Source organism: Xiphophorus hellerii, chromosome 12 (assembly GCF_003331165.1).
Source record: "Xiphophorus hellerii strain 12219 chromosome 12, Xiphophorus_hellerii-4.1, whole genome shotgun sequence".
NCBI lineage: Eukaryota > Metazoa > Chordata > Actinopteri > Cyprinodontiformes > Poeciliidae > Xiphophorus > Xiphophorus hellerii.
Window position 1 is genome coordinate 2,274,210 of NC_045683.1, and position 288,358 is coordinate 2,562,567.

Sequence of the window (288,358 nt, forward strand, 5' to 3'; positions counted from 1 at the left end):
AGCTCCCTTGTTAACCGTTGCCATGGCGGCAGCTGGACTAATGCGACTTAGATTGCAGGACGTTAGCATGTCCCTGAAATAGTCCCGGGTGAAAACACGAGGTGTTTGTTTTTTAAATATTTGTGGGATAAAATGTGTGATGTTGTCCCGTCAGAGCGGAGCCAACGCCGTGTATTACGCAGCCCGACACGGACACGTCGACACCCTGAGGTTCCTCCACGAGAAGAAATGCCCTCTGGACGTCCAGGATAAGGCGAGTCACACACACACACACACACACACGTTAAAAACACACGGCCTCGCTACTGCTGCTCAGCTGCTCTCCGCCTCCCACCCGGCCGACCGCTTTGAAACCAACACAAACGCACTCAAGCTGAGGGAAAAGCGGTTACTCTGGCATTTTATCGGCTTATTTGTTGTTGCTATGGAGACGGAGAAAGATGGACTGTGTGTGTGAGAGTGAGTGTGTGTGTTTGTTTTTGATGCTGCTGGTGTGGGTTTGATTATACAGAGCTCAGTCTGACTCACTGAATCCCAGAAGCAGCTAAAATGCTTGAGTTTCATCTCAGTGCTTTCAAGGTTTTAAAGTGCTTGATTTCTGTGTAAAGTCCTTGAAAGTTTGGGAAAACATTATTTACAAATAATTACATACACAAAAAAATTTTTCTCACCGTCTGAAGTTAAATCACACTAAACTTTCTTGTTTTAGATCAGCTAGATTCACCAAAATTATTTCTATTTGCTAATTGCCAGAAAGCTCAAAATAAGATTTCCTTAATTTTGGGAATCACATTATTGAAGCCAATTTTTTGTGTTTTTTTATAGATTTAATGGAAGAATTATAATAAATTGTGAAAATCTTAAGACAAGGATTTCTTCTCTAATGTTAAGAATCTTTTCATTTCTGAAATCGCAGCCCGGTGGAATCGGCGGAAAACGCTCCAAAGGTTCAAAGTCAACTTTTAAAGACCGTCAGGAAGTCTGGGAAACTATTGATCAAGTCCACTTTAAAGATGACATGAACGTCTGACTGCTAGATATAAAGAAACGAGGGATGACTCCAGACTTTTACAAAGTATTTTGCTTCCATTAGATTTTATTCTAAGTGGCCTCGTCTCCCACAAACGAGCAAACTCATCATCCAGGGTGCATCTTCACACAGGATCTCTCCTGTTATCGCCAGACAAGGCCTTTAAAAGCACTTCTAAAAAAAACTCCTAAATTTGACGCGTAAAATTCAGCAAACTGTTTTATCTTAAGTAAATAAAAATGGGTCCATATGAGATTCTGTGGATATAATGAGTATCTAAGTAATGAGGATTTAATGATATATAGGATGAAAAAAATGCTTAAATCTGAGACAGAAAAGTTATAAAAAATTCAGCAACAAAATATAGTTATATACTGCATATATAAATATACTTTTGTAAGAATGTTACAAAAGCACACTATCGGATCCAAAACCAGGAAGTGGACTACAGCGCAGGGCATTCTGGGTAAATATAACCAAAGCAGACATGCTAGCCTAGCGCTAGCGGGAGAAATGGTTCATGGTCTTTACCAACGAATAAAGAGAAATCCTACAGCTAAAATCTGGCCTCGCTCTCATTTTGTTGCTCTGTCGTACGTCCTGTATTGTACGCTAACTTGTCTCTTGCTAGCTGCTGCATGTAAACACCTCGGATCCATGTTGGATTTTCAGCAGTAAACATGTTCCAGAGGTGAACAGGTTTCATCTTTAAGGTTGTAATTCTCTAAATCATGGGAATATTTGCTGTTTTTCTCCTGCAGTCTGGAGAAACGGCTCTCCATGTGGCGGCTCGCTACGGCAACGTGGATGTGGTGAGCTACCTGTGTAGCATCCGGGCCAATCCAGACCTGACGGACCGGGTGAGGGTCGACCCCTGGGTCAAACATGATGGATAGAAAGGTCACGAGGGAACCGGAGCTTCATGCTTTTATTTATTTTTATGGTCTGCAGGAGCAGGAGACGCCGCTGCACTGCGCCGCGTGGCACGGCTACTCCGCGGTAGCCAGAGCGCTCTGCCAGGCCGGCTGCCATGTTGACGCCATGAACCGTGAGGGGGAGAGTCCGCTGCTGACGGCATCCGCCCGCGGCTTCGTGGACATCGTGGAGTGCTTGGTGGAGCACAAGGCGGACCTGGAGGCCACGGACAAGGTGAACACACTTCCTGTTTCCACTAGGAATCAGTTTTACCAATTATTTTTTTCACCAATGCGCTGGTGATGTCATCACAGCAGGTGTCCATCTTGTTAGACAAGCATGTTTTACAGCTTCTTCTTATTTGGACTTTGAATTCAGTTCAATTCTGTTGCGATATTAGAGCCAGGCTAAGATTTATCAGTTTTTATTTCTTTATGTTTATCTATATTTTTGTTATTTAAATTTCTGGCCCGGTTTTGACCCGTTGCTGACCCGGTTCTGTCGGCAGGACGGCCACACTGCGCTCCACCTGGCGGTTCGCCGCTGTCAGGTCGAAGTCGTCCGCTGCCTCCTCAGGCGGCGCTGCCACCTGGACCAGCAGGATCGCCATGGCAACACGCCCCTCCACATCGCCTGCAAGGACGGAAATCTGGCGGTCGTCACGGCGATGTGCAGCGCCAAGGCCAGCCTGGACCTGCCCAACAAGGTGAGCTCCGATCATCAGGAATGCTTCTGCTACTGGAATGATGCATGCTGGGAAGTTTTAAAGGGACAGCGAGGAAAAACGCAGAGCAGGAAATATATATCTGTTTCCAGGTGTTACTGTACTTTCTGTTCTTCAGTTCGTTCTATCCATCTAAAGTCCATCCATCCATTTTTCATCCATCCATCCATTTTTCCTGGAGTCACTCTGATGTTCAAACTGGAGAATCAAACTAACTATTCACAAAGAGCATGTACTGTATGTTCCAGAGATCAGCTGTTTTCACTTTTTAAAACTTCGCACTTTCTGCATTTTCAGCATCTTTAGTAGAGCTGAAATGATAATTAGATTAATCGTGATTAATCGGTCATTAAAATAATCGCCAACTAATTTAGTTAACTGGAATAGACTCAAAAAAGGTGATTTGTTGAAAGAACAATATATCCAGAGTAATAATTAAACCAAAACTGTACAAAAACACATATTTATCATTTAAAATAACATGAAGAACTTTTCCTGTAAATATGTTTTACAGTCGCAGATTTAGGCCATAAAATGTTAATCTTCTTTTAAGTATGATTTCTTATTTTTCACACAGTGAACACCTAAACATACTGAGAAATTTGTGTAATTATATGAAACTAATTATAATAATAAACACAAACCTTCAAATGACAAAAGGAAAAGCAAAAATGGACATTTAAAGCTAATATTTCCATATTTCCTTTGTTTAAAAAATAAATTGACTTGTTTTAATGTATTTCTAATATTTAGAAAGGCTGCAGAATGTGCTAACTTTTTAATCAATAACTAAAATAATCACCTTATTAATTAGATGCATCTTTGTTGAATTGAAAGTAAGAATATAACGTCATGTTTATTACATTTTGTTTTCACCTTTGTGTCGTTGAAACTTTATGTCTCATCCGTCCTGTTAGAATGAAAAAACGTTTTTCTCTGCGATTTAAATCCGATTGGACTCGGCCTTCCCACTCACGTTGCTGATTTCACTTCCCACTTTGACTCTCTCATTTTAACGTATTCTGCTTTCAGTCAGGAATGTTTCTGACAGGGTGGTGATGCTTATCTGCCAGACATGGAGGGGTTTATGCTTTATGTTCCCTTATTAACGCTGCTTATGTAAAGCAGCGTTTCGCAGACTGCGTCACACGCTCTGCGTTCGTCTTCTCTGTCCGCTGGAAACAATGTGAGCGGATCAATGAGCAGGAGGGAGTGGAGATGATGCCCTCCTGCTTACAGAGTCAGAAAGATGGAAGCTAGCTGGAGATAAAATTAGGCTTCATTTTGGGTTGGCGGTTAATTTTTCTATAAGTGGCAGATACACTGGAAAAACACAAAATCTTACCAAGAAGTTTTGGTCTAATTTCCAGTACAAATGTCTTATTGCGCTTAAAATAAGACATTCATGTTTATAAATCTATTTATTAGCCTTTCGATCTGATATGAAATGGGTTCTTTTTTACATTACAAGTAGTTTCTGTCAGCAGATTATGACGCTTATGCTAGTCAGCAAAAGTTTGAAGAAAAAGCCAGTCAGTTGGTTGTTTAAAAATAACTGAATAAATTTTGGAAAATTGTCAACGTCTACATAATCAAAATAGTTCAACCTTTTTTAGATTCTGCACCTATGAAAAACTGAAACTGCTACTATAACCAATAATAACAAATTTAACTGATAATTACTAATAAAAACTAGCAAACACTCCAAAAACTAACTGAATTTTTATTCTGTCGTCCAGCATGGACGGACTCCGCTCCACCTGGCTGCCGGAAACGGGAGCCTGGAGGTCGTCCGCCATCTTTGTCTGGCCGGAGCAAACATCGACGCCGTCACAAACGTAAGTCGGCAAATAACTACAGTTAATAAGCAACACGGCCTTGTTTATATAGTAAAATATCTCCCTATTTAAAAAAGTTTAATTGTTTGACGGGAAATTTGTAATTTTCTGACTGAGCTGCAGAGAAACTGGTAAACACCAGAACTGGTTCTGGAAAAATCCAACCTCAATATTCAAACTAACAAACAGACGAAAATTCAGCATTTATTGACCAAAGCTCAGAAATTTTCTAGAAAATTTCCGAGCTTAATCTCAAAATTTCACCAAGATGTAGAAGACGGACTCCACTCACAGGTCTTCCTCGACTAGTTTTCTTTCTTCTCCTTCCATTCACTTGTGGTTAATATTGTACAATAGATTATGTTAAATGCATGTTTCATTTCCAACTTTGAGTTCAGAAAATTTCCACGTTTTTTTTGTGAATATATTTTAGATTAATCTCAAAATTTCAGAGTTTTTTTTTCTCACAAATTAAAAAATTTGAGCTTAGAAATTTCCAAGTTTTTTTCTATAAAATTTCTGAGATTAAGCTCCAAACTTTTGAGTTTTTTTCTCTCAAACTTTTGGAGCTCAGAAATTTCTGAGTTTTTCTTGGAAATTTCTGAAGTTAATCTCAAAGTTTCAGAATTTTCTTTTTGCAAATTGTCTGAGTCTCAGAAATGTCCAAGTTTTGTCTAGAAAATTTCTGAGACGAATCTGAATTTTTTTAGATTTTTCTCTGAAATTTTTGACATTTTGAGCTCTGAAATTTCTGAGTTTCTTTGTAGAAAATGTCTGAGATTTTTTTCTATAAAATTTCTGACTAATCTAAAAGAAGACGGTCTCCATTCAAAGCTCTTCCTCGTATAGTTTTCTTTCTTTTATCTTGTGGTTAAAATTGTATGACAGCTGATATGAAATGCATGTTTAATCCAGGAATGTTTAATTCATTTTCCATCCGGCTGTTTTGTGTCGTGATGCTGCAGAAGAGCGAAGAGCTGAAGGGTCTCCGTTTATTTCTGGGATTTTCTCCTTCAAACCAATAAATGTCTTAAATTCAGAAACTTTTTATGACTGAATCTGTGTCAGGCTGCTTGTACAATTGTTCGTCGTCCTTTTAAACTTTAGCAGCAGTTATGTAATAACATGTGGAACTGATTCTGCCTCCGGTTTGTGTGATTAACAAGCCGAATGTTCGGCGCTGGTTGCCAAGCATCAGTCCTAGTAATTGTGACACCTTCCATCTGTAGCCGTCTGAGGAAATCTCTGACGCATTAAAGCGGTCAGTGTTTGGTTTCACTTCGTTTTAACGTACAGCTCAGTAGTGCTGTTCTCCATTTACACAAGAAAAATAAAAGGAATGGGATTCTGATGATGCAGTTCCTCCATTTGGAGCAGCAAACGCAGCCAGACGGTGGCGGATGGCTCTGTCAGAAAACCTGAAGTGAGGTTTAGTTGTAAAACAATTAAAAACATATAAAGGAGAAAGAATAAGAGTTCCCCCATTTAAATACGTGGAAACTGAAAGACAATATTAGGTTTCCGAGAACAAGATGAGATGAGACTGTATTAATATTATTGATTTGTTTTCGTTTTGTTTTCAGAAGTAAATGTCATTCTGATATAATCCTACTGCCAAAATCCATTAAACTTCAGTTGTTTTAGTACCTGTATCAACACTAAGTCTAAATATGCATCTTATAGAAACTCTGAAATGCATAATTTCCTAGTACATTTTCACGTATTTTAGGTTTTGAATAAGTAATTATCATCAAATGTGGTCCAGATGAGAGATTCAGCCCCAGTAGGGCTGGATCTAGAAAAATAAGGGCCCAGGGCTGCAGTTAGTTCTGGTCTCCCATAGCAAAAAAAAAAAAATCTTTTACGCCTGCATATTGAACAACATTAATAGTTGGTTCTGCATATTTGCAGCTATGAATTGATGGCAGATGGCTCCATGTTGCTTAAATTAATAAAAATGCAACAATGTTTTAAATGTCAAGTTAACTTTTCTTTTTATGAATAACATGAAGCCAATAAATCATCTAATCGTCTGGTTTATGAAGCGTAAAACATTATTAGCTACATGTTATTAATGTCTGATTTTATTCATGCAACACTTGTTGTGTTGAAATAATCTGATTTCTCCATGCCGTCTTTATTCTCTCCAGGATGGAAAAACAGCCGAGGATTTGGCTTCTGCTGATCATCATGAACACATCGTGGATTTATTGGGAAAGCTTAAAAAGGTAAAAAAAAAACTTCAACACTTTAAAAAAGAGAAACTATTTAAATATTGCTTTAAATGTCTGTAAGTAGTTTCAATATGAGCCTAAATGTAGGATGATGATGCAGTCAGGTTTCACAGTCTCAACACTCGACTGACTATTTTGGTGTGAAGGTGTCGAGACGAAGATAGAAACTCGTTAGATGTTAACAGTCTGCCAAAGGAAGGATGGAGGTTTTCACAGAGCTGGAGAAGTCAGGCGTTTGCTTCCTTATGCAGGTTTATGGCTCCTAACGCGCAGAAAGACGGTCAAAACGGTTTGTGTTCATGCACAAATTCACCTCATTAAATGTGTTTCCATCGATGTTTATTTTTATGCCCCTCTTTAAATATCGCTTGAGGTTGTTTTTGACTTTTCCAGAAAATAGCTAAAGCACAAAAGGGTAAATAAGCTCAAATAGTAAACGCTCCCATCCATTGCGGGTCTGAGCCTTACCAGAGCCACGAAACTCTGAAAAATAATTTAAAAGAAAAATTCTGACTCCATTTTTCTAAGATGGTGTCCATGCCAGCTAGCAAACTCAACTTCCTGTTTCTCACAGCCATCCGTCAACATTTAACAAAATTACGCTTTGAGTAGTCTGGTTGATTCAAAACATAAATTCATCTTATAAAATTATGTGTTGATGAAAAATACTGATTGTTAAAGCCGTCTCATCATTTATGCAGTGGAGCTCTGTTAAGGAACATCCAAACTACATGAAGTGAAGTGAATCATCGGAGGTGATTTTTATTGACCTTAAACTTTTGAACTTTGTTTAAAAAAAGGTGCAAAAATCAGGAAGGTTCCTATAAAAGTGCGATCCTGCTGAGAACCTGCTGAGATTCAGAGCAGAGCGTGAAAACATGAAAGCAGCAACTGTGAAAACAGTCATCCTCTGCATATGCTGAGCTAAAATAAGACTCTAACACACGGAAACCAGATTTGATAAAGACTGACTTCTTCTCAAGGATATGAAAAATAAAACATGTTGCTTTAACTAAACGGAGCACAGATGCTGCACTCTGTGAACCACAATCAGTGGAGTTATGATGTCCGTTTAGTGGATGCAGCAGCGTGGCCAGGTGGGAGCGTGGAGTGTTTCACGTCCCACTCACAGTTGGAGGCCATGATGATCCTGACTCATCTGCTGGATGCTTGCAGGACGACCTGACTGCTTCACCAGCGTTTCACTGGCAGCCGTTTGTTTTGGCTTCTGATCCGTCTAAAAACTGATTTCAGGTTGAGCTTTACAGGCACAGCTTGATGTTCAGTCTTTAAATTCATTAGATTTATTTATCCATTGTTGTTTATTATGACAGTTCTGACTTACAGCTCATACAAATTTCAGCTTTTCTGACAATAAAATATTGCTTCAGGTCAGTTAGAAAATCAAATTTAAATAGGGCTGAAATGATTAATCATGATTAATCAATTACTGAAATAATCAACTGATTTAGTAATCTATTAATCATTAACTGGAGTATATGGCCTAAACCAGGTAAGGATAATTAAGCCAAAACTGTACAAAATATATATTTTATACAGTTATATGATGTATGACCAAAATAAAATTGTAATATTATGACTAATAATGTTATTAGTCATAATAGAACTTTATTCTCATAATTATATGCTTTTATCCTCATGTCTTTATTCTCATTTTTTAATTTATTTATTTTTTATAATGGCATTAATATCCTCTCATATTCCATAGATTTTAAGCAGCAGACAAACATTAACTTTTTCCTCCTCGTTACCAGGACAACCACAAGCTGAGCTACATCCAGCAGCTGCGCCCCACCCAGACCATCCAGCCCAGGATCAAACTCAAGCTGTTCGGACACTCCGGGTCCGGGAAGAGCACGCTGCTGGAGTCGCTGAAATGCGGCATCCTGCGCAGCTTCTTCAGGCGGCGCAGGACGACGCGCATGACCAACTCAGCGCGACACCCCAACTCCCCCGTCAACTCCAAGCCTGCAGGTAGCGAAAAATAAATACTGAAAAACGGGAAAAAAATAACATCTGCTGTGGATTTTTTTTATTTACATTTTTGCATATTTTTTCTCATTTTCTCTCTGGAATGAGAGAGACCAGGAAAAAAAGGTCTATACTATTACAAAAATGACAAACACTAATTCAGATGTTTAAAAAAATATTGGCCTTACACAACTGACCAGGATATGAGGGAAATTATTAATTCTGTCTGCAGAGGACAGAATCAATTTATTATGATTATTATAATAAAAAATCTAATTTAACTCTGTAGGTAACTTTTATGGTTTGAATAGTTAACTTTAACTTCTGTCCCAACATCTGAATGTTTAACTTTTAGAAAAATTAATCCAGTTTTAATAAAGTGAGACTGGATGTACGTAAACAGATAGAATAAAAGGTTTTCAACAGGCTCCAGAAAAACGGTGTGTAGGTGTGGCTCTGCAGCATCTGGTGGAAATTCAAATGGCAAGTCTGTAAAAAGTGGATTTATTTGCGGTAAAACAGCGCCACCATGTGGTATAAGTATGACGTTTTAGATAAATACCAAAAGTTTAAAGATCTGCTAAAAAAAAACTACATATCACAACACCTGTTCGTTTTCTTTTGAGAGCTACATCTTGTGAGTTTGTAATATTTACCCCTAAAAAATTAAATCTAATTTTTTTTAATCAAGAAGTGGAAAAAATTAAATAATTATTTAATTTGGTATTTTCAGAATGAAGCAGAGTTAACGAGTTGCTAAATTTTTCACTTAGAAAGTCTAGACAAGAAAGACAGAGTTTAGTAATAACTAGTTACATTTACATGAGTAACTTTTTTTGAAAAAAAAAATACTTTTAGGAGTATTTTTACTACGCTGTACTTTTTGCTTTTGTAATTTTATTTTGAAGTAAATCTACTCTCACTTGAATACTTACTTACATTTTTCGGCTATTCTGAAGAAATGCGGTGAAGTACGTAAACAGGAGTCGATGTTTGTGGAACAAACTGCAGAGAAATCCTGGTTGGTAAATATTCTGCAGATTCAGGTTTGTGTCTCTTCCTCTGCAGTCTCTGTGAGCATCTCCAACCTTTACCCCGGCTGTGAGAACGTGAGCGTGCGCAGTCGCAGCATGATGTTCGAGCCCAGCCTGACCAAAGGCGTGCTGGAGGTTTTCTCCCCCGTCCACAGCGCGCTGTCGGCAGCGGACGAGCAGGCCACCAAGGCCATCGACATCCAGCACGCCAACATCCACGGTGAGAGGCTCGCGAAAAACACCCCGGAAATTCATCTTTACCGTTCAATACAGATATCTGTGTAGTATGGAAGCCCATTTCTGCCAGGAAAGTCATAATTATGATATTCAAAGTCATGATTATAAGATACTGGAGTAAACCTCCTTATAGAAACAATGTGACCTTATTGCATAATTCTGACTTTTAAAACTTGAAATTATTATTTTAAAACTCATAATTATGAATTCCAATTGGGCTTTTATTTTTTTCTTTTATGGCATGACTGTACTTCTATAGACAGATATTCTTTAATGTCTTAAAGTTTTTTTTCTTTTATGGCATGAATGTACTTCTATAGACAGATATTCTTTTACGTCTTAAAGTTTTTTTTTCTTTTATGGCGTGAATGTACTTCTATAGACAGATATTCTTTAATGTCTTAAAGTTTTTTTTCTTTTATGGCATGACTGTACTTCTATAGACAGATATTCTTTTACGTCTTAAAGTTTTTTTTTCTTTTATGGCGTGAATGTACTTCTATAGACAGATGTTCTTTAATGTCTTAAAGTTTTTTTTCTTTTATGGCATGACTGTACTTCTATAGACAGATATTCTTTTACGTCTTAAAGTTTTTTTTTCTTTTATGGCGTGAATGTACTTCTATAGACAGATGTTCTTTAATGTACAAAAGTTTTTTTTCTTTTATGGCATGAATGTGCTTCCATAGGACAGTTATTCTTCAATGTATTAAGGCGTAACGAAAGCTCCTCCTTTCCTCTGAAGGTGTTGGTGATTTCAGCGTTTGGGAGTTCTCAGGAAACCCCGTCTACCACTGCTCCTACGACTACTTTGCGGCCAACGACGTGACGGCGATCCACCTGGTGCTGTTCAGCCTGGAGGAGCCGTACGAGACGCAGCTGGGCCACATCACCTACTGGCTGAACCTGCTGAAGGCCCTCACCCCGCCGCAGGACAACATCGGTAACGCACGCTGCATTCACTCACACGCCGCTCAGAATTATAAAAATATTTTTTTGCACTACCTCCCATTTAAATTCCAAGTTTATGAGATCATAACTTATCATTCGCAAATGTTTTCCATCTTAGATTAAATCTCTGCCCTGCAAAATTCAATTGAAAAAATATAAAACTAATTTTCATAAGTCTTTACCCCGTAGTAGTTATAGTGTATCTGATAAACTCATCATAAACTTTTTCACATTTTCTCATTTGTCTCCTTTAGATTAAGCAAACGCTTCCAGAGAGGTTCATAATGTGCAAAGGTATCAGTCAGAAGAAGGGTCGAGACAATTCTACAGCATTAAATATGTAACAGCCAGAAGTTTACATGCACTGCAAAACACAAACTCTTACCAAGTGTTTTTGGTCTAGTTTTTAGTACGGCTGAAATAAGACAAAATGGACTTACAAGTAAGTTTTCAGAAACAAGTAGGAGTTTGTTTTAAGTAAATTATTCCTAAATATTGTTGGCAAAGTACTAGTTTTACTGCCAGACTATCTCACTTATAGAAACACGTTCCTCATGTTATATGTGAAATAATCTGCTTTTTCATCAATTTGTCATTCAAATTCTCATTCTAAAAACAATGACAAAATTTCGACGATTCCTGAGCTGCAGTTGGGGGCCACACTGAGTTGTTCCAAGGGCCACGGATGGCTCCCAAACCACACTTTGGGCACCCCTGATGTAGAGTCAGCATGCAGCTCCAGTTATTACATCTAGATCAGGGGTCTCAAACTCCAGGCCTCGAGGGCCGCTGTCCTGCAGTTTTTAGATGTGCCACAGGTATAAAACACTGAAATGAAATGACTTAATGACCTCCTCCTTGTGTAGATCAGTTCTCCAGAGCCTTAATGACCTAATTATTCTGTTCAGGTGGTGCAGCAGAGGCACATCTAAAAGTTGCAGGACTGCGGCCCTCGAGGACTGGAGTTTGAGACCCCTGATCTAGAGGCCAAAAATCTAGAGGCAATCAGGCCAAAAATCTGGGCTGAGCCTTCAAGGTCACATAAAGATGGTTACAAATTCAGCCTTTCATCACCTGAAAACAAACTTCCAAAAACTACAAAAGATTTACTTCAAATCAAAGCTACAAACCCACCTGTTTAGAATTTATTAATAATAACGAACATTGATCAACATATTTGATCTGCATTTGCTTATTAAAATGTAACATTTATTGCTTGTTTCATAATTTTGGTGTTTTTATGATGTAAAGCACTTTAACTGCCTTGTTGCTGGAATGTGCTCTACAGGTAAACCCGACGTTTGTCTGTGACGTTACTGATGTTTGTGATGCTTTGATTTTCCGTCTGTCCAGTTTTCGGAGGTCGGATCCAGCAGCCGCTGCCGGTCGTCCTGGTGGCGACGCACGCCGACCTGGCCGACATCACCAGGGCGTTCTCTGGGGAGTTCAGCTACGACAAAGAGCGAGCGCTGCTCAAGGAAGTCAGGAACAGGTTGGGAATCAAACTACAACACAAAACGACAAAGAAAATCACAGTTTTTAAATCTTCAAAGCGCTAATACGGCCAACCATGTTTTAGTGATAAAACTGAAGAAAATCAAATTCAGATTGCTCTGAAATAGCAAACTAAAGTCTTCCATTACTGATTCATAAAAAAACAAATTTGTTAGGTAAATTGTATTATTAGTAATTATCAAATATTTGTTGTATCATGTAGCCTTGTAGTTACATTTAGATAATGTTCCTGTGTGTTAAATAACTTTGATTCTATCCTGAGACTTCCCTGGGAAATAGGGGTGACAGCTACTCTCAGCAGATGTTGCCCTGCAGGACTTCCTACAAGACAGAGGTGTTAATTGCTCCCAGCAGAGTTTTACAAGCCTGACAATAAACTCTGCTCTGTGCTTCTTTGTGATACAAAGCCGTTGCTTTGAAGCTATGCAACGTGTCTTATTCCACACCGTGCCTGGAGCAAGAAAGATCTAGAGTATAGATAACATGTGTCTAGACTAGTGAATGTTATTTAGCGCTGCAACCATATGATGAATACTTTAACCCCACCCCATAGGGTTGCAGCGCCCCGTGTGACAGGGTTTCCTGAAATCAATAAAATAGAGGAGCGGGAGATGTGTTTTCCAGAGCGGTTGGAGATTTGTAACTGAAAACACATCTCTGTCTGCTCTCCTCGCGAGAAACAAAGAATCTAACTCTCTTGTCTTTCCTGTGTTTTGTTTAATAGGTATTTAGACCTGACAAAATTAAAATAAATAAACAAAAGACAATCAGCCTGGCCGGGGAGAAGTAAAGCCTGGTGGCCCGCCAGGCTGATGATTCACTGGGGAAAACCTTGCTTTAACTGCAGACATGGGAACAAATAGGAGGAACTGAAGAAAATCCCGTTCGGACTGGTCTGAAATGGTAAAAGTTTTTCTGGTTTCCAGGTTTGGGAACGATCTGCAGATCAGCGACAAACTGTTTGTGATGGACGCCGGAGCATCAAACTCCAAAGACCTGAAGCTGCTGAGGAGTCACCTGCAGGAGCTGCGCGCCAGCATCATCTCTGTGAGTCCAAACGTCCTCAAGCTGTCTGCAAACATCAGAGCCTTCAGCATTTGGAGCACAAAGCTGCGGCACGGTTTCATATTTCCAAAAGCAATCTAGAAAACGTGCGTTTTCTGCTGCATTTATGAAACAGCATCATAAGTTTTTAGGACACTTTATTATTTTTATTGAACAAAAATGTACAAAACAGGTTTTTCATTAAAGACCAGCATCAAAATCTGTGTAGATAAATTAAGCAAGTAGAGATACGTATGTTAAGAAAAGGAATTACAATAAATACAAGACAAATATATGAAAAAGATCTAAAAAAACCAACATAAAAGCTAAAATTCAGAGGTTTCTGTAAAAATATTTATTGTAATAAGAAAGATTATTAATGAATTTGAGGGATTCAGTCAGAGATTTTATTCTTACAGGAAATTAGCATTAAATGTCAAGTTTGCAAACTTGTGTATGTAAATGAAAGATTTTGCATAGATAATAAATTAAACGATACATTCAAAATTAAAATTTTCAGCATTTCTTTAAAAGCGTATAATATCCTTGAGATGTAATGAGCAAACAGAAACAGTGAGATTGAAGGCCACTGCAGCATTTCTGGATGTATCACAACTAAACACATTTAGTTGTTTTTTTTATCTGAAGGCGCAGAGCATCTGTACATCTAGCAGTAATTAAGTTCACACAATATATGTACAATTTTAAAGTGTATTTCTTTAGCTTTGTTAGCGTATTAGTGAGGTTAATGCAAGTCCCTTGAATTTCATGAAAGTTGTTTGACACAACAGCTCACCAACGTGGTTAAGAAAGCAAAAGCAGCCTTCAAAATAAAAGCATTCTGTAGTAAACATCGGTACTACAAACTCATTTCGGGTTAAAGTTTTAAAGTGTATTAGTTTTCTAATCCATTGGTTTATTTGTGTTGATATCAAGCATGATGAAACAGAAAAGCTCTTACCTTCCCGTTCTCCATCGTTGCAGAGGTGCGGTCCGATGACGCAGCTGTCGGAGCGCCTGCTGGCCGCGCTGCCGTCCTGGAGGAAGCTGAGCGGGCCGAACCAGCTGACGTCATGGCAACAGTTTGTCAGCGACGTCCAGGAGCAGATCAACCCGCTGGTCAGCCAGGACCACCTCCGGACTCTGGCCATGCAGCTGCACAGCATGGGGGAGGTGAGGCGTCGCTCATCAGAACCGAACCTCATCAGCGCTTCTGGTTACCAGTTCAGCCAGTACCACCACCGGCCACCAGGGCGCACTGCTGAGTCAGGAGCGTTTAGTCAGCCTGTTTACCAGAACGACTCAAAACATGACAGGTTCATCAGGCCTCTGCTACGGAAGAGGATCAGGAGAAAAGATTTCTGACTTTATTATCAGAATTTTGACTTTTCTTAGAAATTTAGCTTTTTTTTCAGATTTCTCTTTTTTTCTTAAAAATTTCTAAAACGGTGAGTGAGGTTCCTCTGTTTGTGTGTTTTTCCTGCAGATCAACATCATGCAGAGCGAGACGGTGCAGGACGTCGTCGTGCTCGAGCCTCGCTGGCTCTGCACCAGCGTCCTCGGTAAGCTGCTGTCCGTGGAAACGCCCAAGGCCATCCACCACTACAGGGGGCGCTACAGGCTGGAGGAGGTGCAGGCGCTGGCGCCGGAGAGCGACGTGGAGGAGCTGCTGCAGATCCTGGACGCCATGGACGTCTGCGCTCGCGACATCACCAACCCGTCCATGGTGGACGTCCCGGCGCTCATCAAGACCAACGGCCTGCACCGCTCCTGGACGGAGGACGAGGACGAGGACGCGCTGATCTACGGCGGCGTGCGGCTCGTCCCCGCCGAGCACCTCACGCCGTTTCCCTGCGGCTTGTTCCACAAGCTGCAGGTCAACCTGTGCCGCTGGAGCCACCAGCAGAAACCCGAGGAGGACGGCGCCGACGACTCGGACGGAGACATTCACCTGTGGACCAACGGCGCCAAGGTGAGCCAGGCGGGGGTGGAGGCCATGATCCTGCTGGTGAACCACGGCCAGGGCGTGGAGATCCAGGTGCGCGGCCACGAGTCTCAGCGGGCCAAGTGCTACGCCCTGCTGGACACCGTGTGCAGCATCACGGAGAACCTGCTGGCCTCCACGCTGCCGGGCCTGCTCACCGCCCGGTACTACCTGAGCCCGCAGCAGCTGCGGGAGCACCACGCCCCCATCATGGTGTACCAGCCCAAAGACTTCTGCCGCGCCCAGATCCAGCGCGAAACCTCGCTCACCAACACCATGGGCGGCTACCGCGAGAGCTTCAGCAGCATCCTGGCGTTCGGCTGCGCTGAGGTCTACCAGCATGGCGTGCTGGGGACCGACATCCACATCGCCGACGTGCCGCTGCTGGCCCGCAGGAAGCTGTGCCGCATGCTGGACCCGCCCGACGCGCTGGGCAAGGACTGGTGCCTGCTGGCCATGAACCTCGGCCTCACCGACCTGGTGGCCAAGCACAGCGGCGGCGGCGCCACACCGGACGCCGACGCGCAGCCGCCGCCGCCCAGCCCCACGGCGGCGCTGCTGCGGGAGTGGAGCGGCAGAGCCGGCAGCAAGGTCGGCGTCCTGATGATCAAACTGCGGGAGCTGGGGCGCCGGGACGCGGCCGACTTCCTGCTCAAGGCGTCGCCGGTGTTCAGGGTCAACATGGAGGCGCTGAGCGGCGCGCCCAACGGATACCCGCCCACCTGCAACGGCGGCACGTCTTACAACTCAATCAGCTCCGTCATATCGCGCTGACGAGCCGCGCAGCTTCAGCAACGATGTGCAATCATGAAGAGCTGCTCGCCGTTTTCCAACATCCTGTACAGCCAGCCCCTCCCCTCCTCTACACTGCAAAAACACAAAACCTGAAGAAACACAAAATCTGACCAAATATTTCTAATTTCTACTGCAAATATCTTTGTAAACTAAAAGTAAGGCAAAACTAAGTTATAAGAAACTTTTCATCCAGATATTGCAGCTCGTTTCACTAAATAAATCTTTAATATTGATGAAATAGTTCCAGTTCCACTTGCAGATTATTTCACATATAAAACAACATTTTCCCAATTTGTTTTTTTTTTTGTTTTTTGGTTGAAAACAGAGAAAATAGAGTTTTATCTCAACAATGCATTAAATCAGTGTCTGTTAAATTGTATGATTTTATAACTCAAATTGTAAATCCATAGAATCAGCAGCATGATTCATTTTCACTGCAGAAACACAAAATCTTACCAAGTTTGTTTTAGTCTAATTTCTAGTGCAAATATCTTAGTAAAGTAAGACAAAGTCAAAAGTAACTTTTCAGCAACAAATAAGATCTTGTTTTAATTCATTAATATTGATGAAAAAGTACTAATTTCATCTGCAGATTATTTTACTTGAAACAAAACATTTTTCCCATTTAATGAATAAAATAATCTGCCAATGGAACAAGAGATTTTTCTCATAATATAAGTTAAAACATCTTGTTCTACTAGCTTTTAGTTATTTAATTTATAACTAAGGTTGAAGCTTGTTTTTAGTCAATAATTCCTCAATATTATTAAAAATCACACTAGATCTACTGGCAAATTACTTCAGTTATTACATGGGGAAATTATCTTGTTATAAGTAAATTTATCTGCCAGTGAAACTAGAACTTTTTCATCAATATTGAGGAATTATTGACTTAAAATAAGCTCTTATTTATTTGAAAAGTTACTTTGAAGTTAATTTTTTTTTCTTAGAAAACATTTTTCTCACATAAGTTAAAATATCTCTTTAACAACTAAGATGTAAGATCTTGTTTTAAGTCAACAAATCTTTAATATTAAGTTAAAAGTTCTAGTTCTACTAGCAAACTATTTCACTTTTAACGAGATGCTTTAAGTGAAATAATCTGCCAGTGGAACTAGACATTTTATTCTGATATAAGTTAAAATATCTTATTATTCTGGCAGATTATTTAACTTGTAGGCATCACTTTTCTATCAGTATTAAGTGATTATTGACCTAAAACACACTTCTTGCTGAAAAGCGACTTGTTAGTTTTGTCTTTTTTCAAATCTGCTAAGATATTTACACCAGAAACTAGACCAAAAATACTTGGTGAGATTTTGGTTTTTTGCAGTGTATGAATGTCGTTGAAGCTCCAAAGAGGAATCCTGTGGTTTTAATCTCATTGTGCTGCTTAATAATAATAATAATATTAACAATAATAATCCTCCTGCTCTGCTGCAAATTGAAATAGGAAAAGCAAACCCGTCTCCAGGTGAAGAAGTTGTCTGTTTTTCAGCTCCCATCCGAGAACTCTGCGTTTATGTAGGAGGCCGCCATCTCTTTTACATTTAATATTATCTCAGTTGTTCATTTTTTTTCCTTTTGTTAATCTTTGTGTATAATTAATAAATTAAGAGTGTTTCTCAGAGTGCCTTCGGGGCCTTCTACCTCCCTAAAAGCACAAACCGTCTTGTTGTTGCGACAGCTGTTCTTTCCTAACATCTGAAGAACCGTGCCTTGTTGACACTAAAACAGCGAAATCAAAAGTTTAAACCTCGCCTGTTTAGATTTAAGGCAGAAAACCCAAATTATGAAGAATCTTATTTGGAAAAAAAATGAAACAAAAACCTGTTTTTAAGTCAGATTTAGGATAGTTTTAGCAGGGATGTCCCGGTCCAGGTTTTGGCTCCAATCCTGATCAGATTCGATAAATAAACCCTGAGTTCCAGTCGGATGCTTCATGGAAATCAATATCATGCACATTCAGTAAAATCAGACATTTTGCATCAGTATTTCATGGTGGCTGAGAGATGCAAACACATGAATGATGAAACTCCGAGACACAGAAACAGAAAAATAAACAAAAAATGCAACAAAAAAAGCTGCAATCACAGAAAAAGGAAACAAATACAATATAAATAAATATAATATAAATACAAATATAAATAAAAAGGTGGGAACAACTGCAAGCAGGAAACACTGTAAACTCGAAGTCCTTCAGACCACTAGGGGGCGTCGACTAAAATCCTATGGCACCAGGTAAAGATGGGATGTTGATATTTATGGGGTTTTTCACAAGGAAGAAGGAAGAAAAGGTGTGTTAGACTGTTAGATGTTTTTTTTACAATATTACTGAGCACAATTGGGTATTTATGTAGGTAATACTACCTACTCCAGACTCCCCCTACTGGTCTGGAGGACTTCTGTTTTGTGGAGAAACTTTGCTGTGTTTCATATTTGCAGTTTTTTCTACTTGCAACAGTTTTCGTTTGCAGCGGTTCTTCTGTTGCGTTTGTGTTTTGGAGTTTGCATCATTCGTGTGTTTGCTGCATGTTTGCACCTGCTGGCCATCGTAATGTTTCTTTTTCTTAGTATTAAATTAACTGACCACCTCCAGAGTTTTGAAAGGAGTTTCTGTAAAGACAGATGCTAACAGAAATGCGCAGCTTTAACTTGTTTATTTCTGCTGCTGAAAATGGCTCAGTTAGCAAAAGCGCTAAGCTAACGCTAAAATGTTGACTTTCTACTGTGATATGACTCATTGATTTTTACCCAGTTTTATCTGAGTTCTGGTTGAACGTCATACAATGTAATGACGACTGTTTCAGCTGCTTTCTGCTCTCTGGTTGCACCAGCCACTACTATCTCTCTCTTCATCTATAAATTTTATTCTAAATGCAAACTGTGATGCGGTTTTCAAGCAAAGTACATTAAATTAGGTCCCACATCAGTTAACCAACGAAAAGTTTCGTCTCTGTGATCGGGACATCCCATATTTTTAATAATTTGGGGTGATTCTGTTTTACAGGTCCCATAATTTCTGTCTTTTGGTTTTGATTGAACTTTCCCCTGAACAAAATGTTTTTTCATTTTGGTTGTATTAACCTGAGCCACCATCAATGTTACAGTTCAGATAATGGTCTAATCGCTCTACGTTATGTTTTTTGCACGGTTTCTAATCATTTTCCGCAATTATGTTGAAAAATGTATTTTTCTTAATGTTGTGCTTCGGAGACGTTCTCTTCTGTTACTGTTTGATCGGATTGTTTTGAAGCTGCTTTAATGCTAAATATTTGGTCGTTCTGTTACAGTCTGGTTGTGTTTTTATTCAGCTTTTCATTGTTACCTGTTTGGATTCAGTACAGTAATCAGAGGTTTGCTCTCTTCTGTGAGGAAAAAGATTTTGTAAAAAAATATATAATTATCTTCTGTTGTAGACATTTTAAATCTGAACCAACAGCAGATTATTTTCCTGATTTCTTCACTAAATCATCCCGGGAAAGAAGAAACCAAAGATCCTGGTGTTTTTTCCATGTTTTTGCTGTTATTTTAGTTTCGGTTGCAGCTTCGACTTCAGCCTCTAGATGGCGGTAGAATCCACACATCGGACCTTTAATGTTTACAGCAGGAACAGAGAGCAGATTGGAGCTACAATTGTTGATCATAAAGACAGTTTGTAAGAAAATTCTGGGACCTGTTAAATGTTTTTCCATTTCAACAGAAGGAATTTTAGCCATTTTTACCAATAAAAGGACAAATTTTTGAGTTTCTAAACATTAAAAATCATCATGGCTGAGATTCAGGGTCGACATCCTACTGACTTTAAATAGAAAGTGCCACAAAATAAAGAGAAAATAGCCTAATAAGGTGGATTTTTGTTATGTTTTTGCTGTAAAGTAACTGTTGACCGTCCTGACGCTGCAGCTTGCCGTCCACGGTGTCGGCTGTTTTCCCTTTGCACAGTGGCGTCGACGCCACCTTCCACCAAGCTAAATTTGAGCTTCTGTCGGTTTCACTGCGGGTTGTTGGCCGGCCACGCGTCGCCTCACATCTTCTTTCACTTTGTCTTTTTACAGCACAAGGCTGCACTGCAAAAACACAAAATGTTACCAAGTTTTTCTGGCTAGTTTCTAGTACCAGTATCTTTGTACACTTGAAATAAGACAAAACTAAAACATTTCAGTGAAATATAGGAGCTTGTTTAGAGTTAATAATGTATTAATTTTGATTATTAAAGAAGTACTAGTCCCACTGGCAAATTATTTCACTAATATCTAAGACATTTTCTCATGTTATAAGTTAAAATCTCTTTTTCCTCTGGTGGATTATTTTACTTTATAACAGGGAAACATGTCTTGTTAGAAGTGAAATTATCTGACAGAGGATCTAATACTTTTTCATCAAAATTAAGAAATTATTTACTGTAAACAAGCACTGAAAAGTTAAATAATTGATGCAAATAAATGATTACATTTGTATTTAATTATTAGTTCTTGTTCTTGCAGCTTCTCTGTGAAATGTATGAATTTGAAAAGTCAAAACTGAGAAATCTTGTAGAAAAACCATGAAGTTTCTGGGACTTTCCAAGTTTTTCTTTTTTTTCAAAATAATTCTGAGATCAAAAATTTCTGAGTTTTTTCTAGCAATTTTTTTTTTTTTTGCTTTTCAAGCCCAGAAATGTCTGGAGAATTTCTCACATAAATCTGTGGAATTATTTGCTTAAAACAAGCTGAGAAAAGTTACTTTTAAGTTAGTTTTGCCACATTTCAAGTCTACTAAGGAGTTTGCAGTAGAAACTAGACCAGAAACACTTTGAATTGTTTAGATTTTGCAGTGTGGAGAGGCTGAAGAAATGGGGTAAAGTTGGTGAAATGTTTTGTGTTTTTTTGTGCGTAGGTGTTTGTAAAGTTTTTACAGAAGAAAACAGGAATTATGACATTTTTCAGGTTGAGTATTTTATTCCCAAGAGGTTTTTGTTTCTGAAAACATTCTGATAAGAAGAGCTGCAGTGTTTCCTGTGTTTCACTTCCTCCAGTGTTCAGAGTTAAAATAAGCCTCTTAAAGCCGCTTTTCTCTCAGCTCCGACTTGCCAATCGACTCAGCAAACCGCTCTGATTTCTCCCCCAGACGCAGAGAGGCAACATGAATGTAGAGAAAGGATTCACTTAAATAAAAGAAAGACTTCAGCCCTTGCAGAAAGCGCGGCTCGGCAAAGCGTCCCAGACCGGTTCTGTGTTGTTGCCAACGCTGTGTGCCTGAAACGCAGTGCTGTGTCGTCGTGTCGTTGCCTTGAGCAGATCGCAGGTGGGGAGGTGAAGCTTTGGGGAAGGAAAGAGGAAAATGTTTGTTTCTGTTGTGAGAACTGAGACTCGCCTGGAACGATTGACGGATTCTGTTTGACGGGGAGATTTTGGTCTAATCGCCACATTGCACAAGTCTTTTTGTCGCTATTTATGTTTTGTTCTTTTAGCATGTCTGAGAATGCCATGTTCTTATTACTTCTGACACTTTACAGTGTAATACATTTTATAATAAATTCTTTATTACCTTTTGGGTCGTTTCGAATGATTCTTATTGTCCTAGTGACGGCCTTCAAACAGGCCCACAGCATCACAGATCACCACTGTGCAATTAGGATAATGATTCTTTTCCAACTTTTTTGTCTTTTTTTTTTTTTAGCCAAACTCACCTCATTGGTTGCTATGGAGACTCAGTCAAACCCAAGATGGCCTCCCTTACCTGGATGATCACATCCAACTCTGTTTTTCACACTTTTAGATAAATCTCCACTTCCAAAACACAAAATGTTACCAAGTGGTTTTGTTCATTTCTAGTGCAAATATCTTAGAACACTTGAAATACGACAAAACTAACCTACAATTGACTTTTCATCAAAATATAGGCGCTTGCTTTGATGAAATAATTTATTAATATTGATGAAAAGGTTCCACTGATTATTTCACTTATAACAGGACATTTTCCCATGTTATAGCTGAAATAATCTGCCACTGGAACTAGAACGTTTATCAATGTTTAACAAAATGTTTAAATAGTTTAGGACAATTTATTAAATGTCCTTAAATCATTAAAATGCAAACTTTATTGTAAGAAATGTTTAATTAATTAATGGTTCTTGTTCCTGCAGCATCACTGTAAAATTTTAGTATAAAAAGAAAAAAATCAGAGATTGAGATTAAACTAAGAAAATTAAAAAAATTAAAATCTTTTTGGCTTTTGAAACTTTCCAAGTTTTTTCTCAAATATTTCTTAGACTAATCTAAAAGAAATGAGGGGGTTTTCTGCAGTTTTTTTTACTTTTGAAAGCCATAAATGTCCATGTTTTTTTTCTGAAAAATGTCTTAAATTAAAATAATTTGAGTTTTTCCAAGCTAATTTTCAAGTTTTGAAACTCAGAAATTTCACATTGATGCTGCAAGAACAAGAATCATTAACAAGTTAAAAGAAAAAGTCCAGTTTTTTAGTTTTGAAAGCGAAACTCCCAGCAGCAGGTTGTTGGTCCAGTGAAATATTTACTCCGGGTTTTGGCGACTCTGAATCTCCACAGCAGCCGGTTATTATTATTATCATTATTTCCAGTCCTCTGGGCTCTTTGTGCAGCTTCATCTGCAGACGACCCAACCCACACAGTCACATGAGAGCCACCGGCCCGGTTCTGTCTGGACTCGCCCCACGCTGCATCAGCAACGCTCTGCAGCTGTTTGTGGCAGAGCAACAGCAGGATTTATCTGATCTGAAATGGTTTCTGCTGTTCTTTAGACTTGGTTCCGTATGGCAGCGTATTCTGACCCGCTGTAGGGAAAGGGAGAAAAATAAGTGCATTTTTGACAAAAATAAATAACATTTCCAGGCTCCAAAAGTTGAAATTTTGCTAGAAAAATTTCAGAAGATGTTGGGATTAATCTCACATTTGTTTCTAGAAAAAGTAAGGAAATTTCTGGGTTTGCAAAGTTGAAAATTTGTTAGAAAAAAAATCAGGAATTTTTAAATTAATTGCAGCAATTTCTGAAAAAAAGAGGCAAATTTCTGAGTTTGAAAAGTTTAAAACTTTTGACTTATGAAACTCAGACCATTTCCAAAAGTCAAACATTTTTAACTTTTCAAACTCAGAAATTTTCAGTTTTTTCTCAAATGTTTGTGTTTTATCTTTTTTTTTTTTTTAAATCTAGTAAAGTTTAAACTTTTCCAGCAAAGAAATTTCTTATTTTTTCTTGAATATTTCTTAGAATAATCTAAAAATTGCTGCTTTTTAGAAGCTTTGACTCTTGAAACCCAGAAATTTCCACATTTTTTATCTCAATATTTGAGGAGTAGTGAGAAGTTAATGCTTTTGTTTTTTAGGTTCCCATGAAATCATGTGACTGTTTGCTCCAAAGCTGAATCACGAGCCGATAGGGAACGATCTTATTCTATAGACAAACGGGCCGGGTCTCATTCTCAGCCTGAAGGGAAGTTTATTGTGAGTAAAAACACCGTTAGAGGAACAACAAACACACAGCTTTCTCTTCCTGGTTCCCTGCTAAACCATCCATCCCGTGAGGAAACATTTCTGTCGCAGCTGATTTTCTTTCTCTTCCTAAGAAACGTCAGCATAACGTCTGCAGGGAGGAATCAACCTGGGTTGCATTTCAGCATCCAGATCCTAAAGTGTTTTGTTTCCTCAAAGCTGCAGTATATAACTTCTATAAAAATATACTTTTGTTTGCATATCTGTTGCTAAATATGAAATCTTAAGCAATTCTGGTTTTAAGAAAACATTTACAGTAATGAATTATTAAACTAAATGTTTAGTTTGATGAGCTGTTCACAGCTTTCAGATGAAACCGGCTGTAAATGTGCAGACAGGACGGAAACACGGCACAATAATCATCATTATGTCATTTTCTGCCTGATTCTGGTAGAAATAAACGTCTGACTCACATAAAGTCACGTTTTCCAGTCTTTTATGACTTAATCTGAATGTCCCAGGTTAGAGTTAAATATATGTTTATTGTCGTTTCTTCGAACATTAAACTTAAAACTGATTTTTATTTGGCTTTTACTATAATAGGTTAGAATAGAAAACTTCTTTATTGTCCCAAAATGGTGAAATTCTGGTGCAAAGTGACAATTTATCAAAGCAAGCAGATTTACACAGAAATACAAATTTAAAATAGATATGAAGAACAGCATTAAGAAACATAAAATACTGTGCAGTTATTAAAAATAGCAACTAAACCAAACGAATGTGGGAAAATTTTAAAAATGTGTTTCTGTATTAAACCAGACTGTTTAAGTAACAATAAAACTGTGCAAATAACAGAAATGTACAAATATGATCAGGGATATCAACACTTTTTAAAACTGTTGGAAGGAAGGATCTGTGATAACGTTCCTTTGTGCACCCAGGATGCAAAATTCATGTATTTTCTAACCACATAGAGACATTTTATAGAACAATCAAGCAACTATAGGACCGTCAGTTTTTATAAAAATGATATATATATAAAATATGGCCAAAAAGAAATTTGACTTGGTAATTTAGCACCTTGAATTTGGGTCTTTGTCTCTTTAAGAAGCTCCTGCTCTTTCTGAATCTCAGGTAGTCATCGCAACACCAGCAGTTCCACCAGGTGTTTGCTAATTTCTGCTGGCTAGTCTGAAGGAGCTGAGGAGGAGCTGCAGCCTCGAAGGCGGGGCTAGGTCCAGCTAGGTGTTTTGCACAGCTGAATGGTTGCCATGGAGATTAAAGGATTTCTCAAACATGCATGAAAGAATCAAAGTGACACTGTTTTTGATGAGGAAATGACATCATAACATGATGTAAAGGTCAAAGGAAAGCAGATTTTCTATAACACTGTCCCTTTAGCAGCTTGGAAAAAGAATATAATGAAGATTTAAACTTTCAAACTGAGCTGTAAATGTGAAAATAAAGTTCTCTGGTTTCCAGACTCGGGTGAAGATGCGGCTGGTAAGCTGAGAAAATGCTGAGTCATCGGTTCTTGAGGAACGCCGTCCAGTCATCTGCTGCAGTCAGCAGAGAAATGCCAGGAAAAGCGAGTATTTCAGCAGCGCATCCTGTCACAGGAGGTTCGATCACACATCCTGCACGCGTGTGACAAAACTAACACGTCCCCAATAAATCCTCAAGCCTTAATCCGTTTCTGTGTCGTTGGTGATTAAATTATTGTTTTTGTTTTTATAGAAACAAGAAGGTCAGTGGTTTCAGATCTGTGCTGGGACACAAAACCTCAGCAGGCTGAAAGAGGAAATCTGCACAACTCACCCAGACACCTGCTGATTATTTCATTTCACACGTTTCTTACTGTTCTTAATGAACCTTTTTACAGTTTCTACCTCATTCTTGCTTCAGATCAGCTTCATTCCACAAAATATTAAATGTTCAGTGTGTTGGTATTAAACAGTCGGTCCAATGTGCCTGTTCTTCAGTACCGACTTCTTTTGGAGTTCCTCAGGGTTCTATTCTAAGACCAACAATGTTCTCTATTTATGTTCTCCTATATACTTTCTGTTAAACATCCTGAAGCACAAATTTTCACTGCTTGGTTGAAAGTCTATAGCTTCAGAAATGTATCTTTTTTTTAGAACATTTCTGAGTTTGAAACGTGAAAAATTCGCTAAAAAAAAACACTCAGAAATTTTGAGATTAATTTCAAAAATTTCTAGAAAAAACATGGAGATTTCTGAGCTTTAAAAGTCAAGTTTCTTAGTGAAAGGTTTTCAGAAACGTTCATGTTTTTCTAGAAGTTTCTGAGATTAATCTCAAAACTTCTGAGTTTTTAAAGTAATCTCTTCACATTTCAAGCTCAGAAATTTTCCAATTTTTTGCTAGAAAATATCAGATTTTTTGACTTTTTCTTTTTTGGCACTTCATGATGAAATCTTTGGACTTCATCAAGAAATTTGTTTTCAACTACAGATTCTGCAGATTCAGAAATTTTCTGGAAAAAAATAATTTCTGAATCTGAACAGTTGAAAATTTGGTAAGAAAATCCCAGAAATGTTGAGATTTTTCATCTATTGGAAAGTTATTTGAACTGATGTGTTTGTGAGTAAAACCTGGATGTCGTCTAACTTCCCCAGATATAATTAGAATAAAACAGAAGTGATCTTGTTTGGACCATGTGGGACTTTCGGCTCAAATCGGATAGAGAAATCAGTGCTTTTAAAAACTCTGTTATTATTTTAATATTTAATTTTTTTAGTATTTTAAAGTTGAATAACTTTAATGCCTCTGTCATGGCTGCAGCTTCCTCATGAACTCAGATTGAATAAAGTTATTTTCCACCCGGTCAGGGCTGACCAGCTGAGTTTTGACCTTTGCAGTTGTTCGGGTCGCAGCGATAAACCGACTGTTTGCTCCTGGTTGCCTGGCAACGCAGGCGCGATACAACGAGGTCATCAAGCCGTTTGAGTCATTTAACTGGAGAACCGGACCTGAAACAATTCCTGTTTTAAAAGTTTGTATCGTTTTTAAAAATGTTTGCTCTTAAATTGTTGTTAGTCGAAATGTCCACGTTTTTTCCTGAAATATTTTTTAGATTATTCTCAAAGTTCTGAGTTTTTTCAGAAAGTTTTTGGCTTTTTAAAGTTAGAAAGGTCCAACTTTCTAATCTCTGAGATTAACTTCAGAATTTCTGAATATTTTCTTGCAAATTTCCACATTTTCAAACTCAGAAATTTCCCCCTTTTTTTCTAGAGAATTTCTGAAATTAATCTCAGAATTTCTGAATATTTTCAACTTTCCAAACTCAGAAATTTTGCATGTTTTTTCTATAAAATCTCTAAGATTAATATCAAAATGTCTACTTTTTTGGCAGAAATTTACTCCCTTTCCCATCTGTAATGTCCCTAATTCGCCGTGATAATAACTTTATCCTGATCAAACTGACCATTTGTTTCAATCAGACTCCAGAAGTGCAGATGTGCTGAGCGTGAGGAAGCGTTCTTGCTCAACACGTGTCTGCGTGCCAGGAGAAATGAACCAAACGTGAAAACACGTTCAGTCCTGAGCGTCTGTTTCTCAACCCTATCAGTCACATGAACATCAGCATTGATTAACTCTGGATCTGATTGGCCAGCAGTTTTCAGAAGATCTGTGGCTGAGGAATGTTTTACACGACCTAAAAAGTTGTTTTCGATTTGTTCAAGTCAAACACACGAGGGAGAAAATGAACAATTGTGACGATTTGATAGATTTATCAATGCTGTGATGGACTGTGTGACTGCTTGCTCATGGAATTTACTCTTCATTATCTCCTCTGGAATAGTAAACTATACGATAACGTATCTTAAACTCTGAAACCTGGCGCTCTAAACAAGGCTTGAACAGGCAGACATGTATAGATTGCTCTAAATCAACTCAAAAAGTTGATTTTTCAGCATCTTGTGCAACTTTTCACAGAAACTTCATTTTCAACTTTTTCTAATGGCAACCTTCCCAAAACTTTAGAATAAACGGAGTTAATTAATCTGTTTCTGAGATCTCGATGCAAAATACTAATCTGGAGACTCTTAATATGGTATCATACGTATTCATACCCGTTTATTTAACTCGCATTCCCACAGTATAATGCAACCACCACCATGTTTCAGAGTTCAGAATGATGTGCAGGGTTAGACTTTCCTCTACATGTTGCGTTTTTTGGTCTCATCTGACCAAAGATGTTGTTTTCTACCTCAGCTGTGAATCTCTGCAGCTCCTCCAGAGTTACCTCAGGCCTCACAGGGAGGTTTACAGCTGTATTGTTTTTATATTCTAAGAAATTACACACAGATGGACTTTATTTTACTTTTTAAGCAACTTTTAAAGGCGCTCTGTTGCACTTGATTTTATTTAGCCATTAATAACAGCTGGATATAAATGTCTACCTCAGTTTTCTATGTCAATTGTGTCCCTAAAAGCCTATTTCGAAATGGGTATGAACACTGTTTGTGTTTAACAGCGGAAAAAGAGTTAAAATAAGTTGTAAATATTTTTTATCATCACTTTTATTGTTGTTTTACCTTAAAAACCAAGCCCGGACATTTTACTAGTGATAAAAATGAAACAAAGTATAAAAGCTTTTGACGCTGGTTTCATGTTTCATCTTTATCTCAATTTTTCTCTATTGGCGTCTTTTTAAAATGACTTCTTATTCAGTTTTCTCGCCGTAAGCAGTTTAGATCTAATAGTTTAAAGAATCAAATTATTGTGATGTTTTGAATGAGGATCAATCTAATTGATGATTAGCTGGTTAGAATGGGCTCTTTATATAATTTTAGATAAAATAATCACTTAAAAACAGCAACAAGTTTGGCTTCATTTCAGCTTTTGTTCCAACTGGAGGGAATCACGTGCTTCCATGATGGCATCAGACCAGGAGGCGGGGCTTCGATTGGAACGACAAGAAACTAACCAATCAGCGTTGAGTACAAACAAGTTTTGGGCCAATCGGAGAGCTCGGTGGGATGAGCTCGCGCTCCCGGTTTGGCCTTTATAAAGCGTCCCTCAGCTAACAGAGCGATTGTTTTCTGGCTCTTCATCAGAAAATATTTTACAGTAAGTACAAACATTTGATGTTTCTTGAATGTTGAAGATTTGTCATTTAACATTTCGGTTAAAATCTGGGTTTTATAGTTATAGGGCATATATGTGATGGTTTTATGTTTCTTGTAAACAGAGCACCAGTTTGCATTTGTAAACTGTCTATTTTAAAATGTTTGTCGGGAAATTTGTTCTTTAGCTTGGAAAAAATCTTTAAATGTCGTTGTATTGTTACAGCCTTAAGTATTCTGCATTATTCGGCTGGTTTTGTGGCCGTCCCAGCTGCTTTTCTTCCACGTCCGCCATTGTTTGCTTCTCGTCTTTGCTTGTTTTATTCATCACAACATTATCAACGGGATCAGGTTGAATTGAGCCGCTACGCGCCGGTTCCAGTTTTGGTTTTCTGTTTCGTTTTCCTGGTTTGGAGCTGCTCGGTGTTTCCTGGCTCTCTGCCCGGGCGGCACATCCCGTGACTGTGCAAAAAACCAGCTGGGATCGGCTTGGTATTGGGATAAAGCCGGAATCCTGAGCAGTAAAAACCTGGAAAACCGCCAAATAATGAGTCACTACCGGTGTTTTTCTTACTACTATTATTTCATACACGTTGAGTCTGTGAAAAAGGCATTTTGAGAAAATAATATTTATCATTTTTGGCCTTGCTGCTTGGCGTATTTTCCTGTAGTTGGGAATGGCGCTGAAGTTCGCTTCCGATTCGGTGTTAAAGGTGTTTTTGTTGTTGTTGTTGTTTTTTTCTCTCGCTTTAGCCCCAGTTAAATCACCAGATACAAACTTTATATTTTGTTTTGTTTAGATCTTAATTAAAGCTGACACAGAGCTGGCCAAACTGACCTGGTGATTGCCTAATGCAGGGTGACAAACTGGTCCAACACACCTGATTCCAGTGACTAACTTCCTGCATTACAGTTTTACAGAATCATGTAAAAGGTGTTCTTGTGTAGTTTCACAGAGATTCATCTAAAAGTCGAGATATCTGGGCTGAAAGCTGCTCTGATTAAAAACTGTTTTACTAAACGTGAAAATAGCCCTTCTAGTTAAATCGCATACCAGCTTCAGTGTTCCAGTATGCCAGTAATTTGCAGAGGGAAGTTTCCTGTGAATTTCTGAGCTGTTCGTGACAAACCAGAGTAAACTGCCTGCATGTGTAGCTGTTTGTTTGTGGCCTGCCCACCTCCCCTCTGCTGCCCTGAAACCTGATCCAGCTGTGTTGTTTACTGCAGGAAGCCGGAGCCATGCTGCCTCTGGTTGTGTTGATGTTGAGCCTCAGCGCCGTCCTGCCGGCCCCCACTGTGGACATCCAGCTGGACGAGCACTGGAACCTGTGGAAGAGCTGGCACAATAAAAAATACCACGAGGTAACGTGTTTTCAGGGAGTTTCTTGTGTTTTGTCTCCAGAATGAATCATAAAAATGTGGCTTTTTGTGTTTTTTGCTTCCCAAAGAGAGAGGAGGGCTGGAGGCGGATGGTGTGGGAGAAGAACCTGAAGAAGATCGAGCTGCACAACCTGGAGCAGTCCATGGGGAAACACTCCTACCGTCTGGGCATGAACCACTTCGGAGACATGGTGAGGCACAGACACGGGTTTTATGACCTGCTGAACTTGTGCTCAGCCTAAAAAGTGTTTTTTATTATTTTTGCTAAAGCACAGACTTAAAAAAATTATCAAAACAACCTGAGAACAAATTTTACTGCATATAAACTGTTGTGATTAAATGATATTGAGACCATTTTCAACTGAAATGATTAATAATTTTAACATTTGAACCAAGTCTGTCACAAAAAGCAGTCAAATAATTAATTGTATGATAAAATGAACTATGTATCCTTTTTATTTCTTTATTTTTTTTAAGGGCAGTTTTGTTTAGAGACGTCACAATCCATTTTATTTATGGTTTTGGCTGTTTTTATTTTTATTTCCACCTTATTACTATTAAGGAAATAAAACACAATTTTATTTTTTATTTTATTTTTTTACATTTTATTATATCTTGGGACAATTTATTACTATAGCTGGCCAAACTGGAAAACATTTTAAATATCTAAAATAAACTAATAATCAAAATGACAATAACTGGATCTCAAAAAATATAAATTCTTCATCTTGGACAAAGAAAACAGGCAAAAGTTCAGCATTTTTCAAAATGGTGGCTTTTCAAAAATATTTAGCTTTTGTTGTCTAAATAGAAATGATCAAGCTTGTTTTAATTTATAATGTAATTATTTTATTTATTGTGTACTTGTAGAATCTTTGCCTTTGTGTAATCGGAGGCTTCAGGTTCACGCTGCGTGTTTCACTCTGACCTTTCCTCCCAGACTCACGAGGAGTTCAGGCAGATCGTGAACGGCTACAAACACAAAGCGGACAGGAAGGTGGCGGGGTCGCTGTTCCTGGAGCCCAGCTTCATGGTGGCGCCGCGTTCGCTGGACTGGAGGGACAAGGGCTACGTCACCCCCGTAAAGGACCAGGTAACGACGAACGTTTCTGAAAAAATCAGCTCATTTTCTCCTACAAACAAGTTTGGATTTTTAAAAATATTTTACTACTCATCAGTCATCTAAAGTTGTTTGAACCTCTCCAAAATGTCTTATTTAAATAAACATGTTTGCAGGGTAGTGTAGGCAACTTGTAGTTAGTAGAAATAATAATGTTGGTTGATTTTTCTTCTGTAAACGTTGCAGCCTCCATTTTTGTCTCCATGCCTGGAAAGGGGCTCTCCTCTGAAGTTTTGCCCACAGGCGGAGATAAGGCGGCCATTTGGGTGGTGTTTTTAATTATCTTTATCCTGCACAGCTTGTTCTCCCAACCCCCACTGTATACAGAAACAAACTGACCGGCGCCACGGCAACCAGGTGTAGGCAACAATGTACACCAGAGTTTTTTTACATGGTCACAGTGAAACAAAATGTTGAGAAAATTGACATTATTTTTATTTAAAAAGCAAAAATACTAAGTGAACTAAAGCCGTAAAATGAGATGAAAATCTAAGCTAGCACACAGTGCTAAAAGATGCAAAGGGACAATTCTGGAAAATAAAATAAATTTAAAAAACCGGCAGGATGTCATTTGGGACTTTAGTCTACAGTGTTTCGACTGTTTTAGTTTTTTAGTTTATTCCATTGCCCTGCGACAGACTGGCGACCTGTCCAGGTGACCCCGCCTCTCGTCCGAAACGTTCGCTGGAGAAGCAGCAGCTCCTCCTGACCCCAGCAGGGACAAGAGTGTTAGAAAATTAATGGCTGGTTTATTCCAGATATGTAGTAAATTCTCTGCCCTGTGAAGACGCTGCTGCAGGAATCAATGTGACTAAAGATAAACACATGGATGAGTTTCTCTAGCTGCTGCTGAGACGACATTAGTTCTCTAATCCTGGAAATGTTCAGCTGATAGAAGCCTGACTTTCTAACGTCTTTATGTGGCTCTGAAGGTTGAGGTCAGAGTTCATCCTGATCTCTAGTTTCCAGCTGTAATAACTGAAGCTGTTTTGACTCTGGATCGTTTCTTTAGGTTTAAAGATGATAACTTGTCCTGACGTCTTCCTCCTGCTCCTCTTCCTCTCCCTCAGGGTCAGTGTGGCTCCTGCTGGGCCTTCAGCGCCACCGGCGCCCTGGAGGGCCAGGAGTTCAGGAAGACGGGTAAGCTGGTGTCGCTGAGCGAGCAGAACCTGGTGGACTGCTCCGGACCCGAGGGCAACGAGGGCTGCAACGGCGGCCTGATGGACCAGGCCTTCCAGTACGTCAAGGACAACAAAGGCCTGGACTCGGAGGACTCGTACCCCTACGTGGGAACGGTACGCCTCTGCTCCCACTAACACCACTAAAACCACTAACACTGGCTCCACTAAAACCACTAACACTGGCTCCATTTAGTTAAGTTTGGATGATTTATGGAGAAATCTGGGGTTTTTTTTCTTTTTTCGCCAATGGTTTACCCGGGTAGCCATCTTGTTTTACATCCATTTATTTGGACTCAATAATTTCTACTCTATTAATATTTTGTAATGAGATTTCATAATCTATTTTATTTATGGTTTCGACTATGTGTATTGTTTTTGGTCAATTTGTTTGGATATTTAAAATTTCTGCCAATTCCAGAGTTAAGTGTTACAAAATTAAAGTTTTTGATCTTTGAGAGAGCAAACTTACAATATTACTCAATAAGAAATGAATTAAATGAAAATGGTCTCAAAAGACCAATATTATTTATTGCAATAATTACTGGGGTAATTTATCATGATTCAGGTCAACTCTACAACCAAATATCATTTATTTTTAATTATTAGAATTTGAGCATCTTGTGAAGTTATACTTTAACTCAGTCAGAATAGCAAATTTTGCTGGATGATGAATTGTCCCAGAAGTTATCGCGATAAACGATAATATTGTTTTGAGACTATTTGCCTTGCATTTGCAACATTTTTATTGTTTCCTAAGCCGTGTCGCCCAGCCCCATCTTTTTTACGTTTTTGTCCCTTCCTGCGCCACGTCCTCATGTTGCTCTGCGTTTCAGGACCAGAAGTGCCACTACGACCCCAAGTTCAGCGCCGCCAACGACACCGGCTTCGTGGACGTCCCCAGCGGCAGTGAGCACGCTCTGATGAAGGCCGTGGCCGCCGTCGGACCCGTCTCCGTAGCGATAGACGCCAGTCAGCAGTCCTTCCAGTTCTACCAGTCAGGTTAGCATGAGAAGCTACGCTAACGGGTCTGGATCCCGCCGCTTGACTGTTCTTAATATTTAGTTTTTTGTTTTGCTTTAGGGATCTACTATGACAAGGAGTGCAGCAGCGAGGAGCTGGACCACGGCGTTCTGGCGGTGGGATACGGCTTCCAGGGAGAAGATGTGGATGGCAAGAAGTACTGGATCGTCAAGAACAGGTCCGATTAAAACGATCAACTAATTTAGTAATCAGCTTAATCTCTAACTGGAGTAAACTGACTCAAAAAATGGCCTTTTGTTTAAAGAAAACATCAGATATTTTCTACCTGGAACTCAAATGGCAGTTTTAGCTTCAACTGGGTCATATTCTGTAAAAATAAATGTTAGAAAAAGAAAAAAAAATCTTTTTACTTCAGATCAAATAAATTTATGCTAAAAAACCTTCTGCGCTCCATAAGTAAAAAAAAAAATTGCAAGGGAAAAAGACATTTTTATTCTGACCTCAGTAATTTTGTAGAAAAGACTTGGAAGTTTCTGAGCTTCAAAAGTAAAAAATTTGCAAGACAAATCTTGAGTTTAATTTCAGAAACTTTCTAGAAAGAACTTGGAATTTTTCAAAAATAAAAAATCTGTTTTTGTTTTATTTTTTCCTGGCAAATGTTAAACTTTTCTATCGCAGAAATGTTCTAGTTTTTCTTGTAGAAAGTTTGAGATCAATCTAAAAATTTGAGTGTTTTGGCAGAAATTTAAGCTTTTTTTTATCTGTAATGGGTTAATATGCTGTCGTACATTTTGCTATTTAATTATTCAACAAATCAACTGATCAGCTCTACGTTGTGTGAAGTCGGGCAGAAATGGCTGAGCTTTTGAGAAGGAATTTAATTCTTTCTTTAAAACAATGAAAAATCTGTAGACTGTGCCAATTAATCAATAACTAATCGCTAGTAGCTTTACATTTGCTAAACCCGACTGGATAAACTTGAACTGTTTACTGATTTTTGTTTTCTTGCAGCTGGAGTGCGAACTGGGGCGACAAAGGCTACATCTACATGGCCAAAGACAGGAAGAACCACTGCGGCATCGCCACGGCAGCCAGCTACCCGCTGGTGTGACGGCCGCGCGCTGCAGCATCATGGTTGTCATGGTTTTCATTGCAGCAGTTTGGCTGAAGACGAGCGGCGAAGCTTCGGTCGGACGGGAGCATCAGCAGGAGATTCTGCTGCGTTTCAGGAGGAGGAAACTCGTTCTTTAGGGAAAAGGAGCCGTTTTATGGCCTGATTCTACGCCACTTTATTTTTATTTTCTCTTAAAAATTGTAATTTTATTCTCTGTAAATATGTGAACCCTACTCTGGAAGTAATTCGTTAATACTTGCCTTGGTCATTGTAAATGGATTTTCTTTTTCTTTTCTTTTTTTTGCTACTTTTACCGTGATCAATTAAAGATGTGAAACACTAAAATTATGGTTTGTTTTTAATAAAATGTCGTCTGCAGACATTTTGTTCACCCAAATCTCCTAATGACATTAAAATTTTATTAAATACAGCAACTGTTTTCAAATAGAGCAACATAAATTATGCTTTTTTTTTTAGGAATAGACTAAATCTATTTAGTCTATTATAAAATGTCATTTTAAAAAGACATTTTAGTCTTATTAAAAATGTTTTCTGGTTCACAAAAACTTTCTTTTCCCCCCATGTTGCAAAATGTTTGGACACCCCTACCTTACAGCTGGTAGAAACCCAAATTCTGTTGTACAGAAAATGTAAAGTTGTGCAGTATATGAACACATGGTTGGGGTTCCTTTTGCTTACCTGAGCCAGCAGCTGTCATGGCTTCCTAAATCATCACTGACTGTAGAAACTTCAGGAAACCTGAAGAGCCCCCTTTGGGCTCTGGGCCTCTTCAGGCTCTGGGATCTTGATTACCAAATTAAATTTCTGTTGACCTTTTCCTCCCACACTTTTTCCTTCCACCTAACTTTCCAATATGTTTGGATACGCGCAGCTACTTTAGAGGTGATATTTCTGTGGTTTACAGTCCTTATGATGGGTGTTGGTTACTGCTGGACAAATATTGTACCCAAACATTTCCATGAAGGCCAAGACAGTCAAGTTGAAAGCAATTAGGGCTCAATTATTTTATATATATACAAATTCTAAACATTTATTTGTTCAAATATTAGCAGAAAAGGTGACGTGTAAATCTTAGATCTAAACCCTAAGACTACAGTGTCTACTTTTGGGGGATTGGTTTGTTTCAATTTAGATTTATTAATTTTTTAAAATGATTTTTGAATGAATATTTTGCAAAAGACATACTTTAATATAAAACAGATCAGCCCCACACCAGGTGAGTTGGGTTAATATTTTTAGCTTTTTATAAACATAAACATTGCAGCGGATCCTGATATCAGTGTAGATTAGAAAATATAGTCGCTCACAAATATTTAAACAGTTAAAATACTTCAATCTTAAATGTTGAAAACTGAATATTTTAAAAGTTCAAACACCAAATATATATGGAAACCATGCTAGCGCTACCGTGGAAGGCAGCTAGGGTCTTCCTTATGGGGTTCAGCCAATCAGCGCAGAGGAAAATAAATGCTGCTCCGGGATTGGTTACTTTGTAAACGCCAGCCAGTAACGTGTCAAGTAGCATATTTTAGCTTGCAATAATAATCTATGTAAGGCATTTGACACTATTGGCCATTATTTTAAAGAAATGTCAGTCATATTTTTAAAACCACTAATCAAATTTCATGTTAGCTGATTAAAATTTGAAGTAGTTTGTTAAAATCTTAGCATTTGTTTAGTTAATCCATTGTTTTATTAGAAATCCACCATTTTATTTTCGATCAGATCGTTGACATTAGCCGTAGCAGAGTTAGCTGTGCTTACTTACATGCAGGAAAAGTGACAAATAATACAGAAAATGTGCGACATCTTGTTATAAATATATATTCTTATTTCAGCTTAGTCAGTTTCAAAATTTATTCCAGCCAAAATAAGCCAAGTAAAATTTTCTAATATTCCTCTTTTTTCTTTGAATTAAAATGTTGGACAATTTAATTCATTTAATTTTATTCCAAAAATTTAGTTTTTAATTATTAATTAATTTTGTATTATTAATGTATCTACTCATTTAAATATTATTATTATTATTATTTACATTTATTTATATATCCCAGATGCTGATCTTCATACTGATGCAGCCGTGTGTGTTTTGTTTCAGCAGCTCTTCAGAGGCAGGAATCACATCACCTGGAGACACCTTGACCACCTGGACAAATGGACCAATCAGAAAGCTCAACGCTTTCACACTGAAGCGAATCTGGGCTTTAAAAACTTTATGCTCCTCGGCGCAGAAAGGAATCGGTCCTCTGCTTCTCCTCCATCAACAGAAAAAAATCACAGTAAGTTTCAACGGTTTTACCTCAATTTTCAGCTTTATGATCAACATGATCAACTTTATTTTTCTTTTTTTATTGTGTTGTTGAACATTTTCACTGTAGAGATGTTTCAGGTCTAAGGATGGAGACATTTTTCATTCCTGCAGGATAAACTGTCTTTTTTCTCCATAACTTGTTCCAGCTTTCAATGCTTTTCTTAGAACATAAAGTTTTGTTTATGCTTTCTACCATTAATTATATTTTATAACACAAAAACAACGTTCAACAAGACTTTTTGTTCATTTCTTTTTGAATAAAATGCCTTTATTAAGAGGAAGCTGCTGTTTCTGTTTGGTGGATTTATAACGTTACAAGTTTTTGGTTTTTCTTCCCAACAATTTTATACAGAGATCATCTTTTACCCATGTTCCCATTTTTGGCTTTGTCTTTATTTAATGAGTAATTTTGTGTTGAATGTAAATAATTTTAAAACCTGATAAAGACCAAGTTTAAATGTTTGATTATAGCAGGTATAACAAGTTAAAACCAGTAAAACTGGTTTAGTTTTCCTAAGAAAGCAAAATTATTTTAAATTTTATATTGAAATTGTTATATGCATTACTTCTTAAACTGTTAACATTAAATTGTGGTTTGCTGTGATCTAGAACTAAAAGAAGAATATAGTTGCATGTCAGAACTTGAAGAAATAATAATCTTCTATATTAAATAACTTAGTTTGAGGCTTTTTTCTTTCTGGGAACAAACTGGAACCTGTCCAAGTTTCCACTAACTAAAAACATAAAAATGTTCAGCTTAGCAAATACTATCACATTTCCGTACATTTTATTGCATAAAATGCAACAACATATTATTCCTTTACTGATCATTTGTAGCTACAAATCATTGCAGCTAAAAAATACATCAACATGTGAAAAGTTCATCTGTTTCTGCTTTACTTAACATCAATACAGTGATCAACTGATCTGTTGATTATTTTTTGGATTACTTGTAAAGTAATTCATTTGTTTGTTTGTTTTTCAAAGGCTGAATAACAGAGTTTAATCTATAAGTTGGGGTAAAAATAAAAAACAAAGACAAGTTAACATTTGTACATTTTCTCTGTTTGAAATAGATATTTTTGCCAACTTGGTGCCAGACAGGTTCTTGATTCTACAGGTCTGTCAGGTGGAACTTGTGTTTCACAGTTAACAGTTAATTCACTGTTTAACAAGCCAGGCAGGTTTGGATCATTTATTTTACCTTCATGAGTGAAATCATAATTTTACAGCTTAATAATTTACTTATGCTGCCAGACGTCCTACAGCCTACATTTATTCAGCTGTTTTGATGTGTTTTTATTTATTTCTTCCAGCTGAAAGTGGGAACAATGCTGCATTTAGTTGTTATGACGTTCTGCATGAGTGAAGTGCTGTCGGCCCCGAGTCGAGACCCACAGCTGGATCAGCACTGGGAGCTGTGGATGAACCGGTACAATAAAACCTACCACCAGGTAGAAAGAGCCACTGAACAACAAAACAGACATAAAATGCAACAGATGCACTTAAAGTTTGATCTGAAGTCTCAGATTTGATCCAGATGTTAACATAAACCATCCTGCTAGAAAGACAAATCTAATCCTCCCATTTTACAGCATCAGCATCTAATTTTAATAAAATCTCTGACAATAGCAGCGTCCATTCTACGAATTGCTCTAATTTTGACCCTTTGAGTCCATTTTTGACCAGAAGCAGCTGATTGAATGTTTGTGTTCATGCAGACAGAGGAGGGCTGGAGGCGGATGGTGTGGGAGAAGAACCTGAAGAAGATCGAGCTGCACAACCTGGAGCACTCCATGGGGAAACACTCCTACCGGCAGGGCATGAACCACTTCGCAGACATGGTGCAGCAACAGAATCATTTATTTACATCTCAACCAGAAAATGTTATGGATATTATCAGGAGGTCAACTTTCTTTACTCTAGTCCTCCTACAGAAGATTGAGTGAAAAGTTACCAGATTATTAAAAAAAAAGTGAATCTATGTGCAATTTAACCTAATCCTTAATACAATTTACAGTTCAATGTTGTGAAATTACGTTATGATCTGAAGGAAGGTACAAAAAGATAAACGGTGGGCACAAAAAATGCTCCTAAAAAATTAGGTACAAAATTACCAAAACTTCAAAATAATGAAAAGGGCTTGATGAGGACATGTAAAAATAAATATTTTTGTATAATTAAAATAGTAATAGAAGTTAAATGAAAGTAAGTGGCTTTAGGTTTATAGTTAACATGTTAAACTGGTTGTCTTGCATAACTTTCACTCAAAATGAGCGATTTGGAAGTTGCCCTTGCAGAGCAGGTTCATCTGCATCGGCAGGATCCCTGTGTGAGGATTCATTTTCAGAGAACACGACACTAACGTACGTGTAAAGAGCAGAAAGCCTCACCGCTTGGTTGGCTCGCTGGCACTCAACACCGTCCTCAAAAACCACAACAATAACTCAGCTTTTACAGTTCGCATCCCAATGAGGTCTGGTACTGGTACTGGTACCGGTACTGGTACTGGTACTGGTACTGGTACCGGTACTGGTACTGGTACTGGTACTGGTAAAAACTATGGGTCTAAGCACACAACTCTGAGGAACTCCAAGAGTAATTGAGTGGTTTGCTACTTAAAACACTTATTTTATTTATTTTTTTGTCTTTGTTGTAGCCTGTCCTACTCACTAAAACATTTCCCACAGACTAAGGAGGAGTTCAGGCAGATTATGCAGGGCTACAAACCGAAAGCAGAGCTGAAGGTTGGGACCCTTTTCAAGAAGCCCAGCTTCCTGAACGTCCCTGAGTCTTTGGACTGGAGGACAGAAGGATATGTAACGCCCGTCAAGAACCAGGTAACATGATCTGTTTTCTCGAAAATAAACATTTTTCTTGGCAAGCTGTGAGTTGTCTAACTTCATCTGACTTGTCTGAGGACATATTTTCCACTCCACTTCCTCAACGTGTAGCAACACTTGCTGGAACCAACCAGCTTACTGTAGATCAGAGTTTTACCAGTTTTTCAGTCATGGCAATCCCAAGCTGAAGGCAGTAATAATAAATCATTAAATTAAAGTCATTCGTGAATAAATTTGTTCACGCAGTAAAAAATCATGGCAACAAAGGATGTAAACAGTTACTTGACATTGTGCTAACGCTCTTCATCTATCGGCCATCAGAAGGGAGACGTCGGCGTCTTATTCAGCCGCTGGACGGACAGGCCCCGCCTACTTGTGAGCGGCTATAGATGCAGCGATTTTGGGAAATTGTAGTCGATGATTTTACAAAAGTGCTACAGATTCAACACTTTAGATTGACACACAACTATGATAAGCTACAGTGGAGCCAGCTGCACACTGTCTGAAAAAACCAAAAACAAACCATCAAATCTCCTTCTACTTCCTGTCGTCTTCTTCATCATTTCCGCCAGAAGCAACATCCAGCTGTTGTTCACGACTTGTGTGATGCGAAAAAGTGTTTCCATTGCAGTTCTGTGAAATCCATTCGATGTGGCCGAAAAAACAACTCATTCTAGCACAAAAACTTTTTAGAAGAAGTTTTATTTATAGCATTTTTCAGCAGCAAGGCAGTTAAAGGGCTTTGAACTGATTTTTTTTTTTTCTTCAAAATTTGTGTCTCCATTAAGCAAATTTATTTTCATAATTCCAATTTGCTCAGTTCTATGGTCAATGGAAACACAACTATTGTCCACAGTAAAATGAGTCAATACTCCAAAAGTAAACGCCACAGTGGCTCAGGAGGAAGGGGTTCATCCTGCAGCCAGTGGGTTTGTAGTTACATATCCAAAGCATTGGACCCTGACAGGCTCTTCTCTCATGCCGTCTTCAGGCCCGTTGTGCTTCCTGTTGGGCCTTCAGCGCCACTGGCTGTCTAGAGGGCCAGCTGTTCAGGGCGACTCGCAGACTGGTTTCGCTGAGCGAACAGAACCTGATGGACTGTTCTAGATATCTGGGCAACAAGGGCTGTGACGGTGGTTTGGCTAAGAGGGCGTTTCAGTATGTTCATGAAAACGGTGGTCTGGACTCTGAGGAATCGTACCCATACCAGGCAAAGGTACGTCAACACTTAATCATATGGAGGAAGTTCTACATTATGTTTCCTGCTTAAAGTTTTATGACACTAAATTCTCTTCTTTGACCTTCAGGACAACCTGCAATGCTTCTACAATGCGTCCTACAACGCCATCATCGTCGACGGCTACGCGTCCATTCCCAGTGGCAGTGAGGAAGACCTGATGGAGGCTGTGGCCACCATGGGGCCCATTTCTGTTGCTATAGATGCCAGTCATGATTCCTTCCAGTTTTACCAGTCAGGTAACTCTGCTCTAAATCCAGTGGCATCCACAATGTTGGCTGTTGAACAGACCTGCTAAATCTACTCTGATTTAGCTGATTGATTTACAATATAGTGCTTTTACATTGTTTCATAAAAATAATTAGTGTAATAATGTAAGAATTACAATGTATCACTTCTACAATTCACACTCAAAAATGCTTTATTGAATCCAACGGGAAATTAAATGTTGTAAATCATATTAATTCAGATTCTTCATAGAGTTATTGTAGATACTGATGGCAGGAAAGATCTCTTGTAGCAGTATGTATTACAGCGAATCCGTAGAAGCCTCTGACTGAAGACATTGTCATTTCAAAAACAAATGCATGATTTCTGATGGACATTACATGAACACGAGGCTCCCTCTGAATCTGGACACATTAGCTGTTAAGTTTGTGTAACATGACTCTCTGCGTATTGAAGGCGTCTACTATGAAGAGAACTGCAGCTCTGAGCAGCTGAACCATGGCGTCCTCCTGGTGGGTTACAGCTATTCTGATCAGGATTACTGGATCGTGAAGAACAGGTCAGTGACATCTTTAACATTACTTTGTTGTAGAGTGTATAGTTTTTAATGATTCATTTCTGAGTTTTGTATTTTAAGGCGTATTATTCCTTTACCAACTGTTATATGGCTTTTTTATTTTTTTCTTTGCAGCTGGAGTGAAAACTGGGGCAACAACGGCTACATCCACATGGCTAAAGACAGGAATAACAACTGTGGCATTGCAACAGATGCCAGTTTTCCTGTTATCCTCTAAGCAATATTTCCTTGTACTCCTGAGGGCCAAAGAACCAGAATAAAGTCTCAAAGTTGTGCTTTTTTATTAACAGGAGATTGTGCAATGATTTATGTAAACATGCTCATGTATATGTAGCCCATAAGCTGCATAGTTATGCTGCTTCATGACTTACTAACACTTGCTGGTTTTATGATCATTTTCAGCTTTTGCAGTAATCAATAAAATATCTGAACCCCTTGTTATTTCAGTCAATCAGGGTTATTTGTACAGCACATTTCAACAACAAGGCAGTTCAAAGTGCTTCAAATCATAAAACACAAATAAAAAGTCATAAAAACAACACAGGGTGAGACTCTTAATTAACATGGAGTATGCTTCCTAGAAAAACAGTTTTCCCTTTAAAGACGGACTCTCTAATCCTCGTGGGTCTAATCCTTAATCTGAAATTACTTCAATTTTTACACCCAGTTGAATTTGGGTGTCTTAAATCTGGCACAGTAACAGAAGTTACACTTTTCAGTCAATATGTGTCCAGAGTAACTGGCTACTAGCTGAGCTTGTAGAGATTGTTTTCCACACCTCGCTGGATAGTTAGCTAACTAGCTAGCTAGCAGCTAGCGAACTAGCTATGGCTAGAAAATTAAGAAAATCTAAAATAATTGTAAAATTATATTTTTTCTTGTGCACCTCACTGGATATATAGCTATATAGTTCGCTAACTAGCTAGCAAACTGTCTAATTGGGTAGATAGCTCGCTAGGTAGCTAGCTAGCAAATGAAAGATAACTAACTTGGTTACATTTAAAGAAATTTTAAATCCAAATCTGTCAGGAGTATGAATAACTGGACTTAATTGTGGAAAAATAATGAAACAGTATTAGTTACAGTTATAATATAAAATTAGTTATATAATAATACTTTGTTGTTGTTTTTTTAAATCACATTTAAGCTCATAAGTCAGGCTAATGTGTAGGAACCAAGCTTATCAAATTATTAATTCTTCTATTAACATTATAAGCAATATTCTTTAAACTTTAAACTGGCAACCATAAAGACTGAGCATCACTGTCAATTACATATTTTACATAATTTGTAGTATAATGTAGCAGTGCTGTTTCTTCTGGGTTTGTTGATTAGACTAAGCATTCAGGCTTAAGTTAAAGAAAAATGCTTTTCATTTTGTTTATATATTTCTCTTCAGATTAGTTGCAGAAATGAGGTAAATAATGCAAAACGCCATTAAATAAAAATATTTCACTAAACCCCAAAATGGTTTGAATTCTCTATGAACCTATATAACAAAGTGGAAATAAAAATGCTTCCATTCCCATTCAAAGAAACCTTTATAAAAGAACAAATAAGGAAAAATTAGTTTAAAATGCACACATATTCCCAAGTCCTATACATTTATTCAGTAAAGTGAAACAAAAATATTCTCATATGGTCGTTTTGAGTCGGTGTTTAACTGAATGTATGAGGAACGTTCTGCCTGAGGCCTCATACCTTTGGCTGCCTGTGTTTGCTTACTTCCTGTCTTTCAGCGCCTCTTCAGAGGGAGGCGTTACGTTCTTCCTTATCACCTGTAATCACCGGTAGAAGAATAAAACGCCTCAACACGTTTATCTCATAGACAAACAGGACGTTTTACAAGACATCAGCCTCTTCGTCACTTAATCATCTTCTGCAGCGAAGTAAGTTTTGACATTTGACATTTGTGGCTTCAGACAATCTGGACCTACGTTTATGTGATGGAACGATTTGCACCTTTTTCCAAAGAGTGAGCAGTGATATGAATCTGTTGTTTTAACTGGTTTATTCACATGAAATTCCTCCCAGATTGGGTTTCATCCACCGCTGATCTTTCTCTCACTAAATCTAAGAAGCTCATTTCCTACATCAGGTGCAATGTTTGGGTTTTATTTAATACAACTAAAATCAAAACACTTTTATACTCTGAAAGCTTCTACAGTAAAATATGAAGTTAGTTTCATTTATTTTTTAAATGATTTATCCACATTTTATTCTTTTTTTTTATATTTTAATGTAATAATAATTTAGCTTTTTAATGCACTTTACATTTAAATACTACAGAATAAAAGCAATAAAATTAATGACAGAAACAGAATAAAATAAAATCACCAGGATCAAAAGTGTATAATATACTGTAAACATTTTTTAAAAGTGAAATATATACTGTAAACATTTTTTAAAAGTGAATTATATACTGTAAACATTTTTTAAAAGTGAATTATATACTGTAAACATTTTTTAAAAGTGTATAATATACTGTAAACATTTTTTAAAATGGAATGTTTTCAGCTTTTTGTTGAAGTATCCAGTGGTCAGTTGAATCCTCAGTTTGGGCTTCACTGTTCTGAATGTACGGAAGTTTACACAACAAAAACTGTTTCAAGATGGCAAATAACTAGACGTAATCATACGAGACGCACCGACAGGCAGATCCAATATACCATAACATTCAAAACAAAAATGCATGGCACAGTTTTTTAGATGCCACAGATTTATAGATGAAACATTTCTCAAATTAAACAAACAAATGTGAAAATAATGTGCCTTGCTATGATTTGAGATGGCTAAATCTCAATTTATAGACACCTTGTATGCAGAAAAATACAAAATAAGACACTGGTGAGAGCACTGTCACCTGATCCGAATAATCAATGATTTGTAATTTATCTTCAGACATTAAATATTAGAAATGATATCTGGCCAAGTTGAATAAGAGAGAAAAAGACAGTTGTATAAAAAGTTTTGAACATATATTTGAATAGTTGTACGTATATAAGATACAACGTTTTAGTTCTGCAGGAAATATAAAAGTAAATTAATAAAAATAAAAAATAAAACTCCAAGGATTATCTTCTGCTGTTTTTTTTTTTTAGAAGGAAAGTAAATTTTTTCAGCAGGATTTGCTGGATTAACCACAAAGTGGAGAAACCAGAATATTTTATGAATGACTTCATGTTATTTCTGTTATTTTTCCCCACAGGAAGCCGCGCCATGTTGCCTCTGCTTGTTTTGATGCTGTGTGTGAACACAGTCCTGTCGGCCATGACGACCGACCCAACGCTGGATCAGCACTGGGAGCTGTGGAAGAACCGCTACAGTAAAACCTACAATAAGGTCATCCAACAGATTTCTTTTTTTTTTTGTTGATTTCTTGGACAATTTCAACCCAGCAAGGTTTTCCTTTCTACATCTAGAACTTAAATATTCAATCAGAGATAACTAGTGGCATGAAAAGGTTTGTTAATTCAGGCCTTTCTTATTTTACTCTGTGTGCATTTAATCAAAAATACTGACAGGACGCATGCTGTTTCAAGAGAAAATTGTAAAAAATTTAAACTGATGCCAATCAGACAAAAGAATTAAGACATTTATGTAAAGCTGGATCATGCTGGCTCACTAGAAGTTGCACTATCTACACTGCAAAAACACAAAGTCTTACTAAGTATTTTTGGTCTATTTTGTAATGTGAATACCTTAATACAATTGAAATAAGACAAAATTAACTTACAAGTAACCTTTTAAAAATTAGGATCTTGTTTTAAGTAGATAAATCCTCAATGTAGATGAAAATATAGACCCATTAGCAGATTATTTCACTTATAATAACTGTCTTGTTGTAAGTGAAATAATCTGCCAATGCAATTCTTTCCCATTTTTAAGGAATTGTTTGTTTAAAACGAGATCCTATAGCTTGCTGAAAAGTTACAAGTAACTAGTTAGTTTTGTCTTATTTCAAGTGTATTAAGATATTTGCACTAGAAAAAACACTTGATAAGATTTTGTTTTTGAAGTGATATGACCAGATTAATAGAGAAAAAGCCATTTACTGATGCCTTATCTTATCATCTATCTTTTTACAATGTTGACAGAATTTCTAAACAAGATCCTCCTGCAGGTCACGAATGTATGGTTTTCATGGAAACATAAGACAGTCTATTTAGATTAAAAGTCACTGATTAAATTAGTTTTTCTCTTTCTGCAGACAGAGGAAGGTTGGAGGCGGATGGTGTGGGAGAAAAACCTGAAGAAGATCGAGCTGCACAACCTGGAGCAGTCCATGGGGAAACACTCCTTCACCCTGGGGATGAACCACTTTGGGGACTTGGTAAAGTTGTATTATGAACATACTCAAAAAACTAAACAAACATTCCAGATGTAACCATATTAAGCATTGATACAATCAATATATCAAATTTTCTAACATTCTAAAAGTGCCACAAATGGGGCAATTATGAGGCCCATCAATTTAACACTCCAAAAACACAAAATCTTACCAAGTACTTTTGGTCTAGTTTCTAGTGCAAATATCTTAGTACACTTAAACTAACTTACAATTAACTTTTCAACAAGATATAGGTCCTTCCTTTTAATCAATAATTCCTTAACATTGTTGAAAAAGTTTCAGTTCCATTAGTAGATTATTTCACTTATAGCGAGACATTTTCCTCATATCATAAGTGAAATATTCTGCCAATGGACCTAGAACGTTTTCATCACTATTAAGAAATAATTGACTTAAAACAAGCTCCTATATCTTGCTGAAAAGTTACTTGTAAGTTAGTTTTGTCTTATTTCAAAATGTACTAAAATATTTGCACTAGAAACTAGACCACAAATCCTCGATAAGATCTTGTGTTTCTGCAGTGTGAATGGGAACAAATAAAATAATGACTAGTGATCTGAGCACACATCCTTGAGGAACTCCAGGATAAAACTGGTTTTATGTAAAGATTTAACTGATCTGATGAAATGTTCTTCACAGACTAACGAGGAGTTCAGGCAGATGATGAACGGCTACAAACCCAGAGCAGAGAAAAAGGTCAACGGGTCATGGTTCATGAAGCCCAACTTCCTGAATGTCCCATCTTCTGTGGACTGGAGGGAGAGCGGCTACGTCACACCTGTCAAGTACCAGGTGACAGGATTTTCTCCTTTTCACACCTCCAACTCTGGTAAAGTCAACATATAAAGTAACAACAAAGAAAGTTCTGCCTTGATGCTTCAGACTGAGGGGTCTGTGATTTATTTATTTAAACCCATCTCAAGAAGAAATTAATTTATGTTCTTAACCAAATACAGTCAGAAAACACGCAGGTTGTTTTTAAGATCTGAGTCATGAATTCTTCCTTCTTTCCTCACGTTGTATAACTTTTCTCCCCTTCCCCCATCGATGTACATCTTCAGTAAGATGAAAACCGGTTCAACCAGCTCTAACGTACATTAGAACGCAGTAAACAACGTCATATACAGTCACGGTAAAAGGAAACTGTTTCACAGGTCATAACACAAGAAGGAGAGTGGAAATGTTTAAGATTCCTGCCATGTGTGGAGAGTGGAGGTTACAGCAAATTCAACCCAAGATCAGTGGATGCAAAGAGCCGAAAATCAAGATGAGCTCTTTCTGGAGGTTAACCTTCCAGAGACTAAGAAAGTGCTACAATGGAAAAGCTTAGATTTAATTTAGTTTTATTTACATAGCGGCAATTCACAACACACGTCATCTAAAGGTACAAAAAAAGTCTCTTCAATCCTATCATTGGGATTGAAATGGATTTAGATTCAAGTTGACGACCCTCGTTATCCAAAACTGTAGTTAATTATTTAAAGGGTCAGTATTATGTCCCTTTATATGAGCTTTCCATCATGTTATAATGTCATTCCCTCATCAGAAACAGACATAGAGTGTTGCTTTTATTCTTTCATTTGTTTGAGAAATCCTTTAATCTCCATTCAGCTGCACAAAACGCCTTGGTGGACGTAGCTCCGCCTTCGAGGCGCAGCTCCTCCCCCACTCAGCTCCTTCAGACTAGCCAGCTGCAATTAGTAAACACCTGCTGAACTCATTACAGGAGCTACATTAAAAATGTCGGTAAAGGGTTAATAGAGGAACCGTGTTGTGATGACTTCCTGAAAGCAGAGCTTCAGAAAGAGCAGGAGCTTCTTAAAGAGACAGATGTCCAATTTCAAGACGTTAAATTAGGAAGTCGAATGTCTTTTAACTCATATTTGATTTATATACAGCATTTTTATAACAACTGAAGGTAACACAGTTACTTGATTATGCTATAAAGTGGCACTTTGTGCCTGGAAAAGACAGAATGGTTAGAAAGGGTTTTTCAAAATGTTATTTTTATCCTCTATCTCAGTGGTTCTCAAATGGGGGTACATGTACCCCTGGGGGTACGTGGAGGTACTGCAGGGGGTACGTGAAGCTTTTCAAAATATCTTTAAAAAATCAGTAGGCTCCTCATAATAAGTCTTGGGAAAAATTATTTTGTAAAAAGTTCGATAAAATATAAATGTGTGTTCATGCACTGAATTTTATATTCAGTATTTAGTTTCAATATCCTTTAAAATAAAACGGTTTGACTGGTTTTATACCTTCCTGGTGGTCACCGTCTTCTGTTTTTCTTTTTTGTTTAACCATGCAATGTTTGCAATATGGATGTATTTGTCAGGTTCACTGATATAAGTTGTTTGGCTTTAATAAATCAGACAGTGATTTTACAGCACTGTACCTCTTTTTAATTCCAAAAATGTTTTGCCCATGTCAGGGGGTACTTGACTAAAAATATATTTTTAAGGGGGTACATCACTGAAAAAAGTTTGAGAACCACTGCTCTATCTCATGAAGATGGAGTAAACTGTCAAAATTGCATTTCCTCAGTCCAGCTTTGTGCTGTCCTCAGGGCGGGTGTGGCTCCTGCTGGGCTTTCAGTGCCACCGGGGCCATGGAGGGCCAGCTCTACAGAATGACCGGCAGACTCGTGTCTCTGAGTGAGCAGAACCTGGTGGACTGTTCACGACCGGAGGGGAACGAAGGCTGCAGCGGTGGGTGGATGGACCGTGCCTTTCAGTACGTTTTAGACAACGGAGGTCTTGACTCAGAGTCTTCCTACCCGTACATGGGAGTGGTGAGTTGGAAAAGTTAAAGCCTCCAAACTGCTTCTGTGCTTCAAAACAAGGCAACTGCTTTTCCTGTTTCCTAATTTTAGGACATGCCATGCCACTATGATCCAAGTTACAGCGTCATCAGCCTTGCAGGATACGCCGACGTCGTCAGTGGCAGCGAGGCATCTCTGATGGAGGCCGTGGGCTCTGTGGGGCCAGTTTCCGTTGCCATTGACGCCGGTCATACGTCTTTCCAGTTTTACCAGTCAGGTAGGTGTTGATCTATAAAATATTAATATTTGTTTTAACTGTCAAGGTTAAACATGCAATACTTAGTTCCCACAAGTCTGAACCAGAAGTGATCCACCGCCATCTTGGTAGGCAAGTGCAGCACAAAGCATAGATCAACCATGGCTTTGAGACCAGCAAAAAGAAAGTCTGGACACTGTTGACCAAAGTGCTAGAGAAAGATACATTAACAAAATGGCTGCTGTCGGGAGGCAGATAATGGAAACATGTCTGATCTCCTACTATGTGTTCACTACTCAGTGAACATGAAGAGTGCCCATAGTAAAAGGACTGGATGTGTGTTTTAGGCATCTACAGTGAACCGGACTGCAGCAGCCTGGACCTGGACCACGGGGTGCTGGTGGTGGGTTACGGCACAGCGCAAAGTCTCCTTTCTGATGCAAATTACTGGATCGTCAAGAACAGGTAAAAGTTAACGCAACACTTAGCTTCAATGTCTGTCAATTAGAAAATACCAGTCAGTTTTTAAATAACATATTCAATTGCGTTTTATTTTCTTTTGATTTAAACAATGTTCAACAAGCTGAACGGGGAATCCACACTGTGACGTCACAGCATGTAACAATCTAGAGTCAGCACACAGCTGTAGTTATTACAGCTAGAAACTAGCAGTCGGGCTCGAAATCACTCTGACCTGAACCTTCAGAGCCACATAAAGACGGAAACGAAGTCGGCCTTCTATCACCTGAAGAGCATCTCCAGGATTAGAGGACTTATGTCCCAGTAAGATCTAGAGAAACTCATCCATGTGTTTATCTTTAGTCACATTGATTACTGCAACAGCGTCTTCACAGGTTTGGATAAAAATCAAACCTGCAGCTGATCCAGAATGCTGCTGCTGGCGCTCTGACTAAAACCAGGATGTTGGAACACATCACCCATTTCTACAGTCCTTCCACTGAGAGAGCAAACTTTAAAATACTTTTTGTAGTTTATAAATCACTTAAAGACCTGCTGTTGTTGTATCAACCTTCCAGACCTTTCAAGTGTTCTGGTTCTGCTCTACATCCAGAACCAAAAATAGAGAAGCAGCATTCAGCTTCTATGCACCACAAATCTGAAACAAACTTCCTGAAAACTGCAGAACAGCCGAAACACTGAGTTTCTTCAAGTCTAGACTTAAAGTCCAGCTGTATAAAGCTGCTTTGGAATCATAATAAAAGAAACATTAATCAACATTTTTTATGTGTATTGATAACTTAATACACATCTGATCCTGGTTTTCATAATTGTTGACTACATGATGTGGTTATATATAAATCTGTGGATTTCTCTCTGCAGCTGGGGCTCCAGCTGGGGTGACAACGGCTACATCTACATGTCTAAAGACAACAACAACAACTGCGGCATCGCCACCGCTGCCAGCTACCCTCTGATCTGATGAGCATCCTCACATCGGAGCACGTTGCACTGCTGGTCTGTTTCCTTGGCCTGAAAGTGGAAAATAAGTTTATAAAATCTTTAATGAGGGGAAAAAGTATTTGATGATTGGGATTTTGTTTATTTGGTTTTACTGACTGATATTTCTTTCTTTGTTTTCAAAGTTATTAATGGTAAATTTGAGCGTGATTCTTTTCTTTTTTTATGTAATCAATAAACGTTGTAAACCAACATCTGTCCAGACTGATGTTTCTACCTTATAGTTTCTTATAAATAGTTGCAACAAAAGAAAAGAAACTTCAGAGTAATGCATCATGGCAACAAAAAAAAAGAAAGGACATAAACGTGTAAAACCCAATTTTACCACTTAACATTAACATTTAAATATTTGGAGTTTATTACAAGTCAAATTTAAAATCTTGTTTACAAAGCCGACATACATTTAGTTTTATCCAAAAAGAAAAAAAAAAGTCTGAATCTTTCAGGTGATAAAACATCAGTTGATGGAAAACGTAATATCCAAAACATTCAGCTTTTATGAGAACTTCTTCACAAACGACAGGTATTCGTTGACGTCATCCGGCGAGCCGACCACGAAGGGAACCCGCTGGTGGAGCGTTTCGGGCTGAACGTCCAGAATCCTCTGGGTGCCGGTGGTGGCGAGGCCGCCCGCCTGCTCCATGAGGAAGGCGATGGGGTTGCATTCATACAGCAGCCGCAGCTATAAGAGAACAGTTTTTATTTTTTAAAAAAAGGTAAATGCATCAACTCAGAAAGCTCTGAACAAAATACTAACAGGCAGCTCCTGTAAATTTTGTTTCGTCGACATGTAAACAAAGTTATTAAAGCAGCTTCAAGAATAAAAAACAGACTCCATAGTTGGTCTAGTTTAAATATTGTTTAAAAAAAAACAACAAATTTTATCAAAACTCATCGACTTTCTCACTGTCAAACTTTATCTTTTGGATTTTTCATTAATTACACTGAAAATGTATGAAGTTCACTGCAAAATACAAATCTTACCAAGTATTATTTGTCTAGTTTAGTTGAACACTATAGTTCACTTAAAATAAGACTACATTAACTTACAAGTACATTTTTTGCAAAAATAAAATAAAAAAGATAGGAGCTTGTCTTGGTTAATAATTCCTTAATAATGATGAAAAATAACTGGTTCCACTGGCAGATTATTTCATTTAACATTTTGTCAATCAAGCTCCTGTATCGTGGGTAAAAGTTACTTGTAAGTTAGTTTTTTCTAGTGTACTAAGATATTTACACTACAAACTAGACTAAAAGTACTTGATAAAATTTTGTGTTTTTGCAGTGCAGTCTGCAGAACTCACAAACATGTTTCATTTTTTACAAGAGAATATTTCTTTCACTTTTAATGTCATTTTTATGGAAATGTTATGCATGTTGTGGATAAAAACCCCTCGGAAAAAAGCTGGAATTTTAAAAGATATTTTTTTAAACATTCAATTAAATTTTTGGCCAAAGTTATTAAGAGCTACAGTGGAGCAGGATTGAGTTATTTAAAAACATTTTCTGTTTAATTGTTTAAGTGACAAACTATTTAAAAGCAGATTTGGGTGAACTAAAGTCTGCTTTTCAGTAAAAGTCAATGAATAGATGTTCTATTTTACTAAGAGATAAAAACAATAGCATGACTAATGAAATTCAATAATTTGTTGGTTATAAAGCACAAACCGTCTTCGTCTGATGTTACCTTTCCTTTGGGGCTCTTCTCGTTTGCAGGATACATGAAGATCCCTCCGTAGGTGATGGTTCGATGAACGTCTGACACCATGGATCCCACGTAACGGGCCCCATACGGGGAACCTCCATCCTGCAGGAGCGACAGAAACGCACTTCTGTTATTAACCTTTTTTTAAATAAATGGTTTGGTGCAATTTATTGAAAAACAGCTACATATGGATCAGGGTTGTTATGTGAAACAGTTTGATGCAAATCACAGAATTGGCCTGAAGTTTCATCTTGATTATTGAACTTCTATCAGATTTAAATTTATAAAATGTTTTATTTGCTTTTAAAGGGAACCTGTTATGCAAAAACTAAATTTTGCAAGTTCTTATTCTTCCATTTGCATTGCTTCTGAAAACAACCCAAGACTTTAAAAAAAAAACAACAACACCCAGACGTTTTTAGACAATGAAATAAGATTTTTTGGTGCCTGGAAAATGTGCAGTTTCAAAAACTGCAACACCAGAAGAGCTCCAACATGTTTGGTCAGCTGGTTTTACCGCTGCATACGCTGTACAAACTGTTAAAAAAATTCTAAACTCCTTTAAAAAAAGCCTAATTTGAAAATAAGAATTAAAAATTATCTATAATGCTTCCTTGAACAGGTTAGGATAAATTTATGGGTGATACAAAAAATGTTCAATACATTTTTGCTCAAAATCATTCTTAGATGATGAGATTTTATTCTGCTCAGTTCTGCCTTTTTTTTTTTTTTAACCCCTCCAGGGGGTCTTTTGTGGGCTCTAGTGTCCCTTATATGACAGTAGGCTGACAGGAAACGGGGATGGAGGGGAGGAAGACATGCGGCAAATATCGTCGGGTCCGGGAGTCGAACCCGCGACGGCCGCGTCGAGGACTGAAGGCCTCCAAATACGGGTCGCGCTACGCCACCACGGCACGCCCAGTTCTGCCTATTTTTGAGCCGTTTTATGATGTCCTGTCACTTTAAATTCAAATAAGCTGCTGATGGCCACGCCCCCCTTGCATATTTGAAAAGCAGAAATGGAGCCTCCTGCACAACAAAAAAGAATACAGCAAATGGTTTCTGAATGGCAAGTCAACAAAAGACTCGTCTTTTCCAGAAGCCATTTTTAAAATGGTATAGTTGACCTAAAAAGTTTACACAAAACATTTCCAAGTATTTTTGTCTAATTTCTATTGCCAGTATCTTAGTACACCCAAGATAATTAAAAAATAACTTGCAAGTAAATTTTTAGCAGGATATAAAAGCTTGTTTTAAGTGGTTCCTTAACATTGGTGAAAAGTGCTGGTTCCACTAGATTTCTTCAGTTATAAAACAAGAAAAACACAAATTATGAGTGAAATAATCTGCCAGTGAAACAAAAACTTTTTGTATCGATATTAAAAATTTATTGAAATAAAACAAGCTGCTGTCTTGCTGAAAAGTTGCTTGTATGTTAGTTTTATCTTGTTTCAAGTGTACAATATAAAATGTAAAATGTTCTGTATTCATGTTAACACTTGTCTAAACAAAAACAAACCAGTTTTTACAAGAAAAAAAACTTTTGATTGATAAATCGCCACTTTACACTAAATCCTCCAGTTGTTTTGTTTTCTCATGTTTGATCATTTTGCTGTAACTTTAAAGGATAATCAGTAACCAGCAGAGGGGTCAAAGTTCACCTGCAGCTGATCTGGGTCACATTAAGCAAACAAACTCCTCCAGGGTCGGAGTGGAAACTGGTTTTTGTGGCTTTGCATGTTTCTGTTTTCCTCCGCAGACTGAAGCTTGGAGGCGATAAGTTGCCCTTTCATGTTCGGAGTCATGTGTTTGCTGACTCACCTCACACTCGTCACACACTCGGAGTGTGTGTTCACAACGTTCCTCAGTCCACAAAACTCATAAACACACTCTTATCTTTCTCTCTACGCAACAAATAACGATCACAATCTGACTTTCTGTGATTTTTCTCCACCATTTTTTTATTTCTCCAGATAAAATTTGTGGCTACAGCTGAAACTTTCATCCTCCAACTTGTTTTAAACAAATCAGGCAGGTGGAGAGCAGGAAGTAAATGCTGTGGCGCTGCATTCGGTTTTAATCCCCTGTGGCATCTGAGGCATGTTTACGTTGCTCCATAACCTCGTGATTTAAGTTTCTGCCGTCGGTCAGTGCTGCGGTTTAGGCTCCCATCTGCTGTGTCACTGTTACGATCACGAGTGTTTGAACCTGTCACACAATGTTTTCCTTTTATTTTCTAAAAATAACCCGAAGCAGGAAGTAATGAAACCTTCAGGCGTCTAAAAAAGTGAAATCGTGGCAGATTAAGAAAACAATCACGCTGCTGTTCATTAAAATGTTTTTTATTTTTATCCTCAAAGCTGTAAACCTGCGCCAGAGTACAAGAAAAAAAAAGAATAAAGTTGTAAAATTAGGAGAACAAAAAAATATGAGAATAAATTCATACTATTATTTTTTTAGGCCTTTACAGTGAGGCTATTTGAGGGTGAAATATTATTACATTACATTAATATTAGAACAATATTTTGTTATTTCTCATTATTGTGATTTATTTATAAAACCAACACCAAATACATACAAAAAATGACACAAAAAGAGTCATAGCTGCAATAAAATGAAGAATTTTGATAATTTTTGGTTTTATAATAAATATGAGAATAAACGACAAAATATTAATAAAACATTAATATAATGAATAATATTTCACCCTAAAAAGCAGCATCACAGGTCACAACATACGATGGCCATCATAATTCTGACTGTTGAGAACTGATAATACAGTAGATAACATTTTATGACTTAATTCTTGATAATTATTATTTTTTTAGCTTGTACTCTGTGATATGTTTTGAGCTATGAGCATAAAAAAGCCATAAATCCCAGAAAAAAACATTTTCATCTGCAGCAGCGTGATTATTTTCTTCATCTCTGCTCATCATGTTCAGTTTGAATCCATCCAGGTTTGTTTCTGCACAGCTGAATGGTTGCCATGGAGATTAGAGGATTTCTCAAACATGCATGAAATAATCAAAGCGGCACTGCAGATATTAAAATTACATGACGATGCATAAAATAATACGCAGCAGTGACATGACTGTCCATTGAAAGAATGAACTTTTTTTACTGACTGAGCAGGATTCACAGGATGATGAATCACAGAGGAAATAAAAAATGAAGATTCAAGCTTTTCCTCTGATTTATCAGTGATGAGTGAGACTGAAACGGACTCTGTCATCGTGTCTTTAACTCCGGAGTGCTGAATAGACACCAGAGCCGACAGGCTGCAGCTTCCTGACCAAACGTCGCACCAGCTGATGGTCACACGCCAACGCCCGACTGGAATCTGTGATCGTTTGGTTTGGCCTGCGGCAGCCGGCTAAACGAAGCAACTAACCCTGCAAAAACACCAAATATTATCAACTTACTCCTAAGTTTGTTTTGCCTTATTTCAGCTATATTAAGATATTTGCAGTAGAAACTAAAAATACTTGTTAAGATTTTGTGTTTTGAAGTTTGTTCATTAACGGGAAAGTTATGAAAACTAATTTCTCTGGATGATAAATTGTCCCAGAAGTTATTGCCATAAATGATAATATTGGGTTTTTGAGACAATTTTCAGTGAATATACTTGAAAATATATTTTAAATAACACATTCTCAAAGATCAATAAACTTTAAATATTAATGAACATTTAACACTTTAACTGGCAGACATTTTAAATATCCAAAATAAAAAATAAACAACAAATAAAATGAATAATGAAGTCTTTGTAAACAAATCTGTCCTTTAAATAAAGTGATAGCAGAGACCAAAACAACAGACTGAAGACTTTTATCATCCAGTTTTTGGTAGAAAATAGAAAAACAATAAATCATGAATTAATCAAATTTATTTATTATTAATTTATTTATACTGCTTGTTGTGACAGATCTATTCATTAATAAATAATTGATTTGATTACTGAAGTCATTGGACTTTCATGTCTCTAAAGTATAAGTGAACATATTTGCTCTAAATTGTGTTAAACTGTGTAATTATTGCACAGAAAATGGGTGTTTTTCTGCAGTCAGCTCTCTGTAAACTCATCCAGGCAGATCAAGCGCTTCGTCAGGACTCACATGATGAGCTTCTGACAAACTCATAACTCAGGAGCCAATTTTATTTCTGCACCAGTGATTCTCCTGTGTGTCAGTGAGTCTCCCTTCTACTTTACAGCTTCATCAGCAGGAATCAGATTAAATCAGATGCATTATCTCACGTTTCTGGCTCCACTGCAAAAACACTAAATATTACCAACTACTGCCGGTTTAGTTTGAATAGTGCAAATATCTGAATTCACAATAAGTCAAATGTAACTTACAAGTAGCTTTTGGGCAAGACATAAAAGCTTGTTTTAAGTTAATAATTCCTTAATATTTATATAAAAAAGTTCTAGTTTCACTGCCAGATTATTTCACTTGTAAATGGTAATTTAATTTTTCATCAATATTAAGGGTTTATTGACTTAAAACAAGGTCATACTTCTTGCTGAAAAGTTATTTGTAAGTTACTTTAGTCTTATTTTAAGTGAACTAAGATGTTTACAGTAGAATAACCAAACATACTTGGTGATATTTTGTGTTTTACAGTGTATAAGAGGCTGCAGTTTTGAGTGGAAACGTCTCACCTCGGGGTGTTTCTTGTGTTTGAGGTATTCGTTGATGGAGGGGTGGAAGTATTTGGCGTAGCCTTCGTTCAGACTGTAGATCTTTCCCTTCTGCTTGATCCGCACGTTCCTCTCAATCAGGATGAACTCACCGATGGCCTTTAAGGAGGAGCAGAGAAGAAAATGCTTAAATTCACTGAAATGTTCTGGAAAAATTTTGATTTGTAAGCTTAAAGCAAAATATCTCTCTGGATTTCAAATTGTTGGTGTACACTGTAAAAACACAAAGTCTTACAAAGTAATTTTGGTGTAGTTTCTAGGGCAGATATCTTAATACACTTAATACAAGTAACTTTTATCCAAGATACAGGAGCTTATTTTGTTATAAGCTATGCTAATTATTTTTCATCAATATTAAGGAATTATTTACTTAAATTAAACTCCTATTTGCAGAAAAGTTACTTGTAAGTTAGTTTAGTCTTATTTTAAGTGTACTACGATGTTTGCATTAAAAACTACACCAAAAATACTCAGTCTAAACAAATAAGTCTTTTATATCTTTCAACAGACTTTGTTTGATGCCAATTTATAACAAATATTTGCAGTTGGAGATAAAAAAAATGCCAATTAGCTCAGGTTATATCATAACTTCAGGAGTTAACGGTGTCTGTTGGCAGCGGGGAGGAAAGTCGGCGGACTCACCGGGTCGAGCATGAAGAAGTTGAGGCCGGCGCCGGTGCTGAGGGCGACGAGCGTGGCGCTGCCGTAGAGCGCGTAGCCGGCGCACACGATGCTGTTCCCCTGCTGCAGGGCGTCCTGCTCTGTGGGCTCGCCTTCTGACGTCTGAGGAAAACAGTTAGCTACATTCAGCAATACACCTGAAACGATTAATCACAATTAATCGTTTACGAAAATAATTTACTATAGTAATCGATTAATTGTTAACTAAACTGCAAAACAAAAAATCTTAAGTATTTTTGTTCTAGTTTCTAGTGTATATGTCTTAGTACACTTGAAATAAGACAAACTACTTACAAGTAACTCTTAAGGAAGATATAAGAGTTTTTAAGTACATAATTTATTAATATTGATGAAAAAGTTTTAGTTTCAGTGGAAGATTATTTTACTTATAACACGGGGAAAATGTCTTATTAAAAGTGAAATAATCTGTCAATGGAAATAAACATTTTGGTAAGATTTTCTGTTTTTGCAGTGTAAATAAATCCCGATGCTGATTTGATGGATTTTACATCCTTAGGTATAAAATAAAACAATTCAACTGATATTACTTTGTTTCTGCATTTAGTTTTCTTCTCTTTCTTGTTTGATTAATTAATTAAAACTCCTCTTAGTGTTTCCTCCTAAAAGAACTAAAATGATTCATTTGCACTCATTTATAGTGCAAATATTTTGAATGAAGACAAAACTTTTAGCACTATTTTTAGTCAATAAGTTTTTCATATTGATAGAAAACTGGAAGATTATTTAACTTGGGAAAATGTCATGTTCTCAGTGTTTTTGTTTAATAACTATTGATTAAAACCAAGCTCCCATATCTTGCTGAAATGTTATTTGTAAGTTAGTTTTGTCTTATTTCAAATACATTAAGATATTTGCACAAGAAACAAAACAAAAATACTTGTTAAGGTTTTTGCAGTGTGGAGTATAAAGACTCAAAAAAGGCTGTTTGCCTCCTCACTGAGCAGGAATTAAACGTAAACTGTAGAAAAAATATTTTAAAAATGCATTTAATTTTGTCTGCAAACATGTTCTACCTAGAACTTGTAAAGTGTCGTAGTTTTAGCTTCACATTCTGTAATAAATTCTTCCATTAAGCACCTTTTCTATCTAATTATTAGTGTGTTAATCCTAGAAATAATCAACAGATCAGCCCTCCACTGTGTTCATGTTAAGTCAGGCACAAATGGCTGACATATGTTTTAGCTGCAGATGCATCTTTTGCTACCAATAAGCAAAAGTTCACAAAAGGAATCCTGTGCTGCTGCTTTCAGGCTGTAAAATGTTTACTTTCTTATTTTAAAATATTTAATATTTTTTATTAGCGGGTTTTAAGTTATTTCTAATAAAGAATTAAGTGAAAAATCAGGAGAATGCACCACTTTTTGAAATCAATAGTCTGAATAATCAATATCTAAGACAATCGCTAGTTTGTTTTAGATAGTCAGTTTTTAATTATTAATGTTTCCTTTTTAATTTAGACAATTTTTGATCTGGTGTTTTTTGTACAATTAACAAACTTTTCATTTTCATCGCATTTTATTTTTTTCTTTTCAGCCATGCAGTAATATGTCTGAATTGTTCATGTAACAAATAATAATAATAATAAAAAAATTAAGAATGAAAAGGAGAAGAAAACAATACATAAACTTGGAATATTTTCCTCGTTAAAAGTTTATACTTTTATCAAATGAACAGCATTAATCTGAATTGTTTTTCTTTTTTTTACTTTGACCGATTTAATTTAAAATATAAAAAACAATATATCAATAATTATTTAAAAACCCCTCTATATTGTTCAGTTTTTACATATTTACTCAATTCTTCTGCAGTGATTGTCAGATTAAAATGTTTCGCCTAACTTCAGATTAGTTAAACACCGCCCTCTTGTGGCTGCAGCATGTTGCTGCAGTTTTTATGGAATCAGTTTTCGATTAACAGATTTGTAGTTCTGGTAAACAGTGAGACTCACCCGTTTGTAGATGGCGAATATGGTGCCAATGGAGGCCAAGCAGTCGATGTTACTGGAACCGTCCAGAGGGTCAAAGCAGACCACGTACTTTCCCTGAGTTCAAATGAAAAAAACTGTTTTATCTTCAGGGTCTGAATGACGATCCTGAGAAAAATCCTTCAAAGTGATGACAGAATAAACTGCAGTGATGCTTATCGCTCAGTCTCAGCTCGTTTCAGACCCTGGTCTAGTTCTGACGGTCATGATCCGAAACTCGTGACCAAAGGTGAGGAATGGCACCTGGAAGGACCAGCCAATCACCAGCCTCACCTTCCAACTGAAAATAAGCTTTCAATCTCAAATATAGATACTGCCACAAAAAAACAAAAATAAATAAAACAAAACTAGGAGTAAATTTCTGCCAACAAATCAAAATTTCCTGAACATTCCCTGCTTTTCTCTACAAAATGTTCTGAGATTAACCTCAAAATGTCCTCGTTTTTTCTAGCATATTTTCAACTTTTGAAAATCAGAAATGTCCTTGATTCTTTTCCTTGAAATTTTCTTTAGATCTTAGAACAAACACTGAAATGTCCAAGCTATTTTTCTAGAAAATTTCTGAGATTAATCTCAAAATTTCAGATTTTTTTCTTGAAAATTTCAACTTTTGAAATTCAGAACTTTCTAAATCTTTTCTAAAAAAATTTTGAAGACCAACCTCAAAATGTTTTGGCAAATTTTAAACTCTTCAAACTGAGATGTTTTTATTTTTTCAGATTAATCTCAGAAACTTCTGAGTTTTTATTTAATTTTTGCAAAAATTTACTCATTTTTTCCATGTAAACTGGTCTTAATACACTGTCATAGTATGCAGCTCTAAAATAAAAAAAAACAATATTCACTTATGAATAACATGAAAACAATGTTTCTGAGTGGAAAGCAGCATAAATTTCTCATCATTGGTAAAACCTAAACTAATTATCTACATGTTTAAATATGTTATAAAAACTTGCAGTTTCAGGCATCCCAGCTGTTTAAAAGTGTGCTAGCCCTTTAAGAGCTTTGGTTACCCGTTTGTCCTTGGGGGTGACGATGAGCTCCTTGTTCTCCTCGGACACCATGCAGCAGGTGCTGTAGGACGCCTGCAGCATGTTGATGACCAGGTCGTTGGACAGGACGTCCAGCTTCTTCACGTCGTCGCCCGTCACGTTCACGGAGCCGGCCATGCCCTGCCTGGAGCCGGCAGAGTAACAAGAGACGACCTTCAGACCAACTCCAGGTAAATCTACCACTACGGTTTAGTCAGTCGACAGAGAAAAACAAAAAAATCTCAGAGGTTTTGAGATTAATCTCAGAATTGTTCCAGAAAAAGACAGAGACATTTCTGAGTTTCAAAAGTCAAAAAATTACAATTTTTGAAACTCCAAATTTTTACTAGACAATTTCTGATATTAATCTAAAAATTTCAGGATTTCTCAAAATTTTCAACTTTTCAAACTCAGAAATTTCAATTTTTTTCAAGAAAATTTCTAGATTAACCTGAAATTGCTGAGTTTTTTGGCTATATATCCAATCAGAGACAGGGGGCGGGTCTTAGCGCTGTCAATCACTCCCTTGTGCTGCTCATCTCACTACAGTTTCTCCAGTCAGCAGAGCCTGTTCTGAATGCTAAAGCTAGTTAGCATTGCGGGTAAACAGTTTTCCTCTGACAGTATCTAAACATTTTCTTGTTTTTCAAAGCAAGTTTAAAATTTTTCAAGCTCAGAAATTTCTTTGTTTTTTACAGAAAATTTCTGAGCTTAATCTAAATATTTCTGAGTTTTTTGTCTTGGATTTACTCCTCTTTTTTCCAGACAGGTGCGAACTCACAGGTGAGCGAGGCCGGCCTTCCGCACTGCGGAGGAAATGGCTTTGATGGCGGTCAGCATGGCGGTGAGCAGCTGGGTCAGCTCCCCGGTGGCTCCTTTCGCCTGCCGGCCCGTTTCGATGATGAACCTGGTCAGGGTCCAGACGTCTGTGTCGAAGGCAGACTGGTCCGACATGCTGGGTTCTGGACCGGTGCTGGATTCTGGACCAGCAGCCTTCCTTGCAGACAGCAGGTTCGGACGGAGCCTTGGCAGGTCAGGCTGCGACTGGATCGCCTGGTCTGGCACCGCGTCGTTGTCATTCCGGGCCAGTGGATCTATTTTTTGAGCTCGGCCCAGCCCAGCGGTGTCGAGTGTCGGCTGCACAGCTTCAGGATATCTGACAGAAACCGCAGGAAATCCGCTGCATCCTGATTTATAAAACAATCTAACTGGTGATTTTGTTGATTCAATGTTACTTTAAACGTTTATTCTGATAAAGCAATATGAGCAGCTTTGCTCATGAGTAAACTTTGCAGAATGTTTTATCAGAAAACTGATATTTTCTTGGTTGTCTTGGGTCCATAAAGGAGCAGAAACTGCGGCTCCTTTCAGCTTAAAGGTCACAGAGCTTGAAGAACTCCATCTGACCTTTCAGCTAAAGGTCATCTGGAGCCTTTTAGCAGGTTGACGCCTCCTGCAGGATAAAGTATCATTTAAGCTTCATGCATCATTTTATCCATTTTTATTTATTTCACAAATAAATCTTTATATGATGTGTGGGTTTTGTTGTTTTTACCACTTTATTGTGTAAAGTTACAGTCAAAAATTAGCAGCAATTATTTGGGTTGTTTAGCCTGACATAAGAGAAAAAATATATATTTTTCAGTGTCATATTTTCACAAAATATGATCTTGAAAGATAAACACCCATTTTTTTCTCCTTTGGATAAATAATCCAAATTATTGCTGCTGATTTGTTTTTCTTGTTGTTGTTTTTTGCCAAAATCACTTTTGGTATGCCCTAAGTAATAATTTTACCAAAATTGAAATAAAAAAATCAGCCAAGTGAGCGATTGGTTACCTGTCCAGTGTGTACCCTTCCTCTTGCCCTTTGACCCCTGGAGATGTGTACCAGCACCCCTCTCAACCTGAAGTGTGCTAGATAAAGTAGGGATGGAAATAAAAATCACTTTTGGTAAAAATGATTTACACTTACACTGATGCCAGCTGGATACCGCTTTAGAGTCTACCACAAAAAAGGAAAATCCTGAAAAAATTTAATAAAAACAGGCATAAAAACTTCTAAATTTGTATGCCTGAAGTCAGTCTTCAGTTTTCTCTGCATTTATGTAATATAGTTAAGTTGAAATTGTTTGCCCCCGTCTTCTTGAAGTTATTGTTCAACAATTAAACTTCAAATTTCAATTCCGTTTTGTTTGCAGATACTAAAAGCTGAAGTTTTCTGGGAAAAAAAGAGCAAAAATACAAACTCAATGCACATTTTTTGAGAATTTTACAGCCATAAAATCAAAAAAAATACCAGGTGGCCCAGTTAGAATTATGGCCAAAAAGGGATTAACAGGAAGATTTTCCAAAAAGAAGAACTTCCAGGCTCCACAAGAAAGTTTTGGACATTTTAAATGACTCTTCACACCCTGGCCATGGTCTCTCCCAGCTGCTGCCATCAGGCAAGAGAAACAGAGCAATAAAAACCAGGACAAATCGCCTAAAAAACAGTTTTTACCCGATGGCAATCATGGCACTAAATTCAAAGGCATAAGAACTTCTGCTCTTGACACCACTTTGTTAAAAAATGTAAATTCTGTTGCGACACCTCCAGGCGCTGCAACAATCTTCTGATGTCTATTTATTTCTCATTTTGTACTATTTATTTCTTTATCTTTGTATATTATGTATATACACATAACCTCCATCTTAACTCGAGTCGAGCAAATCTCAATCTCGTTGTAATCTGTTGATGACAATGACAAATAAATCTTATCTTATCTAATTAGAAAAAGACTGACTAGAGAACCCAGTTAAGAACTTGTAAAAATATTTGTTCCCTTTTTCTGAACTTCTAATAACAATTTTTACAAAAACACAGACAAAAGCTAAAAATAATCATCTTTGTTGGAATGAAACAGAATATGAAGAAATATTAAATGGTTGAGAGAGAATTTTGGATAAAGATTGATTAAATATTGGATCTAGTCTGAACATTAATCTAACATTTGTATATTTTTTCACATTCAACTGAAAAGAAAAACTGAAAACAAAAATATTCATAAAATTTACCATTTTGTACAAATTTCAGCCAACTGAAAAATTGAAAATCAAGATATTTTATTGATTTATTTCTGTTGTTAATTTCAAATAAAAGTTGAAAACCTTAAAATGATCAAAGATATTTATTAAAGATTTAAAAGGAAAGTTTGTTTGACTGCAAATAGAAACTTTGATTTAAAAATGCAAAATGATTCAGAGAATTAAAAAACAACTTTGAACTTTAAACAGAAAAATCAGGTTCACAGATTTTGATTTCAGATGTTGTGGCATCAGCAGCTTCTCCAACAGCTAAATAAGCAAAGAGTTTCTCAGTGAAAGTGTCTCTATAAGTGTAGATGAGACTCTTGTCTTCAGAGTCGTAGAAGGAAACCTCCCCTCTGTCATAGTCCAGCTGGACTCTGATCCTCTGGAGACTTTTATTCACTGTCAGAGTCTTTTTAGCACCATTAGTGTATTTTCCATCATCATGCAGCAAACACCAGATTCCATTTTTTGGTGAAGCAGATATCTCTCCCTTCCTGTCTACAGACTCTTTAACCAAACCAATGAGCCAGTCAGGATGATCTCCCACCTTCACCTCCCAGCTGTGTTTCCCTGAGCTGAAGCCCTGAGCACCAAAAACATTGAGGTACTTTGTGTTTCTCTCTGGATTATCAGGAAGCTGCTGCCATTTGTCTCCATTTCTCACCCTGGTCAGATCATCAGACAGATGGATCCATGGACTTGCAGTGTTTGGGTCCAGAATGACGGGACTGAACTTCACCTTGCCCTTCATCTTCTTCCAGACTCTGAAGGACAGGTTGCCCAGGTGTTGGGCCACATCTATCAGAGCTCCTGAGAACAGCTGTGGATCTGGCAGTGACCTCTGACCTCTGGCTCTTCTCTGAGTGGCTTTATAACTGCTGAGGAACGACACGTTGTCTTTCTGCAGCTCTTCTTTAACAGCAGAGATACTGTCTGACAGAGAGGAGATCTGCTCCTCAATCCTCTTCATCTCTCTGCTGATAGTCTTCCTCTTCTGCTCCTCTTCCTCCCTCAGAGCTGCCAGTCTGGACTCCTCTTCCTCTCTCAGGAACTGGTGGAGCTTGTTGAACTCTGCTCTGATCTGTCTCTCTGTGGACAGCAGCTGCTTCTTGGAGTGTTGAATCACATCATCGTATGTTTTCTCCACTTCTTTGTGTTTGTTCCTTTTGTCCTGCAGAGACTCTAAGTCAGATTTCAGCTGCTCCTTCAGATCTCTGACTGTTTGTTCAACAGGAACCACTTTGTGATTCTGGTGGAGAGAAAATTCCCTGTTGGGACACACAGCTCTCTGCTCGTCTTCACAGTACAGTTTAGGATCTTGGTGTTTACTGCAGACCACCATCAGCTGCTTTTTTCCATTTTCTGTCTCTGATGATCCAGATTTCTGTCTTCCAGTAAAAGATTCAGCCAGTTCCTTCAGAGTGAAATTTATTCTTGGATACTCCTTAGAAGATCTTCTTTTACAGATGGGACAGTTCTTGTTTCCAGTTTGTTCCCAGAATTTCTCCAGGCAGCTTGAACAGAAGCTGTGGTTGCAGCTCAGAGACACAGGATCTCTGAAAGTCTCTGAACAAACATGGCAGCTCAGGAAACGTTCAATCAGATCTCTCTCTGCCATTTTCTACAGAAATCCTCCAGAACCAGAACTCACCTGGTCAAAGTTTCTGCAGCTTTTTCTTTAAATTCCAGTAAACATTTGTGTTTCAGCTCAGATCTCCTCCCTGTAATGGCATCTCATCTCTGCTCAACTCAGTTAAAATACTTTTATTTCCTCTCAGTGACGTTTCCAGTCAAACAGGTTATTGTTTAACTCTTCCAGGTTGAACTCTGTGGTTTTGTTTTACTGCAGTATAATTTCCTTGTCCTGTTGGTAAAAAGCTGCCTTACATTTTAATAATTAAAATGTTTTATAACTCAAGAAGGAGCACAAATCATTTGCTGAATCACTAGAAACAATAACCATAGAGTTGTGCTGTTCAATGAATATTCATCATAAAATATTTGAACACTTTTTTATCTTCAGCTGAAAGTAAAAAATTTCATTTCGGTAATCAAAGTAAACAAGTTTTTATAATCAATTTCAACAAAACTAAGTAATTTCAAACTCATTTGTTGCTGATTTCATTTAGATCTGAGAAAGCCGGTAGTTTGTCTAATTATCTCTTATCAAATAAATGTGATTCTCGCCTCCTGCTTTCTACATCTAGTCAGTTTAGTTAAATATGTCAGCAGTGCCTCTCCTTCCTTGGGCTGCCACCTTATCGTGGTGGAGGGGTTTGAGTGCCCCAATGATCCTAGGAGCTATGCTGTCTGGGGCTTCATGCCCCTGGTAGGGTCACCCAAGGCAGACAGGTCCTAGGTGAGGGACCAGATAAAGCACAGCCCAAAGACCCCCTATGATGAGAAATAACATTGGACTTGGTGTTCCCTCGCCCGGATGCGGGTCAGCGGGGCCTCACTCTGCAGTCAGGCCTGTAGCGGCGCCGGTACGATGGTGAGCGTGCATGGTAGCCGGGCTTCTACCCACGGAGCCCGGCCGAGCTCAGCCCAAAGAGGACACATGCGTCCCCCCTCCCATGGGCCCACCACCTATGAGAGGGGCCAAAGGGATCAAGTGCATTGTGTGATGGGTGGTGGCCGAGGGAGGGGGCCCTGGCGGTCCAATCCACGGTTGCAGAAGCTGGTTTTTGGGACTTGGAATGTCACCTCTCTGGTGGGGAAGGAGCCGGCGCTAGTGTGTGAGGTTGAGAGGTTCCGGCTAGAAATAGTCGATCTCACCTCGACGCAAAGCTCTGGTTCTGAAACCAGTCTCCTTGAGAGGGGCTGGACATACTTCCACTCTGGAGTTGCCCACGGTGAGAAGCGTCGGGCAGGAGTGGGCATACTTGTTGCTCCCCATCTCGGCGCCTGTAAGTTGGGGTTTACCCCGGTGAACGAGAGAGTAGCCTCCCTCCGCCTATGGGTGGGGGGACGGGTCCTGACTGTGCTTACGGGCTGAATGACAGTTCAGATTACCCACCCTTCTTGGAGTTCTTAGAGGGGGTACTGGAGAGTGCCCCTCTTGGGGACTCCCTTGTTCTGCTGGGGAACTTCTACACTCACGTGGGCAATGACAGTGAAACCCGGAGGAACGGCCCCCACGATCTGAACTCGAGTGGTATTCTGTTCTTGGACTTCTGTGCTCGTCACGGATTGTCCACAACGAACACCATGTTCAGGCATAAGGTGTCCATATGTGCAGTTGGCACCAGGACACCCTGGGCCGCAGTTCGATGATCGACTTTGTCATTTCATCGTTTCATCGGATCTGCGGCCGTATGTCTTGGACACTCGGGTGAAGAGGGGTGAGGAGCTGTCCACTGATCACTACCGGCTGGTGAGTTGGCTCGGGTGGTTTGGGAGGATGCCGGTCAGACCTGGCAGGCCCAAACGTGTTGTAAGGGTCTGCTGGGAACGTCTGGCGGAATCCCCCGTGAGACGGAGCTTTAACTTCCATCTCCGGCAGAACTTTTAACACAATCCTGGGGACGTGGGGGACATTGAGTCTGAGTGGACCATGTTTCATGCCTCCATTGTCAAGGCGGCTTAATCCCACCAACATGCCTTCTATTGAGGAAGCTGAGCCTGGGGACTCTGGATTGGACTCTCCAATCTCTGGAGACGAGGTCACAGAGGTGATTAAAAAGCTCCTCGGTGGCAAGGCCCCAGGGGTAGATGAGATTCGCCCAGAGTTTCTTAAAGCTCTGGATGTTGTAGGGTTGTGTTGGCTGACGAGACTCTGCAATATTGTATGGACATTGGGGGCAGTTCCCCTGGACTGGCAGACTGGGGTGGTGGACCCCTGTTCAAAAAGGGGAAGCTGAGGATGTGCTCCAATTATAGAGGGGTCAAACTCTTAAGCTTCCCTGGCAAGGTCTATTCAGGGGTTCTGGAAAGGAGGGTCCGTCGGACAGTCGAACCTCGGATCCAGGAAGAGCAGTGTGGTTTTCGTCCTGGTCGTGGAACACTGGACCAGCTCTACACCCTCGGCAGGGTCCTGGAGGGCTCTGGGAGTTCGCGCAACCAGTCTACATGTGTTTTGTGGACTTGGAGAAGGCGTTTGACCATGTCCCTCGGGGAGCCATGTGGGGGTTCTCCGGGAGTATGGGATACCCGGCCCTTTGATACGGGCTGTCAGGTCCCTGTATGACCGGTGTCATACCAGAGTCTGGTCAGCATTGCCGGCAGTAAGTCGGGCTCGTTTCCGGTGAGAGTTGGACTCCGCCAGGGCTGCCCTTTGTCACCGATTCTGTTCATTACTTTCATGGACAGAATTTCAAGGCACAGCCGAGGTGTTAAGGGGATCCGTTTTGGAGCTTAGTAACTCGGCAGCAGCTGCACGTTGTATTCAGAGCATTAACAGGTAGTTAATGATTTTTAAAATTCCTTTGTAAAACGTAAATGGCAAGTCCGCTCAGTGATCTAGTGGATTGAACATCACGTGACTCACTGCGCTGTTGCTTTTCATTGAGTCAGGAATACAGGTGGTCAGGAAATTTACACAATCAAGCAAAGAATCTGAAAAAGGGACGCAAAATTTTAACAGAAAGTGCTACGACAGCAAGATAACAAGGCCCAAAGGGAATCACTTCTCAGGTCAGTAAAAAGCTTTAATTAAAAATGTATATAAGAAAATGGTGAGTAGGATAGCTATGCCAGCTTAACTTTTTTCAACATGTACCCTTGCTGCACAGTTTGGAGTATTTCGGTTCAATTTACACAAAATAAGGTAGACTACACACATTTTCTGACAGATAATCAGGAGTGCAGGTGTTTTTAGCTAATCAACCACCGCTAGTGTTCAGGCGATCACTTTGGTGTTTTTACTTGTTTGTGAGGGAAAAGTTTTGTGGTTTTTTAGTGTTAATACCTGATGCACTTGACCGTAATCTTAGCAATGCGCTCCCGGAGCTGTTATTGGTTGCCATGGCAACGTGTCTACCTATGGCGTTAGGCTGACAGACTGGGAAAAATAATACAATCACCCGTTTTTCTACATTTTTCCCTGGACTAATCGCATGATTGAATGTGGCAATATTCAGATCAATCATTAAATAGGATGAAATAATTCATTAAGCATAAAGAGCCAAAGTTTGTTAAATTTTAAACCATGGCCCCTACATCGACAATTAAGTAAAATTAAATTTAGTCAATATAAAAGAGAAATTCACTTTGTGCTCATGTATCTTTACAGAACTGACAGAAACCAAATTATTTATATGCAGAAAGAATATATATTTTACATATCCAAACATCAGCATCTCAGCTTTAAGCCACATTTTATTGAATCCAGTAACATCGATGGTCAATCTACTCACCAAATGCCCCAACCAGACCCAAAAAAGGCTTTTGTGTCTTTAATATTTGCTATATTAAAGCAAATATACTCAGCAAATACAGACTCATTCTATAAATTAGAATATGACTGAAAAGTTCCTTTGTTAGTAATTCCATCACCAAGTGAAAAACATTATATAGATTAATTAGATGTCTTAACATATTTATATTTTGTAGTATGTTTAATACCTGCTTCTTTAATTTTTTTAAATTCATTTCTTAGTTTATTATCATATCTTATTGTGTATTTCCTCAGATTTTTTTGTTAGTTCATTTCCTGTCTGCCTTCTTGGTTCATTAGTGTTTATAATTAGTATTCAAGTGCTTCCTTGTTGTGTTTCTGCTTTTAGAGGATTTAAATTTTTCTCTTTATTTCCTTGTAGATATTCTTTAAGTTTCTCTTAGTTTTAGTTATTTTTCCCCCGTGTCATGTTCACCCCAAGTGTCAGGATCCATTAATCTACTGTCTCTCCAGCTGTTTCACATGTTCTCCCTCATCATCCGTCATCCTGCATGATTTTAGTATTTTTAGTCTATTTCTAGTGCAAATATCTTAGTAGAGTTGAATGAGACAAAACTAACTTAGAAGTAACTTTTTAGTGAAACAGAGGAACTTGTTTTAACTCAATAATTCCTTAATATGAATTTTAAAAGACCAGTTCCACTTGCAGATAACTGAATTTATAATATGAGAAAAATTGCTTGATGTTGTATAATCTGCCAATGGAGCTAATACTGTTTGACAAATATTTAGGAATTACTGTCTTAAAACAAGCTTTTGTATTTTAGAGGAAATTTACTTGTAAATCCTGAAATAAAACCATAAAATTGAAATCCGTGACAGTTTTTAAGGAAGTTGAATAAATTCTGAGAGTAGAAGATGTTACCGTCGTTCCTCATACGAGCTGGACTGAATGTCAGGAATGAGGCTCCACCACATCCTGAAGATGTTCGGATTTTTTTTTATTCGATTCTTAGAAACAGATTTTATGTTTTAGTTTAAACTCAAACATTTCCTCATGGCAACAGTTCCTCAGTAGTTTAAGACTACAAAAATTAATAAATACACTAAAAACAGAGGGAATACACAGCTGAATTAGAATGATGCTATTTAAGGTTCAATATTTCCAGATGCAGAGGACTGTAGAAGATACATTTTTAATATTTTATTTGAGGATTCACATTAAAAATTACCCTGTTTAAACTAGAATTACCAGAGAAGGGTCATTTAACATTTCTACCTTTGGAGCCCAGAGACGGGTCGACTGACCTGAAGGATTTTAGCTAGCATCCTATAAGCAGGTTTGCATGATTTTCCACTCCTACCTTTCTGGCCTGACGGTCAATGGCCACATTTACAATTGAAGAAGGGATGCTAATTTGAGCCATCAGAATCGTCAGTTTGGACTCGGGTCTTTTGACCCTCTTTCGGGACTTCAGGGGGGAAGTCGAAAACCCTGGTAATTCTAGTTTAAAGGCTTAGAGTTTCAAAAATGCTACAGAAATATTTATTGTGTCTGGAGTAAATGTTTCAAAGACTAATCAAAAACTACCAATATATTTTCAAACTTGAGTATAATCTCTTTAGTCTGCTGTAATGATTAGCATAAAAGGAAGAAATTCACAACATTTAAAGCTGAACGTGTCTTCAAAGCTGCAGGTGTTTTACCAAGGAGGAAATAATTTCCCCAACTTCTTAAAAACATTTGTTTCCTGGGTCGGAGCATCCTCGTGTGGAACCACGTTCCCCAAAATGAAAGTGAAAAAGTTTGGTGAAACATTTTTGCAGAGCTCTGCTTTTAAAAGCCACAGGCTCTACCCACAGAAAGAACCAAACAAGAAAAAGAAACTAAATTACTTCTAACTCAACTAAACTCTTAAAGTATACAAAGTAATTATAATAACTAATACTTAGGGAAAAAATATAAAAATAAACTTGTGATCAGAAATACAATACTCAATTTAACAGAACACATTCAATACTTTCTGATGACATCACTTTGTCAGATTAAAATGTTTCGCCTAACTTCAGATTAGTTAAACACCGCCCTCTTGTGGCTGCAGCATGTTGCTGCAGTTTTTATGGAATCAGTTTTCCATAAACAGATTTGTAGTTTTGGTAAACAGTGAGACTCACCCGTTTGTAGATGGCAAATATGGTGCCAATGGAGGCCAGGCAGTCGATGTTACTGGAACCGTCCAGAGGGTCAAAGCAGACCACGTACTTTCCCTGAGTTCAAATGAAAAAAACTGTTTTATCTTCAGGGTCTGAATGACGATCCTGAGAGAAATCCTTCAAAGTGATGACAGAATAAACTGCAGTGATGCTTATCGCTCAGTCTCAGCTCGTTTCAGACCCTGGTCTAGTTCTGACGGCCATGAGTCAAGACCAATCTCACAATTTCAGATATTTTTTGTCAAATTTTAAACTTTTCAAACTGAGATTTTTTAAATTTTCTAGAAGATTTTTTCAGATTAATCTCAGAAACTTCTGAGTTGTTTTTTTTTAATTTATTCCTTATTTTTCCATGTAAACTGGTCTTAATACACTGTCATAGTATGCAGCTCTAAAATAAAAAAAAACAATATTCACTTATGAATAACATGAAAACAATGTTTCTGAGTGGAAAGCAGCATAAATTTCTCATCATTGGTAAAACCTAAACTAATTATCTACATGTTTAAATATGTTATAAAAACTTGCAGTTTCAGGCATCCCAGCTGTTTAAAAGTGTGCTAGCCCTTTAAGAGCTTTGGTTACCCGTTTGTCCTTGGGGGTGACGATGAGCTCCTTGTTCTCCTCGGACACCATGCAGCAGGTGCTGTAGGACGCCTGCAGCATGTTGATGACCAGGTCGTTGGACAGGACGTCCAGCTTCTTCACGTCGTCGCCCGTCACGTTCACGGAGCCGGCCATGCCCTGCCTGGAGCCGGCAGAGTAACAAGAGACGACCTTCAGACCAACTCCAGGTAAATCTACCACTACGGTTTAGTCAGTGGACAGAGAAAAACAAAAAAATCTCAGAGGTTTTGAGATTAATCTCAGAATTGTTCCAGAAAAAGACAGAGACATTTCTGAGTTTCAAAAGTCAAAAAATTACAATTTTTGAAACTCCAAATTGTTACTAGACAATTTCTGATATTAATCTAAAAATTTCAGGATTTCTCAAAATTTTCAACTTTTCAAACTCAGAAATTTCCTTTTTTTTCAAGAAAATTTCTAGATTAACCTGAAATTGCTGAGTTTTTTGGCTATTTTTCTTATCAAATTTTATATATATAAAAAACTTTTTGTATTGCTTCTGCATAGGCCTGTCACGATAAACGATAAATCAATTAATCGCACGATAAAATAAAACTATCGACCTCATTTTAATTATCGGCTTAATCATTTCTTCCGGCCTTTTTCTCTTTCTGTTGATGACACTGAATGAAAAAAGGCTCAACTCCGGTGCTCTCCACTGACATCTCCCTTTTTCATTTCCTTAGTGTAATGCCCAGAGCACACTGCATGATCTTAGAGCTGTCAGCCCATTTTCAAAACCTGAGAAACCACACATGAGCCGACAGAGATCCTAGGTATAACGGTTCCATCGGGTTCGTTCTTGCCATGTGGTGTCCAACAATGGGCACAAAATAATGGCTACAAGTTCAGTGAACTCATTTTAAAACCAGGCATTAATCAATGCTTTACTACAATCTACCTGCAATGCATGTGGCTAGTGTCAGCGTAAAGTCCTGACTGAATGAAAATCATTATAACCTATTTACGTCACGTTAACGAAGAACAGCTGAAAAGTTACCGGGTTTATCAAATGCGGTAGCAATTTCGCTCCAACTCCTCCCCTTGTCATTTCTATATCCTTTGCAAGAAATGATGAATAAACATTAATGTTGTTTCCACATATCATCTCGGGTTGCGCTGTGTCAGCTGTTTGGGATTCCCCTCCATAATTTCCACTCAGAAAGCACGGAGAGGAATCCACACTTTCTGATTGGCTACCTGTCACATTCAACAGGCTGCGTTGCTCCCAGTCAGGGAAAACCCCTGATTTAGATCGGAGCGGCCACCATGATCTACCATAACACACCACACACTACAGGATGATTGGTTATGAAATCGCAAGCGACCATCTTAGAACGACCAACGTTCTAAGATTGTCATAAGGGGAAAAATAGGGGCAAAAAATCATGTAGTGTGAACTATTGCATAATGTAGTCGGACAAACGTTAAAAAATCAGAAGAACATCTCAGCTGGAGTAAAATCAACCAAATGACTGGACTTCTTAATGTTAGAAGAATTAAAGAGGACTAAGCAACTGGACTGGTATATTTTAGGTAACTTAATCTTGAATTTCGGCACCATCCTAAACATTTGGTCAGGCTGACATTTTGAAAACCCTGTAAAACTTCCACTACTGAAAACCTGGCTGTGTCTCCATCAGTCCCCAAACAAAGAAGATTGCAAAGTTATTGCATCAATTTTTAGCAACTCAGAATGTTGACAGTCGTGTGTAATGTTTTATTTCTCCAAGATAACGCAGATAAAGGGAATCATAACCAAACAGAGCTTCTGCTCTACAGTGTTACATCAGGACTGCTTAGGAAATGTTAAACCAGGAGGAGAGTCAGAGTTCGACTCCTGAGTCGACTGTGGCAGGAAAATAAAATGTCCAACATTTGGTCCTTCAGAGGAATCAGCTCTGACTGCTGCCATGCGGCTTTTTTACATATTTGTGGAAACTATCACCCTGTCGTGACACTACTGTACATGAGACGAATAATCTGTCAAACCATTTAGTTCCTCTGCCTTCTCTCAGTGCTAATTAGAAATATCCAATCAGAGACAGGGGGCGGGTCTTAGCGCTGTCAATCACTCCCTTGTGCTGCTCATCTCACTACAGTTTCTCCAGTCACCAGAGCCTGTTCTGAATGTTAAAGCTAGTTAGCATTGCGGGTAAACAGTTTTCCTCTGACAGTATCTAAACATTTTCTTGTTTTTCAAAGCAAGTTTAAAATTTTTCAATACACAGATTGAGAAAGACTGCTCTATAGGATAGTCGACAGCAAAAACTTCCCTTTAACAGGAAGACTTAAAAAAAAAAGAGCCAACACTGCACGAATTATTTAAATTCGTTAATAGTCAACTTAAGCAATGTCTCCTATTGAGGATCCATGAAGCGACGGTCGACAGGAAAAACTTCAGTTTAGCAGGAAGACTACCAAAAAAAGAAGAAGAAAAACAAGCAAATACTGCGCCACTTACTTAAGTTCAATAAAATAAAGTTAGTTACTTTAATACTTTAATCATATGACCGTAATTCTAACTGAGCCGTCTGGCATTTATTTGATTTTATGGATGTAGAATTCTCAGAAATTTTGCATGGAGTCTGTATTTTTGCTCTTTTTTCCAGAACAACCTCAGCTTTCAGTATCTTATAGTTATTTAACATCTCTGTCTATTAAAAATTGTGACAAACATTTTAAAGAGAAAAACAAATAAAATCAGATTTTAAATTTAAAGGTTTATTGCTGAACAAGAATTTAAAATGACGGGGGCAAACAATTTCAACTTAACTATATTACATAAATGCAGAGAAAAATGAAGCCTGGCCTCCAATTTACAAGTTTTTATTGCTGTTTTTATTCAATTATTTCAGGCGTTTTAATTTTTTGTGGTAGACTCTAAAGCATTTCCTCTACAGATGGCATCAGAGTAAGTGTAAATCACTTTTTACCAAAAGTGATTTTTATTTCCATCCATCCATACCCCATCTAGCACCCTTCAGGTTGAGAGGGGTACTGGTACACATTTCCAGGGGTCAAAGAGCAAGAGGAAGGGTACACACTTGTTTTTTTTTTGTTTGTTTGTTTTTTTGCCCAAATCACTTTTGGTATGCCCTAAATAATATTTTTACCAAAAGTGATTTGGGCAACAAAAATTTATAAAAAAATAAATAAATCAGCCAAGTGAGCGATTGGTGACCTGTCCAGTGTGTACCCTTCCTCTTGCCCTTTGACCCTTGGAGATGTGTACCAGCACCCCTCTGAACATTAAGCGTGCTAGATCAAGTACAAGAAGAATTTCCAAAAAGAAGAACTTTCTTTTTACAGAAAGACTTCCAAACAAAGCCAAAACTGAACCATTTATTTATATTTGATAAAAGTAAGTTGAAGCAATGCCTCCTATTGGGAATCAATGTGGTGACAGTGATGAGGAAAAAGTTCCCTTTAACAGGAAAACTTTCCAAAAAAGCTTCTCCAGAAGAAATGAAATCAAGATTAAATTTTAAGAGGCTGCATGTTTTGATGCAAAACTGGTTTTTGCATTTAAATTTAAATTGTTGAAGGTAAATGAAATTTGTTTCAGTTATGGACTTATTAAAGTATGGACCCAGACTTTGAAATATGTAGATTAAATTTAAAACTAAATATTAAGTAGATACAAAAAATAAAAAAGGTGTGTATTTTCAAAAATAAACTATTTTCAACCAAAAGCATTTAATATACATCAAAAAGATAATTATCTTAATGCAGCTATACTATGTCAACATAGTCACATTCAATTATCACTAAGACTATATAGGTATGCCATGAAGTTTTATTATAGTAATTTACTAAGCTCAGTCCCTTCCTGCAGGCTCTGAACTGTATTTGCCAAATCCTTAGCAGCCATTTTTCTTTCACATCACAACTGATTTTCAACCATGAATACCACAGCACAAAAATCCCTAAAGACTAAATGATTTGCAACAGCAGAATCCTTCTCAGCTCATGGACCTTACCGAACTCCGCCCCCAACCGACCCACGTGACCGCAAGTCTCACAAGCAAAGCCTCGTGGCACGTTGTTTCTATGTAAACATGACTGGATTAGTGCATCATTTCTACCGGATTTTCACCATATATCAGCTACTACAATGAACAGACGAACTAACAAGTTCATGTCATCATCTGGGAGGAGGTTACTGGTTTCTCAGTTTCTCAGTCACAAGCTGGTTGCAAACATCAGTCAGTTATGGTAGATCTGAACTTTGGTTAGATGACGTCAATATGAGAAGCTACAGACTGATAGGAGGAACCAAAGAGCTCTGTAAAGGTGAAGGCAAATCTTCAGAAGCTAGGATATAATTAATTTAATTTCACATAATTACCGCGGTAGAAGCCATTTGTAGTGTATGAAATAGATTTGTTCTTGTAACGGATAGTAGACTAAAGTAAATTAAGAATTTTTTAAATTAAGTATGACGCAGATTGTTTGTGGATGTTTGTCTGTTTTGATTAGCATTTTTGTTGTTTGTTTTGTTTGGTATTTGCACTTTGTAATGTTTTGGGGGTTTTTTTTGTTGTACCTCGTAACTAATGAGGGCAGGCCCTTTAAAAGCTGGTAGAATCGTTGTGTCAATCAATTGCTTGAACTCTCAAGCTGAGTAGCATGAAGAAATCAACACTTAGTGTTCCCCAGTGAAAGCAGCGAGGTACGTTTTGTTTTGTTGTTTGTATTGTAAGTTTATGTTTGTATTTTAATATTTGTATATATTTTAGTTTTCACGGTGACTGGTGACTGTGATGATTCTGAATCACCCGAAGAAAATAAAAACGCTAAATTCACCCGTCGAGACTGGCTGGTTAATTCAACTGCTGGGGAGCTGCTACAGTTCTGTTTGATGTTTGTTGTGAATGACGTAAACTCACAAACGAACGAGGTCATTAGTCCAACGTTTAGAAACTACAGCGGCTGTAATGATCCACAGCAAAGGTAAAATAACCCGAACAGGTGATCAATTCAAAACCACTCCTACCTTTTTACTCTCTCTCTCTGTAGTTTAAGCACACCTGTTACGGTGGCAACCGCCTGCGCCCCGCAAGACGAGCAAAGATTACGTTAAAAACATAACATTCAGTCCGTTACGGTATCAAGTTTCCAGGCTTGATATTTATTTCTCGATTATTAATCAGCGCTTCCCTGAACACAGCGATGGTTGATTGACTAGCTGTACTTGGTGCTAGCGTGGCTAACACGAGTAACAGTTTAGTCCAAAGCCTTTTCTGCTAAAATAAAATCTTTAGTGTATGTCAGATACAGACACATTGCATATTGATCTGTTTAGCTAACGTAAGACTGTGTAGCAGACAGGCTTCAAGGTGTAGAAGTTGTATCAGTACAGCCGTTATTCTGTACTTAGCTAACGGGAAGCTAAGTGTGTGAGACGGCCACGCACGTGACCACGTAGAATGGGCATCAGCCAATGAAAAGCGGCTCTTCTGGTAAGGTCCATTGACTCTCAGCAGAGAATCAAACCAAACCAGCAAAGCTTAGGCCTTCCACAGCGTTAGCATCAAACAGCGTTAGCATAGCAACAAACCCGCAGAAGACATGGCGTCGAACAGAACCTTGACTTAACTTGCCTTTGATGGGTCGGGCGGATCCCCTAGGCAGCTTGAAGCGGTCCTCAGCTTCATTGTCGATCACCCAAGATATCCATTATCGACCACCTGCTGGTTCCAGACGCCATTTTCTCCCTCAGATATTTCAGTGACGCCAGCAGCCAAACAAACAAACCGCCGCTGAAACGCCGTGGTCGCTCGGTCGGTCGCTCCTCCTCTGCTGCTCTGTTTAAACACAAAAAATTAGCTTCAATAACTTCATCAGGGGCAAAACAAACAACTTTGAATAAAGTTTCCAAAAAATAACTTGCCAAATAACCAACGCAGATATTTCAAACATGGCGCTTCCGCGGCCTACTCGCCCTCAGTAACATTGCATGGTTAAACAAAAAAGAAAAGCAGAAGACGGTGACCACCAGGAAGGTATAAAACCAGTCAAAACTGAAATATGCAAAACGCTTCTAATTTATATTGGTCTCTGTAATGGTACAAAATTAAATATATACATAAATAACTAAAATGTGTTCACAGAAATAAATCTATAACTTAATTATAAATAAATTATATTTTGTTTACAAAATAAATTAACTTAATAAATAAAGATTTGCTCACAAAAAAATAAACATTACCTCTTTTAGAATAAAAAAAAAAAGAAGATTGCACTTTAATCACTTTGCATTGAACATTTGATTTGATTTGAACAGTATGTAACAGGCAGTGATTTATGAACAGGAAAAAAATTACTCAGTACATTTTAGTGAGAAATATGGGCTTGCACCTCACTGAGGATCTTTGTCATTCTTGGTGGCAGGGAGGCAACTGCAGTGATCAAGCTCTTCTCCAGGCACAGTCTGTTTCTTTGCTTTGTTTTGATCAGCATCATTGCTGAGAAGGAGGCCTCACATAAATATGTTCGCCCCTCCATTTCTTTGCAGAATAGGATGTGTTCACAGATGTCGTCCGTGTCAATGTATCTTACAAATGCAACAAGTTGCGCATTTCCATTCACATCTGTGGATTCATCCAGCTGCAGTGAAAATGAGTCGCCAAGTTTCCCCACAACTTGTTCGACAATGTCTGTGCCCATGTTATTTATTCTGCGGCAAACGGTGTCATTAGACAGAGGCACAGTTTTTAATGTATCCGCTGATTTTTTGTCCAGCATAGTTTCCACCAATACAACAGCAGCGGGGAGCAGTAGGTCTTCCGCTATGGTGAACGGTTTTTTGGCTTTAGCAACGAGCAAAGACACCGCGTAAGAAGCCTCCAGGGCTTTGGCTGATGTAGTGGAGGCTTTTCGCATTGTGGCTTGGGATGACTTGAACTCAGAAAGTTTTCTCCTGAAGAACTCCGGTGGCTTACCAACGTGACATCCATGTTTTGTGGTGAGATGCCGCTGGAGGTGTTCCGGCTTCATGCTAGCGTTGGCTAATTTCTCCCCACAAATAAAACACAGTGCCTGGGGGGGGGGTCAGAGATCGTGGACGTAAATCCCATTAAAACATACTTTTCCATGTACGTTCTGTACTTCGTCGGCTCTGGTTTTGCCTTCTTTTTCACTTTATCTGTACTTTCAGCAGCATTGCTACTACGCTTTAGCCACGTCTCCATAGTTACAGTGTAATCATGATAACGACAGGTCGTTGACGAGTGCCCTGGGTCCGTGGGTCAAACTAACTTGGTGGGGGGGTCCGTTTTATTTTAAAGGATATTGAAACTAAATACTGAATATAAAATTCAGTGCATGAACACACATTTATATTTTATCGAACTTTTTACAAAATAATTTTTCCCAAGACTTATTATGAGGAGCCTACTGATTTTTTAAAGATATTTTGAAAAGCTTCACGTACCTCCACGTACCCCCAGGGGTACGCGTACCCCCATTTGAGAACCACTGCAATATGCAATGTGTCTGTATCTGACATACACTAAAGGTTTATGACTCTTATGGAGAGTGAAGAATGACAAAAAGTAAATTATTAAATAATTATTTAAATGTATAATTAACCCTGTAAAGCCCACACCATGAAATAACTGACAGAAAATTCCAATTCTTTGAAACTGGAGCCTTTATTGGTCCCTCTGAACAAACAAAAAAAAAATTTTCAAATATCATTTTCCATATATGAGTTTCATTTTGTATCATATTTGATACATCGGGTCACAATGCTCAAAGATTATTTTTTCTTGAACAAACAAAAACATAATAAAACACAAATAACTCAGATAAATTGTTAATTCCAAACATAAAAAGTGCTACAACAATGCAGCAATAACAAATCCACCAATGGAACTGGCAGGGTGGCAGTCTCGAGAACATAACATTTCAATTATTTTCTAGACATATTGTGGCTCACAACCTTTTTATTTTGCATTATGATAGGCTTGGAAACAGTTTCTGTCCTTGTTCAGACAAAGATGCACTCTGCATTTCTTACAGAACACATGGGCAAAGTGGCCCACACAGTGCTTGCATCTCTGTCGGGTTTCCCATGTTGGGAAATGATTGAGGCCATCCTTTCTCACATCAGGGGGCAACTCAGTGGTTTTCCTCCTCCTAGGAGGGGTTGGCGTTGCTTCCGGAGAGGACAAAGGTCTGCCACACTTTTTGACCTTTCGTGCACTTGTGAGGGCAGTGGCAACAGAGGCCTGAAACCTTCGCAGGGGCAGGTGTTTCTGCCTGGGATGCAGTTTCTCCAGATTTCTTCTGTAGCGGATCCATGCATTGATTACTGCCACTGTGATGGTGTGCCACCAAATGTAGATGTACCATCTTCGGGATCTGAAGCTGAACTTGTACAGTGCAGAAAGCATATCAAGAAGGTCAATGCCTCCCATGAACCTGTTGTAAGTGTCAACAATGGCCGGTCTGGGAACCATTATGTGGGTTTTGGCTTTTCAATCCCAACGCTTCACACTGCCCAGTGGTTCAACACCAACAAAAGAAGAGAGCAGGTTCACAGCTTTGTTGTCATACCATCTCACAATGATGTTGTTTTCCTGGTTTACTCTGAAATCTAGTGACCCTCTGCCGTTTTTCTTCAGTTTTTTCTCATCCATCAGTTGGCAATTCTTCACCCTGTTCATTCGGACTGTGCCTATGTAGTAGATTCCTCTTGGTTTCAAGTGCTCTACCAATGGAACTGACATAAAGAAATTGTCAGCAAAAACTTTGTGATTCTTTCCTGCTGGAAGGGTTGAGGTCATTTTCAGGACAACATCTCCTGTAGCACCAACATCAGATTTCTCTTGGTCAAGATTTCCTCCCCTTTGGCACACATCAAAGTCATATAGATAGCCACTTTGCCCACCACGTCCCCACATCTTGAACCCCCACTTGTGAGGTTTTCCTGGCATGTAGCACCGTAGATGTGATTTTCCTTTGAAAGGCACCATGACTTCGTCAACAGCGTGACATTCTTCAGGTGGTCATCATCGCCGCTATCTGGGTGTTCCTCAATCCTTGCAGGAGTCCATTCCTCATCCTCATCCTCCCCTAGCTGCTCAGAGTCACTTGAATTCCCATCCATAATCATATTCAGAATATCTTTAACAGTGTATGTCTTTGCCATCTAAAAAAAACACACAGGCACAAAAAAGAGTGTTTATTTTATCTTTGAATTGGTCAGTTTTCAATGAAAATAAGCAAAAGGTGCAAGTTGCATATCTATTTTTAAGCTATAAATGTACCAAATTATGAACATGCAAACATATCATTAGTTTATATGAAAAAAGACTGTACATTGCTTGAAATACATGTAAAATACATGAAGTACAATAAAAGACAATTGACTGATTTTTCGAGTTAACTGACCCACTGTATCAAATTTGATACGTCACTTTTCAACACGGTTTTACAAAAAAATTATGATAAAATACTAAGTAATTTTACATTGCATCAACTCAGTAAGTGTTCCTATTGATAGTTCACCCCAAAACAAATTTTTTTTTCTTACCTTAACCTTCTAAAATTGGCAAAGTTTTCCTGCTGAAAACGCATGTGTCCCAGTCCTTTGCCATGGCAGTCTTGTAGTATCAGTGGAAAGGCCTCTGGCGAGAAAGTTACTACCCCCTGTTGGATTATCAGTGCACTACATGTCTCTAATTGTATACATCGGGTTTTTTAGGGAAAAAAATGTCACACTGCTCATTTGGAGGTCTCAAAAACTCATGTATCACATATGATACGTTTGGCGTTATAGGGTTAAGTTATTAAAACTCTTCACTCCACATATATTCTGGATCGTTTGATCCACAAAGTTATGTTTATGGATAGCATAAGTTTATACATAAACTGCTTATTAAAAAGAAGTACAATCAATCCTTCTGAAATACATTTTTCTGTATTTGTAATTAGTTTACATAAATATAAGTCAGCAGATCTTAATTAAATGTTCAGTTTGGTTTTAGTCTCAATGCAAATCATGAACTTCCTGTAGTTCTGATGTTTGTGAACTAACTAAACTTTATTTCCTGGTCAGGATTTAACGTTTTGCTGATCTTTACCCACTTCAGCTGTGAAACAAAGACGCTCGGCCTTCAGTGAAACCAGTCAGATCCATTTTTCTGTCGACAGCAGCTCTGCATCCTGGGACGATTACAGCCGATTTATACCCGAGGGGTTGAGTCCAGTTTGGTGTATCTGGTGAGGCGGGCAGCAGCAAACTGTGTTGCAGTCTCTCAGAAAGTGGGAGCTGACAGAGATTAAACCTATTTAATTAAATACATTTCAAAATGTGTACTTTAGTACCTTTACTGGGATAAAACAGTCCAACCTGTACTTTTAATAAAATATTTTTTCATACTAGTATCTGTGCATCTAGTTCAGTAGAGAAAGTGAGTACTTTTGACACCTCTGTTTATAATGTATGGGCAAGCCAAACAACTTCCGGTAAACTTAACTCCAAATTAAATATTTAATTTGGGAGACAATTAAAGATTTATTCAGGAATATTTAGTTTGCAAACTAAATAACTAGCTTCCCAACTACTACCCAAATGGAAGCTAACTACTACCTAACTTTCAAATATTGAATTTAACATATTTGAAATTCAGTATTTCAAATTTTCAATGACATTTTTTTTTTTTATTTAAAATTTAAATTTTTTTATAAAAATTTTCCCTAGTTGGTGAAATGATATACTAGTGGAACTGGTATTTTTTTCCCCTGATATTAATAAATTGTTTATTTTGAAAAAGCTCCTATATCTTCCTGAAAAGTTATTTGTAAGCTAGTTTTATCTTATTTCAGGTTTACTAAGATTTGCATTAGGAACTGGACCAGAGATACTTGGTTTTGTTTTTTTTGCTGTATGTCATAACCTCTTTTTTCCTTTGTCTTGCTCCATTGTTTGCACATCTTTCACTCCCAGACTTGTGTAAACTTTCTTTCTAGATTATTTGCTCTGCTAGCCGCCTTTTGTAAACTTTATCTTTCTCTTCACTTCATGAGCGTCTTACAGGAAGTGAAAACATTTACTGAGAAAAAAATACCCATGATGCAAAAACTGGTTTGTTTCAGGAGAAATAAGGTCTTCTTGTTTCTGACTGAGTAATAATTGTGTCAGTTCGTCTTTGAGCCAAAATCCCAAAGTTGTTTTTCCAACTTAAAAGACAAAATATACTTCTTGTGACTTTTTAAAAAATCTGCACAGCAAAAATAACGAAAAATAAAAACACACATGCAATATTTTAATAAAACAAAGTGACAGGTTTTGTTTGTTTTGTTTTAATACAAGGCTAACATTTTTCTAACTTTTTAGGTTTTTTATTTTATTTGATCTAGAAATTATTTTAACAATGGGAACTTTCTTTAAAAAAAAACCCTATTACTAAAGTTTAATAGAAGAATTAATGTGCTTTAGTCTTCATTTTTTAAATAAAAAGTCATTGGATGTTTATAGCTCTACTTATTGTGAAATTAAGATTAAAATCTGTTAAATTTGTCACTGAAATTTGGCAAAAGTTCCCACTGAGGGTCAAATTTGTAGTATTCTTCTACTGCAGTCAGGAGCTGCATAGAAGTTGTTCCAAGGGCCATAAAGGGCCCCTGCGCCACAGTTTGGACACCCCTGATCTTATGAGACTTGAATCTGCAAAATGACGACAACACCGATTACATCTTCATAGAATCCGTTTGGTTTATTTAAAATATTTTTTTCCAAACATTTTTTATTTCACAAGATAAAATCATCACTTTTGGTTCATATGTTATATTTGGTCATTTGCATATTTAAAATGAATATTTTGGCTGATTAAGGCAGTTCTATGTAAACTGAAGGGTAAAGTCTTCATTTCTGGTTTACTCCAGTGATTTCAGTTTATTTTCCTGAAGCTTATGAACAACTCAAACATCGTGAGTTTGACTCATTAAAACCCGTTTTCACAGAGAAAATCTCCCAAATCCTTTTGGTCACAAAGAAAGGCACCACAGGTTTCTGTGCTTGCAGCGCGTCGGCGCCGCCCGCCTCACTTCATCGCGTGTTTCTTGCAGATGGCGATAAACTCCCGGACGTCGTCGGGGGAGCCCATGGCCACGGGGGCGCGCTGATGGATGCCTTCGGGCTGGATGTCCAGGATGTTCTCGAAGCCGGTGGACGCCATGCCGCCCGCCTGCTCCATGATGAACGCCATCGGGTTTCCCTCATACAGCAGCCGCAGCTTCGAGCAAACGGAAAGTTTAGCTTCCTGATGCTAAGAGATCAACGCTTCCTATTCAATACCGACTCTCTGGAAATGGTAAACATGTAGACGCACTGCAAAAACACAAAATCTGAGTATTTCTGTCTAGTTTCGAATATTACACCTGAAATAAGAAAAAACTGACTCAAGTAACTTTTCAGCAATAAACAAAAGTTTGTTTTAAGTTAAGAATTCCTTAATATTGATGAAAAGGTACTTGCTCCACTGGCAGATTATTTCACTTATAACTAGAACATTTTCATAAATATTAACGAATTAATGATTTAAAATAAGCTCTTATTTATTTCTGAAAAGTTACTTGTAAGTTTCTGTCTTATTTCAAGTACCAAAATATTTGCAAAAGAAAATGGACCAAAAATAATTGTTAAATTCAGAGTTTCTTTGTGTCGTTCTATCATGTAGAATCCCCACCAAAGTTTGTATTTATAACATCGTAAAATATGAAAAGTATAAAAAACAAAAGTTCTGCTTCATTAAAGGATTTTTTTTTAAATGGTAAAAAAAACAAAACATTTATTGATACACTGCAAAAACAAAATGTTGGCAAGTATTTTTAGTCCATTTTCTACTGTAAAAACCCGAGTACACTTGAATTAAAACAAAATTAACTTGCAAGTTTTAAGTTAATAATTCCTTAATGTTGTTGAAAAAGTAGAAGTTAAATTGGGAGTTTATTTCACTTATGACTAGATGTTTTTTTATAATTAAGTAATTATTGACTTAAAACAAGCTCCTATTTAATAGTTAATCATACATTAGTTTTGTCTTATTTCAAGTGAACTAAGATATTTGCATTAGTTGCATTTTCCATGAAAATACTTGTGTAAACATCTAATAAGACAAAACTAACTCAACTAACTTTTCAGCAAGAAAAAGGAGTTTGTTTTAAGTTCATAACTCCTTAATAATAATGAAAAAGTGCTAAATTTAAGTGAAGTAATCTTATTTTGAGGGTACAGAATGTGTACAACCTCTAGCTTAAAGCAGAAATGTTAAAGTTCCTCCTCCTTTGCTGCAGGCTCCGTTCAGCCTTTTAAAAAATGAAGAAGGATGTGCAGAGTGAAGAAACAATGTTGTTGACAGAACTGCTTGACATGTTGCTCAAGTCAGAGTCGAGACAAATTGTGCAAAAACTAATTGCTGTTGCCTACAAACCCAGGTCTGGGTTGTTGTTCGAATGCATATAAGGCTGCAAACGGACCGGAGACCACTCCAAAGGCAGGAAGTGGACTACAGCGCAGGGCATTCTGGGTAACTACAACCAAAACAAAGTTCATATCACCCGACCCTGCTGGCAACAATATAAAATGATTAAAATATATAAATCAACTGAACCTCAGAGAAACAAGGCAAGATGAGGATTCAAGTTAAAGAAAATCCTCAGTTGCTGCAATAACAAAGAAATCACTCTAAGGCTTTTGCGTCCTCTTTAAAGAGTTGTAACTCGTTTCATTAGGTGCAAATCTCTGAGTTTAATGCTGGATCTCACCTTTCCTTTGGGGCTTTTCACATTTCCTGGGTATAAAAAGATTCCTCCGTACATCAGCGTCCGGTGGACGTCTGCCACCATCGATCCGATGTAGCGCGCGCCGTACGGCTCACTGCCGTCCTACAAGGACATGAAGTGTTCACGGGTCGCATGAGGAAAATGTAAATATTTCCTAAAAAATCATCATGTTACCTCAGGGAACTTCTTCCTCTGCAGGTACTCTGTGACAGCCGGATCGAAATACTTAGCATAGCCTTCATTCAGACTGTAAATCTTCCCCCGTTTCTTGATTTTCACGTCGTGCTCGACGAGGATGAATTCACCGATGGCCTGTTGAGCAAAATGTAAAGAAGGCCGTCAGTGATTATAAACAGTGGATCGAAATGAGAGACCCTAAAGGAGTACCGACTGGGTCGAGCATGAAGCAGTTGACTCCCTGTCCGGTGGAGAGAACGATCATGGTGGCGCTGCCGTAGAGCGCGTAGCCCGCCGCCACCAGGTTCCTGCCCGGCTGCAGAGCGTCCTTCTCAGACGGCTCCTCATCTGTGGTCTGGGAATCACATCGTTTCAGTAGCTTAAATTTAAATTATTAATATTATATGTTTTTGTTGCTTATATTTAAAGGCACAGGTGTCAAACTCCAGTCCTCAAGGGCCGCTGTCCTGCAACTTTTAGTTGTGCCTCTGGTGCACCACACCTGAATGGAATAATTAGGTCATTAGCAAGGCTCTGGAGAACTGATCTACATAAGGAGGAGGTAATTAAGCCATTTCATTCCAGTGTTTTGTACCTGTGGCACTTATAAAAACTGCAGGACACCGGCCCTTGAGGACTGGAGTTTGACACCCCTGTTTAAAGGGCACCTGTTGTGAAAAATTCAGATTTTGCAAGTTTTTATGCTTCCAACTGTTTCTAAAAAGAGCCCAAATGTTTAAAAAGTAACTTGACGATAAGTTAATGTTTTTTGGTGTCTGGAAAATGAGCTACCTAGCAACCCCAGCACAGTTCCGCCCGTTACCTAGCAACCCCAGCAGAGTTCTGCCTATTACCTAGCAACCCCAGCAGAGTCCCAGTACATTTGGTCAGCTGGTTTTACCGCTGCATGCACGGTATAATGTTTTCTTGTTAACTTTCCATCCAGAAACTACTTGCTGCATTCTGTTGGTCGTCCAGGAGGCTCCACTTCTGCTGTTCAAAGATGTACGGTTGTTTGCAGCCATTTTCACGTGTCAGTGTAAAATGTTGAGATTATTTGTATTTAAAGTGACAAGAGGCCTTATAACAGGTTATTCAGAACTGAGCAGCCTAAAATCTCATTATCTAAGAATGATTGTGTCAAAACTGTAATGAATATGTTTTGTATCGTCTATAGACTTATCCAAACCCGTTCAAGGAAGCACAACATGTCACCTTTAAGATTACAAAACAAGTATGTTAATTTAAATCCTTGCTTATATAGTAACTTATTTTTAGCTTGGATCATAATTTAAACTAATCAAATGGAAGTTTGTTGTCTTCAGTTGATCTTTTTCTGAAAAAAGTGCATCAATGCAAGAGTTTAATGTTTTGCTGTTACCTTTCTGTAAATGCCAAATATAGTTCCAATGGAGACGAGACAGTCGATGTTTGAGGAGCCATCCAGAGGATCAAAACAAACGATGTATTTTCCCTGAAAAAGAACCAAAAAAAGACATAAAATGAATATAATTAATTGTTTACAGCAGGATGATTTTTTTTTTTTTTTTTTTTTACAGACCACATCTCAAATGGTTTTTTCAAATTTAAAGAAGAAATATTAACGTCACCAAAGACTTCTGGGAATTATTACATCATAGTAAAAGCTGATTGTCATTGAGCATCAATGTTCATAATAATATTTACTGAGATTTCAAAACCAAAGCTAAGAAGTTTCCAGCGTCAAACAGCAACTCTTTTCAGCAAGGAGTAGGAGCTTAATGCAAGTAAGTAATTTCTAAATATTTATGAAAATTTTCTAGTTCCACTGGGAGATTATTTCACTTATACAGGGGAAAAATGTTTAGTAATCAAGATTAAGGAATATTTGACTTAAAACAAGCTCAGATATTTTCTGAAAAGTAACTTACTAGTTAGTTTTGTCTTATTTCACGTGTACTAAGATACTCTAGAAACTAGACCAAAAGTATTTTTGTGTTTTTGCAGTGCAGTTCTTCATTTTATTGCTTTTGTTTTGTATTTGCATATTTTCTAAATGTAGTGCTACCAGCTACACAGAGTCATATTTGCTATTTCTGACCCGTTGTTCGGGCTCCACGATGATCGCCTCTTCGTTCTCTTCGGACACCAGAACGCAGGAGGTGAAGGACGACTTGAGCATGTTGATGACCAGGTCATTGGACAGGATGTCCAGCTTCTTCACCTGGTCACCCGTCACGTTGGTGCTACCTGCAATCCCATAACTGATAAAGACACAAAGAGAACGGAAACGGTGAGCAGAGCTGGAGGAAATGGTTACTTCACATCCTTTGCTGCAATTATTACTGACGAACGTCTCACAAACTGTAGTAAGCTGAATACAATCATAGATTTTAACGTGTTGGACTGAAACATAAAAAATAATCATGGTGTACCACAAGGTTTGGTGTTGGGACCTTTGCTTTTCGGCTTATTTATTAAAGATTTACCGGAATATTTTCCAGCAAAGCTAACCTGCCAGATGTATGCAGATGATATCTTGTGAAACAAACAAAACTAAAAACAGTACAACAATTCAAATATTTAGGGATGGTCTTTTGTCGTTTTAAACAAGTGATACAAATTATGAAAAGAATGAAATTTAAACTGTCTAATTTTAGATTTATTAGAAATAATTTAACTTTAAAAAGTTCACTTCCTCATTTTAAATCTTTTCTTAAATCTTATTATTTTGACTTTTAACTTAGTTTGAGGTGTTGATTTTAAATGTTTTACTTGATGGGTTTGTTTTTGTTTGTTTCATTTGTTTTAGTGTACAGCTCTTTGGCCAACATTGTTGTTTTAAAACGTTTTATAAATAAACTTGTATTTTACTATTCTTACATGTAAATGTTCATTAATACACAGACTTTGATAGTAACTGGTTATATTTACTCAATTACATTTACTTAAGTACCTTTGTTTGGGGGAAAAAATACTTTTAGTTTACTTTTTTTTTCTTACCACACTGCACTTTTTACCTTTACTTGAGTAATTTTATTATAAAGTATCTTTACTCTTAGTTTAATAAAATTTTCGGATTTTCTACCCACTGAATGAAAAACTAACATGTTTTAACCAAACAGACACAGACAAACACCTGCAGCTTTTGTTAAAGTTTCATAAGTTTTTATTAAAAGAAACTAATTTTCTTTTGCCTGTTTTGTTGTTACTTACATGAATTATTGTCACTTTGGTCCTTAAAATACCAAAATTTCCACTTAACTTTATATTTTGGTCCATCTGATGATGTAATTTTTAACCATATCCTCTTGCACTCTTACTTGAGTAATTTCTTGCACAGCTACTTTTTACTTTTACTTGAGTAAAAGTATGTTGACGTATTGCCACTCTTACTCGTGTGCATTTTTTGTGTACTCCGCCCACCTCCATTCAGACCTATTTTAAAAAATAAAACTGAACTTGCAACAGAACAGGAGGTTTTTTGTTTCTTTCAGTTAGAAGAAAATTTTGTTGCTGTGGCTGAAGTTTCATTTCTAGCTCGTTACTGAGGAAAATAGATGCAAATGCATGGATTTAGTGTCTTGAAAAAGGCAGATGGTTAGTTGTGAATGTGTGCGGGTTGCCTGGAGGTACGCGCTTCCTGATTGGTGCATAAACAACCTGAATCTCCTGCTCAGCCAGTGTGTCAACGTGGATGTGAACGCAGCAAACAAAAGTCGACAAAACAGCTGCACAAGGCGCAAAAATGTGCGGTAGTTTTTACAGATAAAACTGCGTGTTTGACTCGGTGAACTCACAGATGGGCGATCCCAGCTTTGCGCACCGCGCTGGAGATGGCCTTCACCGCCGTGCCCAGCGAGTTGAGCAGCGTGGTCAGCTCCCCGGTGCCCTTCGCCTTCCTGCCCTCCTCCATCACGAAGCGGGTCATGGTGACCACGTTGGTGTCGAAGGTTCCCCGGTCAGACATGGTGGCAGGCGGTCCTCCTGTGGTCCGGGAGCAGAAGTTGGAGGAAACGCTGCAGGACTTAAATGCGATGCGAGGCGGAACCAGGCGGAGGGAGTGAGAGATGCGGGGCCAATCCGGGGCTGCGTGAGAGGTGTGGCCGCGGTGGGAACACTAACCCGCATTGTGCAAAACTTTCTGGAAGTCACAAACTGATAAACTATCAGCAGAGGAGTGTGACTGGAACAAAAGAAGCAGCGCAAGTGCAAGAGTCTTTTGCAAGAGACCTAAAGCTGCAGGATGAAATTTATACAAAAATGTGTGTGTGTTTAAAAAAAACTTTTTCCTTTCACATATTTATTAAAATTGTCAGTATAATACCAGACAGAAAATCTGTGAAAAGCTCGATCTCCTCCACCCTGTGCTACAATTGCCATCTAAAACAACCAATCAGAGACAGGAGGAGGGCCTTAGCGCTGTCAGTCATCCTAGTGTACACTGCTAAATGTGCTGCTGGGAGAAACAGTTTAACATTACAGGAAAAGCGTTCATCTGCCTTCATCTGTGGCCAGAGTTGGGTAGTAACCAGTTACATTTACTTAACTTCTTTGAAAAATGTACTGTTAGAAATATTTTACTACACTGTACTTTTTACTTTTACCTCAGTAATCTTATTATGAAATATCTCTACTTTTACTAGAGTGAAATTTCTGGATTTTTAAACATGTTTTTACCGAAATTCACCAGAAACAGACCTGCAGTTTTTGTTAAAGTTTCCAAAGTTTTATACTGGAAGAAGCTGATTTGGAAGAAAATCTTTTGAATGAACAGCAGAGGAAATAGTAAAACAATCCCAATTTATTGAGCCAATAATTCAAATTTCTTATTTTGCTAAGAAGTTTATTATGATAAATGATAAACGATACGATAAATTCCCACTGCTGGGCTCTTCAGACTTTCCACAACGGCTCTTGATAAATTTGGTTAAAAATGGTAAAGAGTCAATAAATGTTTTTAAATATAAACATTTAAACTGCGCATAGTAGGAATTTTTCAGCTGGAATAATTGCACAAGATTTCACCACAGAATGGCAGTAAAAGTACCAGTAACATAATTTAAATCGGGAATGTTAAACTCATTTTCATGTGACAGAATGTGATAAAACGACCCATTGACAAACTGCTAAAATATTATTAAATAATTGTCTCTACATTCAATTAGTATTTCTTAAAGTTAAAAAATATTGATCATATTTTCACATTCATGTAAGTTGCTATTACACAGATTGTAGCATCCAGTCAATTTTGAGAAGGCCAACTGATGGTTGAATTATGATTTATTAAAGTCATAATAAATCACAATTTTCATCAACATAAAAGTTAGACAAGAACAATTAATAATAATTATGGTCGTTTTCACCATCCGTTGTTATTATGCATCCATTATATACATTTTTTCCATTAATACAAGCAGTCAGATTTTTCTGTCAGCATTTCAAGTTACTCAATAAACCTCAATCCCAGTTACTCACCTTGTTCTCTTATTGGCTGAAGATAATATTGAGTTGCTTCTTGTCCTTTTTCTGTTTATTGCAGTTAATCTTTGCAGACAGAACTGTATTCCATTACCGTAGTTACTTTAAGGAAGTTACCAAATTAAAAGCATATAACAATAAACACAGGTAACTTTATTCAGTTGGCCTTTACAAGTCTGTAGGGCCATGTAAAAAGACATGGCGGGCCGGATTTGGCCCCTGGACCATAAGTTTGACACGTGATCAAACAAACTTTAAAATCCAACCTTAGAAAATTCAAAATGCATCCCAATCAACCCAGCCTTTCTGTAAATGTTATTTCCCCCGTACCAGTGTCGGCCCACAGTTAAATTTGAACATACTCAATAAAAACAAAACAACAACAAAAAAACTTAAATACATAACACGATGTGATTTTTGACGTTAGTACAAAATCACAATTTAAAATGTTGGGGAAAGGATAAATGCTAGCATAGTTACAACAAGTTGTTCAAGTCATTGTGTTTTCAAGTTTTACCTTCGTGAAACGAAGGTGAAATAAAGTCTACACAAGATGGCGCCCTTCATCCAGTTCACTTCAGTTTGGAACCATCTGCTTTTGAGGCTTTAGTAATCTGAATTCAGAATTTATCACTAATATAACCAGCATATAATGTTTTATGTATGTGAACCTAGGCAACATTTACTTGAATGGGATGTTTTTTTATTATTATTTTTATGGGATAAAGGGGAAAAAACTGTAAAATTAGTTTCAGGAGGGAATTAGTCCGGGTCAGAAACATATATAAACATTGATATCACTCCGCCAAAAATTATCCGTTCGAACTTGGAAATAAGTTTAACGTTCTGGGGACTATATTACATTGCGGAGGAGAAACGTATCCTACGGTGGCCTTGTTGCCAGGTAATCGAAAGTAGTGAAAAGTCATTTTCTTTGGTTTGTTCAATTCGATTGTGTTTTTGTTTCACAAAATGTATTACATTGTCCGTTAAACAACAATATCTCGCACAGGAGTTAAGTTAGCTTAAACATTACAAGTTATCGAAAGAAACGCATCACTTGGTTGACGCGGAGTTATTTAGCAGTTAAACCGGGGGGGTCGTGAATAGTCCACTTAAGCTCTTCATTACTTCATGGCCCAGTCAGTAAAAGTAGGCCATGCTGTCGACAGGTAAGCTACACCTGCGTTACTGACTGACTGACCTTCATTACGCCCATCGTACTCAGCCGAGCAGCCACTGCGCATGAGCGTGGCTCACCTCGCTTCTGAGCCGACCGACCCACCGACCGGAGCGGACAGTACAAAGAAGCTGCTGGTTCTGCTGCAGACGGGATCCAGACCCACCGGGATAAACTTTAACTTTAGTTCGGGTTTGTAGGAATTTATTGTTCCACCCATTGAGGAGCTGGTGCTTAAAAACGGCCGGAGGAGTTAGCGAGGAGTTGAATTCAATCCGAAGAAGAAGAAGAGCAGCAGCCTGGGAGACACTTGGCGTCTGGTGAGTTGAAGTCGATTTATTTTGGTGAATGCATGTTAATTTTTTAAATTTAAGGCTGTGTTGTCGTGTTTTAGTCTGCGACTACTTTGGTTTAATTACATTAAAGTTCAATTTCTGGTCAAAGTGGTCGTGCTGCGAGCAGAGCAGACAATCTCATGAAGCGCTGCTGCGGGTTAAGCAGGATTATGTTTAAAGTCATATGGTGTTTGTCGCTGATTGAACAAATTATCCTGCAGGTGCCATGCAAATGTTTTCCAGGTACGGCTCAATGGGCTGGACTTTGAGCTGCAAAGGCAGGAAACTCGTCTTTACTCCTTGGAGAGACAAGTTTTTGGATTTTCTCTCTAGAGATGCACCGATCGGTTTTTTTTTCTGGTACCGATTTCCAGTCTAACCAACTAAAACCGATTATGAAATATTTTTTTTCTCCATTTTAATTATTTTGTAAAGATCACAACAAATGAAAGTGGCATGGATTTCTTGCAGTGTGTTAACATTTAGTTAATGAATGTATGGAGGGTGAAAAGGGACTAAATTTTATAAATACACCTTTTAAATCATTCATTAAAAGTACCAACTAACACGTGTTTAAATAATGTGTTTAATGGACAGTTTATTAAATATGTCACTTAATCATTAAAATGCAAGCTCATAATAGCTAGTACAGATAATTAACTCGCCCATCAAAGTCGACTTTAACAGATGATTTCATGGTGACCCAGGAACTATGAAATATTTAAATGCATATTTTATTAATTATAATGGTTTCCATAAAGTACTAAAACATTTATTTATTTTATAGTACATTTAATCAATGATATATTTATGTACTTTTGCCCCTTCTGGCTTCCATAGAGGGCGTTTTAAACAGAAAAGCAGCTAAATTAACAGAACATTTTTATTTTTTAAATGTTTTTGGTTCTCATACATTGAAATAAGCAAAAAATGTCGAACACCAACTAAATATGTAATTATTTGAGCTCTTTTTATGCCGAATAGCATAGTTTTTGTAGTTCAACTTGAATTTTATTGCACAGTAAAATACCTCTACTAAATTATGCATATTTTGCCAATTTTAAACCAAAAATGTGTTTACTTTGCATTGTTTCTTAAAGGAAACGTTTGTATGTAAATCCTGAATTTAAGGTATGAATAACTTTATGTACTTCTGTATGAAATCAGTTCATACTTATTTACTTAATTTTAAATCCAAGAGAAAATGAAGGAACTTGAATAAGTAGATCAAAGTCTTGTTTGTTGTTTTGTAGACTGAAAATTTAAAGTTTTTAGTTTTGATGCATCTTGTCATTTTGATCTCTGGCTTATTGATTCTCTGCTCTTAAGTATACAGGGGTTTTCTAATTTAATCAGCTTGGTAGTAACTAGTTACATTTACTCTATTACGTTTACTTGAGTATCCTTTTTGAAAAAATATATTTTTAGGATTATTCTACTATGCTGTACTTTTTACTTTTGCTTCAGTAATTTTATTATGAAGTATTTCTGCTCTTGTTTGAGTAAAATTTTTTATTTTCTACCCACTGAGTGAAAAACAAACAAGTTTTAACCAAAAATCCACCAGACACACACCTGCAGTTTCTGTTAGTTTTTTATTATAGAAGCTGAGTTGGTAAAAATTACTTTTGCCTGATTTTGTTATTTTTTTGTTATGAATTATTTTCATTTTGCTGTTTTAAAATACCAAAATGTCCACTGGACTATATATTTTGGTCTGTGTGATGATGATGATGATGATGATGATGATGTAATTTTTAAATATTAAATGACTGATTAGTAATTGAGTAGATTTTTTTTACCAAATACATTTTTACTCTTGAGTAATTTCTTGGACGGCTACTTTTTACTTTTACTTGAGTAAAAACATGTTGGAAGTAGTGCTACTCTTACTTATTACGTATAATTTGTGTTTTCTCTACCGCTAGTGATTTAATGTTATCATTTTTAATCCTGAATGTCTTAAAAACCACAATCAGTTCTCACCTGAATCCCAAAGAATGCCAAAGTTTCTTTTCTTTCAGCGCTCTCGTTTTCTCTGCCTCCTCCTCACATTCTTTGATACAGTGCAGTGATTGACCCTCGTACAAAAGCTCCTTTATGGGGCGCTGAAGGCGACTGTCATCGACTTTAAAATGTTGCACATGGCTGTAAAGGAAGCTGCGGCTGCTCGTATCTCTCCAGCGAGCTGCTCGTCTCTCTGACAGCGGTTGTGACGCAGACCTTGATGGTGGTCTCCATTGTTCTGCTGGACCGCTGGGGTCAACCAAAGGGCTCCTCATCTCCTCTCCAGCTCAGAAGCTTTCCCACTTTTCTCCTTCAGGGATGATCCTCTGAATTGATATGGGAGCGGGGGAGAATATGCGCATTGTGAAAGCGGACTAAAGGAATTCTGCGGCTTTCAATGTGCCGCTGTTGGCATCTACCTGAACTCGATTCTCGACACCAGAGAATAAGAAGCGCAGATTTCCAGCAGAGCTTTTATCTCTGAGGCTTAAAGCATTCTTTCAGCATAAAAGTGGCTTTGGTTACTGAGCTGACATTTTGTTTGTTTTCACCATCCACTTCTGTTCTTGTGTTAAACTGATCTGCAGTCAAATTTGGGAAACAAAATCTTAACTTTATGAGTATTCATTTTTATTCTGAAAGTTGCAGTATGTAACTCTTAAAAAAAATTTTTTGTGCAAGACAGAATATTGAGCTCCTCTGTCGTCTTCCAGAAACAACCAATCAGAGCCAGGAGGCGGGTCTTAGCGCTGTCAATCACCTCCTTGCTTTTTGCTACGCTGCAGCTAGCTTAGCCTGTTGTGAATGCTAAGGCTAGTTGGCATGGCCACCAATGATGACGGATAAATAGTTTTTCCTGTAATGGTAAATTGTTTCTCCGCCATTAGTACATTTAGCAGTGAGTTTATCAGGATGATTGACAGCGCTGAGACCCTCCTCCTGTCTCTGATTGGTTGTTTTTGGACATTTATTCAGACTAGCTCAGGGAGGAGGTGGAGCTCGATCTTTTCACATAATAAACTGTCAGAACACGGACACAGTTTTAACAAATATGTAAAACCAAATGTTTTATACAAAAGTTACATGCTGCAGCTTTAAAAGGATGAATTTCACTCAAGGACCTGCAGAGTAAATGATAAAAACCTTTAGACCAGGGGTGTCAAACTGCAGTCCTGGAGGGCCGCTGTCCTGCAACGTTTAGATGTGCCTCTGCTGCAGCACCTGAACAGAATAATTAGGTCATTAAGGCTCTGGAGAACTGATCTACCCCAGGAGGAGGTAATTAAGCCATTTCATTCCAGTGTTTTGTACCTGTGGTACATTTAAACCTGCAGGACAGCGGCCCTACAGGACTGGAGTTTGACACCTGTGCTTTAGATCATATGTCCCTGGGGCCAAATCTGGCCCACCATCGCTTTTTATGTGGCCCTTTTAAACTCCAGAGGGCTGCATAACTAGAACCTTCAAGATCACGGTTCTGTTCTCAGATATTATTTTATCAAATCAAAGCGGTTTTGTACCTGTACACTGCCAAATTACACCAATCAGTTCCTCCAGTTTTTTGCGGAAATTCACTCGAAATCAATAAATTCCCACATTTTTCATGAGTTTATTGCACATTTTCTACAAAAATGGTCAAAAACATTGGGTTTAAGTGATGCTAACTCCCACCTGTAGGTGGCAGTATGTCTGTCAGTCTAATGATTTTTATCAATACTTTCTGCAACAACCGACCCAAAATGAAACTGAGCTTCACACCCTGCTTTAGATTATTAAATCACATGTTGGATTTTGAAGTTTGAGAGATGTTTCACTATTTTTGTTTTTAGCATTCATCGTGTCTATAGTGGAACTAGTTCAGGGCCAAATGTTGCGCTTTGGTTGAGCCTGGCGTCGGTGTTTGCTTCAGGCTTGGCGGCGTTTTGAGTCGACCTCTCCAGCCGACATATGGCCGCCTCTCTTTTCTCACTTCAGTGAGACGACCCTCCTGTCCACAACTTCAAAGCCAGTCTCCCCCTCCTCCCATCGCCTCCCTGTGATTAGTCTCCCATTCCTCCGGTTTCTCGTTTGGACTAAATGACTTCCCTCCTCACAGCTCCTGTTCCTTTGCTTTTCTCGCTTGTTTTAGAGTTTTTAAAGAATCATCTCTGCTGAATTGCTTCTAATTTTAGTCTCTGGGTTTGCTTTGTAATCCCAGTTTTGGTTGAACATCTGCTCATACCTCTGCCATATTTTTGCTCTTGTTGCATATTTTTGTGCTGAAAATTCTATTTTTGCCATTTCGTGCAGCTTAAGCATGTGTTTCTTGCAACCTTGTATTTCTCCCCGCTGGAAGCACACTCACTGGTTTGACTGGAGGTGAAGGGAGTTGTTGCAGCTGCTTTGGTTTGAAAGTGTGGGATGAAAACCCACATGAGCCTCGAGGACTGCCCTGTTATTACAAGATCGTGTTAGAAGTTAGCCCACAAATATAAAATGTTGCTGTTTGGACCAGCGTCAAATAGGAAATGGCACTAAGTAGCTTCTGGGCTTGAACTGTAAAGAACCTCAGATATCAGAGTATGCACAAAGCAGATTTAAAATGGAGAACTTGCTGGATTCAACAAAAAAAAGAGAAGTCAAGCTTGTGGAAATCCAACTAAGAGATTTCCAGTAACCTGGGACAGCTGCCAGCGCGGCACCACACTGTTCGCTAATTCGAAAGGAAGTCATTACTGGGGCGATCAAAGCTCTGCTGAACTGTTTACAAAATCTCTTGAGTCAGTTTTTTTCTGGACTTAGAAGCTTAGCAGAATCACACCAGCACAACGTATGAATTAGAAGAATCTGTTAAGTGGATTTGTCTTTAATTACAAACTTCATGCAGGCTCCTTAAGCTGAAGCTGCGATCAGACATGATTGCAACCAATCAGCAACGTGGCACATGAGCTAAGTTTAGCCCTCTGTTTGGGTTGTAAAATGCTGTTGGTTCTCCTCATGAAATTGTTTTACTTGATCGTTGAATGTTTGCAACTGATATTCATCTTAAGTTTAGAATAATTCACTACAACCACAAAAAATGTGAAGAATAGCAAATTATAAGAATTGTTGAATAATTATCTAAACGTTTCATTAGTTTATTGAAAGTGGAAATGAATACAAAAATATCTTTAAAATATAAAATTAATTTTGACCCTAATGTCTGATTGGCTGCTTCCATAGAGACCTTTACATCTGATTGGCTGCTTTTATAGAGACCCTGATGTCTGATTGGTTGCTTCAAACAACAAGTCAGGACAACTTCTTCCAAGTTAGCAATGACAGGGAAGTTGATATTTTCACTGGAAGTGTGAAAATAATTTCAATAAATTATTTTTCGGATGAGCAATTCCAGCGTCTGTATCTGTAGTTTGGTCTGAAGTTGCTAATAAGTTCGCCAGAGAGAGTTAGTTGGCATTCGCTAGTGGGTGGAGCTAACGTTGATCCTGTGACCTGTGGCAGCTTCCTCCATGTTGTTAAAGGTAAATTGTGAAATGGAGGCTGGAGTTGCTCACCTGGAGTTTGTAGCAATTAAATTACAACAATGTATGGAAGTTATTTCCACACTTCCAGTGAAAATATAAACCTCAGAGTCTTAGCAAACTCGGAGAAATTGTCTCGATTTACTGTTTGAAGCAGCCAATCAGACGTCGGCCCTAAGCCCGCCCACTGAGTTTGATGGGTGAAGTTGACAGTTTAATTTAATTCATGATGCATATGATTATATATTTATTAAATTATCTCTACTTTTTTTTTTTAAAACGACATCTAAATAATTCAGAGGTTATTTATTTATTGTCTGATTAATTCCTGAGTGCTGCAGTTTGCGTGAGGAGGAAAACTGTTGCGGTGAACATGAATGAGTCGAAGGAATCACTCTCTGCAGCTCGGATTAACCCCGCTTAAACCTTGAAGTGTGTTTCAAAAAGATGTTTTGTTTCCTGGTATGTTAATCTCTTTTCTTTCAGTAATTCTTCCTCTTAGTGGTTGTGCTTTCTTCTTTTCCCTCTATAATAAGGACGATTATCACGGTTCACTGAAATTTGAATTTTTAACTTCTTTGGAGGATCATTGATCTTGGCAATTTTTGATTTATTTGTTATTAGACCAACTATGAAAATGACTGTAGCGAATGTTATGCTTTCACTTACATTGGAGTCAAGGAAATACAGAAATAGACTCTAGGTGGTGCTAGAGTATCTGCCCTTTGTTCTACGGAGAAAAAAAAGTGCCCTTCTGAGATTTTTAAAGTTTTTTTAAATAATGTGTAGCACAAGTTCTTTTTTGCAATTAAAGGCTGGTTGCGATTTACCGTTTTCATCAATCTATAATATTTTTTTATTTTTGTTAATCCTAATAATTTCATAAAATGTACAAAAGTGCATACTTTGAGATTTTTAATGTTTTTGTTCACTAATGCATATTGGTGTCATCTTTTGCAATCAGCAGATGTTGGAAAGTAGGGGTAGATTAAAAGTTTCATGACAATATTTTTGCCATTTAGGCCTGTCACAATAAAAAATTTGCTGGACGATAAATTGTGGAAGAAGTTATTGCGATAAATGATTGTTATTGTTTTGAGACCATTTTCAAAGTAATATAATGGTAATGGCGTAATAGTGCAAGAACACATTCTCAAAAATTAGCATTAAATTCTAATAAACATTTAACACTGGAACTGGAAAACATCTAAATATCCAAAATAAATGAACAAAACAAACAAAGTTAAGTATGAAGTCTCTGTAAACAAAATTGTCCTTCAAAAAAAGCCAGTTGAAACCAAAACACCAGACTGAACACTTTATCATCCACATTTTGGTAGAAAGAAAAAAATAATAAATCATGAAAATGGAAATTTTTGAACTTGTCTTAATTTTTCATGCTGTTAATTGATTTACTGCTTATGGTGACAGGCCTGTTGCTATTCTGATAACGATGAAACTGACAATAAAAAGTATTTACTGCTACTATTTTAGTAGCAGTAAAACAGTAAAAACTAACAATCCCAACAATGGACAGTCTTGATTAATTGGAATTTATTGTAATAATCATAAATCAACATTCATATTATGATAAATTTATCATGATAAATGATACGATAAATCTAGGCTTCAAATGAATGAAATTGTTGTGTGTTTTGTTTGGACAATCTCTTCCAATGAAAGACGAGGACAAAGGGCTTTTTTTTGTTTGTTTTTTTTGAGTGCGTGTAAATTGGCTGTCATTATCAAATTGTGTTGGAGTCAAAAATCCGTTGCCCTTATTTTCTACTTGAGCACCTGCCCCAAAAATGTGTGTGCACGCCTCTGGTTGGAGTGAAGGTAATTACCCGCTGGAAAGACGACTTAATGCTGGATGAGGCTTGATGGGACGGATTGTTTTGACATTTTCAAGAGAATGGGAGGAGTGGAAGAAAAACCTGTGGTCAAACAGGGAGCTGAAAGGTGCTCAATTATCTACTTCACACAGATTTCAGGCGGAGACCTTAGACTCTCCCAAGTCTGTGGTTTGACTGCGTTTACATTTGTTACAAATTACAAGCATAATTATTTAAGGGAGGTGCTAAAAGAAAACCAAAAAATTACAAACAAAAATCCAAATGACATATCTTTTGGTGCTACAGTAGAAATATTTGCAAGAAATGTAACAATATTTGCGCTTATGTATGACGGTAAATACAGTTTTTGACCGTATTTTTGAACAAATTTCAGTAAACTCAGAGTTACTCACAAAAAATGCAGGAATCTGTTTCTGTGTGAATTTTCACAATCGCAGAATTGTGGAAACTGGAGGGACTGGCTGGGCATCAGAGCCATTTGGTTTTGGGGCGCCACATGGCTCTTTGGCCTTGGTCCTGTTCATCTACTGTCGATTAAAGGCCACAGAAACCTTTAATAAATCCCTCTGGAAGTTCAGGCATGTGCTGCACATGTGTTAACCAGAAAATACCACAAAGTTATGGACGAAACAAACCAGCTAAACATTCCCCCTGTATCTTTTCTAAACAGCAGCTGGCATGCACTGTGTGTCAGTTTATGGAAACATCTCATTTGTCACTATTTCCTCACAAATATGGCTGTGTGTTTCAGGCATGCTGTCTGAAATGTAACTGTTTTTAAACAGGAATCCAGCTTGTTTCCTGCGGGTCAAACAGAATGAGGCCAGTGCAGAGTGAACTTGGTGCTGAAATGATGGTGATAATCCTCCAGGTATGCAGGCATGCACAGACTTTGCTTGTCAAGTTTAGGCATTGCACAGAACGGCTCGGCGTCTGTCAGGCCAAACTCTGTAGTCTGTTTTAGGAGAGCTAACCAGCTGCAGACCCCTGGCTGTTGCTTATTCAGGTAAATTTCTAGAGTCGTCTTTCAAAATTTACAAACCTTCAACCACATGTAACTCATAAAATCTTCTCTTGGTGTGCCAGTTTTTTTCCACATTGTTTACTTTGTGAGGTGTAAATTGCAGCACACCTATGTAGGGCCATAATTACTGCGTGTGATGATTCTTGGTGATTTATGGGGCATAAAGTTGTAACTTGGTGTCCTTAGAGCTCCGTAAACACAAAGTCTGTGTCACTTTCAAAACAAACAGCTTTTGGGAGTTTTCACACCTCATAGTCCGGTAGATTGGATTTGATTGGGCACCAAAGTTGAAACATTTGTTACATTTTCAACTGGTGTGGTTCACTTTCACACTGCACTGTTAAATGAACCAAAATCTTTAAGTAACCTGTTCCCCTCCTCACCTGTGGGGGCGCTGCATCAAGAACAACCGAAGGAAACGACACAAGAACGTCTGAAGACTCTGAGCACAACTTTCTTCTTCACAAAAACAAAAATGGAGTAGAGTCAGATTTTAGTGGTTGTAGGATTTCTCTTTTCAAAACGCAAGCCATTTTTCCCACTAGTACTGGATTCGTGTTTGTTTTGGTTTTATTAACCCAGAATGCCTTGCGTTGTAGTCCTCTTCCTGCTTTTGCAGCGGTCTCTGGTCCTCTTATGGTTCTCATGCATCGAAACCACGCCAGAGTTCATTTCAACCGAGTCAGGACTTCAGAGTTCACTTTTTTGATCCGCATCAGTTTGATTATCTGTTCACAACCAACCGCAGTCCACAAACTTTTTTCTGATATGGGAGACTTTCATGGCGACATGAGAAGCACCAATCAGCTCCCCAAACGCAGGAAGCTGTAACATTGTAACCAATAGGAAAATTCATCTGCAGTAGCAACTGTTTAACCCAAAGAGGGCAGCACTGAGTCGGTAGTCGGCCAGAAATTGCAGAGTTAAAAAACAAAAACGCAAAATTACCAACTTTAAATGCCAATTGAATTTATCTGTTAAAAAAATGATTTGGGTTTTAGTTACTCTTTAAATTAGGACTTTTAGTTAATTGTTTCCTTTTTTATCCATGAAAAGCTCATTAATACGGTCATATTGGAGCTGTGTCATCTGTGCTCTGCACTGTTTACGGCGCAGAAAGCCTCAGAGCCGTGTGGCCCATAGTTACCCGCCTCCTCATGTTACAGCCTCCCTCTGTTGCACGCTGGTATCGTCAGGTTACTGCGTGTTTCTGTGAGGTTCGTGTCAGGAAGCGCTCTGGCGTCCCCCACGTTAATCCCTCGTCCCTCACTGCGTTATCAGTCAGAGTTGGACGCAGACTCAAAGCCTTGAGCTCTTCACACCTGAGGGAGGTGAGTCTGAATTGTTTTAGGCAATTATTTTTTACCAAAGATGTCCTTTAGGTTAATGTTCTAGATGGCCCATCAATGAGACCAATTATACCAATACTCTATTTTTAACTGAATGTTTCATGAATGCATATAAATAATGTTTTTAGCTTAATAACCTGACAGGGTTCTAGTTGGAGTTTAACAAGGTATCAAGTTGCAATAGAAGTGCAGGAAATAATGCAATTGTAAAGGAGTGTTTGAATGCAAGAAGTGGTAGGATATATTTGATTTATTATGCATTCATGATCTACATCTATATAGCATATTAAGGCAGTTAAAGCTGGTATTTTTTTCAGTGTCATTAGCTGCGTTTTCATTACAAATGTGTGCAAAACTTTGTCAATAATCCACTAATGTTGAAAAAACTATTTTGCAATTACGGTATTTCCATTAAATAAGAAGCTTACAACAACCTTCTAGACAGAAAAAAAGAAAAGGTGGAAAAAAGGTCAAATTCTGTCAAAAAACTCAGCAATTCAAGCTGCTTGGTGTTAAAATAGGTGTAGTAATTGTTTTTAGGTGGAGTCTCAAGTATTTGTTGATTTTAGATATTTGTGGTCCCTAAAACTTCCCACTTTTTAAAGTTTTAGGACGTAAAATAATTTCAAAAATTGAACAGAATTCTTTTACTGCTGACTGAATAATAAAAAAAGGGTTTGTTTCTTGATCTTTGTTGAATTGCACCTAAAATGTATCAAACCCTGACTTTAAAACCTGAATGTGTACCGAGCCGTGGTTTTGTCCATCAGTTCTCCCGTAGTCCTGCTTGCCTGCATATGATCAACAAACGTAGACCAGCTGCGCTTTGCCGTCTCTGGCGCTGATTTACTTTAATGTGGGAGCTGCAGAGTGAGGAAGTCATTCTGCTCACATTTGACATCCTAGTGGAAGTAATTAACTGGATATCTGGAACAACAAACTTTGGAAAGGATTGCTGCCATCTGTTAAAGACATCAAACGGGTCACGACAGAACCAACAAGACACGCTCCACTGCAGATCTCTATGCCACAACGTTGGACTTGCAGTGAAATTTAGTGACTTTTTTTTATAATTAAGCATCTGAAGGCCACAGCTGGTTCAGTTATTAGAGGTTTACCAAAAAATTGATTTATATTTACTATTATTTAGAATCAATTTAAAATGTCCCAAAATCGATTTGAAATCAAACCCTCTGGCGGCCATTTTGCAACTACAAGGGCGTTTGACGTCGCCACACACACGGTACTTCCAGAAAACACCAAGACAAAGGGGAAAGTATGAAACCCCTTTCATGTTATTGTTTATATCCTGAAAAGTTGTGAATGCGCCCAACGCTGGAGGGCAAAACGACGATTGTTTTACTTGCCATCGGTAGCCGCGCTGCTGCAGTTCTGTTACAATGAAACCTGGAGATGTAGGTTCAGTGCAGTCCGCCACTGGGACAAATATTGATGGAAAAACATTGAAATCACTCGTATTCTGTTTTTTTTCTTGCTCTTTGTGTAGGCTATGCTACGTTGCCATAGCAACTAACAACAACACTGCTAATGTATCAGGATTCAGCACCAAAAACACAGAACAAAACATTTGGTCCGTTAAGGTTTCATGTTTTTTCCTTGATGTTTATTTTGCGATTATTAATAAGTGACAGATTCGGCTGTAGCTAATCTATGGGGGGGGGGACAAATAAAAATCTGCTTAGGGCCCCAAAAAGGCTTGGACCGGCCCTGTGGAAGCGCTGTCCCTCAGTGAACAGCAGCAGGAAATTATTTCCTCTAGTGGTTAGCAGAGATTTGTTTACCACAGAGATTGACTGGTTAAAGCTGCAGTTCAGCTCAACGTCAGACTAGTTAAAAAATTCTCCTGGTGAATGTGATGATGGGATAAATATGGAGAGATCAAAGTCTGGATTGAAGCTTTTTGTTGGTGGACGACCTTTTTATTTTCTTCCATATCTGTGGTTTCTCTGTTTATGACTTTGAACTGTGGTGGACTCGTAATGGCCCGACATCCTCTCCGGTTTCAGTTTCCACAATGTGAAAGACGGGTCGCCATGGTAACGCTGTCCACAGGTCGGTCCTGCTCTGAAGGATTGATCCTGTAGGTGGTCAATCAGTTTTGTTTTACATCTTTTTATTTTTACTGATAATTATCAACATTTTCCTGTCGGTCACAACTAGGAACGTCACAATAACAGATATTGTTAGATGACAAAATGCCCCAGAAGTTTTTTGCGATAAACTATAATATTGCTGTTTTGAGATCATTTTCAGGCAATCTAATGGTAATAATAGCATAATAACACAAAAACACCCTCAAAGCTCAATAAACTTTAAATTCTAATGAATATTTAACACTTGAAGATGTTTTTAAATATTCTAAATAAGTGACCAAAACAAACAAAAAAACCAACAAATAATAAAATGAATTATAAAGTCTCTGTAAACAAAATTCTTCTTAAAAAAAGGGCTGGTTGAGAGCAAAACACCAGACTGAACTTGAAAATGGTCTTAAAACATCACAATAATTTCTGGGACAATTTATTGTCCAGAAAAATGTTTTATTACGACATCGGTGATATCAAACAGTTTTCATGTGGATAAACAGCCAAAATGCATAAAAATGTTTTAGTTTCTCCAGATATTTGAGTCTCTGTCGCTAACAACTTCCATACCAACACCAATTTGTTTGTAAAATAATTTAAATTCTTCTTCTTCCAACCAGAGGATTACCAGTCTGATGACGTGTAAAACATCTAAATCTGGTTTCTCTGCTCACTGTAGATGTCTGACGTTTATCTGTCGCCTCGTTGTTGGTGCAACCTCCCTGTCCTGTCTCGGTTTTTTGCATATTCAGTGACATCTGCCAGCAAAGCTTTCGCCGATTGTTCCCGTCCCTCTGGTGGAGCTGAAATAATGGCCCGGCTCGGGTCGCCACTCAAGTCAATATTTGTTCATGGAGGACGGCTGCTGTGCAGGAGGCGTCTCTGTTTTAGTGACGCTTAGTGATGTTCGCTTTAAGAAAACACTGAAAACACCTCAGAAAGCAGAGCTACGCTTAGACGTGACGGCTAAAGGCTTCTTTTATCTTCCAGTTTATCTTATTATTATATTGCTTTTTCCTACTCAAAATTACATTTTGGTTTTAGATTAATGGAGACTGTAGAGAATAATTGGTAATAAACTTGTGTTTTGCCATGTAAATAGAAGTTCTAATTTATATTTGCATTCTTTCAGATGATATTTATCTGATTTTATAAAAAATTGTGAAACATTTTAGCGTGACAAAAAGCAGAATAAAAATCTACAAGGGAGGCAAATACTTTATAATTGTAACAGGCTAATTGTTTTACTTTTAGAGGCGTCAAGATGCTGTTAATTTCTTATTAAAGCCATAAAATGAAATATTTGCTGCATTAACTTATGAAACAATTGAAAGACGTTACCAACTGCTTAAGTTTACCCACAGATTTCTCCATCAGCTTTGGCTCCTTTGCGGTTTTAACTCCTTCAATCCTCCGTTGCAGTGAAGCAAAACAAGTTCAGATCTTTATCTGACTAAACTCTCCGAATGCAAAAACAGCAGCGATGAATCATTCTGACAAAACTGCAAAAATAGTTTTTCTTTTCTTCCCCACGCCGAGTCACTTTTATAAAAAAAAGATGATGCAGAAAAGTTCCCAGAATGCCGCGGGAGCTAATCTGTTGTTTTGGTGGAAGTGGAGGTTCTGGCAGCCATAATGCCACAGTGTTTCCACTGGAATGCTGCAGCCATTGTGGAGCGGGATGACTCCCACCAGCGAGGCTCCCCCCCTGGCTGCACAGTACAATGTGCTGCATTATAGCTTTGAAGGCGTGCTACTGTTTCCGTAGCCTTCGACCTGCGGCCGCGAGCCGAGGCCAACGTAATGAAAAGGATGACACGGAAATCGTTGGTTAGTCCCAGGGTCATTACTGCTTCCTCCGCTCAGCGGTGGCTGGGAATTTAAAATTCACTTAGGCAAATTTTATTTCCTGGATTTAAAAAGAAATCTGCATTAGACTGAAATCTAATGGGGCAGCAAGTAACGATTAATAAAATGATAGATTACCATTAATCAGATAAAACATCTGGCACATTTAATTGCTTAAACTTACTTTATTCAATATTAAAAATACTTAGAAGTTGAAATCTTTTATTTGCGTTTTTCAACAAGAAATATTTTATTGGCTAAAATTCAATAACATACCATTCCTTTAGTGTTTGTTTGGTTATTTGAAAATCTCTTCCCTTTCTGCTTGACTTAGCATCAGTACAGTGTAGAGCTGATCTGTTGGTTATTTCTGGATTGACCAGTTAATAGATATATAGCAAAAGGTGCTAAATATGAGACTTTTCTATTTTACAGAATTTTAGGCTAAAGCTAAATGGCCACTTCCTATGCTGGGTCGACTGTATTTACAGATAATGAAAGTTTTTTTTTTTCATCTTAAATATAAAATGTAAAACATTTTAGTGCAGTTTTGGTTTAATTGCTGCTCTTTGTTCTTTCAGCAAATGGCCTTTGAGTCCTTACACTCCAGTTAGCGATTAATCGATTACTAAATTAGCTGAGGATTATTTCAATGATGATTTAATCACAAATAATCTGAATAATCGTTCAGCCCTAAAAGAAATCTGCATTAGACTTGTTTTTGTTAACAGTTTAAGGCTAATGAGGATGCAACTAAAGATTATTTTAGTAAATGATTGTTCTATAGATTATTCGATTAATCGGATAAAAGAATTTGTAGCAAAGGATGCATCTGCAGCTATAAAATGCTATCATCAACATTTGAGAAGCTCAGGCCTTTCTGCTTCACTTCATATATTTTGGATTAACCAATTTAATAATTGAATATAAAGGGAGATTTTTTGTTTTGTTTAACGATTAATCGATTACTAAGTTGATGATTATTTACATTTTCGATTAATCACAATTAATTTGATTAATCGTTTCAGCCCTAACGGCTAAAAAAGTTGTAGGTGACAGAAAAAGAAGCAGAATTATAAGGGAAAGGTTATTTTTGGAGGTTTGTGCCTCTTTCCTCCCCTGCACACTTTTTATCTCCCATCTCTGACTGGAACAAATCATTTAGCTAATGGGATTAGCCCTCCCTCCCTTCCTTCCTCGCTTGTCTTCTTTCTTTTCTGAAGATCATTCTTGAGTTCCTCTTTTCTTTTTTCTCTCCTGGATAAAAACCAAGTGGTTTGGTTCAATGAAAGGAGCTAGAGAGGGAAAAACTGAATTAATGGGGAGTAAATTGAGGATTGGAGAGAGTTTCATTCACCCCATTTGGCCTTTCATGTGAACTCGTTTCAAAATCAGTTTTCTGCTTTTCTAAAAGCTAAACAAACTGCTAATCTCTGTAACTTTGCTGAATCGTTATCACAGAGAAACCAGGAAGAAATGACGCAGTTCTGCAGATTACTGATAACAAGCTCTTTCTTTCTCTTTTCTTTTGCTCTTTCTTCCCTTTTTTGCTATTTTCTAGCTTTCTATTTTTTTTTACCGTTTTGCTTTTTTTTGCTCCTCTGCTCTACCTTTCTCTTGCTCTTTTTAGGTTTCCATCTTTTACTCACTTCCTTCCTTTCCTCTTTCTTTCCTTGCTCTCATTCTTCCCATTTCTCTTTTGCTCTTTAATTTTGCTCACTTTCTTTCTTTCACTTTGCTCTCAATCTTTCTTTTGCTGTTTTGTCTTTCTGTTGCTCTCTGTTTGCTGAGCTGTTAGTTTGCTCTTTCTGCTCTTCCTTTCTTTTGCTCTTTTTCTTGTTTTTTCCGTCTTTTTGGAAGGACATTAACTGGAAGATGAATCTATTTTCTCTTTTTTCCCTAAAAGCTAAACAAACGTCCTAAACTGTTGTATTCTGGTTTCCTCGCTGAGGAACCAGAAAGGTGACGCCGTTCTCCAGATTACCGGGCCTGATGTTCGATCGGCGTCACTGAAGCCTGTGAATCGGGCCGAATCGATGATGTCACCAGTTATAGGCGGGAGGGTCGTGACCTCTGCATGATAAACAATGAGGCCAGCTGAGGCAGAGCCGGGGTCAGCGAGGGGTGAGCTGCTTGGCAGATGGACACAAATTTATTTTGAATGACATAAAAATCGTCTTTTAATACGGAGAAGTTGTTTCTTATTTTATAAAAAAATGGGAACGTTTGAGGTGGAAAAGTTAATTTCTGAATAATTACAGAGCAACCAGCTCGCAAAATAAACTAATTCTCCATGTCGGGATTATGAGAACGAGAAAAGATTTTAGAAGATATCAAGATTTAAACTTTGAAGTTTTCCTAAAGGTTTTACTGCTTGACAGTTTTTATGCTCAGTATATTCCAAGTTGTCATTTTGCCAAAAACCAGCTTTGTGTTTTTACAAATAAAGGTTTTAAAAATATGAAACTGGGTTTAAATTTTCATTTTAGTTTGATGTACAATTCCAATTCATAATTAGAATTTTTTTCTTAATTCTGGACAGAAAAATGACAAATGAGAACGGAAAAAGTTGAATTTTCAATTCCATCATATCAAAGATAAAACTGCAGGGATTCCTGTGTTGATTGAATAGATTTTTTTTACATTGTGTTTATATTTGAGATGTTCAGCTTCTCATTTTTCACATTGTAAAAAAAAACTGTTTGACTTTCAGAGTTCAGTGTTGATTTCTGGTTTCATTACTTATATTAATTCAGAAAGTTGCGGAGAAGCTTGGGCATACTTTTGAAAATCAAAACTTTTCTATGAAAAAAGTCTTTCACTCTTTCTTTTGCCTTTTCTTTTTCCCTCTTTGTTTCCACTCTGCTTGGTTCTTATGTTTAACTGGACATCAACTGGAAACGATGAAATGAGAACCTCGAGGTTGAGGCGGCTGCTTTCTGCTTTGCATTTTAATTGCAGCCTCTTGTCCTCCCCTCCTTCCTGGTGGGAGTGCAATCAATGATGAGTTGAGATTTTTATCGAAGCGAAGCCAAGCGGTGTAGTAATTCAGATAACAGCTGCCATGGAAAACGTGTTTCATAATCGTCTTGTCGGCCTCCGAGTGTCGCAGGTGTTTCTGTGTTTGCTGGATATGGACCAAGACAGACAGCGCCCCCTGTCCTCAGATTAAATAAAAATATTTAGGGAGCCCTGATTGATTTATGCTTTTGTTTCCATCCAGGCCTTGATTCACCTTGAATGTTACATTTACTAAGCTGCAGCAGGTTTCTCTGATGGATACAATAACACATTTTGCTGGATGATAAATTGTCCCAGATGTTACCATGATAAATGATAATATTGTTGTTTTTAAGATCATTTTCAAGTAATTTAATGGTAATGGCATAATAATGAAAGAAGACCTTCTCAAAGATCGATAAACTTTAAATTATAATGAACATTTAACACTGAAACTCAGACATTTTAAACATATAAAATAAACAGAACAACAAATAAAATGAATCATTAAGTCACTGTCCTTCAAAAAAAGGTTTAGATTTTGGAAGGGAAGACAATAAATCATACAAATGAACATTTTTTAGCTTATTTGATTGCTTATTACAGCAGGCTTAAACATGACGTTTAATTTGTATTTTTTGTTTAAATATAAAGACGTGATGGGAATAAAGTTTTCTGAGGTCTTGGAGTTCATGAAGACTTTATTTGTTTACCTGCAGGTACAAACATCATGATTGCACTGTTGGGTTACATGCTTGCGTGACGACTTGCTACGAAACAATGTCTTCCGTGCATTTTGGTCATTATGGTTCCCGGAGGGGACTGCGAGTCTTTTCGCATTCATGAAACCTCGCCGCCACCATTCCCACCGCACGTTCGCCTCTCCCTGGCGGTAATCCAACACGACGTGACTCATTACCAGCAGAAATGAACCAGCAGCACCAGAGTTTGGGGGGTGGGCTAAACAGCAACGACAACAAAAGTCTAATCAATGCAGACGAGGTTTGGAGGCTCCCAAAACATTCCTGACATACTTATCTGTTCGGCCGGCAGGAAGTCTGCGTAGACCGCCGATAACATCCTCAAAACGGAGTTTTAACTTCCTTTTTATGTGCTTTCATTTGTTTTTTTCCCCTGCAGCCCAGTTTAATTAGCTTGTCGTTTTTTGTCCTGCCGCTGTCACAGGAAGACGGAGCGTCTCTTAAAGGTCAGCAGAATGGGCTCGCTTGGCACAAAAGCAAACATGGACGCACTTAAGGAGGAGGGATTTCTCCCACAATGCCTGACAAGACAGGAAACTTCACACTGGAGAAACAGGATAATCAATGAAGCAAACACTCATTAGCCTAAACTAGGGCTCAAACAATTAATCGGATTAATCGAGATTAATCAAATTCATCAATGAAAGAAAATTTAACAATGTTACATGTGAGAAACGGAGCAAAAGGTTTGTGCAAAGGTTTTCTAGCCACAGGTTAATTTACTAGTAAATTATTGAATAATCATTAATTTAGTAATCGATTAATCGCTAACTGGAGTATACAGTCAAAAAAAGACCATTTGGTTGTAAAAAAACAATATATTCAAAGCAGTAATTAAGCCAAAACTGTACAAAAAATATATACATTTTGCATTTAAGATATATAAAACAAACAACCAAAAAAAACAAAACAACTTTGTCTGTAAATATGTTTTAGCCAAAACTCAAGTGGTTTAGTTTTAGCTTCTCTTCAGGTTCACTGAAGGAATGCTATGCAATAAAATGTTTATTTCTTATTTAAAAAATACTTTATATGAATTATTGCATCTTTAAATACTTTTGTACTATTTATTTCTTTATCTTTGTATATTATGTATATACACATAACCTGTATCTTAACTCGAGTCGAGCAAATCTCAATCTCGTTGTAATCTGTTGATGACAATGACAAATAAATCTCATCTTATCTTATCTAAATGTATTTATAATCTTGTATAAAAAGCTAAAGTATTTAAATGAGAAATTTGTAGACTGTGTAACTTTTAAAATCCAATTAATTGTCAGAGCAATCGATTAATCGATTGCTAAGATAATCGTTGGTTGCAGCCAATGAGCATCCAAAACCTTCTTTGGAGAAGAATGTAACTATAAACTATGTTGTAGAACCATAAACATGTTGTGGGTGTGAGAGATGTATATTGTGTCATGCGCTGAAGTTTCTTTGAGTCTATAACTTAACGACTAATCAAATTACTAAATTAGTTGACGATTATTTAAATCGATTAATTGCAAATAATCTGGTTTATACTGTTTAGCTTTAATGTAAACTGAAACTTGTTTTTCTGCGCTGCAGCTGTAAATTAAGGAGGATTACTAATAAACACATAATGTGGTTTAGGAACTCATTTCACACTCACCTTCTGTATTGTTGGATATTCTGCTGAATCCACAGTTCTGCTGCAAATCCTTGAAAGAACCAACAGAACCGAGTTTTAGCTGCAGAGTAGTTTCTTTTCAGTATAACAAACAAACTGCTGGGATGCTTTTGAGTTCGGTTTGCATTGTTTCCCCGTGAGAGTGACTCCCCCGCATGAGGTGGAGAGGTTGGTGTTCACCAGCCCGTAGCTCCTGTACGCCTTAGTGACTCCACTCCAGGGCTAAACAAATAAGTGGCTCCAGCCTGTCCTTGGTCAAGTGTGGGGTCGAACAGACCAGGCTGCAGGGGGGAGGCTGTTTTTTATTTTTTTAAGTGTCTCTTTCTGGGAAATGGAAGAAAGAGGGGGGAACGGAGGAGTAGTTTAATGAAACGCAGTAAAAAGTGGTTGATTCTTACCGAGAACCTTTTCATTTGACCTAGCAGTCTGTCTCCTCTAGGGGGCGATGTTATTTAGCAGAAGAGAGGTTATGACTGTCGGAGAGGAAAACATCTTAAATCTCAGTTCAGGAGAGTCTTATTCAGCAGATTTGATCTTTAAAGTGAGTAAGATTTTCTGTCCTTTGTTCAAAGTTGAGGATTGGAGTCATAATGAGGTAGAACCCTGAAAACATCCAAGAAGGCCCAATTTCAGTCATATTTGATATACACAGCATTTTAAAAAACGACTGAAAGTAACACAGTTGCTTGATTGTGCTATAAAATATCACTTTGTGCCTGGAAAACACAAAATACTGCCTCTTTAAAGGAAGCTGTTGAGCTTTGCTTTAGTTGCAGGCTAAAGCAAAGCCTGCTTTAGCCTGGCTTTGCTAAAGCAAATCACTTTAAAAATAAAGTGATTTGTAAGTATTTTGTGATTTTGTTGCTGTTGTTTTGTTCCTGCTCATAAATCTTGAACCAAATTCTTTCTAGTGATGTGAATCCTCTGGGGAGCAGCTCTCAGGATAAAACACAGAACCAGATAAAGAACATTCTTTAAACAGCGGGCTGCTCTCCTACCCGCCATGGAAAACGCTGTAAATGTCAGCCGCTTTAACGTGTTGGTAAACAGTTACGGTTGCAATCTGCTGTTAGCTGTTAGCTTGTGGTGCTTATCAGAAAATCAGAAATTATTAGCAGCTTCTGTACAAAAATTATATATATGCTGTTACATTTTTACATTGATTGTGCTGCAGGGGATTGTAAAAGTTTCTGAAGCCTCCTGGATCAAAAGTTTTCATGTCACCAAGAAGTTTGAACAAATCTGTTGAATTGAGTAAAACCAACCTGCAGAGCCCACAAAGACCCAGAAACATATTTATTCTAGGGGTGGGAATCTTTTACCATCTCACAACGCGATTGAAAATCAGTTAGTCAAAACTATTATCTGTTGTGATTTTTGCTTTAATATATGTGCAAAGGATCCCAATTATCTGCTGCAGTCTGCTTTGAAGGTGGAGCGTCAAACAAAGTGTCGCTTTTATTAGATTTTAAACGTTAATCCATGCTTGTATGGAATTACTCCCTCTGTGCATCCTCCATTTTGTTTTTACAAAATTCCTCCGTGGATGAGGACATTGGATGTTTTAGGCATCTGACAACCTTTTTGTAGTCATTCAGTGAAGAATCGTTCAAAATGTTCATAATTCTTTGAAGCGCTGGGTAAACTCTGTCGCCGGTGTAAACAAATACCGGGCAGTGGAAGCGGACCAGTTGAAGCAAAATATCTAGTGTGTCTGAATCCAGGGCCATCGTCCTTTGAAGGACCCGGTCTGCGTAGGACGGGTCCAAGTGGACCGGGTCCTTCACAAGCCGCGAATATCGACGACCGGAAGAGAGAAGCTGTGAATTCAGACTGGCCTAGCCTTCAGCTAGCCGTCCAGCCTTCAGCTAGCCGTCCAGCCCTCAGCTAGCCGTCCAGCCTTCAGCTAGCCGTCCAGCCCTCAGCTAGCCGTCCAGCCTTCAGCTAGCCGTCCAGCCTTCAGCTAGCCGTCCAGCCCTCAGCTAGCCGTCCAGCCTTCAGCTAGCCGTCCAGCCCTCAGCTAGCCGTCCAGCCCTCAGCTGGCCGTCCAGCCTTCAGCTAGCAGTCTAGCCTCCACTCCGGCGTAAATTCAGAACGTCATTTAGAGGTAATACAGAAAATAATGTTCCAAGAACTGAACCTTGTGGAACCCCATTTTAAATAAACCACCCGTCGGAATCGTCTGGGTTCTTTCTGCATGATTATTTACAAAACATTTGAGAAGTGGAGCTTGACAATATGGCTGAAAAACTTACGATATAAACATTTTGTATCCGTTATCAGTAATTATTGATTAGTTCTTTCTTCCAAACTGGTGGTGTAATCCTTCCTGTTTTATCCTTTATGCCATTGTTTTATCTTTAAGCAGCTATAAGGCACATTAGTAAAGCCTTAAATTGCTGCTAGAGTGGGTTGCTAGGTAACCTAAGAGTGGGTTGCTAGGTAACCAAAGAGCGAGTGAATGAATTGATTCCACCAACGTAGCTTAGCTAGATGTGAGAGGTTCAGCGGCTAAAGTCGTTCCTCTGCCTACATCTCCCAGAATGCTGTGCGGTTCTGGATCAGAGTTGAGTGAATATTCCACATATTGAATATTGTCAAACGTATTATCCATTGATATTGATCAGGTGTCTACCGTGATGCATATTATTGATTTATTGTCCAGCTCTGTCATAAACGGCAACAAAACGTTACAGAAAACCAGAAACATGGAGGAAAACAAAACTGCTTTTCCACTTTACGAACCACATTTTAAACTGGTTTTTACATGTTTTCAAAGCTGCTGCCTGATTTATGGTGCCGACTCCAGATTCAGCTGAATTTGGGTTTGTCTGTCTCACAGATGGTTTGGACTGCAGCAATGGTCCAAATCCTTTTATTTAAGACATTAAAGGACTTGAAAATAAAAAAGGATAAATAATAAGAGCTGAAAACATAATTGGAGAGATTTTGTATGATCCTCATAATTTCTATGCACTTTAACATGATCCGTCTGTTGCTGGAGTTTTGTGGCTGCAGCAGAGAAAGAATAGCAGGAAGTTTAATAACTTGATCAGTGAGTTTCAGCTGAAGGTTGACTCATCATCTGACTGCTTGTGCTTTTCAGAGATCAAGTGTTTTCATTTGAGGTTTGAAACACAGTGAAACACTTCTTTTAATTTAAAAACATTCTGCAGACAGTTTATGACTGATTTCAGAAAAGACTGCAGTGAAATGTGTTTGTGCAGCGAGTCGAGTCGAAACAGAGAAGTAACTCAGAACAGTGCTGAGCGGGTAAATGTCTGAAACTGTGAGCTGGCAGGTCCCATGTCAAATTTATGTATGAAGCAGATTTAAAAACAACTGAAGATGAAACAATAACAACCAGACAAGAATAAAAACATAAAGCACATCTTAACATTCTGTTAAAACTGGCAAGTTAAAATAAAACCTCAAAAATGTGGTGGCAGCATCATGCTGTGTGGGCGGCATTCCTTAGCAGGGCTGGAGCGAAATGCAATCCGGCATTAAAACCCGCAAAAGCTGCATTTTACAGTGGACTCCCACCTGTTACCAGATCAGTATTTTCATAATTTCCTGTGGAACGTGTCTCCAAGTTATTCTCTGAAAACTCGTAAATTCTTTCTTCTAATTTTTTTTGTTTCATAACTAAAGTATCTGAAAGAAAATGCAGTTTGGGAAACGGCAACATCTCCACTTAATGCTACTTTCTATGCTACTGGCAGCCAATCAAGAAGCGCCATTCAGTTTCCTTGATGCTGATTGGCTGAAATAAGGAAAACTGTAGATGTTAGCTTCAGGTTTAGATCAAAACATGTTATAATGGACCAATCAAAACCTAACGTAGAATCTGCTTGTGGCAACATTTGGGAAACATTTGAGAATTGATTGCACTAGATGCTGTCAAGTCTAAACTTATCAGGTATTTTATAAGAAACAATGTGAGGAAAGTGTATTCTGGTAGAGACGTACATGAGAACATTTACAAGTAACTTTTCAGCAGGAAATACAATTTTTTAAATAAATTATAACAGCAGATTATTTCACTTGCAAGTGAAATAATATAATATATATAACAATCTGCCATCAGTACTTTTTGTGTCAATAATTATTGACTTAAAGCAAGCTTATATATTTTGCTGAATAGTTTTGTAAGGTGTACTAAGACATTTGCACAAGAAACTAGACAAAATGCTTGGTAACATTTTGTGTTTTTGCCATTTTGAGTTCTATGTCTCTTAAATTGAAACGCTTCCTGTTGGTGTTTTATGTTTCTAAACTTTGTCTCTGAATAACTCTTCAGTTTTTACCGCTGACTTCCTTTCTTTCCTTGGGTAGATGCCTCCTTCCTGAAGGTCGACTTGTAAATTAGAAATATAAGAAGCAAATATTTTGGTGATTTTTAGATAAAACAGAATAAAGCAGAACCTCAGACAGGACATGATGCTGTAGGTCAGAGGAAAACGACGATGAGGGGCTTGACCTCTTGACCTGTCCTCTGCTGTCTCTATAAAACGGCATCAAACACCATGTCTAATCTTGTCCAGATGTTTAATATCCTCTGTTTTACTCTGTAGCGTGCATTTAATCAAAGTTTCAGGCTCGTTTTATACGTCTAAACTTTTTCTAAATGCGGTAGTTTTCTACATCCTGCTGTCACCCGCTCTCCCCAATCTGCTTTTTATGCAACATTTAAGCTGAAACAGTTTTAACTGTAGGCTTTTTTCCTCCATTAAAGCGGCAGCCTCAGACTTTATTGGGGGAAAACCAGTCCTGCTGAATATTCAGCGCTGTGTTTGCTACATTTGCAGCCCTTTGGTTGCTTCGTTTGCAGTTTACTGAGCGTCACAAACCAGAGCTCTGTCTTTCCCTCAGTGGAAAGTCTGAAATGGTGCGAATGGTTTCAGTTCTGCTCAATTTGTGACTTAAATATAGATTCACTAGATGATAATAAATGATTATCTAATAGCTGTCTTTGCTTGTTTAGTGACATAGACCCAATATTTTTATTCTTGTATTTGATTTGTGCCCGTTTTTCTTCTCGGTCACCTGAAGTTGGGCGTCTTACTGAAATCCAGACAGACCTGAGCAACAGGCCACCTGTCTTATTGCTGCGCGCTGAAATTCATGTTCTGGTTTAATTTTTGTTCAACAGCTTCAGGCGAACCAAACAAGTTGTTCAGGTTTGCTTCAGCTGGTGTCTCTGCATCACCCAATTTCTACACAACGTTTTCACACCTGACACCTTCGGTCCGCCTTAAATAATAATAGTAATATGTTTTATATATGAAGCGCTTTTCGCTGCATAGTAACAAAGATTAAAAACAAGATGAACAGCAACACCAGTAACAAAGAAATATGAAAATATTAAATAAATGGAACAGATTTAGTTTCTCCCATTGGTTCGGATCTTCAGTACTTATTACATTTTCAGCTGATACTGTTCACTTTCACTCTGCATCGAGTCAAATGAACCAAACCAGCGACCTGTTCCCCTCCTCGCCTGTGGGGGCGCTGCACCAAGAACAATGGAAAGAAACAACATGAAAACAGAAGACGCTGAGTGCAGCTTCTTTCCTAAGGAAATGTAAACAAAAATGGATTTTAATGGTTGTAGGATTTCTCTTTTGTCTTTGTTAAAAGACCACGAGTCATTTTTCCCACTAGCGCTAGGCTAGCTTGTTTGTTTTGGTTGTATTTACCCAGAATGCCCTGTGCTGTAGTCCACTTCCTGCTTTTGGAGCAATCCGGTCTGCTTGATGTTCACATGCATTTGAACTGAACCAGAGTTCACTTCAACCAAACTTAGGTTTGTAGAGTTTGCTGTTTTTGTCCACATCAGAGTTTTATTCATAAACAAACGCCACTTTCTAGACAAACAGAGTTCGATTAAAGCGGACTGAGCAGAGCTGGTGTGATTGAACCCTAACTGTACCTCTTTGGTTGCTTTTTACTTTTCAAAACGGTGGCAAACAATTTCTGCTTCAAGCTTTTATCCTTTAAGACCTAATGGATTATTTCTCTCACCAAGTTGAACACAAACCCAGAAGGAACTTTTCATGTTATTTATTCCCAAACAAACAGCATTTTTCTTTGCCGTCTTCTTCTGCACGTCTCTGGCTGCGTCTCGCGTGGTTGTGGAGGAATTTAGGCCCCCTGTGCTTCATGTTGTTGCTTCATTCGCTGAGGCTTGTGGGTTTCTGTTTCTAGCTCCGTCAGGGTCCCACCACAGCGTTTCCAGTGAAACGAGTTCTGAAAGAGAGAGGAATTAAAGTTTCCCAACGCTGATGCACAACAATCTGTGTGCCATTCCTTCTTTCTATTTTCAACTGGCAAACAAAACTAACAAAAACGTAAATATCTTGTTTTTCACATTTTCAATTTTAGTAGTGGATAAAAAATCGGGCCGCAGGATCAATTTGGATTTTAATACTTCATTGCTTGTGGTTACGTAACCCATAAATTGTTCTGCATACAAATGAAATGCAAGATTGCAAAATCTTATGGCATTAATTTCCAAGAATGGTAGGCTAAATATCTGCTGCAGTGTGCAGGAAATGTTCAATAAATAGAAACAGAAATAGACTTTACTGTCCCGCAGTGGAGAAAGTCAGGTGTGACAGCAGATCAGTGACCTGGAGGGATATAGGCTCACACAAAGATAAAAGTATTAAAATATAAATAGGAAAACTGAGAATAACATAGTTTACAGTCAGAACAACAACCTAAAATACTGGGCAGTTATCACAAATATTCTGATGCAAAGGAATGTGATAACATTGTAAAAAAATTTAATGGTTTATAATTAAAAAGATTATATATTACAAAAATATTTGTATAAAAATTTGTAAAAAATTATAATTTTTAAATAAAAACGGTATAAAATATTTTCTTTTAAAACTTTTATTACAAAAATTATATATTTTTGTTTTTTGAATGCACAAAACACACAGTGCAGACTGTTTTGCAATATAGCCTGCACAAGACATTATGCATTAAAACGTGCTACTTACAGTATGGAAATGAAACTGCAAACAGAGATTTGCAAATACCAGCAAGGATGTAAACACCGAGTTTGTTGGGAAATAGTGATGCTGATGGTCTGAGGACGGATCTATAATAAGGCCTCTTTCTGCACTTAGTGCAATAAAAACAAAACAATAAATACAATGTACAAAATAAACAACAATATTATGAAAAGTTTGTGTTTTTAGTTTTCATCTTTATTATATTTTTCTTGGTAATCTGTTTTCTCTTTTTAGAGTTAAGTAAATTTGTCATGTAACCAATAATCTCAGATTATTTGCCGGCATCAGTCGTTTGTTTTCAGATAATTTGCTGAATATTCAGCAGCAGCACCGATTCTTCCCCTCCCTCTGAATCCAATCAGTGATTGCAGTGGAAAATCCTCCCGTTACTTTCTGCTCATTAACAGCATGGGAGAGGCGATTCGCCCGGCTCGGTCCGACCCAAACGCTGAAAGCGCTCGCTGCTTCCTCTTATAGGACGCAGATCGTTTGGCTGTCATCTGAGGAAGTTTTCTAATCTTAGCTGTGAAACCAATCTGTCCTCCTCAGAGGACTGTGGGACGAGCAGCAGCCTGCAGCTCGTTTCTACCTGCGTTAGAATGAGAGCTAAAGGTAAGAGCAGCCAGCAGGGTTTGGGTTAAAAAACTAAAGGTGTTTGTGACTTTTCCTGCTTCCTGATCACTGAAGATCTTTAAACTGCAGCGTTGCTTGGCTTAATAAACTGCAGCAACACAGCTGACCTACTGGATTCACTTTTTATGGCTGCGGCGATATTTGCTGTTTTTATTCTGGTTTTCAGACACATTTCTGGTTTTTCTCATTATTTGTGATAAAAGCAGAAGCCTCTTTTTTGCAGATAATCCATTCGAATACGTCATTGATTGATTTGTTTTTAGTATGCAAACATTGAACATTTGCACATTATCAGTTGGATTAATTATATGTTTTCCATTTAAGCTTCTGACAACATTTAAGATTATAAAACCTAGATTGTCTGTATGTAAATTTCCAGCATTTGCAGGTTATCCATTGTAAAACATGGATCTATTTTATTTTTTGTATGCAAACTTCTATCAACATAACGGTGATCGATTTGCTAAATTAATCTTTTCCCCCCTGGATCTGAGGATTTCTTGCTCCTTTTCTCAGGTTTGCCTTCTAGCAGCTCATGGAACAGGACACAGGGGAGATGTTTGGTCAGTTATAGCTTGTGTGTGTGTGTGTGTGTGGGTGCGTGTGTGTGTGTGTGGGTGTGCGTGGGTGTGTGTGTGTGTGTGTGTGTGTGTGTGTGTGTGTGTGTGTGTGTGTGTGATTAACCAGCATGGAGTTGGCTTTCCCATTTTATCCTGAACTGACTAGGATGCACCTATAAATAATCACAGATTTCCTTATTTTGGCCATCGGATGAATCTTATCTAGTAGTGATGGGACTGATGATTCTATGAACTGAATCTTCAGGATCAGTTCACTTCAAAGAGCCGTTCAAATGATTCACTTCTGAAAATGAACAGTTTTTTAAGAACAAGCCATTTTATCCCTAATGTAGTTTAATATTAACTGTTTTTGTGAGCGAAGTTCACAAAAAAGATGAATGTATTAAATTTTTTTAAAGTAGTATTTTCTTGCAGAAAAAATACATTTTCACAATATTTCAAAATACAAATGTCAAATACTCATGTAGATTTTTACAAGTGTTGTGTGCTTTTCCAACATTTTAGTGCAGTTGGTAATTAGGCCTGTCACTATAAATGTTGTTGGCAATAAATTGTCCCAGAAATTATCGCGATAAATTGAGGCCATTTTCAGTAATATGACAGTAAAGGCACAATAATTCAAGAACGCATTCTCGAGGATCAATAAACTTTAAATTCTAATAAACATCTAACACTGGAAGACATTTTAAATATCCAAAATAAACAAAACAACAAATATAATGAATTATGAAGTCTCTGGAAACAAAATTATCCTTCAGAAAAAGACTAGTTGACATCGAAACGTCAGACTGAAGACTTTTATCATCCAGTTTTTGGTAGAAAGAGAAAAATGACAAATTATGCAAATGGAAATTATTGATTTCTTATATTGATTTATTGCTTGTTTCCTTTTTGTGTGGGTTGTTTTGCTTGGTTAAAAGAATCCAAATTTGATAAATCTGCTAATTGTTTCTCATCACGTCTGCTTCGATTTGAGCGCTCCGTCAGACTCGTTTATATGCTGCAGAAATCCTCGTTTCATTTTAAGCTTTGCTCTCATTCTTTCAGAATGAATAAATTTCCTCTTTTTTTTTTTTGAACTGAGCGACCCAGCAGGAGGTCGCGGCGCTCAGAAACATAACTGCAGTCTATTTGGGTGTTGGTGATGCTTGGTTCATGTGTCTGAATCGGGTCTATTATTGAACGACCTCCAGGCCCGGCCCGGTGTCAGAGCTGCGCCGCTTTATTTGGGTTCCTCCTGTAAACACGGAAACCTGAGCTGCAGCTGGGCGACGGCTCATCGCCCAGGTGGCTGAAGAGTCACTCCACTCCGTCGTATCTGTTGATTTCCAGTGATGATCTTTAAGCTCTGATCACATTTTACCTGATTTCTGGAGTCCAGAACTATTAATGCTCCACATGATGAGCTTAAGCTAAAAAAATGCTCAGCACACAGCTCTCATGTGACGTCACACTTCCTGGAACTTTGTAGCTGACGGCCATCTTGGTAGGCAGTTGCTATGGAGTTGCTATGACGACAGTAAACAAGCCACAGGCTTAAAACTAGCTCTCACCTTTTTCCTTTCTGACTTATAAACAATAAAAGTATATAACAACTATTACTCAATTATAATATCTGAATACTCTACCCACCTCTGTGATACTAAAATAAATATATTTACTGAGTTGTTTGACACCAAATTTGTTTGATTTTGTGGAACGGAGGTGGGAGGTGTTGACCTCTGACCTCTGGAACTTTTTTTATGAATGTCCTTTTAAAGTGGTAGCAGCACAAATGACTTTTTTTGCTATACAAACGTTTGACATCAATCTTGTTAAATTTGGGTAATGTGTGGGGTCTGGTTGACCTTCTGACCTTGAGACTTTCATTATCTTCAAAGCAAAAGAAGTAGAAACAATTAAAACGTAGTGGAGTTGATTGACTCCAGTTCTGTCTGATTTGAAGAAGGTGGGGGGAATTCGCTCAGGTCTGTATAAGATGCATCGTCGTGTTTTGGTTGCAAATATTTTTTTCTTTCTTTTTGAATGTTAAAACGATTCCTCTGAAAAGTCTTCAGAGCCTGTTGGCACATCAGTCACTGAGCGTTCGTGGCGTTCTGTTGTGGTGAAAGAGCGAGCGGGAGGGGTGAGCACGAGAGTGATTGACAGCGCTAAGACCCTCCTCCTGCCTTTGATTGGTTGTTTCTGACTGAGTGGTGCATTTTTGCAGAAGTTCTGGGAGAGAAAAGAGGAACTCTCTCATTTTTATGCTGTTACTACATTGTGATCATTTCATAAATGGGTAAAAACCAAACATTTTATAAAAGTTACGTACTGCAGCTTTAACGGCTTTAACTTGACTCCTCTAAAACTGATTTTGTAGATCAAAACGAAGCCAACTTTATGTTGTTTTTGACTGTTTTTATGTTTTTGTGTCAGTTTGCAGGTTGCATGGCAGTCTGGACTTGATGCATGCCAGTTGCATGACTGCAGAGGGTCTGGTTGTGGGACTGAGATCACGCAGCTGCACCCATGGCTCAAACGGTGCACGTAAACGGCAACAGCCCAGGTAAACTCACCTTTTCTAACATCGACAAACCTTTTATCTGCTGCAAACCTTTAGGTCTGTGATGGTTTTTATGTTACTGAAGTGTCATTAAACATGCAGAAGTGTGGAAAGTGATGCAGCTGCAGGCATGTTGTTGTTGATTAGGCTTCTGAGTTTCCACATCAGTGAAAGTACGAGCTTTTCTCACCTAATCCAGGGCTGATGCAATCACAAAGGAAAAGTACATCAGCTTTGGTTAGGAACCCACAACAGAACCAGGTGGTGGGAAAACAGCAAAGTTCAATAACATCAGATTAAGAATCAGCTGTAGGTTCTTTTATTTCAGAAATTCAGTTTAAAAGGTGAAACTCGTAAATTTCACATAGAAAACAAATGTTTTAAGGGTCTAAATGTACTAATTAGAGGCAGCTAATAAATGGAGGACTAAGACAACGCCGATAGGTAGAATTAGGAAATTTCTGCCAAAACAAATAGAAATTTTGAGATGATTCTTAGAAATTGTCTAGAAAAAACAAGGACACCTCTGAGTTTCAAGTCAAACATTTGCAAGAAAAATAAAGTACAAAAGTTTTAGTTTAATCTCAGAAATTTTCTAGAAGAAAAAAATCTAAGGCTAAAAATAAAAAATCAGGGAGGAAAAAAAACTAAATTGAGCTCAAGATTCTGAGCTCAAACTCAGAACCTTTCCAGAAAAAAAAAGAACATTTCTGAGTTTGAAAAGTCAAAAATTTGCCAAAAAAATCTCAGTATTGAGATTAGTTGTTCATTTGTTCTTTGTCTTTATATTTCTACCTGATTTCACTCCTTATTCTGTTCAGTTTGACCAAAGATTGTTTCCTGCCTTCGTTTTAGTTTATTAATTGCAGATTTTCATTCAAATAATTCTATTTACAGCTTATTGTAATGATTTGAATTTCATGGATTAAATCTATTTAGGTTTGTGTAGGTCAATTTCAGGATGTATAAACTAGCATGAAGTACTTTTTATCTTAACAGATGAAAGTTAATATCAGTAAACTTCAGAGTCTTCACGAACAAAAAATTCATGTAAATCAGTGATTATTGTGCTTTAAATTACTGAAAATTAGAGCTGAACATGTTCAGAAACCTGACTATGTTGAGGCAAACTGTAGCATTTCTACAGAAATCAGATGTAGCAACAATTTTAGGTGAACTTAAACTGTTTTCTCTTGTAAATGTGAGTCGGATTTTAAATCAGATCTATTTAAAATTCAGTGTGTTTGCTCTTCTGATGAATGTCTGACACTAACAGGAATGTTAAATATTATCAGAGTAACTGCTGGGTTGTGTTTGTGGGATGCAGAACGGATTCCTCCACCTCGCTGTGAAATATCGGCTGTCAGCCGAGGCTCTGCTCCCAACACACACCTGCAGACGACTCGCATTCCTGCGAAGCCTAACAGGAGAGAGGGAAGAGTTTCACCGCTAAATCCCTGCAGGAATGTGCAGAACTTTGAAGCTTCTAGTTTTCTCAAAGGCAGAAAAAACACCTAAAGTTTCATTAAAATCGATGAAATGACAGAGGAGAAAACTAGGAATGTTTTTACCTTTTGCTGCTAAATGGTAAAAATGTTTCATTTGGTTTCTTCCGTTGGTTTTAGCTGTTAAGTTGTCAATATAATGAGCTAAATCTTAAATGTTGGCCTGATGTATAAGAGAAAAACGACGCAGTTTTTGCCATCAATTGTCACTACGACAACTAGATAACATAACAAGGTCAGGAAAACGTTTAAGAAATAAATTGGGAAGTAAGTTAGCTATGCTAGCTTGAGTTAAAAAATAAAAAAAATAATTAACTTAAAACTTATCTTACTGAAAAATTATTTAAGTTGGTTTTGTCTTTTTTCCAGTGTACTGAGATATTTCCACTAGAAACTAAACCAAAACTACTTGGTAACATTTTGTATTTTTGCAGGGTAGCTGCAGTAGGGAGCCAATGTCTCCTATAAATGTTGTTTGGTGATCTGAGGTGATCACTGCTTGTTGTTGGTTTAGAAATCCAGCTGCCTGGTGTCTCAGTGCGACCAGAAAACCCAGAGAAGTGACGTTTCCATCGACGTCCTTAAGCTCTGAGGCGGTTTTGTTCCTGCGGCTGTGAAGGCTCCCCATGGCACCATTCAGCCACTTTCCTGTTGTGGGTTTGTGTTGCTGCTGCAGGGTTGTAATGATGTGTGCCGGACTCTAAACAGGAGGATTGTTTGACTTACTGCAGCTTACAGACTTACTCTGTCCAGCTGATGAATTGATGAAGCTGCGGGTTGTTGGAGTCTGACTGAAGCTTTGTGTTTTAATTGCTTTGTGGTTCGCATCTGAAACAGACTCCTAACTCTTCCAGTGCACACTGAGCCAAAATGTATGTGTTGGGAAAGATTAAGATCCATTTGGAGCCCAGTAGACGCTGGTCAAAATCCCGTTGTCTTCAAAGTTAAGGAAGCAGCTTTGGAAGACGTGCCGTCCTCTGATTGGTTAGCTGCTGCGGCCTGACGGCTCACTCACTAAACCCGAACACTTATTTCAGTCTGGAAATACAAACTTACATTATTGAAGCTCTTTTAGCTTTAGTTTTGCTTTTACAACTGATTAGCATCTTAAAAGTTTAAATATTACCTGAACTTCGACCCCAAACCGCCGAGGAGTTAGAAAGGAGACTTCATGGATGCAGAGCAGGACCACAGAGAAGAGAGCGATGTCTCTGCGTGGATTTCTGACTGATTTAAAGCAGAGCTGCAAAAGTAAATGAGGTGGATTAGCTAAAAAATGCATTTTGTGACGATGCGGGACGTTCTGGAACGAGCGCAGAAATCACCAAAACAAAGAGGAAACTACAAAACGAAAGAGGGATTTAACAGCTTTGTAGCTGCTGGTGGCATAAATATGTAACGTTTATCCGACGCACTGATGAATTAAACACATTTTTTATGTTTTTTCACTAGAAACTGTCAAATGGCTAAATGGGAATAGCATGGAGGACGTCTGCAGGAAGGTGGCGCTCTCTCTCCAACGCTTCATAAAAACAAAACAAAGGTTGCAGAAGGGAGCAATTCCATCTAAGCATGGATTTAAAATTTAATAAAAGTGAGACTTTATTGTCTCCATTTGTCAAATCAGACTGAAGCAGATCTATAGATTAAACATAAATCATTTTAAATAATCGTTTCACTGAAAAAACACAAAATCTTACCCAGGATCTTTGGTCCAGTTACTAGTGCAAATATTTATTAATAATATATCTCTTATATTGATGAAAAACTACTCATTCCATTGGCAGATTATTTCACTAAAGACGTGGGGAATGTCTTGTTATAAGTGAAAATTATTATATGCGCAAATCATTGGCTTTAAACAAGCTTATATCTATCTTTCTGAAAAGTTCGTTTTCTTATTTCAAGTGTATTAAGATATTTGCACTAGAAAAACCAGAAATACTTGGTGATGTGTTTTTGCAGTGTCTAATTGAATCATGTGATAGTAAAAGTTTGCATAAATCTCCAAAAACTGATTGTTTCTGCTGCTCAGACATTGATTTGATAAATTATTTTGAATTCATAAAGTCACACATCATGTGAAACTTTTCACCTTGTATAGTTTCAGAGTTTGGCTGAGAGAAATTCATGGAAATGGTTGATGCAGATCGACAGAGAGCGACCAGTGTAGTCTTTATTTTACTGCCCTTTACTTTCTAACACTGTAAAGATGAAACTCAGCGACTTAAATGTTAGTTGCTTTCTGCCTGACCCTTCATACTTGCAGTCAGTGAAGTTCTGGTGACTTCATGTGATGTTCTGCTCATATACAACTTTATCTGGAGAACTGCAGCTGGTTTGATGGTAAACACAGAAATCGTCTGTAAAACAGAACAAATTTATTCTGTTTTCTCTTGGTTTTGTTCTCTGAACCACCTACAATAAACCGCATAAAGACAAACTGCTTTATTAGGGCACAGGCTGCTCCTAAATGAACCCAAAGTCTGCTTTTCTTGACCATCTCTGAGTGAAACACTGAGATGTTCTCTTTTTTTCAACGTTTCCTCCAGCCTGCTTTGTGGTGTTCAGCATTAAGCTGCTGAGTTTGGCTGCAGCTTTTGGCCCAGAACTGCGACTTCCTGCAGAATCCCAGCTGTTGGTTCCAGATTTAAAGTGATTCTCTGTGCTTCGTTTAAAATGATCCAGTTGTTTTCTGATTTCAAATGAGGGCTTCCTGTTTGATGTTCTGCAGCGAAAGGCGTTGATTAAACACAGACTTTCATTTTTATTTTTTTGCATGTAATTAGTCGTGCAGGCAGAGGCAGGAAATGCCAGCCTGAATGTGTCTCACTCGCGCAGTGGGGACAAAATCAGCAGAGTTATAGAGTGGCCAGATTTGGGGAGCGTTGTTCTGGGAAATTAAACTTCCAAACATAAAAATCTTTTCTCTGCTTTGGAGCAAACGCCACCAACCCACACTTGTATTTTCTATCACTTTACCTGGGTGTGTATTACACCAACTTAATAATGTCTGGACTTCTTTTTATTGCAGCAGGAAAGATTATTTCAAGCATTTAGAAACACGCATCAGTGCTGAAGTCCAAACTGATGTCAGTAAATGTGCTCAGTTCAAACAGGAGATTAAAGCATTTTAACACCTGACAGTCCAGTAAACTCAGTTTAATTTGGGGCCAAAACTGCAACATGTTACATTTTCAGCTGCTGTGGTTCTTTCACACTTTGAAAAATCTGTTCCCCTCCTGGCCTGTGGGGGCGCTGCACCAGGAACCACTGAAGGAAACAACACATAAACCTCTGATGACACTGAGGGCAACTTCCTTCTTCACCAAATGTAAACAAAATGTTGTTAGATTTTAGTGGTTGGATGATTTCTCTTTTGTCTTTGGTAAAAGACTACAAACCATTTCTCTCGCTAGCGCTAGTCTTTGTGCGTTTGTTTTGGTTGTTTTTACCCAGAATGCCCTGCGCTGTAGCACGCTTCCTCTCAGGGTTTATGCAGATTTCAACAACTAAAATTTGTTGTTGAAAATTTTAAATTTGTTCAAGGGGGAGTATTATGTTTTTTTTCCAGGCACAAAATGCCCTTTAATAGCAATAAAGTACCAATGTTACCTTCAGTTTATATTGAATTTGAAATTTTAATTTAAAGTCTTGAAATTGGGCCGCTGTCTCTTTAAGGAGCTCCTGCTCTTTGAAAGCACTGAATCATAGATTTAAATATTTTCGTTTTAAAGTCTTGTATAAATACTTTGAAGAAATAAGAACCCTGAATTTATTGTGTGGCTGATGTTAAATAGCTTTTATGGGCTTTAAACTTCAACATTAAACATGCCAGAGCAAAATAAACAAACGTCTGCTTGTATATTTTTACCTTGAGGATCAACCTGGAACCAAAGAGAAATAACAGAAGAAAGGAGAAACATCTGAGCTGCTGAAGTTTTTTAAACAGCAGCTGTTAAAAAAATGCTTCTTGCTGCCACATCCAGGGAAAACTTGGACGTTTTCCTGAGATCTGATGTTCAGCACATGTTGGGAAGTGTAGAAGTGGCTGAGAAACGTGCGTATGAGCAGTTACTGTGTGGGCCGGCTCGGTGACGAGAGGGACAAACGTGCAATAAAACGACTGCGACCAGTTAGCGTGTGGTTTCTGTCGGGCCGCAAACGGAGCGCTGCAGCTTCAAAACGAGGGAAGTCCTGCATCGATAGCTGCAGCTGATAATTAACAATTAATCGCTTTGTCTTGAGTTTTATTATTTTTAGTGTGAAATAATGATTTATAGAAATAATTTCCTTTATGCACCGTAAAGGTCTGAAGAACGCAAAATCATACCAAGTAATTTTGGTCCAGTTTCTAGTGCAAATATCTTAGTTGTGTCTTATTTTAAGTGAACTAACTTACAAGTAACTTTTCAGCAAAATATAAGAACTTGTTTTAGGTAAATAATTCCTTAATATTGATGAAAAGTGATAAATTAAAATGTCTTGTTGTGAAATAATCTGCCAATGGAACAAGAACTACTTTCCTAATTTTAATGAATTATTACTTTTGTTTCTTGCTGAAAATACATTAGTAGGTTAGTTTTGTCTTATTTCAAGTGTAATAAGATATTTGCACTAGAAACTAGAACAGAAATACTTGATTTTGTATTTTACAGTAACTTGAAATAAGAAAAAACTAACTAAAAAGTAACTTTTCTTGTTTGAAGTCAATAATTCCTAAATGTTGAGGAAAAAGAACTAGTTCTATTGGCAGATAAATTAACTTATAACAAGATATTTTCCACATGCTATAAGTGAAGAAATTACTTTTTCATCAACATTTATGAATTGATGTAAAACCTGATTCTACATCTTGCTGGAAAGTTGCTTATTAGTTAGTTTTGTCAGATTTCAAGGCTACTAAGACATTTGCACTGGAAACCAGAAATGCTCTGTAAGAGTTTGTGTTTTTGCAGTGTAGATTTATTTAGGTGGGGGGTTTTGTTGTTGAGTTCCTCAAATACTTGCAGAGTTTGGTCACTCTGGTGGAGCTTTGTTTGGGGAAAGTTTATCTGCAGCAGCTCCAGGAAGCCTCACGTCTTGAGCAAACAGTCAGGATTCAGGCAGAGAAATTTTAAAGACCGGAAAACGCCGTAAACTCGGCAAAACGCTTTTTATTTGGCTCATTTAATGCTGGATTTAGCCGTTTAAATGGGAACGGAGCATCGGTGAGAAAGTGGCCTGGCAGACTGACAGCAGAGCAGCTGTTGGTGACTACAGGAGGCCTCCAGTCGTCCCCCCGGTGATGAGGTCATCGCTCAGCTGTTCGAGGTCTCTCTTGGTACCGCGACGCGACGAAGCCCCCCGCCCCGTTAACGTCAGCGCTCGTGCCACATGCAGTCGACACCAGACTGTGACTCTGCAGCCTCACAGCGGATCATTCATGCACCAAAACAAACAGGACACGGTTTCTTTTTTTAAAGGGTCGGGCTGCAGGAAGCACAGCGAGGCCTTTGTCTGAGGAGAGAAAACGGCTTAAAATCAAGATATTTAAATTCTTTAAAGTGAATCTACTCGGTTTTAATAATTTAACTTTAGTGAAGTGTGAAACTCAAAAATCCTTTTACTGCTAAATTGTTGAATAAATAGACATATGAGCTCAAAACCAGATATTTTTACATCAACCATCAGATTGATGTAAAATGAACTCCTGATCATTCATGGAGCTTCTTTTGAAATGTGGACGCTGACATTAGCGTTAGCATCTGTGCTGCTGCTACATATTTAGCATTGAGATGCTATTTTAGGCTTGAATAGCTTCGCTGATTTACTAACTGCTTTAGGCACAATTTGAACACAACTGTAGTTTTTTCCAGCGTCCATTGGATCGGTTTATGAAGCATAAATTAACTTCATCGTCCATCACTGCCAGCGGAGGCAGTTTGTGCAGCAGCCATGTTGGGATGACTTCCTGAAGGTGCAGTTTTAGAAAGAGCAGGAGCTTCTTAAAGAGACAGAGGCCCAATTTCAAGGTGTTAAATTATAAACTCAAATTTTGTCCAAGTCATATTTAGTATATGCAACATTTTATAACAACCGAAGGTGACAGTCATTTGAATATTCTATAAAATGCCATTATGTGCCAAGAAAATTCATAAAACTTCACCTGTTAAAATCTTAACTAAATATGAACAATTTGCTGATTTCAGAAGTAAAGAACATTTAATTTTCCTTTAGACATATTGTTTTGCTATGCTGATATTTGAATATGATTAATTTTGTTGAAAGTATACCTTTAGACATGTTTTTAAAACTGAATCTTTCTTCTAAATCTAAACATTTGAACCTGGTCTTGAATCGGACCCATCCTGTTTGGAGAAAGTTTGAGCTGCAGAGGAAACCAGAACATAAAGTTTGACATGTACATTAGCTGATCTGTTTGTGTGGAGAACAGACTGTTATTGTGGAGAGCTCCCCTCCCCTGCGCCACAGAACCGGACTCTTATTTGGGAAGGGAAGCAGAGGCGCGCCGGATTGGGCGAAGCAGCTGTCCAATGGTGCTGCAGAGCAGCGCTGCGCTGACTTCACTGCAACTTATTTTCCTCCTCTTGTGGAGAGAGGAGTGAGAAGGGAAGCGGCCTGCTCTGGGCTCTGTCTGCTGCCTGAACCAGAAGAATAGCGAGCGCGTTGTTGGTCTGAGGTGAGTGAAGCCGTAGCAGCGGGATTAAACCCCCATAATCCTGTTTCAGCCGAGTGGGAAGGCAGAAGCTGGGCGGGCTGGGAGCACTGGGAGGAAGAGCGGGGCTGTTTATTTCCAGCCTGTGTTTTCTTTAGTTGGTGAGAGTTCCAGGCATACCAAGAACAAGACGCTGTATTTATCCGGGTTGAACGCAGCGGCCCGGAAAGCTGGCGGAGCCGCTCCGTGTTGGAGCTTGAACTTTGCTCCGATTGATCCGTCTTCGCTGTTTGCGCTCGGCGCGGGTCGTCTTGTCTGGATGAGCTGAAATGTTGACGGTAGGATGGATTTTGGACCAGAACATGTTGACTCTGTAAACAAGCTGCTGAACTGCGTTACCTGTTGAGTTTCCTCCGTCAGACCTGCATGGTTCTGAACTGAGTTTAAGCAGAATGATCCCTGACGCTTTCCCAGCTCAGATGGAGACGTGTTTGTACTTGCAGGCAGTTTGTGGTGATTGTTGCTGGCCAGATGCATTTTTTACAATCACAGCTCTCTACTGATGTCAGGGTACTTCAGAAATGGAAAATATTTACATGTTTCCTGCTGCTGTTACTTCCATAAACGATTTCATACCAACTGTTGAATTATGAAATCACCACAAAAGTGGAAAAATCTCCTTTAAAAGTTAGTTTAAGTTGATACTTTTTTTTTTTTTTTTACCAGTTTACATAAATTATGACAGATTAATTCCCTTTATTAAACCAAGTTAACTCTGACTGACCCGTCTGGTGGATGGTATTTATTGGCATATTATTTATTCTGGGGATTACTCTGGAACTTTCCATACAAATTCTTCTTTTTCAAATCAGGACTGTAATATAACAGAATGTCTTCAGTCAGAGGCTTCATCAGTTACACTGTAATACAGACGGCTACAGGAGATCCCTCCTGTCCACCATCGACATCTACAACTCGTTAAAGAAGATTGTAAAATAAATACAAATATTTAACTTGGGGATTAATAAAGTGTTTATGAATTAAATAACAGTACTTTTTCTTGCATTAAATTTAAAGAATATTTAAAAAATGACTTGTTAAATGTCAAAGTGAGTCCAAAATATTTCTCTAGTGGTGGGAAATGAAGTCTGGTTGTAGAAATGTCTGGCCTGATTTCATACCTGGAGACACTCTGGTATAAAAAGTCCAGCAGACTTCTGCTAATTCTGGAGCTAATTTCTCATTTTCAGCTCTGAAAGCGTTTAGCAGGCTTCCCTTAGATTACGTTTTCCTGGATAAATTCCAAAGCACTAATTTACTTGGCTGATTTGTAAACTTTCAGATAAATAAACTTCAACAGCTGAAATTTTATCGACTGATAAGAAGTTTTCAAGTATTAAATAAAATAAAACACAGACAACAAGATAACATACAATAGCCGAGGGCATTATAGGACGTAAATTATAATGTAAAAATTAAATTGGTCCTCAAGTTTTGTTGTCTTTCTGGGGCAGATATAATTTGAGTTGAAGTTAGCGCGTTAGCATCAGCTTCTGCTAAATACTATGCTGGTGTTGCAGTTTAGCATGAATTTCCGCTAAATACCGTGTAGATGTGGCGCTTCGGCATTCAGCTAAATGTTGTGTTGGTGTAGCGCTTTAGCATTAACTTCTGCTAAATACTAAGTTGATGTACAATTTTAACATTAGTGGAACTATTGTTTACTAGAGTTTTGGGGTTGGCGCAACCAACTTTTTCTGCTGATAAAATATTAATGTTGAGCTTTTTAAAAAATGTTTTGAGAAAAGCTGAAACGCTGCTCTTTCTGTCATCTCTTCCAGAAAGAGCACAAACATGCCTGGGCGCCGGAGATGAGAAAGACTCCTACTACGTGGAAACTCCTTACGGTTACCAGTTAGACCTGGATTTCCTCAAGTATGTCGACGACATCGAGAGGGGCAACACCATTAAGAAGCTGAGCATCCAGAGGAAACCCAAAGCGGCCAGACCTCTGGCAACCCCTCGGGGCAGCACTTCGGGGGGCGGCGCCCGGCCTGAATGGACCTCCACGGACTCCCTGTCCTCCTCCAACAGCGACGGCAAGCAGTCTCCGGTCTTTTTCACCTCACGGCACCCGGACGCCGCTCCGTTGACCCCCACCCTCCCCAGGGCAACCGGTGACGTCCCTTTGGGTCAATCCTACTTGGCTGAGCAGAAGCAGCTTCTTCCGCCACCCTCACCCAGGTTTGCTCCTCGTCACAACCCCCAAGTGGAAAAGACGCTCATGGAGACCCGTCGTCGTCTCGAGCAGGAGCGTCTGCTCGTCCAAGCGCACATCGAGCCTCTGATTCCCCGCCGTCGCCTCGCCAGCTTTGGTGGAATGGGCTCCAGCAGCTCCCTGTCGTCTCACTCGAGTTCAGTCGCGACGAGCCAGATCTCCCCCAGCACCCACCAGCCTCTACCCATCAACGGCCTTTCTAATGGGGAGTATAACCCCTACTTCTCACAGTCCAGAGGCAGCTCCATCCGCCACAGCCCCATGAGCTCAGGCGTCGCCACGCCGGTGACCAACGTCAGCCCGTTGCACCTGCAGCAGATCCGAGAGCAGATGGTCGTGGCCCTCAAGAGGCTTAAAGAGCTGGAGGAGCAGGTCAAATCCATTCCTATCCTACAGGTGAAGATTGCCGTTCTGCAGGAGGAGAAACGACAGCTGGCCGCTCAGACTAAAAACCAAGGTGTCGGTGGCTTCCGCAAGCGTTCCTACAGTGTGGGCAGTGCTGACCAAATGGAGAACTCCGGATCCATCCAGAAGGAGACGGAGCTGCGCATCGTTGAGCCCGAGGCGCAGGAGCAGAGCGCCCAGCGGCTGGAGGAGTTCAGGCGACTGGCTGCTGAGGTCCAGGCTCTGGAGAAGACGACCAAGGAGAATAACGTTGCTGAAGTTCAGCCTCAAAGCCTACAAAAACAAGTCCTCCAGAAGTCAGTCGGTGTAGTTACCGATGAAAACATGAACAGTCTTTTGGGTTCGCTAAGCAAACCACAAAAAGACAGCCGTCTCCGGGATGTAGGAGTGGTGACGGAGCGGCTGGAGACGCGGAGCGCTGGAGTTGTTGTGACGGAGGCCATGCTGGGCGTGACCAGTGAAGCTGACAAGGAGATCGAGCTCCAACAGCAAACCATCGAAGCTCTGAAGGAGAAGATCTACCGCCTGGAGGTCCAGCTCAAAGAAACCACCCATGAGATGGAGATGGGGAAGCTCAAACTGGAGCTCCAAGCAGCCGGAGGGTCGAACAAGAAGAAGGCCGACAAGGGGCTGATGGTGAGGCCGGAGATGTACAACGCCTCGGTGGAAGCCAAAGTCCAGATGCGCAGCCAGGGAGTGGGCGACCATCTGGAGTTCATCCTGCAGACCCAGACGGTGGGAGTGTCCTGCCAGCCCAGCGTGCGCAGCGTTGCCACCGGACCCGACCTCCCAGTGGACCAGTGGGTGGTGCATCAACGGGTGGAGACGAGGCACCAGCAGGTTGGCATAGAGCCGAGTATTTCTGAATTGGGAGTAAACACTGAGGAGTCGTTGGATGGACTGGGCCTGTGCAGAACCGCGGAGCCGATCAAGCAGTCCAGATCGGTCGGCTGCGGGGATTGCTCGGTGGATGTCAACATCACTCCTGTGAAGACATTTGTGTCGCGAGGAACCGACCCGGATGTTGTCTGTAAGATGGACTCCGCCGTTATGGCGGCTCCCGATTCGGCGTCACAGCAGACTGGTACCGACACAGAATACGAGAACAGGTCCACAAACACGAGAACGGCCGAGGTGACGGACTCGTTCACGGACATGGAGCGGAGCAGCTGCGACAAGCAGACCAACACGGCGCCGCCCGAGACGAGGACCGTTGCTGTTGGGGAGGGGCTCGTGAAAGACGCCCCAACGACGGCAAAGACGCGGTCGGTCGCTGTTGGAACCACCAGTGATGTCGGGTCGCTTCCCAGCAAACCAAACCCGACCAGAATCAAAGAGTGTGGAGTCGGCCCGGTTAGCATCCACGACAATTTCCTGATTGGTTTAAAAACCAGGAACATCGCATGTGGTCCTTCTCATCCTCCTGACTCGGCCCCAAGCAAAGAGGAGAAGACCGGAGCCACCGCTGCAGCGCCGCCACCAGGGGGCGTCGGACTGGACCACTACATAGAGAGGGTGCAGAAGCTGCTGCAGGAGCAGCAGATGCTGCTGGCGGAGAACTACAGCGAGCTGGCGGACGCTTTCGGCCAGCCCCAGTCCCAGTTCGGGTCCATCAACAGCCAGCTGGTCAGCACGCTGTCGTCCATCAACTCGGTGATGAAGTACAGCAGCGCGGAGAACATCCTGGCGCTGCACTCGGACTCCTGCAGAGGTGAGGATGTTTCACATTCTCCTGAGTTCAGTTTCCAAACAAAGCATTCCTCTCCCTCCGAGAGCGCTTCAGCAACATGTGGCTCGGCTGATGATTGGCTCACAGTCATGCCAGGCAATTAAGGCATAGTTTCAAGGGCAAACAACTGGAAACACACAGACACACACACACACACAACCAAAATGTGACTTAAGTGGCTCCGTAACAGGCCTGGTGAGGCTCTAAATATATCTGAGAACAATAAAACTCTTACAGGCTGACAGGATTCTTTCCTATTAGTATTTTAGTTCCTTAAGTGCAGAAATAAATAAATATGCTTCTTATTAAAGTTATACATAAATAAATAAATGTGGCTGAATATTTTCTACCACAGTGACTTGTGGTAATGTTCATTAGAACCTCAAATATCTTTGTATTTTATTGGGATTTTTGGCCTGTCACCATAACAAATTTTGCTGGACGATATTTTGTCGCAGAAATTATTGTAATAAGCAAAAATATTGTCATTTTGAGACCATTTTGAATTAATAATAAAGTAATTAATAGTGACATTAATGCAATCCTCTCTCCCATACTTGGTCTGCAGACCTTTTCTCTCCAGAATAATAATCTTCCCAACATGAATGTTTGCGCAGCGAGGAGCTAACATTAGATGAAGTGTTCTGGTCGTGTTCAGACGAGGCCTAAAGATAATCCTGATTGGATCAGACAGACCAAAGTTATCCATGACCCTAAAAAAATGCAGCGAGGTTTTGGACCGGACCCAGCGCTGAGCTCACTGCTGCAGGGCAGGCGGCCGGCGGCGCCGCTCCACTCGCTCTCCTGTTTGTGTTTTGTTTTTTCTGTGGGCCGCCCCGCCTTGGCTAACGCCTCCCTATTGATGCTGATTCATGGCTCCCTGTGCGTTACGTAACGATCATTCCTCCTGACCGGGTTCTGCAGTTTCTGGGCTTTCTGTGGAGCTCTGAGTGACTAACCAGTTCCCTCTGAAGTAAATAAGTTCACCAGATTTAACAGCTCTGAACGTAAGAAAAGCTGTAATTCAAACGGTTTTATTAACTGCTGCTGTTATTTAACAACTGCATAGAAATAATAAAATGTAATCAGTTTTATTTTGTTTTTAGTCACTTAGTCTAGACAAACGGTTTAATTATTGTTTCCAGCGGTAAAGACGTATAAAAAGCCTTAGCAGTAGCACAGTGGTCACTAAAAATGTGACAGTTTTCAGTTTCTTCTAGCTCATTTTATGGCTAAAAAAACTAAATCTAATAAAATCTTTCCACAAAACAAACCCTGGTTTTTAAATGAATAAGAAGCGTTTTGTCTAACACTTTAAACAAAACTATTAATCTGTATTAAACGTAATCTAAATGCTAAAGATGTTTCAGAATGATGCCAGAGAAAAAGCTAAATACACGGAAAAATACAAAATCTTACCAAGTATTTTTAAAACAGTTTCTACTGCAAATATCTTAGTAGAGATACAAGTACAAGTAACTTTTAGCAAGATATAGGAGCTTGTTTTCAGTTAATATTTCCTTAATATTGATGAAAAAGTTCTAGTTTTGTTGGAAAATTATTTCACCAATAACATGGGAAAAATGTTTTACTATAAGTTTAATAATCTGCCGATGGAACCGTTTCATTTTTATTAATAAGGAATTATTGACACAATAAGCCCCGGCATGTTGCTGAAAAGTTACTTGTAAGTTGGTTTTGTCTCATTTTTAGTGTAATAATATATTTTCACTCAAAACTAGTTAAAAAAAAAAACCCAACTTGGTAAGGTTTTGTTTTTGCAGTGTAAATATGTGGGGAAGCAGCTCATTCTAACTGTTGAGTACGGTGGAGGATCTGTGATGCTGTGGGTCCGTTTCTCCTCTAAATACATCAGAAACCTCCACAGCGTAAAATCTTATTGGAACATTTTTCATAACAATGTGATGATTTTATTATAAAAATCATCCAGAATTTGGTAGAGAAGAAAAACAATAAATCATCAAATAGAAATTATTGAGCTAGTTTTAATTTATAGGCAATTAGTCAATTTATTTACATTTATATAAATGCTGTTTTGTTTTCATGTGATTTTGTTTGATTTAATCTTCCTCTGTGTTCAGCTGCAACACCTGAGCGATTAAAAAAACAGATGTTTTCATCTTTAGTCGGATCAGTTTGTGAAGTTTCTGTCTGTCCTTCAGAGCGCAGCCTGATGCTGCCACTACCAGGCGCCGAAGCTGCAGATCGTCCTGAAAACTCGCCGCAGCAGATCAGCGCCGCGGAGCAGAAGAGCCTCATGGACCTGCAGATGTCTACGGCGCTGCACGGTATCCGTCCATCCGTCTGTCCGTTTGTTTGTTTTCATCCATCCATCCATCCAGTGTAAATGTATCTAGTGATTAATGGTTGGTAACGGCTCCCTCCACCAGCTGAGGTGTGTGTGTGTTTTATCAATCAGATAGAGTTTTTGTTCCTGGAGGCTCAGATTAGATTACAGATTACAGCAGCTCTAATCTCACCTCACTGTAATCTGAAGATAAACAGCAGACAAAAGATGAGGAAGAACAAATATCACCTGCTCACACACACACCTGTCAAAACACGGGAAACGAGTCCAATGACTGCTACTGAACACACACACACACACACACCCCGGACAAACTCACACACCCTCACACACCCCGGACAAACTCACACACCCTCACACACCCCGGACAAACTCACACACACACGCTGGGTTCATGCTGTAACTTGATGCTCCACACTTGCAGCCTCTGCTGATCCCTGTCAGCAGAAAAGAGGGAAAAGACAAGAGAAGATTATCTTCTCTCTCTCTCCATCTCTGTTTCTTTCTCTCCATCTGTTTCTTTCTCTCCATCTCTCTCTCTCCATCTCTGTCTCTCTCTCTCTCCGTGTCTGTTTCTCTCTCTCCGTCTCTCCATCTCTTCTCTCTCTCTCCCTATCTGTTTCTCTCTCTCTCTCATCTCTCTCTCTCGCCATCTCTCCCTCTCTCTCCCTATCTGTTTCTCTCTCTCCATCTCTGTTTCTCTCTCCATCTCTGTTTCTCTCTCTCTCTCCATCTCTGTTTCTCTCTCTCCATCTCTGTTTCTCTCTCTCCCTATCTGTATCTCTCTCTCCATCTCTGTTTCTCTCTCTCCATCTCTGTTTCTCTCTCTCCCTATCTGTTTCTCTCTCTCTCTCATCTCTCTCTCTCGCCATCTCTCCCTCTCTCTCCCTATCTGTTTCTCTCTCTCTCATCTCTCTCTCTCTCGCCATCTCTCCCTCTCTCTCCCTATCTGTTTCTCTCTCTCCATCTCTGTTTCTCTCTCTCTCTCCATCTCTGTTTCTCTCTCTCCATCTCTGTTTCTCTCTCTCTCTCCATCTCTCTCTCTCTCCATCTCTCTCTCTCTCCATCTCTGTTTCTCTGTATTTTTGGTTTTTCTCAGATCTTTGTATCGTCACTGAGATGCTTCCAGTTTTCGTCAGTTGAGCTCAGATAAATAAGTAAACTTCTTATTTAACAACAAAATGATTTGAAGTTTTGATTCTACAATCTGATTCCTACAAAAAAAGAAAAGAAAAACTAAGTAGATTATTTGCTTAATTAAGAGTTCATGCTTGATTTATTGTTGAGTCAACATTTTGGGTCATTTTAGTTTTAAAAATGTTATTTTTTTTGGCCCTGGCATAAAGGATCGTGTTTTCCTCGCTGCAGGTCAGCCAGGAAGTCAGAACACCCTGAAATCCATCATGAAGAAGAAAGATGGCCGCCCCGACGCCAACGGCACCAAGAAGAACCTGCAGTTTGTTGGCGTCAACGGAGGGTAAGCGAAACATTCAGCTGTTTCGTTTTGATAGAGTTGGAGAGTAACATTTAATCAGTTACATTTACTGGAGTAACGTTTTAGAAAAAAATGTTTTTATTTATTTTTACTTAACTAATTTTATTATGACGTATTTCTACTCTTTTTCTCTTGAGGAATTTCTTGGATGGCTACTTTTTCCTTTTACTTGAGTAAAAATATGTTGAAGTAGTGCTACTATTAGATAGTTTTCAATAATCTGCGTTTTATCCTCTTTTCTCTTAAACTCACATCCAGTTGATAAAATCTGATCCCTTTTCGCCCCCTTGTGGTCTAGATATGAAACTACATCAAGCGATGAGTCCAGCTCTGAGGACAGCAGCTCTTCTGGGTCAGAGGAAGAGGAGGGGGACGAAGAGAAGGAGGAAGAGTACCAGGAAGTGGGAGGAAGGAGAATCGGGGAGGAGTTCCAGAACGAGGGAGCTGAGGATGAGGATAAGAAGGACGAAGAGGAAGGTTCAGAGAACGAGAAGAGAGAGAGGTCAGTCACTGAAAATATCAATTTCTTTTATGATGGGAGACGACTGATCACAACAGTTTGATCGATTATTTCTGATCAAATACACAAACTTCTGAATTTTTCTGTTCGTTAATTTCATTGAAACTAAAAAGTCCCACCATTTTCCGTCTGTAAACGCATCAACCAACAGGAAACCTGAACCACTTTGAGGCTGAAATGCCTTGGTGCATAAATGGGGGTAATTTTATAATTCTTTAATTTTCTGTTGGATTTTTGGTTAAATAACCTGAAGGATATTTTTCCCATTTTCTGTGTTTTAGTCCTAAAAAATCCGGTTATAAAATCTCTACCTGTTTTCAATATTTAACTGGTCTTTTTTCACTACGACTCCATGATTTTTTTTTTTTTTTTTTGCTGGACTTATCAACTTGCTCTCTTTCAAAAACTTGTTTACTTTCATTTCTGATGAAGATTTATGAATTTTAGTAACATTGGATTGTGATTAGAGACCTAAAGGTCAAGCAGCTGATGAAGTTAGCATAAAAAAACTGATTGCGCCTCAAATGTCAACATAAAAAACTGCTCTCTTTTTCTGATTAATGAAGTCAAACTGTAATATGTTGCTGAAATAATCTACCTTCAGGTTTTGGGCTGTCATATTTCAGAAAGTAGGATGTAAACACATAATCCATGTAGGTGTTTATGAACCATTTTCTTGTGTTTTGCAGGTATGAGCTGAGTGAGAAGATGTTGGCAGCGTGCGACGTTCTCAAAACTCACCTCAGCGACTCGAAGGCAGTGAGCAGCAAAGATCTGGTGAGAAACTTTCAGTTCTACCCTCAGTTTTTAGCAGGTTTTCAATTATTTATCCACAAGAATAAAGTGAAATGTTACGTTAAAAATTTGTGATTAAGTTCCACAGCACATCTGCATGTTAAGTTTGTCAAAGTCAAGCTAGCATAACTAGCGTAACTGACTTATTTTCCTCTCCCTCTCTATCTTTATTTCTTAATTAAAACTTTTTCTTGACTTTATCTTGTTGTCGTGGAGTTGACAATTAGCAGGAAAGCACTGTGTCACTTTTCTTTTACGCATCATGCGTACATTTAAGATTTAGCGCGTTATATTGATAAGAGCTAAAACCAGTGCTAGTCATCAGCTAGCAGCTTTTTGCCCTTTAGCAGGGATATGGGGCGGGTTCTGGCGCACACAGCGTCACTGCAACAGGCCCATATAAATAAACTTGATAGCTTGACATAGAACCGGGTCAGTAACCCGTCCTGCCTCCACAGAGAACCAGCCTCAACACGGTGCAGCATGAGTGGTTCCGCGCGTCCAGCCAGAAGGCGGCGCTGGCGCCGATGGTGGAGGACTACCTGCGCGCCTTCGAGGCCGTCTCTATGGACGTGCTGCGCCACGTCGTCAACATGGCCGACGGCAACGGCAACACTGCGCTGCACTACAGCGTTTCTCATTCCAACTTCCAGGTGGTGAAGAAGCTGCTGGACGCAGGTGAGAGCTGAAACGTTTCAGATCCACAGATCTTCTTAGCAGAAGTAAGATTTTATAAACACCTTCAGTCTAAAGACATTCAAAAATGATCTGTAGCTGCATTTCCATTACAAATGTGTGTAAAACTAAACAAAGGTCGATAAAACACAATTTCCAAATTGTGATGTTTCCATTAAATAAGAATTAAAATAAGTTTATTCATGTGATAAATCATTAAAACCATGAAGAAGAAGACGACGACAGGAAGTGGTTTGAGAATCAAACTACTTCCTGTTGTCTTCTTCTTCATGGTTTCTGCCAGTAGCAACATCCAGTTGCTGGTCATGGGATGCATGTGATGCGAAAAACGTGTTTCCATTGCCGATAAAAATTTTATGAAGGAAGTAAATTTAAAAAAGCAGAACTTGTAGAAATTATGTTTATTGGAGCATTGACTCCAAACTTAAGCTTAACTTAACTTAAACTTAACAGAAGTCAGAACCCAGAGGTGGGATTGTGATGTGATGCTTCACTGACTTAATTTCATAATTATCATAATTTTTAGTCTTTGTTTACTTCCTGATTTACGGCATCTGGTTTCTCCTGGTGCAGAATTATTACGCATCTTTCACATCGATAACGTAAAAATCACATAAAATGTGACATGACTGTTCAGACTCTGCGTGTGTGTGTGTGTGTGTGTGTGTGTGTGTGTGGGTGCGCGCGCGCGTTTCAGACGTGTGCAACGTGAACCAGCAGAACAAGGCCGGCTACACGCCTATCATGCTCGCCGCTCTGGCTGCCGTGGAAACGGCGAAGGACATGTCCATCGTGGAGGAGCTCTTCAGCAAGGGAGACGTGAACGCCCGCGCCAGTCAGGTGGGTCACTGGAGGTCACGACCTTTGAGAAGGACCCGCCCTCCCCCATCCTACGCACCTTATTCAGATTAAACAAAGTTAGTGTCAAATGTTTGAGCTGTTGTAATTAAGACAAGAAAAGTTTCCAGAGGTCACAAAAGTTGACCTTTTTTAAGTTTGCACTGGTTTGTGTAGCTAAAATCTCTGTAGCCCAGACGATTGACACAAAATTAATTAGATTTTATAAATATAGGAGGGTTGGTTAACCTTTAGAAACACAGCAGCAGGTGGGGTTTAAAACCCTGTTTGTCATCCTGCAGGCCGGTCAGACGGGGCTGATGCTCGCCGTCAGTCACGGCAGGATGGACATGGTCCGGGGGCTGCTGGCCCACGGAGCCGACGTCAACGTCCAGGACGACGAGGGCTCCACGGCGCTGATGTGCGCCAGCGAACACGGCCACGTCGAGATCGTCAAACTGCTGCTGGGCCAGGCGGGCTGCGACGCCACGCTCAGCGACAGCGTGAGTTAAACTCCACCCAGTACCTAAAGCCTGCAGAGAATTAAAACACACAAAAGTCCTGACCCGGAACCTTCGCATTGTGTTTCTGGTACGCCTATAAATCTGATGCACCAGTGACATTGGCCAACAGTGGTGGACAATAAAGCTGCTTCTCACGACTCACTGGAGTTGATTTCTGCTATTCAAGCCTAAGATAGCATCTGAATGCTAAACATGTAGCAGGAGCAGAGGCGCTAACGCTAACATCAACGTCCAGAGTCCCGATTTGTTCAAAGAAGTTCAACACCAGAAAGCTGAATGCATATAAAAGCTGTTTCATCAGACTGAAGATTAAATAACAGATTAAAAACAATAAATATTTCCATTGTTGAGCTCATGTTTATTTATTCAATAACTTAGTAGGAAGAAGGGTTTGGAATGAAAAATGTTGCTTATTTTGTTGATTAAAATGTGATTAATTACAGCCTCAGCAATTAACTCAATAAAATACTACCAATGCTAGCTCAATTAGCACATTATTTCACTTATAACATGAGAAAAATGTCTTGTGAAACAATCTGCCAGTACTTTTTCATTAAAGTTAAGAAATTACTGAATTAAAACAATATCCCATAACTTGTTGGTTTTGTCTTATTTCAAGTGAACTAAGATATTTACAGTAGAAACTAGACTAAAAAAATACTTGGTAAGATTTTGTGTTTTTACAGTAGAAACGGCTGAAAGTGCTGCTGAATTGTTTAGGCTTGAATCTGAATGTTTAAGATATGACAATATCCTAATTTTCTTGCACAGCACAGAATGTTTCAGACTGATGAGTGTTTTTATTTTAGTATTAATAATATAAATATGTGCGTCTCTGTGTTCCTCCCTGCAGGATGGGAGTAACGCTCTGTCCATCGCCCTGGAAGCCGGACACAAAGACATCGCCGTGCTGCTTTACGCCCACGTCAACTTCTCCAAAGCCCAGTCGCCTGTGAGTTTCTGTTTCCACGGTTACAGGACGACCTGTCGCTGACTCGCTGACCCCTTCGTGTCGCCGTGTCTTTCAGGGAACGCCTCGACTCGGCAGGAAAACTTCGCCCAGCCCGACGCGGAGGGGAATGTTCGACTGACCCCCGACCCCAACCAACGCTGCGCTGCTATTGGTTCTCACAGAACAACCCCTCCTCCCTTAATCCCGACAACCAATGAGATTCCTGGATATTTTTTTTTCTTTTTCTATTTATCTACGTATTTTCTTTCCACCTTGATGAGCCCAAAGTGCCCTTTAAATATGAATGTAACCTTCAGATTGTGCCTGAAATGTCTCGTTTGTTTTCTTCTCTAAGCTCAGATAATCATTTAAATCCACGTTTTCATATCCGAGTGGAAATATTCCCATCATCCCAGCCTCAAACAAACCCCTAACAACCTAACTGTACTTTTGAATACTTCCTAGTACTCCTCAACAATCCATGAAGTTATATATTTATCAGAGTATAGTTTTTAATGCAGATATGTATTTCATTGTACATACGGTGGTCATAGAGTCTAGTTGTTCACCAGTTTGTCTCGTCTGTAATATAAACGTTGTGCTCTGGTGTTCGTTAAGGTGCTGACTTTCATCTTCACATGAGAACTGAAGTGCCTGAAACGTTTCTTTTAACTATTGATTAAAGAGTTAAAATCTGCATGTTTGTTTTGAATTATTGCAATATAAACTCTGTGAACATATATTCATATTATTTAATAATCTTTCTTTTCTTTTCTCCTGTAAAAAGTCTGATTGGGCTGAAATACCCTCACTGCACCAGTAGATGGCGATAATAGATCAAACTTAAAGATCCTGATCATTTCTGAAGCATTTCTGGTGTAAATATTTCCCATTTCCTCTCCGTCTTTAATTGTTTGATAATTTTGGATGGACATTAAACAAAACAAGACGCATCCAGGAGAAAAAAATTAACTGCTCCAGTTTCTGTGTTTCAGGGAGAAAAACTCAAGTCATGTTGATTTTTTTAAAGTTCTTTATTACAAATGATTTACAAGATAAACTTTTCATCTAAAAACTGACTGGAACTGAAATCTGTTTGAAAATCTGTTTAGGTAATTAGTTTGGTGTATGAAGTTGAATAATTATGAGAATTATTTTAAAGGCTAATCTTAGTGCTGGATAATAAATCAATAGCAATATAAATTATCATTAAAATGTCATCAATAGATAAAACTTATCTATTGATGATCAATGAATTGATATATCAATAATATGTTATTGATGTTACATACTATGTAACATCAATAACATGTCTTTAGTTTCCCTACATGATTCAGCTAAAAACAGTTAAATTAACTTACTTTTGGTTAAAAATCATTCCAGCTTAAACAAAAATTCAAAGAAAGCATTACGAAACCAAATTATGATTAAATTCCCTCAATGGGTGAATTTAAGTCGTTTTGGAGAACAGCAACTCTCTAAAACAAGTTTAAGAAAATCACTTTGTGCAGGAATATTTTTACTAAATAAATCCTACAGATGTAGGTCTGAATCTCAGCAGAGGGAACGTTCTCTGTTTAAATATATTTTTCTGTTATGCTTAAGTCTTTTCTTGTGTTTTTCGGATTTATTTGAAGAAAGTTTTGGCCGTTGGACTGTTTGGATGAATGAGAAAAGTTCACAGAGCTGGAGCTCTTCTGAATCGTGGGCTTCCTGAGTAAAAGAGGAGACAAATTAAACACGCTGTGAGAATCATTTTAATTTAAAGTTTGATAGAAGCTTTAAAAAAGTCCTAAAGCATTAAAAGTTCCTGAAAATTAAAACAAACCCGAGTCTCCTACTGACTCGTTTTGTTTGAACAAAGCTGTGCAAAGGAAGGAGGCTGCTGCACGATGCAGCTCCCGACCTGCAGAGGGCGCCTCTGGGTTTTGGTCCGGGTCGGGAAACCAGGCAGGAATCGTGGGTTCTGTGACGGGACGGCTGGGACTGGAAACTCCTATTTTCTGCTCTGTTCAGACACAAACGGCGACGAAATTCAGTCTGGAAAACTTTCAGGTTTTGATCCCAGAAAAAAGAAACATTTTTGTTAAGAACGAGGATCAGTCCTGACTGCGCAAATCAGTTTGTCAGGAGAAATTTGTGAAGTTTTGCTGCTCTGAAGAGAATCATCATTCATCTAAAGTGGATTTTGATCTGTAATTTTAAAAAATATATATTTTTTACATATTTGTTTAAACTACCACTATGTCATTTGTTATGAGACAGATAATCTGAGTTCCTCTGCTTTCTTCCAGTGCTAACTAGGAACAACCAATCAGAGCCTGGAGGCGGGTCTTAGCGCTGTCAATCATCCTCCATGTGAATGCCATGTAACCGTTGACGGCGGATAAGGAGTTTTTCTGGTAAGTTGTTTTTCTGCCGTTAGCACATCTAGCAATGAGTACAGGAGGATGACTGACAGCGCTAAGCCCCGCCTCCTGGCTGTGATTGGTTGTTTTTGGTGCATTCCTTCAGAGGGTAATACTGGCTCAGGATGGAGGTGGAGGAGATCAATCTTTTCACAGATTATCTGCCTCATAGTCATATTGGTGACTGTTTAAGCAAATATGTAAAAAAAACATTTTTTATAAAAGTTACAAACTGCAGCTTTAAAAAACATCAACCTGTCAAGTTGCAGAGATCAAACCTTGGAGTTTGTACCTGCAGTGTGTAGCTGCAGGTTAAAGCGTGCAGTAAAACGTATGTTGTTACCGTGGCGATGCCTGGGACCCGCTCAGCCTCTCTGCAGAGGAACAGCTTCCTGTTTGTCTGTCCAGAACCTCCTGCAGGTTCTGCAGCAGCCGCCTCCACTGGGGGGCGCCGTCCACGTCCTGCTGCTCTGCTGGAGCCTCCTGATGGAAACAAAATTATTAACCTGCCAGGTTTGGATCATTTCTTATTATTATTCTCTTTATTTTGTATTTTCTGTCAACAGGTGAACAGAGATGGACCATAATTGAGTTGGATCCAGGTTTTTAGACAGTACCAGGAGTTCTGGTTGGTCCTGTAAATCCTGACTCTGGTACCTTCAGGGCCTGTCGGAGAGAGTAGGCCGCCTCCTGCAGGATGCTCTTCATCATGCTCCTCCTCTTCCTCTCCTCCGCCAGCTTCACCTGAAGCTGATTCCTCTCCGATCGGCTCCGGCTCCACTCTGCAGACAGAGCGGCCCGGTCCAGTCTGAAAACAGAACCCAGCTCTTCCATTACTGAGGTCAGCTTTTCAGCGCTGTCGTCCAACAGCACCACGTATTTACGGATCCATTCAATAAATTAGAAAATTATTGTAGTTATTTCAGTAACTCCAACTCTAAGTGAATCATTACACTGCAAAAACACAAAATCTAGTTCACTGTCAGGTTATGTAATTTATAACAAGATATTTTTCTCTTCTTATAAAAGAATTAATCTGCCAGTGGAACTAGAACTTTTTCATCATTAAGGAATTATTGACTTAAAACAATCTCATATATCTTTCTGAAAAGTTACTTGAGTCAGTTTTGTCTCATTTCAGGTGTATTAATATATTTATGAGAAATTAGACCAGAAATTCTTGGTAAGATTTTGTGTTTTTGCAGTGTACAGAGATTAATTAGACAAAAATTTATGTTTTAACATCTTTTTCTCTTAATTAAGATGATTTCCTGCTAATGTTTAATGATTACATCAGAACAATATAACAATTATTTTTAAAAACAGAAAAGTATGTTTAATATCTGCTTTTAACTTTCAAATCTGACAAACGAAACTTGTCGACATTTATATTCTAGTTTAATTAATTTGACAATTACACTGTAAGGTGGGCCAAATTTAAATCTAAACTTGCATAAATCAGCACCACCACAGCCTGGAGATCAAGTTAAAACTGTAAATATTTATAATTTCTCTGACAAGGAAGTTAATTATCAGAAAAGCAAAACATAACTTTAGAAAGGAAAGGTAAAGGCAGATTATTTCACTTATAACATAATAAAATTTATTCTTAAAAGTGAAATAACTTGCTAGGGGAAATAGAACTTTTTCATTAATATTAAGAATTTATTACTTGAAAAGTTACTTGTAAGTTAGTTTTGTCTCATTTGAAGTGTAAAAAAGATATTTCTACTAGAAACGATACCAAAACACTTTGAGATTTTGTGTTTTTGCAGTGAAGTTATTTCAGTAAATGATGTTGTTGTTTTGAAACCATTTTAACGTAATGTAATGGTAATAATGGCATAATAATGATGAACATTTAAGACCGGAACTGGAAGACATTTCAAACATCTAAAATACTTAAACAAAAAAACAACAGAAACAACAAATAAAAGGAATTATAAAGACTCTGTAAACAAAATGATCCTCCAATAATTGGTTTAGTTGAGGTCAGACTGAAGACTCATCATCCAGTTTTTGGTAGAAAGAAAAGCAACAAATCATATAAATGGAAATCATTGAGTTTGCTTTCATTTATCATGTGATTAATTGATTTATTGATTAATTGCGAAAGGCCTCGTCACCAGTGGAGTGGATTCTGACCTGAGTGCCTCCATGTCAGCCAGGACTCGAGCCTGCTCCGCCTGAATCCGCTCCAGCTGCTGCCGCTTCTCCCTGTCGTCCTGCTGCAGCCGCTGCAGCTCTCCTGTGAGCTGCTGCACGTCCTGAAGGAGAGCAGAGCAGGGCTGCTGAGGTCCGAACGGGACGCCGGCACGCCGCTGCAGAAACCTCCCTCTCACCTTCTGACGCATGCAGCCGGCCCGCGCGGCGCGGCGCAGCGTTTCCTCCAGGATGTCCGTGTCGATGCTGAGCTGCTTCTTCCTCTCCCTCAGCGCCACGTTTTCCCGCTGCAGGGAGCGGCTCACCGCCGACAGCCGGCCCAGGAGGCTCTGCAGCTCCGAGTTCTCCTGCAGAACGGACCGGGTCGCCTCCGGGAGCTTCTGCTCCACCAGATGCTGGACTTGCGCTGACATGGCCGCCACTTCTCTCTCCAACTCCTCTTCTAACCTTTTCCCAGGTTGGAGGAAACAATGAGACAGAAACGTTGAAAATGTCAGACGTTATTGACATTTTGTATGCTATAAAGGGCATTAATATCTGTTTTCCAGACTAATATAGCATAATCAAGTAATGTTAACTTTATTTGTTATATATCAAATAAACTGCAAAACACAAAACCTTGCTAAGTATATTTGTTTGAGTTTCTAGCTCCAGTATTTTATACTCTTGAAATAAGTCAAATTTAACTCACAGGTAACTTTTCAGCAAGAAACAGGAGTTTGTTTTAACTCAGTAATTCCTTAAATTTGTCCTGGTTCCACTGGCAGATTATTTGACTAACAAGACAGTTTAACTTGTAATAAGTGGACCAGTGGATCTTTTTCATCAATATTAAGGAATTATTTACTTAAAACGAACTTCCAATTTTGGCAGAAAAGTTACTTGTAAATTAGTTTGGTCTTATTTCAACTGTACCAAGATATTTGCACTATAAATTAGATCAAAAATACTTGATAAGATTTTTATTTTTGCAATGGCGTTAAATTGGGAAACTTTACTTCCCAATTTAAAGCCTTGAAACTGCTTTAAACTGGCTCCTCAGTTAACCTGTAACCACGTTTTTGCCAGCGTTGCTCTGAGAAGCAGCTCCTACAATGAGCTCAGTAGTTCCACCAGGTGTTTGCTAATTGCTGCTGGCTAGTCTGAAGGAGCTGAGTGGGGGAGGAGCTACGCCTCACAGGCGGAGCTAGGTCCACCCAGGCGTTTTGCACAGCTGAATTGTTGCCATGAAGATTAAAGGATTTCTCAAACATGCATGAAATAATAAAGGCAAAACTCTAAAAGCGGTTAAAAGTATCCAGATGTGGATGTGAATATTTTTGCAAAGCGCTGTAGTTTAGACTGATCAGGGGAGAACAAACTACAGGATTTTATCTTTATAAGTGTTTCAGGAACAGCAGCATGTGATTTGCTGCATCTTAACCTCCTCTTCTCCAGCTGCGCCTTCATTTCCAGGTTGCGGATCTCATCTTTGTGTTCTTCTTTCTGACGTTCGAGCTGCTTCTCCAGATTCTGCATGTTGGTCGCCAACCAGTCCTTCTGCCTCTGAAACTCTTCCAGATCACACAGTTTCCCCGCTGGCAGGAAAGGAAGAGAGGAAGTTAGTAAAGTTTTGGTTAGAGACGCAATAATCTGACATTAATATCTGTTTTGGTCCCGAAAAAATTCTAGATTTTTTATTGGTGACAGTGTGCCTGATCCATCAGGGCAGGTCTAGTCAGTCTACTTCTACGCTTTATTTGTTTTATATTATATTTAGAATTCCTGATTTTACTTTCTGAACATTCGAAAAAAGGTTTGTTTTAGGTAATCAACCTATTGTTTTTGTCAGTTTATTTATTTTACATTGGCTGTTGACTGAACTAATTAAAGATGTTTTTAGATGTTTGACCAAATTTGTGAAGCTATTGGTGTATTTAAGTGTGCTGTACTGGTGCACAGTTATCAAATAAACGTGTAATTCAGTATATTTGTTTATTTTTGAAAAAAAAGAAACGTTTTAAGTCAGTTCAGTTCAAATCTCAGATATGAGAAGTGAATCGTTGCATCCCTAGTATTGGTTCACATTTTTTATTTTACTGATTAGTTAATTACAATGATTTATTACTACTTTTTAGGTAACTGTATGGTTATGACTGTGTGTCACACCAATTATAGTCCCACAAATACAAATACTGCTCTTAAAAAACATTCCCAGTTATGACACCAGTCACATAAAGAAGTGTAAATTGTATCACTGAACAGCAGACAGTAACAGCATTTAATCATATTTTAATCGTATTTTCAAATGTATTGATATTTATCGATGTATTAACAATCCCACCATATGGACAGTTTTGTGGGCTTTTAACATCATCAGTTGGAATTTTGTGTGACAACAATAAATCAAAATTCTTGTCATCACAAGAAATTTATTGTGATAAATGATTAATTCCAGTAAACTGAACTGCTGTTTAGACTTTGGTTTTATTACTTCATCTATTTTTGTTTATGTTTGCTTTGATTAATTGATCTTGGATTGAAAAAATTCAATGTTTATGGAAGTTAAAGAATGTTGCGGCCACTTCTTGTAGCTTTAGTCTCATTCTGTGCAAATGTTGAACCAAACCTCACGACAAAACTCAGCTAAAAGCTGCTTTTCTTAAAAATTGTATTTTTAAAAAACTGCTCATTTCTGCACAACATAAGCACTGACCTTCACAAAATGAAACTTCGCTACATTTTTCCCAGATTAATCGGAACAGAACAGAACGTGACCCTGAATTATCTCGCAGACACGGAGGGGAAATCACCAGAGAGAGGACGGATTCTGCCAACACCACCACGGCATTCTTGCAGATTCCCACAGGGAGTGAAAAGTCTCACCGAGAGCCGTGTTTTTTTCCTCCAGCTTATCGATTCGGGCCTGCAGCTCCCGCCTCAGCTGGCCTTGCTCCAGCTGCAGGGAACGCTTTTCCTGGACGGAGGTGTGACGCTCTCCCTCCAGCCGCTCCCGCAGCTCGGCCAGCTCCCCTTCCTTCTCTGAAAGGGAGTGCTTCACGTACGCTGTGATGTCCTTGTCCACGCACTGGGAGATTAGGATGTTGTTCTGCTTCTGAAGTTCACCACATTTTATCTGAAACCTGACAAAACAGATTAAAACCCACTAAGTTTTAAAATGTTCCATTAACTCCCCATTTTACAAGGTTTGGCTCCTTTTTTCTCAGCTCACAGAAAGGAGGAGAAACCGGCCCGCAGCATCACAGGCTCCGTTCACACTGCAGACTGAAGTCACACAAAACCAATTTTTTTGCCACTCACTCTGACAACACAGATTGGATTTTTACCAATGCGACCCAGTCCACTTTTGGTGCATTCACAGTTTCATTTCATTTATAGAATAGATTAGAATAGACTTTATTGATACCCAGAGGGAAATTGCTTAATAGTTGACAACTACTCCATCCAAGGTTTTACATATCAATAATACAAATATAATCACAAGCAATAAAATTTAGAAAATATATATTTACCTTAGAGTGATGTAAGTAATTCAAATATGACAATAATTAAACAAGTAAATAGAATAACAAGGTTTTAGAAAACAAGTAATCAGTAGGATAATAGTTCTATTAATTTGTAACCTTTTGGTTATTACTCTGATTATAAAAATATGAGCAAATCTAGCAGAGTAGCTGTTTTTCAAAAGTAATTTTCTGCTTTATAAAGCTCAAATTACATCTACTTTACTTGACTGGCGTGTTCTCTTGTCTTTCCCATTTTGAACAGAACCTAACACAAACAGTAGTCAATAAAAATTGTCCAAGGCAGTTTGAATAATAAATTTCAAAGCCTTGAAATTATATTTCCACAGAGACTGAAAATAATTGTAAAACTGCAGATTTTGTTACAAATAATTTTGTAATTTTCTTCCCATTTATTAAATTTACTTTGAAACAGTATTTACAGAAATGAAAGATTTTTTTCCTTAAACCTTTTACAGATTTTTCTTTTCAGATTATGTTCAAATAATTATGTAAGCCACTAAACTTAATGATTGACTGAAGGCAAACTGAAGAGCTTTGAACTGATTTAGATACAAGAACTACAAGTTATAGTGTAAAAGGTCCTTCTAAAAAAGCTAAATTCAAACTAACATTAAAAGACAGACATAAAACCGTCTGGACTTGTTGATAAAATGAGATGCAGCTTCACTTTCCAGTTTAAAACATAATCATGGACGTTGTTTTCTTGTTACCTTTCTAGCTCCTCGTTCAAATATCCGATTTGAATCAGATATAATCTCTTTTCTTTTTCGTCGAACCCAGCTTTAGTTGTGATACTTGCGGAGTTGAGTTTTTCCTTGTTTTCGCCGCTTTTTCTCTCCTTCTTTCTGGGCATTGTGTCGGTTAAAGATTAGCTAAAACCTTCCAGTCCTGTTGAGCAGCTAAACTTCACCGTTGCTAGGCGACGCTGCCTTCAGGGATCTCTGGTAAAGTTACCTTCATCCTGGTTTTAGCTAGACACAATCGACTATTTTATTGAAAATATCGATTTTTTAAAATATATATACTTTCCAAAAATCTTTATGAGGCTATTTGTTATTACAAAAGCGTTTTTTAAGCTATATTTTTGTCTTTTTAACTCAGTCTCACTATAGGTTTTGGTGACCATGTTGTGTTCAGGAAACATCGGTCATTTCCAAATGAATATCCCAACTGTTCAGTACTGTGTCTGAAAGTAAAATTCTTTTTAGGGGGTTTTCCGTTTTCCTCTTTGAATATTTTGTCGAGATGATCCTGTCTGCTGTGTGTTTTTCTCATTTTACTCTATTCTCTCTTCATGTCTCCCAACATGTTTTATAGTATTCAGGTCTGTGGACTAAGATTTGGTCAGTTGTGAACAATAAAAACAGCATTTACATAAACAGGATCTGAGTCTGGGCCAGTTGCTGGAAAACTTTTGAGGATTTTGGTATTGATAAATCTTCAATTACATCTCCTCCTTGGATTTAATTGTCATCCTCAGCTAGTACTTACCAGTACATGTAATGTGTACATCTATGTGTTAGAACAAGGTAATTACTTCCAGTAATATTAACTGTTCACTGTATTTTAAATTGCCCTTCAAATGACACATCAGGCTCAGACAGAAAATAATATTAAAACAACAAACTTTGTGTACAAACAAAAAGTCTCACTTCAACATAAATTGTAGGTGTGATTCTATGTCTCGTTTAATTGTAGTCAGACCATGTTTACATTTTACATACAGAAAATTAAAGGCAACCTTGAATATTTTCTTCATAAGCCTGTCATAGAAAAACAAGAAGCTTCCTCAAATTTACATAAGTGTGATATTGTAAGTAATTTAAATGACTTAAACAAAGTAAAAACAAGAATGCATGTGGAAATAATAATGATGATGATAATAATAATAATAATGGTAAAGAATAAGAGTATATTCCATTCAGTGAATTTTCACTCAAGTAAAAGTAAAACATACTCTTAAAAGTAAAACTTTTCTTGAGTCCTTTCCCCCCCAAAACGTTATTTGAGTAAATGTAACTACCACCCTCTGCTGTTTGTACACAATTAATGTTTTTTTTAACTAGTACTAGTTATTTGTAAGCAATCCTCTTAACAATTACATGTTTCAACTTGTCTTGAAACTATATGAGCGTCAGTTTCTGAAATGAGTGATATATAAAATAAAGAACATTTTCAGATTATTCTAGTTATTTTATTATTATCATTATTCTTATTTGATAGCTCCTCTCCCAGTTTGTTCATGGGAGGGGCCGTGATCTCAAATCCGGGCACCAGTATAAAACGGACCCAGTGAACTGCAGAATCTAAACACTGTAACACTTTGACCATCTCTGTTAGCAGAGTCTCCGGAGCAACATGCCAGCCGTCATGAGCAGAATCCGGCCGATAAAGCCAGAGGAATCCAGGCCGCAGTCTCCTTCCAAATCCCGCAAGTCGCCCAGGATGCCCAAATGTTCCCGCTGCAGGAACCACGGCTTCTTCTCTGCCCTGAAGGGCCACAAGCGCTTCTGCAACTGGAGGGACTGCCAGTGCGCCAAATGCAACCTGATTGCCCAAAGACAGCGCGTCATGGCGGCGCAGGTAACCGTTACTTCTGCCGTCATCCGGCCGTTAACAACTCCCGAAATAGTCCCTCAATTTTAACTCTTTAAATGTAATTATATTGATTTAAAATCACGTTATTATGGCTTTTATTGTTTTTAATTCAAATAAAACGCGAACATTTCAGATGAAATGCATGTTTTCACCGACTTGTGTTAGCATGATTTTGAGCCAGCAAGCTAGCCGTTAATGGCCGCGATGCTACATTTTACTCACATAAAACTGGAAAGTAGCAACAACTAATCAGTTACTTTGTATATATTTTTAAAATGAATTTAGCAGGCAACTTTCTAACATGTTTAAGTAACAATGATTAGTAATTTTTTGTTTGCTAATATGTTTTGATATTTAACTGGTGTTTTAGAAACAATCAGTTTGTATGTCCGGGGTGTTCAAGGTGCGGCCTGCGGACCATTTGCGACCCGATGACTAATTTTGCTGTCAATGCAGAGATAAAAAAATAAAATAAAATTGTTATTTACATCTTAGAATGTTAAAATGATTAAAGTATTAATCTTTTAATAATTAATTTTTGGTAAACTGAACCATAAATATACACTGACTGCTCTTAAATCTCCATTTAATTGACTCACTATCTGCTAAATATGGCAAATATTTTTTAAAAAGAGAATCCCAAATCCACTCTTATTGCTGAGAATAGACCAAAAAGCAAAAATCAAGTCAACCCACACAAAAAATGGCAAACTACAGGCGTTTCTTTTAATTGGAACAAACCTACAAAACACATCTTTTGTCCTCAAGCATGACAATTTTTTAAATAAAACATTTCTTGAAGAGTTTATACATTTTATGCTTTTTCGTTTTTGATGATTTTGGCTGATGTGGAAAAAAGTTCAGATGCCACGGTTATATGGCAACACAGATTATTTAATTTGAGTACTAAATATTTAAAGTAACAGCAATGTGCTGTAAAAAAAAAAACTATTAAAAAAGTTACAACATTACAAGATCAAAGAGACTAAAATTTATAATCAAATGATCAAAAGTGTATATATTGGATAACTTATATAAAAGTTTTATCCCAGTTATTTTGTTACTGTGCTTTTTTAAGTGTATCAAAGATGAGCTGTGCATATATTTTACACATATTACAGGATTATTACAAAGCAACATGTTGCAAAAAGTCCATTCATCATTAATGATTATAACAGATTTCTAATGACTCGTCTTAATCAGCTTTAAAACCAAAAATTACTCTTTAAGACAAATAAACAATCAGTTAATTTTAATAGCAAAGATACAACTATATGGATAATTTCCCTTTTTTTATATGGAAATTTACACCAAGAGCTCCATTCAGAAATACATCCCACACATGTTGCTGGACGATAAATTGTTCCAGAAGTTAATGTGATAAACAATAATGTTGTTTTGAGACCATTTTAAAGTAATATGGTAGATGAGGCATTCTCCAAAATCTATGAACTTTAAATTCTAGTGAACATTTAACACTGGAACTGGAGGACATTTTAAATATCAAGAAAAACAAAAACAGTAAATAAAATGAGCTGTGGGTCTGTAAACAAAATTGCCCATCTAAATAAAGAGCTGGTTGAGACTGAAGACTTTTATCATCCAGTTTTTGGTAGAAGGAGAAAAGCAATAAACCATGCAAATTCAAATGATTGAGTTTGTTTTAATTTATCATGGGATTAATTGATTCATTGCAACACGTCTAACTATAGTGCTTACTTCTGACCACTGCAAATCTTTGCTATAGCAGTTTTTAAATCAAAAACAGACTGAAACACCAGCAACATTTAATTTCCCATTGGAATAAATAAATGTTTTTTTTTATTGAATTTCTAACATTTCCTCTCAGTTTGTAGTCAATGTTTTCAATGGGGGAAATAATGTACCTTTCATTTTTATTTCCTGACTTATCTAAAGTGAGCATTTAAAATAAGTGTTAGGAGAACTGATGTTACATTTGTTCTGAAATATAATTAGAAATAGGCCTGTCACAATAACAAATTTTGGTGAACGATTAATTGTCTCAAAAATTATTGGGATAAACGATAATATTGTTTGAAGCCCTTTTTACACTGATTTAATGGAAATGACGTAATAATGCATGCGATTTCCTGCCAAAGATAGATACACTTTATTTTCAAAAGAACACTAAACACTGGAACTGATAAACAAAACAACCAAAAACAAAATAAAATGGATTCTCAGTCTCCATTAACAAAAAATGTACTTGAATAAACACTAAACAACATAAAGCCAAAGTGGAAATAAATACTGCATTCAACCAAAAGAGTGCAGATTATGAAGTCTGTATATTATGTTGCCCTTCAGTAATAATTAGATTTAAATAGAGAAAATGGGCACATCGACTACCTGATGCAATAGTTCACACTACATGGTTTTTTTGCTCCTATTTTTCCCCTTAAGACAATCTTAGAACGCCGGCCGTTCTAAGATTGTCACTTACGATTTCGTAACCGATCATCCTGTAGTGTGTGGTGTGTTACGGTAGATCAGGGGGCTCAATACATCGATCGCGGGAAGGTTTTCAGTTGCTGTTGGCAGCAGGTGACAAACTGAACGCCGCCAGGACAATGAGACCAGAACTTCTCTTCTGACGCGCTTATCAAAATATTCACTAAGATCCTAAACGTTTGTAGCTTCATTAAAGAACAAAAAATTTTTTTTAAAAATCAACAAAACCTGTTAAAATTTATATTCTCAGTAATTATTGTTTCAACAAGGTGTTGCGCAATTCAGTGCGTTTCAGTTCCATTAGCAAAAAAAAGGCGACTTAAAGACCGACTGACTAGCAGAGCAGGAGTTTACATTAGCTAACCAACCGTCGCTGTGTTCAGGTGAGGCTTATTAATAATCGAGAAATAAATATCAAGCCTGGAAACTTGACATCGTAACGGACTGAATGTTACGTTTTTAACATAATCGCTGCTCCGCTTGCGGGGCGCAGGCGGTTGCCACGGCAACGGGTGTGCTTAGCGACAAAGAGAGAGAGAGAGTGTAAAACGGTAGGAGAATCTCACTGAGGAAGAAATATACTGCATTAGGTTTTCTATCACTTTATTATTTCTGCTATAACTGATGTATATTTGCATATAAAATAAGTCAATAGAGTTTAATATACAATTTTTATGTCTTCGTGTCATGAGGTAGATCTCAGCCGGCTGGTGAGAGAAAAAGTAGATCTTGGTCTCAAAAGTTTGAGCACCCTGCGGTAGATCGTCGTTGCCGCTCAGATCTAAATCAGGGGTTTTTCCCCGACTGGGAGCCTGTTGAATGTGACAGGTAGCCAATGTGGATTCTCCTCCGTGCTTTCTGAGGGGAAATTACGGAGGGGAATCCCAAACAGCTGACACCTGAAGTCCAGCAGATATTGGAGATAATACGTGGAAACAACATTAATGTTTATTCAACATTTTGTTCAAAGAATATAGAAATGACAAGAGGAGGAGTTGGAGCCAAATTGCTACCGCAGTTGATAAACCCGGTAACTTTTCAGCTGTTCTTTGTTAACGTGATGTAAATAGGTTATAATGATTTTCATTCAGTCAGGACTTTACACTGACACTAGCTACATGCATTGCAGGTAGATTGTAGTAAAGCATTGATTAATGCCTGGTTTTAAAATTAGTTCACTGAACTTGTAGCCATTATTTTGTGCCCATTGTTGGACACCACACGGCAGGAACGAACCCGATGGAACCGTTATACCTAGGATTTCTGTCGGCTAATGTGTGGTCTGTCAGGTTTTGAAAATGGGCCGACAATCGGCCAACAGCTCTAAGATCGTGTCGTGTGCGCTGGGCATTATACTAAGAAAATGAGGAAGGGAGGGTCAGTGGAGAGCACCGGAGTTGAGCCTTTTTTCATTCAGTGTCATCAACAGGAAGAGAAAAAAGCCGGAAGAGACGATAATGCCGATAATTAAAATGACGTCGATAGTTTTAATTTATCGTACGATTAATTGATTTATCGTTTATCGTGACAGGCCTAATTAGAAATGAAGGTAACATTTCTAAGCAGATGGTTTCTAATCAATCTTTTCCCCGTTCAGGTTGCTCTGAGGAGGCAGCAGGCCCAGGAGGAGGAGCTGGGCATCAGTGCCCCCGTCAATCTGTCCGGCCCCGATGTGATGGTGAAAAACGAAGCCGCTGCCGACTGCCTCTTCTCTGTGGAGGGCCGATCCAGTCCATCCACCAACTTCAGCCACTCATCCCTCGCTGTGTCAGGTGAGCATCTGTGTCATGTTTGTGGTTGTAGGATAGAAAAGGCTTGTTTTCTGCTAGGTTTTAATGGTTGCTATGGAGACGTGATGACCCTTATAATGTCGCTCTCTAACAGTGAACTTCACTTTTTGTGGTGGCAAGATAAACTGAGCTCATTTTCCAGCCTTTATCTGACAGTGTCCTGTCATATTTCAACCCCAGGGAAACAAACTATTCAGAAGTTCCTAGAGGTTTTGATCCCATTAAAACTAAAAATATATGCTGAATTTACATTTATTTTAAAGTTCTCATTAGGGGTGTCCATATCTGTGGCAGCACTGATTGTGTTCAAAAATATGTTTCTAAAAGGAAGGTTTCAATCTGGCATCATTTTCTTCCAGTTCAACTTTATATGTTGGAAAAGAAACACTGCAGGTAATGTGTTGAATTAAAAAAGAGGGGTGACAATACAGCTGGAACCCTTTAATATTCATAATTTTAATATGAATATTATATAACAAACTGGTGGGTAATATGTGTAGATCCAGTAGTGTGGTAATGTGAGTTTCACGCTCGTTTTAATGGCATTACTGCACCAAAATGAAATCATGTACATTCCCTTTCCTGAAACTGTTCTGCAGCACCATTTATGGTTGAATTGAATTAATAATAGAATTTTAAATATTATCTCAGAGGGAAAAAAAATTACAGATTAGGTATAAACACCAGGCAATCTTTTTAATGTTTCAAAATCCTCTGGAGAAAAAAAAAGGGAAAGCTGCTGACTCAGCTTGTTATTAGAACAATAATAGCTGTGCCACTCGCTTGTTCTGTTTCGGCCATTTGACTGTGCAGAACCCACAGGTGACAAAAACAACTGGATACAATGAATGAGGGGAAGCAGAAGGAAAAGCTTTTTCATAATAACAACCTGATTGAGAACCAGATCTTCTGAATTCAGTTAATGCAACTTAAAAGTGAATTACTTCATATTCATAGTTCCCCATTTCGACATTCTCATCTGAGTTCACTGCATGGACTTTCACCATGATGTCGAGCTTTTTAAGGATCTTTAATTGTTATTAATTTTGTCAGACGGGTCCTTTTGAAGTGATTTCTGGATTGAGAACAGGAGTGGCCGTAATCAGGCCTGGTTGTGATAAACCACATTTGATGTCAAACCTTTTCCTAGTAGAAAAAGTTAAATGTAGGTCTGGACAATAAATCAATAATAATATTGATTGCTATAGAAACGTGATCAATATCAATAGATAATACGTCTGATAGAATATTCAATATTAAATATATAGAATATTCACTGAACTCTGATCCAGAACTGCACAGCATTCTGGGAGATGTAGGCTCAATCGGCGAGCTAAACAAGGTTGGTGGCATCAGCTAACCGACTCTCTCCCTGGTTGCCTAGCAACAACCTGTTGCGTAACTTGTGCAGCAGTTTAAGATCCTACCACTCATATTTCAAAATAAACGGTGCTATTACTGCCACTACCTTTCCTGCTAAGCTTTCCCCTAAAAATAGACCACCGATAATATTAGACAGGAAAACGTTCAGGACTGTGCAGCTAAAATCATTGAATCAGACCTGGAGAAGGTGACCGTTAAATTAAATTGGCTACATGTTTAAGATTGAAAGCTCACAGGTGAGCCAGAAGCTAGAACTAATGACAGCATAGTAAACAGAGATAAATGGTAGAAGAGCAGATATTGGAATGGAAAACAACATGCTAACAGACCTATAAATGCTAACAGACCTGGAAATGCTAACAGACCTATAAATGCTAACAGACCTGGAAATGCTAACGGCAGTGCTAACCGCTAAGAGAATTTTGGAAATGTGCATTTACATTTACAAATATTCAGATATTTTTATTCAATACATCTGCCACGGTAGAATAATAATAACAAGCATACATAGGCCTGTCACGATAGCAAATTTTGCTGAGCGATTAATTGTCTCAAAAAATTATTGCGATAAACGATAATATTGTCTGAAGACCTTTTTACACTGATTTAATGGAAATGACGTAATAATGCATGTGATTTCCTGCCAAAGATAGATACACTTTATTTTCAAAAGAATATTTAACACTGGAGCTGATAAACAAAACAACCAAAAACAAAATGGATTCTCAGTCTCCATTAACAAAAAATGTACTTGATAAAAACTAAACAACATAAAGTAAAAGTGGAAATAAATACTGCATTCAACCAAAAGAGTGCAGATTATGAAGTCTGTATATTATGTTGCCCTTCAGTAATAATTAGATTTAAATAGATGGGCACATCGACTACCTGATGCAATAATTCACACTACATGATTTTTTGCTCCTATTTTTCCCCTTATGACAATCTTAGAACGTTGGTCTTTCTAAGATTGTGTGGTGTGTTACGGTAGATTGTCGTTGCCGCTCCGATCTAAATCAGGGTTTTCCCCGACTGGGCTCTTTAACGCAGCTTGTTGAATGTGACAGGTAGCCAATCAGAAAGCGCGGATTCTCCTCTGTGTTTTCTGAGGGGAAATTACGTCGGGGAATCCCAAACAGCTGACACGGCGCAACCCGAAGTCCAGCCGACGTGGAAACAACATTAATGTTTATTCAACATGCAAAGAATATAGAAATGACCAGGGGAGGAGTTGGAGCGAAATTGCTACCGCAGTTGATAAACCCGGTAACTTTTCAGCTGTTCTTCGTTAACGTGATGTAAATAGGTTATAATGATTTTCATTCAGTCAGGACTTTACGCTGACACTAGTTACATGCATTGCAGGTAGATTGTAGTAAAGCATTGATTAATGCCTGGTTTTAAAATTAGTTCACTGGACTTGTAGCCATTATTTTGTGCCCATTGTTGGACACCACACGGCAGGAACGAACCCGATGGAACCGTTATACCTAGGATTTCTGTCGGCTAATGTGTGGTCTGTCAGGTTTTGAAAATGGGCCGACAATCGGCCGATAGCTCTAAGATCGTGTAGTCTGCGCTGGGCTTTACACTAAGGAAATGAGGAAGGGAGGGTCAGTGGAGAGCACCGGAGTTGAGCCTTTTTTCATTCGGTGTCATCAACAGAAAGAGAAAAAGGCCGGAAGAGACGATAATGCCGATAATTGAAATGACGTCGATAGTTTTAATTTATCGTACGATTAATCGATTTATCGTTTATCGCGACAGGCCTAAGCATACATATAATTAAGCAAAAAAATATTCATACCTCTGGAATATTTAATAAGCTCAGCAAACAGGCTGCAGCCACTGGGCTCCGTTCTCCTCCAGTTGCGTCACGCAAACCACGCGCTTTTTCTAGGAGAGCTATTTGGTTGATTTAACACTTCAAAACATTTGCTAGCTAATTAGAAACCAAATAATTTGACCTCAGGAAATATTCTACCATTTAAAAGAACTTTAGATATGCACTTTAAAAAAAACAACAGCAGGAAGTGAAAACTGTGGATAGAACAGCAAAAGTCACTCCACCAGCATGGCAGAATTTCAGATATTTAAAACAAAAAAATAATCAATTATTGTTGATATCAACTGATATGAAACGTTTATATTGTGATGCGTTTTTCAGCCATATCGTCAAGACCTAATATGTGCATAAATCACCATATTGATTGTCATTGTGTTGCAAACGTATTTAAATGTTTTTGCTTATTTCAGGTTTGGCTATATAAAGCTGCTATCATTTGTATGTTTTCTTGCTTTAGTCTTTAAAAAGAAAACAAGTCAACATTTTTGGGAGAAAATGTATCAAAATTAGTACCAAGTTGGTGTTTGTCTGATAAAATCCTGGCAAGCTAAATAGTGTTATTTCAGCTATAATTACATGCATGTCGGTCAGAACGCCTCTAATCTCTGAGGCACCTGCTGACTCAGTTCTGCTCTCGCTCCCGACTTGCAGCAGAAAACAGTTTTTCCATTGTTGACTTTATCCTAGTAGGAGGCTCGTTAGCAGGGAACGTATGATATGGACCTGTCATGTGATGAAGGTCAAGGCTGCTTACGCTCCGTTTCTCCCTGCTTTGCTGAGTGAAAAAAAGTCAACTTTGTCCTCAGAACAGTGAGAGCGAGCTGTGCTGGAAAGAGGAGTGAAGCACTCATTGATACGGTGATGACAAGATTGGCTTCGGAGCGGGGACAAAAGACTTAATATCTGAGGATTCAGGGATGCACAGTGTCTTCATTGTGCAAAACCAAAAGATCGTGGTCTGCCTGAGAGGAATGTGGCCTTGCTGATAAGGAAAGCACAACAGATAGCCAGTAATTATCTTGAACTTTTCATCCTGGAAGAATTATCCATCACACAGGTCCATCTCTATCTGAATGTCACTGCAAAGTTCGGTCATTTTAGTCATTCAGTGATGCAGTTCATTTCTCCTTTGGATGATTACAATCTATTGTAAATGAATGCCCTAAGGTTAATTTCTGGCTTCCTAATACAAATGAAAGGAAAGTTGAGTGGAAGAAAGAAATGTTTAGTAGAAAGATGCTGAGATTACAGGAACAACTGCAGGATTCGGTGCTCCATTCCTTGTGTTAAGGGTGCATAAAAACACAGTTTAGTCACCTTTATTACTTATAGTGATAAAAATGTGCCATGACTCTTTGGAAAAAGATTGTTTTGATGTTTGAAACAGAAAAAATAAATAAATTTTTTCACGAATAGATCTGCCAGACTTCCACACAGCTTCCTTTCTGTAGAAATACTGAACTTCTGTTAATATTATGCACTTTATTTATGTTTTTTAAATATATCTTTTGTTTTTATTTACTAAATTATCCACTATTAACACCAATCTATTGAAGATCCTTATTCCCTTATATGCTATTTGAGATACAGCTGAATTAGTTTCACAAAACATTTTTATTTAATCTCCCAGCATGTCCATACATACACAAACTTTAACCCTGCAAGATCCCTGTAATATTATATCTATTTCAAACAAAAACATGGACAAATATTGGCTTTTCTACTGTTATTTTTTAAACAAAACTTAAATATTAAAGCCCATTGTTCACTCTTAGAAAGCTACTGAGTTAGAAATATCCATATAATTTCCTGAGGAAGATGTCAAGAGCATGTGCATATATGCAAAATGCAAACTAATTTTATATTATATTTAATATTACTATTTAATAAAACCTTACAAAAACAAAAGCAAATCTGAAAACATATTTTTATTTCTAAAGACTTCATTGAAAACCAGCTTCATTGGTTGATTTATTTGGTTTTCTTTGTGTTTTTAAATGCGGGTTCTCCAACATTTCTCCAGTAAAAAATATTTTTATTGGTCTTGTGTATTATTTTGATGATTTTATTTACATTTTGTTTTTTTAAAGATTATGCATCAGTTGTAAATCACCTAAATGAACAGAAACAAATGCTTGAAATAAATTTTCACTGTGTAATAAGTCTATCTTTCTAGCTAAATTCCTCCTCTAATTAAACTTTCAGACAATATTGTCATTGTGACAGGTCTACATATTTTAAAGTAAATATAACCTTTACCAGCACCAGCAGATGGCGCTGTTTAATCTTGGTTTGAAAAAGACGCTCAGGAAAACTTCTACTACAGCAAACATTTCATCCAGGTGGAGCAAAATAATGCCCTCTGAGTGTTTTTTTAACTGGAACTGGAAAATAATTAAAGAATATGAAAAAATAAATCTTTACTATCTGTAATCTTTAGATTACAGATAAAAGTCCACAACACTTTATTTGACACAATCTTAGACTTACGCTTTAATTTTTTTTTTCCAGGAAGTCGCTCTTCAGCGTCCTCCAGTCCCTCCTCTTCCTCTGTTAGGCCTCATGCTGAGGGAACTTCTGACCTTCTGCTGGAAACCTCCTATTACAACTTCTACCAGCAGTCACGCTACCCCCCCTACTATACCAATCTGTACAACTACCCACAGTACCAGGTAACACACAACATGAGAAACATGTCATGTTTCAAGTGAAATAATCCGCCAATGCAAATAGAACTTTGTATGCTGTTTTCTTAAGTTAAAGCCTACTTCATTTGTAGGCTGTCTTTGAAAACTTGCATTAAAAATTATCTACATCCAGACATCTAAAGTAAAACAACTTTAAATTTCAACAGAACAACAAGGAAGCAAATATAGTTCAGTCAAACAGAAGAAACCATTTGGAGAAGTCGTAGATATTCACATGATGTATAAAGCTGTTAATGCAGTCATCTGTGCAACTGTTTGGGTCATTATGGTCAGCAGACCCGACCCGATCGCTCCCACCAGTCCTGTCTAGTCCACTTTAATCAAACTCCAGTTCAGTTGTTTAGAAAATCCGGTTTGCTTGTGGAGTTGTGAATGCATAATCGAATTCTGATGTGGATTATAAAAGTTCTGGTTTGGTTCTAATACATATGTGAACACCACGCGGACCGGAGACAGATCCAAAATCAGGAAGTGGACTACAGCGCAGGGCATTCTGGGTAAATACAACCAAAACCAATAGAGCTTTGGAACTGACGTCACTGCGTGTGATGTTTACGTCTCGCGGTCGCTCGGCGCCATCTTTTGAGGCTACAGACCAAAACAAACTTTATTCCGGCGTTTTCATTGTGTTACCGACCGCATCGAAGTTGTTTTCAAGTTGGATATTGGAGTAAGGACCGTTTAGCTCAAGGTTGATCCGATTTATGAACTCTAATTCCGGCCAGCTGTTCTCTAGCGCTCCCTCCTCAAGCGCTCGGAGGTTCGGGACCGTCAGTTTCCGAACCAAACACTCCTGTAAATAAATGCCTTGTGACCAACTGATACAAAAAAGTGATAATTCTTGCTATTACACGAAACACACTATCCTCTATTAAAATTTTTAAGTCATATTCAATATTTTAAATAATTTTAATATTAAATGTTTTCTTCAATAGCTTCCAAATCGTGTGCCCCATTAACTCAAAATCAGTGTGAAATTGTTCTTTTAGACTGTATAGATGAAGCACACTCATCTTTATTATATTTTGACCCCTTTTTTATTTTATATTTTAAAAAATGTTTAAATGTTTTTTTTTTCAGAAAATGTACAGTACAGACCAAATGTTTGGACACACCTTCTAATTAAGTGGGTTTTCTTTATTTTCATGACTATTTATAAGGCAATAAATCCCACTTATTAGCCTGACAGGGCAGGTTGACCTATGAAGTGAAAACCATTTCAGGTGACTACCTGTTGAAGCTCATCAAGAAAATGCAGAGTGTGTGCAAAGCAGTAATCACAGCAAAAGGTTGCTACTGTGAAGAAACTAGAATATAAAAGGTATTTTCAGTTGTTTCACACTTTTTTGTTTAGTGCATATTTCCACATGTGTTATTCATAGTTTTGATGCCTTCAGTGTGAATCTACAATGTCAATAGTCATGAAAATAAAGGAAACTCATTGAATTAAAAGGTGTGTCCAAACTTTTGGTCTGTACTGTATTACCTCAGATGATCATCACATTTGTTACCTGTAATGTTCAATTACATAAAATTCTAGGACAGGATCAATTTCATTACATGTTCACTTCTTACCTGAAATATGTTAAATACAACAAATATTTACTTAAAGTGTGATATTTTCATAACATTTACTTGTCACCTTTATTGTTTACTCTGAAGTGTTTAGTTACACATTAAATGTTTAAAGATGGGCTCTTTCATCTGGTTTGATTGTTTACATTAAATGTTTACTGCAAAATGTCTGATTATATAATTGTTTACTTTAATCACATAAAATGTTTATTTAAAAATATAATCTTTCATTACATGTATGTTTATTACCTGAAATATTTTAAATATCAAATTTTTACTTAAAATGTGATTCATTTCATCACCTGTTTACATGCAACTTGAAGAGCTTGAATCAAACGTATCATGAATGTTTTACCACATTAAATTATTAAATGACAGAAAACAAACTGAACACATATTTCAACACAGATGGTTCCTGTTCCTCTTCAGAGTCTGCAGCCTTGCTGAGCTTCTCTCCTGGGGTTTCCTCCTCAGCCTCTCCAACTTCCTCCTCTTCTACAGCCTCCGCTGCTGTGTTTTCATGATTTACCTCTTCTGGGGTAAATCATGAAAACAGTCTCTGTAACTTGTTGATCCACCGTGGTTTTGCTGTATCGCCTCTTTAATTGACGCGCATGTCGGTCCGATGTTGTGGCGTTTACCTCACAGTGACCCAGATTCAGTCTGGATTGAGCTGATCCATTTCATACGTCGGTTTGCCTTGAAGAGGAGATATCGGAACACACATCAGTATTAATGCTGTAAATTTGATAACACTAGTAAAATAGTTTACTTCACAATAATGGAATAACCTCGATGTCCACTGACAAAACTCGGACTATGCTACATAAAAAATACCTAAACAAGGTTGACCCACTTAAATGAACTCAACGTAACTGAACATGAGTCACCCGGACAAAATCATAGCTAAACATTATGACACAACAGCAACAAAGCGAATTTAGACACTCACCAGAATGGACATGTCTGGAGCAAACTCGTAGATATCTTGGGATGTTGGAGGGCGTAATATCAGGACGTCTCACCGCTGATACCCGGGACATTCGTCTCCTTTTCGTTAGCCCCGATAGCTTAGCCTCCTCGCGTTGTTTACAGGCAGGAAAACAGTGAAACCAAAGTCCGTTTTCCATCTTTTTACCGCTTTGGTCGTGCCATTGGACACTACATCCAATAACGCAGCAAGTTCGAACCATTGCTAAATAATTTTAAGTAACTTAGATTCAAAAATTAAAAATATCTGTGAGACAGTCGATTTGTCGGTTTTGTACTGTATATGGCCTCACAAGATGGCGCTCATATCCCTACGCCTAGAGCAGTGACGTCACGTTCCAAAGCTCTATATGCTAGTTTAGCGCTAGTAGCAGAACACCAAAGAGAAATCCTCCAACAGCTCAAATCTGACACCACTCCATTTTTGTTTACATTTTGTGAAAAAGGAAGTGGCACTTAGTGTCTTCTTCAGTGGTTTTTGTGTTGTTTCCTTTAGTGGTTCTCGGTGCAGCGCCCCCACAGGCGAGAAGGAGAACAGGTTTTTCTAGAGGTTTGGGCCGTCTGACCCACTGCAGTGTGAAAGAGAACCACAGCAGCTGAAAATGTAACAAATGTTGCAATTTTGTCCCCAATTGAACCAAGTCTTCCAGAGTATCAGATGTGAAATAATCAGTCTATGAATCCCTGACTTTTTCTGCTTGGTTGGACCAAATGTTATTTGATTCTAATAGTGGGCAGTATGGCTTCAACATTACAATGCTAGAAGATTATTATTTGCTTAAACAAATAATACAACAACAGAAAAAAATTGTAATTAAGAATATTTGGAGTTACTGGTTACTTTGCTGTCATTATCTGTCAAATCAAACAACATTCTTCCACACATTGTGGTAATGTAACGGAAATAAATCAATACATAGAGTAACATAAATGTGCCACTGTTTCCCTGCGTTTGTCCTAGAAAGTAGAATTGGCATTAATGTCCCCTTTTGTGCCTCTAAAGGTGCTCGTCATGGTCAGCAGGATGAAATATTAGAATTTTTTTACATTTTTATTTTTGGTTTTATTGGTGAACCAAGTGGTTGCGGCTACATTCGAAATATTCAACACTGCTGACCTCCTGTGTCCAACAATAAAGGCTGATCATTTTTAATTTACTCAGAATATACTTCCATAATTTAAAACATTATACTTTTAAAAAGGTAGGTACTGAGTAAAAGGTTAGTGCAAATAGTAATGGTTTCAAAATGCAGTTAAACTTAGTTGTTAGTTTCATCTGGCAGCAAGCGTTTGGTCCCTCCTCCAGCTGTGTGTACATGCTCTGATTTATACTGGAATGTATCTCTGTTGTGTCCAAAGGAAATTAGATTATGCATGAAGCAGATTATAACTATAACTCTCCCCTGATCCCTGACGATGTGGTTTGGTTTTTTTATGAAGATCATTTTTCCCACCTCTCTCTGCCTCCCTCCGGTTTCCTCCAGTAGCAACATCTAGTTTTGGGGTCACTGCCTCTGCCACCCTGCAGAGGCTAAATTGCAAAGGTTAATGGTATTGTCTGTCGGCAGAAGAACAAACCGCCATGCTTCAGCGCTTGAGGAAGAAAGTGAGTCCATTAATGCTAATCAGTTAGCGCTCTTTAGCATAATTTAGCCATCCTCCTTTGTGATTTATGATTTTTTTTGGCAGGCTGTCGGGTTGAAGGGGTTACGTGATGTGATTCTCTAAATTTACTGGCCACTCTTTTTGTAATTCCAGAGTTTATTATTTGTGGATTCTATTAATGCCACAAACAAACAGTGGGAGAAAGATGACTTTTTTTTTACTTTTATTGTTTTTTGCTTAAAAATAGTCTATTTATTTGACCATACTTCAGTTTTATTAAACTTCAAGCGTCATCCTTGAGATACCCAGTTAAGAATGAATGTTTTATATTTTCAGGAAAAATTATTTCATAAAACACAGTTTCATATCTTCTCTTACTAGTCAAAGATTAGGTCAGTTTCTGTTGTAATTTTTATTCTTTTATCATCTAATAAAAGTGCACATTTCATCTTTTCAGGATATGCATCCTGAACACATCTGTTTATTTTGATTTATTGTGTTCTTACTTTATACAGTCCATTGTAAAGATATTAATACCACCTGAACTTTTGGAAATTTATTTAAGCTATATGTGGTGAAATTAATGACTTTAAAGACTAACACAAAGTTGCATATTGTAAAGTGAAGGATGAATTACAAAAAACATTAATGTAGCAAACTCTGCATTCATGTTCTTGCCCTTTGACCCCTGCAGCAGTTTTTATTTACAGTTATATATAAATTAATTGTTTTTGTTGTCAAATAGATGCTAAATTAGGTGCAGATTAATTTGAATATAGCATATGCACATATATAAATTTAGGTATGATGCATATTAGCTACATTAGCCATAATTTACCTCATGAAGTAACCTAATTTTGGAGTTTGAAGTATGCAGATTATATTTTTATTAATATATCTAAACAACAGCAACATACAATTACACAAGACATGGCTGCCCCCCGGAGCTGACAGGCCAAGAGGATTCTTCTTGAGTTCCTGTACAAGCACATCACCCTGAATTCATCATTCCCGTCACAAATCTTAGTAGCACACTTTTCTTGTGACTGGTCAAAATTGAATTAGAATTTAAAAAAAATTTTTTTTACAAAATATTGACTCTTGGGAGTTGAACACAAATCCCCATTACGTTTTTCAGTGTTTTATTTCTCAAAATTTTATAAAAGCAGGTATCATTTACCTTCTGCTTCACAGTTTTGCCCTACTTTGTGTTGGGCTGTGAAATAAGATCCATGTAAGTAATCTTTAGTAAGTGAACTTGAGGTCCCAGCTAATCCCTTTCCAACGTGCAGCCCCAGAGGAAACATTGCGGTTGTTATCAGCGTAAGGCCATCTCCCTACTCTGCTCTGCTCTGCTCTGCTCTGCTCTGCTCTCGGTGCTTGGCTGCCATGCAGGTGGATGGTGATAAAATAAGGGTGGCAAAGAGCTTCCAGACAGAAGATGGTGCCAGATAAGAAGACAGGCACTGTCAGGGCGGTAATAAGCCCCCTGAGACTCAACAAGTCAGCTTATAAGCACTGCTGTAGATGTGTGGAAACTTTCATTATTAGGAAGCTTGAGTGCACTTTTCTTTCTGTTATAGATTATTAGTTGAATGCAAAAATACAAAACAGTAGATCTTCTTGTACTTATACACAGTACGTAAAAAAATTACTCTCAACTTGAAACTGTTGGTGTTCTAAGGCCCATTCACACCAACTGTTTAGTTCACTATAAGCGGACTTTGCCTAGAAAGTCTGGTTTGTTTTTGAATGTGTGAATCCAACATCAAACTCTGATGTGCACCAAAAAAAGTGAACAATGGTCTGCCTAAAAACCTCAGGCTCGGTTCAGGTAATATGAACTCTGGTTCTGTTTGAATACATATGTCAACGCTAAGCGGACCGGAAACCGTTCCAAAAGCAGGAAGCAAACTACAAGCGCAGGGCATTCTGGGTAAATACAACCAAAACAAATGTATGAGTAGCTTAAATGCTCTAATGGGTAAAATGGTTTGTGGTCTTTAACTAAAGACAAAAAGCAAATCCTACAATACACACAACATGCACTCTCGTTTGCCTACAAACCTCGGTCTGGTTCGGTTCAGTGAACTCTGGTGAGGTTTGAATGCATTTGTTAACATTAAAGGGATTGGAGACCGCTCCAAAAGCAGGAAGCGCAGGGCATTCTGGGTAAATATCACCAAAACAATGCGCTACTCTAGCAATAGTGGGAGAAATGACTCGTCATTTACATTTCGTGAAGAAGGAAGGTGCGCTCAGTGTATTCAGAGGTTTTCATGTTGTTTCCTTCTTGTTGCAGCGCCCCCACAGGCAAGGAGGGGAACAGGTTGCTCAAAGGCTTTGGTTCGTTTGACAGTGCAGCGAGAAAGAAAACCGCTTATGTGCACAATTTGCACAGAAGCATTAAGATGGCAAGCTTAATGACCAATTTATACAGTTTATATGTTTTTTTAAAAAAAGATTTAAACTCATAGTTACATTTTTTAATTTATCCTTTATTTTTCCAGGATAAAAAATCATTGAGATTAAAAACCTTTTTTTCAAGGAAGTCCTGGCCAACAGGCATCAAAAAATACATCAACATCGATATAACGTACTTTACATGCGACACTGAATATTTCATTTAGGCCAAATCCACACACTGGATCTAGATATTTACCATCCATGTTAACCAGAAAAAAAAGCCTTTTGTGAGCAACTTTTGCTAAGACAGTTTAGTCCTGTGCTATATGTGGGCTGGGAGCCATAAGCTTAGTGCACTTTGAAGACTCCATTCCAATCTCTGTTGTATTTTTCACAGCCCAATACAAGAGCGGAGTGTAGCTTAAATAACAGTTTATAAAGCTGTCGCAGAGCTGATGGTGTGGACAATACGGGTGACATATTACAGGCTGACAGAAATCAAATTCCATAAAAATGAAATTGAAAACCCTCAGTGAGGCGGCCTTGCTGCTGAGTAGACAGCTCGTCTGAAAGTTTTCAGAGGTGTGGAGAAAGCCGCCGGGCGTTGCAGCTCGTTCCTGCAGCTAATGCTCATTTCCTGTTTGCTTCCTAATGCGTTGCTTATGAATGTCTGGAGCTGAATCAGGTCATATAGTGGTAGCAACAATTATCACAGATATATATGAATACAGTGTGACATTCTTGGATGCAAGTTGTTTTTGAAATGTGTGTAATTTATGTTTAATCTGCATCTGCTTTTGAAGAAAGGAATGGAGCTGTGCAGGCTTTTGCTACAGCGTTTACATTAAAATGTTTGTGCACGGATTTTGTTTGCTCTCTCTGTGTTTTTGTAACATTTTTGTTGCAGTTAATCTGAGCCTTTGCACGGGCGTCGAACTGACAGAGAACAAGCTGTTCTCTGTTAGAATTGAAATGAGAAAGAATTGATTATCGTTTTACCAAAAATGTAAATGTAACCTCAGACAAACTCCTAAAAAGTTAATTTGAGCTGATTTTCTTTCTTAGTATTTTTTTTCTTGTTTACTGAACATATAAAGGCCAGAAGTCTAAAATTCAAGAGAGAAAGACAGACACGCCTCAACCTCAAAATCCAGTATGACTGCACTTTGTTTAAAAAGATTTATTTGCACTTCTAGGAGTTTATATTCTATAAATATTTTCCATAAACAAATAGAAGAACCCCTACTTGTGTACATGTACCTTTAGTGTTTGAATGCTTGAAGGTACATGTTGCATTAGCTTGCTAAGGCACAAATGTGCGCTCACCTTTTTTGGTAGTCTGATGTTGAGAAGACACAAGTTCTCAATTGCATTTTTTCTGTTTAATAAGAAATACAATTAAAATTGCAGGTTAAACATAAACATGTTTAGTTTGTACCTGAAGGGTGGGACAATTCAACCAAAAATTTAAATGATGAAGGACTAAAATGACGCTATTTACTGTAAGACTGATTGACATGCTTTGGTAGAAACTAGTTTCCTTTAAAAATCTTTAGTTTTACACTTTACTTATTGTGAAAATAGCTAACTTTGAGTTGTTTTCCTGCGGTTGCAACACCGACACTGAAGAGTGAGGCTTGCTAGTGCTTATATAAGCTGTGTTCACCAACTGGAAACAGATATTGAGTCACAGATCAGGCCAGATCAAGGTGAAAATTTTGGCCAGTTTTACAGTGCACATCTAATTACTGTGTATTCTACATATAAATGTGACATTTTTGTTGTTTTTTTGTTTAAAGCAGATGCCCCATGGGGATGGCCGCCTCCCGAGCCACGGCGTGTCCTCCCAGTACCGGATGCACTCTTATTACCCCGGGGCCACCTACCTGACCCAGAATCTGGGCTCCACCACCTGCGTGCCACCCTTCGTCAGCCTGGAGGAGAACAACAGCTGCTCTGAGACCATGGCAGGCTGTGAGTAACACAGAAACACTCCAACACACACACTTATAAGGCCCCATAAACTTTTACCCAGACTTTATCAACAGAACATCCAAGGGAGGACTGCATTCAAGTCGAGAGTGTCATAAAATTTCATTTTCACTTGCACTAAACTTTACTGCAAATCCAGTACTTTCCGTGTATGCAGGATCTCATCAATAAATTTTAAGGCTTTGCTTTACTGCTTTAATCAGCTAAATGCTTTTCTGATGTTTAAAATACAACAGAAAATGTATTAAAATATGATTCAGGTGAATTATTGGGAATTATAAAGGGGAATAGGATATAAACGGTGTAGATCTGTTCAAGAAGTCCCAAACAGTGCAGCTTTGTTTCTTTTCACCATGTTTACAGATGAAGCAGATTTAATCTCTGATTTGTGCAGCAGTAGATTTCTTTCCAGAACTCAGATGAGAATCTCAGCACAGCATTGCTGGTTGCCTGGAGTTTATGTCTTCCTTATTACCAGGGAATGTGGGTGAATCAGATTATGTGCGTTGCTTATCATCTTCAGTAAAGTGTTTTTTTGGAAATATCTAAAGAATGCAGATAAGTACGTAATAAGAGTGAGATTACTGATGGAAAGCAAAGTGGCAGCAAAAACTGATATTACAGGGACCAATTTGTCCAGGATGGAAAATCTGTTTCTGGCTATTTCAATTATTTTTCTTCAGCAAATCTTCTTGCTCTTTACATTTTAAGATGGTTTCAAAAGTGTTGTTGTGAAATAATCATTTTTAGGCGACTTGCTTTAATAACTTATAAGTACATTCTAACTGCTACTTGATTATAATTTTTGAGTACTCTACCCACCTGGGTGTAGTACTGAGATTAATGTCAGTGATATATGCTGTAGTACTTAGTGTCAAACTAGCAACATTAATTTAGCTAACATAGCTTTAATGTGTTAGCTAAGACAGACGTGCGTAACAGTAGTTTGATACTGTATATGCTTACTCTGCCAGTCACCAGAGCCTCATTATTCATACCAAGAGTTTGTACATCCTTTACAAATCCGTTTAAACGCCGATTGTATGCGTCCATGGATTTCAGGCCGTAAAGCTCCACTAAGTACTGAAATATATCGTAGCATGAGATCGGAGGCAGCTTCTCCACATCGTCTGACATATTTTCCTTCTCTGTCTCATACGGGTCAATCCCGACAGCAGCCATTTTGTTCATATATCTTTCTCTTGCGCGTTGGTTAAGAGTGTCCACATTTGTCCGCTGTGCCTAATAAGATGGCGCGGATTCCAGTTCAGACTTATGGGACTGTTTATTCAGACCAAAAAGCACTGAATAGTTTGACCCAAATTATTTGATTGTTTCAGGCTTATTTTAGTTATTCTCTTACCTTCGGATCATAAGATCACACACAGAGATCTGAAGAGGAGTGGCAAAAGCAAATGAGGCGGATTAGCAGTGCTTCCCACCAACTGATGATGTCATCCAGGACATTTTGGAATATCATTTCTGCTGCCCCATGTTGAGCTGTTAGCATGTCATAACAGTCATGAGTAACAGTCTTCAGTCAGAGGCCTTTTCATATTCGTTGTAAGACTGACTGCTACTGGAGGTTCCTATTGCTCACAGCATCACCATCAATAATAACCTTTTGAAGATACTTCTTATATGTGTTGCCTTAACTACTTTAATATCTGTTTTACTGAGGATGACACGTTGTTTATTTGTGTCTTTCATATTTCCAGCATGGAGGATATTCTCACACACTTTCAATCTAAGCTGATGCAAAAAAAATAAGTCTGTTGTCAGGGTCAGAAACTAGATCTGGAAAGTATTTCTGATAAGTAAATATGTTTTAATCATGTTTCTGTCCAACATCCTGGCCTGTGGGTTTAAAGAAAAGGAAGGTTGATGAGCAGAACCATGTAGTATCAGAGTGACGATATACAGCAAAGAGTCGATTTTTAATTTGAAATTCCTCTGAAGTCCCTTTCATTTGCAATATGTGTTATTTATTTATCATGGCTTTATCAGCCTAATTTGTTATTGTTCTCTCTAATGTTTCACTTGAGCTGAGCTAATGCATTTTTGGCATTTGGTGGGACATTTTTATGCTAGGAACCCAGTGTTTTCTGTATCTGTGTTTTTCTTATAGTCAGATCTAATTTCTCATGAGAAGGACACAGAGACAGAGCGTCAGAATCACAGCATCAGCCTTGGTTTTCCTGAAAGGGAGCAATGACTCCACCAGCATCGTAAAGCTTAGGACCCCCACATCTGGCCTTGTAGCGCTGCTTGTTTACCACCTTCAGCTGTCCCTCTGCTGTGAGGGTCCCACGTCAGCTCCACCCTGAACCGCCATGCTCCATTACAAGAAAACAACAATCTCAGCCGGTGGTCCCACTTTTAGTGTCAATTCACCTTTAAAAAAAAAAAGTATTTATTCCCATAGCCTATTAGAGGTTTGCAGGTTCAATGCTGGATCTTAAATTCAGATTTTTACAAAGCAGGTTGTTTATAAGCAGATCTGACCATCATCTTTTATACTGCAGGACTGAAGCTAACACGAAGAGCATCCTCTTAGCTTAACAAACACAGTTTGCAGTGTGCAGGATCCTGAAATGTGCGTCCAGCACACGGATCCCTGGGATCTGTTTCAATACACCTTCACATCAGGTCTAATTATATTCATCTTTTTTATTTTATCTCTCGAAATAAAACAGTAAAAACAAAAGCAACACAAGTTACTGAGATTCTAATCTGTCAGATCTACATGCACAATAAAAATATTTAAGTATACACAATTGTGGTGGGAGTTGATTAATTGAGTTAATTGTAATTAATTAATCTTTTTTTTTAGAAAACTATTTATTGACTAATTTAAAAACCTTTTTTACTGCTAAATTATTGGATAAATAGACATGAGCAAATATATTTAAGAGCAAAAGCAAATATATTTATTCCGTTTAAAATGTTGTTCAGCTATCAGATTGATACAAAGTGTTATTCTAGCCATTCAGTTTTCCGGTGTTTCTTTAGAAAAGTGGACTGTGGACGCTGACATTAGCGTTAGCGTCTGTGCATGTTTAGCATTGAGATGCTATTTTAGCCTTGAATAGCTTTGCTGATTGTCTAACTCATTTTAGCACAACTTGAACACAACAATAATCTTTTCCAGCGTCCATCAGATCATTTTTAGAACCATAAATTAAAACCGAGTGGGTCGAGAGAAGCGCGTTTGTTGGCCATCGCTGTTGTTTCTGGGTATAGCTTGTGTGTCAGCAGCTGCGTTTCAATTGACCTTAAAATTGCACAACTTGCAATTACGACAATATGGAAACACTGCGATTTTGAAAATGCATTTTTTCGATAAAAGTTTCTTCGCTGGGATGAGGTGTTTTGTTTTTCAGCCATATCAAAATAAATGTATCTAGCAAAACTGTGATGGGAACAGTTTTTTTGCATCATGAGTCTCGTGATCAACAACAGGATGTTACTCCTGTCAGAAACAACAAAGAAGACAACAGGAAGTGGTAGGAGGATGACAGTTTGTTTGCTCTCAGCATCACACAATTCATAAGAAGTTGTGCATCATTCAAACGTGTTGAATTCGTAGCTCTTCGGTAAAATGGCTGACTATAATTTCCAGAAAAAGGCCGTGGACGTAGCCGCTCCCCAGTAGGCGGAGTTTGTCTCTCCAACACCTGAATAAGACGCCAACCTCTGCTGTGATTGGGTGAATGATGGATATATCTGTAACTGTTTACGTCAGTCGCCGGCATTATTTTTAGTGACTTGTTAACATGAGTTTAATTTAATTTCTTATTTAATAGAAACATCGCAACTGCAAAATTTAGTTTTTTTGACATTAGCCGAATAGCGACAAATATTTGCGAACATTTGTAATGAAGAAGCAGGTTACAGAAAGCAGCGTGCGCCTGGACCTTGAGGTGAAGTAAAACCATGTTTGGTTGGGATCAGACGGAGGAAGCGGTTCCTGTGATCTTCCTTCCCTCCCTTCCCACACGGCGCCTGGCAGATTTATCTCCCTCCCAGGATAAGGCTAATCATTTGGCCAAATACAGAGATCCAAATAACCTTCAAGTGTGCCACGCTGTCCTTTCCCCTCCCCTCCTCACCTCTTCCTCCTCCTTCTCACTCTTCCTCCCCCCCTCTCGCTGTCTCCGCAAAATTGCCTTCTGGAGTTAGTGAGCGGGAACAGTTAAGATTTACAAACAATGATGAAGCTTGTCATGCGTCTTTCTCCATCCGTCACGGCGGTGCGGGCGGAGCCGTGGGCAGAGCCATCCCGGTGTTCTTCATAAAAGCCAGCTCGCTGTGAAATACGCCCCCGGCCGGCCTGTTTACTGCCCCGCGCTCGTCAGCAGCCGCGCCGCTGTAAATCGCCGGCCGGGAGGTGACAGTGCAGTCCATCAAACTCCCCTCCCCTCTCAACATCTCATCTCACGTCGCCTCCACTCCCACCCACCCACTCAGTACAAATATACACATACACAGAGACATCCACAGTGTTTCTCCACAAACAGCCGCCTCACGATGAGCTGCCCAGCCAGAGTTATGGTCGCCTCAGACTCATAGGTGACATTTTTCTGTCCTTGTCCCGACCAACAGAATTTAGAAGTTGGTTATCTCTCAGCACAGCAACTTTTCCTTTACTTTTCTAAAAGCGGATTTAGCCCGCAGTCAGACGTGATGATGGAGCGCCACTCGGCCGGCTATACGTTTGTCTGTGTTGTTATATTGGTGTCAGCACAGCGCCTACTGTAATTTAAATGCAAATCAGATTGTTGAAGTATTGCAGATTTTCATCCTGCTAATCGATAGACCTGTGTGAGCCCATTAAGTTAGAAATCCATTACTATCTTTCTAGATGATATTCTATTGATTTTTCTCACTTCAATCTATATCCTACTGTACACCAGCGTGAGTTACTGCGTATAAAGTCTGTCGTTTCAGGTTGTCAGCCTCCCTCTGAAGAATAAGCAAAGAAAAAAACAACAACCAAGAAGCTGCCGCCGCTGCGTTTCTTTGTTTCGTGTGTAAAATGGCTTTTAGCTGCTTTCAGGTCAGATTACTTGCCATCACAAACCTTCGCCTCACACTCATTTTTGAGATGCCACAAAGGCCGCTCACTCTTTAGGATTTATTAAACCTAAACGAATCAGAAATCGGTTCCGCACCGCAAAGAGGTGACCTTTTCAAAGTAAGCACTGTTTCATGTCATGTAGCCAGAGTTCATTGCTGATAAGTTCAGAACGTCACCAACTTTAACACATTTACTCTGTTGATTCATTACCAGAGGTGAAACCAACAGGACACTGCAAAAACACAAAATCTTAGCACATACTTTTGCTCTAATTTATAGTGTAAACATCTTAGTAAGCTTGAAATAATACAAAACTAACTTACAAATAACTTTTCTGAAAGATATAGGAGCTTATTTTAAGTGTATAAATCCTTAATTTTTATTGAAAAGTACTAGCAGCACTAGCAGATTATTTCAGTTATAAAATGGGAAAAATGTCATAAGTAAAATTATCTGTCAGTGGAACTAAAACTTTTTCATCAATATTTAGAAATTACTGACTTAAAACAAGCTCCTATATCCTTCATAAAAGTTTCTTGTAGGTTAGTTTTGAATTATTTCAAGCTTACTAAGATATTTATACTAGAAATTAGACCAAAAATACTTGGTAAGATTTTGTGGTTTTGCAATGGAGAAAAAGTTTGAAAATTACATTTAAAGCTGCAGTTTGTAACTTTTATAAAAATATGTTTGCTAAGTATTTATTAAAACTGTCACCATGTTGTGACAGTTTAAAATCCCTTCCACCTCCTCCCTGAGCTTCTATTACCATCTGAAGAAATGTACCAAAATCAACCAATCAGAGCAAGGAGGCGGGTCTTAGCGCTGCCAATCAACCTTAGGTACTGGCTGTTTAGTGTTCTTGTGGCAGAGAAACAACATACTGATTATTTTACAGCTCTGTCTCATACCAAGCTGTCATGACATGGTGACAGTTTCAACAAATATGTTAAAAAATATATAGTTTTAAAAGTTACATTACAATTTTGTCAAAATTAAGACAAAATGTATTCCTCTGGTCTAAGATAAACTAACTTCTCTGAGTAAACAAACCTAATTGCAATTAGGGATGCACGATATATCCGCGCTAAAATCGGTATCTACTGATTTTAGTTATTTTTTAACGTATCGGTATCAGTCCAATAAATTAAACTGCAATGAGACAAAATGTGGAAAAAGTTCTAGATGTCAAACTGTTCTCCTGACATTTTTACAGTCATTTTCCCCCAAAGGCTTTTGTGCATTTACATTACATTATTCTACATGTTCCAGACCTTTCATATTAAATATAGACATAAAAAAATATTTTATTGTCATCTTGTTGCTGTCTGTTTCTGGTCACTTCTTTCTAAAGGTGTTGAAACGGTAAATAAATATATATAGCATATATATAATATTAGTAAATAACGTTATTAGCCATAACAACAAAATTAATATCGGATATCGATATCAGCCCCAAGTTTTATCCCTAATTGTAATATCAGTTTTGACATGATCCAATAGTAAATAGCACAAAAATAACTTCTTTTTGTCAAAAGTCCTTTTATGAAATTAGGTTTAACACATTACTATGATTTAGCTGTTTTTTTTAACTTAAACTCGCCTGAAAGGCGTTTACAGGAAACAGATTCAGTTTTATTTATTTTTCATTCAGTCCACTTTCATTAGATTCATATTAAAACTCAGTTACAACCTGACAAATCTGCCAGTTTAGATGTAAAGTCAGTAAATGAGAATGTTTCTCTGAGCTGTTTCTGTACGCTGAAGGGATGTTTGACTGGAGGCCCCTGGGAACCTGGTAGCTCTTATTTTAGCGTTTCTCCTGGTTCTTGATTACAGAATAAAACTCCTGTGAGAGCTGTCAAGCCGTCCTCCCCGGCCCGTGGTGCTGCTAAGTGCCCTGATAGCCTCTGGGGCTAAATACCAGTATAATTGTCTGCTCAGGGCACAAGCACCACAGTAATGTGTTGTACAACACCACCATTAACACAGGCCTGGGGCTGTGGAGACATTAAATGGCCAGGGCTGTGTAGTTTATGTCCTCTTATCCTCACTCTCTATTTCTCTTTCTGACTCTCTCTCTCTCTCTCACACACACACTCACACGCACACCCACACACACACACACCGTCCTGCTGGCTTGAAGTGAAATGAAATGGTTCTGTCGAATGCTGTTGAATCTGAAATGTCCTTCTGCTGAACCTGAAGTCTCAGCATCTGATAAGAACGTCCAACATTTCCCTGGTTTAGTGGTTTTACAGGAGGAAAACTGAAAGAGATTAAACTTCTGTTCCATTTCTGCTCAACAGAAACTTATTTCACCTGCAGTTTGTTACATTAATTACAAATTTAAAAATACTTTATTGATTTTAGGGAAATTAAATGTTGTTATAACTCATTACTTCATATTTTCATGGAGTTATTGTAAATGTGTTGGCTGTTGGGAGCAAAGAGCTCCTGTAGCAGTCTGCATTATAGCTAATTTAAAGAAGCCTCTATCTGAAGACACTCAGGAAAGTCTCAGGAAAGAGTTTGTCTTTGACTCATTGTAACAAGTGCTTTTTGTGAACTTTGGTAAAATTTGCCTCTTCATGCTTTCAGTCGTCTTTAATTAAAGCGAGGTTGGTCTTGGTTTGGGGCGCGATAGGATGCAAAACACGGAGATATCATCTATCCAGCCTCCTTATCTGGTGGTCTCCCTGTTTAATGTGTTGCAGACATAAATAAGAAATCACCAATCACATGGCAGCACCTCCTTTAGGCCCCTTTTACACAGAGGAGAACCGAAGCATTTCTGTTCCAATCCAGTGACAGGAACACTTTTTTAAAAACCAGCTCTCAAAGAGAGTGAAACTTTTTGTGGATGCCCCCTGCAGGTGTGAAAGCTGTTGGGTTTACTGGACGCAAGGGCAGAGAACAACAAAACGGATAACACTTACTTAACCTGCACATCCGACGACATGCTAAAATCACAGCGCCGTCTGGTGGCCTGGCATGAATACCAAAAATGCCTGAATACAAAGGTTTCGACTGCAAAAAAAAAAAGCAATTAATTGCGTTGAAATTTTTAATGTGTTCTAAATGAATGTGTTAAAGTCCCAGCACAAGTAATTACAGAATACTATTTCCTGTTGGTTAGTTTATTTTTTGTTTTAAAGTAAAACGCTGCAGGCTACATCCAGGTCTAACTGAATATGGTTGTTTTGTCTCTGAAAACAATAAAAGAAAAACTACTTTAGATTCCACCAGAATTTCTGTTTTTTCTTTTTTAGTTGTTTACTTTTGTCAAAAATAACAGTTGACAATTTAAAATTGAATCTGTTTAGTTTAAAGTGCTTTACTTTAAACTGTTAAAATATATCTATATTAAACTATTATTTGTTTTTTTCCTTTTATGATTTTATTTCATGTATGTGCTTTTTTCTGGTAAAATGTCTGAGATTTTAGAAAAGTGTTAAATAAATAAATTATATTATTATTATTCCAGATTTAGCAGAGCGTGCTTCCTCAGGATTTTCTGATAAAACAAACTTAGTAACGTTTTACTCTCCTCAGCCTCTGATGTTGGTGTGCGTTGGTAAATGATGTTTCCATGGCAGCTCTCTGAAACAGTTGAACGACTTGAATAAACACATCTGACAGCTTTACCGCGGCGATATATTTCACTCTTCCTGTGTCCTTTACTTTGGCATTTTTCTTACGCTGTCGACTCACAATTAATCTCTTGTTTAAAGCTCAATGATAGAAAAGTCACGCAAACATCGATCGGCCGCCTCAGCTCATTATTGCATATCCATAACTCTTGGATGGATCCCGTCAGAACGCCGGCGACCCTCCGACGTGCCATTTTGCGAGCTGATGGGGCACAGTAGCCGAAATGGAGATTTAGCGCGGAGACGGCGGCGGCGTCACGCCTCTCTGGCGGTCGTCCTCGCCGGGGACAGATTGGTTAACAATGCAGGAGCAAAGGGTCGTCTCTGCTTAATTAGCCTTTGACCTTAGCGCCTGATGCCTTCTGTCAAACCGCGTTGGTCCTCCGCTCACATCGGCTCCACTGCAAACCAATAATGAGCCTCTAAGTGTTTCTTTAAACATCTTAATTGCTTCAAAAGCGGCTCCGTCCCTTTAAACTACTGTCTCAATGCTTCTCAGTTTGGCGAGACGAGAGAGAGTAATTTATGGAAGATTTAACAGCAGACAGTAAAATGAATAGTCCGTAATAATGGCAATGCAAAAGCTTTTATTGACCCGGTTGAGTTCACTGATTAGAGTGTTTGATGTGGCTTAAAATTAGAAGCAGCTCAAGCATCACAGTTCTGCTGATCAAAACAAAAACATTTTGAGTTTTTTCTTGAAAAAGAGGAAAAGTTGTGAGCAAAACATGTTTTCTAAATGTGTAAGACTCAAATAAGGATCACCTCTGTGCTTATTTTTATTTACACATGGAAAAGGTCAGAGGAGTCCATGTTTATTGACACTGGGAAATCCACACCGCACCTTTCAGATTTTTATGCATAAAACGCTCAAAATATTTTTTTCTTTTTCTTCAACTTTCCGATTACGAGCCACTTTCTGTTGTTCTGTCACCGAAAATCCCAGTAAGTATTTTAAAAAACAAAAATCATAAAAGATATAAGCTTTGGTTAGTAAAAGCTTAACTTTAAAAGAAAACAGATTTTAAAAAGTTTGTTAATATACTGCAAAAGCACAAAATCTTACCAAGTTTTTTTGGTTTAGTTTCTAGTGCAAATATCTTATTACACCTCAAATAAGGCCAAACTAACAGGTAACTTTTTAACAAGAAATAGGAGTTTGTTTAAGTACAGTGGTGTGAAAAAGTGTTTGCCCCCTTCCTCATTTCCTGTTTTTCTGCATGTTTGTCACACTTAAGTGTTTTGGAACATCAAGCCAATTTAAAAAATAGTCAAGGACAACACAAGTAAACACAAAATGCAATTTGTAAATGAAGGTGTTTAGTATTAAAGGAGAAAAAAAATCCAAACCATCATGGCCCAGTGTGAAAAAGTGATTGCCCCCTACACCTAATAACTGGTTGGGCCACCTTTAGCAGCAACAACTGCAACCAAGCGTTTGCGATAACTTGCAATGAGTCTTTTACAGCGTTCTGGAGGAATTTTGGCCCACTCATCTTTGCAGAATTGTTCTAATTCAGTTACATTACAGGGTTTTCGAGCATGAACAGCCTTTTTAAGGTCATACCACAACATCTCAATAGGATTCAGGTCAGGACTTTGGCTAGGCCACTCCAAAGTCTTCATTTTGTTTTTCTTCAGCCATTCAGTGGTGGACTTGCTGGTGTGTTTAGGATCATTGTCCTGCTGCAGAACCCAAGTTCGTTTCAGCTTGAGTTCACGAACAGATGGTCGGACATTCTCCTTCAGGATCCTTTGGTAGACAGCAGAATTCATAGTTCCATTTATCACAGCAAGTCTTCCAGGTCCTGACGCAGCAAAACAGCCCCAGACCATCACACTACCACCACCATATTTTACTGTTGGTATAATGTTCTTTTTCTGAAATGCAGTGTTCCTTTTACGCCAGACGTAATGGGACACACACCTTCCAAAGAGTTCCACTTTTGTCTCATCGGTCCACAGAATATTTTCCCAAAAGACTTGGGGATCATCAAGATGTGTTTTGGAAAAATTGAGACGAGCTCTAATGTTTTTTTTGCTCAGCAGTGGTTTTCTTCTTGGAACTCTGCCATGCAGGCCATTTTTGCCCAGTCTTTTTCTGATGGTGGAGGCATGGACGCTGACCTTAACTGAGGCAAGTGAGGCCTGCAGTTCTTTGGACGTTGTTGTGAGGTCTTTTGTGACCTCTTGGAGTCGTCGCTGCGCTCTTGGGGTGATTTTGGGCGGCCGGCCACTCCTGGGAAGGTTCACCACTGTTCCATGTCTTCGCCATTTGTGGATAATGGTTCTCACTGTGGTTCGCTGGATTCCCAAAGCTTTGGAAATGGCTTTATAACCCTTTCCAGACTGATAGATCTTAATTACTGTCTTTCTCAATTGTTCCTGAATTTCTTTCAATCTCGGCATGATGTGTAGCTTTTAAGGATCTTTTGGTGGACTTTACTGTGTCAGGCAGCTCTTATTTAAGTAATGTCTTGATTGAAAACAGGTGTGGCAATAATCAGGCCTGGGTGTGGCAATAGAAATTGAACCCGGGTGTTAAAAACCACAGTTATAATCTATTTTAACGAGGGGGGCAATCACTTTTTCACACAGGGCCATGATGGTTTGGATTTTTTTTCTCCTTTAATACTAAACACCTTCATTTACAAATTGCATTTTGTGTTTACTTGTGTTGTCCTTGACTATTTTTTAAATTGGTTTGATGTTCCGAAACACTTAAGTGTGACAAACATGCAGAAAAACAGGAAATGAGGAAGGGGGCAAACACTTTTTCACACCACTGTAAATAATTTCTTAATATTGATGAAAAAGTTCAGGTTTTATTGGCAGATTATTTCTCTTACGGGAAAAATGTCATGTTCTAATCAGAGTTGGGCAGCAACTAGTTACGTTTATTGACTATTTTTTTGAAAAAAAAAAAAACTTTTAGGAGTATTTTTACTATGTTGTACTTTTTACATTTACTTGAGTAATTTTATTATGAAGTATTTTACTGGTGTAAAATTTCTGAATTTTCTACCCACTGAATGTAAAACAAAAATGTTTTAACTAAAAATTCACCAAACACAGACACACACCGGCAGTTTTTGTTAAAGTTTAATAAAATCTTTATTGGAAGAAACTGATTTTGAAAAAATTTCTTTATTTTTTTGTTACTGATGAATTATTGTCATTTTATTCCTTAAAATTTCCATATAACTTTATATTTTGGTCGGTCTGATGACATCATTTTTAAATGTTACATGATTGATAATTTGATCAGTGCTTGAGTTTTTACCAAATAGTTTTTTACTCTTACTTGAGTAATTTCTTGGATGGATACTTTTTACTTTTACTTTTGAGTAAAAATATGTTAAAGTAGTTCTGCTCTTACTTGAATACAGTTTTTGGCTCCTCTGCCCACAACTGCTTATCAAATCACTGACTTTGGCTGTATCCTGCTGAAAGTTGGTTTTCCCTTATTTAAAGTGTTTTTAGTAGGAAGTACTCGGTGAGGTTTAGTATGTCTGCAGTGTGTTAGTCAGAAGCGTTTTGGTGAGCGATCTGGGCCTGCAGGGTGAAGGTCTGCCTGCTGAACGTCGGCTGAATGCGTTGGCTGTTTAAAGCCCGGCCGCCCGCCTGATCTTTGGCTCCGTTTTCTGGGCCATTAACTCCTGCAGCCGCTCCGACGGCGTGATGAGCAGCCACAGACGGCAGCGTCCATCTTTACAAGCTGGACACACATGGGTCCGACCGGGCCTGCTTTTTTTTTTTTTAGACACCTCGTATCATTTTAATGGCTGCCATTTAATCTCAGGGCAACCTTGTCATGTGACAGGCAACTCTTCATCCCTGCGATTTAATTTTTTCTCCTTCATAACAGCCTCACTAAACGCTGCCGGCCCTGAACGCCTCCTACACATTCACACAGGTGAAGAACGATTCTTCTGTCTCTTCCAGAACGTCTCGCAGTTTCTTCCTCTAAATCAGGGGGTCCAAACTGTGGCCCCGGGTCCATTTGTGTCCCTTTCACTGAATTTGTGCTGCAATTCAAGAATGATGCAAATTTGACTCATCCATTTTATTTGAAATAAGGGTAAAATTATTTCCGACATGATTTTCTTAAAATTAAAAATGTTAAGTGCAACACAGAGTATTTGTCTTTGTATAACTAAGACTTTACAATAACCACGTTTATCAAGACACTTCCAACAAAAAGCTGACTTTGCTGATTTATTAAACTTCGCTAACTATACCAAACATTTTGAAAAAAAATAGGCCCGTCGCAATTAATCAATTAATCAATTAATCACATGACACATTAAACCAAACTCATTAATTTCCTTCTGCATCAAATTGTTTTTCTATTTCGACAAAAACTGGATGATAAAATTCTGGTGTTTAGGTCTCAACTAAAATTTTTTTAAGGATACTTTTATTTACAGACTTCATAATTTATTTTATTTGTTGTTTCTGTTGTTTTTGTTTCTTTATTTTGGATATTTAAAATGTTCCAGTGTTAAATGTTCATTAGACTACAGAGTTGAGAATGTCTTCTTCCTTTATTACATATTATTGCCTTTATTTTACTTGAAAATGGTGTCAAAACAACAATATTATCGTTTATCGCAATAGCAGAAATGTTTTATCAGGACAGACCTAGACTCACATCCTGTTCTTAAACCGAGAATACATTTATTTAATCAAACTAAAAGCAAATTGAAAACTAAATGCTTTTCCCTCAAAAATGTACCATTTTATAGGCTTTTATTTTAGTTTTTTTTGGTTTTATTTTCACCTTTTTTAACTCATGTGACCATAAGTTCTGCTTACTTAAGTTCAAGTTGATTATTTTTAAAGCTAAAATCAGAAGTACAGAGTGATATTTTCCTAACTGTCTCTTCATATTTAACGCTACTAAGATATGTTATATTTGATTTGTGTCTTGGCAGATTTCTGTGTTTACTTAAGCGTTATCTCGTTGGATCGGTACGGGTGGTGAGTGTGGAGTATGAAAGCCACAGAGCGCTTATCCTCTCTGGATCAGACTGAATTACCATCTACTCTCACATCTGGGCTTTTGTTCCCCTCCCGTTTTTTGGCAGCAGCAGAAATGATTGCACCTTCATTGAAACCCTCCCTCCTTTTCCCAACAGGACAAGTGGGAGGTTAAAAAAGCTTCCTTTTGTTAGTCCACACAAAGACAGTTTAATAGTTTAGAAACCTTATATATATAGTGCTGAGTGACTGCAAGAAGGGCAGAAGTTCATTCCAGAAACAAAACTTTCTCAGGTGAAGTTTGTCTTGTTACAAACCGCCTCCTGAACTGTTTGTGAGATTTGTAAGTCAATACATTCAGGTTTTACTTCCATTTCACACAACGTTTCGACACTTTCACATTCAGAATTGTTTCTATTTCTATCGGTAGACAACGATTTTTGATGTATTATGATGATAAATACACTCAAACTCATAACTTGATTTTGAATTTTCCAAAGTTTTCACAACGTTCCAACCATCCATCGTCTGTTCCTGGTCGTCGGCGTCGCGTTGGGTTCGTTTCAGGAGGTTCATAACTGATGCAAGCTAAGTCTTGGTTTGGTTGAAGTGAATGATTTGGCTGTGAATGTGAGCGCCAAGCAGACCAGAGACTGCTCCAAAAGCAGGAAGTGGACGACAGCACAGGGAATTCTGGGTAAATACCACCAAAACAAATGCGCTAACTAGCGCTAGCGGGAGAATTGGCTTGTGAAATCCTACAACCACTAAAATCTGATGCTACTCCATTATTGTTTACGTTTTGTGAAGAAGGAAGTTGCGTTCAGTGTCTTCTTCAGAGATTTTTGTGGCCTTCCCTTCAGTGATGTTTGGTGCAGCGCCCCTACAGGCAAAGAGGGGAACAAGTTGCTCAAAGGGTTTGGTTGGTTTGACTCAGAGCTGTGGGAAAATGGAAGAAATTTTGATCCCAATCAAACAGAGTCTACTGGACTATCAGGTTTGAAAGCATCCTTAGAGTAACCAGTCATTAAGAGTTACGATTTGACTGTGGAAGGAATCCAGAAAACTCACTATTTCTAGATTCTGTTCTTCATGTTCTCAAAAAAAACAGATTATATTGTTTGTTTTGTGTTAATTAACATCATTTTCTTACAGTAAACTGAATAGATGACAGAGAATTACTTTGAATCATCGGATGTCAAAAAAATCCCCCTGATCGGACAAACGAAAGCTGGATTTTTTCTCCTGAAAACGTTGGGTATGAAATGAGGTCGCTGCAATAAGTGAGACACAGATAAACATGCAGATACTAACAATCAGCTGACAGTTAGTTAGTAAACCAACAGGCCTCCACTGCTAATTGAGAACAAGGCTTTCTGCTGTTTCAGTGGTTTCATTACGCAGCAGGGCAGAGGATAGGCGAACGATGCCAAGAACACGTGTCGTGATTTAACGTCCCTGCGGAAACGAACACGTCCGCTCGGTTCCAGCCTTTAATGGCGTCGTAGATTTCCTGCTGATGAACGGAGGCAGAATTAACAGTGAGCGTGCTAATTCACCACGCTGCTGTTACTGCTGTACAAACAGAGCGCCGAGGAACAAAAGCTACTCCAACATTAGTGTTAACGATCGAGCTGTCAGTTCTGAACTGGTGACAAACTGCAGACGAGCAAAAATCGGAGTCCAAAACCAATCAGGAAGTTAATGAGGAGAAAAATTACTCCTGTTTTCCTTCCCAGCTCTGCTGAGGAGAGGAGAGCAGGAAAAGCTACTACGACTGGACGAATTTCATTTGTGTCATCTGACAGAGATCCTTCAAAATAAACATTACAGATTATCTGTAAATATTCTGTGGGATAAAGTAGCTAATAAAAATGACATTTCACACATTCTTCTTTATTGCAACGTAAACATAACGATTTTAAATATTTAAAAAAGCAAATGCAAACATCAGGCGTAGATTTGGAGAATACACACATACAGCAGCAATATGCTTTACGACAAAGAATAATAGAAAGGGTCACAAATCCCCCTTCAAAATAAATGTTTGCATAAATTAAAAGGTTTTAGCTGCGTTTTAAAAGATTCAACAGAAGATGAAGGAGTATTATTATTTAAACTTGTTTTAGGTTTGCATCATATTATAATGTTCTCTCACTAAAAACATAACCGTTTTTCTTTCATGCATGTTTGAGAAATCCTTAAATCTCCACGGCAAAACACCTGGGTGAACGTAGCCCCGCCTTCTAGACGCAGCTCCTCCCCCGCTGAGCTCCTTCAGACTAGCCATGAGCAATTAGCAAACACCTCATGTTAGAGCTTCTTGGCCGATCCATCACCTAAACATATGAGTTTATCCATCCACACTTTAAAAGAGGAAAATATACTCAGATAATCTGAATAAATATGGGATATTGAAGTGAAATTTGTTCTGGAAGTGAACTCTGACTGTGTTTCTCCCCGCAGCGTTTTCACCCACCAGCTACGACTCGACCATGACCTGCCGCTCCATGAGCGCTCTGGTTCTAAACGATGACAAGGCCGAGTGCGAGGCTGGCGGCCAGGCGGCCAGCTTCACCGTCAACACCATCAGCGGCGACACCAGCAACTAAAACACTAGAAGAAGAAGAAGAAGAATGCCACGATAAGTTCTCGCCTGAACTGAAAACTGTTCAGCTGTTACAGCAGATTTTTGTTCCTGATTTCTGTTCTGCTCTGAGTCTCTGTTCGTAACTGAAGGGAGTTAATCATCCAAAAACTGCCTTTATTTTTTATGATTCCTAATTAGAAAAAAAAAAATCAAGACTAAATTAGATTACACAAAATAAAATACAGTACTCTCAAACGTTTACACACCTGTACGTATTATTTCAAAACATTTTAAACCTTAAGGTGGAATATATGTGTGCAATTCAGTTAAAGAACATTTATTATCACAACAACAGAAAAATTGTAAACAACACTGCAAAAACACAAAATCTTAAGTATTTTTGGTCAGTTTTCTAATGCAAATGTCTTATAAGATTTATATAGGAGCTTGTTTTTAGTCAATAGGTCCTTAATATTGATTTAAAAAAATAAACTTGTTTCACTGGCAGATTATTTGACTTATAACATGTAATATTTACCATATCATAATCAACATAGCTAGAACTTTTTCATCAATATTAAGGAATTATTGACTCAAAACAAGCTCATATTTCTTGCTGTATAGTTACTTATTAGTTTTGTCTCATTTTGAGAGCATTAAAATATTTGAATTAGAAGCTAGGCAAAAATACTTGGTAAGATTTTGTGTTTTTGCAGTGTAGATCCAAACATGGTAAAGACATGATTGCATGTAAACAACTTTTATTCCCTGTAACAGATTCATTTCCAGTTTAATTCTGAGGGTTTAGCGCTTCATTATATTTGGATTATTAAAGGATTTATCTTTTTTTTTCGACAGACCTGCGACTTTACCAGGTGTGTAAACTTTAGGATCGCTGTATTGGTCAAGTTTGTATTTTTTTATAAACTACATCCTGAAACACTGGAATCAAGGTTTTATTTCTTTAAATTAAGTAATGAAATGTGGTTAATTGGACTTATTGTGTGCATTAATTTCACATTATACACAATATAAATAATGCAACTTTTACTTTGGTGTATTTTTTTTTAATCCAGTAGGTTAATTTTCTGTTTAAGGATTGTTTTTTTCTGCTATGTTGAGCAGTTTTCCGTTTATTTTTATTTTATAATAAACAAGATTTGTATTAATCACTCTGAACGGTTTGGAGCGGAGGAGTTTTTTTGTTTTGGTTGTAATTTGCCAATCAGCCTCTAGGTGCCGCTGGATCTTACTGTATTCTCCCTTTCTGACATATATTTTAATTTTCCCAAATCAGACACGATGTTGTTATTCCAACAGAATCACATCAGGTGCAAATAAATCTCATTAATCTCACATCTGTGAAATTTATTTTGACAATTTTTTAATTTTGCACAAAAAAATTAAGATATTTTTTTTTTCTGAGCAGCAGTGTGATAAATGCTGAGAAGCAGTCCAAGTTGTTTTCCTGGTTTAGAAATGTTTGTCTCCAGGTTTAAGAAAAGCAAAGCGAGGCGGCAGGTCGTAAATCCCGCTGCTCTTCTCTCTGTGGGCGTGTGATGAGCGCCGGATGCTTATTTATGGCCTCGTTTATTCCTCTGGATTTGCATGTGTATTGTATATTTAACCCCTTCTCAGCAGAGGTGTTGGTGCCGCACGCGGGTTATTGTTTACAATTTTTTACCCACTTTGGGACGACCTTGTAGAGTGAGCTGAAGCAACGCTCAATAACACAACATTTATGGAGAAATGTTGTGTTTGCAGCCTCATATCTGGCTGAAAACTTTGAAAAATATATTTAAAATAAGGATTTTTTTGGTTTAATTTTAGCAAACCAGTGAAAATATTTCACCACTTTATTAGCAATAAATGGTTTACATTTGAATCATTGCTAACATATTAGCATGTGTTTACAGCCTTAGAAAACATTAGGATATATTGGTAGAATTTATCTGAAAATGTTTAAATCTCAAACCTTAAAAAATCCCCACTTGAAGAGCAGTTTGAACATTTATTACTTTCTTCAGTCACTTTTTGCTCATTTTTAATAAGGTTGATTTTGTGGTGAGCTATCGGAGATGATCTGTCCAGTTTTCATTTTCTTCAACATTTTCTGGCATTTTAATGAGTTTTCCAGTTTCCTTGAAGAGAAACAGACCCGCCATCATTCTTAAAGAGGCAGTATCGTGTTTTCCAGGCACATAGTGTCATTTTATGGCACAATCAAGTAACTATGTTACCTTCAGTTGTTGTAGAAATGCTTTATATATCAAATATGACTGAAAAGAAATTTGACTTCCTGATTTAACGTCTTGAAATTGGGCATCTGTTTCTTTAAGAAGTCTTCTGAAGCTTCGCCTTCACAAAGTCATCACAACACTATCATTTTTTATTTTTATTATTCCAAATTCACCTGGAGTGTTTGTTGCTGAAAATCTTAATCTTAGTCTCATCTGAGCCAAGCAGACGGTTCTAATTAAAGTTAAACCTCACATTTACATTTGTGTCATAATTCCCAAACAAGCAGTTAGCATGTAGATATTGTCTGATGAATGTTGTGGAGATAAATTCAAGTAAACCAAGCAGTCAAAGGAAAACCAGTGGAACCGAGTAGCTGCTGGTGAAGAAGGGGTTTCAGTTATTGGAAACAGAAAGACAATGGTGGACACGTTTCTGCTAATAGCAGAAAGGGCTAATTTTTCACTTTAGCTAACTTTGAAAACGTTTAGCGGAATAATTTGCTTGATTGTGTTGTAAACTTTTAGTTGAATAATGTCTCCATTTATTTTGAAGCTTTTGGTTAAGTTAAGAAATCTTAAAGTAGTTGGACGTTTATATGCGCGCTCTTATTTTGAAGGGAATAAAGTGTGTTTACAGAGCAGTTCCGTTTCCTCTGCTCACTTCTCTTTTTTTTATCACTATTTCATAAAAAAAATACACAATCAAAATAAAACAGCGACAGCAGAGAACAAGATATAAGCATTATTAATAGAGCATGTAAATTATGTCAAAATTGCAGTCATTCAAGGATAGATATAATATGAATTGAAGTTAGCACTTTAGCATTAGCGTCCGCTAGCGTTAGCATAGCTAATGTTTATGTTTAGTGTTAACTTTTGAGCTAGCAGAAAAATTAACTAAAAGATTGTCTAACTGATTACAGTTATTTTTGTTCAGAAACTTAACTCTGTATTATTTGCAGAAAATTAGCATATTGAAGCTTTTGTTCATAGATTATGTCTAAAATATTCAAAAGAAGACATTTGCAGCTCAGTCGGTTTCCACTGTGCATATTTTATTTAGGTATATTTCAACTATTAAAACAGGCAGTTATAAGCGTTTTTGAAAGAGTAATTTGATAAAGTTAAACATAACTTTCATTTATTTTAACAAGAGGTCCTAATTACAGTGGTAGCCACTGTAAAGTGTCAAACTAACCAATTTCTCAGTAAATATGTAACCTGAGGGTTTTAGTTTTTTTTTTTCTTGGATTACCTGAAATGGATGTAAGTGGAACTCGGCTTTTCCAGTCTAAATTTATTAGGATTCATTTCCAACGTTTGGCCACAGACGTAATTTGGAGCTTTCATGTTTACGTCGCTACAAGTTTTAGTGGAGTAAAAGTGCTGCGAAGTGATGAAGTGTAAATGTGAAGTCGTCCTGGGGACAACATAAAACCAGACAAAGAAAATTACTTGTATTTTCTTTTCCAGCACGGTGTTCATTGGATTCTGCCCCATCTGCTGTAATCAATAACATGACCGTCTTGTTTTTTTATGAAACGCACTTACTCTTAATTTCATCCACCAGTGGTTTTAGAGAGAAGAATGTGGAGTTACCTATAAGGCTTTGACATTATAAATCACCTCTTGAGACCAGATTGTACGGCAGTATCGATTGATCCTGATATATCACTGAAATTTACTGTCACTTCTGTTTTCAATTAAAGATACAATCAGTCAGATAATGACTTAATTGGATTTTACAGAAGATTGAGTTTTATCGCCTTGTGCTTTACGAGTTTAGTTAAGGAAGGCCGTTTTATCACCGCTGCCGCTGACTTGTCCTTCTGTAGCTGCCGGCCCGTGTACAGCGGCGGGAAGAAAGTGTCACAGGGTCGCTTTTCCTTGAGCTGCCTCGGCCTCCATGAATCACGGCTCCCGGTAATAGATAAAATCAGGCCGGATCGCGGCTGACAGAGTGATGGCGGCTCGTTACAGACAGGAAGTCTGCAAAGCTCAGAGGTGAAGGAGGAAATATTTAAAACTGCAGAGGCGAGTTTTAAAGACACTCTGAGCTTCATGGCAGAATCAGGCAGAAAATCTGATTTTAATGCTTTATTTCAGCAAATTCCTGGATTTTATCTCGACACAAAGAGTTAATTTTGTTTCTTGAGACATAGCAGAGTTTGGCAGTAAATATTTTTATCAAAAAACTTTATTTAATTTTTACTACTATAAGTTAAAAAGTAACTTAAATAAAAAGAAAAAGATGAAAAGGTTCTAGTTCCATTGGCAGATTATTTCTCTTATGGGAAAAATGTCTTGTGATTAGAGTTGGGTAGTAACTAGTTACATTTACTTGAGTAACCTTTTTGAAATAATTTACTTTTAGGAGTTTTTTTACTACACCTTTTACTTGAGTACTTTTATTCTAAAGTTATATTATAAAGAAATTATATATTATAAGGAAATTTGACTTAACTGGAGTCAAATTTCTGGATTTTCTACCCAATAAATGAAAAACAAACATGTTTTAACCAGATACACCTGCAGTCTTATTAAAGTTTCATAAGATTTTTACTGAAAGAAACGTATTTGGAAAAATTTGTTTTGTCTGATATTGTAATTTTTTTTGTTACTTAGGTAAATTATTGTCATTTTTATCCTTAAAATACCAAAATTTCCACTGAGCTTCATACTCTGACCAGTCTGAGGATGCAATTTTTAAATATTAAATGATTGATCATTTGATTATTTAATACTGAAGTAGATTTTTACCAAATACTTTTTTACTCGAGTAACTTCTTGGATGGCTACTTTTTACTTTCACTTGAGTAAAATATGTTGAAGTAGTGCTACTTTTGCTCTTACCCTAAATACATTATATGACTTTAATAGAAATAAATCATTAATGTTAAATCAGGAATTTAACTGAATCAAGCCGAGTTACAGACGCATCAGTGACTGTTTTCCCGGCTGCAGGCCAGAGAAGAATGACTGATCTCTCTAATCCAGATGTCAACCCAGTTCCTCTGAATGGGTTTGGGGATTTTAAATCAGCCTCTGTGTGACAGGAGTCCTGAGTGGCGGCGACGCCCCCAATCAGCCGCTCATAATGAGCCGAGGTCAGCGCCGCTCGACCCCGCAGTCATTAAAACAGAATAACTGTCCGGACGCGTCTTCACGCTGCAGAACCGAACTTTGTGTTTGTATTAAATATTAAAACTCAAAAGCACCAATACATACATAACTCTCCTGTGGCGTCACACTTCCGGGAACTTGTAACTGACAGCCAACTTGGCAGCCAGTTGCTAAGGAGTTGCTATGACAACAATAAACAAGCCATAAGCTCTCGCCTCGTTCCTAACATAAAGAATATAAGAACATTAAAACTATTGCACAGATACATTTTGGAGCATCTACCCAGCTCTGTGTAACTGAGACAGACTCAAAAAAGGTCATTTTCTGAAAGAGCAACATATAAACCCAGAACTCATCAACTGGCTCGGTTTTAGCTTCACCCACTTCAAATCCTAATTGTTTTATTTCTTAACTCAAACATAACAGAGATTTCAGGAAAATCCCCAACATCACATCAGCCATAAAGTTCTGCAGAACCTGTTTTTGACCCAAACACGCAGACACACTAAGGTAAGCGGATCACGATGCTGCTGTGTTTTTCTGGCTCTTCTTCTTCACCTTTTACCCACCAGCAGCAACGTCCCACCACAACATGCACTGATGCATCATGGGAACTCCCAGCTGGCATGATGCACCGAGATGTTTCCTTAACTCTGTCATAAAATCAAAGGATCAACTAGCGAACTACTCATAAAGTCATAGAAATATTTACTGAACTTCAATGTGTGAGTTAGTGATAAATAAGCTTTTTATTAATCGGGCAGTAGTGTGTTTTCCATGCATGTAGAGCCATTTTATAGCAAAATCCACTAACTGTTACCTTCAGTTGTTAGAAGATGCTTTAAGTGTCAAATATGAGTTAAAAGAAATTTGATTTTGTAATATAACACCTAGAAATTGGGCCTCTGTCTCTTTAAGAAACCTCGCCTTCAGGAACCCATCCCAACATGGCTCCTCTTTAACCCTTTAGCAACGTTTTTGCCAGCGTTGCTCTGAGCAGCAGCTCCTATAACGAGCTCAGCTGACCCACCAGCTGTTTGCTAACTGCTGCTGGCTAGTCTGAAGGAGCCGAGCGGGGGAGGAGCCGTGTCTTGAAGGCGGAGCCAGGTCCACTCAGGCATTTTGGGCAGCTGAATGGTTGCCATGGAGATTAAAGGATTTCTCAAACATGAAAGAATCCGAGCAACCCTCCAGGTCTGTTCTGATGAGTGAATAACATTATAAATGATGTAAAGGTAAAAAAGTTTTACATGATACCGGCCCTTTAACTTTGTCACGTCTCCAAGACGATGGTTTTTATCACTTTAAATAAAAAGAAAAAGGCGGGAGTGGGAACCTTTTCCCAGGATGCAACACAATGAGGAAGTGATGAGCTCAAATGGAGAAAACTGCTAGTTGATATTTATTTGTGTTTAATATTTAATGTATTGTTTATGTTTTTCAAGATTTTTAGTTTTAAGTGACAGTTGTTGATGATGGAAAATTACCAAATGTTAAAAAGAAAAAAGAACAACAAAACAATCAGTTTTTTATTTTACTAATAATTTTAGGACAAACAACAACTTTCACATTTTTATTTTAATGTTATGCAGAGTATAATATCTAATTGTGAATTTCTAAATCTTTCATTTCTGAATAATTCTGAGCTTAAATTGGAGCTTAAATCTTAAATTCAAATTAAATTTAAATCTTTTATTAACTATATCTAGAGCTGCAACTAACAATTATTTTAGTAATCAATTATTCTATTGATTTTTCTGACAATTGATCAATTAATCGGATTAAAATTTTCCTTTTTAGATTTTTTCAAACACTAAATTATTTTCTGTGCAATAGTAGATATATATTAAACTATGAAAATAAACAAGAAGATAATTGACTAAAAGTCAACAAAATGCCTTTCAGTTAAAAATCTGAAAATGCAATTTTATTTTTTACGGTTTCGGCTTAATTGCTGCTCTGGTTGTTTTGTTCTGTCAGAAATTTTCTTTCAGTCTATAATCCATCAATTACTAAATTAGTTGATGATCAATCCGATTAATCGTTTCAGCCGTTTGTGTTTCTTTCTTTCTGGTCGTTTCTCCCTTTCCGGTGTAACCGCGCTCTAATTTCCGGTGCCAGTTGTTTATTTCGCTCCAGGCGCAGTAATGATCCCGACATGGGTTTAAATAACTGCGCAGAGCATAAAACACGGGCAGCCGTGCGGCGTGCACAACTTGCAGCGCATCAAATTAAAGGGAAGCTCATCAGCGCGGTGTAAACTTTTATTCCGGTTTGTGTTTTCCCCCAACATGAATAAATTTATTGTGCGTTCGCCCCGCAAGCCTCCGGTACTTTAACTCCCACAAATCTACTCGGCCGGCACAAACAGCAAAGCCACTCTAGTCACCTTGAAATTTCCTCTGCTATTTTCCAATTAAAAGCTTAATAGCCCTGGAGACGGGCTCCATGCGGTGAAGTTTACCGGCTCTTATTCTGTGCGAGGCGCGCCGCTCGGATCCCATTATTTGCTTGAATAAACCTTTTTTACGGTCAGAAATGGCCCCGGCTTTGTCCGGTGTTATGTTTCAATGCCCTCTATTAGTCCGGCGGACGGGACATATCAGCGTCCTCAGCGCAGTTCCCAAAGGCCCTTTTATACACGCGGAGAGCTAATCATCTAAGTTATGCACCGCAGTGTGAAAGCTGCGAAAGCCATGCGCATGCGTGCTCTGTTCTGTTTGTTTGGACTAATTTTTAGGTCCCTGAAGGAAATTAAATGAATCAGCTTCAGAGAGACAAAGGCGATGTTTGCTAACAAATAAAGAAGATTTTGAGATGACTGTGTGGCCTTCAAGTTGTGATATTTACCTTAAAGACCAGAAAATAAAACACAAATACAAAATGGCTCAATTTGACATTTGGAAAATAAATTTGCTCAATGGGAACACTCCAAAAAACTTGTTTGCAGATTAAAGGTTTTGCCAAAACTGCATGGAAACATTTTTTTTTTTTTGTAGCACATGAGTCACGTGACCAACAAAGGATGTTACCCTGGCAACCACGAAGAAGATAACAGGAAGTTAAAAAATGGTAGCATTTTTCAAATGGAGAATGTGGCTCTGCACCAAGGGCGCAATGTGTGAAGGGGAGGGGAAAATCTATGCATATTTGAGTTAACCTGCAATTTTTTTATTGCTTTGTATCATGTACAATTAATAAAATGTCAATTCACAGTTTCTCTAAGACTCATATTTAGTGGAGAAAAAGTGTTTTTTTTCCTGTTGTTTTTAAAGACATTTATATTTATATTCCATAAAAACGTCTAAAATGTTTCAGCTGGTCAAATTTTCCTCTGATTTTTATTTTTCTCAAATAATGGATTCAGTGAAATAACCATTCTTAGATTTTTGACATTAATATTTTATTTATTAGAAAATTGCCTTTAGATTTCTTGTGAAAACCACAAAATATAAATTGCCATATTTTTTAAATTTTTTTTTTAATTTGTGAAGCTGTAAATAAATAAATAATACAGTCTAGATTTTCTCTAAAAAGTATTTTTTAAAATAATATTTTCCATGATGCCGATAGGGGGGCCCGCCCAGGGAAAAGCTCACTGAAGAACCACCTCTGTTCGTGAACAAAACAAGACATTAAAGGCTGTAATCTTTAAATTCAGCTTTTATTGTATTTGTTGGATAAATATGAAGGATAAATCTGCAGAGTTACCTTTCAGGGGGGTTTATTGTTAATTTGTGTGTTAAGCGGGATAATGTTCTGCTCACATACAGGGCCGGCCCAAGGCATATGTGAGCTAAGCATCTGATTGGGGCCCCCATGACAAAATGCTAAATATAATTTAGGGGCCAACTGTGGAACCTCTGGAGACGATGGTTCAAAATGTCATGGACAACCCTGACCATCATGAGACAGTCTTAGGAGAGCAGAGCATCTTCAGTCAGAGGCTTCTTCAGATTTGCTGTAATACAGACTGCTGCAGGAAATCTTTCCTGCCAACAGCCATCACTATCTACAATAAAATCAATAAAATGTAATTTCCCTTTGGGATCAATGAGATATCTTTGAATGTGAACATACAGCATCAGAATAATTACCAACTCCTTGCCAATGTTGGAGTTGCCAAAAACTAAAAATATAAAAAATAAAAACAAAAAACTAAAGATGATCATGATAGAAAATAACAGTAATAATCTACTAAAATACTAACCGAAGAAATGTAGGAAATGTGAGTTTTATAATGTATTTATTTTTAAACGGGTTGATTTTTTTATTTACTGGTGAGATGCTAATGATAGTTAGCTACAGGAATGTTAACATATGGTGTTTACATGCTGGTTTGAAGGGGCCCCAGATAAAAATCCGGCCCAGGGCCCCAAACAGTCTCGGACCGGCCCTGCTGGCCTGGATATGTTTTGCAGCGTTTGGTTACTCGTGTCAGTGTGATGCGTCTCTGCGCTGTCAGCGGATCCTCCGCTCCAAGCCAACTCCTCCTGTCTTCATCCTGCCATGCGTGCACTTCCGGCTCCATCTCCCTGACTGATCACCGCAAACCTCCCGCAGATGTTCTTGCGCGCACAGGAAAACCCGCCGGCAGAATGAACGGTTACGGATCCCCGTACCTGTACATGGGGGCCCCGGTGTCGCAGCCCCGCGCCCCGCTCCAGAGGACGCCCAAGTGCGCCCGGTGCCGGAACCACGGCGTCCTGTCGTGGCTGAAGGGACACAAGCGCTACTGCCGCTTCAAGGATTGCACCTGCGAGAAGTGCATCCTCATCATCGAGCGGCAGCGCGTCATGGCGGCGCAGGTGGCGCTGCGCCGCCAGCAGGCCAACGAGAGCCTGGAGAGCCTCATCCCGGAGTCCCTCAGGGTGCTGCCGGGCATCGGCATGAGCGGGGCCGGCGACGGGAGCCAGGGAGCCCCGCCGGCGAGGAGCGAGGAGCTGGAGCTGAGGTGGAGCGGCGCGGAGCCTCCGCAAACACGCACAGGTAACCAGCAGCAGAAAACCCGCAAATCTGAATTTAAATGTTGCTTTTTTAAAAAGTTGATCCGGTTAAAATACCACAAAAACTCTCGATAGCATAAAAACACCTTTAACGCGCAGATTTCTGAGGTTTAGATCATTAAAAAAACACAAAAAATATTAGGATTAAAGTGCAAATAATGATTTAAATGTTTATTTACTATTACAGTACAGATAAAAATCAATAACCATTGAAAATGTGGAAAGAACAAAATAACTTCTGAACTTATTTTAACATGTTTTTAATTTACAAATGAAATTCAGAAATAAATGTTTTTAGTCGCGCTAATTCAAATTCTTCAGTTAGTTTAGTTTATTTATTTACATTTAACCGCCTGATCACAGAAAATGAGTCTCAGCTACTCAGCGAAGATTAAAAAGTTTCTAAGATTTCAAATCTAAACAGACAAACAAACTTTTTTATGAGATCCAACATCAGAACCAACGACGCGCTACCGAACCTAAACAAGATGAGAAATATGAATATGAGTTTTGATCATTTAGAAAAATGATCAGTTATAGAATAACATCATTCTTGCTTATTAATTATCTAACAACAATTAAGGATTTTTACATTTATTTTGAATTTCTATTAAAATACCAATGTAACTAATATATCAAAATGCAACAACTTAAAGCCTTTTATTTACATTCATATACATTATGTCTAATATTACTGCTAAGAGCTCAAATTACAAATAACACAAAGAAAATCAGGTAAATAAAAAGCAAAGTAGATAAAAATGTATATTTTTAAGTAATATATATAAATATATATATAAAGTTGATTTATTGAAGTTTTGGTCCAAACAGAAATAATGTTGGCCCAGTTTGTCTATATTTTCTCTTCTGCATGACTGACAAATCTCTGCTGTTGCTTGGTAACAATGTTATCTGATGATGACGTAATGCAGGTGGAGTTATGATGGATCGGATTACTTAATCTGTAATCTGAATTTGCTCCTTTTAGTATGACTTAAAAAAATCTGCAAGGTTGAGATTTTTTTTTAAATTTGATTAAATTATTCAAGGAGACGAAAAATTGAATGTAACTGCAGTTTAGTAATAAAACACGCAGCTTTTTAATTACATCCGAGAGAAAAACATAGAATATTTTATCTGCACCGATAAACAAATCAAAAACAATGAGATGTAAGAAAAGCAGCTGCAGCTTAAAAATACGGCAGAGTTTCATCAGGCCACCTTTAATATTTCCTGTTTTAAATATTAAGAAATTACTGCTGTCATATAGAAAAAAGGAGATTTATAAAAACAAAATCTGAGAAAAAAAAACGTGCAACGCAGAAAAATTCAAGATTTTTCTGAACTTTCCACTGTTGTGTTTTTTTTGTTTACTTGTTTTTATAAAATTACCAACTTTTCAAACTCAGAAAATTCTAATTTTTTCCTTGAAAATTTATCAGATTAATATCAAAATTTCGACTTTGCAGACTCAGAAAGTTTAACGTTTTTTTTTTCTTAGTTTTTTCTAGAAAATTTGCAACGAATCAAACCCCAGAAATGTCCCGAGATTAACGTCAAAATGTAAATTTGTTTTCAAGCAACTTTTTAGACGTTTCTAACTAAGAAGTGGCCTTTATTTCTTTTTTAAAAAAAGAAAATGACTGAAATATTGTGGCTGAAATCTGCACCTCTTGACATTTTCTCTGATATTCAAGCTGTTTTTTCAGAGCATGCGCAGTCCTGTCTTATTCCAGCTGATTTCTGTTTTCCTTCTTGTATTTTGAATGTTTGGCTGACAGACGCTGCGGATGATGGCCAAGACGAGGCGTCGGGAGGTGAGAACACCGGCAGCTCCAGTGAGAAGGAACCGGACCCGGCCAGCTCCCCGGAGGGATCCAAGCCCAGCAGCTCCTGCTACACCCCGGAGCCGCCGGAGGCCGCCGCGCAGCCCGACGACAGCCGCTACAGCCTCCCCAAAGTCGGCGGCGCCGACAAGGAGGCCAAGGCCGAGAGTCCGCAGCGACACCCGTCCGCTTCCGGGGAGCCGAACCTGCTGATCGAGGGCCTGTCCGGGTCCATCAGCCTGCCGCTCAGCCTGCGGGCCAACCGGCCCCCGCTGGAGGTCCTCAAGAAGATCTTCCCCACGCACAAGCCGCCGGTGCTGGAGCTCATCCTGCGGGGCTGCGGCGGGGATCTGGTCGGAGCCATCGAGGTGCTGCTGTCCAGCCGGAACCCGGACGGGAGCGCTCACCCTCACGCGGAGCCCCACCCGGTATCGGACGGCCTGGTTCTGCCGCAGAACGGACACCTGTTCGAGCACGCGTTGGGCTCCTACCACCCGGTGTCCTCCTCCGCCAAGTGGTCCGTGGGCTCCGCCTTCCGGGTCCCGGAGTCCCTGCGGTTCGGCTCGGACTCTGCGTCGGGCGCGCTGGGTGTCCCGCTGCAGCACCCGTCCTTCCCGCAGCCCGCGCGCTACCCGCTCATGCTGCGCAGCTCGCTCACGCGCAGCCAGAGCGGCCCGTTCGTGCACAACGACGTGACCCTGTGGAACACCGTGGCGCTGCAGCAGCAGTACCAGCTGCGCTCCGCCGCGCAGTACGTCTCCCCCTTCGGTCCGGCGGCGCCCGCGGGCGCCAGCGCCTCGGTGTTCCGCGGCTCCCCGATCATCCCGTCCAGAGCCGCCGAGGAGCCGCGCATCAGCATCCAGGAGGAGAGCTGCACGCTGGGGCCCAAGGCGGGCCTCTACTCCCCGGAGGAGGACTACGAAGAGCGCTCCGACTCCGCAGACTCCCGCATCCTGAACGCATCCACCTGAGGCTTTGACCCGCGCCGATGTGAACGGACGCAGAAATGTTTCTGTTGTTTAAACCGTTTGAACAACACGGACGAAATGACTTGAGCAAAACTGGATGAATGTGACAGACTGAGCTTTTTCCTGTCAGCATGTTTCTCTGATCAACACTGCATGTCCGAAACGCCAAATAAAACCGATCAGCTTCATTTCTTTAGAGTTTGTCAAGCTCGTCTTTTCAATTCAAGCTAAATTTACTCAAATGTTGCCATTTATTTATTATTTTCATGCATCTAAGAACCTTTACAGTAAATGAGGATGGAGCTCCATGTCTTTAAAAACATTGACTTAATTTGTTACAAGTCAAACTGACTTTAACATGGAAACTTAACTTGTAACAAATTAATAAGCTTTTTTAAAGTTGGATCATCTGTTTTCTTTTTTCAGTGCAACTAAATTGTCTGACACGAGTTTAAAAGGGATAAATAAAATAGTGAAAGGTTCATAGACATAAGTTTCAAACTTTTCCTTAGTAGGAAATGATCTGATTAATAATCCATAATCTCTCTCATCAGACTGATTCATTGGGATTTATCAGGATTATTATTTTTTTTTTCTCATTTTGACACAACTGGAATAAATATGCAATTAATTAGATCCTTGCAATTTAGAGATCTACAAACTTTTCATGTTTTTTCATATTTCTCAACACTGATTTACGATTTTCCACTTTTAGGGACAAAAATAAGAAACAGAACAGAAATATCCTTTTATTGTCTCATTATGAAAACAGCAAAGTGAATAAATTCACACAAAGGTAGGAATATAAAATAAAGAACAACATACTGTATAGTTAGGTCAACATTGCAACATAAATGCTGTGCAGTTATTAAAAAGAAAAACACTCTGATCCAAAGGAATGTGCAACTGAGTTTGTTCATTTAAGAAATGTACAAAATGTTGATGCATTTCAGCATTAAAATGACATTAAACTGTTTAACAGTGGAGATCCGTTCAGCATAAAATTCAGTTAACAATCTTTATCTGTATTTTGGAAATATTAGTGCAGCGCGGTCCAGTTGCAACATGTCGTTTTTGCTCCAAGTCTCTTTTGTTTTGGCTTCTTAAAAACGTGTTAAGTGCTGCTATCTAGCGGCGATACAGAGAAATCCAAGAAATTTGGTGTAACAGTTCAAACAAGTCATTGTTTTCTCTTCCAAGTCGTTTCTTTCAGTAACAGAAGGTTTGAAGGACAAAAAACATCTTTTTTGACTAATTTTGTTAATAATCTGGTACATAAGCTGGCAGATGACCCAATTATTGATTTAAAGTCTACACAGTAAATCCAGCAAACCCAAATTAACTCTGTCAGATTTGATTTCAACAATTTTAAAGTGTCTATATGGATCCACACCACAAGGTGTTAATTTAACTCTTTTTGGAGAGTTGGTACCGTAACTCTAATTAAGTGTCAAATATCAAATAGTTAATCATTGAACACTAACTAACACTAATTCAGTGTTAGAGCTTAATATTAACTCTCACAGAGTTTTTTTTTTTTTACTTCATAAGAGTTACTTGTAATTAATATTAAATAGGTATTTTATTGTTTTGAACTTTTAAAAATTCTTTGGAAAATAAACATTTAATAAAGAGGCAATGATTTTCTCAAATGCATTTATTTCAAAACGTGCACCATAATTACAAAACATCACAACGTGGAATAATGTGCATGTTTCACATGTCGCTTTCATTCACATATTGCTTATCAAAAGGTCTGACACATCAGCTGTGCAATACAAAATGCAGTATGCTTAATATATTTTTCTTCAACACAATATGCATGAAATTGTTCAAAGTACAAGGAGGAGAAAGTAAAGTATGATAGAGTAAATGTTCTTTTAACAGGTAGATGGCTGCATATTACAGTACATAACAGACCAAACTGATATTCCAGTTTATGTTTCTGTTGATAAAGAGCTGTCCACTCACTAACAGATTGTCTTCAGGTTGTTGGGCTGAAGTTTGGCCGGGAACATCACCGGGCTCCTCTACTGCACTGGGTCCGGGAGGTTGATGCTGGCGATTCATCCGCAACCATACTGGTACCAACATATAGAAAAAGGTAATAAAAGGATTCAAATATGCTGCAAAATGTATATAAGACACAACAGCAGGAATAAAGTTTTCAACATGAAAAAGCCTTTTACAGCTTTTCAAAGGAAAACAAATGATCAGAAAGGTTGATAAATCTGACCAATATTCATGTAAACGTTCAACATCATGAAAAAACAAACTCCAGATTATTACGGATCTGTTCGTTAGCCAAGAAATTGACTGAATGTTCACCGGCTCGGTTTTTTTCAACACTTAAACTCCGCAAACATTCGGCATGCTAAGCTAAATATGCTAAGCTAAATATGCTAAGCTAAATATGCTAACACCGAGCCGTGCGGCGAACATGATGTCTCAGAAAAAAAATTACCTTCCAAGCGCAGTGAATAACTCAGACATGTGGAAAGTAAATTGTCCTGAAATGACTTGGTTCCCCTGTGATTCTGGGCCCAGTCAGTGAATGAAGTCCGTTAGTGTTACGATTCTGGGCCCAGTCAGTGGTTAGTGTTACGATTCTGGGCCCAGTCAGTGAATGATACAGCCGCTGTAGTTCAGAGTTAAGTCGAGACTTACCGATTCCATTTCTAACATCTCTAGATTTGATACGGAAACACTTTGTTTTAACCCAGGATTTTAACTACGTACTAATAATATACACCCCAGAGCTACATAAACAGAATGTGACTCTATTAGAGTAAAATTAACTCTGCTTTTGCATAAAGTCTACTAACCAAAACATTTAACACTTTTTAATTTGTACCAATATTTCTAATTAGTTGATCACACAAGCGCAGAACAACAAACACAGTCTGATCAATGTTCAGCTTTTTATCTGTTTATGACAAATTTGCACTTTTTGTTACAATCTTGGCTAAATATGAACTTAGCGACCATTTGAAAATTTAAAACAGTCGCTGTTTGTGCCCAGTTAGAGCATTAAAAAAATATTTACCCTCTTGAAAATATGAAAAAATATTTGCCCTATATGTTAAATCACGAGTTTGTTAATTGGCCAAATGTTCTCAGACAGCTGAGTTTAATTTACCCAGGTTGACTACAGACGCATAAAATCACTAAAATAAATATAGGCTAAAATATCTTAGAAAAGCAACACATCATGCTCAGGTGAGAAACAAAGCAGCTAATCGTGTTTCCATTGATCATATAATTACAGTTTGACATTTTGAAAATAAAACACAGCAATTAAAAAAAACCTCTTTAGTCAATAAAAAGTTTTGGCACTAACATGAGGCCATATATCGCAAAACGGCAATGGAAACTGATTTTCACGAGTCACATGATCAAGAACCGGATGTTGCCTCCGGTGTAAACCACGAAGAAGAAAACGTCAGGAAGTAGTTGGATGATGGTGGCGCAGCGTGTTTTTAATGACCGAGGGAACAAACTTATTTATGCGAGATTTTAATTGTGTTTCTCACTTAATGGAAACACCGGAAATGTGAAATTGTGTTTGTTTTTCAACATCAGAGGAATATTGACAACTTTTTGTGCACATTTGAAATGGAAACGCAGCTAGTGACAGTCATCGGTCGGGAAAAGGTGCAAAACATTTTCTAAGGTTTGGGACTCCAGCAAACCTCAGTGTGTGAAATGTTACCCTATTCATAATGACTCAGTCTGGAGATCAGAAAAGAACCAAAAAACATCAGCAGGCCTCAGATAAGGTCAGAGTTCACGATTCAACAGTGAGACTCAAAGAGAGACTAGCTGAAAATGGGCTTCTTTTCTGACCAGAAGCATTTTAAAGACCCACAAAACTTCTGAGAAAATATTCTGTGAACTAACAAAATAAAGATGGAACTTTCTGGAAGTTTTCTCCTGTCATATTTTGGGGTAAAACAAACAAAAAAGATTATAGTGATAGTCGAACACGGTGGTGGCAGCATGACGGTCTGGAAAAATGGATTCCTGTCCTAAAGCAAAAACATTTGGTTTACACAGCAATTCAATAACTCTACATTTATCAGCGGGTCCATGACTGGACGACTAAAAACATGAACTCAGACATTTCAGAGGTGCCTAGTCAAAGTCCAGATTTAAATCTGATTGGGAGTTCGTACCATGACTTTCAGCAGGTGGTTGGAGCTTGAAAACCCTTGAAAACCCTTGAAAACTCTCCAAAGAGTTAAAAATCCTCCACCAGCCATTTATCACACAACACCAGATTATTAGGGAAACATCTATTCAAAAATAAAATAAATATTTTAAAATGTCTAATTATAAATTAAGATTTATAATTACAATTTAAACCCTGTGAAATGAAAAGAAATAAGCCTGAAAGAAAGACAGACAGAAGCTTCTTGTTTATCGTTCGCAGTCTGCCACCTAGTGGGCGGACTGGGACTTTCAGCTCCTCTCTGGAAACATTCAAACTTCATTCAGTCTGTTTGTGATTTCCAGGACAGAGAACTGGATGTGGAGATGATCTGAAGCCCAGACCAGAACAGAAACGTTCAAAAAATAATAAAAAATTCAAAAACGTTTAAAGTTCAGAAGCTAAATTTCAACGTGGTGAAATGATTTAAGAATGCAGATGTTGGGCTATGATCCACAGAGTGTGATAGTTTCCTGCCAGCTGTCCGGCACGTCCTCCTGTTTGTTGCACGTTAGGCCATGAGAGGTCAAGGTGTCAGAGACAAATGCTGTCCCGCTTGTTTAGCGTTCAGCTGCATGTGTTGTCTGTCCATCAGAGGCTAATTAACGTAGCAGCTACCCGCTGCACCGAGTAACCAGAGGTCCGGTTACAGCGGGACGAGATGCTGTCGGTCCGTCAGGCCGCAGAGGTAAAACTACAAGAAAACTATATCAAAACTACAGCAAAACTACAAGAAACCAGAGCAAAACTAAAAAGAAACTAAAGCAAAATTACAAGAAACCACATGAAAACTACAACATGCAGCATGAGAGAGACAGGCTTTATCAGATCAGCTGATTGGATGGACGGACGGACGGATGGTTAGATAGATAGATAGATAGATAGATAGATAGATAGATAGATAGATAGATAGATAGATAGATAGATAGATAGATAAAGTACACAAAAACTGTTCTCAAGTAGGAGTAGAAATACTTCAACATATTTTACTCAAGTAAAAGTAAAAAGTATCTGTCCAAGAAATTACTCAAGAGTAAAAACGTATTTGATAAAAAAAATCTACTTAAGTACTAAATAACTGATCAAATGATCAATCATTAAATAATTGATTATTTAATGATTTAAAAAATTACATCATCAGACGGACCAAAATATAAAGTTGAGTGGAAATGTTGGTATTTCAAGGTTCAAAATGACAATAATTCATATAAATAACAATATCAGGCAAAAGAAAATGTTTCTAAATCAGTTTCTTTCAATAAAAAAACTTGGGAAACTTTAGCAAAGCTGCAGGTGTGAGTCTGTCTGGGGAAGTTTTGGTTAAAACATGTTTGTTTTTCATTCAGTGGGTAGAAAATCCAAAAACTAAAAGTAAAAAGTGTTAAAAAACAGCGTAGTAAAAAAAAAAAACGCTTTTTCAAAATAGCTACTTAAGTAAATGTAATTGAGAAAATGCAACCAAATTCTTCAAATTGAGAAATTCTATCATCAACGGAAATGCAGCTAGAGGCGGCCATCTTGAATTTTCTGTGGCTAACGTTTTAAACGTCTGAGTCAAGTAAAAGGTTTTGTGTTTCTTTTGCATTTTTCCCTCCATAAAACCCACCTTCACTTCATAGATTCCTTAAGTACATTTACTCAGATGCATTTAATTACATAAGATTTTTGAAAAATTTACTCTTTAAGTACTTTACTTTTAAGTAGTGCTACTCTTATTTGAGTATAATCTTTGGTTACACTATCCACCTCTGCTTACAACTTTCTAATGATAAATAATCTATAAGGTAGCATTTCTCCAGTTAGAAAAAAAAAAGAGAAACTTTTCTTCCAATCCAAGATTGTAACATTTTTGAAACTCCTGCAGGAAATCAGGGGGTTCCTCTCCAAAAAAAAGACCAACGATCACCATGTGATCCAGTGGAACCTGTTAGATTAACTCCCTGAAACCTGGAACTGCAGAGCGGATGTTTGGCATACCTTGAGCAGACCGTTAAAAAGCGCCTGACACAGACAACACTTTTCACCTGGGCGCCCCGGCTCCACTCGGATCCTCTTGTCCGGCCGTCCGGCTCTGCTACTTCAAAGCATTCCTGGTGTGGAAACGGCAGCCCGGGGCGGCCCGCTCGTAACCTCCGCAGTAAATTAAGGAGAAGAGGCGAATAAAGCTGCACCTGCAGGCCTGACGTCTTCACCTTCGGCACATGGAGGAGCAGTTAGGAGTCATCATCTGGAGGAAAACACGCAGTTTAGAGCCCGCGCTGTCGGGGAGTCGGGCCAGAGGAATGTCAAAGGGAAATAATATATTTGTTAAACACTCAACATCTGTGAAATTACTGAAAATAATTGACCTTTTGTGTTCATGCTGTCAAAAAAATTCAAAGAGAGACATTTATTCAGCATATGTTGGTTAATTTTTATTGGTTTACTTGAAAATCGTAATAAAAAAACAACACCTTTCTCTCTTTAAAACGCAGTCCATCCGTGACGCGAACCCAAAATGCCTCCACGTTCTCCTTTTCACGCCACGTCGGCCATTAATTTCCCCGCCGTGGACAAAAGCTTGGAGGCCTGTGGTGTCTTATCTCACGGTCCGTTCCCACAGCAGTCAGTCGACTCTGGGTAAATAACTGCTTGTCTTCTTTAATCCTTCAGTAAATCTTACTTGAAGTCAGCAAAATGCGAACAAAGGGACATTCTTTTGTCTTTAAGAGCCTCAGGTCACAAGTAGCGATACTAGAGCAGGAACAATTTGTGGCTCTCAGATAAATCGGTGAAAATATCTGGATTAGATTAATCTTGATGGGTTTAGGATTATCAGCTGGAAATATCAGAGGTTGGCTCTTTGTGAGTATTTGCGCTCCATGCTGACTTACTGTTTTTGCTTTTTAATCTCTTGTGGGATTGTTGTGAAAACATTATAGTCGTCCTCTGTAGTGCCTGCCAGGAGGGCAAACTTCAACCTGCAGTTTGTTTCACAATAGCTGTGTTTCTATAACAAATGTGTGCAAAACGTAGTCAATATTCAGCTGGTGTAAAAAAAAACAACATAGTTTCGCAACTGACATGTTTCCATTAAATAAGAAACGTAATTAAAATCACAGTGAATAAGCTTGTTGACATGGTAACTCATTAAATAACTATTTAACTACTACTTCCGGTTATCTACTTCATAATTTGCGTCTGGTTGTTGATCATGTGACTTGCGTGAAGGGAAAGAAATGCTTCCATAGAAGTTTGCAAAATAAACCAATTGTATTTATTTTTTAAAAAGCTATTTCAAACAACAGTAGGGCCCATAATTAATTCGTTTTATGTTAATTTGGCTAAAATATAAAACACATATATATCTCTATCTATATACTGTATCTCTATCTATATATAGCTATAGCTTGGTGCTTTTGGGGCCCTCTGGTGGTGAAGCAGCTTATCTCGCATATGCCTGGGCCCGGCACTGTGTAGACCCCTGCTAGCTAATGATTAGCTTTTTTTTTGATTATATACAGGAATAACTTTATGCACCAATGTTGAATTAAGGTTCTATATAGCAGCTGCTAACATCCTTTCCACTTTTCAGAAAGTCTTGTTCATATTATTATTATTTTCAGTGAAACATCACCTCACAGTCGACCGTTACCATGCACAGCCGTTAGGAGGACTCTCTTCCGTCCCGCCCCGTGACACTACAGCGCAGTCCTATTGGCTGGGGCCGGCTTTGGAGCCAGCCAATCAGAGCGCGGGAAGCCCAAGCCCAGCGCGGTTCATAGGAGAGTCACCGCCGTGTTTCGGATCCAGAAGGAAGTTGGACGTGTTCGCGGTGCGACCCTCATTCATCCGCTCAATTAACATCTAATTAGCCTTCAAAGCTGGAGCCGGGACGGCGTGTGTCATCCATCAAACCCCGGAGAGCCTGATTACCGCTTCCCCCGGACCACCGGAGGCTGATTGCGGCTCCGCCCGGACCGCTGGAGGTGAGCCGAACTGGGTTATTGTGGTTTTTAATTCAGGCTGAAGAACCTCGGTGCTTTTAGTTGTCTTTATTCTAAATTAGTGACTTAAAAATGACATTTTAGTGATAGCCAGATACCCGTCCAGACAGAATAAAACTTTAACTTCATAGTTATTTTGTGTCTTGTGGGTTTTTTTCCACGCTTGTAAAACTTTTTATTTACTTTCTTTAAGTTTGAGGAATTGAAGTTACTGCAGTGGAAAACTGTAAATTAATATCTCATTGAGAACAATAATAAAATAGCTACATTTGTTAACAAGCTTATTGGTATCAATTTAATAATAAGACTCAGTTGTCAAAAATATTTATAAGGAAATCATAATGACACTTCTTCTAAATAAGGGCTATTTTACAGTGTTTTATTGTTATTATTATTATTTCCCTAAAAGTTAAAGAAAAATAAATTTATCTCCACTTTTGGGTGTTTTACTAACAATACAATATTTCTAAGAAAGAAACTATGTTATAAACTAACTTAAATTAAGCTTTTAGTATGTTAGCTGAAGGTGAGATACTTATAAATAAAATGATATTTTTATAAATTTGAAGTCTGCAGGGTTGGTTTTGAATATGAAAGCAGTAAAACGAATGTATTATTGTTGTATTTTTATGTCTTAGTCTTAATGTATAGTTTTTAATATGTGAATTTGAAGGCTGCACAGTTTAAAACCTGTATAGAATTTAGATTTAAATATTTCACGTTTTTTAAATGACCAACCAGGGGCTGCAGTGGCGAATTAGCTCTATATACTCTGGATGCAGCGCATTTTTGAGTGCATTGTTCCTGTCAAATAAATGAAATGAAAGTGAAAACAATAAGTGTTGAGTTTTTTAGATGACTCCAGGTTATTTTATTATTGTAGCTCCTGCATCACAGATCTGGATCAAACTTCAGGAAAATAGTAAAACAGCCCAAACACCGAGTTAATTCAGATCTAGAGCCGTTAGTTGCTTTTGAACCACAGTAAATGAAACACCGTTTTAATAAAAACGTTTCAACTATTGATGACTTTTGAAGAGCCTCGTTGCTGAAATGCGCTGCTCGAATAAACTCGACTGATTGATTTTTGCAGAAATAACCCGCGTTAGAAGCGGAGGAGGAGAACATGGCAGACTTTGAAATCGACGTGGAGAGCCTGGAGGCGGAGAGCGACGAGCAGCCGGAGGACTCGGTGTGCTGCAGCCGGCCGGGCTCCGCGCCGCTCTGCGAGGACGACGGCGACGGGGACGGGGACGGGGACGGCGGGAAGGGCGACGGCAAGCCGGGCCCCAGCGACCTGAGCTCGGGCGACCAGAGGAAGCTGAGCCGCACGCCGAAATGCGCCCGCTGCCGCAACCACGGCGTGGTTTCCTGCCTGAAGGGCCACAAGCGCTTCTGCAGGTGGAGGGACTGCCAGTGCGCCAACTGCCTGCTGGTGGTGGAGAGGCAGCGGGTGATGGCGGCGCAGGTGGCCCTGAGGAGGCAGCAGGCCACGGAGGTCAGTGCAAAAACATTTTACCCCTTAAAAATGACGGCACCACTTCAACCGTTCATAACTAGTTTATATCTTATCAACTAATCTATAAACAGTAGATAAGGCAATGCATAATAATAGTTATTGATCAGGTCAGAAGGAGACTGTATGCCAGGGGTGTCCAAGCGTTTTGCACTGAGGGCCAAAAGTTTCCAAACTGAAAGTATTCAGGGGCCAAAATGTTCTTTCTCTTTTCTCTGCACAACAATGAATAAAACGCATAATATTTTATGTTCGCCTAAATGTTTACAGTTATTTAACGTTTTGGGTTTATTATATTCACATTTTTAAGTTTATAAAATGTTTTTAGTTTATTCCCAGCAACTAAAGTAAAAACTTTCTAACACAACCTTCGCTGCATGTAGCCTGATGTGATGGACGGTTGTGCCAAAGTCTGTTTGTGGCTCGACTTATTATGAAATAAAACAAAACAAAATCAAATAAAAAGTCTTTGTGTTGTACTTAATATTTTCCATTTAAGCAGATATAAACTTGGCACAGAAAAATTCATCCAGTTGGCCAAATTTGTGCCATTCTTGAATTACAGTGAAGGGCCACAGAAAATGAATCTAAAGGACCAAATGTGGCCCCCGGGCCACAGCTTGGACGCCCCTGTTGTATGCTAAAAAAAAAAAATTACATTTACAAATGCTTATTGTGCTCACAAGCTACTCTGAATTTTTTAGTACAGCAACTCCAGATCTTTATAGAGGAATGTTTTTTTTTTACCCACTCAACAATAAACTAAACTACCGTAAACTAAGCGTGCAATTCGTCAACAGATTCGTCAACAGTCAGATTTCTTACTGGAAAAGGACGTGCAAATTATTAGATCCAAAACAGTTAATAGGGTTCTACAGATTTACATTATTAAAAATAATTTAGCTAATTTTGTAGGTATTTAATGAAAAAAACTGGAAAACAATTTCATCAGTTCTGGTGAATAAAGTCAGGATTTAGGTCAAGCTTTCTTTGATAATGATTGCTGTATTTATTTAAGTTTATTAAACTAATTAAAAGCAGCTCTGGGCGAAGCAAAGTTTGCTTTTGCATAAAAGTCACTGGTTCTTGAGGAGAATGAAGAAACGTGGTGATTTAAAGACGAGTTCTTTGTGTTAAAGCCAATATTTTCTATTGTGAGAAGATTTTATTTGTTTGTGATCATTTTTTTTACCAAATTAAAGACAGAACGTCTCCATCTATATCCAATACCTGAACTGGGGGCCCAAATTTGTATTTTTCTTGAGCTGAAGTCTGAGGCCACATGTAATCAATCCAAGGGCCGCAAACAGACCCTGGGCCACACTTTGGACACCCTAGTTAGATAAAAAATAAGTGAACAGGTTTGGCTCACTATTTGGCAAGAAGCCAGTAGATTTAATCTCTGTCTCACCCTTAATTAATGCATAATAAACAGTTATTAGTGATTTATAAAGTGCTTAGAGATGAATTAATAACATATCAATTAACTGTTTATTAACAATCAATAATGGGGGCATTATAGTAAAGTGGTACCAAAATAACAAATTAAGTAAGTACCCAAAAATTTTACTCAATTAGTAAGAGCAGCACTTCAACATATTTCTACTCAACTAAAAGTAAAAACTATCCGTCCAAGAAATTACAAAATAGCAAAAAAAAAAGTATTTGGTAAAAAGTTTACTCAAGTACTGAGTAGTTAATCAAATTATCAGTCATTTAATAATTAAAAATCACATCATTAGATGGAGCAAAATGTAAAGTTAAGTGGAAATTTTGGTGTTTTTAGGACAAAAATGACAAAAATTCAAATTAAAAACAAAATCAAGCAAAATAAAATGTTTCCAAATCAGTTTCTTTCAATAAAAATTGTATGAAACTTCAATAAAAACTGCAGGTGTGTGTCTGGGTCTGGATTTTTGGTTAAAACATTTTTTCTTTTTCATTTGGTGGGAAGAAAATCCACAAATTTTACTCAAGTCAGAGTAGAAATACTTTCTAATAAAATCACCCAAGTAAAAGTAAAAGTACAATATATAGTAAAACTATTTAAGTATTATTTTTAAAAAAGCTAGTCAAGTAAATGTAATTGAGTAAATGTAACTAGTTACTACCCAACTCTGCAAATTAGTTGCTGGTTTTTGAGGAAGGTCAGTTTATGCAAATGAAGTCTAATCCAATCAGAGTTTATCGGTGCTGCATGTAAACAGTTTCTTTTGTCGTTTTGTTCAGTTTGCAATATTTACATTAAAAAAAGCAATACAGAGTTATTATTATCACTTTTATAATTTGTCACCTTAGCAGCACATAATGTCGTGATATTTGAAGTCCATATCTATTTTTGATATTTTAAACCGACGCTATCTTTTGCATAATAACACAGTTATTAATTGACTTAGTTCAGTAGTTTAATAAATTAGTACAATTAATGAAATACTAGAAGCAGAAACAAGGTTTTGAGTAAATTCTCTTCATTCAGAGCCTCACTGTGTTTAACTATAATTATAATACAGTTCAAGTTTTATAATTATTTCCCCGACCTTTAAAAATCACAACTTTAATATTAGCAGAAACTTTTCATTTTCTGATTTTATTTGCAGATCTTCAGCTTCGAGTTTAGGGTTTTAGCTTTTTGTTTGTTTTCTATTTTTTTTAATATTCACAAATTATTGGGGAGAAAATAGCAATTTTTCTCCAATAATTACAGATTTAAAAAATAAAAATGAACACATAAAAGTTATCCAGTTGGAATAAAAGAAAGAAACATCTAAAATAGTAAAACTAAAATATATTTAACTTAGATTAACATCTGCGGACATTTTAATAGATTTTTTTATATTTAAACAATTACATGTTTTATTTTCTTAATAATGTGCTTTAAGTGATGCTCATGTGAATGTTTACTATGCATGAAATGAATTAAAATCATATCAATTTGCCTTATTTTTATTCAATCTAATGTCTGCACCTGAACTTATTTGTCAAAATAAATATACATTTAAAACACAAATTTTCTATTAAAATTTACTTTTACTGTTTGCTTTTTTCTCATTCGGGTTATTCTTTTTTCTTCAACCTACAGTTTGCTAAAATATCATAAATACTAATTTATGTATTTAACATCTAAAAGCTTAAATTAAATAGAAGATTTACATCCTGGGATTACTTTTGAGTCACTTTTTAACGCTGTAATAACATCAGAAACATGAGTTACGGCCCATTTTCCCTTAATGTTATTTTAAATTATCCAGACATTCAAGCTGAGCTCAGTTGTAACTAATCAGTTATTGCTCAAGAATCAAGAAAACTTCCTGACAGCCGGGTTGAATGTTTTCCTTTGCTCTTCCCTGTGCTTTAGGATAAGAAAGGGATTTCTGGGAAACCGATTCCAGCGGAGAGGAGGATTTACCAGCGACACATCCGACCCTCGACGATGCTCGCCAAAAGCATCCTAGAAGGTAAGGCGGCAGAAATATAAACCTTTCTTTGCAAATCTTCCAAAATCCCTTTTTATTCTCGTCTGTTTCTCCGTCAGTCATAAAGACTTTAGGAAGGGATTACTGCGGCGGTAGCCCAGTGGGCCACAGATATTTATTTTATTATCATTTATTTTTAGTGAATGTTTGACAGACTTTGTACTTGCTGTAAATCAGTTAATTGTTTTTTAAATTAAAACAAGCTCAATAATTTCCATTTGTTGTTTTTATTGTTTTTCTCTTTTTTCTTTTGCTACCAAAAGCTTTATGATAAAACTTTTCAGTTTGGTGTTTTGGTCTCAACTAGCCTCTTTTTTGAAGGATAATTTTGTTTACAGAAACTTCATAATTAATTTTATTTGTTGTTTTGTTTATTTATTTTGGATATTTAAAATGTCTTCCAGTTCCAGTGTTTAAATATTCATTGGAATTTAAAGTTTATTGATCTCACAGGGTGTTATTGCATTATTGTGCCATTATTACTATTATTTTACTTGAAAATGATCTCAAAATAACAATATTATTGTTTATCGTGATAACTTCAGGGACAATTTATCATCCAGAAACATTTAAACATTATCGTGACAGGCCTAATCATAATCACCTGTATCAGGTGAGATGTGCTAATATTTTGAGATTTTTATGAACATAATCAATACTGAGCCGACTGCTAATGTTGTATTTACAGAATGGAAAAAATTATATTTTATGCTCGACATTTTTGATAAACTCTGGCAGAAATTTGCCAGTAAACGTGTATTAGGAATTTGAAGTAAATGAGGAACTACCTAAATTAGTTTTTTTAATTGTTAGGTTAGCTTATTGTTTTTATTAGGAAATGAAAGGAGAAAAACACGAGACAACATGAAATATTTGTTGATGTTTTGTGCTTCCAAAATGTCTGTTTGGGTTGATTTGTGGCTAAAAGTGTTGATTGTGTCTTTTTTCACCAATAAGGATAAGAATGAAAAATAAAACGGGAAACTCTCCATTCATTTCTAAATTAATGTTTACAACAAGATGGTTTCTTTTAAACCTTCCTGAATAAAAAAACCTGGTAAACTGAGAATCTTCAGACATGTTTGGTTTGAGACAATAAAACAAACATTTTTTGCAAACAGTGGCGGTTTTTGATACGGGCAGTTGCCCAGGGCGGCATCAGGAAGGGGCGACACACCTGATAACCAGAAAATAAAATCTATCTCCTCTGTCTCATCTGTCAGTTGAATCCTGAGCATGTTTGCTACTACTAGTAAGCATGTGTAGTGGAGTAAGTTTCCCTTAGATGCATTGAGTACTGGGAGATTGTTACCTGCTTTCTGCGACATAAAACAAATAAAATCAGATAATTTCTTGTGTTTTGATTGGTTGGAGTGCGGCAGAAGGAGAGACTTGCACCGACCGCCATTCCTTCAAGAAATACAACTGCGTATATACTTATATTTCAAGCTTACAAAGTTAAGCACAATGATTAATCACGATTAATCACTGTGCTTGAGTCTGACTAATCGGGATTAATCGGAGCGTTAGACTCAGATTACTCTGGTAAATATTTTTAATCAGTTGGCAGCACTAATTTAAAGTCAGTTGTTTTTCTGTATCGGATCGGTATCAGCTGGTACTAAATCTCAGATATCGGTATCGGAAGTGAAAAAATGGATATCTATCAACGTATTGTAATTCGAATTAAAAAACATTTTCTTTAGCGGATAAAACTGTCTTCAATCTTGCAACATGTGAACCACTGTTAGAATAGAAACTGACCGATTTAAACAAGCAAATTTTGACCTGCTAACGTTTTCCAATGTCTTTTTCTGTGCTAACAGGATACCGTCCGGTGCAGCCGGATCCGTTCCTGGCGCCCAACGCCGCCCTTCCTCCACCGCTGAGCGACCGCATGAGGAAGAGGAGGGCCTTCGCCGACAAGGAGCTGGAGACCATCATGCTGGAGCGCGAGTACAAAGAGCGGGAGGTTCTGGAGAGCAATCAGGCGGCCGCCGGCCCGCTGCGGTTCCCGGCCGGCCTGGTCCACCACGCCGCCGCCGCAGAGTTCAGCGCCTACAAGGCCGGCTTCTCTCCGCCTCAGGTGGAGCATCAACCCAAAGATCTGTGCGGCTTCCTCGGCTCCGGCTGCCTGGATCTGCCGGCGCCGTATCCCAGCAGCGCCGCCAACGTCGAGTTGATTTCCTCCAACGTCAGCGTGGCCACCACCTACCGCCATTACCCGCTGCAGCCATTGCGCGGCGCCAACACCGGCGGCGGTGGCGGTTTTGTGATGTGGCCCCGCAGCGCCGCCAACCTGGGGGACGCTCTGCTGTATCAGCAGTGCCTGTTCAATGCCACGGCGGTACAGAACATGAAGCCGGGCGCCGTGTGGGAGCCTAAAGTGATGCCCACCGAGAGCCAGCCGCCGGCGCAGGAGGCGGCGGCCGGGCTCGCTGCCAAACTGGAGGGGTCCCGAGCAGCCGCCCTGCTGGACCCCAAACCTCCCAGCGCCTCCCAAATGAAGGAGTGCTCGGCCTTCTCTCCTCCAAAACGCAGCTTCGGTCACTCCTTCCCCAGCAACAGTCATTCCCACAACCCGAAGCTGAGCAAGGACGGCGCTAAGCTGTCCATGAAACTCGACTCCTTTCATAGCCTGGTCCAGAACTCGCTGGCGGAGAAACCCGGCGGGCCGGACCTGAGGGCGCCGTACTGCAGGGAGCTGCTGCAGGAGGCGGCGCGCAAGTTCAGGGAGGGAAACGGCAAGGATGTATCGACCAAACCCACGGGGAACAAAATGGCGTCCGGCGAGTCTCTTTCCTTCTCGGTGGAGGCCATATTGAAGCGGCCGGCGCCGGCGGTGAGCCGAGCATTCCACTGACTCTGACCAGGATCCATTTTTTTGCACTACAAAACATTTCGGGCTCAAATGAAATCACAAGCACTGCTTAAAAAAAAAAAGACTGTCAGTGTGAACTTTGTTTGTAACATAAATGTACAGGATATAATATTTTACATGTGCATGTTTTAATAAAGTTATTGTGTAGAGTATTTAAACATTATCCAATGTTTATTGTTTCTCATGTCAATAAACTGTAAAAAAAAAAATCTCAATTTTATTTTATTTTCAACTTGAATAAAAACAAGAGTTTTAATGTCACTTTGCAAAATATCTAAATGTTTAAACAGAATTTTAATTTACAGTTTTACCAAATACACTAAGTGACCTAATTTTCAAATTAGATGGAAATTATTTTTAACTAAGGCTGAAACGATTAATCAGATTAATTGATTAATTAAATTATAACTGATTTAGTAATTGATTAATCGCTAACTGGAGCATACAAACTCAAAAAGCCATCAGCTGATGGGACAATGTACTTAGAGCAGCAGTTAATCCAAAACTGTACCAAACATGTATAGATTGGTTGACTGATTGATTAATTGATAGATATATTGCATTTAAGATAGAAAACTATTTTTTCTGTAATGTTCTACCCAGAATTCTTCAAGTGGCAATTTTAATTTAATCTGGTTCAAATTCTGTAAAAAAAAAAAACAACAAAAAAATCCTAGTATGCAATTTTTTCTGTCCAATTATTAATCAGAATAAATACTGATCAAACTCTTTAATATATATATTTATGTTAAAAGTATTTTTTAGCTGCCAATATATCTTTTGCTACAAAAGATCAAGGATTCACTAAAGGAATGCTACGTTATTGTATTTTGGCAATACCATTGAATTATTTATTTAAATCTTTTAATGCATTTCTAATATTTTATAAAAAAGACTAGTGATTTAATAAAAAACCTGTAGAATGCGCCATTTTTACGTTTAATCGATTAACCGTCAGAATAATTGCTAGAATAATCATTAGCTGCAGCCCTACAATTAACTTTTATACATCAGTAAAAATGTATTTATTTTGTACAACTATCGTTCCTCAACTAAATCTAAAAATCGGAATACAATAAATAAAAATAAATACGTCCCATTTAACTATTACTAAAAGTGGATCGATAATTGTTTATTTCATGTTTTAATTTACAGCAATAATGTTTGTTATAGTTGTTAAACATGAATCATTAAGATAAGAACATCAGAGGCAGATCCGGTCATTTATGGGAAAATAAAACAACAGTGCGGCAGCATCTTCCCTGTAATTCATTAAGTGTGTCAAATAAATGTCACAGCCAATTACGGAGATCCTCCAGCAAAAATCACCAGCTAATCACTCAGCTGAAAATAATTACAGGGATGTAACAGATTGCTTTTTATCCACAAACACACACAGATCGCTGCGGCAACACGCAGTGTTTGCGGATTAACCGCTCTTCGGGGGTTTGAAACGCGACGTGAGGCCATAAATCTGAAGCAGCGTCACCTCATCTGCTCAGGATGTGTGTGTCTGCGCGCACTCCCCCTCTCAGCGTGAGTGTGTGTGTGTGTGTGTGTGTTGAAAGACAACTCCAAACGCGGCTTTCACTTGAACTGGTGAACACTGATCCGTGCAATGATTTAAAAAAATAAAAAAGTCAGGAGAAAAACAGACGAAAAGTCACAAATCTCTCATTTCTGCCGTTAATGATCAGGAGCAGCTCAGGAGGAGGCGGAGGAGATGGATCTTTTCTGTCTCAAAAAATAAAAGCTTTTTAAAATAAAAGTTACATACTGCAACTTTAATGCATTTAAGACATATTTGTTTTTTAACTATTGAAATAAACAGGTAAAAGGGGTTTCCCCCCATAATTTTAGGTTTTTGTGGTCTGTTATGATCGGTAATCCTCCACAAATACAGCGGATCAATAGCTGGTTTTATTTCCATTGTTGGAATAATACATCCATGCAGAGGAAACTCATTTCAGCTGCTTGTATTTCGTTGTTTCGATCATTACCCAGAGTTTGTGACCGTAGATGAGGGTAGGAGCGTAAATCGACCGGTTAATTGAGAGCTTCACCTTGAAGTGAATTGGGTCACTTAAAGGTGAAGTGGGGTCATGAAAATGACCCAATGGATTTGGGTCATTGTCATGTTTCAGGGCCCAGTTTCACTTCAGGTTTTATTTATTTTATTTTTTTACAAATTGTCTCAGCTTTCTGATACACGGATAAATTCATGATGGATTCTTTAACGGTGAGCTGGTCAGATCCTGCTGCTGAAAAGCGTTCCAAAGCATGACGCTCCCACCTCCATGCTTCAGTGGCTATGCCGTACTTTTCCTGGAATGCTAACATCTGGTTTATGCCAAATATGTCTTTTGTCCTGAAGATTAATAATAAATCAGAGAGTTACGGTCTCTGTCTTTCTGGCAAACTTTAGTCTGACCTTCATGTTTGTTTTTTTAGAGTAAAAGTTTATTCCTAGGATAACAGGTACATTTTCTGATTTTGCACAGACATGCATTTTTGCATCAACATTAGCAACAGCCTGCTTTCTGTCTTAATATACTGTATTAACTGTAGCTGCGTTTCCATTTGTTGCTATTATGCTAATGTAAAAGAAAAACAATTTCACCACCAGGGTTTTTCTGTTAAACAGGAAATTAAATCAAAACCATATGTGAATAAGCTTGTTCATGCAATAAGCCATTAAAAATCATGACAGCGACGGATGTAAACAGTTAGGTGAGATTATTTTGATCCATCAGCCAATCAGAGGAAACATCAGCGTCTTATTCAGGTGTTGGAGCGACAAGCCCCACCTACTTGGGAGCGGCTGCGTATGGGACGTTTTGGGAAACTGTAATCTGTGATTTTCCAGAAGAGTTGTGGATTCAACACGTTGGAATGACACACAACTTTTTATGAAGTGTGTCATGCTTCAAGAGCAAAGGACAAAAACAAACCATCATCATCCTACCACTTCCTGTCGTCTTCTTTGTCATTTCCGCCAGTAGTAACATCCAGTCGTTGATCATTTGGCTCGTGATGTGAATAAAGTGTTTTGTGGAATACAAATATTTCGATACAGCGCAAAAATCTTTTTTATTGAAAAATGTGAGATTTCAAAAAAATTGCTGAAACCGTGTTTTGATAACAAAAATTCTCACTTTTTGATGAAAAGGCAAAATTAGAACCAATGTGAACAAAAAGGAGAACCAAAGGCTTTTTCTGAGTTTTTTTTCTAACCAAAAATTTTCTTTTGGGTAAAAAAAAAAAAAGAAGCAAATTTTAGCCACAAAATTTGCTTAGTTAACGGAAACCCAGCTTTTGCACAGCACTTCAATTTGTTCTATCTTTTCTCTTCTAATATTGTAGCTAATGTGTTCAGTTCAACAATTATTTCTGCTTACAGCTTACTACACTCAAACAGCTTTTTTCTAGTCTGTTTATTTATAAACAAATAAACTTGATATAATCTCATATTCCTGTTGACGGTTTCATTCAGTAGCTTTCCAGGAGAAACAGGAAGAGCACTTCAGCTAAGTCACATTTACAGCCTTAAAGTATCAAATCTTGAGATACGCCGCAGCACAATAACGACCTTGGAGGGTTTTATGATTGCAGTCTCCGCACAGCAGAAGGTGACAATGTTTGTCTCCACTAACTGCCACTGATAAGTATCTGCTGAAGGCCTTTCTCCTGTTTCATTCCCAAAGTGTGAGACTTAACACGTCAGCAGAGGGAACCGGACCGCCGACTCGCCTCCTCCACCTTCCCCTTATCTACAGCTGGAGTTCACACAGTAGCATTTTGTTTACAGCATGCAGGTGTTGTTTGCCATTTACAGACTTCAGTGACTTACCTTCATGCTGTGAGGTTAGGTAATGAAATACACACACACGCCCACACACACACACACACACGTTTGTGCAGCTATCTTTGAAGGGACTTTCCATTGACTTCCATTCATTTCTACAGCCTAAACCGTTACCTTACCTTTACCCTAACCCTATCCATTACATACCTAACCCCAACACCAACCAAAACTCAATTCACACCTTAGTCCTAAATCTGACCCCTGACCCAAATACAACGTTTCCCCTTGTGGGGACCAGGCTTCGGTCCCCAGAAGGAGCAGTGGGTCCTCACAACGTAATATATGTCAGGAAAATGGTCCCCACAAGGTATTAGAAACACCCCCCCCCCCCCCCCCCCCCCCCCCCCACACACACACACACACACAACAGTATACGTAGCTCGTATTTCAAGACAAAGTTAAAAAGACAGGAAAGAAAAGTCACAGAGTGTGTTTGTTGTTTGTACACACAAAGTGTTGAATGTCACTAAGTCAGCACCTAAAGAAGTAAATAAAATAAAACCTCCACCAAGATGCAAAGTCATAAATGTGTCACATAAGCAGGGGAAGTTTTCATGTCAACATAATTGATGAACCAACATATGTAATTCTTGATTCTTTACAATAATTTTTTCCCATTATTTCCATTCCTTGTTGCTTGGTTGAGAAGCATTTTAGTTTGATTTTCAAAAGATAAAATTGAGTCTTTTTATTGTTTCAGCAAAACAGATATCACATCACAATGCGGTTCAAATGTGATAGATACATGATCAGTATCAATAGATCATTCATTTTATAACATATTCACTGAGCTCTGATCCAGAACCGCACAGCATTCTGGGAAATGTAGGTAGAGGAAAGACGTTAGCCTCTCAAACTCTCACAGTGAGATAAGCTAGGTTGGTGAAATCAACAAACTCACTCACTCTTTGGTTACCTAGCAACTCACTCACTCTTTGGTTACCTAGCAACTCTCTCACTCTTTGGTTACGGTTTGGTAAAATGAATTAAGTCTTTGCAAAAAAAAATTGTCTTTCAACACAAATAAACCCAACAGATTTTAGGCTGTTGTGACGCTGCGGTGAGTCTGTAATTTTAATCCAGTTAATAGAAACATGCAGAAACCCCTCATTCTGGCAAAACAGCCATAAACATGTGAGACACAAACCAGGCTGAATGAAAATAAAATGACATAATGTGGATTTTCCCTGCTTGGATACAACGGACCTATTCTTCTCCTGCCCTGCTGCCCATATAGCCCCTGGCTGCCCTTCCAGTGACTATGTGTTTGCTTTATTGCTTTATCACCACCAGAGTTGTCTCAACCCAAAACACACGCCTATGAACCCTTCGCCAGGTGTTAATCCAAGCCATCCATCCCACTGTTGCCGTTGTCACGCCACAAACTTTCAGCGCATCTGTTACGCTACAATCCTCTGCACATTAAGACTCTATTAGGCACCACAAAGTCAAACACAAACACACATTTACAGCACAGCATCGCATGGTGGGTTGTTTTGACTCTGGGAATAAATGGCACATGCGGTATTTTGCATTGGCGGTTAGTGGCCGTGAAAGGAAGGCGAGGATGCCCATTCATTTTCACCCACGCTGTTTCTTTCAGACCGGGTTGCCAGATCTGACTGATGGTTTCAGCACAAAACAGCAAAAAACCCAACACAGTAAAAAAAAAACCAGCACAAATCTCAACCTCTAGTGAAATTCATGTTGATGGAGCCACATGTAGTCACATAGATGATCCACAACAGTTTTGGTTGTACTTTGAACACAATGAGGCTTGAGTTTTTTCTGTCATTATGTCCTTTTAAATCACAATGTTGCCATGGGATTTCTGTTTTACAATACCACTACTGCTTCCACACCTGATAGTAGACTCGATTCAATTGGGACCAAATTTGCAACATTTGTTAAATTTTCAGCTGCTGTGGTTCACTTTCCCACTGCACTGCGTCAAATGATCCAAACTAATTGAAAACCTGTTCCCCTCTTCGCCTGTGGGGGCGCTGCACCCAGAACTATCAAAGAAAATGACACAAAAGCATCCAAAGAAGACCAGCTCAACTTCCTACTTCACAAAATGTTAACGAAAATGGAGTACGATCAGGTTTTAGCAGTTATAGGATTTCTCTTTTGCTGTTTCTTTTGCTAATGCTAGTTAGCATTTGTTTTGGTTGTATTTACCCAGAATTCACTTCTTTTGGAGCAGTTTCCGGTCCACTTAATGTTAACATATGCAGCCAAATCGCACCCCAGTTCACTTTATCTGAACTGAGAGTTTTGTAGGAAGACCAGAGTTTGCTTTTTTGGTGTGATTATCACATTCACACCTCTGCAAACGAACCATACCTTCTAGCTGAACGTACGAGCCAGAGTTTGATTAAAGCAGACTATAAAGAGTCCGCTAGCGTGCATTTTATTTAAAAATGTGCTTTCCTGTCACACATTCACAACTATTTTGAAAGAAATTTCCCTGAAACCTTTCTAAAAACCCACCAAATGTTATGAAGAGCAACAAGCTTTTTTCCCCCCAGCCAAATGAGTTCAAAAGCAGAAATCCGCCCAATCTGGCAACCCTGCTTTCAGCCTCTACCAGCAGCAACGCTGGGATCCTGCATTCCTTCCCAGCACCTTGTAATCCAATAAGAAATGTGTAGCACTGCTGCCTTTTGACAAGCAGCTCCACTTAATTACCACGTTGTTGGGCTGACAGGCCTTAGGGGGGCCGGTCGGACCAAAAGGAGGGTCATTGCTGGTTCAAAGTTGCTGGGAACATCCTGGAAACTCATTCAAAGTAATAATTTAAATGTATAATATGAAATAAAACCCTAGGAACTTTTGGTTTTGCTGCAGGGGCAGAAGTTGATCTCTAGGCCAAACTTTTTGCCAAGTGGGCCAAAGTTGTAGACTCAAACGTAGTTGGGGGCCAAAAGAAACCCAACTTAAAATCAAGCAAATAAAGTAGCTCAATATTTAATGAAGCTCCAAAACTCAAAAGCAACTTTTATGACGGTTACGCCAAAAACTAAAGACATTTGTGATTAATTTCATAATTTTTTTTTTTATAGAAAACTTAGAAATTTTCTAGAAAAATATACAAAAGAAAATTTTTGACATCTGAAATTACCCAGGTTTTTGAAGAAAATTTCTGATATTAACCTACATTTCTTTTCTAGAAAATTTTCTTGCTTTTTTCTAGAATATTTTTGAGATTACCTTCAAATTTTTGAGTTTTTTTTTGGCAGAAAGTTACTACTTACTACTACTTTAATTTAGCATGTGAGCTGTATTAAAAGAAAGATGTCTAGTTTTCAGGTTTTTTGGGGTTAGATTGAACACATTTATTTTCAGCAATAGCAACAGGATTTGCTCCACTTTTGCTATATTTTGCCAAGTTTAAGAAAGAATAAAAGCTGGTCTGGGTGCAGCAAAGTCAGCTTTCAGTAAAAGTCTTGGTTTTACTTTTTTAAAATCTGGCTATAAAAAGACGAATACTTTGTGTTGTACTTTACATTTTCCTGTGTAAGAAAATTATGTTGGTAACAATTTTTACCCTGATTGCAAATCAGAAATGTCTCCATTTGCATCTATGAGCTAAATTTGTATATTTTTTTAACTGCAGGGGCCACACAAAATCAGTCCAGGGGCCACAAACCCATGCTCTGGGCTGCATTCTTAATGTTCAAATCCTATAATGACGCAAAAGCAAAGTGAAGGCACAGAAAAAAATTTGTTGTCATTTTTTTCAAGGTTGCAAATGGGAGCCAGCCTTTGCATGTTGAGGCATCAAAACCCAGAATGAAACAAGAAAAGGAAAGGTTCAATTTCTGACTCATTAGTAAGGCTTGTTGAACCTGCACAGCACCATAAACATGTTTATTTAAGCTAAAGTACAGCCAGCTGGCATGCTTCCAGTGGCTGAATTACCCTTTAAAGTAACAGACGAGACAAGGTCAATGGAAAGGGCAGAAAAAAATTCTTTCTATATTTATGTTTCGCAAGAATCACAGCTGAACCTTTACGCCTGCAACGTTCCAATTTTTTTGATGTGAAACATTGAAAATATAATAATTTCAAAATGTTTTCCACCTTTAATGTGACAAATATGTGCAGTTAGAAAATTACAGTCAGCACAGCTTCAGTTCATCAGACCTGAACCTCCAGAGTCACATAAAGACAGTTACAAATTCAGTCTTCTGTCACCTGCAGAACTAATGTTGCAATGATTAATGCAACAGTTGGTTGCTGGTTTTTTGGTGTAAAGCACTTTGAGCTGCCTTGTTGCTGAAATGTGCTATACAAATAAAACTTTGGTTAACTTTCATACAGCTTACAGGAGCAATGTAGGGTGAACAAGTCAAGGAATGAAGAGTGAGAGGAAGAATCCAGCAATGACTAATGAAAAGTTTGCATGGTGAAGCAGTGTTGGAAAATACAATGAAACCAAAGGAATGAATCAGAGGAAATGTGCAGGGAAGCTGAGTGAGGGACAGTAACTAGCTTAATGAGATGCACTTCAGGAGGCTGAAGAAGCTTAAAGAAGTGTGATTTGGTAAATTACACTTAAAGAAGTGTGATTTGGTAAATTACACTTAAAGAAGTGTGATTTATGTCACTACACTGCACACAGGAACTGCACCTCATTTACTGATACCCATTGATGCTCCTGTGGAACTAACAGTGGAGGAAATAGCAAAAATAACATTTCCAATCAAACTTTCAGTTTTGTTTTTTCTTCATCTTCAAAAACTGACATTTTTCATGACAACGACTAAACAAAATTCTTATCATGATCAAAAAACTAAATAAATGATAAACGATACGATCAATGCCCATCCCTAAAGGCCGCTGCCATTAATGCATCGATTTTAAAGATATTCAGCAATGGGAGCAGATAGTATGGTCACAAAATTATAAAAAGATGAAGGAAGCTAAGAAAAAAGAAAGAACATGTAGTTTTGCAGATTCTGTAGAGAAGTCTGTTTGGATGCACAGTCAGAACTGAGAGTGGTTGGTTTGGGATGTGATGCACTTTAGTGACAAAAACTTATTTCCTAATAACATAAATATGATTTTTGTCTGTTATTTTTGTCCGGACTTATCGCATCTGACTTCTTCTAGTGCAGAATTATGAAGCATGTCTCATGTAATGTGACGTAAAGGTTGGAGAAAATGCAATATTCAGATATGATTTAGTTCCACAAATCAGACTTTTTGCTTTGGGTGAAAAGATTGGAATTGGGTCGTTCAGACTGAAGTGAAATTTTTAAAATTTGGGTCGAATTTACCTGCCAAAGAAACTATAAACTGAGAGGAAAAGGCCTGACAATAATCTGATAAATAAATGCAAATGTACAAATAACAATACACAAGAATAAACTAAGAAACTAAAAACAAAGGGATGAACCTGTATAGCAACACTCTTTGAATAATAATGAGTACAGAGAACTGAGTATAGCAAGACCTATTGAATATAAATAAACCAAAAGGAACGGATCAAGCACAGAAGAAAGCCAAATCCCAAACACCAAAGAATTGTAATAAATATAGGATATTAGTCTTATTAGATGCGGAAAAGGATTAGAAAGGATTTTTTTGGTTTCATTTCTAAATCATAAAAACCTGGCATTGTAACAGCTGAGCGCAAACGTTTCGTATCCTCTGTGTCTTTGTTTTGTTCTGTGTTTTTGGAGGACATTTGTTTCCAAGGAAGCCAATTTGCAAGTCAGAGATACTTGAAGGCTTCTCTCTTCTTCCCTGGAATAATTTTGAAACATTCACGTAAGGATCCAGGCTGAAGGCAAATTCAGCCACTTCAAATCCAGATGATAGCCACATTTGCAAGTTTATGCAAATAGTTGTAAAACTTTGATTTGCCAGTCGTTGAATCTTGAGACAATTGTCTTTCGCCATCTTTGTCCTCTGTTTGCATTACCACTTCCTGTATTTCTGTATTTCTTGTTTATGGGTTCTGAATTTATGTTTTCTCCCACCTGTTCTATTTTTAGCCAGTTCAAATATCTAAAAACTTAATTTAGTTTGTCATTTTAACAAACACTTCCATCTTCTCCACCTGCTTGGCTTCAGGAGGGCATTTGCTAGTCTAAACATTCATGTAAATGCTATGGAAAAATGCTTTGTGCTGCATTGAAGCTCAAAGAAAATAACTCAAACCTCTGCAATGTGCATTCACTCTGGGCTCTGTACACTTGTTATATGTTGTTTCTGTCGGGTGTGTTGTCTTTGCGTCTTTGTCGTTTTTCAGATTTTATTTGGCTCGCCGTGCGGCTGCAGCGTGGAGGGAGACAGGGATCGGTTGAGGCTGTTGTTGCTCACAGAGAGCATGCAGAGGACAGTGCAGATGGTGCAGCTGTATTCAAACAGTGATAAATGACCGCCGCACCTGGCTCATGGTAACTCGAGTAAACACCGCAAATGCCAAGGTTAACACTTAAAACTTTTGATTTGCATAGGCCTTTGAAAGTGTACTCAAATAAAAATGGCCTATAAATGGATACCGTCACACAAGCAAACAAATTTTCTAAGTTTAGAGTATAATGATTAGCCAATACGTATGCCAAATTTTATAAAATGTATACAACTTGTTTTTTTTTTTACAAAGCGTGTTTTAGTCTTTATGGAGGCGATAAAGGCTGCAGAAACACAATATATGCCTTTGGAGTTTGGTGGATTTCTACAAACATTCTTGTAAAATAAAATAAAATAAACCAAGTGAAAGTGCAGTATTACTTCTTTTTAGTAGATAATAGATAAACTAAAAGGTCACAATCTTGTGCACCTGTTTAGGTCTATAACGATCATGCACTGCAGGTTTGTAGCCAAAACAGGATAATGTATTATGTTTAACTTAAATAAGGGGATTATAACAATACATTCTGCAGGCAGATTATAAAATGATCTGCCTGCAGAGAAGCTGAAAGCAGAAAAGTTGCATATTTTTGATATTCCAAACAATTTGAATACAATTAATTGTACAAATATTTGAGAAATATTTATTTTAGATGCAAAGACAGTACAGTAAAAACAGTCCAGCTTTTTATACATTAAAATAAATATTATCCCAAGGACTTTGCCATGTTGTTTACACAGCAATGCATTCTGGGTAAGTTACGTATGCCAGGTCCAATTATGCTAGCTTCATCCAGCCAAAATAGCATTGAGTTAGTATCATTATGAAGACGTTTCAGTTCGATTGAGTTGAAATTGATGGAAATGTAGAAATCACAAGAGGAAGTGAAGATGAGGAGGAGCAAATGAGGAAGAGGAAGGAGTTCATGGAAAAAGCTGGAGTTTGTGCTGCTGCTGCCACCGTTAGCTTCGTAAATAAAACAGTGAAGGACATGTTTGGTTTACCTCTGCTCCGGTAAGTAGCCCTGTAAACAACTCTGTGTCCGGTCAAATCTCGGTGGTTTCACTTTCGGTAGTAGCAATAGCCATTAGCTTCCTCATAACTTTTGCTCATACAAACGACTCGCAGTCTTCTGCAGAGAAATGTTGGAAGCACAAATGTGACTCCTTCGGAAGTTGTTCTTTTTTTATGTAGGAAGCGATGCTGGCTCGCTTCACTATTTTTTTCTTTAAATTACGGCTAACAGTGCCACCATGTGGCATTGTCTAAATTTACACTAGTCAAACGCAAAGTCAGTGACGTGCCGTCAGGGGAGGCCTCACCTGTCATCCTGGAAAAATAATAATGATAAGATCATTTATATAGCTATTTTTACCCTGTGGTTTGTACTATAAAGTATTTATTTTTTGTTTAGCTTAACCAATTTTAATTATTTTTTCTTTAAAATCGCTGAATTTGTGCAATTTTCCATTCAAATGCTCAGAAGCGCAGATGGTGAGGTAGCATCGAGCTGAGTCTCACCTTGAGTTGATCAACTCTGCCTAACTGCACTGGCTGCCATTCTATGAGAGCATGCTCCTCCTGTCTGTACGTCGCCAATAAAATGGTTAAAAAACATTTAATGTATGACCTGATTTTCCATAATTTAGCTTATCTATATAATGTATAGTGTTTTTTTGTCACCAACTGTGTGTGTAACGTCTTTCGTGTGCTGAGCAGCGATCAGAAACCAGAGAACAGATTCGAGGTGAGGCAGGCAGTTCTCTGGCCTCATGGCAGGGGGCGCTCACGATCCCAGACATTGTGTCTCCACAACTGCAGAGTAAGAGACAGTAACAGCGAGCTAGCGTAAAGTGCAGCGATATATTTATAGTTTTTTCCTCTCTTCCGACGTCAACATTTCTACACTTACATAGTTTTCTAAAGTGGATTTTCACTCGAAGCTGGAAATAACTAAAGGAGGACCAACACCGGGGCGGGAAGGTTTGCTCCAAACTACGAGACAGAAGAGTAGCCGCTCTTTTCAAACGGAAAGAAAAGACTGGCTTTGTGAATGTCTTCCTAGAAACAGCCTTTTCATTTTTTTCTCAACTTGTGGACTCAGATGGGATTTTGACTTAAACCAAACATGAGCGGTGGACCAGATCCAGAACCAGGTCGCACTAAAACTGGGATGTCAGGACAGATTCGGCGTTGGATGAACTGATATTTTTGTGCAAAATGAGCGGCGCACGGACTTCATTTATAGGTAAAGGTAAGATTGAAATCATTTTTTGTTTAGTTTTTTTAATGAACTGTGCGTGTTGTGGGCTACAGTTTGTGTGTGGAGAATGTTAGATTAGCTAATAGCAGCGGTAGCTATAATCTACCACAGCAATCACTTATTAATAATCGCAAAAATAAACATTAAGCCTAAAAATACACTAGTGCAACAGACTGAATGTTCTGTGGGAAATATTTGAGTGTTTTTTGGTGTTGAATCCTGAAACGAAAATCCCCAACTCCTTCCTGCGTTTACTCTGCAGAATCCGATACAGAACAGACAATAATAATAATAATAATAATAATAATAATAATAATAATAAATAACAAATGGCGAACTCTATAGGTGAAAAATATAACGAAAAGATATAACAGTTTTGAAGAAATTCCGCTATTTTTAAGTTAGTGGGAAAATTATGACACATTTAGGCCAAGATGCTCAACTAATCGTGGATAATTTTCTGAAGAAACATGGAAAGAGTAGCATTTTTAAAATATGCAGATATTGAAACAAATTAATTGGAGTGTTGTGTCTGCCGCCTTGCTAAAAGAAACTGCTAATATAAGTGAAATCTCTCAGTAGACAGGATGTTCAACCTAACAGGTTAATATCTAGACTCCAGGGACAATATTTCAAAGTAGCATAAATACAATCTGTTTCTGCTTTTGTCACCCTGTAGAAATTATTGCAACACATTTAGTACTTTCTCAGAAGTAATTTTTAGGTTATGTTTTATGTAGGACTAAAACATGCTGACTGCTGAAGTTGCATTGAGCAAATTTAACCTTGGAGTTGGTCTGGCAGAACCTGTTGCGACTGTGACACTTTGGTCTTGTTTAGTCAACACCGCCTGTGCTATTCTCTCTGTTTTCATGTCCACACATTTTGTTTCCTGCACAATAGAGTATGAAGAAACTGGCATCCATTTCTTATCTGCACATGCGTTTAAACAACTTGCAGGTTTTATGTCAACCAGCTGAGCAGACGTCTGACTTTTTAACACGTCTTCATTTTAGCCTTTTCCATTTCTGACTCCAGAAGGGAAGATTTAAAACTGCTGTTTCTTTTTGTGATCTATGATATTTTACATAAACACGACTTTTACGCAAGTTAGGGGTGTCCAAACTGTGGACCAGGGGCCATTTGTGGCCCTTGGATTCATTTTGTGTGGCCCCTCACAGCAATTCAAGAATGGCACAAATTTGGCCATCCGGATGAGATTTTCCATGGCAAGTTTTTATCTTCTTAAACAAAAACTATTAAGAACAACACAGAGAGACTTTTTATTTTATTTTTATTTCATAATAAGTCAGCCCACAAACATCAAAAACAATCTTTGGCACACCCATCCATCACATTTGATTAAATGCAGCGAAATTTGTGAAGAAAATTCTTACTTTAGTTGCTGGGAATAAACTAAAACCATTTATAGACTTAATAAACTGAAAATAATAAACCCAGAAAGGTAAATGGCTTTAAACATTTAGGCAAATGAAAAATATTATGCATTTTATTCATTGTTGTCCAGGTAAAAGAGAAAGAATTCAAATAAATTGGGGGTTGGAGGAACATTTTGGCCCCCAGTACTTTCAGTTTGGGAAGTTTTGGACACCTCTGGCATTAGCCTTACTGAAAAAGAGATCTTGTCTCTACAATCATACTGAAAAACAGTTAAAGATTCACACATTATGCTTACTTAACATTTGTTCAAATATGTATAAAAAACAACAACAAAAAACATTCAATTTGTATAGAAAATATTGGCCTTTAGAACAAAAAACATCTACTTCAACTCAAAAGAATCAAATTAAGTTTGTTTAATGTCCTTAATTTGATTAAGGACATTAATCAAACTTTCTTTCATTAATTGTAATGAAGAAAAGTTAAATAAAGTTTTATTGGATGGATTATAGATCTTTAGAAGTCATAAGACTTTCATGAAACTTTGATTGATAACATTTTCGCTAAATGGGAGAGAAAGTAAGAGTCTCCGTCTCCTTCCTACCGTCACCCGTAAGCAACACAGTGTTAGAGTTAAGCTTATATTTTCAGCTGGAGAACTTTTCCTAAAAGTACCAGACTGTTTCCCCGGCCACTTGGCTGAAAGTCCAGCATCATCTAAAAAAGGACAAATTAAACCATGAGGCATTAGGTTGGCTGATCGGGAGGATCGGGAGAATTCCCGCTGGGCTGTCCTGATGTTTGGATCACAAGGGCCGGTTTTCTCTCTTTGTTTTCCATTTTTTGGTGCCGGTGTCCACTCTCCAGCGGCAGCTCTCTGTTTTATATTTATAAGATGAGAAGTAGAAAGAGCTAGAGTGTTTTAAAAGTGATTAAAATCAGGGAAGTTGTGGAAACGAAGTGAAATGTGCAAACTTTTTCACAAAATGAGGTTGCAGGTCCGTAACTTCAGATGAGGATGATGAAACGAGTAATGCTAGATGTACTTTGAATGTTATTAGAATTAGTATAGTGAAGAGTGTGAAACAGATTTTTATGAAACCCGTTCACACAGAAACTTAATTCCAGTCACGTTTACTTAATTAGTAAACGGAAAAAAATGGATTTCAGCCAAAAATGTGAACGGAGCAACAAGACCTGCTGACCTTTCCATCCTCATTTGAACTTTGTCGTTTTCACCATTTCAAGATGGCTAAATGCATCAAGTTGCTGTTGTGGTTGTTTAATTTGCTGTTTGTTTTAACAAACAATTAAACGTGTCTGTAGCTGTAGCTGCTGGTGAGCGTATATCAAACTTTGGCTTCTACACAGAGATTTAGTCCTTATTTAATTTTTACCAACACAGATTTTTGCTTCCAAGTTTTGCCAATTTTGACTTTTACAAAATGATGGAAAAAGATGAATTAAAGAGGAAAACAATTTCAACAAATCAGAAACTCTGTCAACTACAACTAATACTTCAGATTCTGCTATTCATTTCTGTGAATTTTGACCTGTTAAGATTTTTTTCGTCTTTATTTGAGCTTTTCAGCAGATCAGCTGACCCATCAACCTATATTATTTACAATTCATTTGGCTAAGAAATGCAGTTTTTTCTACATTTTAGACATTGTTTCTCAGTTAAAAAGTTGGCTTCCCTAAAGTATCTTACAAACCTGATGAGGCAAAGTGAAATAAAAGCAATGTTTAAACCAAGACGTTGCATTAACTGATCACCGCAGTGCAGAATATTAATGCTGAAACAAGGTCGTTTGTTTCCTGCCCTGCACAATTTATAATGAGGGCAGAACTTATAACTCCAAACAAATGAGGCCAGTGTCGGCTCTCTTGAGTAAAAGCAATCTTAAGATGAAAGTTGTGATTTACACCTGTAGGAATTTTAAGGAAGGTATTTTTGAACATGTGGTCTTCAGCTGCTCACCTTTTAGCCCAGCTCTGTTTAAACCTGCAGATTTACACTGCAGCCCCAAAAGGGAAGAAAAGAGAGGAAAGGAAAATAAATCACTGTTCATGCCACATTTCCTGGATAACTGTAGTTATTGTTTCCACTCAGGGTGTTTGACAGAACCAGACTGCTCTTCCTTTCGGGCTGGTTTTGTCTTGTTTCAGGTGCACTGGAGACTGGATCGAGGATGCTTGGTGGGATTTTGTGTTTTTGCTGTGCGTAAAATAAACATGTATTTTAATCTGCATAGGAACCCACATTTTTAAATCATGAAATATTTACGGCACACACCTCAGAGAATGCTGGATATCAAATATAAACGAATAAAAATCATCTTCACTCTCACCATGACTTAAATAAACAATTATAATAATTTGTCGTTAAAAATCTCAGGAGGATACTTAAAGTTTTACTCAAGAAGGCCTTTTTTATGTAACGTAACAACAGCGTGAATTAAAATGTTTACCATATAACAATATATAATTTAAAGGAAATTTAGATATGCCTAGTTTTGGTTTCCATGGTAACACGGCATTTAAATGTCTTCCTTTAAAATGCAAATAGAGAAAATAATGCTTGGAAATGATATTCTCCTGCTTCTGGGCTGAAAAAATAACTGACTTGATCTTTCGAACACGCTGGGTTTTGTGTAGAAGCTTTTACAAATGGAGGCGTTATTACTGGATCTGTTGAAGCCAAGATTTGTAATCATTAAGTACAGTCACTATCAGTGTGTTTTTCTGTCCAAAGTCTCTTCACAGTCATAACATATTAGGTGAAGTATCCAGTAAACCTCTTAAAGGGCCAGTATTATGTATTTTAAAGGCCCATAATACAATTTTATAGCTTAATAAAGTAACTATGTTACCTTCATTTGTTATAAAAATGCTATATATATCCTTAATGGCTGTCTCTTTGAGAAACTCCTGCTCTTTCTGAAGCTCCGTGTTTACCAGCGTTGCTCTGAAAAGTAGCTCCTATAATGAGCTCAGCAGGTGTTTGCTAATATCTGCTGGCTAGTCTGAAGGAGTTGAGTGGAGGAGTTGCAGCAGAGGGTTGCTCTGTGACGCTGAAGCTCGGAAACTGATGAGCTTTAATTTTCTGTTTTTTATTATATATCACAAGTAGGCCCGTTGCAATAAACAATACATTAATTAATCGCATAATAAATGAAAACAAACTCAATTGTGAGGACTTGAGTTTTCTGTGTGTTTATTTTGGTTTCTCTGTGTTGTCCCGTCTACCCCTTGATTGATCCCAGCTGTGTCTTGTTCCCTGATTACCCTCCGTGTATTTAAGTCCACCTGTGTCTCTTGCTTCCTTGTCGGGTCCTTGTCTTGTCTGTCGTCAGTTCTTGTTTATTTGCAGTTTATTACCGGTTCTGAGCTCTTAGCTTTCTGCTCTGCTGTGCTGAATGGATTGTTGTGCTTTATTCTTCATTAAATCATCATTTCATTCTACAAACCTGGGTCCACTGCGTCTACCTCACCATTTCACAGCCATGAAACTTGACAACAATAACTGCCATGGGCATGATTTATTGTTTCTCTCTTTCTACAAAAAAATTGAAATACAATTTTCTTTACAGAGACTTAATAATTCATTTTATTTATTGTTTTTGTTTATTCATTTTATTGCCATTACCATTATGTTACTGGAAAATGGTCTCAAAACAACAATATTATCGTTTATCACAATAACTCCTGGGACAATTTATCGTCTAGTAAAGTTTGCTATTGAGACAGGCCTAATTACTAACCTGCTTTAACATTCAGTTTTCACCCAAATGAGCAGAATTTACTCTGAATTCACTGCGTTTAGTTATTAAAGCAGTAGAGTCACAACACAAAGCCAGATCCAAACAGTCCCACCCAGAAAATCAGCTTCACCAAGGATTATTTTATCAAAACTCTTGAAATACCTTTAGCGGCTGAGTAATCCCAGATCTGTTTTCTTATCTTTGCACCTGTTGAAGCTTTAATACCTTTAATGTCCCTCAAGTTATACGAGACTTGAAATATTTAATAAAACTTTGCATGGTGGCTCCATGACAATCAGGATCTCTGATTTCTGCTTTTAGATTTGCTGCGTTATAGGCGTTACCTTGGATTGGCTGCAGGTGAGCTGAGCTCCGCCGCCATGTTCTGCTTCTCCTGTACGCCCAGAACAGCTGCAGGCTTCACATTCAGGCAGTTTATATGAATAAATGAACCGATCTGATCCGAGCCGCATCAGGGAAGTCCCCCTCAGAGGGACAAAGAACCCTGATGTGGAACCAGAAAGATTTAGCAGGATTAGGATTGAGCAGCAGCAGTATTAATATTGGTCTACAGTAGCACATGTAGTGACTGAGCTCAGTTACAGCAACATGCACATGTAAAGACAAGACTTTGTGTTTTTGCAGTGTATCACACAAAATGGGAATAAGCATCTGAAAATTGTGAAAATAGATTATTTTTGTTAATAATGCAGACAACAACCTGTTTCTGTGGTTTTCATCTAAATATTGTCCTCCAGATTATTTTTTATTCTAGCAGGAAACTTAAAGTTATTTTGGTCGAGTTTCTAGTCCAAATATCTTACAACACTTTAAATAAGACAAGCTAACTAGAAAGTAACTTTCAGCAACATATAGAGGATTGTTTGAAGTAAATCCTTAATATTGATGACAAAGTTCTAGTTCTATTGGCTGATAAATTAACTTATGGGGAAAATGGCTTTTACAGGTTAAATAATCTGCCAATAATTCCATATTAAGGAATTATTAATTATTGATTTCCAATAAATTGCTTAAACTTTTACGTTTAGTTTAGTTACTTCAGTCTTAGTATCACATTAGCTTAGTTGTCCAGGGGTTGCAACCCTGAGGGCTGCGGGCCGTTACCATGGCAATCCGGGTCGGGGCCCACGGGGCTACGACGGCCGGAAGGAACGGGCCGCCATATTTTAGCTCAGGATCCATATGCACCACATTTAGTGATTGTTGCTGTGATATTTGTGCCGCCCGACAGGGGGACTGTTGGGAATAAATAATTCTGTGTTCCTCCGTCTCTTTTAGCTTCTGCAGGCTCGGATAAACACAGAGGCTCACACATACGAATGCAGCTTGTTTTAAAAGAAGTGACATTTACAAAACATAACAAATATAGTCATTTGTTACAACTATGGTTACATTAAGATGTAAAATATCAAAACAACCTGTCTCCATGGAAACAGTACTGTATGCACCATAACAAGTTTCCAGATCTGTTAAAATAAAATAGATTTAACATTTAAGTGAAACTTTCTGGTGCACAGAAGAATAAAGTCTGTAATTAGCCTAATCAGATGGCTGAATGTTTTGTTTTAAATACATAGAGAGTTAAATGTTTATGGAGCTGTAATCCTTTGAACAATGTTACCATGGAAACCATAAGAGCATCTGTCAAATGTAAATATTATAACAAAGATAATCTGAAGAGGTGGCTCGCAGAAATTGTAAGTAAATGCTCATTTCTTTATCACATATATTTGTAATAATTCATACTGATGTTTAATAATTCACTGTACAAAATGTAGAATCATGTCATCACTAAAACTTAAACCTGTGAAGCAGAAATCATCCCTCTGTTTCATGATTCTCAGTTATTTCTGTTAAAATGCTAGAAGTTTACAAAGCATCTGTTTAAATGCACAGTTAGCTTAGCTTATGAAAACTTTCTAAATGAAAAACAGAAATGAAAACTTTTCAGAGGAATTAGGGAATGTATTTAATCCTGGCTGACATAAAGCAGGAAGTTAAGACTGTTTTAAAATCATAATGTGTGAAATCAGGTTGTCTCTAATAAATATCTGGTTTCAACTATATCTGAAACTGCTGCCACTGCTGCACAAATATCCTAAATTCAATTTTCCATGTTATGAATGTTTGTTTTACGCAGGACTGAAATGGAGAAACTTCACCTGGAAGAGAAGGCATCACTGGAAGAGGTTAGTTATTAAAACTTGTGGGAACTAATTGCTACTTTATTGTTTTTAATAATCTTTCTGCATTTACTTTAAATGTTCTCTCTGTGCATGAATGGGATTTCTCTGGGTACTCTGGCTTCATGCCACACCTCAAAAACATGACATTTATTTTCATTCGGGTTTTCTGAACTGCTATAAGTATGAGGGTGTGTGTGTGTGTGTGTGTGCATGGTTGTTGGTCCTCTATGTAGGCCTGTCACGATAACAAATTTTGCTGAGTGATTAATTGTCTCAGAAATTATTGCGATAAACGATAATATTGTTTGAAGACCTTGTTACACTGATTTAATGGAAATGATGTAATAATGCATGCGATTTCCTGCCAAAGATAGATACACTTTATTTTCAAAAGAACACTAAACACTGGAACTGATAAACAAAATAAACTAAACAACCAAAAACAAAATAAAATGGATTCTCGGTCTCCATTAACAAAAAAGTCACTTGAATAAAAACTAAACAACATAAAGTAAAAGTGGAAATAAATACTGCATTCAACCAAAAGAGTGCAGATTATGAAGTCTGTATATTATGTTGCCCTTCAGTAATAATTAGATTTAAATAGAGAAGATGGGCACATCGACTACCTGATGCAATAGTTCACACTATATGATTTTTGCCTGGATTTTCCCCTTACGACCATCTTAGATCGTTGGCCGTCCTAAGATGGTCTCTTGCGATTTCGTAACCGATCATCCAGTAGTGTGTGGTGTGTTACGGTAGATCGTTGTTGCCGCACCATCCAAATCAGGGGTTTTCCCCGACTGGGAGCTTTAAGTTAACGCAGCTTGTTGAATGTGACAGGTAGCCAATCAGAAAGCGCGGATTCTCCTCTGCGCTTTCTGAGGGGAAATTACATCGGGGAATCCCAAACAGCTGACACAGCGCAACCTGAAGTCCAGAGGGCATCGGAGATGATACGTGGAAACAACATTAATGTTTATTCAACATTTTGTGCAAAGAATATAGAAATGACAAGGGAGGAGTTGGAGTGAAATTGCTACCGCAGTTGATAAACCAGCTGTTCTTTGTTAACGTGACATAAATAGGTTATAATGATTTTCATTCAGTCAGGACTTTACGCTGACACTAGCCACATGCATTGCAGGTAGATTGTAGTAAAGCATTGATTAATGCCTGGTTTTAAAATTAGTTAACTGGACTTGTAGCCATTATTTTGTGCCCATTGTTGGACACCACACGACAGGACCGAACCCGATCGAACCGTTATAGCTAGGATTTCTGTCGGCTCATGTGTTGTCTGTCAGGTTTTGAAAATGGGCGACAATCTGCCTCTAAGATCGTGCAGTGTGCGCTGGGCTTTACACTAAGGAAATGGGGAAGGGAGGAGTCAGTGGAGAGAACCGGAGTTGAGCCTTTTTTCATTCAGTGTCATTAACGGAAAGAGAAAAAGGCTGGAAGAGACGATAAAGCCGATAATTAAAATGAGGTCGATAGTTTTCATTTATTGTACGATTAATTGATTTATCGTTTATCGCGACAGGCCTACCTGTATGTCTCTTTGTTGCCAGGTGACCGGTGACCTGTCCTAACGAAACCCAAATCTTTATGTTAGCTTACAAAAGAGATCTGAAACCTTTACAGCAGTGGTCCCCAACGTTTTTATTATCGCGGACCGGTCAAGACTTGGCAATTTTGCTGCGGCCTGGCGGGAGGGCGTCAGATAATGCTTCTGCATGTTGGTGTTCCCACTAAAGCCTTTTTTTCCCCCCCAATTTTCCATTTATGACAATCTTACAACATCCTGTAGTGTGTGGTGTGTTACGTGGAAGGGGAAGTAACACACTTCCTCTTCCACGAATATGAAGAATATATTCATCAACATTGTCTTGGCCCGATTATCGCAGTCTGTGGGGTTTTCCCTGGGAGCGAGAACACAGCCCGTTGAATGTGACAGGTAGCCAATCAGAAAGCGCGGTGACGCAAGAACGAAGGAAATCCCAAACAGTTGACATGGCAACTGAGAGTCCGGTGGACATCAGAGGTGATATATGGAAATGTTTATTACTATATGTGAAGGTCATTTTTTTATATGTTTATTATATGTGGTTATGTTTATTCAGTTAAAAATGTTAACTACAAAAAAACATGACTCACCTCCAAATCATAGTGCGGCAAATAGAGCGGCTGCTCCCGCCGTCTTTTATCAAACGGCTTTTCTTTTTTATCGCTTAAAATGAGTCCACAAACTATCACTGCTGCTTCTACATCGTCATCCATGTTTGATTATTCTAAATTCACGTTTGGTATGTTGGGTGTTTTACTGGATTTTCTTCTGGAATCGGGATGTTCGGGAGTGGAATCGGTTCAGGTGGTGTGTTGCTCCTGCCGTGTGGTTGGACACACGAACCGACCGAACCTGTTGGACTTTTATCGGTTCTGTGGTCACAGAGGTTTTTAAAATCGGCCGAAAATCCTTAAATTGTGTGAATCAGACCTAAAACTCACAAGCTCCACTCCTCTCATCTCGTCTCGACCACTGCCCTAACGCTCTCTGACTCTGGTCGCTATGGTAACGTTTACATATCCCTTCAAAATAAGATACAGACGCGCCACAAAAACTAACATTTTACTTTCGTGAAAATTGTAACTCACGATAACGACTAATGGGAACCCTGAGCTTGATCCTCTGCAACGAGACGGTCCCACCTGGGAGCGATGAGAGACAATGATACCCAAGTGTTGCTTATGCACAGGGTGCTCGGTCTCTACGTGGAGAAGCAGCTTGAAGCTTCATTGCCTCATTAACAAGCCGGTCACCATATCATGCAGATTGGGCTTGGAATGTGGGAATCACCTACCTGGATAAATCCATTCTCCTGTCTCTTCTCTGGGCCTTTTCCCTTTGCAAAGAAACTTTCCGAAGACATCTGATCTGTTTCTTACTCGTTTTGCTGCTTGTGGATCAATGTTGGCATGCAAGACGGAACCGAGAGAATCCGGTTAAGGGATTTTCAAAATAAAAGATTCTCCAGACTCAAATAATGCATAAAATGGAAATATTTAATTATTTCTTGTGCGGCCCGGTACCAATTGGTCCACGAACCGGTACCGGTCCGCGGCCCGGGGGTTGTGGACCACTGCTTTACAGTCCAAAGAACCATTTTTGCCTTCAGTCCAGATAAAAAACAACAACACTTTTTTAGAGCCATAAATGTTTGCTGACTTGTCATTTTAATAAACATCTAACTATAGAAAATCTGTTGTCATTTTTAAAGAACCACAATTTTATTTCTTTTTTGGGATTTAAACAACATAATAATAGGATCCCGAGTTGTTAAATATTAACTGCTAAAAAGGTTAAATGTAAAAATTAAAACCTGAATCTGCCTTCAAATAATCATTCTTATCAATGAAGATATTTGTGGAGAATTTAGTAAAATTATAGGATAGTTTTCAACACAATGACAAGAAAAACAGATTAAAAAATACAAAACTGGAACTTTTCTTGTCCTTCTGTTGTGGAAATTCAATGCAATTGTTCTGTTGTATATTACTGACGACTATGAGCCGACTGTGGCTCTGTGGGTAGAGTAGTTGTTTTGTGATCAGAAGGTTGTAGGTTCAATTCCAGGTTCCTCCTGGCACATGTTGATGTACCCCTGGGCAAGGCACTTACCCCCTACTGATGTATAAATGTGAGAGTTTGTGTGTGTGAATGGGTGGATGTGACTCCAGTGTAAAGCGCTTTGAATGGTCAAAATGATTGGAAAAGATCTATATAAGTTCAGTCATTTACCATTTTATTAAAATGTACTTTTGTCATTATGCTTAGATTAAAAGACCGTCAGTTGGTTTTTCTGCATTTTTAACTAAATTATTAGGAGCCATTATAAAATGTCCAAAGAGCCACTGGTGGGGCCACAGGTTCCAGACCTCTAGTCTACCTGAGAGAAAGGCAAATTTATACTTTTTGCATTTGATTAAGCTAAATGGGGAGATGTGTTAGGATGCTTTTAATCTTTGCAAAGCAATAAAGCTGTTGACTATCAAATTGTTTGTGTATTATATTTACTGTTGGTTATAATTACTGTATTTCCCTTCGTAGAACCAAACCTGCACAAACCCAGGCGGCCATGATGATAAAGCCTCAGTTGGTCCCAGCGATGGACAGCAGGTTCAGCCCACCCAGAGGCTGCAGAACAAACACCGTTGTGACAAGTGTCTGAAATATTTCAGATGGAAGAAGTATCTGAAAATTCATCAACGCCTTCACACTGGAGAGAAGCCTTATAGCTGCAGTCAGTGTGAGAAGAGATTCAGATTTACTTCAGTACTGAAGACTCATCAGCGAATCCACACTGGAGAGAAGCGCTATCTCTGTGACCAGTGTGGAAAGGCTTTTATTCAGAAGGGTAGTTTTAACCGCCATCAGCGAATCCACACTGGTGAAAAGCCTTATAGCTGCAGTCAGTGTGAGAAGAGATTCAAAGATTCCTCAGGGCTGACGTATCATAAGCATATCCACACTGGTGAAAAGCTGTATAGATGTGATCAGTGTGAGAAGACATTCATATGTTCCTCAAGTCTGAAGAGTCATCAGCGAATCCACACTGGTGAAAAGCCTTATAGCTGCAGTCAGTGTGAGAAGAGATTCAAAGATCTGTCAGTGCTGAAGCATCATCAGAAAATCCACACTGAAGAAAAGCCTTATAGATGTGACCAGTGTGAGAAGACATTCAAAGATTCCTCAGGGCTGATGTATCATAAGCATATCCACACTGGTGAAAAGCCGTATAGATGTGATCAGTGTGAGAAGGCATTCATATGTTCCTCAAGTCTGAAGCGTCATCAGCGAATCCACACTGGTGAAAAGCCTTATAGCTGCAGTCAGTGTGAGAAGAGATTCAGAGATCCGTCAGTGCTGAAGCATCATCAGAGAATCCACACTGGAGAAAAGCCGTATAGATGTGACCAGTGTGAGAAGACATTCAAAGATTCCTCAGGGCTGATGTATCATAAGCATATCCACACTGGTGAAAAGCCGTATAGATGTGATCACTGTGAGAAGACATTCAAAAGTTCCTCAAATCTGAAGAGTCATCAGCGAATCCACACTGGTGAAAAGCCTTATAGCTGCAGTCAGTGTGAGAAGAGATTCAGAGATCCGTCAGTGCTGAAGCATCATCAGAGAATCCACACTGGAGAAAAGCCGTATAGATGTGACCAGTGTGAGAAGACATTCAAAGATTCCTCAGGGCTGACGTATCATAAGCATATCCACACTGGAGAAAGGCCGTATAGATGTGACCAGTGTGAGAAGACATTCAAAGATTCCTCAGGGCTGACGTATCATAAGCATATCCACACTGGAGAAAGGCCGTATAGATGTGATCAGTGTGAGAAGACATTCATATGTTCCTCAAGTCTGAAGAGTCATCAGCGAATCCACACTGGTGAAAAGCGCTGTCTCTGTGACCTGTGTGGAAAGGCTTTCTTTCAGAAGGGTAATTTTAACAGCCACCAGCGAATCCACACTGGTGAAAAGCCTTATAGATGTGACCAGTGTGAGAAGACATTCAAACATTCCTCAGGGCTGAAGCGTCATCAGAAAATCCACACAGGAGAAAAGCCTGATCCACATATGACAGCAGCAACATCTGGAATGTGAGGGAACTTCTTTCTCTCCTCCTGTCTTCTATCACTATGGCGACAACAGTCGGTGCTGTCAGTAACATTTATATCAATAATAATAACAAGCATGCAAATAAATTGTCTTGTCGTCCTTTTGTTGTAGCAAAAACAAAGATGCTGTCAGGATCTGGGGTTGTTTGAGTTTGGTGTTGGAATTTTGTCATTTTTGGTGTTCCTTAGATTTTTCTATTTTTGCCTTCTTTTCCACTTCTGTTCTTCCTCAGTGATTCTAGTTGTGTTTGTCACTTGTTTCTAATTATTTTCTGTTATTCCACATTACATTCTGGTTATAATCATAACACATATACAAATATATGTGTACACCAGTGACGTGCGGTCAGGGGAGGCAGGTGAGGCAGAGCCAGAGGCAGAGCCTCACCTGTCATCATAGAAAAATAATATATAATGATAAAAGAATTTATATTGCTATTTTCACCCTGTAGTTTGTACTATAAAGTACCTATTTTTCATTTAGCTTAACCAGTTATAATTTTTTCTTCAAAATTGCTGAATTTTTGCATTTTCTCATTCAAATACTCAAAAGCTGGTGAGGCAGCATCGAGCTGAGCCTCACCTGGGAGTGATCAACCTCTGCCTAACTGCACCGGCTGCTATTCTATGGCAGCATGCTCCTCCTGTCTGTACGTCGCCAATAAAATGGCTAAAAACATTTAATGTATGACCTGACTTTCCATAATTTAGCTTATCTATATAATGTATAGTGTTTTATGTCACCAACTGTGTGTGACGTGTTTCGTGTGCTGAGCAGCGATCAGAAACCAGAGAACAGACTCGAGGTGAGGCAGGCAGTTCTCTTGCCTCATGGCAGGGGGCGCTCATGATCCCAGACATTGTGACTCCACAACTGCAGAGTAAGAGACAGTAACAGCGAGCTAAGCATGGAGCTATTCATACAGTAAAGTGCAGCGATATATTTATAGTTTTCTCCTCTTACCACAGCAATCACGTATTAATAATCGCAAAATAAACATGAAGCCTAAAACCATACCAATGCAACAGACTGAATGTTCTGCTCTTTGTGTGGGAAATATCTGAGTGTTTTTTTTTGTGGCGTTGTGGCTACGGGAGCTGTGCTGATACAGAAAGAAGTGGTTTTGAGATGTACTTTAACGGTTTCTCCCTTTACTGTGCACTGAAAGAAAAAAGCTGTTCATTTTACTTAATTTTATTGTGTACATCCGTCCCACACAATGCAAATAAGTAGAACCGACATATTTTCCCTCTTTCCCTCAAATACTTAAAGCTCGTCAAATCAACATATTTTATTTACATGAGATTACTTGAAAATATTAAGTTGAAACTACAAACATTTTATCTCTTACCATAATGTAAATATATTATGTATTATCAATAACTTTTTTTATGTCTCGGCAACACTATTGTAATGAATAACACCAGCTTATTTTTCATTGCCAGTATTACTCAATGAAATTGTGTTGGGCGAACACAATTCTATCATGTTAATGGAACACATGTTACAGCTTTAAATCCTACTTAATTTTTTCAAGTTCTCTATATGCTGTTCTACTGTAAAAAATTAAAGACTGATATTTGACAAGAAAGACAAAGAAAGCGAGTGCTGCTGAACAAATTAGTTTTATTTGAAAGAAAATTTAAATCACACCATTTTGTACTTAACATATTTTAAATTGAAGAGACATAATTTTTTTTAAATTTAGTAAATACAATTTTTATGAACATGAAGGAAAACCTGAGACATATTTCTATAAAAGATGTACAAGATTATGAAAAGTATGTCAAATTTCTACAAACTGTTTTTGAACATGTATTCAAATGACATTAATTAATGCTGCAGTACATAGCTTTACAGACTTTTTTAACATATTTGTTAAAACTATCAGTATGTTATGTCAATATGAGACAAAGCTAAACTTTTTACACCAATTATCTGTCACATGTCTTACTGATTACTATGTAATACCATAGTGATAGTCTAAACAAATGTGTAAAAACAAGAACATTTTTTTACAAGGGAAACACTACATCTTAAAAGTTTATCTATAAGATATTAATATGAAAGACAAAATGATTTAGAAAAGTATGTAAAATTTCTAAAACAATTCTGAACATGTAATTTGCATGACAATAAATCAGTGTAATGTAACTTTTATAGCAAATTTCTTTAACATATTTGTAACACTAAGTAGCAGTAGTGTTATAAGTAGCACTACATACTGGAACGTAAAAGCTGCTGAAGCCCAGTCTTTCAGGTGAACGTTCCTCATTAAAAAAATACATTTGTGTCCTCCAATAAAGAATACAACAAGAAATACAAAAACTGAACATGAGAACATTACCAAATTAAACATGAGAAAATCTCTATTCACTCATAGAGGTGGTTTTTAAGGGACAATGCCTTGTTTGACAGTTTACCTCCATCCAGTTCCATTACTATTTTCTGTAATACCTCGAAAGTGTAGCGGAGGTCAGCAGGGTAGGCGAGGTTCATTGCATATATCAGTCCAAAAAGCATTGCAACAGCTGTTGGCACACTATCCAAATTGGACAACACTCTGATGCCTTCAAGAACGACCCCGATGTCTTCATCTGCTGAAGAACAGTCTTTAAGATGAAAAACACCGATGGTGGTGGCTCCAATACCCTCTTCAATATTAGCTTCATCCACACCCTATGTGAAGAAATGACAAATTAATCTCTTTCTCTAGACCTAGCTGTATCTAGTTCTTGATATATAGATATAGTTAACATAACATAGAGAAAGAAATAGATATATAGATAGATTTATATAGATCGACAGTTTTAGAGATAGATTTAGAGAAATAGATAGTTTTAGATAGATAGATATCTCTAGTCCTTTCTCTACAGATATCTCTAAGTATACCTACATGTAGATATAGACAGATCTATGTGTCTATTCATGTAAAGATAGATCTATCTCTAGATATCTAGAGACATCTAAGTCTATATAGATACAACTATATGCAGATCTAAATCTATTTCTATATTTAGATTGATTTATCTATCACTAGGTGTAAATACACATTAAGATACATACCACATATTTATGGATGAGCTTGGCTGGATCTTCTCCCATATATATGCAGACTCCCTTAATGACACACTCCCGTGCAACATCAACATTTTCACACTGAAGGAAATTTAGTATGAAAAAATTAGAATTTTTTTCAAGCCTTGTGCTTCACAATGAAGTTTAATAATGTACTTTACCCAAATGTTTTTTATGGTGAAGAGATAGAAACTAATAAAGTTAAAAGTAAAGTTTTAAATGAAAATAAGCAAGAGTAAAAGTCCAAGTTGACAACATTTAAAACAAGAAAAATGTAATTTTCTATATTATTAGTTGTGTTATGGCTACATCACTTACATCATCCATTTGTGCAACAATTTGTCTAAGCTTTTGTCCGAGCTGTCCTCCTCTTCTTTTGAAGAGCTTCCTCAGGTTGTCACAGTGGAGATCCAGTTGAGAGAAGAACTTTGAATGAAGCGGTATGGTCGTAATTCTCTTAAACTCAGCATTTATCTGAAAAAATTAGCACAAAGGAATGATTTTCAAATTATAAACATCTGGAAGAATTAGCTTCTCTCCAGTAAGGAAAGTATTTTCCTTAAATAAGGAACCATCACTTGATTTCCGATAACAATATGAACCAGTAGTATTTGTTTCCTTCTGTTTTTTGTGGCATTCAACTACTTCATCAACAATATCACTTCTATTCAAAAGCTGCTGTAACAACTTCAGTAATGGTACATATTGGAAGCTTTGTTTATTTTTAACATCAAGGATATATTCAACTGGTTCTACAACACAGAAATTATTCTTGTAATACTGCTTACGCAGATACGCTGTGCTTAGAAGACCACCCTTTTGTATGCATCGTGGCACAGGATTGCCTGAACAAACTGCACTAACAGTCTCTGTGACAACCACATTATCTACATGTAGGTTTCTTTGATTCAATATGTTTGTTACAATGTCACAGGACAATGGTATGGGTGCAGTACAAATCAAATGATACAGCTCCTCTAGAAATGCATCAATAGCTGTGCTTGGAACATGGACCAAATGCTCGAGTTTTAGCAAAGCAGCTGCAAATCTTTGCTCTATGAGTTTTTCCAAGTCCTCAGTATGACAAGGGCTGTGTGAAGGAACAATGGCATCCAACTGCTCTACAAACTGACTATTTCCCTCAAATTCATTTGCAGAAGGGGTCTCTTTTTTAACTATGCCTTGTTTAAAATCAAACACAGTGTAGTGACTGTGTTTACGGTTTTTGTGTGACGTAAATGTAGAGTAAACGTTTGTTTTAAAGTTACAACCTAGGAACATACAAGTAAGTGTTTCATTTCTTTTTAGATGTGAATATATGTGAGCAAAATAGTCCCGCACTGATGCCAAATCATTGCATTCACAAAGGTGACAACAGAAAATAGCTTTTGTTGTAGTGGTCAACACTGTTTTGTGGCATTTATTTTGATGGACAATAAGTGCATTCCATGTTTTAAAGGTGCATGGACAATGCAGGTATGTACATGGGAAGTGGCAATGACGTCCAAAATGTGGATGTTTTAATTTGTAGTGATGCAAAAAGCTTGGACCTACTTGACACTTTTTCTGAGCACCCCTTACAACTCCACATTACCAGCACCACCTAAACCTGTAACACACAAAGATAACCTTGAGTGAGATAACTGAAAATCCAGCAGGTAACTTCACATATATAAAAAAAAAAAGAAAAAAAAAAATCTAAGCTCTTCACCAGATTACCAAAACTCAATGTCCTGACAAATATCTGCCATCAGCATAAAATTCATGGGTGCTAAAGTTTGGAAGGCACATTTGAAACTTAAATTTGTTTTTTTATACTAAATCATCTTGGCTTACAAAAATGAATTAAAAAAGCAATTCCTATCTAGGAGCCATAATTAATTTACATCTGTTCTACAACCCAAATTTGTAAACACTTTACATTGAGTCTTCCCTTAAGCTATTGAAAAAAGGGTGAGCTCTCAGACGCCGCCGCCGCTGGAGGGGCTGACACTTGCGGAGCGGCGAGAGACAGCGAGCCAGAGACGACTGTTGGGCTCACAGTAACAACATCTACATGACAAACATTCTACCTGTCATTAATAAGCATGTCACATTCACAAAACAGTACTGTTCCGATGCAGGTGGTTCCTAAATCTGTCAAAAATGTTCCTAGCACACTATTTTTCGAATATTTCTATAAATTTTTTTTTAAAGAAAAAAAAATGTGTTACCATATATTGCAGTTATCAGTAGATATTTACAAAGGACACTTTGCATAAGTCTTGAGAATTTGGAAAACATTCGGATTTTTACTCATACCGAATACTGTGCTCCAGCACTGCGCTGGACCATTGCACCCCCAGCGAACTGTGCTGGATGGCCTTGGCATCCATACAGCGGCGCTGATGCAGTCGAACCATTACGTTAGCAAATTGAAATATGAAGATGGAGGGGATCATTAATGTTGCGCAGTGCACCACAGATAAGGGAAAATAACCCAGAAACCCGTCGAAGTACTCAAAATCCCTCATATTCTTATTTTGTCGTTCTGTCAGCGACGCTACATGCAGAATTGTTACCATAATAACGAATATCGGTTCTGTTAGTGTATCATGTTTCCACAAGGGTATAATCCCAGAAGAGGTGGCTCATTTGCTTGACAGTGCTAATATGAAAGAACAAAAAACATGCATTTTCTATACGAACAGAACATTGACAAGCCAGTCGGTTCTAAATCGTCACAGTAGCCATGAGGGAAATAAAGTAACGGACACTTCTCCTGGTGGCATTTCACTGCTTGGAAACTATTGAAACCACCTCGTTGATCTATCCCAAGCACACAAATTAAAAATATGATCGGTAACAACCGTCTTCTGTGGACAACTTTGATGGACTATAGCATACTGTTCTGTACTGCTGTATTTAGCTACAGCTATTAGCTATACTAATAAGAATAGCTAGCAAAATGAAAACAAAAGAACATGCAGATAGTTTAACAATGAGCTATTATACAAGACAATAATCATGTGGAAACATTCTGAATTACAAAAAATATATATATTTAGATCACTTACCTAATCGATATTCCTCTAAAGATTTGTCTTAAACGTTCTTGTCGCTGAGGAGTCGGAAGAAACTGGGCGGCAATCGCGATATCTTTACAAATATCTTGTTTGGCTTCTGATTGGTTAAGATTAAAAAGACCGCTCTTATTATTGTCCAATCATATTTGATAGTGTCTTTTGATATATTGCATCATTTCCGGTGATGATAAAACATGATTACAATGGTTTTAGTAATGTAATATAATTACGTTAAACCAACGTAAAGAAAATGTGTAGTTTCATTATTGTTGATAATTAAGTAAATGATTCTTTATTCAATCGTGTAAATACAAGAGACATGATTGTCTTGTGTAGTATTAACTTATTTTGTTTGTGCAAAATGAAAGACCCCTCAATTCTCATTTTTTCAGTGTGGAGGATAACACAAAATTAATAATATCTACAGTACAGACCAAATGTTTGGACACACCTTCTAATTCAATGGGTTTTCTTTATTTTCATGAATATTTATAAGGCAAGAAATCCCACTTATTAACCTGACAGGGCACACCTATGAAGTGAAAACCATTTCAGGTGACTACCTCTTGAAGCTCATCAAGAAAATGCAGAGTGTGTGCAAAGCAGTAATCACAGCAAAAGGTTGCTACTTTGAAGAAACTAGAATATAAAAGGTATTTTCAGTTGTTTTACACTTTTTTGTTTAGTGCATATTTCCACATGTGTTATTCATAGTTTTGATGCCTTCAGTGTGAATCTACAATGTCAATAGTCATGAAAATAAAGGAAACTCATTGAATTAAAAGGCGTGTCCAAACTTTTGGTCTGTACTGTACATGTAAATGGAATTATTCTACGCTGGCAGCGCAGCTAAGCCTCACATGTAGAAGAATAGTCTTTTTGCTCTCCAGCGTTGTCCGCATGCACGAAATTTTCTCATGTAAACAATGCAGGGGGTCTATATTTGTAAATCTGATTATGATTAAGTCAGTGCCTCACCAGCTATATACCTCACCGCACGTCACTGATATACACACACAATACATACCAGCTACCTGTTAGGTGTATATATATATATATATATATATATATATATATATATATATATATCTGTGTTTACATTTTGTTATTTTAGTAAAATAACAAAATATAAACATAATTTGTCCATTTTATTTTGTTAATGTACGTTTCTTGTTATAAATGAAATTATTGGGGGGAATAAAGGAGAGAACATGAAACGGAAACAAACTGCTGCGTAGCGACTCGTGGCCGGGCTGTAGATCAAGAAGCACTGAAGTGCCATCTTGGATAAAATCAAAGCCACAGAAATTATGGTCTGAATTCACCACTGACAATCAGTTTCTGCTTAAAGAAAGCAAGGCCTGCGGTGCTGTGGTGGAGCAGGGGTGGAGCATGGCCCACGTGTGGAGGCCTTAGTCCTCAACGAGGCCGTCGCAGGTTCGATTTCTGGTCTGGTGACTTTTCCCACTTGTCTTCCCCCTTCTCTCATTACACACTTTCCTGTCAATTCACTATCAAATAAAGGTCACTAGAGCCAATGAAACCTTTAAAAAGAAAACTTAGCTGCAACTGAAAAAGACAAGCAGCTTCGGCAGCTAGCCCAGGAATTACAGGTCTCGTTTGACGTAAATGCGTCCATGATGGAGAAAAATGAGGCGTTGGAAATCAGCTGAGCAACAAAGAGGAGGAAAGCAGACTCATTTATATATTTTTAATAGATACCTAAAAAAAACTATATTCAAATTGCGAAACTAAAGCAAAAACCCAAACTAAAATACAACTAAAAATGTTACATACTAATAATTTTTCTATGAAACATTTGTACTTATTTGAAACCACCTTTTAAATAAAATATCCAATGATTATTAGAAATACTTATACTGCTACAAGCAAGGACCGTCGCCATGGTTACTAGGACACGGCGGCAGCGGCTTCATACATCTGGATTTGTTTTGTGCGCCACACTTCTCTAAATTTGTACAAACACCAATTTTTAGAGTGAAAGCTGTGCACTCTTTCACATATAAGGCTCCTGATCTTCAGAAAATATCACTAGCTCCAAAACAATCAATAGTTTCATTGATAACTAGTAAAAATGTGTTACATAAAATTGATTGGTTTCTGACATTTTTATTTGCATTTTATCATTTTGTTTTTTTGTTTCACAATTTGAAATAGAAAATGCAAATGGTTTTTATTCAAACTTCAACCGTTCGTTGTAGTTGTTCTGCTGAGGCAATGGCAGTTTGTGACATCACACTATTCTCTGTGACATCACGCTCTTCTCTGTGACATCACAAAGCTGCATTCCTGAATTCTACAGTAAGAATCATTACAGAACCCAGAGAGCAAGCAGATCATTTCCGAACAAGAGACTGAAAACAAAACGCTTTTGAAGACAAAAAGGCATTTCCTAACAATTAAAAAAAGAAAAACATTGAACAATTATTGGATTTGTCGAGACAGAAAGGAGCAACAATGAGTGAGAACAGTAGGCCTTCTTCTTCTGAGTACGAGGAGATCGTACAACTCCGTGATCAGACCGTAGCTCAACAGACGCTGAGACTGCGTGTCATCCTAAATGAAATCAATGACTGTTCCTCGGTGGCTGAGGAACAGTCTCTTCCTATCGAAAACAAGGATCCAGAGACTCAACTTGTGGAATGTAAACAAGTTGCATTTGAAAAAGATATAGAGCTCCAGCAGCAAGCCCAGGATATGCAGATCTCGGTCAACGTAAATGCGTTCCTGCTGGAGAAAAACGAGGCTTTGGAAATCGAAGTGCACCTTCTGACCAGACTGCTGAGAGACAAAGAGGAGGAATACAGACTCCAGTACCGGGCTCTGGAGGAACAAGTCCAGAATTTTCAAGATCTCCTGGCTGATTTGCAAGACATGAAAAGGAAATGCATGTTCCTGACGGAGAACGACGGGTCAAGGAAACTCGAGGAAACTGGCAAAAAGTTTCTCCAAGCGATGAAGAGTCCAGTGGGTCTTCAAGAAGAAACCAAGAAGCTTCCAGACAGTTCAGGAAACAGCCCAGCCAGTGTGAAAGCTCCAACAGAGAACGCTTCGACTGGACCGTCTGAGCCTGAAGATCAGAACCATCAGCAGCAAAACCTGGAGCAGCAGAACCAGGAGAGATGGAAAGAGGAAACCCAGGAAGAAAGCCAGCCGGGTTCTGGGCAGCCAGAGAGGCAGCAGGTTGTCTACAGATGTGTGATCAGAGGAATCACCAATACGTTCCTGAAGATGTACAGAACAGGCACACTCAGATACTGGGTTGACTATTGGTATTTCTGAATAAAAAAACACAATAGTAAGTGTCTATAGACACTTTCAGTGATTACAATGTGTACTCAATGAAACCCCTTTGACTTTCTGTCACTCTAAAAAGAAATTTGTTGAATCAACTTAATTGAATTGCTTCAAGTTTTAACAAGTAATTCAATTAAGTTTATCCAACCTAATTTACTAAGTTTATCCAAATTAAGTTAACTTAGTAAATTGAGTTCTTTTCAACTCAATATATTTGGATCTCACTACTCAATTCATTCAGTTAAATCAACTTACTTCAAGTTGGTTCAACTTAATTGAATTACTTGTTACCAATTGAAGTAACTCAATTAAGTTAAACCAATTTGATTGAGTTACTTCTTACCAATTGAAGCAATTCAATTAAGTTGACCCAACTTAATTGAATTACTAAGCTTCAATTACTTACCAATTGAAGCAATTGGTAAGTATTTAAGTTGGTTATAGTAACCAACTTAATTGAATTACTTGTTACCAATTAAAGCAATTTAATTAAGTTGACCCAACTTAATACCAGCTTAACAAATTAAGTTGGCTAAACTTGATTGAATTACTTGTTACCAATTAAAGTAATTCAATTAAGTTGAACCAACTTACTTGAATTACCTACCAATTGAAGCAATGCCATTAAGTTAAACCAACTTAATTGAATTACTTGTTACCAATTAAAGCAATGCAATTAAGTTGAACCAACTTAATTGAATTGCTTACCAGTTGAAGCGATTCAATTAAGCTGGTTCTACTATATTAATTTTTCACTGTACAGAATCTTTGAAAAACTAACATAACATGTTAAAACATGCATTTACAATAATTTAAGTTCTAGCTGTTATAATGTAATTTTGGATTTTTTTTTTTTAATTTGGAACAACTTAAACATTTTAGTTAACTTTCTGTAGAATTAAGTCAAAGAGATTTGATTTATTAGAAAAAAAATATTTGAGTAAGAGTGACTTAAACAACCAATTGAAGCAATTCAATTAAGTTGAACCAACTTAATTTTATAACTTAATGAATTAAGTTATAAAAGCTTTGTAAATTGAGATGGATGAATTTAATGAATTGAGTTGGATGAGAGAGGAGCTGGACAGTCCTCCCATTAAGTCATAGGAAGCTTAATATAAGTTGTGGCCAATATCTTTTGGTAGCAAAATCTTAGTAGAATAAGATCAGATTTATTACATATGCTATTATAGTAAATGTGCACAAATACGCTTCTGGACATAGTATTTATCTTTCTATCTTGGTCTCTACTGTCCATTTTTTTTAGTTTTTTCTGTATGCTTTTGTTTGAAATAAATTTATTGGAGGGGAGAAAGAGAGAAAATGAAACAGGAAGAAACTGCTGTGTAAATAGTCTTCTCCCACTTCAAAATAAGAGCATGAGTATAAACATCCAGTTACTTGAAGAGTTAATTAACAGTAAATAGCTAAAACTTCAACACACGTCAAACTTTAGTCAACTGAAAGTTTACAGAACAGCCAAGTAAATTAGCAACTTAGATTATTCTGAGTGCGCTAAACGTTTTCAAAGCTAGCTTAAGCTCTAAGCTACAAATTATCTCTGCTATTACCCGCAGTGTGGTAGACATACAAAAACAGTCAACAACCAAAACGTCAACATAGATGTAATTTATTCAACTGCAAGTTTACTAAACAGGGAAGTAAATTAGTGGTTTAGGTTTTATCTGAAAAAATGTATTTCAAGTAAGCTAAGTGTGCTAGCTAAGTGTTTTTAGCTCATTTTTAAAAAAGCTAAAAATTAGCTTTTTAGTGGAAGTAAAGACCCTACAGGGGCAAGTACTTTTCACAGCCCTGGTATTGAAGGAAACTGAACATTATCAAGTGTAACAGTTCAGTTTTTAACAGCCTGTTGGGTTCACATTTACCTTAAAGTAAAGGAAAACCCACTTAATGTTATGATCATCACATCTCGGCATTTCAAGAGCAAGAGCCTGTTAGGAAGTGACAATGAGGTGCGTAAAGAGAGGGCTGATGGGAAAGCCAGACAGCGTGTGTGGTGTTTTTATTACGGGCTGCTCTTCTGATTTCTTCCCTGGAAGAATAAAAAAGCTCCACCTCATCCATGAAACAGGTCGGCGACGCCTAGCCGAACAGGAAGGAAAGCTATACAGGCTCTAGCATGACACGTGTAAGCTGATCTTAGCTGCATTTGAAGTTTTAAAAGCTTCTGCCTGAAAGATTTAGTATTAAGAGAGGGAACTGTATACGACACCCTTATAAATTGGAATCAATTTTTCAAAGGAAATCATAAAAGCCCTTTCTCTTCCCTCTTCTTGCCACGTTGATGGCTTCATTTAAAGTGGGTCTGTTCTTTCTGGGCATCCGCCTCGAGCGTTGGCCTCTGAGACGGGAGGTTTACGCCGAGGTTAGAGAGTTTTAAAGGTCCAATTTGAGCCGTTTTTACATTACATCAGGCTATCTTGTGGTATTGTTAGGAAAAAAGAGCAAAGAATAATACAGCGCCGGGGAGAACGACAAAGCCAGTCACTTCCTACAAACTGACCCAACTGATGAGAAAAGCAAAGCCTGTGTTACGGCTTGCAGCGCTCCTAAAAGGGTCCATATGTACGAAGGCCATCGTTAAGCAGTTCTGGTTCCGTTGTGCTTCACTTGCCGGGCTCGTAACAAAACGCCGGCTCTCTGGGAGGCGTCGGGGTGACGCATGATGATGACTCCTCGTCCGCTCTTCGTCCCACATCATCGCTTTTTTCATCTACGCCCATGAGTACGAGCAGAGGTGGATACCAAAACATGTACTCAAGCAAAAAGTAAAATTATTCAAGTAAAAAAGTATTTGGTAAAATGTCTGCCCAAGTACTGAGTAACTAATCAAATGATCAATCATTTAATATTTAAAAATTACATCATCATATGGACCAAAATAAGTGGAAATTTGGGGATTTTAGGGGCAAAAATAACAACTCATACAAATAATAAAAAATAAAGTCAGGCAAATGTATATTTTTTTCTAATCAGTTTCTTTCAATAAAAAACTTATGAAACAAAAACTGCAGGTGTGTGTGAGTCTGGTGAAGTTTTGGTTAAAACATGTTTTTCATTCATTGGGTAGAAAATTAAGATATTTTATTCAAGAAAGAGAAGAAATAGTTCATAATAAAATTACTCAGCGTAGTAAAAATACTCCTAAAAGTAATTTTTTTTCCAAAACTTGTAGATTCTGTATTTTTCTCTATCTCGTTTTGCCTCTTTTATTTGCTTACACTCACACTGCAGCTTACATAACCATGTTTATGTGTGACTGCTGGCAGTCATACACACACACACACACACACACACACACAGACTGAAGCAGATCAGACTGCCCTGTAGGGAGGGTACAGATTGTAGAAAAGAATAAAAAGCTAAACCTTCACTACAATCCTTTCCTCACCTGGTTCCCTCCGTAAGGTGAGCTCAGTGTGGCCCAGCGCTGGACGGCGAATGTAACTCTGCATCTGTTCCATCTGTATGAAATGTATGGCTTGTAACATTTGATAATTTTTCGGCATTAAAGCCTGTTTTATATATAACCAAATCTCATTATTTCTCAAGGTTATTTACACTGAGGGGTTCTGGTCTCGTCTTGAAACGGGTTAACGACCCTGGGAGGTGTGCAGAGACAAAAACGAATAACTCCAACAAAGTAAATGTAACTAGTTACTACCCAACTGAGTACGATCAGAAAGAACATAATATTCATATTCAGATCATTATTTATGTCCTGAAACACCAACAATTAATCTTTAAACTACAAGGCGTTGCACTAAAGTCCTCTGCTTCAACCGATGGAGGTTAAAGACACAAAACTTTACCTATTTGTTCACCTATTTGTGCTGATGACAAATAGGTGAACAATAAATAAGCAAATAAATACATATTTAAAATTGGAAATCCACATGTTTCTTGTGAAATGTTTTTACAATAAAATGCCACAATTTATCATACAGTTCTTCCCATTTTCCCCCACTAATTAGTAATTTTCCATAGTTTATAGTTCTGAACTGTTAACAGAATCCAGGACTGGTTGAATATGTTGGCCTAAATATGTTGCAATTTTCCTATTACCTAAAAATATGCTGTTTGTGATATACCAAAACTCATAATTACTAACATTTTTTTTACACCTTTTGTAATATTTTTCGCCCTTGGAGGTCGCCCATGGTGACGGATGGCTTGGTGACGTCATTAGGTCCATTCTGTACTGGAGTCTACAGAGTAAACACAGGAAGGCTGGTATTGTTCGGACTATAAGCCGCTACTTTGGAACCAGGCGGCTTACAGCCCGGTGCGGCTTTCCTGTGGATTTTTCTTCAACCGCCAGGGGGCTCTACAGCAGGAAGTGAATCATTGGAAATCAAAGAAGAAAGTGCTGATTTTCGTTTAGAACAAGCACGTGCTAGCAGCAGGCACCACGGAGAAATGTTTTCAAACTCAAACCCCTCATGAAGGAAACAACAGGAAGAAGTTCATATGATGCAGCTTTTAAGTGGAAGAATTTCGATCTTTCCCTCATGAAAGAAAGGAGAGCGCAGTGCGAGAGCCGGAGTGGAACACACCCTGGACATTTCTCCACAACACTTTGACCCATTTATACCAGCAGAACCACCGAACCTAACGAGCTAAAAATAAATGCCGTGCTGCCGCTGAGACAGACGGAGCCCGACTCTCTTTGAGATGCTAACAGGAGCTAATACTGCCTGCGGGACTGACGTCACCTATCCGACCGGATCCAGGGAGGATCGGTATCGCTGTTACCACCGCACCGAACTCTAAACAGCACAGATGTTGCCGAACCGGAACGTCAAAGACAAGCCGCGCTAATGGATCTAGAACACTGGTACTGAGTGTGAAACCACGACAACACCGAACGAAGTGTTGGTTCGACAACAGCCGGACACAGAGCTATAGCAGTACTTACCGGGTCACACCGTCCGACCAGAGGTTCGTGTCGTTCATCAGCAGCTCCTCCGGCCATCTCTGTTTGGTCCTACTCATCTTCATCTCCTCTTCTGATTTCAGATCCATTTCAACACCTCAGGTTCAAATCAAAAAGGCTTAATAACTCATCACTCTCTTACAGTTGGACCATTACACGTCATTTACCCAGAATGCATTGCAGCCTGAACAACATGACGACATTCCTTGCTGTGACATTATTTTGTTAAAATTTATAAAAACTAAATAGCCTACAGTATTATTACTGTATTGTTTTTACATCTAGAATAGATATTTCCCAAATAAGGTCTATTTTTATAACTAATCATGTATAGTTTAAAGCGACAGTAGCCAAAATACTTTACTGTAATGTCTTGTACACTATGGTAAAATTCTGGCTGTCGGTATTTTTACTTTAAATTAGAGACATATATTTTTTATATATATATATAAAGTATATATATATATACATATATATATATATAGCATTTTTATAACAACTGAAGTAATTGCAGCTACTTAATTATGCTGTAAAATAGTCCTTTGTTTTTTTCTGTTCTTTGTTATAAAGCGAGAAAATGAAGCAACGTGAACTCATGGAAAATTTGCAGTTTTATTTGTGATTCGTAATTCAAATATTTGAAGAGACAAATGAGCAACATTTACAGCAACCTGATACAGCAGCATCATAATTTAACCTAAAACTGATATCAAACCATTGGTAAAATGCATTAATTTGCTCCACACGACACTCCAAACCCCATTGGGACTTTTAGACTCGATTTCCTCCACCTCCTCTCCCTTGGTGATGAAGGAGTTAAATGACAAAGACGATGAGTTTCACCCCTGGTAAAGAGGGTTAATGAGATAAAAGCAACGCGGCGACCCGGGTGGTCTCTGGGGGTCCAAGTCCTTGTAAAGATGGCGACCTCCACGATGACCCACACAGCTGCAGCAAAGACTTGGTAACAAGTCAGTGATTCAATTAAGATGCGCTTCAGTTTGGCTTTGGAAAAAATGCTGTTAAAGTTGAACTGCAGATGCTACTGACAATATATGCTAATCAGCAGGTATATTATGGACTGTTTGTTAAAAATTAACAGCAATAATTTGGGTTATTTAGCCTGTCATAAGAGACAGGCTAAATAACCTGTCATTTTTTAAAACATATTTTCATCTTAATCATTCGTTTGTAAATGTTACTTAATATTTATTAAATCCAGTTTAAATATTTTGCTCTAAAATAAGTATGTATTTAGTATTTAGCTCCCAACCTAACTATTTAGCTCCAAGCTGTAGCTGAATATTTAGTTTACAAACTAAACATTTACTTTTTAAACTAAATATTTAACTTAAAGTAAAACTTAAATATTTAGTTTACTAAACAAATGCTTAGTGAGGCCACAGCTAAATATTTAGCTAACAGGCAAATTCACTTGCCGATAAGCGAAAGTGGACTACCAAAATAAAAGCTTGGTCTTTGAAGGTTGTATATAAATTTCTCAGCCTAAATTATTGCTGTTAAATTGTGAGTGTATAACAAGTGACACCCCATAGCATGTAAGTTATATATATTTATATGCAAGTATATATATACCGATTTATAAATATTTAAGCACTTTAAAGCTCTCGGAACAAAAATCCAGATTATTTCCAACTGTTGGATCCTCAGTCAGGTGATGGATTGTTTTTTGGGTTGAGGGTCGCTAACGCTAACCCGCTCTGCATCTCCCTCCAGTTTGTGTAAACACGGCTGACCAAACCATGGCAGAGCAGCTCACTGAATCACTCCACAGCGGATGGGAAAGTGACCACAAATCAGCGCCGGCGGCCGCTGCTTCTGCTGCTCTGAGGTTAAAAGGGGTTAAGAAGAAAAATAGTTAAAGTCAAGGAGGTCAGTCCTGATACAAACACACAAACTTCCTCAGTTCTGCTAAAATATGACATGAGAAAATTCAAATGTTTGTTGAATAAAACCAGCAGTGTGTCATTACATATTGAGTTTACACTAAATCCCTGTAGCAATATTTGCCTTGCTGATTAATTTTACCCCCAGTTACCGACCCGTTTTGCCTGAAAGTTTGTTTGTCTAATAAAATGCAAAAAAAACCAGACCAAGTATACAATTTACACACAAACTCATTAAAAATGCATCTACTTAATTTTTGGTTTCTGCATATTTTCTAGTAAGTATCCCATGTTTACTGAAGAAATGCGGCAGTTGATGTCAAAAAAGATCATTTCAGTCACTTGAGACCAAAGCACCAGACTCAAGGCTTGTCATCCAGTTTTTGGTAGAAAGACAGAAAAAAGAGGAAAACGATAAATCATGAAAATGGAAATTATCAACATTGTTTAATTTATATGCGATTAATTGATTTATTTTTTACAGACTTAATAACAAAATCTTTTATGTCTAAGCTTGTTGCAATTGAATTGAATAAATTGCATGATAAGTCAAAATTAGTTCAGTCTAATGACTTTCTGAAGTTTAATTTAGTTTACAGAAACTTCATAACCCATTTTGTTTATGGTTTTGTTTGTGTTGTTTTTAATTTCCATTTTATTTATTGTTTTTGTTTGTTGGATCTTTTGGGGGTTAGAAGAGATATTTGAAAAATCGTCCATTTCCAGTGTGAATTGTTCTTTACTAAATAAAAATTGATTGTTCATTGACAGAGCAAACTGGCATTATTCCATGAACTGATTACTTATTTTATTTCATTTTTATTTCTTTATTGTATTTATATGGATTACGTTTTGTATCAAAACAAAGATTTTCTAATATATCATTTGAAAAGGTCTCAAATCATCAATGTTATCAATAATTACTGAGGCAATTTATCGCCCACTAATATTTGTTATTATGACTTGCCTGCCTGTCATTCTTCTTGCTCTGAAAAAATTTAATTTGATTTCTTGCTGAAATATTACTAACAATTGTGACTATCATTATAAAATAAAATAATACAAAAAAAAGCAGCAAAACCAGTTGGGGAAGAAAATGTCTCCAAAAATCAGACACATTTCCATCTGACACATTATATTCACTCATGGCTACATAAAAAGAAAAATGTAAGTCAATGTGCCTGACCCTGCATAAACACTTGCCATAAAAGTTAACTCTGAGGATTTGAAGGGGTTGGGCTCGTTGATGAGCGGCCCAGACCCGCTCCGCCTGGCGGGGCCAGCTGCTCCCGGCTACCTCAGATCATCGGATGACGCTGCAGCCGTTTCCGTGCGAGCGGGTTACAGTGGGAACAGGAACGCCGTAAAGGCAGAGCTGCAGGATCTGGAAACTAGATTGGAGCGAATGAAGCAGTGCATTAATCTCTGCTGGAGGTTTTTTTTTTCTTTTTTTCGTTTTTTAACCTCTTCATCTGTTCAGCGGCAGTTTTATGAGCAGCAGAAACTTCTCTGAAGAGTAAACAAAAACAAAATTATGTTTTGGTTCAACTATTGAACGTTTATTATTGTGATACTGTTTCTAGGTCTGTTTTAATAAGCAGTAAATTAGTTAAATTCATAATAAATTAAAACAAGTTCAATATTTTCCATTTGCACCATTTATTATTTTTCTCTTTTTTCTCTTTCAACCAGAAACTGGATGATAAAAGTCTTAAGTCTGGTGCTTTGGTTTCAACTAGTCCTTAATGTAAATTATAATTAATTTTATGCGCGTTTTCAGGCATTTTGTTTATTAATTTTTGGATATTTTAAATGTCTTCCCGCTCCAGAGATAAATGTTCATTAAAAATGAAGGTTTATTGGTTCTTGAGAATGTGTTCTTGAATTATTATGCTATTATTACCATTATATTGCCTGGAAATGGTCTCACAACAACAATATAATAGTTTATCGCAATAACTTCTGGGACATTTTATCATCAACAGCATTTGTTATTATGACAGGTCTATATGTTAACTGTAATTTATAAATCTCTTCCATCAACCTGCTAAGGGACTACAGATTAAAATTAGCCTAAATCTGGCATATTTATATGATGTATTCATGTTGATTATGGAAAATAACAGGTAGACATCACACAAGTTTTTCCTGCTAAATTTTCAAAATTATTGATAAAAAAAATCATCTATAGAGTTTTTTAAAACATTAAATATAGAAACTTGTGTAATTAAAAAATGCTGTTATTGAACTGATTTTTCTGAATTAATGCAGGTAAAAACTGCAGAACCTCTCATGGTTAAAAGTTTCTGCTGCGACCCGAAAGTGGCAGCGTTGTTGTGCAGAACAGTGAGGATGAGGAGGAACCACACATGGTTTGCATCAGGATGCTTTGCTGTTGGCTTAACACGGCACCCACAGTAGCTATCACCTTTTTCCCCTGGATAAATGATTTCCCAGATGTTCCCAGACAAATGAAACAAGTGTTCATCAAAGGTAATGTACTTGCTGCAGTTTTCTGCTCCTCCTCCAAAATTCATGTTGTTCGTGTTTTAGACACAGAAGTTGCTTCGCATTAGAGAGCATTACAACACAAAGTTTACTTTTTACAAAACTGTAAAGGATAATCCAGAGTCGTGCTTTAAAACACTGAATTGGACACTTTGACTTGGTGAAGGTCTGATGCTAAGAGGTCTGTTGCTACACTGCAAAAACACAAAATCTTACCAAGTATATTTGGTCTAGTATCTACTGCAAATATCTTAACACATTTTAAATGAGACAAAACTAACGTAGAAGTAACTTTCCAGTTACTTTTAAGTTAATGATTTATTAATATTGACAGAAAACATATTGGTTTCATTGGCAGATTTTTTTTCATTTATAACAAGACATGTTCCCCATTATTTCTAAGTGAAATAATCTGCCAATAGAAGTAGTATTATTTTATCGATATTAAGGAATTACTGACTTAAAATAAGTTGATATATCTGGCTAAAAAGTTACTTACAAGTTAGCTTTGTCTTATGTTAAGTGTACTAAGACACTCTAGAAACTAGAAACAATAATACTTGGTAAGATTTTGTGTTTTTGCAGCATCCTCTGATTCGTGATTGAGTTTCTGTCATTCCAAATTATTTTCACTTTATTATTATTTGCGGTTCAGTATTCAGGTATTTTTTGGTGGAATGCAATTGCAAGTTATTTCTAGAAGATTAATTAAATATTCCAAACAAAATGCAGAAGCTGAATTTTTTAAACAAAATATTACATTATTGTTTGGTCCTACAGTTTATGGTGTGCAGCTAAGACAAAACTAACTTAGAAGTAACTTTCCAGTTACTTGTAAGTCAATATTTTCTCAATATTGATGGAAAAAGTTCTGAATATTCTGTACAACACTCTGTTCCTGTGTTGTACACATTCATGGGTGTACAACACAGGAACAGAGTACACTGACTATTCAGAAGGAAGACGAGAATCTTGTGAATCCTCTCGAGATCAAACGCAATTTCAGAGTAAACAACCAAAGACAAGTGACTTTGAAGTGGACTTATAATGCAAAATATTTTTTTGCACATTTTTGTACTTCTATTTGGGTCTCTATTGCTTCTAGAAACACTTCAAGTGCTAGAAAAAGAAACACATCCAGCAATTTTCTGGATAAGTCAATGTTTTATGGTGTCTGGAAAACGAGCCGTTTTAAAAACCTCCCAACTCTGTTACCTAGCAACCCCAGCCAAACCCAGCCTGCATCACCTAGCAACCAAAATAGAGGTCCAGCACATTTGGTCAGCTGGTTTTACAACTACTTGAAAACGACAAGTGACAGCGTCTTAAGCTCATTCTCAAAATTCTCAAAATAGGCAGAACTGAGATGTAATGAACATGTTTTGCAAAGCCTACAGACTTATCCTAACCTTCTCAGGGAAGCACAAGCCCTTTAAAATCTAAATACACACCACTCTTTGATAAATGTTTGCTGCTGCTGTTCTGGTGATGTGATCTACTGAGCTGATCTTGTTCTCAGATACTCAAGCCCTGAAACTAAAAGAAATAAATCAGAGGAGACTCCCCTCCTCCACCTCCCTAAAGTAATTTTTTCCAACCCTCTCTTTTTGTTCTGAAATCCCACATGTGCCCAATATATCACTTGGACTGTATCACCTTCTCCCTTTGTTTATCATCTCCTCGGATGTCCATGTGGAATCCTCATCTTATCCCCTTCACCTTGTCTCCGGGACTTCCAGGCGTATTTTACAAGCCACCAGTCACTGAGCCTAATGGTTTGCTGCAGCGGAGCTGGTAGCACACATGATATCTTGAATGTAACAATCAAAGAGGCATGCAAGATTTTGGTATTTCCGCTGGCTTACACATGTGCTGCAGCTTCCAGCTCCAGAAGCTGTAATCTCAGTTTAAGACACGGAGGCGGGGTTGAAACTACTTCAAACAAATGAACATCTTATCGCCATATGTCACTACAGTGTTATGCAGCTAAAGAGAGAATCTCCCCACCTTCAGCTGGGAACTGTTTGATGGCACATAAATTAAACAAGTTGCTTACCAGACACCTGAATAGGGCCGGTCTGAAATACTCTAGGGCCCCTGAGCAGAACCAGCCCCCATACGGTGATAAATTTGCTTTTTAGTTGGGTCAAACGTTTGTTAGGTTTGATGTTTTTCGTTAACAAAAAGCATCACATATGTAATTGATATTTTTGAAGAGGCGTATTAGGTTTACTTAAAATCTAGAAAGCCTTAAAGGTGACGTAGTATGTACATTTTTATACTATACATTACTTCCAACTGCTTCTAAAAACAGCCCATGAGAATCACATGTGATTTTTATGGGATTTTTTTGTAAGGGGTCCAAGCTCTTACAAAAAGACCCAGACATTTTCTGGAAATAACTTAATGTTTTTTGATGTTTGGAAAATGAGCCATTTCAAAAACCTGCTGATTATGATGTAAAGCGGCAGTATTATATATTTTCCAGGCACATAGTGCCATTTTATAGCACAATCAAGTAACTATGTTACCTTCAGTTGTTATAAAAAAAACTGAATATATCGAAAATGACTTCAAAGAAATCTGACTTTGTAATTAAATGCCTTGAAATTGGGCCTCTGTCTCTTTAAAAAGTCCTGCTCTTTCTGAAACTCCGCCTTCAGGAAGTCATCACAACATGGCTCCTCTATTAACCCTTTTACAACGTTTTTAGCAGGGTTGCTCTGAGAAGTAGCTCTTGTAATGAGCCCACCTGATAAGTAGATAAGTTCCACCAGATGTTTGCTAATTGCTGCTGGCTAGTCTGAAGAAGCTGTGGTGCTCTCTGAGGCGGAAGTTTAAAAACTGCAGCTCTGAGATTGAAGGCGGAGCTAGGTCCACTCTTAGCACTGGCAAACATGGCAACCATTCATTAAATGATTTCTCAAACATGCATGAAAGAATCAAGGCAACACTCCAGGTATGTTTCTGCTGAGGGAATAACATTACAGCATGATGTAACACTCAGAAAAGTTGATTTTACATAATAATGCCACTGCAATAATTGGCAGGTTTGAAATGGCTTGTTACCTAGCAACCCCCGCCAAGTTCCTGCCCCGTTACCTAGCAACCCCCGCCGAGTTCCAGCCCTGTTTCCTAGCAACCTAAGTGGAGTTCCAGAATGTTTGGTCAGGAACTTCTGTTCTTTTAGGAACTTTCTGTTTCAGCTGGTATTTTATCACAGATATTATTTTGTAAAAATCTTTAAAGGACACAATAGCACTTTGATATACAGTAGATATCTTAAAATAGGTTTACCCAACCATATATTGTTTTTATTTGTTGGTTTTATTGCGTTTTTTAAAATTTAGTATGTAAACTATTGTGTTAATGTTATTTTTATATCTTGTATTGTTTGTTTCATGGGACTACAAATGGAAATTAGCATTTCACTAAATCCAATGTATTTACGACAATATTATATGTTCAATAATATGCATTGTCCCATTCAAATAAAATGTATTAATTGTAGAAAGGTTTTTATTTAAGGTAACTCATCCAGTTACATTAAGTCAGTAACTTTGCACCAATACCTCAAAACTGCAAGAACAATAATGTGGCAAAGATGCATTCGATGGCATCAGTTGGTAAACGTTTAGGAATTCCTCATAAATTAGCCCAATTTTTCCTTTGTGAATGTCCTCTACAACAAAATGGCTGACAAAAAAAAGATTCAAGGTGTGCAATAACCTAGTCAAAGTCCCGACCTGACTCATTTAGTTTCAAGTTTATTTATTCAACGGTATTTTCATTTGTTTGACGCTTTATTGTAGTTTAAAGTTACTCTGGGTTTACCGGTTGACTTTATATTTTAAACAGCAGTTTGGTCAGTTTTAGTAGCGTACTGTGGAAATGTGTGAGATTGAGTTTTTTTCAGTAGATTACCTGGAAATAGGTAGGACTGTTTTGTGTAACACAAGGAACACAGAGAAAGTGATGATTTTCTCCTCACTTTTTATGTACAGGAACGGTTTGAACATCACACTCACATTAGACTTTATACGGGTGGAAAATCGATTGTTTTGGTTTTAAAAATTATTTGTGAAATGTTCCAGGAATTTGAAGCGCTTTAAGAGGGAAATAAATGTTTTTCTATAACCGAAATATTATTTTGGTGGTTCTGACCATCACACAGATCTGTTATGATAACAGTTTGCTCTCCGAGGTAACTGCTCGCTATGATGATTTCACAAAATGATTCCATGAGGGTGACAAAAACAGCAGCAGTCACACAATAATAAGAGATGTGAATAGCCCACAGGATGACATCTGGGCTATTTTGGAAGTAAAACAGAGGATGGCACATCATCATCCAAATGAACCATGAGCTGGCATAAAAATACTCACGGTATGATCGTAACCTTGTACAAAGAACACTCAAAATCTGCATTTTATTTTATTTTTTCTTATTTGTGACACTGCAGACGTTTGCTTAAAATGTGCATGGTAATTGGATGGAAACATAGTCACAGTATCTGCATTTCCATTACAAAAATGCTCAAAACTTATATTACTCAACTGATGTTGAAATAAACACCAAAAAATTGTCGTGTTTGTATTTACTTAAGTGGTAACACTTTATTTGACGGGTTGTGAATAAGACTGTCATGACACCGTCATAAATATGACATAACACCTGTCATGAATATGAATAAGTTTTCATGAATATTTATGACTGTTGTCATAAAGTGTCATTCGGTAAATTATAACACTTTTAATACAAAGTTGACATTATTCAAAATGTTTTTGTTATGACAACTTGACATTAACCAATAAATCATGATCTGACATAAATTTGTTATAAAAGTATTACTGATTAAACTTTAGCTTCAGTAACATAAAGCTACATAATCAGTAATACTTTTATAACATTTATGTCACATCATGATTTCTTGGTTAATGTCAAGTTGTCATAACAAAAACATTTTGAATAATGTCAACTTTGAATTAAAAGTGTTATAATTTACTGAATGACACTTTATGACAACAGTCATAAATATTCATGAAGACTTATTCTTATTCATATTAAGTCATGTTTATGACGGTGTTATGACAGTCTTATTCACAACCCGTCAAATAAAATGTTACCACTTAAATTTAGTTTTGAAATGTCAAATTGCACAATTATATGATGAATGGAAACGCATTTAGTGTTGCAGAATGTCGTTTTCCGTAGATGGTTTCATTTATGCTTTTGTTTTAAGTTAAGAAACTATTATTTGATTATTAGATTCATTGTTTGTGTTCTGGATTTGTTTGTTTATGGCGTTTTCGCAGTCCGGTAGACTCGGTTAGATCTGTAACGAACCATAATTGCAACATTTGTTACATTTTCAGCTGCTGTGGTTCTATTTCTAACTTCACTGAGTCAAAGGAACCAAACCTTTTGAAAAACCTGTTCCCCTCCTCGCCTGTGGGGGCGCTGCACCGAGAACCACTGACGGAAACAACACAAAACCCTCTGGATAAGACACTGAGCACAACCTCCTTCTTCACAAAAGGTAAACAACAACAAAGTAGCATCAGATGTTAGCGGTTGTAGGATGTTTCCATTGTAGTTTGTGAAATAAACTTTCATCCAACCAAGAAACACATGTTAGCACAAAAACATTTAGTAGAAAACGTGATTGGCGTGTTTCCATTAAGCCAATGTACATAATTCCAATTTGAACAGTTTTAAGGTAAATAGAGGAACATCACAACTTTTAAGATTTTTAATCAGCTGCCAGAAAATCAAACTAAACCAGACGTAAAAGCTGCTGTGAACTTTGACCTAATTCAAAACTCCAATACCAGTAATAATAAATCAAACCCTGAATAACTGGTTGGTATTTTTACTTCACATTATACACTCAGCTTTTAGGAGACATCAAGCAGAATGTCACTTGATTTAAAAATATAACAATGAAGAAACAAAAGGAGCAACGGGACAGAACAAAAAGTGCCAGCGGAAAGATATTTTTAAAATTTAACTCCTAAATATTTTCCTGCTAAATGCTTAGAAGACAAAAGACACACATTTCTCAGACTTTTGACCCCAAGCAGACTGTTTTGTTGACTTCGTGAATTTTTAACACCTCATTGCTCCTCGAAGAACAACCTCACCTCTGGCTTTACAGAAATGAAATGACCCGGAAAGCTTTTTTTTCTCTGGTGAGGATGAAGCCGCCGGCCTTCCTGCAGGTTCTGCTGTGTAGCCGACATCCTGGTGTTTGGGGGAAAAACAGAAAGCCACGGTGGGAAGCGACGACTCGGAGCGCGGGTTATTGGTCTGTGTGGACTTTCCGTGAATTTGGCTACTTTGGGACTCGGTTCCACGGGACGAGCATTTCTTGTTATGGTGGAAAAAACTGGCAAGCTGTGTTGGTGTTTCAAACAGCATGTGTCATATTAGCTGCTGAATGTGTTGATGGTTTCATGGAGGCCGGTTGCTCATCTGTGCTGTTTGTTTCCAAAGCAGCTTCGGCTGCGGGGCGAGAAAGGAGACGGTAATGTAATCCACAGCTTATATTCGTATTAACTCAGACACAAACAGCAGGTCCAGCTTTTAAATCTTTATTTGACTAGATTAGATAGATAACATAAAAATGTTCCTTTTAGGGCCCATGTGGTTTAATTGTTTTGTAAAGGTGTCATGACACCTTTACAGGTGATCTGTTTACTAAATAAACATGACTCTGTTGTGTTGGTCCCATATTTTGAGCTTGAATCAGTTGCAACAACGTGATCCCTACTGAATTATGTAGATCATAATTTGTTTTTTAAATATTAGAAAAAAATAACGTTTGTAAATGCAAATAATGAAATTTGGAACCCATGGATTACATATTAAGGCTGTTTTTACACTGCAAACTAAAAAAGTTAACTGTCTGCCTAAAACCTCGGACTCGGTTCAGTTGAAGTGAACTCTGGTTCGGTTCGAATGAGCATGTGAAGGCCAAGAGAAAGCTCCAAAAGCAGGAAGTGAACGCAAGCGCAGGGCATTCTGGGTAAATGCCCTGCGAGACTGTGGCTCTCAGGGGCGACTGTGGCTCTTTCGTAGAGTAGTCGTCTTGGGATCGGAGGTTCGATTCCAGCTTCCTCCTGCCACATGTCGATGTGCCTCTGGGCCCAAACTGCCTACCGTTCTGCGTATCGGTGTATAAATGTGTGTGTTTGTGTGTAAAGAGCTTTGAGTGGTCAAAATGACTGGAAAAGCACTATATAAGTTCAGTCCATTTACCATTTAAATACTACCAAAACAAATGCATGAGCCTAGCTCACGCCTATGACATAGCTTGTGTCATTCAGTAGTTCTTATTGCAGTCGAAAAAGAACTGGTTTGGTTGAAGTGAACGATTCGAATGTGACTGCCAAGCAGACTGAAGTCCGATCCAAAAGCAGGAAGTGGACTAAAACGAAGGGCATTCTGGGTAAATAAAACCAAAACAAACACGTTAGCGTTCTTCAGAGGTTTTTGTGTCGTTTCTTTCGGTGGTTCTTGGTGCAGCGCCCCCACAGGTGAGGAGGGGAACAGGTTGCTCAAAGGGTTCGGTTTGTTTGACTCAGTGCATGTGAAAATGCAACAAATTTTTATAATTTTGGTGTCAAATGAAACCAAATCTATCAGGTGGGAGACATCCTAAAAGATTACTTTTCACCTAAGTCAGTCAAGCAGGGATATGAGTAGTTTTGTGTCTATCTACGGTGAAAGTTTGAGAAAATGTCTACAGGTTATTTTTATGTAACATTACGTGTAACAACCATCCGTTCTTGAGTTTTATGTTGCTGAAAAAGCATCCAAGGTCCAAGGTGAACAAATTATTTGCATTCACACATCATTAAGAAGTGAACGAGCAGGGACTTCGGCACACACTGGGATCTTTCATGTTGGCCTCGACAGCTTTTTGAGGCCCGAATCAAAGAAATGCTGACAGTCCTCGTATAACTTAACACCGAGCCGGAGAAATAAAAACAGTTCTGCGGCCTCAGAGCACTTCGACGAGCGGCGCGACCCAATCTGGTCAGGGTGTAACTGAGACGGCCTTGTCTGGTAAACCCAGGTGCAACAGAGGCGTTAAACGCTGGGAGGAAATAAGCAATAACTGGGAGTGTGTGTGTGTGTGTGCATAGTTTTTCAAAGCGGTGTCAGAGTCGATAAAGAGTCCTGCAGCGGCAGCGAACAGCTGGAAATTCAGCGGACTACTGACCGCTAAACTTGTTTCATACTCTGCAACTCCTATATTTGGATTAAATTCCCCAATTTATGCTAATAGAACTATAATTTTCTCATTATCTTGGCGGTAACATGGAAATCTAAGGAGTTTTGAAAATAATGTTTTTCCGGTAAGTTTTGCGTAACATTCTCATCTTCGAGTTGAGAAGAAACAAGTTGACAGAAACCTAATACACAGCAAGGCAAACATCCAGTTTTTTTTTCTTTTCTAAGTTCCAGGTTTGTTGTGTCACATTAGATTATATAGTTCTGAATATGTGAAATTGAATACCGAGGTACAAAACGTTTAGTGAAAACATATGTCAGTCTGCAGACCTGCATCTGCTGTCGGATCAGTGGAAACTTTCACAGTTTGACTTAGCAGCGTGTGAAGTCACTTTTGGAAAGTTCCTCCTGAATCTTCCTCCTGAAAGTTCCTCCTGAATCTTTACTTCATGTTCATTATTTCATCTCCAGCTTTCCCAGCTACAGAAGAAACAGAAAGAGTCCCACAGTTAATAAAGTCCAAACAAGTGAACTGAATCTCCTAATAGAACATTTTCTGTTTGATTTAGCAGAATATCCTGTTGACCCTTTGCACGTAACGTCACGCTCTTCTGAACGCTGCCCCGCTCCGCCATGACGGATGTCTAAACAACCTGTCACAAACAGACATCTGGTAGCTTAATATCGCTTGTATTTAGTTGATTTCACTTTAAAAATGGTCACATTGTGCTGCGTGGTCGTCTGCACAAACAGACAGGAATACAAATTAAACTTGTCATTTTGTTTTAGAACCTTTAATAAGGTAAAATATGGCGGCAAAGGAGAGCAGCCGTCAATCATGATGACTTGCGGATTTGCAACGAAGACCCAACCAGGTGTGTTATGTTCACAGACATATTAGCCCGACTCCAACGAGTAGAAGCCATGAATAAAGTGGCAAAAACAAGTTTGAAAAACAATTTCAGTCGCTCTCCTCCCATCCCTCACTTCCGACGTCCATCATGGCGCCTAGAAAGTTTCTGTGACGTAGCTGTAAAGGGTTAATAAAAGTTCCCACAAGACTGAACTGGAAGTGATTGGCGCCATGTTGGTAGGCAAGCGCAAAGCAAAGATGAGCCATGGCTTTTAGAACAACAAAAAGAAAATATACTGAACCAATGTGAACGAGAAATATATATCAACAAATTATTATAAGACATTTTCCAGAAAAAACTTGGAAATTTCTGTGTTCCAGAAATCTGAAATGTGCAAGTAAAAACCCAATTTCTTTTTTTTTCTGAGGTTCAAAACTCAAAAATGTTCAACTTAACAAGCGCAGAAATTTTCCACATTTTTTTATAGAACATTTTTGAGATTCACCTCAAAACTTTTAACATTTTTCTCACAAATGTTCTGAAACTCTGAAAATTTCTGAAAGTTGAAAATTTTCAGCTTTATGACTTCAGAAAATTTCCAAGTTTTTTTCTAGAAAGTTTCTGATATTTTCGGAGTTTTTTGGTGGAAATTTACTTCTTCGTTTTCTACTTACAAAGGCCCTAACCTGAAGCCAGTGTTCTTTATACACCATTCCTGCAGAATATGCTGCTGCAGCTGCTGTGAAGTCCATTCGCAGCATTTTGCATCACATCTTGCTAAAAAATAATATGCTAACTGCTGCTTTTAAATCACAGTTGTTATTATCTGCCCTCTGTTTTTAGCTTTTATATTAAGAGTTTGAACATAAATAGTTCCTCCAAGAAAACCCAAAATTGTCCCAGAGCACATTTGTAACATTATACACAAGTGTTAAAACACCATGGCAACAATTTACAGCCTCTTAAAGCTTATAAATTTGAACCGTATGACTATATCTGCTTCTACATCTGGAGTAGCAATTCTGGAGCTCCAACCACCTTCACCTACAGAAAACCACAGAAGAAATCCTTTAACTTTGGATAAAAAGATTCCTGCTAATCTTGCGTTTTATTGCCCATTTGCAGCACTATTTTCAGAAAAACCACGTCAGCGATCATGAAAGATGTTTTCATATTGAGTTAATTTGTTGCCATGGTTTCACCTCATTAAATGCAGTCATGAAAGTGTAACAGTGTATTCCTGCAGAAGAGGGGCTCGTTTTTCAATGTCCAACTGGATTTCTTTACTGCTCAGGCCAAACTCGTAAACGTCCAAAATTATCAGTCAACAGAAAAACCTTCAAGACTCTAAAGATTTCAGTTATACTTGCGAGAAATCCAGTTCACATAACACACAAAAAATAACATAAATGCTTTATTGGTCACAGATTATTACCCATATAGACATACATTTTTCAACGCAAACTTTTTCTGTTAGTTACAAAAGAAAGTCTTAACGTTTTATTAATCTTGTTTTATTTTAATGTTATAGTAAATATAATCCCAAACATCCAGACTTTTACTTAAATATCCATTCACTGAACTTGGCTAAGGAAGTGTTTTGAAGGAAGAGTAGCCCATTTTCTTTGTTTATTGTTGAGAGTAGACTAACCAGAAAATTAAAAAAAAAAAACACAACTGAACCGAACAGTTGAAGATCTCATACAGTTTACCCCGGTATACACTCAATTTTACTGAGAGAATAACTGGAAATATCTGAGATCTCCTCTAAAAGTGTTTAGAACTGCCTGTTTTTATAGTTTAAACACTAAATATACCCTAATATCCATCAATACTCAGTAGAAATTAGAAATTGACACTACAGTGGAAGCTAAGTCTATGGACTTCCTTATTTTCTATTTTCTTATTGGGGGCTCAGCCAATCAGCAACAAGAACTATGAATGGTGACCTGGGATTGGCTGCTTTCCAAATGCCAGCCAATGGCGTGTCAAGTAGCATAGCAGGTGGAGATTTCAGCTTCTGAAGCTGCATTCACTCTCAAATATCTTAGATAGGCTCTAACGACAGATTTTAACAGTAAAATCTGTCATTACTGAACCACAAACTGGGAAAATCAGCCTGTTTGTTTGTTTCATTAACATATTGCACGTTTGACTTTTGCTAAGCAGGTAAAATTATGTTCAGACTTTTTGTTTTTTGATTTGACAAATCAAAAGAATGTCTGACTCCACATCTCTCAAGCATCACCTTCTTTAATCAGTTTGCTTACATTAATCCAAAATTTGAAATTTAAACACTTCAAACAGCAATAAAAAATAAATTAATATTTTACATATAATTTTTTACTTAGAGTTGATGCTATTATGTCATTCCTTGACAAGTAACCCATCTAATATATATATATATATATATACATATATATATATATAATCTGGTATTTTCAAAATAAAAACCTTAAATCTTTTGAGAATTGTGGTGACGTTTTCACGGTCATTTCACCGTAAACCAAAATAATTGTAATTTTATTTAATTTTATTTATTTGATTAGGACAGTGCACATTAATCATTGCACAATCAATGTGTAAATATGCACATTGATTTAGCACAACAGCTAAATGTAAACAAAACGCCTCACTAAACAATACTTCACACTAAAAACATGCTTCTATTATACTTCTTCCAGTATTCTGGAGGATGGAAAATTCTGCATAAAATCTACTAATTTAAGCTCCCAAACTAACACTTTTTTGACCTTTAAGTGTGTTTTCACTAACACAACTTGCAACCTTGCAAACGGGTTCAGCGTTGGACGCGTTCACCCCCTGCAGATGGGAAAAACACAGGAAGTGATTAAAACCCCGAGGTCGTCCGTCGCTGTAGCGGCTTCTCGTCGTGACACTTCAGTCGCAGAGGGATGCCTGCTGAACAGATAAAACTTCACTTAAAGCTATTTATTTGCTTACACAGCTTCCCAGCAGCTCACTTGACCTCCAGGGGTCAAACCAACCCAGCAACACCTGTCTCAGTCAACACTAATTGGAACAAAGTCTGTTTCTGTGTTTGGGGACAACAGAAACAACCATTCAGCTTCTTGATCTGCATTCACACACACACACACACACCCACGCACACCCACACCCACGCACACACACACACACACACGCAGACGTGTAGGGCTGTCTGCTTTTGTGCAGTATTTATGGCGAGTAGACACAAGGGAACCTGACACCACATTTACAACCAATTGCTGTGCGATGATGAAGTGGCCCATTTGGTTTGGATTCAGTGTTTGTTCTCCGGCCGGCAGATCCATCATGCCGAGCGGCCAGGCTAACATTGTTACGCACACGGCCATATTTATCCGCTACAACCACCCACAACGCCCCAGTAATGACACTTTTTATTTCTATTTCACAAATTTTATGTGTTTATGTTTCTGTTTCTTTATGTTTTATATGTCTGTAAAAAGGTTTAATGCAGATATAAACCTCTGTTTCTGCTTGCATGTGTTTAAATTTAACTTCCTAGTATGTTATCATAATAATTAAGTTTATTTGTATTTTACATCATAACATCATGAAATGTGCTGATATGATGAAAGAAATGGTCTTCAGTAGAATATTAATTTATGTGTACAAAAGCACAAAAGTTGATTTTAAATTGTGTTTGAGGTAAGATAGCCACTTCTGGAAATGACTGGCAACTGTTTTTAATAAAGTATGGACTTTAGATGTTAGCGCCTTACAGCCCTTCACAGATTGATGGTCGGCATCAGTTGCTGATGTCCTTCTTCAAGCAAACCTGTGCTCCTTATGAGCAAACCGTCAAATTTCTGTCTTTGTAGAGTTGCTCAGACTTACTGATTGTCAAATAACTGGAATTTACTTTTTTTGCAGACAGGCTTTTTACTTTGGCTTCGAATTTGTAGACAGTTGGTTTTTAGTTTGTCCCAAACATGTAGAGAAAACGGAGTTGCTCTCTCATTCCTCACCGGAAAAGTACAAAATCTTACCAAGTATTTTTGGTCCAGTTTCTAGTGCTAATATCTTAGTGCACTTTAAATAAGACAAAACTTAAGAAATACAACTTGGTTGCTAGGTAACGGGCTGGGGTTGCTAGGTAACAACATGAAATAAGTGAAATAATCTGCTAGTGGAACTAAAACTTTAAAAAAAATAAATATTAAGGACGTATTAACTTAAAACAAGCTCCTATATGTTGCTGAAAAGTTACTTCAAAGTCAGTTTTGTCTTTTTTCCAGTGTGCTAATATATCTTGACTAGAAACTAGACCAAAAATACTTTGTAAGGTTTTGTTTTTTTCAGTGCTGCTTTCTTTATGTTGACATAATTAAGTGAAACATCGCCGGTAGATTTAAGCGTCCCGAAGCGGATAATGCTGTTCGGTGACATCTAAATCTGCAGAACTCGCGGCCGTTTTAAGTTCTGCCTGCTCCCGGTTTTACTGCCTGACAGATTCTGGCTCTCGCATTCCCTCTTGCCGAGGCGTTCAATCCGCACCAAATGTTTCACATTACCCCAGTGTGAAAACCCTCCTATGCCTCAGATTCCTTTTTACAGGTCCACGCAACCGTGGAAACTTGATATTTCATATTTCATTCTGGTTTGTGGATGTCATTGCAAGGGGACGCCGGTTCACATGCAACCCTCCAGCCCGCCGCCTTTGATCAGCCTGACCACGACTAATTGCGGACGGAGAACAAATGGAAGAAATATCAGGGGATTTCATGGGAATTGCCACTTTGGCCCGGCGCTGCTCTTTGCCGTTAAAATAGCCAGTTGGCACTTGGAGAATTAGTATGTTTCCTCTTAGATGATTGTTCTGGTGCACATGTTGAAACATGATGAAGAAAATGAAGAAGCACTTTACGTTTTCATTTTCACACTGAAGATATGGCTACCTGTTTACTTCTTAACTCAACAGGGCCAAACAGACCAGATGTGGAGAATCTGGTGAAAAAGAGAATAAAAGGCAACTTGTTGCTGCAAATGTTGAATTTTATTGAACATTATGTGATACTCCTTTATCTATAAGGTAATTCTGGGTTTTCCATCTTGTTATATTTCTGAATTGTTCACATTTTCACATGGAAAAAGCAGCAAAATGTCTTAGAAATGACAAAACAGTTTTTTTCACCTGACTGCTTTTAAGTTCAAATTAATGGAGTATTTGAGGCAAATTTCAATTTATTCTCCTTTTTCTAGTAAATAATTATTTCTATTTTGTGTTTTAATCATGAAAAAAGATTCTTTTCTTTTATGTTTTTTTTTGTAATTTCTTTGACTTAAATTTTTTTTAATATTTATTATTTGTCATTCATTTTAGTTTATTTTCATAATTTATGGAATTTTAATTCTTTGTTGATTATATTTTGTATTTAAAAAAAAAAATTAAATCACAGTATTTGAAATATTTGAAGACATCCACACAACCTGACATCAGGTGGATGTTTGGTTAGGACACGTTTTTTCATTCAGTGGGTAGAAAATCCAGAAATTTAACTCAGTTTAGAGTAGAAATACACAATAAAATTTCTCAAGTAAAAGTAAAAATACTCCTAAAAGTACTTTTTTTTTTTTTTCCAAAAAAGATTACTCAGTTAAGCGTAATTAAGTACATGTAACTAGTTTCTACCCAGCTCTGCCAGTTAGCTATTTCTTCTGATTTGGCACTCTTCTCTTTCCATATAATTCACTCACGGTTTCTTTTCTTGCTTTGTCTCTGTTGTTTCTCAGTTTTTATCTCATGTTAACCATGTTAGCGTTGTCTCTGAATAAATACTGATGGATTGATTGACTGAACTTCCTGCTTCAAAAGGCTTTGATAGCGTGGGCACAACCTGACGTCAATGCGGCTCTTTTCTCATGTCCTCTTTCAGGCTGTAATAAACAGCGTTTGGAAATTTAATACTACATCCACAAAATCCCCATATGTTCTTAAAAGCTGTTCAGCTGAACAGTTCTGGCAAACAAAATTCATTCCATGGACCAAATATCAAGGGGCAGATGTAAAAAAAAATAATAATTTAGAGCTGCATAAATGTTCCAAATGTTTAAGAGTGGCCTGTGGATCCCGAGGGGCTCGTTCGGTAACTCCCTTTGTACGCGGTACAAGATGTAACTTTGCAAGCTGGTTTTCATTCAGCCTGACTTTCCAAAGCGTCACTGCGTCTTTTTTTTTTATTTTTACCTGCAGGACAACACGCGTGGTTTTGATCCACCAGGAAAGTTAAGGTGTTATTTGTTTTTTCTTGTTCGAACTACGCGTTGACCCCGCGCGGCCTTGGTTAAAAAAGGCGGCTGATTTTCTGGTTCGCGGGGCAGGTTAGCCACGGTCCCAGCAGCAGGTGACTGGAAGGAGGTCACGACGTGGTCACAGGAGGGGGGTCCGCATGCCGAACCCTCTGAACAACTGCAGGGAGGGAGGTGGAGCACCGAGATCCGCTCCTCCGGTAAAAAGAGACACAGCACTGGAAACACGCCATCTCCTCTGGATGGGTTAATCTGACTGATAATCTGAAATTAATGTATTTTAAAGGAGGAGGATTATGTGTTTATAAATTAATTACTTGCACAATTTATTGTTTATCTTTCTACCAAAATGCCAATCCCAGACACAGAGAAAGATGATGAGGAATTAAAATTAATGGTTTTCCATTAGATTGTTTTCTTTTAAAATGATATGCAAACTTCTTCATGTAGGCCTGTCGCAGTAAGCATTAAATAAATAAATATTACGAGAATATTCTCGTAATATTTATATTAAGATTTCCATTTGCATAATTTATTGTTTCTCTCTTTCTACCAAAAACTGGATGATAAAAGTCTTCAGTCTGGTGTTTTTGTCTCAACTAGCCCTTTTTATGAAGGATAATTTTGTTTACATAGACTTCATAATTCATCTTATTTATTGTTTTATTTTGGATATTTAAAATGTTTCAGTGTTAAATGTTTATTTGAATTTAAAGTTCAATCTTTGAGAATATGTTCTTGCATTATTATGCAATTACCATTATTTGAGTTGAAAATGGTCTCAAAACAACAATATTATTGTTTATGGCAATAACTTCTGGGGCAATTTATCATCCATCAAATTTGTTATAATGACAGGCCTGGTGTTATTTTATAGCAGAATTAAGAAACTGTGTTGACTTCAATTGCTATAAAATGTTGCATGTATTAAATATGACTTAAAAGAAATTTTATTTCACAATTTAGGATCTTTAAATTGGGCCTCTGTCTCTTTAAGAAACTCCTGTTTCTGAAGCTCCGCCTTCAGGAAGTCATCACAACATGGCTCCTCTATTAACCCTTTCACAGCGTTTTTACCAGCGTCGCTCTGAGAAGCAGCTCCTAACATGAGCTCAGCAGGTGTTTGCTAATTGCTGCTGGCTAGTCTGAAGGAGTTGAGTAGGGGAGGAGCTTTGCCTTGAAGGCAGGGCTAGCTCCAACCAGGTGTTTTGCACAGCTGAATAGTTGCCATGGAGATTAAATTATTTCTCAGACATGCAGGAAAGAATCAAGGCGACACTCCAGGTTTGTTTTTGATGAGAGAGTAACATCATGATGGAAAGGTAAAACAAAAGTTATTTTTACATGATACTGTCCCTTTAATGAAAGTTTTCACCTTTATATTTGTGGTAAGTAAAACAAATCAATAAAAACTAGTTTCTAACATTCAGCACTGAGAGGAACAGAGTGGGAACAAATGTGTTCATATTTCTGGGCTTTTCACATATTGTCAAGTTGCAACAACAAACTTTAAATTTGCAGTATTTAACTTTTATAAAAATATATATTTTTACATACTTGTTAAAGTTATTATGTCGTGACAGTATAATCAAGCTCCTCCACCTCCTCCCATTGCTGCTAAAATGCACCGCTCCCGGTCAAAAACAACCAATCAGAGCCGGCAGACTGGCCTTGACGCTGTCAATCAACATTGTGTACTCACTGCTAAATCAATCAATCAATCAATCAATCAAATTTTATTTGTATAGCACATTTCAGCAGCAAGGCATTTCAAAGTGCTTTACATCATTACAAACACAGAAACACAATGCAATATAGAATCAATCATTAAGTCAAGTTCCATCAATAAATTTGTAATAGATTACATTTCAAATACAATTCTAAACAGGTGGGTTTTCAGTTGAGATTTAAAAGAAGTCAGTGTTTCAGCTGTAAATGTGCTAATGGTGGAAAAACAACTCGCCGTCAGCGGTAGCCATGCTAACTAGCCTTAGCATTTGTGGCAGGATATGTTATGGGAAGCAATGGTAGCTTAGAAAAGAGAAACAGGAAGGGTTTGAGAACGAGTGATTGACAGTGCTAAGACCCGCCTCCTGGCTCTGATTGGTTGTTTCTAGTTTGAAGATGGAGGAGCTACATTTTTTGCCCAGACTGTGTGTCTTATATTATACTGTCGCACCATAATTAGAATTTTTACAATTACGTAAAAAACATTTGATTTTTTTAAATAAAAGCTACGTACTGCTGCTTTAAGACCAACATAAGGCAATGCAACATTTGTCAGGTGGAAAGAAAATGACACATGGCTTCGTCCTCATAAACACATAGATGATGGAAACTCCAAAAGACACAAACACACAAAAAACAATGCAACAGAAAAACATGCTGCAATCAAAGGAAATGGAAACAAAAACCTTCAATCAATCCAGGAGCGCCGTTCATTTCCTGGGCTCTGATTGGCTGCAAAACCAACAGGAATAACAAATCAAATGAATTATAATCAAACTTGTGCCTCAAGAAAAGGGCCAGTTGAGACCAAAGCACCAGACTGAAAACTTTTATCATCCAGAGAAAAATGATCAATCATGCAAATGGAAATTGTTGAGATTGTTTTAATTTATGATGCGATTAATTGATTTATAGTTTACAATGAAGCCTACTCATTTTCTAGACACCAACAACATTAACTTACTGCTTTATTTAACAGTTTGGACTGTTTAAAACTCAAATGGAAACATGCAAAATGTACATTTTTGAAATTGCAACATTAATAAATAATTTGATGACTGATTTAATAAATTAAAAAATCAATCAATCAACCGTAACAAATGTTTCACTATGTATAGAATATCCATAAAAGCTTAAAAGACGTCGCCCATCGTGTTTCTGCTGGTTTCCTGCAACATGTTGTCTTCTGGGCGGTGTCGCCTTTCACTTTTTGCCCTTCATGTTCGCTTCGCCGAGTGGCAGAGGCAGCAAGGAGGCATAAATCTCCCAAAGTAGCTGCTAGATATTAGCCCAGAGGAATCTGAACACAGCAAGAATAATCATAACAATAGGAATAATGTAGTTATTTTGATCTGAGTGACTTTAAAGTCAAGCTGCTACCCGATATGATTCGTAGAGCCTGTGTGAAATTTCCTCCGCTTGGCGTTCCCGTCCTTTCACATCGGAGAAGATGGATGAGCTTGATGAGCTGCTCGGTTTCTGTCTCGGCCTCCTCACATTTGGCCTTCACGCTTCCCTTCCCTCCCTCGCCGCGGAGCCGCGTTACGGGAGCCATGAGAAACGCCAGCCATCAAAGAACGACTCTGTTAGGATTTCATGAGAAGGCGGAGAGGAGAAGAGTGAGAAAAGAAAGGAAACTCTGGTAATGCCTCATAAATTACGCTTTTTACGGAACGATGCGATTTGATGTGGGTGTCAGGTCCGCTTAACTGATTGGTAAGATCAGAGCCAGCGGGTTTTATCGGGCTTTGGGTTTGCCAGATGAAGCAAAAAGTGAGAAGGGAAGAGGACTGTTGGCCACAAACAATTAGTCTCCAAGGACCGGTGCAGCTGCACCGTGCCAAAGATGTGCTCAAAGTCCAAATGTCAAAGCAGATTGACTCATTTGTGGATCTGGTTCAAATATCTGCTTTCCTATCTGGGAAGAACTCAAGACTCTTTACACAAACTCCCTCCGATCTTAACAGTATCTAATGGCTCCAAACAGGAAGAGAAAGGCAGAACAAATCGATCCCAGAGAGACAGCAAATGTAGAAATTCAGTTTTTTTTAATACCCTTTGTTCTTTTTGCTTTTTTAAAAAAACTCTTCTTTCCTCTTTTATTGGTGTATATTTTTAATTCTATCGCTCACGTTTTAATCAATGTTTCTCCATGAGTCATATGAAGGATTTTGTCATGTAATTGACGGGAACTTGGACTGAGCATTGTGAAAGGTTTAGTGATCAAACGGAAAACCGGGACACGGACAGAGAAACAGGCGGAGGAGAAATCCACCGATGAACAAAGAAAACCAACCGGGTTTAAATACTGAGGCAGGAAGAATAAAGAAACCAGAGGAAGAGATGCGCTACAGCTCACAGAAAACTGAAATGGAGAAAACATTTTCATTAACTGAAATAAATAAAAACGGTAATTAATGAGGGAAAAACTATGAATAACTGGAACTGTATTGTGCATTAATAAAACTTACTAAAACATACTGAAGTTGTAGATATAATATCCTTCGTCTTTGTGTTTATGAATCTATTTTAGCCTTTCGATCTGATGTGAATTGTTTTTTTAGATGATTACAGCACTCCATAATTTTTCACGCAGTCTGAACATGAAAAAGCCACGAAGGCCATGTTAGCTAAGCTAATGCAGCAGTGGTTGATTAGCCTCTGCTGCTGTTAGCTAAGCTAGCATGGTTAATTAGCTAATTTAATCATCTGCTGATGATCAGTGGGTGTGTCTTTTTTATTTTTTAACTGAACCGAAACACACATTTCCACAGCACATCTGTCAAAGTCAAGCTATTTTTTCCTTAATTAAAACTTTTTCCTGACTTTGTTATCTTGGTGTCGTTGTGTTGACAATTATTAGCAAAGCACTGTGTCTCTGTTTCTCTTATGTATCACTCATACATTTAAGTTTTAGCGTGTTATATTGGTAACTAACACTGATCTAAGAGAATTAAATTAAGATGCAGAACGGCTAACACCGTTAGCATTAATTGGTCTCTCCAAACTGCCTTTAGGTGCCATTGTTAATTTAATTTCCCTTTGGGATCAATTAAGTATTTTTCCATTAGAATTTTTTAATTTTAAGTGTGCATGCATTGTCTATTTCTTTTCACTGATGTCAACAAGTAAAGAAAAGGAAAATAAAATCATGGGAAAGGGCCATTGTTTTCTTCCAGTGGTTCTGAGATACTCAGATTAAATATCTGCTCAAGCTTTTTCCACATTGTGGTGAATGTTTGGTCATTTTCTCTTGTTTCTGATTCTTTTCTCTAGAACAATCTGATCACACGGGGAAAAGCTAGCAGACATAAATTCAGCCTTCAACAACACTTTGAGCCACATTTTCTTGACGACTACGATAAATTTTCAGATTAACTCGTAACAGGGATTATGAAGTCCAACCTGTATCCCACTTTCGAAACAACAAAATGACAGACAACCACAAGGAATTTCTTTGGCAGCACATTTTATGCTGCAAAAGAAATAGCAGAAATTTTATGATTTTTGATACACTCCAGAGTTCCCATATGTCTTTTATGATGTTATTATTGATTTTAATCTGTCCAAGCTAAAGGGGAAACTTTTCTCTCTCAAAATTGAATGCAAAAGTGAACTTCCACGCTAACAACAATGTTATTTTTTTATCACTAGCAGGGGAAAAACACTGTTTTTTACCAATCAGATTCAAACTTGGAGTGAAAAATGCACATTTTCTATAATCCTGCACTGGTTTCACTTTAAAGCTAAAGTTCACCTGCTGCCTTAAAAGTGAAACTAAAGTCAACAAGAACATTGTTTTGGTTTTAACTCAGAAATTAAAGTTCAGGAAGTTAATTCAACAAGAAACAAACCTGGGATACAAACCTTTTTTCCTTGTGGGTCAAAATTGACTGAAGAATACCAACCAACCTAAAACCAATCAAATAAAGTAGCCTGACATTTACAGTAGATCTAAACTTGAAAGAGATTTTTCCTCCAAAATCTGTGAAATTTTATGATCAATCTCAGAAATTTTCTAGAAAACTAGGAAATTTCTTAGTTTCAAAATAAAATTTTAGAATTTTTGACATTTGAAATTCAGAAATTCCCAAGATTTTTGGAGAAAATTTCTGAGATCAATCTAAAAATTGCAGTTTTGGTTTTTTTTTTTGGTAAATTGTCAACTTTTTGAACTTAGAAATTTCCACGTTTTTTTTGTAAAAGATTTCTGACATTAAGCTATGTTTTTTTCCCCACACCATCTTGTTTTTTTATTTACCTTTGGAGCCCAGAAATGTTCTTGTTTTGTCCAGAAATGTTCTGAAATTACTCTCAAATGTTCAGAGTTTTTATAATTTCTCTTCCTAGATTTTGCATGTTTGCTGTATTAAAAGAAAAGCATCTAGTTTTCAGTTTCTTTTGGGTTCTATTGAACAAATTAATTGTCAGTAATAAGAACAAGATCTGGGTCACTTTCTTTCAAAAGTATTTGCTATATTTAGTCAAATGTATTAAATGTAAAACACTGATTAGGTTGCATCATTTCAGTAAAAGCCTTTTGTTAAAGCTCAGTTATCAAAAGACGAACACTTTGACATTATCCTCAAGCTTTGCAAACTGACCATTAAAATGAACATTTGCTTTAATCACAGAAGAGTCAGATCAATGTAATGCACTTCCATCTCAGGATACAAGAATATGCCGCTAAGCATTCTGGGAAATAGTTCCCATTCTTTTTCTTCTTTCAGTTTTTTAAGTGCTAAAAACTCTAGTTGATTCAACTCTTGGAGGTCTGACAAAATGAATAAAAAGTTAACACAACATACTACTGTAAGTTGATGTTTTACAAACTCACAGATTTAGGTTAAAAATCTAAAACTCGCCAAATTACAGCACAACTAAATGTTTTGCAGTGTGTGGAAACCCTCTCTGTCTGTGGAAGGTGTCGTTTCCAAACAGCAGCCAGCCGTTTGAGACGAGGATCAGCAAGTGCAGCCGTCACATTCCACATTTTAACAAGTTTCTTACCGCGTTCACGCTGTAGCCAAGCCGAACCACATGTAACAGAGCGGACACGGTGTCCAGTCACACAACACGGCCATAAGTCACGTCAAAACGCCCCAGAGGTCAGCAGCTTCACCACAATCACCGACCCGCAAAACCATGCACACCTTCACTTTTACCAAATACAAGATTCTCATTTTTAACTTGGTTTTTACACTGAAAAGATCTAAAGTGTGTTAAAATCACTTTCATGGCTGAATGAGTCGTCCTGTCTCGTCATTTTGAAATAGAAATTATATTATATTTCTGTTTTCTACACTGCAAAATCATAAAATCTTACAGAATAATTTTGGTCTTTTTTCCAGCGCAAATATCTTAGAATTCAAATAAAACAAAACTAACTTACAAGCAACTTTTCAACAAGAAACAGGAGTTTTTTAAAAGTAAATATTTCCTTAATATTGATGAAAAAGTTCTAGTTCCACTGGGAGATTATTTGACTTTTAACATGGGAAAAATATGTTGTTAGAGGTGGAATAGCTAGCACTTTTTCATCAATATTAAGGAATTATTTACTTAAACTAAACTCCTATTTCTTGCTGATAAGCTCCTTTAAGTTAGTTTTGTCTTATTTCAAGTGTATTATGATATCTGCACTAGAAACTAGACAAAAATATTCAATAAGATTTTGTGTTTTTGGAGTGTATCCATGTAAATGTGAAACATCATTTGACTTTTAAAATGGTTTTATTTATTTTTTACTTTTGTTTTTGTAATATTTGCACTTTATGCTAGTATTTGATCTTTTTCCATACTTTTTGTTTTTCTATTAATATCTAAATGTTCCTAAACCCAAAGTTAACTTTAAAATAAATCCCAAGTAGTTTCCTTAAAACAAACAAATATTTATATCACATGTCTATGCGAGCTAACATTGGCATTTTCTGCTAAATTTAGATTCATATGGAAGGAAAACTGGAGAGAAAGCTAAGTTAGCACTGCAAAAAAAGAAAAAAACAACATGCAACTCTATTTCAAAAATATTTTATAAAGACAAATAATTAGTCATGGAAAAAATGATCTGTTTGTCAGAAAGTTGAACCTTTATCGAAATTACCCAAACATTCCTGTAACGGAGACATGCGAAACGTTTTAGTTCTACATGATGTTCAGCCACCTGGCCATGCTGCTTCTTCTTCTTTTTTATCATTTTTTCATGTGGGAATTCTTTCATAATTCAGCCAGGAATGTCAGATGTGTTCTCAAGACGATGCACCTGATACTAAAAAGCAGTTCAGAGCAGCTCCAGTACAAGACGGATTGCTCCCTGGAGGCCGTTGCCGTTCTGGAAGCCATCTTTTTTTCCACAAAGAAACTTGCTTTGACAGCCTGTCAGTGAGTCTTTGAATGTAGAAGACACTTTTTAAATTTTTTTATCTGGGTGCATGCTAGCTTCTTAAACATGCATAAGTAACAGGATGTAGATGCATAAAGTAATTTCCTGTGTTTTTGTTTGTTGTGTGATGGGGTCGGCCGCAGACCTCGGCTCGGTGGGGGGTTGGACGATCTGGCAGCAGCTTCAAAGAATCCGAGACATCTCAGGTTGGGGTGGATTTAGGTTTTAATGCCCGTGTCAAAGTCTACGGTAACTTTTCACAGGAACAGATCTGAGTTGGACCAGGCAGGTGTTAACGCTCCCATCTCTCTGCCGTTCCTTAACACCAGGTCAGGTAACTCAATAAGATAAACACATTCACACTTGAGGATGAGCCAGCAGCTGTTCTTTAACTTAAAGGCTGATCTATTATGTATTTTCCAGGCACATAGTTCTGTATTATAGCAGAATCAAGTAACTATGTTACCTTCTATTGTTATAAAATGCTTTATATATCAAAAATAACTTAAAAGAAAATTGACTGATTCCTTGAAATTGGTCTCTGTCTCTTTCAAAACCTTCAGCAGGTCACCCCACTGAAGTCACGGTTAAAGATGAACTATTACGCTCTTTGAACAGGTTAGGATAAATCTCTGGTCTATGCAAAACAGGTTCATCTTTTTTTTTTTTGCACAAAATCATTCTTAGATGATTTTAGTCGGAGCTCCTTTCAGAATGGGCTGCTGTACTTTAAATCTAAATAAGCTACAAATAATCTCGACATCTACACTTCCATATGAAAATGGCTACAAAAAGATGTGTAATTTTGAAACTCTACATATTTGAAAAGCAGAAGTAGAGCCTGCTGCACAACCAAGTGATGAAGTAAGTGGTTATAAATGTTAAGTCAACAACAAAACACTTGGCTTTTCCAGCTGCCGTTGTACAGCGGTAAAACAGGCTGACCAAAGGTGCCGGAGCTCAGCTGGGTTGCTAGGTAACGGACAGAATTCTGCTGGGGTTGCTAGGTAACGGGCATGCGATGTTACATCTGAAAGGTTTATGAAATTTTCCAGACACCAACAAACATTAACTTACTGCCAAAAATCAGCTTGTTTTGTTTTGAAGCACTTTGTCTGGTTTTCGAAGCTGTAGAAACACAAATGGAAGTCAGAAATGTTTATTTTGAATAATAGTTCTCCTTTAATGTATAAACAATACTCAGAATAAGATGTGATGGCAAATGAAACAATGTGTCATCAAAGCTATTCTGTTTTAATATGAGGAATAAATCGGCACCTTTTGCACGTTACTATAACTTCAACCTAAATAAACTCTTCCTGTTTTCCATCGTCTGTGTTTTACGTCTCTTAAATGTTGAACAAGAAAAGTCCAAACTCCTGCCAACCAAAATAACTTCAAATGTTATCTGATATGATTTATTTTTACAGATTATAAATTTTGTATTTATGATCTGTAAACTTTTCCAAACAGTTTATAATGTTCCAATAAATACTAGTATAATTTTTGAATTGGTTACACTTTTTTTAAAAATCAAGCAAAGTGAGAAAGAAAAACGATGACATTATCTCATTAATTATTTCATAAAAACAGTGCCATTTATTTGCATTGTATTTTCGAACCCTGGATAAAAAACAAAATAATATTTATATGTTATTTATATGAACAAAATTATATGAAATGAAATAAACATTTCCAGAATTTATTTAATGTCCAGTTGTCTAAATATTTTGTTCCTTGTTTTTTCTTTGCTTTTTTAATTTATTCCATTTCCTTCTTGTTCATCTTTTGTTCTTTTCTCATATTCTTCCCATCTTTCTTCCTTCCATCATTTCTTTCCTTCTCTTTCATTCACTCTTTCTTCATTTCCATCCCTCTTTTC

The 288,358-nt window shown here is 37.9% G+C and overlaps 12 protein-coding genes and 4 long non-coding RNA genes across 19 annotated transcripts in view; 8 read left to right on the forward strand and 8 right to left on the reverse strand.

Annotated features, from left to right (window-relative positions):
- dapk1 (death-associated protein kinase 1) overlaps window positions 1-21,827 on the forward strand; it is a 66,115-nt gene extending 44,288 nt beyond the window's left edge. Inside the window, exons 12-25 of the mRNA XM_032578293.1 lie at window positions 155-253; window positions 1,792-1,890; window positions 1,982-2,179; window positions 2,454-2,651; window positions 4,409-4,507; window positions 6,658-6,735; window positions 8,517-8,736; window positions 9,802-9,987; window positions 10,750-10,947; window positions 12,309-12,447; window positions 13,397-13,517; window positions 14,499-14,687; window positions 15,001-16,762; window positions 17,029-21,827. Coding sequence (XP_032434184.1) covers window positions 155-253; window positions 1,792-1,890; window positions 1,982-2,179; window positions 2,454-2,651; window positions 4,409-4,507; window positions 6,658-6,735; window positions 8,517-8,736; window positions 9,802-9,987; window positions 10,750-10,947; window positions 12,309-12,447; window positions 13,397-13,517; window positions 14,499-14,687; window positions 15,001-16,272 — 3,096 coding nt within the window. The 3' untranslated portion in view covers window positions 16,273-16,762; window positions 17,029-21,827. The remainder of the gene's footprint in view (window positions 1-154; window positions 254-1,791; window positions 1,891-1,981; window positions 2,180-2,453; window positions 2,652-4,408; window positions 4,508-6,657; window positions 6,736-8,516; window positions 8,737-9,801; window positions 9,988-10,749; window positions 10,948-12,308; window positions 12,448-13,396; window positions 13,518-14,498; window positions 14,688-15,000; window positions 16,763-17,028) is intronic.
- A 6,883-nt stretch (window positions 21,828-28,710) lies between these two features.
- Window positions 28,711-34,951, forward strand: LOC116729292 (cathepsin L1). Its single transcript, XM_032577721.1, has 8 exons — window positions 28,711-28,834; window positions 30,058-30,192; window positions 30,279-30,401; window positions 31,151-31,303; window positions 32,401-32,625; window positions 33,345-33,510; window positions 33,592-33,709; window positions 34,504-34,951. The coding sequence occupies exons 2-8, from the start codon at window positions 30,070-30,072 to the stop codon at window positions 34,601-34,603; spliced, it is 1,008 nt and encodes a 335-aa protein (XP_032433612.1). The 5' UTR covers window positions 28,711-28,834; window positions 30,058-30,069; the 3' UTR covers window positions 34,604-34,951.
- Window positions 34,952-36,646: 1,695 nt separating this feature from the next.
- Window positions 36,647-50,654, forward strand: LOC116730105 (cathepsin L1-like). Of its 3 annotated transcripts, none has more exons than XM_032579111.1 (8): window positions 36,647-36,906; window positions 38,255-38,392; window positions 38,660-38,782; window positions 46,814-46,966; window positions 48,741-48,965; window positions 49,047-49,212; window positions 49,539-49,656; window positions 50,533-50,654. In XM_032579111.1, exons 1-8 carry the CDS (start codon window positions 36,682-36,684, stop codon window positions 50,630-50,632), a joined length of 1,248 nt encoding a protein of 415 aa, XP_032435002.1. In that variant the 5' UTR covers window positions 36,647-36,681; the 3' UTR covers window positions 50,633-50,654. The 3 variants fall into 3 exon arrangements, with proteins under 3 accessions (XP_032435002.1, XP_032435003.1, XP_032435004.1); XM_032579112.1 differs by lacking the exons at window positions 46,814-46,966; window positions 48,741-48,965; window positions 49,047-49,212; window positions 49,539-49,656; window positions 50,533-50,654 and adding exons at window positions 39,629-39,778; window positions 40,773-40,997; window positions 41,089-41,257; window positions 41,703-41,805; window positions 41,938-42,262; XM_032579113.1 differs by lacking the exons at window positions 36,647-36,906; window positions 38,255-38,392; window positions 38,660-38,782 and adding exons at window positions 43,570-43,712; window positions 45,032-45,165; window positions 46,034-46,156 and having other exon boundaries at window positions 50,533-50,632.
- Window positions 50,655-50,971: 317 nt separating this feature from the next.
- fbp2 (fructose-1,6-bisphosphatase 2) lies at window positions 50,972-61,873 on the reverse strand. Its single transcript, XM_032579114.1, has 7 exons — window positions 61,582-61,873; window positions 60,783-60,945; window positions 59,734-59,826; window positions 57,726-57,866; window positions 57,045-57,182; window positions 52,361-52,480; window positions 50,972-51,352 (listed from the first exon to the last, which is right to left on the reverse strand). Exons 1-7 carry the CDS (start codon window positions 61,752-61,754, stop codon window positions 51,167-51,169), a joined length of 1,014 nt encoding a protein of 337 aa, XP_032435005.1. The 5' UTR covers window positions 61,755-61,873; the 3' UTR covers window positions 50,972-51,166.
- Window positions 61,874-63,887: 2,014 nt separating this feature from the next.
- LOC116730103 (nuclear factor 7, brain-like) lies at window positions 63,888-65,613 on the reverse strand. Its single transcript, XM_032579110.1, has one exon. It carries the CDS (start codon window positions 65,487-65,489, stop codon window positions 64,068-64,070), a length of 1,422 nt encoding a protein of 473 aa, XP_032435001.1. The 5' UTR covers window positions 65,490-65,613; the 3' UTR covers window positions 63,888-64,067.
- A 5,714-nt stretch (window positions 65,614-71,327) lies between these two features.
- Window positions 71,328-72,193, reverse strand: LOC116729625 (fructose-1,6-bisphosphatase isozyme 2-like). Its single transcript, XM_032578294.1, has 2 exons — window positions 72,009-72,193; window positions 71,328-71,477 (listed from the first exon to the last, which is right to left on the reverse strand). Exons 1-2 carry the CDS (start codon window positions 72,162-72,164, stop codon window positions 71,328-71,330), a joined length of 306 nt encoding a protein of 101 aa, XP_032434185.1. The 5' UTR covers window positions 72,165-72,193.
- A 6,341-nt stretch (window positions 72,194-78,534) lies between these two features.
- LOC116729418 (uncharacterized) lies at window positions 78,535-94,585 on the reverse strand. The gene is made up of 3 exons (XR_004341150.1): window positions 94,575-94,585; window positions 81,708-81,710; window positions 78,535-79,488 (listed from the first exon to the last, which is right to left on the reverse strand). It is a non-coding gene; the product is annotated as an uncharacterized LOC116729418 (long non-coding RNA).
- LOC116729419 (uncharacterized) lies at window positions 79,741-81,705 on the reverse strand. The gene is made up of 2 exons (XR_004341151.1): window positions 81,595-81,705; window positions 79,741-81,210 (listed from the first exon to the last, which is right to left on the reverse strand). It is a non-coding gene; the product is annotated as an uncharacterized LOC116729419 (long non-coding RNA).
- On the reverse strand, window positions 83,754-90,055 carry fbp1a (fructose-1,6-bisphosphatase 1a). Its single transcript, XM_032577926.1, has 7 exons — window positions 89,804-90,055; window positions 88,105-88,267; window positions 87,406-87,498; window positions 86,239-86,379; window positions 86,022-86,159; window positions 85,830-85,949; window positions 83,754-84,298 (listed from the first exon to the last, which is right to left on the reverse strand). The coding sequence occupies exons 1-7, from the start codon at window positions 89,971-89,973 to the stop codon at window positions 84,107-84,109; spliced, it is 1,017 nt and encodes a 338-aa protein (XP_032433817.1). The 5' UTR covers window positions 89,974-90,055; the 3' UTR covers window positions 83,754-84,106.
- kank1a (KN motif and ankyrin repeat domains 1a) lies at window positions 92,740-144,310 on the forward strand. Its single transcript, XM_032577922.1, has 12 exons — window positions 92,740-92,984; window positions 122,764-122,893; window positions 132,895-135,447; window positions 137,649-137,774; window positions 139,163-139,271; window positions 139,588-139,791; window positions 140,499-140,586; window positions 141,063-141,282; window positions 141,998-142,140; window positions 142,440-142,640; window positions 143,515-143,613; window positions 143,690-144,310. The coding sequence occupies exons 2-12, from the start codon at window positions 122,857-122,859 to the stop codon at window positions 143,750-143,752; spliced, it is 3,843 nt and encodes a 1,280-aa protein (XP_032433813.1). The 5' UTR covers window positions 92,740-92,984; window positions 122,764-122,856; the 3' UTR covers window positions 143,753-144,310.
- Window positions 110,372-112,358, reverse strand: LOC116729416 (uncharacterized). 2 transcript variants are annotated; one of them, XR_004341149.1, is made up of 3 exons: window positions 112,086-112,358; window positions 110,723-110,913; window positions 110,372-110,648 (listed from the first exon to the last, which is right to left on the reverse strand). It is a non-coding gene; the product is annotated as an uncharacterized LOC116729416 (long non-coding RNA). The 2 variants fall into 2 exon arrangements; XR_004341148.1 differs by lacking the exon at window positions 112,086-112,358 and having other exon boundaries at window positions 110,723-110,976.
- A 388-nt stretch (window positions 144,311-144,698) lies between the features above and the next one.
- LOC116729415 (cilia- and flagella-associated protein 157-like) lies at window positions 144,699-152,602 on the reverse strand. The gene is made up of 9 exons (XM_032577927.1): window positions 152,422-152,602; window positions 151,050-151,306; window positions 149,608-149,761; window positions 148,364-148,631; window positions 148,167-148,288; window positions 146,679-146,829; window positions 146,365-146,504; window positions 145,474-145,621; window positions 144,699-145,322 (listed from the first exon to the last, which is right to left on the reverse strand). The coding sequence occupies exons 1-9, from the start codon at window positions 152,562-152,564 to the stop codon at window positions 145,191-145,193; spliced, it is 1,515 nt and encodes a 504-aa protein (XP_032433818.1). The 5' UTR covers window positions 152,565-152,602; the 3' UTR covers window positions 144,699-145,190.
- A 1,469-nt stretch (window positions 152,603-154,071) lies between these two features.
- dmrt1 (doublesex and mab-3 related transcription factor 1) lies at window positions 154,072-189,623 on the forward strand. The gene is given in 8 exon segments (XM_032577925.1): window positions 154,072-154,294; window positions 158,379-158,553; window positions 164,312-164,472; window positions 170,074-170,094; window positions 170,096-170,155; window positions 172,887-173,058; window positions 173,887-173,904; window positions 189,259-189,623. Coding segments are annotated over 8 exon segments (966 nt in total). The 5' UTR covers window positions 154,072-154,081; the 3' UTR covers window positions 189,405-189,623.
- A 9,579-nt stretch (window positions 189,624-199,202) lies between these two features.
- On the forward strand, window positions 199,203-202,741 carry dmrt3a (doublesex and mab-3 related transcription factor 3a). Its single transcript, XM_032577924.1, has 2 exons — window positions 199,203-199,734; window positions 201,533-202,741. The coding sequence occupies exons 1-2, from the start codon at window positions 199,344-199,346 to the stop codon at window positions 202,546-202,548; spliced, it is 1,407 nt and encodes a 468-aa protein (XP_032433815.1). The 5' UTR covers window positions 199,203-199,343; the 3' UTR covers window positions 202,549-202,741.
- A 7,785-nt stretch (window positions 202,742-210,526) lies between these two features.
- Window positions 210,527-218,706, forward strand: dmrt2a (doublesex and mab-3 related transcription factor 2a). The gene is made up of 4 exons (XM_032577923.1): window positions 210,527-210,723; window positions 211,835-212,239; window positions 215,613-215,712; window positions 217,557-218,706. Exons 2-4 carry the CDS (start codon window positions 211,868-211,870, stop codon window positions 218,591-218,593), a joined length of 1,509 nt encoding a protein of 502 aa, XP_032433814.1. The 5' UTR covers window positions 210,527-210,723; window positions 211,835-211,867; the 3' UTR covers window positions 218,594-218,706.
- Window positions 218,707-237,442: 18,736 nt separating this feature from the next.
- Window positions 237,443-242,726, forward strand: LOC116729190 (uncharacterized). The gene is made up of 3 exons (XR_004341106.1): window positions 237,443-237,989; window positions 238,433-238,481; window positions 242,590-242,726. It is a non-coding gene; the product is annotated as an uncharacterized LOC116729190 (long non-coding RNA).
- Window positions 242,727-288,358: the final 45,632 nt, after the last annotated feature.

What these genes read in the sequence shown, in the direction of transcription:
- LOC116729292 (XM_032577721.1), top strand. Translation starts at nt 30,070, where the DNA reads ATGCTGCCTCTGGTTGTGTTGATGTTGAGCCTCAGCGCCGTCCTGCCG. An exon ending in TGAACCACTTCGGAGACATG is followed by an intron (nt 30,402 to 31,150) that starts GTGAGGCACAGA and finishes CTTTCCTCCCAG; the next exon opens with ACTCACGAGGAGTTCAGGCA. An exon ending in CGTACCCCTACGTGGGAACG is followed by an intron (nt 32,626 to 33,344) that starts GTACGCCTCTGC and finishes TCTGCGTTTCAG; the next exon opens with GACCAGAAGTGCCACTACGA.
- LOC116730105 (XM_032579111.1), top strand. Translation starts at nt 36,682, where the DNA reads ATGCTGATCTTCATACTGATGCAGCCGTGTGTGTTTTGTTTCAGCAGC. An exon ending in TGAACCACTTCGCAGACATG is followed by an intron (nt 38,783 to 46,813) that starts GTGCAGCAACAG and finishes TGTTCTTCACAG; the next exon opens with ACTAACGAGGAGTTCAGGCA. An exon ending in TCACACCTGTCAAGTACCAG is followed by an intron (nt 46,967 to 48,740) that starts GTGACAGGATTT and finishes TGCTGTCCTCAG; the next exon opens with GGCGGGTGTGGCTCCTGCTG.
- fbp2 (XM_032579114.1), bottom strand. Translation starts at nt 61,754, where the DNA reads ATGTCGGACCAGTCTGCCTTCGACACAGACGTCTGGACCCTGACCAGG. An exon ending in TCACCCCCAAGGACAAACGG is followed by an intron (nt 59,827 to 60,782) that starts GTAACCAAAGCT and finishes ATTTGAACTCAG; the next exon opens with GGAAAGTACGTGGTCTGCTT. An exon ending in ACTTCTTCATGCTCGACCCG is followed by an intron (nt 57,183 to 57,725) that starts GTGAGTCCGCCG and finishes TCCTCCTTAAAG; the next exon opens with GCCATCGGTGAGTTCATCCT.
- LOC116730103 (XM_032579110.1), bottom strand. Translation starts at nt 65,489, where the DNA reads ATGGCAGAGAGAGATCTGATTGAACGTTTCCTGAGCTGCCATGTTTGT.
- LOC116729625 (XM_032578294.1), bottom strand. Translation starts at nt 72,164, where the DNA reads ATGGCCGGCTCCGTGAACGTGACGGGCGACGACGTGAAGAAGCTGGAC. An exon ending in TCACCCCCAAGGACAAACGG is followed by an intron (nt 71,478 to 72,008) that starts GTAACCAAAGCT and finishes ATTTGAACTCAG; the next exon opens with GGAAAGTACGTGGTCTGCTT.
- fbp1a (XM_032577926.1), bottom strand. Translation starts at nt 89,973, where the DNA reads ATGTCTGACCGGGGAACCTTCGACACCAACGTGGTCACCATGACCCGC. An exon ending in TCGTGGAGCCCGAACAACGG is followed by an intron (nt 87,499 to 88,104) that starts GTCAGAAATAGC and finishes GTTCTTTTTCAG; the next exon opens with GGAAAATACATCGTTTGTTT. An exon ending in AGAGGAAGAAGTTCCCTGAG is followed by an intron (nt 85,950 to 86,021) that starts GTAACATGATGA and finishes ATGTCCTTGTAG; the next exon opens with GACGGCAGTGAGCCGTACGG.
- kank1a (XM_032577922.1), top strand. Translation starts at nt 122,857, where the DNA reads ATGGCTCAAACGGTGCACGTAAACGGCAACAGCCCAG. An exon ending in GCACTCGGACTCCTGCAGAG is followed by an intron (nt 135,448 to 137,648) that starts GTGAGGATGTTT and finishes TCTGTCCTTCAG; the next exon opens with AGCGCAGCCTGATGCTGCCA. An exon ending in TGAACGCCCGCGCCAGTCAG is followed by an intron (nt 142,141 to 142,439) that starts GTGGGTCACTGG and finishes GTCATCCTGCAG; the next exon opens with GCCGGTCAGACGGGGCTGAT.
- LOC116729415 (XM_032577927.1), bottom strand. Translation starts at nt 152,564, where the DNA reads ATGCCCAGAAAGAAGGAGAGAAAAAGCGGCGAAAACAAGGAAAAACTC. An exon ending in CTCTCCGACAGGCCCTGAAG is followed by an intron (nt 146,505 to 146,678) that starts GTACCAGAGTCA and finishes TGTTTCCATCAG; the next exon opens with GAGGCTCCAGCAGAGCAGCA. An exon ending in GGGTCCCAGGCATCGCCACG is followed by an intron (nt 145,622 to 146,364) that starts GTAACAACATAC and finishes GTGTCTGAACAG; the next exon opens with AGCAGAAAATAGGAGTTTCC.
- dmrt3a (XM_032577924.1), top strand. Translation starts at nt 199,344, where the DNA reads ATGAACGGTTACGGATCCCCGTACCTGTACATGGGGGCCCCGGTGTCG. An exon ending in GCCTCCGCAAACACGCACAG is followed by an intron (nt 199,735 to 201,532) that starts GTAACCAGCAGC and finishes TTTGGCTGACAG; the next exon opens with ACGCTGCGGATGATGGCCAA.
- dmrt2a (XM_032577923.1), top strand. Translation starts at nt 211,868, where the DNA reads ATGGCAGACTTTGAAATCGACGTGGAGAGCCTGGAGGCGGAGAGCGAC. An exon ending in GGAGGCAGCAGGCCACGGAG is followed by an intron (nt 212,240 to 215,612) that starts GTCAGTGCAAAA and finishes CCTGTGCTTTAG; the next exon opens with GATAAGAAAGGGATTTCTGG. An exon ending in CGCCAAAAGCATCCTAGAAG is followed by an intron (nt 215,713 to 217,556) that starts GTAAGGCGGCAG and finishes CTGTGCTAACAG; the next exon opens with GATACCGTCCGGTGCAGCCG.